This window comes from Acomys russatus, chromosome 3 (genome assembly GCF_903995435.1).
Source record: "Acomys russatus chromosome 3, mAcoRus1.1, whole genome shotgun sequence".
Lineage (NCBI taxonomy): Eukaryota > Metazoa > Chordata > Mammalia > Rodentia > Muridae > Acomys > Acomys russatus.
Genome location: NC_067139.1, coordinates 75,585,831 through 75,831,291, shown reverse-complemented (window position 1 = coordinate 75,831,291; position 245,461 = coordinate 75,585,831). Strand labels below are relative to the sequence as shown.

Here is a 245,461-nt window from a genome sequence, read left to right as displayed (position 1 = left end):
TCTGCTCTGGTACCTCTTCTTGGCTTCCTCCCCTCTGCCCCTCACAACTTGGTAGGCCTATTCCAGAATACAGGCGGCCAGGTGTGGTGGTCACTGTGAGTTCGAGGCCAGCCTGGTCTACAGAGTCCAGGACAGCCACGGCTCCAACAGAGAAACCCTGTCTGGAAATAAATAAATAGAAATAAGATATTTCTGTGTCACTAAAAGTCTTAAACTTGTGCTTAGGCCGCACACGAATCCGTCCCTGTGTCACCACTTGGGCAGAGTGCCCGTGTCCACTGCCCGCTGCTGGTTGTGCAGTGAATCCTGGTGCAGCACGTCCCTCGGTGCTCCCGGTTCTCATGACTGTGACCTATGGAACAAAAGCTCGAGTCCCCAGCAGTCTCTTCCAGGTGCCCCTTCATTCTTACGGAGTCTAGGCAGCCATGGTGTCTAGAGCAGCAGGTCTCAGCCTTCCTAAGGCTGCGTCCCTTCAGTGCGGTCCTGACAGTGCGGCGACCCCTCCAGCTATAACATTGCTTTGCTGCTACTTCACAGCTGATTTTGCTACTGTCCTGAGTCATCGCGTGAATTATGTTTTCCGGTGGTCTTGGGTGACCCCCTGTGAAAGGGTCGTTTGACACATACACAAACCTCCCCGCCCCCCGCTAGAGTCGGGACGCCTGGGTTGATTGCTGTACTATTCCCCAGCCCTGCACCTGGTCTTCGCCTGTCCACGTCTGTGTCTGCCTTTAGAAACTTGAGAGTTTGTAGCTATTTGTCCATAAAGACTTAGCCTCAGAGCCAAGCGTGCTCTTGACATTCTGAGCTGCCCGCTGTATTTAATGGATACCAAGGCAGAGCTAGAATGGGACCCAGGGTCCCATCCCTCTCTCCAGTCAGGTGGAAAGCAAGCCTTCGTGAGCCCCAGAGATGGGTGCAGCAGCCTCTACCAAGAAAGGCACTTGGCTAGGACACTGGCTAGCACACACACACACACACACCCCCGCCTCCCTGAAACCTGCATTTGAGTTTCTGTTCCGTGATTCACAAGGGGATGGGACCAGGATACTAGGCAAACGCCTTCCAAATCTTATTTTTGTTTTGTTTTGAAACAGGGTCTCTCTGTGTAGCCTTTGCTGTCCTGGACTCGCTTTGTAGACCAGGCTGGCCTCGAACTCAAAGCGATCTGCCTGCCTCTGCCTCCCGAGTGCTGGGATTAAAGGTGTGCGCCACCACACCTGGGCCAAATCTTGTTAATTCTCAAACAGGCTAGTGGGCGGTTAGAAGCTCCTGCCGAAACATTGTCAACTCTGCACAGACGTTTTCTTCGCAACCTTGAAAGATGTTTGCCGTTCTTGACTCACCAGTGTCTCACATGCAAAAGGCAAAGGTTTTAAAGTTGGTAGTGATGAGGGAGGTGGCCCAGCCTGGGTTCCTGGCCCTTAGCTAAACGGCACCGCACTAGTTACACTAGCAATGGCGAACCTAACAACAAAACATGCTTTTCAACTTCTTTTGCACTGTGTGTTTCCAAGTCACTTGAAACATGGGACCATCCTTAGCATGAGTGCACTTTCTGTCCCTTCGCTTCACGTCACCGCCTGTCGGGACTGCCTGTCCGGAGTGCATGGCCCTGCACTACCTCCACTTACACAGGCTCAATTTTTTGCCACATCCTGCAGCCACTGTACCAGCGCCTGTCTTTGTTGTCACGTAGCCTCAGCACAGAGACAAGGGTGAGTTGACCTGCTGCGTGGGTGTAGACCTGACAGGCTGGCATGATAGGAACTGGTCCAGTTTCTACCCTGCAGAGCCACCCTCTGTGAGGAAGCCATGCCTTCCCGGGAGCTCTGCAGTCCAGCCAATCAACTGAGGCCTTATCTGAACGGATTTGGTTTGGAAGCTCAAGAATCAGGGGAGATGGAGGAGAAAACTAAACAGGAAATGGGAAATTGGGGTAAGGGCCGTGAGATTCTCAGTACATTGCAGAGCCGCCCAGAACCGGAAACAGCAGCCCGCTTATCTAGTGACCTTATTTCCCAGCGTGCAAATTCCTCTGCTATGTTTAAACAGGATGGTGCTTCCCAGGGGATAAGCGCATCTATGTCACGTGCCCCTTCCTCTCTGGAGCCTTCTGTTGCTTGTGCTTAGGTTACTAAAAACTACAAGCACTTTAAAATAATTTGAGACCATTATTTCGTGAAATCTAATTATAGTCTTCTGTGGCTTCACTGGTCAGACATTGTTCATAATACTTCCCCGGGAGCTAGTCCAAGTTCAATGTTAATTAAGTTTATGATTACAAACAGCACAGTGGAGCCGGGTGTGGTGGCGCACACCTTTAATCCCAGCACTCGGGAGGCAGAGGCAGGCGGATCACTGTGAGTTCAAGGCCAGCCTGGTCTACAAAGTGAGTCCAGGACAGCCAAGGCTACACAGAGAAACCGTTTCTCATAAAACAAAAACAAAAACAAACAAACAAACAAAACCAGCACAGTGAACTAAACAAGTTTAGAGCCAGGATCAATGTGACAAATGCATGATAAGAAAACAATTCCATGAGCGCAGAATTCTGATCTCCTGGTTCCTAACAAGTAAAATGAAGTTAGCACATCAACGCATAGCCTCACACCTCTCTGCTTTTTGCCTAATTACAAACTCAGCGCTCAGGACACTTGGAAGAGCCGAAAATGCTCCTGAGGAGTAACAAGCCGCAGAGGGCACAAGCTTTGCCAACCAGCAAGTAGCAGGAAGCCCACTGAAGGGGGGGTGGGGAGTGGAGTGAAAACAAAGCACAAAATATTAATATGAAATTACAATAAAGACCCCCCCCCACCGGCTTCAACAAGTTATATCCTAACTTTAAAAATTAAAAGTTTAATTTTTTTTTTAATTAATTTTTTCTTGTTACATCTCAACGGTTATCCCATCCCTTGTGTCCTCCCATTCTTCCCTCCCTCCCATTTTCTGGGTATGGTGGTGCGCGTCTTGCACACCTTTGACCATAGCACACAGAGGCCAACCTGATCTACAGGAGTTCCGAGGCTATACAGTGAGACCCCTACTCAAAAAAAACCACAGACAAAGCATGGTGCTGGCAGAGATGATGGAAACACTACCAAGTCAAAAGAGATTGGAGCCGCATCTGTAGGGGCAGCTACTGTTTCTGAGATCATCACAAGACACTTGCCCCCTAAGGTTTGGGCCACAGCCTCCCCCCATCTCTCTGTGCAGCCTCACCTCCTTACGCAGGCATCCAACCCAGTTCCAAGATCAAGGACTGAAGTTCCAGTGGCAAAATGCTCTCATGATCTGAGTTAAAGGATAGCAGTGGGGCTGGAGAGATGGCTCAGAGGTTAAGAGCACTGTCTGCTCTTCCAGAGGTCCTGAGTTCAATTCCCAGCAACCACATGGTGCCTCACAACCACCTATAGTGAGATCTGATGCCCTCTTCTGGTCTGTGGGTGTACATGCAGGCAGAGCACTGTGTACATAATTAATAAATCTTTTTTCTTTTTTAATTTTTTAAAACATAAGCATAAGGTCCTGTCAGACAATACATACCACAAGCTAATGCTCATTACAGTGTGAGCAGCACTATAAAGTATTGAGTAAAGACAAATCAAAATTGGAAGAAGAGATCACTGGAGGGGCAAGAAGGTGATGAGTCTGAGGCCAGCTTGGGCTACATAGCAAAAGCTTGTCTCAAAACAACAAACAGAAAAGAAAATGGAGGCAGGGGAATTTGTAAGAGGGTTGGCTGAAGATGGGTACCCGGACTATAAACAGATAAACACTCGTGTCTGTGCTCACACAGCACAATCCAAAGGAAATGCACAAACCCCGAGGCAGTGATTTCACAGGGAGCCTGGAAGGAAAACAGCCCGCCTTCCCAGTATTCTGGAAAATGGGCACTTTGTGTGAAGTGCTGCGGACTGAACCAACCCAGAGGGCCTTGTCTGTTAGACGCATGCTGCTCTACCACTGAACTACACCCCAGTGACCCCGATTTCATAGTAGTCTCTTGCCTGTCATATCAGGACGGTAGTTAGGATCCGACGGTGTCGAGCATTGCTGAAGTAACAGGACACTTACTGGTGCGAGTATAAACTGTAGTGTCACCAGGAGCATTTGTTGTCGTCTGCCAAGATTACCCGTGCACCTTAGGATCTCTCGAGTCCATTGACTATCTGGGAAAGAAGAAATGCACACTCATGTGCACCAGGAAACACGCTCTAGGACGCGGAGAGCTGTGCGCTGGCTCAGGCTCCAGGACCCGCGGAACGGTGCGCTGGCTCAGGTCTGTGAGCACAATAGGTCAGCAAGTGAGACGAGGGCTGGGAAACCTGTGTGTAAATCGAGTACCGGGGAGGTAGAGACAGCACAGTAAGGAGTTCAAGACCAGCCTGGGCTACCTAGGAGTCTCTCCCACACCCCACCCCACCCCACCCCACCCCACCTATGCAGAGGCCTATATTCAATGTCTAGCATTGAAGAAGAAGAAAAAGCAACACGGAGCTCACTGCATAACACAGCAATGACCTGGAAACAAGCATATGTACCAGGAGACTGAAGAATTGCATGTTCCAGCCTTCGGAAGACATGACACGATTAGCTTTAAGACATGGAGGATTTCAAAACTTGAAACGATGGAAAGTGGCAAATGTTTGCCATCGTAGAGGACGGGCTGTGCTTTTATGTTGTTGTTATTATTATTATTGATGGGGGAGGAGTAAGTACAGGAAGTCGTCCTCTTCCCCTGTTTGGCGGTTCCGGGACCTAAGTCGGAGTGTTAGGCTCACCGGGTCACTGCTTCCCCCTTTGCACCCTCTGGGCAGCTTCCAAACTGTACTGAAACACTGTTTTGGGTTCTGGTGTCCCGTATGAAACAGAGCAGCACTAAGTCACTGAAGGCCAGAGAGAGGGAGTGGCTCTCAGCAGCACCCAGGTGCCTTTTTGCAGTTCCGGTGAATCTGACTGGTGGACTGTGTGGCTGCTGTGGCTTAAGAAGGGAGCGAATGAGCCCAGGATCGGGGTTCACTTCCCCAAGATCCAGTTGACTTTGTTCTGCTTAATACTCACAGGCTGAGACCCCATTGTCACAGACCAACAGGACCAGCGAGCAGCACCGCCAATTCCTTTGGGAGATCCCGCGCCAAGCTCGCCTCTGCACACAAAGAGAGGGCCTCCTTCCTAAGCGATTGGGAAAACCAACACGAACCTGCTGACACCACCTAAGCCACAGCTGAAAAAAAAAAAAATCACTGAAACTGCCCGACACCCCCTCTTACACACACTGGGGGACAGCAGCCACGGCGTGAAGCGCAAATGCCCTCTGCTCAGAGCTAGAAACTGGAACTGAATTCCCGCGCGCCGTGCAGGCTGTGTGGTGGGCAGGGCCCACGCTGGGAGCCTGACCTCTTTCTCACATGGCCCCAAGCTCTCCCCGTGGACATCTTTAAAAGGCAGCTGGACAGATGTCTCCTTTCATGTTCCCTGCTTGAGTGAGGCGGTGGAGCGGAGACCCTCCAAGTGCTTTGTGTTTGGTTTTTGTTTAGGCGAAGGACAACATGGATCCAGCAGCATTTCCTGTAACCCTAAGGATTACTTCAGGTCAAATCATGTCGGTCCCTCAACAAAAATAATTTCTGAGCCTATGAAGTATAGCTAGAAGCCCTGTTCTTTGATATTTTTAGCAACGAGGCTAAGAAGCCCTGTCCCAGCAAAGCATGTCCCAAGCAAAGCGAGTCTGTGGCAGGATGTTAGGCCGCCCTGATTTCTGAATAAGGAGGGACAAAATAATTGTTTGGTACCTAGTGAATTGGGCGCCATCTCTAAGGAAGGTCACTTGAGTTGCTAAAGGAGTTGCCTCATTTTGTTCCCAGAGACCTCAGCTCACTCATTCCCTCTGTATTCAGACCCAATATGTCACAAGCACTGAAGGTGGCCTTTGGGGGGCGGGGGAATAAATCTTTGTGTGCGCTCAGGAGGAAAAAAAAACCATGTGAGCCTGTAGGGCTCATAGAGAGAAAAGTAAGCTCTGTCCTGTCACAGCCATTAATGACTAACTATGGCTATGATGGAAGTGACAAATAAATGCTCACGAGACATAGCCCTGGGAAAACTGCGTGACCAAGGGGACACCGAGGGCCCAAGGGAAGCCAGCAGGGAGGGCGTGGAGACCAGATGGCAGGAAACAAGAAAACCCAAAGCCCATCCCCCCAGGAAAGGGAGAATCTCAAGAAATAGTCATGAAAACCTCAAGGAAGGGGTGAAAAAAGAAAAAGAAAAAATGGGGAGTAATGAAGTATGTCTGAATTATTGATGAGCCTAAATTTAGCTGATTCTGAGGTGCAGGTGGGAAAACCAAAATTACTGGGAGTGGAGCCATTAAAAAAAATCACCCTGGAGAAACAAGGCCAATCAGTCATGCGTCCGTGTGAACACCAACTGAAAGGCCAGTGGTTTTAGAGGCGGTGGAGAACATTGAAGAAAGCAGGCAGGAGGGGTTTTTTTGACTGAGATACAGGAGCCCAGAGCAGAGGCTTCTAGAAGCAGGGACCCCGTGGGAAAGCCAGCTTCTTTTCAGCTATGGTCTCCTTTGAGGTGCCGGGACATGACACCCACAGCGCATCCTCTGGGACGGCAGAGGGGAAGGGATCTCAGTCTGCAGGGAGACCACACAGCGTGGGAATCTCCCAACAGGAGGAAGAGGGTGCCGGGGACCTTAGACCCCGAGCAGATGTGCCTAACTGCTCTTCTAAGGCAAGGCATGTTTCCTCAGGGAAACATCTGAAGTGACCGAGAAGGACCACTGCCATAAGTAAGTCTTCAAAGCCAGCTCTTTCTAGCACATTCCATGTAGAATCTCAAAACAACCGAAACTGGGAAGAGCCGGAAAAGGGGCTCTTATCACCAGACAGGATCTGTGCTCGTGACTTCTTAGGAGACCTTCACCGCCAACCACTACGAAGTGCCCACAAGGCATCACCAGTGGAGTTATATCTCCACCCAGAAAGTAGAACACCGGGCCCACACACGCCCGTGACAGAGCCAGCGGTGCACAGAGGTGACGTGGCACAGATTTCCCGAGTGAAGGAACGACAGGACCCAGATACAAAGAAAAAGCTTAGCTTGAGGAAAGCGTCGTGGTGACTTGCTTGTTAAGGCAGCCGAGCTGGGGTTGCCGCGTGGTGTGTCTGCAGAGCAAAGCCCAGGGTTCAATCCTCAGAATTAGCAGGGGCCGGAGGGCTCAGAGGAACCAGCATTCAGGCCTGAGTCTGAACACAGCTTTGTATTTGTTTTTTTGTTAGCCAACTAGGGATTTTTTTCCCCTCTGTTATTTTTAGATTCAAAAATCTTAGCCTCTTTCTCCCTGCTACTGTTTTGAAACCAGGAAATATTGCCAATTTAAATAATGGCCTGGTCAGAACTCTTTGGAGACAGGTTCTTCCAACAGAAAAAAGAAGTTCAAATTCTAAAACCAAACGAGAAAAAAAAAGAAAACCCAACAAACAAAAAACAAGGATCATCTGGGTTATCCTGTTATGTGGGTTTTTGTTTTTTTGTTGTTGTTTGCTTTTTGAGACAGGGTTTCTCTGTGTAGCCTTGGCTATCCTGGACTCGCTTTGTAGACCAGGCCGGCCTTGAACTCACAACGATCCACCTGCCTGTGCCTCCTGAGTGCTGGGATTAAAGGCGTGCGCCACCATGTCTGGCCCTGTGATGTGTTTTAAGCAAACAGGCATTCTTGATTTGACTCAAGAGGCAGAGACAGGTAGACCTCTGAGTTCAAGGCCAGCCAGGTTTTTAAAGAGGGAGTTCAGAGTGAGTTTCAGAGCAGCCAGGACTACACAGAGAGACCCTGTCCCACAAAACCAGACTAAGCATGATTCCCAGCTGGATGGAGGCATTTGTTATTCCCAGATTAGAGTCCCAAACAGGAGCCCATTACAAACCCTTTTCTAGTTTCCTTCTAGCTAAAGCTCCCACAAGACTGTATCACACTCACCCCCAAGCATCAGAAGGCCACGCCTGAATTAAACAAAAGCATTTCCTGAAGGCACTTAGGAATGTGTGTGTTTGTGAACATACATGTATATACAAATATATATATATACACACATATATACATACGTAAATACACACACACACACACACATATATATATGGAACCAAACTAATGTGTGTGGCTGCATTTTGAGATGAACACAAATCAGCAAGACAGACAGAGCCTGGTTAGAGTCGAGGACAAAACACAAGAGAGCCTGCCGCCTGCCACGAGGCTTCACAGCCGGGGAAGGGGACAGGGCTGGCGGTGGGGAGAGTTCCAGTGTAGTCACTGCCTCTTGAGCGTCTGGAAAGCTGCCCAGTCCTCCTGGGCTGTGCACCTGGGGTTAGAACCGTATTTTTCGGACTATAAGACACACCTGACCATAAGATACACCCAGTTTTTAGAGCAGTAAAACAAAACAACAACAACAACAACAAAAAACAGTAAATACAGCAATCGGGCCAAAAGGTGCACCCTAATCCCCCCCCCCACTTTTGCGGGGGAGGGGAGTGCATGTTATGGTCCAAAAAAATATGGTAACCTGACCTCTGTGCACTGGCCGGGCCTTGGGGCAGATCTCACATCATCTCCCTGGGGAACAAAACCTCCCCAGCAGGGTGATGTAGCCAGAAACCATACTGAGACCTGAGCTATAGTCTGAGCTTTGGCATCTCTGCTGGCCAGAAACTCATGCGTTCTCCCAAGCACCGGATCTCAGTGCCGCTTCCACTGCGCTGGCTTGTGGGACAGCTGCCTTATGAACCCAACTGGCCCAGGAGGAAGACTGAGGCCTAAGGCCTCTACTCACACTTCCTTGTGGGGGACACTGTACTGTGACATGGAGGAAAATGGAAGAGACCCTTTTTGAGAACCAAGAGATCTGGGTACGTGCCCTCTTAGAATCAGGGTGTGGCCAGCTGCCAGGATTGAGAGCAGGTGTCCTTTTGGTCCACATGCATCCACCACAGCCCACACCCTGGTTCTGGCACATATTACTGACAGGAAGCAGAGGAGACACTTCTGTTTGCCTTGAGCAAATCTATGGCTATCATTGACACGCTCAGCTGGAGCGCACAGTAGCAACCTTACCCAGCCTGAAGCCAGCTCCTCCTCACTCCTAGGAAGGCTCACTAGATAACAGATGAGGGAAACCCAAGCCCCAGCCCCGCCCCAGCCATGGGAGCGCCAAAGAGGAGCTGTACCAGGCTTTAGTCCCTGTCCTGATCCTAGGCAGCAGTGAGGGCCACCAGTTCCTGTTGCCACACTGCTGGAGGCATGCTTTTTTTTTTAAATCTATTTTATTATGCCTTTACCTCCCTTCACCCCAATCCCTTTCAACACCTAACACCAGGTAGGAGAGAGAGAAGGTCAGTGGGGGAGGGGAAATAGTTCTCTTTAAACTACTTCCTGCTGGTTAGGGTCATCGTGTTCCGTGGGGCGAGTCCAATCGTCGTAGTCGAGACATCTTCAGCTTCTAACCTGACAGCAACAACAGCAACCAGCAGCAGCACCAGCAGCAGCAGGGAGGAGGAGGAGGGGGAGGAGGAAGAGGAGGAGGAGGAAGAGGAGGAAGAGGAGGAAGAGGAGGAAGAGGAGGAAGAGGAGGAAGAGGAGGAAGAGGAGGAGGAGGAGGAGGAGGAGGAGGAGGAGGAGGAGGAGGAGGAGGAGCAGCAGCAGCAGCAGCAGCAGCAGCAACCGCCTTCTTCCTCAGACTCCGACCACCTCCGTTCTTCTCTGGCCTCTGGTATTTATTCTCTGAGTCCCCAGAATGAAACGATCTGCAGCTGACAAAGATCACAGCCAGCCCCTCTCAGAGCTGGCACGAGGCAAATAGTCTGCTGCTGTGGACCATCTGAACCAGCCCCGTATCCCACACCTGGGATTAAAACAAAAACAATGCTTACGTAGCATAACTGAGTTTTTAAAGAAACCGAAACTCCCACGACAACACTGCCTTTGTGGTCCCCACTTCCCCATCCAGGTACCTCCTCTAACTAAGCACAGCTGTCAGGATGGCATGGGTACCAAGAGGAAGCAACTCCAGCTCCCCGCCCCCACCGCAGCAGCCTTTGGGCCTGCGCTATCAACCCACCAGCAATCAAGTGCTGCTGGCTCCCCATTAGTGCCTGGACTGCATTACCATCAACACCAGAGAACCACGAACAGCACCCAGGACATCGCCATCCCCTCCTGGCCATCTACCTTGTGATGACCCAACCCCTACTCACTGTGGTCTCCACCTCACCTACTTGGGCTGCTAAGGAAGTCCCACTGGCATAACCCACAGGGACAACAGGTCTTTCCAACAACACATCACACCTGTGCTGGGTCCAAAAATCACAAATAACAGCTCCCAAAGCAGTAAGAGCCTACAGTACAAAGCCAACACTGCCTAGTGAGCTGACACTCCAAGACACATCTTCATCAGAATACTTTCTAAGATGGCTTCCCCCTCCACATGGGTAAATATCAAGTACGTCAGAATAGATGAACAAGACACAAAAGGGCACAGAAACAGCTTGGTGGGGTAATGGCAATGTGGGTGTGACTAGGAGACCCGGCAAAGTAGTGGTTTTGAAAAGGAACCAAACAGAAATCACGGAACTGACGCACTCCGTAAGTTAAAGACAGAGTTGACCCAGTCGAGGCAGTGCACACCTTTAATCCCAGCACTTGGGAGGCAGAGGCAGATTTTGAGGCCAGCCTGGTCTACAGATCAAATTACAGGACAGCCAGGGCTACACAGGGAAGCCTAGTCTTGAAAGGCCAACCAAACAACAAGAAAAAAAAAGAAAAAAAAAAATATATATATATACATGTATATATATATTGTTTTTTTGTTTTGTTTTGTTTTTCGAGACAGGGCTTCTTCTACCGAGCATCCCCTCCCTCCAGTCTTTTTTCTTTTTCCAGCATGTTTCTTTTAGATTTACCCGTTACTGCCAAGAGCACCATCATTGTGCGCTGTCCTACCGACAGCCACAGAGGATGCTTCTGTTAGAATTAGTCAGCAGTTTGGGGACAAGCGGTGCTGCTAAGGGGTCACACCACACAACAGACCTACACAGGAGGGTTACTGGGAGAGCAAAAAGCCATCTTGGAGTGTGGACATGAGAGAGAGAGAGAGAAATAGACAGAGAGAACAAATAGAAGAGACGGACAGACAGAAAGCGACAGAGAGAGAGAGAGAGAGTGTGTGTGTGCGTGCGCTGTGATGTCCAGAAGGGCCTTTTTTTTTTTCTTTTTTTTTCTTTTTGGTTTTTCAAGACAGGGTCTCTCTGTGTAGCCTTGGCTGTCCTGGACTCACTTTGTAGACCAGGCTGGCCTCAACAGAAGGGCCTTTTAAAGAGCACGCGAGTTGCATAGAAAACTATGCCACTTGAAGCAACAGTGGAAATGCCCGGCGCCTGGCGGAAGTGGCATTTGATGACACAAGCTGCTGGCACTGAGTCGGTGAAAGGCAGGCTGGCGGAGCACCTGATTTACAACCACGTGCAACCTGGGCGTGCGTAATAGTTTATGAATGAAACCTTTTCTTCATGCTCCTTCCCACTCTCTTGCTTTTCTATCTCTCCCCCCCACCCCTGCCCCGCCCCGTCCCCTCACACACATCCCTGCCCCCCCACCTTTCTCCTCACTTCTTTCCCACTATACGTTCATGTCCATGAGTTGTGTTCCCCCTAGGAATGGCAAACTGTAAGTTGGGAGGAAGATACGTGTCTGATTTTAAGTAAAAGTCCTAAACATTTTTCCAAAGTGGACACGTTACCAGTGTTCTGCCTAGGTAAGCCGGCTGGATTTCTACCCTGCCTTAGTCTTGCATATTATGGAGGGCAAATTGCCTGCGGGACAGAAGTTTCTTTTCAGATAGCCTAGCCAAAGCCAAGTGGATGCAAGATGAGGCCAGAGAGACCGCCATATAACTCCCAACCTCCGTATAATCTAACTTTCGTATTAAGTAACTCTACCTACCAGTTGCCAGGATGCGAGCACCAGACCATCAAGGCACCACTTAAGCAAAGACAGACCTACCCTCCCTCCCCCAGCCCACCCTCCTCAGTTCTTCTACTTTGTATCTATAACGTCCTTTCCTCAGAGCTAGAAAAGGCGCCTTTGGGCCTCACCTACTGTCTCTCCACTCCTGAGCCACCTGAAGAAACTCCTGGGCTGTTGGACTTCATTTTGTCTTCCTGGCTCTGTGACTGGCCAGCACTTGGGGGAGGGGTGCGGGTAACAGAGGCTCTGCCTGTCTCCACAGGCAGTGAGTGTTGGGTTACCAACACAGAAGGTTGTCAGCCCTTTTTATTTTAGCCACTTAATGGGTGTGAAGTGACTCTATTTGCATCTCCCTGACAGGAGCTTGCTGACTGCCTGTGTGTGCCTTTCCTTGTGAAGTGTCCCACAGTTTCTTGTACATTCTTTGTTCTCAAGTGGAAGGAAGGGCTTTAGCCATTCAGGAAACAAACCTCTACTGGGCATGTGTCCTTATCTTCTTCCAGGCTGAGGATTGCTTACTTTTCTGATAACTAGAAATACTTAATTTTGAAAGAACCTGATTTATAGTTTTGTTTTGTTTTTTACTTTTGTGATTCTTATTTTCTGAGACTACCAAAAAAAAAAAAAAAAAAAAAATAGCCGCCTCATGAGAAAGCGCTGTGTGTCCTTCTGCAGCTCCAAGCTTCACAGTCCCACCCAACACATGATGCTGTCTAGGCCTCGGAGGCTGAAGCAGAAGGGTTGTAAGTCTGAGACCAGCCTGGGCTACACAGCAAGACCCTGTCTCAATTTTTAAAAATCGTAGTCTTACTTCTCTCACTTGAGAGTCTAAGACCCACTGTGCGTTCATCTGTGTACACAGTACGAGGAGCTGGTGGTGCGTGCTGCTCTGTTTTGAGGTGGGTTTTGTGGCTGCTGTTGTTACTTTGACGTAAGGGGTCAGCTGTCCAGGCTGGCCTCTACTCTCAAGGTAGCCAAGGAAGAACTGTAGCTTCTAATCCTCCTGCCTCTACCTCCCGAGTTCGGTACACCATTCCGGGATGCACCACCCACCGTACCCGGTGCACTCTGTACTCTGGATGGAACCCACGCTAGGCAGGCACTGTACCAACCGAGTGCTGGTGCGCTGGTTTTGTTTCTTTGTTTTTTTAAATTTGTGGGTATGTAGATATTTGAGAACTATTTGTAGAAAATACTGTTGTTTTCCTATCGACTTACTTTCTCCCTTTAACAAAATTCTGTCATCCCTATTAAAAAGGATCTACTTTGGAAGATTTGAATTTGTTTTGTTTTAGTGCTAAGTGTTGGATTCAGAGCCTACGTTTTCATTTTTATTTTATTTTATTTATTTATTTATGTTTGCCACCAGTTGTTACTTTGTAGCCCTGGGTATCTTAAAACTCAATGTATATACTAGGGTGGTCTCAAACTCACAGAGATCTGTTGGTCTCTGTCTTCCAAGTTCTGGGGTTAAAGGTGAGCGCAGGCGCTATGCCTGACATCTGCCTCGCTTTTTCGAGGTGGAGTCTTACGTATCTGAGGCAGAGATGCTCACCTTCATGTTTGTTTCCTGAGTTTCTGTTTCAATAGCGTGGCTTAAATGGCAAATCACGAGTCATAAAGAAAGGCCTTCCACCACTATTCCATTTGTTTGTTGTGTGTATATGCAGCCATGTGTACACAGGACTGTATGTGGCTGCAAGTGTGTGTGTGTGACACCAAAGGTCAGCTTCAGGTGTGGTGGAGCTATCCTCTGTTTTTGAAGCAGAATCTCTCAGCTAGGCTGGCTTTCCAGTGAGCTCGAGGAAAGACCCCCCCCCACCCCCCCACCCCCCACAGCACTGGGATTATAACTATGTACTGCAGTTTTATGTAGGTTCTGTGGATGAGACTCAGATGTGTGTTTGGCCATGCACTGTACATGTGGAAGCTCAGGGCTGCTACCAGAAATCCTTCCCCCTAAGGCAATGACTCAGAGTCTCTCCACACCCACAGATCACCAGCGTGGCTGACCTTGCCAGCCAGCTTGCTGCTGCATGGACTCCATCCACACTTTCCAGGCCTGGGATGACATGCATGCCTCCATGCCCACACAGCATGTGCATGGATTTCTGGGCACCCAAAATTCCAGCCCTCACATATATGTGGCAAGCAAGTTCTTTAGCTCCCTAGCCCTCTCTCCAGACTAGTATACTTGTCCAGAGGAGGACCACACAGTCTGCAGGGAGGGTTGTTTGAACAAGATTTGACAAAACAAGATTTGGGTTCATAAAGCATTGGACAAACATTTAAAAGAGGGAGGGGTAGAGAGGGTAGAGAGGAGTAGAGAGAGAAGGAGAGAGAGGAGAGGAGCGAGAGAGAGAGCGAGGCCATGGGATAGAGAGAGAGATAGAGAGATAGAGAGAGAGAGAGAGATAGAAAGAGAGAGAGAGAGAGAGAGAGAGAGACGCCAAATGAATGATAATGGAAAAGGGAAACCTCAGATGCCTAGTGATAACGGGGAGGCTTCTCCTGGCTTCTGAAGCAGTCATATGATTTGTTAGAGAGCAAGCACTAGCTAGGGCAGTTTCCGGAACCCTGTACCCATGTCTCAAGACAACCTTGGAAGCAGCGTGGAGGCCAACGAGAGCAGCAGGGCTGGCTGTGTAATATAGAGGGAGTTCCCAGCAGAAATGTAACAAGGGAGCCCTTTTGGCCTCAGTGGTGTGAGACTGGTGTGTATTAATAGCTGAGTCCCTCGTGGCCAAATTCATGATTAATGAGATATTAATGACACACAAATTCTAAATTAACCCAAGTAAAAGGAGCTTCAGAGATTAAAAAAAAAAACCTCTTGGGTTGTGTGCTTGTTTAGTTGGGTTTGTTTCAGGCAGCCTCACGTAGCCAAGGCTGGCCTGGAGCTCTCTAGCTGAGGATGCTCTTGAACTCCCGATCCATCTGTCTCTTTTTCTCAAGGGCTAGGCCTCCTTGTGTGTACCACCAAAATGGGCTCCAAAGCAAATTTTACAACTACTCTTTTTCTTCTGTGTATAAGAGATGCTTCCAAGACAAAATTCCAGCCTCTGGCACTCTAAGGACATCCCACACTTGAGCTCCATAAATGGGCAATTGAAGTATTAGCCCCAATATCAGTAACTCATCTACATTTTCAATATTTGCTATTTAACTGGGCATACTGATGCATGCTTTAAATCCCAGCTCTTAGGAGGCAAAGGCAGGTGGATCTCTGTGAGTTCGAGGCTAGCCTGGTCTACATAGTGAGTTCTAAGATAGCCAGGGCTGTGTGGAGATACCCGGTCTCAAATAAATAAATAAATAAATAAATATTTAAGTGGATAAATAATAAATAAAGAAATATCTGCTATTTACCAGACCCCTGCAGTCACAGAACGTGAGAGGCTTAGGAAGGAAGCTCTGTAAATTGTAAGCCAGCGTGGACAGCAAATATAGCAAAAGCCTATACCAATTCCTCTTTACCTCTTTTTGTTGTTGTTGTTAAGCGCAATTAATTAATTTGATTATAAAATCATGAAAACTCGCCCTTCCATAAAACAGAATGTTCCTGTGCACACATATGTTAGAGACAGATGTGAGGATCACAGGAAGAAAAAAAAAAAAATAGGGGTTTTTAACACTCTCCTTTTTTCATGTTTCCCTCCCCTTAAAAGTCAGACTGGTCAGATGATGTCTACCAACGGTGTCACTCGGCCTGGAGAAGCCGGGACTGCTGCCTGACCAACTTAAAAATAAACACAGAAGGGCGGGTCCCAAGGACATCTCGGACTATTACGCTGCCGCTCACTCCCAGTGCCTCTCCCTGCAGCAGCTGTGTACAATCTATCTTTAGGCTCCCTACTTCCTGTCCTGGGCCGTGGGTCCTCTCTCCTGGGTCTGTCGGAGGTACTTGCTGCCTCGGGATGACCAGAGTGCCACCACACCCTGTCTGCTCTCTGTGGAGTATGAACTTGTCCCTAAAGCAGAATTTCTTCCCTTCCGTTCACTTCTCCCCAGTACTTGAAAAAGATAAAGACAAACGAGGCGAGAGAACGCAGAGGCCAAGGCAGAGAGCTCAGCTGAATTATCCTGGGCTGCACAGCGAGCGCCTTTCTCAAAAACAGAACGAAGGTGAAGATGTGGAGCCGTCAGTCCTGCGTCTTCAGGGATGTGGAGCTGTCAGTCCTGTGTTTTATAATCTGAGCACTTGGGAGGTGGAGGCAGAAGGATCCAGAAGTACAAACCCATTGCTGCCTACATCACAAATTTGAACTCAGCTAGAGAGACATAAGACTGTCTCAAAATAAAAAAAAAAAAAAAAAAAAACAAGGGAGCAGTGAAGGTGAGGGCCAAGTTAAAGGTAAAATTCCCTTAGCAGCTGACTAACTGGAAGGAAAGTAATGTTGCAAATGAACTCACCAGGCAAGTGAGTAACTAATGCTTTTTATTCCTCCGGCTTAAGCTGGCGCTCTGGAGGAATAAGAGACGGAAGCTAAAAAGCCTGGCGGTGGTGGTGCATGCCTTTAATCCCAGCACTCGGGAGGCAGAGGCAGGCGGATGGCTATGAGTTCGAGGCCAGCCTGATCTACAAAGGGAGTCCAGGACAGCCAAGGATACACAGAGAAACCTTGTGTATAGAGAGAGAGAGAGAGAAGCGAGAAGCTACAACTGTCAAATACTAAACCAGTGAGGAGAACGCATGAGCTTTCTACTATTATAACTAAACAGCCGAGGCTGGGTAGATTTATTGAAAAAGAGGTTTATTTACCTCACATTTCCAGAGGTTGAGTCTAACTATGGTGGGGTCCTCCCAGGGTCGTGTCACAGTAGTGGGAGCGCAGGTGAGAGGAGATCACGTGGATGCAGGAGATACCAAAGAGGCCGCCAGCCAGCTGATTCTCTGAAAGCAAGGGTTACACTGACCGCCCCCCACCCCATTCAGGCCCTGAAGACTCCAGAGCCTCCCATCAGGCTCCACCTCTTAACTGTCCTACCACCTTGACACCTCAACACTGAGGACACCCCTCCAGCGCAGGCACATGTAGGGGAGACACACTCAAGTCTGCTAGACCCTCCGCAGGGCCAGCTTGAGTGTGGCAAGCCTGGCTCTGGCAGGCCTGGCCCTTCTCCCCAATTCCCTCTGCCTTGCTAAAAACCATTAGATTACATTCCTAAAGCTGGCCACTTCCTCCTCCTGAGGCTGACTACCACGGTCCAGCTATCAAAGTATTGAAGTCCAACATTCAAAAGCTCCCTTCGGCTCACCTAATTAACACCCCCAATTAAAATTAAACACCTCATCCTAACACAGGGGTTCCCCCTCTCTTCACCTTTATAAACCCCGATTTTCCTATGGACCACATCTGTCCCCTCTCTCTCCAGAGGCAGTCCTTTGTCTCCTGCCTTTGTCACTCATCCCTGCCCTCCTTCCCTTTGGGACAAACACACCTTTGTGCTGAGAACTTGGTTTGAGAACTTGCTCTTGGGTGTCCTGAGCTGATACTTTTCCTTTGTGACAGATAACTCTACTACTCCCGTCGTCCCTTGAGGAAAACAGTGATGGACGCACGGGTTTTAAAGCTCTACCGAGAGGTGAGTAACAATCTAGAAGACAAACTTATCAGTTTCCTTTTCTCGACGTAAAATAAAACAATGATCAGTGAAGATCCAAGAACATTCGACACCAAGAAAGACAATTTTTTCCTCCACAAAATGGTGCTAGGAAACTGGACTCTTACCTCACACCATACATAAAATACCAACTCAAAGAGGATTGAAAACTCTTCGGAAAGAGACACAGGTCCAAAGCTTAGTGATGGCGGTTTGGCCATGCGCATTTGAGGAGCACCGCACATGCGGTCCTGCTACTTATGTGCAAGAGGAAACATATCAGACATACCCATCCCTATCCCCTCCCACCCTCTGCAGGACACTGTGCCTTGGTTTGGGGGACCACAGAGCCGGGTGTACTCTAGACCCGCCCTGAGAAACTGGAGGAGACTGGGGATGTGGTAGATGACACAGGAGCTGGTGCTAGGCAACCCTTTCGTGCTTAAGGGAGGAAACCCCCAGGCAGCTGGAGCACATCTGCATGACTCACCACAGAGGCTGTGCCTTTGGGGAAAAAAAAGTGAGGGACAGTTTCTTTGAATTCCAGGCAAATTAAGGGGAAGGAAAAAGCCAGGACCTTTCCTTGGGCACCCGCCTGCCTTTCTACAGCATCACTCAAAAGGAAACAGTTTGTTCTCTTCAGGCCATGAGAAAGAAGGCGTCCAAGGGAGTGTGAGCGAATGGCTCTCACTAACGGAAGTGAGCTGGTTGCCGTGGGCATCGGCTGACCTCTAGTATGGGATAAGCAAGCAGTCAGCAGACCTCCCTTTGGCTCCAGGCCATGTGGGTTTCCAGAACAAGGAGGTGCTGAGGACTGCAGGGGTGACTCTGCCATTTGTCTTCATAAACTTTATTAGTGACTTCCTGGCTTTGATTAGGACCCATAACTAGTTTGTTTCTAAAGTGAACTTTTTAAAGTAAGCTTTTTAAGAGGTCTTTCCCTCATTTTGTTTGTTTTCTCAGATAGGATCTTATACCCTTAAGGCCTCTACTCCTTATCCTCTGCCTCCTTCCTTACCAAGTGCTGAGCGAGACACACAACACCTGCAGCCTCTAAGAGGCAACTATCTTGTTGTTTTCTAAATAACAACCCCCGCCCCAATACACAAGTCTTTTTTCCACAAAGGGAGTATTGGCTTCTGGAGATTTTTGATTAGTACTCACTAAACATCTGTGTCCTTCCCTATTAGGTTTTAACTAATTCACTCCTTTTCTTTCCTAAAGAACTAAGCTTTTTTTTTTTTCATTATTCTCAAGAAAATACTTTTAGGTAACTGAGGCTGGGGGTGTAGCTCAGCAGGGGAGCACTTAGCTAGCTTCAACAAAGCCCTGCATTGACCCCCGACACACATCCCACACATCAGACACACTCACATACAGACAAACTCTCACACTCAAACACACACACACACTCACAAACACACTACATACACAGTCACACTCACACACACTCACACACACCACATAACCACTCTCACACACTATACACTCACATACTCACATATATCCCACACTCCACACACCACACATATCACACACACACTATATTCACACACACTCACACACACCTTCTCACATACACCACATATGCTCACACACAGTCACACACACAACTATATTCACACACATACTACACACACAAATACACCATACAACATATACTCACACACATACACACTCACACACATACACACTCACACACATACACACTCACACACATACACACACATATACTCACACACATACACACTCACACACACACACACTCACACACATACACACTCACACACATACACACACACACACACTCACACACATACACACTCACACACATACACACTCACACACATACACACTCACACACATACACACACATACACTCACACACATACACACTCACACACACATATACTCACACACATACACACTCACACACATACACACTCACACACACTCACACACACATATACTCACACACATACACACTCACACACACATACTCACACACACACACTCACACACACATACACTCACACACATACACACACACACACACATACTCACACACATACACACTCACACACACCACACACCACACACACACATACTCACACACATACACACTCACACACATACACACTCACACACACATATACTCACACACATACACACTCACACACATACACACACATATACTCACACACATACACACTCACACACATACACACACATATACTCACACACATACACACTCACACACACACACACTCACACACACATATACTCACACACATACACACTCATACACACATATACTCACACACATACACACTCACACACACATATACTCACACACATACACACTCACACACATACACACTCACACACATACACACTCACACACATACACACACATATACTCACACACATGCCACACACACTCACAAATATACCACATACACTCACGTATATTCTCACAGACTCACACACACACTCACAAATACTGACACAACACACACAGATATTCCCTCACATACACTCTCATCCACGCAAAGCTTAGCTCAGAAGTCTCCTCAGTTGTAGTCTTTCTGGAGGACACTTTTCCTCGCTGCGGTGAACCTTCTTCAATCTCATCCACAGGAAACCCATGTGTGTGAGTCAGCCAGAATGACCACGCTACATATACCACTAACCGCATGACTTTTATTTTTGGCCAAAAAACAAAACAAAACAAAAAAACCATCTGACAAATCATTTTAACCAGACTGTCTGACACTCATAATGAAGTATTTCAGAGTGAACACGCCTTCTCCTTGGGTACGTCTGTGACACACGTGAGTCTTTGGTCCCAGTTAACTGCTCAGCAGAGGACCCATCTCTGTATACCCAGGGGACTTCCCTTTCCAATGCTATTATCAGATGGAGAATAATTTGGTCAAATGTTCCCCTTTCTAAAAAAAACAAAAAAAAAAACAAACAAAAGCAAAGCCAAAGCTTAATACGGCTAAATCTACTCTGATTGGATTATTGTTCTTTTTACAAAATAAAGCTTAGGAGAACAAGTTGAAAAGCCTAATAACTTCAGTTACTTCTCATTAGCTATTTGCTAACTCATGCTCCTAGATTTTATGTTATGAATTAATTAGTCAAAAACCGGATCTGGTTCTAATCTCCAAGACCATGGCTAATTCAGAAGAAGCTGTTTCTGACAGGATTTCTGACAGGGAGGCTGAGGTGCCCACGGACTGCGCCCAGGGCAGAGAGACCGCTGAGGTCAGGAGGGCGTGAGAACAAGGTTCACACACAGAGTGCGCCTCACACCAGGGCTGTGAATGGCCCTACAGGGCCTGGTAAGAAAGCTACAGTTTTAGTTGTTTGTCTACAACTCCACCCTCCTGAAAACAAGCTGTGAGCTAAACATCCACATCATGGTGCACATCACACGTCATAAACGACAGCGAAAGGCAGGCAGGGAACTGCAGGGTAGGTATTGTTTTTAAAATTATCTGTATTAACTGTAGACCTGGCTAGCAATCAAGACCCGGACACTTGTTTTATTTTAAAATAGCCTTAGTTAACCTGGGGCAGGCAGATATCAATCCTCTAAACTACTTCCCATAATGGGGCAGGCATGGGATCCCTGCCTCAATCCCACGCCATCTGCTTCCAATAACTTCTATCGAGCTCCCTCCCATCCATAATCCCAAATACTTGCTAATGTTCTTCATCTGGGCCGGATTCTCCATCCACGCCGAGGGCCATGTGCGTCTCCTCCAGCTAACCCATGGCAGCCTTCCTCTCTTCCCTTCAGGTCTCTCTCTTCTCTCCTGGTGGCGGTCTTTCTTCTTCCCAGAGTTCCTCTCTCGATGGCTTTTTATTAAGCAAAAGGTAAGTCACAGAGACAGTAAGCAGTAATTAGCATCAAAATACACCAGACCCCCCCCCCCAACTGTTAGGAAGGCGAGCAACTTAATCCTTTATTAAAGAAAACAGAAATATCACACTGAGACAACCCACTGGACCGTGGATTCTGGGATAGACGTGCTTGGTCAATGTTAAGTTCTGTCTGTGAGCTACGAAATGACCTCCATCCTTGAGAAACACAGACCACAGGGTCTGAAGACAACGTGTGTGTGTGTGTGTGTGTGTGTGTGTGTGTGTGTGTGTGTGTGCTGCAGTGCTGGGGATTAACCCCCAAAGGCTTGTATATAGGGTAGGCCAACACTCTACCATGGAGCTAAGATTCCAACTCCATGGAAAGAGAAACGTGAGGAGTGCATGTCTCCACTGTAGAGCACTTGAGGAGCATTTGCAGAGCTCTGGATTGACCCAAAGCAGGGGGGGGGGGGGGGCACGGGGGGGGGGGGGGGAGGGAGGGAGCAGGAAAGAAAGAAAGAGAATGTGTCGTCTGCAGGGTTTTTTTGTTTTTTAATTGATAGATTGCTGTGCTGCAGTTTCAGGTAGGCTTCCTTCTACCTTGGAGAGCCTCAGTTGTCCAGTTCCGGCTTTCACTGGACGAGGCCCACCTATGATGAAAGCTTTACTCAGTTTCTACTGAATTAAACGCTACATTTGAAAAAGACCTTCAAAGCAGCAGCACGACCAATGACTAGTGTTTAACCAGTCGAATGCCTCAGCAGAGCTGAAAGGACAGGGAAAATTATCTTCTGGCGTCCTGGCAAGGACATTGTGGGAGATGGAGTTAACCTTCCGTTCCGCTTTAGGGAAAAGTGAATTCTGGATCCAGGAACTAACCACAGAAGCCCAGAAAATGCCAGAATAAGAACCTCCTAGCCAGGGCGTAGAGTGGGGCGTGGCAGGTCAGAAGGGTTGGAAAAGACCAGGGCTGGGGCTACGGAGTGGGCGGGGTTTAGGAAAAGGCGGCCCTAAAAAGGAAGGCCGTGGTTTTTCCAGATGAAATCAATTAATTCTACTGCCACTTTAAAAACAAAAACAAAAAAACACCTTTCTGAGAATATTAAAACAAGGGCATAAAGGAATCCCTCAGCAGGCAAAGTTGTCAGTAGGCTTAATTTCCTACGCAAACGAGCATCCTTGGCCAATAAATTCAGTTTACCACAGAAACTTCCTCCTATGAAGGGCCACAGACCTGAAAGCCTGGCCCACAGTTCTCTGTCTTGATTATTTAAACGTGTGACAAACTTTTTGCCTTGAAGCTGATTGCCACGTTAATTCAGTTTTGTTAATTTTTTTTTTCCAGAGTAAAAGTTTTCAGGCCTTTGAAACTTCACTGGTGACCTATTATTTTATGGCTTCGCCGTGGCTTTCTTCATCGACCACCGGAGCATAATTTAAGAAGAGATTCTCGGCCCCCGCGCTAACTAGCAGGAAAGGTGAGTGTGGGCCATCCTACTTAAATATACGTTTTGACAATAATGGCCCCCAGATGGGCAGGAAATAGCCTCTAGAACAGCTGGTGTCGAGAGAAGCCTTTGAAGACGGCTGCCCAAGCCCAGAAGACGGCGATGTGCCTCAGATTGCAATGCTAAACTCAGTCTTAGAATGAGAGTCCTAAGCCCCTGAGCTCTACTTCATCAACACTAACAGCTCTTCCACAGGACAGGCAACTGTTTGTAGCACCATTGAAGACATCGGATTTTTTTTTTTTTTTTTTAAATCTGAGGCAATGAAGTGAGGCAAAGGGACTCATGACTTGTGTATGCAATGCATAACTTAAAAAAAAAAAAAAGCCTCTGCTACCCTGTTAACCTGTTTGAAAGTATTTGCTCATCCAACAATCATTTATTATATGCCTAGTCAATGCTAAACTTTCCGTTTATTGTGTGTATGGGGGAAGGGCTGGTACGTAGTGCAGAGCTTCAGAGGACAAATTTCAAGAGCTGGTTCCCTCCTTGCAACATGTAGGCTCCGGGGATTGAACTCGGATCCTCAGGCTTGCTGCACGTCCCTCCCCGCTGAGCTATATTGCCAGCCAGTTGCTAAAGGTTAAGTGTGTGCTCGGTGTAAAGAGGTCTTTTGAGACTGGACTTTGGTGCTAGCTACCTCAGAGGGCAGCAGGGACGGCTTTCCGCCTCGTGCCTCATAAGAAGCTGAGACCAATTCTTTTTTTTTTTTTTTTTTGGGGGGGGGGTTTCCGAGACAGGGTTTCTCTGTGTAGCCTTGGCCATCTTGGACTCACTTTGTAGGCCAGGCTGGCCTCGAACTCACAGCTATCCGCCTGCCTCTGCCTCCCAAGTGCTGGGATTAAAGGCGTGCGCCACCACACCCAGCTCTGAGACCAATTCTTATGATTCGTCAAGGCCTTCCTTTTAGAGTCGCTTTCCCCTCAGCTCCGCCAGTGCCATTTTACCTTGGCCCTTTTTCCTCTGGCTTCTCTCTGCCCACCACACCTCAAGGTCAGGATTTCTCAGCGCTCCTCTGAGAAACATCCCCATCTCGTCCTAGGAGGAGCGCCAATGGCCTGACATCAGCAGAGAACGGCAGATGCCTTTCCAGTTCCAGCTCAGCTCCACCTCTGCAAGCTGGGGATTCCATGTTTCTGCGATGTCTTGACGGCCTAAAGGCGCCTCAGCTGTACCACCTCAAAGTAGGACTTTTATGACCCCCTCCCCCCCACACACACAATAGTTACAGTTACAATAGATAGATTGGAGGCCTGCCAATGACCTCTCCTTCACTGTCATAGCCAACACTGCAAATGCTTAAGTGGCCACAGAATCCTTTACATGCTCCTTGTAAACATTTCTTGAGCTGTCTAACCCTTTCTATCCTATGCCTTGGTTCAAGGCCTCTCGGTGCCACCTGACACTGCTACACTGTAGCCTCTTCCTGCTGGGCCTTTCCTGAAGTGTAATTGCTTCCACAGGTTCTCAGTCACTATCAGGCTTAAGTTCCAACACGTGCAGAAAAGACGCTACACGTGGGTGTGGGTGGATGCAAATATATGCATAATACATTCTCCATTTCCACGGAGCGAGCAGAGTGTTGTTCCGGGTAAGACTGCCGACACGGAAACTCTGGAGCTTGAGGGCCTGGACTCACAGCTCAGCTTTGTGACTTGCTAAGCTAGGAAGCAGAATTCCGATGAGTAGTTAGCCCAGATGGTCGGCCTCGCCTTGGGCGAACAATTTCAGGAAGGAGAGACTGCAGGAGAGACACGTAGCCTCCTACAGCGGCCACAGCACCGTCTTTTCCAAGCCCCTTACCTGCCCCTATTGAGTGCCAGACCCCTCAGTTTCCGTGGGAGAGAGGCAGCCTGTTACCTTGTGAATTAGTAAACACGGTTCCGTCTGTTGAGATCAGACTCTGGTCTCTTTCTGCCTTCTGTCTCTTTCTGACCTCTCAGAAATCTAATGTGTGAATCCCTGAATCCTTAGAAACACAACTTAATGTGTTAATGCCATGTATTGATTATAATAAATTACCTCAAAACTTGGTAGCCTAAGATAGCCTGCATTTACTGTCTTTGTGGTTTAGTTTGAGTAGGAACCTGAGAGAAGCTTAGCCAGGTAGGTGGCTTAGGGTCCCTCCTGAGGTGAGTGAAGGCTAGAGCTGCTGTCATTTGAAGACAACACTGAGGTTCGGAGTCCTTTTTACAGTGACTCCTCCCCTGGTGGAGCATGGGAGGCCATAGCTCCAAAGGGCTCTTAGCAAAAAGTCACCACCTCTTACAGTGGGAATCACTCCCTGAGGCCACATCAGTGTTCCCAAGTAAGGCCATTAGTTCCCACCAGGGTGGAAAATACACCAGAGGTGCAAGAAGACCCCAATGCCTTTACGTCCCAGTCTTATAAGTCACGATCTGTCACTTCTGTGTAGACGGCACAGGGTACTTGTGTCCACAGAGAATCACCAGGGAAAAACAGAAATGTTAAACATGTGGGGCTGTCTCTTTAAAGGTAGAGACGCACAGCTGCTTCCCCCCCACCCCAGAAGGCTGGCAGTGGGTGGTGTATCCTGCTGCCCTGTGCTGTGTGTAAGGCCACTGCATACCTGTGCTGTGTGTAGGGCCACTCCATTCCTGTGCTGTGTGTAAGGCCACTGCATACCTGTGCTGTGTGTAGGGCCACTGCATACCTGGCTCCCCAGACAACTCTCCATCCTTAGACCTTTACCTTGAGGATTATTTCTCAGTCGTCAGATGTACCTTACGAATGGGGGCAGAGGTGGTTAATAGCCCAGTCTCCTCACCATCTGTGTGGCTGAGCCTCACCTGCCCTCACCCAGATCTCATGTTTACCTCAGTCATCCTTCCTAGACCCTTACTCTGAGCATTGTTTCTCAGTCAATAGAATCCTTTTGTTGTTTGTTTTGTTTTGTTTGAGACAGGGTTTCTCTGTGTGGTCCTGGCTATCCTGGAACATGATCTGTAGATCAGGCTGGTCCCAAACTGATAGAGGTTTACCTACCTCTGCCGCCTGAGTGCTACATGAAAGGTGTGCCCCGCCACCGCCCAGCAATAGAGTCCATCTTTATGGAAGAAGAAGTCACAGGTACTTTAAAGAGTTTCAGTGTCTTAAGCTGCACACATGGGATTGAGTTCCTCGTCACCAGAAAACTTCTTTGCAAATAGTGCTGGGTTTAAATATGCCTAAAATAAACTTCCCAGTGGTTGGCCTTTCTGCTCAGATGGACAGGTGTCCTGGGACACAGGAGCCACACAGCTTGGTGAGGAGGTCTCCTCAGCAGAGGCGTTGCAGCTCCCAGGGGAGGGATCCCCAGCTGAGTTGAGGAGCTCAGGAGCCTCAGCCCTGCTGCACTTCTTCCCTTCTCTTCATTGCTTCTTGGCTTTTTGTTGTTGTTGTTGTTTTGGTTTGGTTTGGTTTTTCGAGACAGGGTCTCTCTGTGTAGCCTTGGCTTCCCTGGATTCGCTTTGTAGACCAGGATGGCCTCGAACTCACAGTGATCCACCTGCCTCTGCCTCCCAAGTGCTGGGATTAAAGGCGTGTGCCACCACTGCCCAGTTGCTTCTTGGCTTCTTCAGAAGAAAGCAGAGGGTCTAAGGAGTGGAGGGGTGAATCCAGGGGCAGCTACCTCTGCTCCCTGGAGAAGACAAGAGGGAACTGAGGAGCACAGCCTTTTTATGGGATTTATTAGTGGGCGGAGCTTTCCAGGGCAGAGATTTCCAGGGTGAGGATTGGTGGGATTTCAAGTCCTGAGCTTGGGGGAGTTTAGGGGTTGGTGGGTTTTCCTGCTCAGGGATTGGTGGCTTTTTGTTCAGACTTTTCACCCCAAATTAGCATAATATGGGAAGGGTCCAATTGAGGGGCTGGAGATGCCATTAAGACAGAGAGGTGTGGGGAAGGGGCTTATGGACTCATGCCTCAAAGGATTTACAGACTTGAACTCTGAACTAAACAAAACAACTTTCCTCAAATAAACTCTGAATGTATACTAAGGGGCCAGATTCCTGGTCCTCATCCTTGGCTGCCAGTGCCAGACCATCTATAAAGCTCCCTGACTCGGAGAATAGCTAGTTTTTACTTTGTTACCACAGAGAGGGCACCTGAGCTCACAGACTAGCTCCGGTTAAACAGGCTCTCCTCCCCTGGAGTTCCCTCTCAGCAGCGGTGGGGACAGCGAGGTGGAGGCAACTGAGGCCTGAGGCGCTGTGGCTTTCCCTGTGATTTTTACCAGCTCAGTTTCTCCTGGCGTCTGTCAGGACTCAAGGCTGTGGAGACTGAGACTCAGCTGCTTTGGAGTCCTGAGATGTCGCTGTCTGGAGGTGTAGAAAAGCCTGAGCAAGCACCCCCTCAGGGAACCAAGGAGCTGAGGAGTTGAAGAGGGAGTGCTGGGTGAAAGATGTAGGGGCAAAACTTGAAGTGGCAGGGCCTGGCTACTGGAGCTCCTCAGGTGGAGGGAGTCCACCTCAGGGAAGAGTCTCCCTGGCCATTGAGTAGGCATGAAAAGCCAATACAGTGTCAGACACCTGGTATTTGAACCAACACTGGCTACTGGGCTGTGACTTCCTTCTAGCCTCGCTCAGATCATCACTCTGCTGGCCACGGTGCTTGCAGAGACCCCACACTTCTGCCATATTTTATTAGATAAAGACTGGTAGGATTGGGGTCCATGTCTTTAAAAGAACCAGAAATGTTGTGGGCAAATTTGAATGGCACCATAGTAGCTTTTTCTGTAGAGTGGAGTTGCCTGAGTGAGCAGTAACTGTTTGCTACGCTGTGGCCAGCTAAGGACTAGCGACTGCAACCATGCACATTTATAGTCCCGTCCCCCCCCCCCCGCACCCCCACAACTCCCCTGACTCATTCCATGGCCCAATCTTTCTGAATTTCTCATCTTCCCTGAGTAAGCAAGGCAAACATCTTTGTGCCTTGCTGTCCTCCGTCTTGTCCTTCCGGAAGACTTTTTAAAAATTGTGTGTGCATGGGTGTACTGTCTGGTTTTGTGTGTCAGCTTGACACACACTAGAATCATCAGAGAGGAAGGAGCCTCAGCTGAGAAAGCATCTCCCTGAGATCCAGCTGAAAGGCATTTTCGCAGTCAGTGATAAGTGGAGGCGGGCCCAGTCCATGGTGGATGGAGCCATCCCTGGGCTGGTGGTCCTGGGTTCTAATGAGAAAGTAGGCTGAGCAAGCCATGGGGAGCAAGCCAGTAAGCAGCACCCTCCATGGCCTCTGCATCAGAGAATGCTTCCAGGTTCCGGGCCTGCTTGAGTTCCTGTCCTGACTTCCTTCAGTGACAAATAGCAATATGGAAGGTTAAGCCATAAACCCTTTTCTCCCCAACTTGGTTTTTTTTTTGTTTTGGTCCTGGTGTTTTACTGCAGCAATAGCAACCCTAATTAAGCTGGGCGGTGGTGGTGCATGCCTTTAATCCCAGCACTTGGGAGGCAGAGGCAGGCAGATCTCTGTGAGTTTGAGGCCAGCCTGGTCTACAGAGTGAGTTCCAGGACAGCCAAGGCTACACAGAGAAACCTTGTCTGGAAAAACCAAAAAAGAAAAGAAAAGAAAAGAAACCCTAAGACAGCGGGTTTTCTTGCCTGCATGTGTGTCTGTGCACCATGTGCGTGCCTGGTGCCCTCAGAGGTCAGAAGAGGTCTTAGATTCCCTGATACTAGAGAGACAGGCAGCTGTGAGCCGTTGTGTGGGTGCTGGGAATTGAACCTTAGCTGCCCCGAGTCATCTCTAGCCCCTCAGAAGACACTCTCACTCTCAAGTTTTTCTGTAACCTCTAGTAGATTTTAATCAGAGCCGTATCTTAGAACAACACAGGCTGGGCCAAGTGCCCTGCGGAGTGTACCGGGGCTCCACCAAGCCAGGCACTCACCACACACGCCTGTCTTTCCTCTCTAGCCCCGGTAACTGGTGTGGCCTCAGGGATTCCTCTACAGAATCGGGAGTTCCTTCCAGTGTGGCCTCTGGGAACTGTGAGCACAGAATGTTGTGATGTTGTAACTGTCTGTCCCCTCTGAGACTTTGTCTTAGTCAAGCGCATGGCTCAAGGGATTTTAGCGAGGAATGCACCCTGGAGCTTCATTTCTAACCGAATAAGAAGAGGCAGTTGCAATGTATGTGCCTGTGAACCCAGCACATGAGAAGCCAAGGCAGAGGAGCCAGGAGTTCAAGACCTGGGCTGCATGGGTCCCTGTTTCAAAAAAAAAAAACAAAACAATATGAAACTAGAGGATGAATCAGAAAAATCAATAAAATGGATAAAATAAGTTAGAACAATGTGTTAGCCAGATCTCAGCCTTGGTTATCAGTAAATAAACTGTGACAATTCCTACACAAGCCCCAGGCAAATAACGTTACGGTGTATACAGTCATTGGTATCTATATAGGATTGGCGTGTTCTCTTTTCTCAGTCTACTCTGTCTCTGTCACTAATTAAAGTAAGCTAAGCTTAATGATAAATTTATATTAAAAGTCCATAACATCACTGTGTTCATAAACATGAGTGACTCTAAGAACAGACAATTTTGTTTGTTGTTTAGAGTTTACAAGGCCAAGGCAAAGAAAATCTCCCACATATGTAAAATAATGCTTTAAAAAGGTGAGTTATCGGGGCTGGAGAGATGGCTCAGCGGTTAAGAACACTGACTGCTCTTCCAGAGGTCCTGAGTTCAATTCCCAGCAACCACATGGTGGCTCACAACCATCTGTGATGTGATCTCATGCATACTGGTGTATTACTGTATACATAATAAATAAATCTTTAAAAAAAAAGTTAAGTTATCAGTCTGGCACAGTGACATATGCCTTTAATCCCAACACTCGGGAGGCAGAGGCAGGCAGATCTCTGTGAGTTCAAGGCCAGCCTGGTCTACAAATGGAGTCCAGGACAGCCAAGGCTACACAGGGAAACCCTGCCTTGAAAAACCAAAAAGAAAAAAAAAAGTTGAGTTATCTCACTATTACTGTCTATAAATGTAGTTACTAAAATTAAGCCCCCGGTGGCCAAAACAAAGAGGAAACCATTTAAAAACAAATACTAAGTCAATGTTGACCACTTGTGGCTGGTTAGTGACTGTGACCTGCCTGCCATTCAAGCGTGCTGCACCGGAAACAGAACACACAGAGAAGTTAAATGTGAATATTTTATTTTAATATGTATGTATATATGTTTAATATATATAGGTATGTATTTGGTTTTTTGAGACAGGGTTTCTCTGTGTAGCCTTGGATGTCCTGGACCCGCTGTGTAGACCAGGCTGGCCTCAAACTCACAAAGATCCACTTGCCTCTGCCTCCTGAGTGCTGGAATTGCAGGTGTGCACCACTGTGCCCGGCATTGCTAATTTTTTTTTTTTTAGTTGAGTTGTTATTGCTGTCTTGTGAGACTGGCTTTTACTATGTAGTCTACACTGGCTGTGAACTTAGTCTTCCTCCCTCTGCCTCTAAAGGCTGGAATTATAGACTTGCACTCCTGCACCCAGCTGGAAATAGTGTAACTATTATTATTATTATTATTTATATATGAGGGGTAGGAATGTTGTCACAGATATGTAGAAGTCAGAGGACAGCTTGCAGGAGTCAGTTCTCTGCTGCTCTGTGGGCTTTAGGGACTGGATTTATCAGGCGTGGCAGCCTTCCTTCACTTGCTGGCCTATCATCTCCCTGGCCCTGGAGATCTTTTCTTTTGTGTCTGATTGTTTTGCCTGGATGTGGTTAGTGCACGGCATATATGTAGTACCTGCAGAGGCCAGAAGAGGGCATCAGAATCCCTGGAACTGGGGTCACCGGCACCTGAGAGCTACCAAGTCCCTTCAAACATATCCTACAAGGGTATTCTGTATACTTCAAGGCAGGACACGGATGTCCACAGCTGTCATGCCAGCACCCGGAACGCTGAAACAGACCGGCCACCATGAACTTGAGACCAGTCTGAACAACAGTGCAAGACCCTCAGTAATGACTGTTCTTAGTTGTCAGCTTGACTACATCTGGAATTAACTAAAACCCAATCATGTACACCTGTGGGGTTTTTTTTTTTTTCCCCACTGAATCATTTCAAGTGGGAAGATGCACTCTAATTCTGATCTTTCCAAGTGGGAAGGAAGATTTCCCTTAGATCTGGGTCACACTTCCTGGTGGCCGCCTGTATAATGGACATTCAAGTGGAAAGCGTCCGCTCTTTGCCCGCGTGTTTGTTCCCTCACTTGTGTTAGAGCCTACTTCTCCAGGATTCTGGTGTAAGCTGAAGACCAGCTGAGACATCCAGCCTTGTGGACTGAGCAGCTGCCAGAATCTCAGACTTTCCATGAGGAGACAGCCATCGCTGGACTAGCTGGACCACAGCCTGCAAGCCACGCTAGTAAGTCCCTTCCTATACACGCATAGTTCTACCTTGTTTCTCTAATACTCCCCCTCTCAAAACAGAACAGGCAAACCCATCAACTGGTAGCTTATAAATAAGAAATAGTTAAATCTCAGAGTTACAGAGTCTGGGAGCCTCCAGACCAAAGTGCTGGCTCTGCTGTAGACCCTGTTTCTCATTCATAGGCAGAGCCTTCTAGCTACACACTCAGATGGTGGAAGGAGGCAGATAAGTTCTCCAGGCCCCATTTGTGAAAGCTTTGATCTCATGTCCTAGACACACACGCGCGTGCGCGCGCGCACACACACACACACACACACACACAAAAGTGCTACTTCTCAACACCCACTGTCTCGCAGAGTAGAGTTTCAGCACAGTTTGGAAGGGACACAAGCATCCAGACTATAGCACTAAAAACATTTTAAGGGCTGGAGAGGGCTCAGAGGTTAAGAGCGCTGGCTGCTGGTCCGAAGGTCCTGAGTTCAATTCCTAGCAACCACATGGTGGCTCACAAACATCTATAATGTGATCTGGTGCCCTCTTCTGGCACATAGGAGTACTTGGAGGCAGAATACTGTATATATAATAAATCTTTTAAAAAAATTTTTTTTTTAATTTAAAAATGGAAGTGAGAGGCTGGAGAGATGGCTTAGTGGTTAGGAGCAGTCACTGCTCTTCCAACAGTCTTGAGTTCAATTCCCAGCCTCTACGTGACAGCGCGCAACTGTCTGATGCCATCTTCTGGTGTGCAGATATACACGCAGACAAAGCAACCCCATACATAAAACACATAAATAAATCTTTAAAAAAGAAAAAAGAAAGAAAATGTAAGTCAACGCTGGCCTCTAAACTACATTTGAGTGGCAGGCCCAGGAAGATCTGCCTGTTGATACTGTTCCAAACGGATCCTGAGTGTCGGTCAGGGCCTCAGAAGAGCTGCGTAACCCAGATGTGTGCATGCGGGTCTCATTTCAACACTCTGCTGCCCGTCAGATCGTGAGTCACAGGCCACCTGGGTGACCAGCTTAATTTTATAGGCAAAGAAATCATTTACCAAACACCACACAAGAACTGTTGCCAGATCAAACGCCATCCTGTTAATTCCCAACTGTCCTCCTGACCGGTTCCTGCAAGGTTGGCAAGGTTCCCCTGCCGTCCAGTCCCAGACTGCTTAGCCCAAACACTGATGTGATTATGAGTCACAACACTAAACAGACAACCTGGATTAAAAAGGGAGTTTCAGCCGGGCGCAGTGCCGCACGCCCTTAATCCCAGCACTCAGGGAGACAGAAGCCGGCGGATCGCTGTGAGTTTGAGGCCAGCCTGGTCTACAAAGTGAGTCCAGGACAGCCAAGGCTACACAGAGAAACCCTGTCTTGAAAAAAACCAAAACCCAAAAAGTCATGTACTTATAGGTGTGTGGACTTATGCCTGGGTCTTCAATTTAATTCCATTTATCAACATGTCTGTTTTCCCTCTAATGTTTGCTTGTTTGTTTGTTTGTTTACTATAGCTGTGTAATACAGTATGAGGTCTGGAATGGTGATACCTCCAACAGTTCTTTTATCACTCAGAAAAGTTTTAGCAATCCGGGGTTTTCTGAGTTTCCACGTGAAGCTGGAAACTGTCCTTTCCAGTTTCTGTGAGGAATTGTGTGGGAATTTTGGTGGGGATTGCGATGACTCTGTAGTTGCTTCTGGCAGGAAGGCCATTTTCATCCCCCTGACCCCAGCATGCGATGTCCTTCCATCTTCAGATAGCTTTAGTTTCTTTCTTCAGTGGCTTAAAGTTCTTATCATACAGGGTCTTTTGCTTGATTAGGTCCCCCCAAGATGTGTTTCTTGAGGCTATTGTAAAAGGCATTGTTTTTCTGATTTCTTTCTCAGTCTGTTTGCCATTCAGACATAGGAAGGCTACAGATTTTTGTGAGTTGATTTTGCATCCTGCTGCTTTGCTGAAAATGTCTGTCAGCAGCAGGAGCTTCCTGGGGGCTTTTTGTTCCTTTTGTATAAAAATCACATCGTCAGCAAATAAAGATACCTTGACTTCTTCCCCTCCTACCTGCTCGCCTTACCCCAGCTACGACTTCAAGTACTTATTAAATACGTGCGGAGAGAGTGGGCAACCTTAATTAGTTCCCGATTTGAGTAGAAATGGTCAGAGCCCTGGCCGGCTGGCCTGGACTCAGTCTGTTGACCAGGCTGGCCTCGAACTCACAGAGATCCACCTGCCTCTGCCTCCTGACTGCTGGGATTAAAGGTGAGGCCACCATGCCTGGCTCCAGAACTTTTATCATGAAAGGATGCTGGGGCTTGTCACACGTCTTTTCTGTATCTAATGAGATTATGTAGTTTTTGTCTTTCAGTCTGCTCATGTGGTAGATTGCTTAACCCTTCTGTATATCTGGGATGACGCCTACTTGATCATGATTGATAATTTTTCTGATGTGTTCTTGGATTTGGATGCAAGTATTTTGTTGACAAATTTTTGCGTTTATGTTCAGAGAGGAAATTGAACTGTAATTTTCTTTTATTGTTTGGGCTTCATGTGCTTAGTTATCAGTGTAATCACGTAACAAAAAGCATTTGGCAATGTTGCTTCTGTTTCTATTTTGCAGAATAATTTGAGGAGTATTGGCATTAATTTCTTTTTTGATGATCTGGTAGACTTCTGTACTGAATTCATATGAAACTGGGCTTAATTTTGTTGGGAGACTTTCAATTACTTTATTGCTAGAGGTTCTAGGTCTATTTAACTTATCTGATCTCAATTTCACTTTGGTAGGTTGTATATATCAAAAAATCTATTCATTTCTTTTAGGCTTTCCAGTTTGGTGGACTATAGGTTTTTAAGGTTTGTCTTTATGATTTTCTGGATTTCCTTGGTGTCTGTTGCGATATCCACACTTTCATCTCTAATTTTGTTAATTTGCATCTTCTTTCTCTGTCCTTTAGTTAATTTAGCTAAAAGTTTATTAATCATATTGACTTTCGTAAAAGTTTAATTCCTTGTATTGTTCTTCCTTTATTTATTTCTATTTTATTTACTTCATCCCCCTAGTTTGACTATGTCTTGTAGTTTACTCCTTGGTTTTTCAAGACAGGGTCTCTCTGTGTAGCCCAGGCTGTCCTGAACCTCGCTCTGTAGACCAGGCTGGCCTCGAACTCAGAAACCTGCCTACTTCTGCTTCCTGAGTTCTGGAATTAAATATGTGCACCATCACCGCCAACTTGGCCTGCATCTTCCAGTGTGTTGTTAAGCTGCTACTGTGAGGTCACTCCTGTTGTTTTTGTGTAGGCGCTTAGTTCTGCCTCTTACAACCACCTTCCTCGTGGCGCCTGAGTTTGGGGATGTTGTGTTTTCGTTTTCATTCAGTTCTAAAAAGTTTTAAACTTCCTTCTTTATTTCATTGAGTTGTGGGTCGTTCAGTCCCCACGCTTTTGTGAGACTCCTGGTCTTCTGTTCTTGTTGCTATCCAGCTTTAACCCACCGGGGTCAGATGGGATACACAGCGTTATTGAAATTTTTGAAATTTATTTTTTTGTATCTTCTGAGACTTGCTTTGTGTCACTTATGTGGTTGATTTTGGAGAAAGTTCCGTGAGGTGCTGAGAAGAAGGTATATTATTTTGTGTTTGGGCAAAATGTTCTGTAAATATCTGTTAGAGCCATCTGATTTATTGCATCAGGCGGATCCAGCATTTCTCTGTTTAGATTTTGTCTGGCTGAGCTGCTTATTGGTGATAGTGGACACTGAAGGCTCCTGCTATCACTGTGTGATGGGCAATATGTGATTTTATTTTAATAATATGTGATTTTAATGTAGTAGTATTCTTACAAATTTGGGTGCCCCTTGTATTTGGTGCATAAATGTTTAGAATTGCAATGTCCTCTTGGTGGATTTTTTTTCCCTTGGTGAGTGTCTTAGTTAGGGTTTCTATTGCTTTGAAGAGACACCATGACCAACAGCAACTCTTTTAAAGAAGAACATGTCACTGGGCTGGCCTACAGTTTCAGAGGTTTAGTTCATTATCATCGTGGTAGGAAAACATGGCAGTGTGCAGGCAGACATGGTGCTGGAGAAGGAGCTGGGAGGTCTGCTGCTGCTGCTGCTGCTGTTGCTGTCGTTGTTGCTGCTGCTGCTGCTGCTGTTACTGTTGCTGTTGCTGTCGTTGTTGCTGCTGCTGCTGTTGCTGTTGCTGTCGTTGCTGCTGCTGCTGCTGCTGCTGCTGTTGCTGTTGCTGTTGCTGCTGCTGCTGTTGCTGTTTCTGTCGTTGTTGCTGCTGCTGCTGCTGCTGTTGCTGTTGCTGTTGCTGTTGCTGCTGCTGCTGTTACTGTAGTTGTTGCTGCTGCTGCTGCTGTTGCTGTTGCTGTTGCTGCTGCTGCTGTTGCTGTTTCTGTCGTTGTTGCTGCTGCTGCTGCTGTTTTGTTGTTACTGTTGCTGTCGTTGTTGCTGCTGCTGCTGCTGCTGTTGTTGTTGCTGTTGCTGTTTTGAGACAGGGTTTCTCTGTGCAGCCTTGCCTATCCTGGACTTGCTTTGTAGACCAGGCTGGCCTCCAATTTATGGAGATCCGCCTGCCTCTCCCTTCCGAGTGCTGGGATTACAGGTGTGTGCCAACATATTCCTTATGTTTTCTTAGGTGTAGCTAAGCTCTTTAGGTTGCTGTTTTCCTTCTAGAACCTTTTGTAGAGCTGAATTTGTAGATAGATACTGCGTAAGTCTTGCTTGTCATGCAATGCCTTTCTTTCTCTGTTTGTTTTGATTGATAGTTTTGCTGAGTTCATTAGTCTGGATTGGCATCTGTCATCTCCTGGGGTTCGTAGAACATCTGTCCGGGCCCTTGTGTCTCTACAGGTCCATTGAGAAGTCAGATGTTATCCTGTAGCTGTGCATTCATTTACATGTTACTCGCTCTTCCCCTGCAGCTTCTGGTATTCTTTCTTTGTTCTGTACGCGTAATGTTTCTATTGCTGTGTATCATGGGGGATGTCTTCTCTCGTCCTGTGTCATGGAGATGTCTTCTCTCCTCCTGTGTCACGGGGATGTGTTCTCTCGTCCTGTATCAAGGGGGATGTCTTCTCTTGTCCTGTATCACGGGGATGTGTTCTCTCGTCCTGTATCATGGGGGATGTGTTCTCTCGTCCTGTATCAAGGGGGATGTGTTCTCTCATCCTGTATCAAGGGGGATGTCTTCTCTCGTCCTGTATCATGGGGATGTCTTCTCTCGTCCTGTATCATGGAGATGTGTTCTCTCGTCCTGTATCCTGGGGGATGTGTTCTCTCGTCCTGTATCCTGGGGGATGTGTTCTCTCGTCCTGAATCATGGGGGATGTGTTCTCTCGTCCTGAATCATGGGGGATGTGTTCTCTCGTCCTGTATCATGGAGATGTCTTCTCTCATCCTGTACCCTGGGGGATGTCTTCTCTCGTCCTGTATCATGGGGGATGTCTTCTCTTGTCCTGTGTCATGGAGATGTCTTCTCTTGTCCTGTATCCTGGGGGATGTGTTCTCTCATCCTGTATCCTGGGGGATGTGTTCTCTCGTCCTGTATCATGGAGATGTCTTCTCTCGTCCTGAATCATGGGGGATGTTTTCTCTCGTCCAGTATCATGGGGGCGTGTTCTCTCGTCCTGTCTATGACTCTTGTTTCTTGATAAGGACCTACTTTTTTAGGTTAGGGAATTCTTCTTCAGTCATTTTTGTTGAAAATATTTTCTGTGCCTTTAACTTGGTTTTCTTCTTTTTATTCTATTCCTATTATTTGTAGATTTGGTCTTTTCATAGTATCCCAGGTTTCCTGGAATTTTTTGCTTGGACTTCTTTTTTTGACCGAGGTATTAATTTCTTCTACTTTGTCTTCAGTGTCTGAGATCTCTCTCTTTCGTGGCTTTACTCTGTCGGTGAGGCTTACCTAAGGTTCTTGTTCGGCTTCCTAATTTTTTTTTTTCGAGACAGGATCTCTCTGTGTAGCCTTGGCTGTCCTGGACTCACTTTGTAGACCAGGCTGGCCTCAAACTCACAGAGATCTACCATCCTCTGCCTCCTGAATGCTGGGATTAAAGGTGTGCACCACCACGCATGGCTTCCTAAATTTTTCATATCTGGTTTTATTTCAGTTTAGGTTTTCTTTAGTAACTTCCTTTCTTTGTTAAAGTCTTTTGTGTCTTGAATTGTTTAATTATCTCATTCCATTGTTTGTGTTCACAGAATTTATGAAGGAATTTATTCCTACCCTGTCTAAGGTCCTTGAACATATCAGAATTGCAGTTTTGAAGAACTTATCCCGTGCTTCGGCTACAGTGCGTTTCCCTGAGCCTCGTATGGTAGGGCTACTAGATTCTGATGTAGGTATGTGGTCCTGGCTGCTACCAATTGTGACTTGGCTCTGGTGTCCAGGCATCTGCGCTTGGGCAATTGTGATTCTGGGGCCTGATGCCTGGTCTTGGGGCAATTGTGATTCTGGGGCCTGATGCCTGGTCTTGGTTTTGATGGGTGAGTCTTCCATTTTGTGGTTATTATTGGCCTCTCTGGATCTTAGGAAAATGTGACAGCTGTGGGTCATCTGGTAGGCGGAGCTTCTGCTGGTTGGTGGCAGAGAAGGAGAGAGGTGGGCTGGGGAAAGGGTGGGGTGGGGCTGTCGAGTAGCATAATTCATGCTGTAACTGCACATAACACTAATCCATTTCCTTACATATGAGTATTGTCCATACTTCTGATCATTTTCTTCAGAGAGGATACTAGAAGTTGAAGTGTTAGGTTAAAGTTTGGACATTTTTTTTGTTTTCTGGAGACAGAGTTTCTCTGTGTAATAGTTTTGGTTGTCCTGGACTGTCTTTGTAGACCAGGCTGGCCTCAAACTCACAGAGATTGCCTGCCTCTGCCTCTCCAGTGCTGGGATTAAAGGCGTGTATCACTAAGTTTGGACATTTTAAGATCTCTCTGTCTCTCTGACTCACTCTTTCTGCGTCTGTCTGTCTATCTGCCTCTCTCTCTTCTCCTCTCCTCTCCTCTCCTCTTTTCTTTTCTCTCTCTCTCTCTCTCTCTCTCTCTCTCTCTCTCTCTCTCTCTCTCTCTCTCTCTCTCTCTCCAAGGTCTTGCTATGTAGTCCAAGCTGTGGAACCACAAGCACACACGCACAAAGTGTGTCTCACTGCTTTGGCCTCTCTGAAGGGGCTGCTTTGCAAGACCTTTTCCTGAAAAAGTGCACCCCTCCCTCCTTTTAGTTTTGATTTGGTTGTTAGTAAGGGTGCATATATTTTCATATAATTATATACATTGCATTTCTCCTTTAGTAAATAATCTTTGTGTTGCTTATTCATTAGGAAATGATGTCCTCAGTCAAAAGAAGCATTTTATTTTAGAATTTTCTAAGGATAACTTTATAAATCAACGAAATAAATTCTTAAGCCTGTCACAATACAGCGACACTGCGTGGGGCTGGGAGGTGGCTCAGTGGTTAGTGCATGAGACGCTTTTCTTTTCCCATAAAGAATGGCTGGAGGGTTGGTGCAGCAGTCAATAGCACTTGTTCTCACAGAGGGCCTTGGTTCAGTTCCCAGCACCCACATGGTGGCGCCCAACCATCCCTGACTCCAGTTTCAGGAGATCCAGTGCCATTAACTGACCTTTGAAGGGTCACATATGCACATGCAGCCAAAATACTATTACAGTGGAAATAAAGCTTTAAAGCTTTTCAAGTATCTTATACACACACACACACACACACACACACACACACACACACACACAAAGCATAGCAGTGTGAATGCCAAAATGCTGAGGTGAAAAAGGAAACATTTCCTACAAACATGTGTCTAATAGATTTTTAGGGAGTAGTCACCTACAGATACAATCTTTCCAAAAGCAAAGGGCCACACTCTAAGTATTGCCTCCTTCCTAAAAAAAAGCTAGTTCAAGGTCCCGTAAACTGGCAAGATAATTACTATGTCAAGAAAGGCATAGACTGGGTGTGGTGGTTCAAGCCTGCAGTCCCAGCACTCGGCAAGCGGAGCCAGGAGGACCTTCGCAAGGCCTGAGACTGGCCATGGAAGACATGAATCCTCGCACTGGGGACTGAGAGAGAACTGACAGATCTGAGCCAGCGGAGGCATGTCCATGTGATGCTCTTCAAGGAAACCTGAGGTCTTCCCAGCACCCACGTCAGGCCGCTCACAGCCACCTGTGACTCCAGCTCCAGGGGGATTTCAACCCTATGAGGCCACCTATGCACACATAATTAAAAATAGTAAAAAATGTTGTTTTTAAATAATTATAGAATGACCAACTTTTGCAATATAACATATTAATACTCTCTAAATTATCTCACAATTTCTCCTTTGCTGGCTTCTTGAGACAGTGTGTAGTCCAGGCTGGCCTCAAACTCTCTATCCTACTGCCTTGGCCTCCTGAGCTCTGATGACAAGTATGTACCGCTGATGACAGGTATGTACCACTATACCCAGCTCCAAACCCAGAGTGTTTACCTTAAACATTTCCAATAGCTTGTTCTTCAGTAGGTGCTTTGTGCTTATTAAAAAAAAAAAAAAAGCAAACAACAACAACAACAAAAAAGAAAACCACATACATAGCGCCATCTAGAGGTATTATATTTTCACTTTTGTTTTTGTTTTTGTTTTAAGAACTAGCAGTTGGTAGCCCAGAATGCATGAAGACCTGGCTTCAATGGCCAGTACCACCTAAACCAAGCATCCTGGCACTTGCCTGTAATCCCAACACCTGTGAGACAGAGGCAGGAGGATCAGAAGTTCAAAATTACTACCAGCCACGTGTATATTGTGAGGATAGCCTGGGATATATGAAACCGTCTGAAATTATTATTAATTAATAATAGCATTTATTTATTAAATTTTATAATTGTATAATTTCATGTTATATGATTATATATGATGCATACTTTAAATATTAGATATAACAATAATCTTTTTAGTGGCTGGAGAGATGGCTTCGGGGTGCTCTTTCAGAGGACCCAAGCCCAGTTCTTGATTTCCACACGAGGTGCCTCAGAATCACTTACAACTCTGACTCTGTCTCTCTGTCTGTCTGTCTCTGTCTCTGTTTCTGTATCTGTATCTCTCTTTCTCTCTGTGTCTCTGTATCTTTGTCTCTGTCTCTCACACACACTACATATTAAAAAAATAATGTTTTTAATATTAAAATCAAATTGTTATGTCAATATATTTTATATTCACAAGAACTTCACGCATAAAAACATCAGAGTTTTAATAGCTCTATCATGTAAGATAAAATTTTTGTGTACATGTGTGTAACTGAGATTGAATTAGGGCTTTCTGCATCTGCATGCCAGGCAAGCACTCCACCACAGGGCTGTATCCCGCCTCATGTAGGCTGGGCCTATTATTTTGTTTTTTAATACAAGGTCTCACTATGTAGCTGTGGCTAGCCTGAAACTCCCTAGGTAGACTAGAGTAGGTTGGAATCTGTGGTGTCTCTTTTCTCAAGTACTGACACTATACACAACACACACACACACATACACACACACACACACAGCCAAGAATAAAGCTTTTGTTTTGTTTTAGTTTTTCTTTTTAAAGACCTTATTATAAGTGGTTGTGAGCCAACATGTGGTTGCTGGGAATTGAACTCATGACCTTTGGAAGAGCAGTCAGTGCTCTTACCCTCTGAGCCATCTCTCCAGCCCCTGTTTTAGTTTTTCAAAACAGGGTTTCTCTGTGTAGTCTTGGCTGTCCTGGATTCACTTTGTAGGCCAGGCTGGCCTCGAACTTATGAGTTAGAAATTGGAGACCATACAAATCTGAGGGATTTTCAAGCTGTGTGTGTGTGTGTGTGTGTGTGTGTGTGTGTATGTGTGTATGTGTTGAAATCACTGCTCAAGGGTAAACACAGATCTGAAGCAACTCTCTCCCGACCTTTGTCATAACAACTACTGAATGCTTCTTTACCCAAACTCCAGCGGACCTTGTGCGTTCAACTTTGCCAGAGACACGAGGTCTTCATCGTCACCAGCAGATCCATCACACGGTCCAGATACTCGCTGATATTATGACACTCTGGGGTCTGTGAGGACAGACCCAAGACACAGTTTCCTTTGAAGAGTTCCCAGTTCAGTTGGAAAGTGAACCAGGATGAAATTAAGAAACACAGAAAAACATAGAAGTATAAAGTAAAGCAGTACAGTTCCAAAAGGGGTCACGGGGAGAAAGTCACCATGGGCGCGTGCGACACAAAGCTGTTCTGATTGTTTTTGTTGTTATGTTGTTTTTGTATTTTGAGACAGGGTTTCCCTGTGTAGCCCTGGCTGTCCTGGAACTCACTCTGTAGACCAGGCTGGCCTCAGACTCAGAGATCCGTCCGCCTCTGCCTCTCTGAGTGCTGGGATTACAGGCATGCACTACCACTGCCCAGATGAAAAGCTGTTTTAACAAGCTGTGTGTCCATAGCAACTAGATGGCCACAGATATCATGTGTCTGTATGGATTACATTTCGGTTTCAAGTCTAAGTAGATTCAGGGCACCACAGTGCAATTTCCTGTTGTGGTTCTCTACTTCTCTGAAGCGCAGCCTGGAAGATCATTAAATATCTCAGCAAGGAGGAGGAGGGGCTGGAGAGATGCTGGGAGGGTAAACAAGCTGCTGCTTTTACAGGGACTCGAGCGTAATTCCCAGCACTGAGTCCGGTTGCTTACAGATGCCCGTGACACCAGCACGAGGGATCCAGTGCCCTCTTCTGTCCTCCATGGGTGCCTGTACACATGTGATGCACACAGTCACACAAGCCAGAGGCTGCAGCTGCATCATGTCTACCCACACACCTCTGGATAAAGGGTAAGTGTGGCGCCTGCGGTATGTTCTGCCTTAGTGGAGTCCCTGGTACTCTCAAAGAAGGCTGAAGGAAATGGCTTCCCCTTGAAAGTATGGGGGGAAAAAAAAGGCCAAGAGTTGCATGGGAGTCGAGAGTTCTTGTCCTATGCCCACTGCTTTGCAAAAACTTTATCCATGGGGTGGCTCTCATCCTTAATCCCAGCTCTCAGGAGGCAGAGGCGGGCGGATCTCTGAGTCTGAGGCCAGCCTGGTCTACAGAGTGAGTTCCAGGACAGCCAGGGCTACACAGGGAAACCCTGTCTCAAAATACAAAAGCAACATAACAACAAAAACAATCAGAACAGCTTTGTGTCGCACGCGCCCATGGTGACTTTCTCCCCGTGACCCCTTTTGGAACTGTACTGCTTTACTTTATACTTCTATGTTTTTCTGTGTTTCTTAATTTCATCCTGGTTCACTTTCCAACTGAACTGGGAACTCTTCAAAGGAAACTGTGTCTTGGGTCTGTCCTCACAGACCCCAGAGTGTCATAATATCAGCGAGTATCTGGACCGTGTGATGGATCTGCTGGTGACGATGAAGACCTCGTGTCTCTGGCAAAGTTGAACGCACAAGGTCCGCTGGAGTTTGGGTAAAGAAGCATTCAGTAGTTGTTATGACAAAGGTCGGGAGAGAGTTGCTTCAGATCTGTGTTTACCCTTGAGCAGTGATTTCAACACACACACACACACACACACACACACACACACACAATCTGCTTGAAAATTCCTCAGATTTGTATGGTCTCCAATTTCTAATTCCTATTTTGGGAAGGGATTCCCTTTGGGAAATTATATAATAACTTGTTTTTGTCGGGGAAGGAAAGACTAATGAAAATATTTCCCGAAGTTTTTATTCAGAAAAATAACTAAACATCCAGGAAAGTTAAAAGGAAGAGAAGAAGCTGGGGTGTGGGCCGAGGCACATGCCTGAAATACTGGATTCAGTCCCAAGGACAGTCAGCCAAATACATTTATCTTCTACTAACCTCTATTACTATTATCCATTATTTCCATACCACAGAAGCCATTACCTACCTGCATTTTACTATTACGATTATAATTCTTTTTTTAAAAAAAAGATTTATTTTATTTATTGCATATGAGTGCTTTGTCTGCAGAAGAGGGCATCAGATCACATTATAGATGGTTGTGAGCCACCATGTGGTTGCTGGGAATTGAACTCAGGACCTCTGGAAGAGCAGGTGGTGCTCTTAACCACTGAGCCATCGCTCCAGCCCCACAATTATAACTCTTCTCATGGCTGTCATTAACGTTGTCATCTGTGTTTTTTGTTTGTTCATTCTTTTGTCACAAGATTGGAGATGGGTTTTGCTGTAATGTAAAATGCTGGCAGAGTGAAGTGTTTATCCCTGAATGCTCTGATGTATTTTAGTGATCTACCATTGCAGTCACTAAGCCTTGACATCATCTGCTTTTCCAAGCCGGGGGAGGGACTGCATGAAAGCCTGATGGGACGTTGCCGGGGTTGTTATGGTAACCTGCCAAGATCGCTTCATGGCCTTCTCCAGACACTTGGGTGGGTAAGTCCGAGAAGTCTAGCATTAGCTTCCTAAAGCCACATGGCACAGGATAACAAACATTTTATGTCTAAAATACACCCATTCACCATATTGTCCGCGTGTGTATGTGAGTGAATGTGTGTGCACATGAGTGTGCAGTGAGCATGCTCCTGACGTCAAGTATGGAGATCATGGGTTGATGTTGGGTCAAATATCTTCCTCTATCACACTCCACCTTGTTTGTTGTTTGTTGGTTTGCTTGCTGACAAGCCCTGGGACCCACCTGTCGGAGCCTCCCCAGGGCTGGGACTGCAGGCTCATCCTACACCGAGGCTTTACGTGGTCTTTACAGATCAGAACTGAGGTCCTCACACTTGTCTATCGAGAACTTTACTGCCTTATTCACCCCTCCTGTCCCAATTTTTGTTTCAACATTTTACAGGGCTCTTAACATCAAGGGGAAAAGAGTTTCTTATCCATCTTGTTTGGGTGTAGGGTGTATTAAATTTGGACACCAAACCAAATTGTCTAGTATCCAGACAATTTCTTTGTCTTTTCTCGGGTCATGTAATTTTAAGAACCCAGAATCACATAAAGATGTAGATAACAGCAATCATATTTGAACTTTACCATCTCTGACTGGGACGTCACAAGTACATATTGTGATAGTGGTAACAGCCACAGTTTCCCCACATTTTGATACACAGTTTGATAAAGTCTCTCCTGTAGGAATGTGATCTTTCATGTCTTTTACTAACCTAAAATGTTTTCTGGTGTTTTTTTGGGGGGGGAGGGGTCAGTTTTCTGTGGATTGTAAGAAACACATTTGCAAGCCGGACACGGGAACACTTGCCTGTAATCCCAGCGCTCAGGAGGCAGAGTCAGGCAGATCTCTGTGAGTTCAAGGCCAGCCTGGTCTACAAAGTGAGTGCAGGACAGCCAGGGCAACATAGGGAAACCCTGCCTCAGACAGACAGACAAACAAACAAAAACAATAAAAGAAACACATTTGCATTTTAGAAGAGACAAAACAATCCAGGAAAATGATTTTTAAATCACAAATATGATTTTCATGATATTTAAGAGTCTCCTTGGGTGACCCTTGAGTTTCCATGCTAAACCTGATTGCAGCAGCGTCGCACAGAGAGAAGCTCACAGGGCTTCCTTGCAACTGTTCACTGAACTGCTTAACTATTCACCCGAGTTTGCAGCCATCCAGCAGTGTCTTAGCTACTTTTCTACTGCCATGACAAAACACCATGAGCAAGGCAACTTATGAAAGAGCATTTAATTTGGGGGCTCCTGGTTTCAGGGAGTGAAACCATGACCATCATGGTTAGAGGCTTGGTGAGGAGGCAGGCAGGCATGGTACTGGATCTGTAGCACAGAGCCAACATGTTGAAATAACAGCTGTGAGGCAGAGAGCCAGAGGGGAGAGGGGAGAGCAGAGAGGGGAGAGGGGAGGGGGGAGAGGGCTGTTTACCAGTGCCATTGATCTCAGGACTGGAGAGGAGGTGGCAAGAAGATCAGGGGTTCAAGGTCATCCTTGGCGATAGCATCAATGAGCTAGCCTGGGCTGCAGAACAGCCCCTGCTCCTCCCCAGCACCCGCAATGAAGAAAAAAAAAAAAAAAAAAAAAAAACAGGGAACTGCCATTCCCAATTGCTCTGCTAGTTGATGTGCTCTCCCTTCCCTCCTACACCAGCTCAGCAGTGCTGCTCAAGCCTGCCCTGGAACACTATCAGCCTTGTGTAGGAATCGATCAGGAAGCAGATTCTTGGATTTCACCCTACTGAATCAGAAACTCTGGATGGAGCCCTGAGGTCTGTGCTGCGCTAAGCCTAAAGGGAATGCTGGCGCCCACTCTGAGATTGAAGATCGACGGAGTCAGAAAGCATTAGTGTGCACTGGCGTGTTTACTAGTAGATACAAGACCAGCCTCTCAGAAACATTTGCAGGAAGACTTAAAATAGAGGAGAAGGAAGAGAAGGAAAATACACTGGGAGAACGGATTAGAGACATGGTTCAGTTTGGTAGGAGAGCACCTGCCTAGCACGGACAAGGCCTTGGATCCAAACCTCAGCATGACATAAAACCAGGCATGGTGACACACACCTGTAATCCTAGCACTCTGGGGATGGAGCAAAAGGTCTAAGGTCACTCTGGCCTAGAAAAATAAAATAAATACATTGGCTGAGGAGGGACTTAAGGATCTTAAGCCTTTCTTCTAGGAGGCATCATGATAAGATGCCTTGGCTTTGGCCAGGTGGTGGAGGCTCACTCACTCCTTTAGTTCCACCACTTGGGAGGCAGGGGCAGGCAGATCTCTTAGTTGGAGGCCAGCCTGGTCCACAGAGTGAGTTTCAGGACAGCCAGAGCTACACAGAGAAACCTTATCTCAGAAAAACCAAAAAAAGAAAAGGAAAAAAAAAAAGAACTTTGTTTTTTGTGTTTTGTTTTTTTTCTCCAGACCTGATTTTGAAACCATATCTGTTATTTCTTCTGTGGTCTTGGCCAAGTTTCTTAAGTTAGGGAGCCTCAGGTCTGGCATTAACACAAGCAATATAACAAAAGCTACTCTGTGTGGGCCAGACACCATCTGAAACTGCCCTGTGCTCCCTAAATGGCAGCTCCCATTCTGTGGACCCCTGTGAGATCTGCTGCCCGTTACTACCAGTTCCAAACTGGCTATCGATGAGAAGAAGCCAGAGTTATGAACCAAGTCTACAAGCGTCTCTCTCGGTCAACAGGTCAAGTAATCCTAGCACCTGTGAGGGAATACTAACCATCTTTAAACATTTCCTAGCAGGGGAGCTTTGATTGTTCAGGTACAAAAGTGCGAGGGTTTCTGTGCAGGACAGTCCTGAGAGACTAAACCACTGCTGACATCAGCTGAATGCAGCCATTTCACTCGGCTTCTCCCATCTTAGGTCTGACTCCCCATTTCTTACCCCTGATTCTTGTGAGAGCTCTCCTGAGTAAAGCACATAAGCCTTTTGCCCCAGGCTGTGCTAAGGAAAAACCTAAGCTAAAACCGGAGCCTACCTAATCTTACTGCAAACAGTCGGCAGCTGATGCCACAGCCCCCTGCACCTGTGCTTTGGGCTTTCCTCCTGTCAGCACAGCTTCTAGCCCTCTGCTGAAGAGCTTTGCCACCCTCAACCACTACGTCCTTCTGTTCTGTGAGGCTTGTTGTCTTTTCGCTCTCTTTTTCCTTTTGTTTAATTTTACACGCACTTAACACACAGAGGTATAGATACTGAGACAAGGCCTCAGGACTCAGCTCTAGAACTCTCTGTGTACGTCAGGCCTCAAATTTGCCGCAATCCTCCATCTGCCTCCCGAGGGCTGAAGGGAGAGATGTGTGTTCCACTATAGGTGCCTTCATTTGTTTGACACAGGGTGTCCTTTAGTCCTGGCTGACCTCAAAGTCACTACTGTAGTCAAGCACAACCTTGAGCGCCTCATCTTCCGTGTTTCAGCTCCTAAGGCTGGGATTACAGGTGTGTGATTTATGTTTTTTTTTTTTTTTTTTAAATTATTTAGTTAGCTAAGTGTTTCTGAGATGGTGTCATACAATGTAGGCCAGGTTTGTCTTGACTTGCAACCTCCTGCCTCTGTGCCTGGAGTGCTGGGATTAGTAAGTGTGTACCCCACACCCAACAGTCTTTTTATTTTCTTGATGGGTGTAGATACCGCCGTGGGTGACACTATAATATCTATCTGTATATTACCTGCATGATGCCTGCAGCCAGTGCCACTTGATTCTGCCCCGGAAGTGAATCAGGCTATCAGCTAGGCCCTGTGAAAGCCAAAGTTACGTTTTAAGTTTCTCTGTGCATAAGAGGCCCATGAAACAAACATGCCTCTAACCTGTAAGCCCCTTGCCCAAGGACAGATACTTCCTGAGAGGCTAAAAGCTATTGTTTACAGGAGATAACAAGCCACAGGTTTTCACTCCCCTAATTATGTTTAGGGGATGTGTTTGATCACAGGTAGGCGGGAGGTACCTGTGTAGGCTTTGAACTTTTCCAAACCTACTTTATTTGGGTTCTTTAATGCTTATGCCTCCCTTCCAACCCACCTACCCTAGATAGGAGAGAAAAGAGGTTCATGGGAACAGGAGAAGTAGACCTTTTTAGATTCAGTTCCTTGGAGCAGGATTCCAGCAGACCAGTTAAATAGCAAACCAACAATTCAGCAAGGGAGACTGCAACTGCAGCTGCCGGAAGCTCCAAGTGTTGGTTGGATGGGTTCTCTCTAGGAATGTCTCAAAGTGAAGCAATGAATAGACAAGACCAAAAAGCAAAAAAAAAAAAAAAAGCCCAGCTTCTTGTGTTGGGCATATATGTCTTCTCAGAGTCTGTACAAAGATGTTTATCAGTTTGCAAAGACCATGCCCCAACCCCACCAACCCCCAAGAGGCAGTTCCTCTTCTTGTGGACAAAACATCACCTATTCTCTTGTTGGACTCTGGAGTCCAATTCAGGAAGGGGGTCACCGTGAAGAGACCACTCAAGTCACACAGGCTGGAGGTATAGGTAAAATTTATTACTGACACATCAGAAGTCCCAATTGTTGATGTGTCAGGGTCCCTCAGCACCCGGGAGGTGAAGGACCCCGAGTAGCTGTTACAGGCTAGTTTTAAAGGCTAAAACCGCAAAGCAGGTGGGGTTGCTTATCAAGTTAGACCATATGGACATTAGGACATCTGGCATTGGGAAGCTCTTTGTGGGGGCTTGGGTGTGGGTCTCCAGAGCGGTTACTGCAAGCCATTGGGGACATCTGATATATGGAAACTTACATGTAACTATTCTGGGAACTAGGGTGGAACTTTTGAAGTTAGCATTAACGAGAACTGGGAGAGGCGAGCAAACTGGACAAGCGAACAAGCATCTTGTATTTTACAATTTTACAGTTTCTCACTCTCACGAGTCTGTTTCCAGCAGAAAAACATCACAAACCCTCACACACCTGTCCCACACTTGGGATCAAAACAAAAACATGTTTACATCAACAACACACCTAAGCAGGAAATGCGATTGCATCTGACTGGGTTGGGGGAGGGGGTGGGAGAGGGTGGGACACAGGCAGGATGTATATGTTCGCCCCTCATTGGACCTGAGAAACATGGTGGCCCAGTGCACTGCGTCGTGGTTGTTCAGATGCTGATTTCTGTACAGGCAGAGATCTGATTACTGGCCACACTTTGGTATTGTCATTTTTGTTGTTTTTGGTTTTTTGTTTGTTTGTTTTGAGACAGGGTTTCTCTGTGTAGTTTTGGCTGTCCTGAACTTGCTTTGTAGACCAGGCTGGCCTCGAACTCACATCAATCCACCTGCCTCTGCTTCCCAAGTGCTGGCATTAAAGGTTTGAGCCACCATGCCCTGCTCAGTGTTGTTATTCTTATTGCTGCATCGTATTTTGTAAACGCTCCCTCCAACACCTTCTGATTGGTTTTATAATGCCCAACGTGGAGCTAGAAATTCAAACTTGAAGCCTGACAAAAGTCCCAGGTGGAAGGGGTGGGAGTGGGGTCGGGGGGATGGGAGGCAGTTTTCCCTAGCAACAACATTACTCTGTGGCTGTGGTGTGCTACGGAGAAGGAGGCTTGGCTTCGTTTAGAAAGAGTGGAGCAGAGCATCAGTGCAAAGCCCCTACAAGTTCTCCCAAGCATAGCATGGGGCATCATCCCATTCCAGGAGCTGTAGTGGGCACACTGCTCTGTGAGGGGAGGTCTAAGGCACACTGCGGCCCAGAGCCGGCACAGGTGGAATGGACTGAGCAGCGCCTGGAGGCTGGCCCAGAGGCCCGTGTGGAGCCTCAGTGCGCAACCGCACAGTTTCTCCCAAGCGCAACATTTGGGCCTCTTCCAGACCAATGCGTGCGCTTGGGGCGTGAGGGTGGTATGTGAGTCGCCGGTGGTGGCACAACTGTAGAGCAGCTGAAGTCAGGCTAGGTCTGGCTAACCGCATGAGCCAGTGGTAACATCAGGCAAAAGGAGCCTGTGAGCACCAGCACAGAGAGCAGGTACTCCACGCATGCAGCGAGCAGAGGTGCGGACCCAGCCTAGCTCGTTGTGGCAGGGCACATGGGGCTGGGTCTACTGGAGGTGCCTACAGCCTCGCAGAGGGATAGAGAGGCTTGGCGTGAGCTGGCCCACAGTGGCTACTGCCAGGGCAGACAAGAAGGCTTGACCCAAGGGGGCAGAGGCCGGGAACAGAGCTGGCCCGAGGGACAACAGGCAACAGAAGCCAGTTGTAACTGGGAAGCTGAAGTTCCAAATCTCTGAACAGGTACAGTATGCTCGAAAATGGGCCCAGTGCTGAAGAAAGAAAAGAAACTAAATATAGAAAGCCATAGGGAAAACTATTATATTTGAATATAAAGCAAAGTATCAAAAGGAAGGGGAGTCTTACAGATTTTAAAGAAAATATTTTTTTATGTTTGAAAAATGGAGACTACCATGACAGAGGGCACTTGAACCCCAAGCAGTTTTGTTTTGATTATCATCATAAAATAATTATAATTGCAATTGTATATATCATCGTTCAGAAAGAACAGAATGAAGCAGGCCAACGTAAGAAAAGGACTAGAGAACCGGTTGCTAAATTGGCGGCAATAGAACAAAGATTGGATGCTTCTTTGAATAGAAATTAAAAATCTCCAAAAAATCCAATCTAGAACGTACAGCAACAGCAGAAAAAAGTACTTCCAGATGAGAAAAAACTACAAGGTTATCAAGGAATTGGGTGGCAGCCCATGGAGGTACTAGACTTAAAGAAAAAAAAAAGTCTCTTGACATGTACTTAATTTATGTAAAACAGATACTTAATAACTGAGCCACATAAAATCATGTAATTCCTAAATATTGGAGAGAATTGATGTCAGCCATATTAAAACCTGGCCCTTGACCACAATGGCTACCATGGTGGACCACTGATACCTATTCAAGATTTCGGTGGGTTTTTACCTTGAGTTCTGAAAAGGCTGATGCTGTAATTACACACTTCTTAGAAATTAATTCTCTATTAGGACTAAATTTACATATTAAAGCTGATGATTGTCTGACACATGTATCAAATAGAGCACAAAAATGTTTTAGACATTTGTGGCACAGATCACGTTACAGACATATCTTATAACCCTGCAGGACAAACAGTTGTGGAGAGAGCTAACAGGACTTTAAAGAAATGCTCATTAAACAGAAGGAGGATATTAAATCTCCTGGAGATAGATTACATAATGCTTTATTACTTTAAGAAATTTTAAATGCTAATGAACAAAAAGCAATAGCTGTTGGGTAACATTGGATTGTGGGACAAACTGCTGAATTAAACCAGTCTATATATTTTAAGGATGTGTTAACTTCAGAAAGGAACGCAGGACATGTGTTACATTGGCGGAGAAGTTATGCCTTTGTTTCCACAGGAAATGAAAAGCTGTGGATTTCTTCAAAATTAATAAAGATTAGAATTGGCCAGAGACGACCTTCTGAAACTCTTGGTGGCAGACATAAGGAAGAAACCAAGAACCACAAAACAAGTGAAGTATATGCCGATTCCTGTACATGGGAATATGTAGTGGATGCAAACAGGTTTTTGTTTTGGGATGCGAAACAGACTTGTGTGAGGGTGTGCGGAGTTTGTCTGCTTGAAACAGACTTATGAGCGAGCTCTCGGTTTGTCCACTAGAAGAGGCACTGCCTCTTGCGAGGGCATGGTCTTTGCCAGCTGATAAACATCCTGGTACGGACTCTGAAGATATATACATGCCCAAAACAAGAGGCTGGGCTCTTTGGTCTTGTCAGTGTTTGGCTGCTCATCACTTGGTTCTGAGACATTCCTAGAGAGAAACACTCCAGAGAAAGCTTTGAGGGTCCGGGTTCTGGCTGCTGCGGTGTGGGTTCCTTTCTCCAGATAACCAACCACACTTGTATAAAATAAAGACAGTCAGGAGTCAAAGAACTAGATTTTTGTTTTGTTTTGTTTTTTTGGTTTTTTTTGACACAGGGTCTCTCTGTGTAGCCTTGGCTGTCCTAGACTCAATTTGTAGACCAGGCTGGCCTCGAACTCACAGCGACCCGCCAGCCTCTGCCTCCTGAGTGCTGGGATTAAAGGCATGTACCACCACGCCTGGCCCAAAGAACTAGATTTTAATTCACTAATATTAATGATAAAAGAAAGACAAAGACAGAGAACTCTGGAGGGAGAAATGGGGAGTGTGTTCCCCAAACCTTCCAAAATCTGGGTTTTTAAACCAAGGGTACCTGGATAGCAGGGGACACTCCCAGGACACTTCCCGGGCTTGTCTCCAGGGCACCTTTGATATGTTTTTCTTCAAAAAGCTAGCTTTTGACCCCTTTTGTGTGGGTTAGAGTCTGTAAGGAACTATCTTTTTTTTTTTTTTTTTTTTTTTTTTTAACACATTTGGGTCTGCTGGGTTGGTATCAGCGGGGGAGTCCGCTCACCTAAGTCCCAGCACTAAGCACTAAGGAGGGAGCAGCTCCCCACCTGCAGACAAGGGCCCATACTGCGGTTGCAGTCACTTTTGCTGAATTGCTGCTTTGGTGTTTCTGCTGGAATCTTGCTGACTACATCAGTGGAATTGCTCCAAGGAAGTGAGTCTAAAAGCTCTACTTCTCCTGCTCCCATTAACCTCTTTTCTCTCCTATCTAGGGTAGGTGGGTTGGAAGGGAGATATAATTATTAAAGAACCCAAATAAAGTAGGTTTGAAAAAGTTCGAAGCCTAGAGAAATAGCTCTGAGACTGGCTGAGACGTGAACAGCTATGCGTAGCCTGTAAAACCTGTCAGCTACAGAATCTTCATGACTTACAATTATATGCCATCCTTTTGTTTTGTTTTCTTTTGTTTTTCGAGACAGAATCTCTCTGTGTAGCCTTGGCTGTCTTATACTCTGCTTTGTAGACCAGGCTGGCCTCGAACTCACAGCGACCCGCCTGCCTCTGCCTTCCGAGTGCTGGGATTAAAGGCGTGGGCCACCGTGCCTGGTTATATGCCATCCTTTTATAGAACATGGATGGAGATTTATATCACAATTTGGGTACACAGGTCAAATGTAAAGTTTGATGACTTGCGCCTGCTCAAAGAGGAGAGACTCATCTTTAGCTGACTTGTGTACACTACATATTTCTTACACGTATTAGTGTTAGAAGTCTGCGTGTTTTCAGAGCCAAAGGACCAGATGCCAGGGAAGACAAGTATCCCAGGTGACCCAGCCTCACAGACTGCCTTAGGTGCTGTTTCCTCAAAAATCTGCATTCAGAACAACTTCAAAACTGCTAGCTAAGATGGCCCAGCCTCTCAGACTTTCCCATCTCACAGAGACTGGACAACAGTGTTAAAGCTGGCTCTTCTAAGTCTTGGCCAATATCTGAATTTTCTTAGGGTCCCCAGAAGCGCTGTCATCCCCAGACAGCAGGAAGCAATTTTAAGAGAACAACGCCCCCGTTCCCAAGAGGTAGGATGGGTGGTTTTTGGTTGTTAGGTTGGTGATGGATGTTTGTTGTCATTTAGGGGGATTAGTCACAAGTTGTTAATAGTCTTTGCCAGGGAGGAACTAAGTAAAGGAGATTGAATTCAGGGATCTTTCTCTCTTTTTCTTTCCTTTAACCTTCTTTCTCTCCTATCTAGTGTTAGTGGAAAGGGAGGGGGGACATGAGAAGAAAAAAGGGAGGGGCTAGGAGTGATAGGATAGGAGGCAGATTATTGAATCTGCTTTTACACTAGAAAGCAACAAGATTCAAACATTTTACATTGATATAGATTTTTGTGTATCAATACAAATTTAAGGTTATATTTTGTTACAGCATACTGTATATATGTTTCAACTCTTGTTTAAAGCATTGGGCCCATGCGACTTATTTACAAATGTAAAGTTCTAGTCCTTGAAAGTTACTTTTGTAAACTGTTTAGGATAATTAAGAAATGCAAGTTAGTAGTCAGACAATCAAACTTGTGGTCATGTTAGGTACTAGATTAGTTAATTACAAATAAGTTTTATTTAGCCTCCTGTAGATGTTTTCAAATTTAATCAGATAGTAAATAGCTAGAAACAAACTGTGTATTTATTTAGATATACTGAAATAGATAGGTGTTCTTCAAACACTTCAGGGGTCTACAGAATATGGCACTTAGAGATGTTTTATTAATAAAAAGGCATATCAGCTCCCAGCAGCTCCCATTCTACTTCCAAGAAGATGACGGGCATAGAAGACCCTCCATATGGTGTTTGCTTGAATGTGGCAAAGCCAGCTCCTGGGAGGAGGGGGACTGCCTCGCCTCAGCTGCTGTCCACGCTGTGCATGAGCAGGAAGTGGAGGAGGTCGACTGCTGAGCTTTGACAAGACAAGGTAGGCCAGACCATCATATTTCCTGCTTCACACAAAGTCTGTCAGATATTCTGGACCTGTAGGCTGAAGACAGGTGCTCCAACACTGCAGAGGAACCTTGGGTGACTGTCCAGGCAGCCAGCAGTCTCTGTCATTTCTATAGTTTTGGAAGCTGCTTGCTCTACACTTCTGTTTACTCAGGTAATGTTTGTCGTTCTCAGGTCTCTGATGGGGCTGAAGACTAGATAGTTATAGTGTCACATATATATGCTTAAGTTGTTTAGGATTTAAGAAAAATAATTTAAGGTCTAAAAGATGTTTTTAGGTTGGTAAGGCAAGTTTTGATATAGAGTGATTTAGGTACAGAATTTTTGACTCACTAAAATAGGGTAGATCGTTGAGTACTTTCTCTGAGGGTGCCAAACACAAATGGACTGGAGATGGCAAATGTAATTCTTACCTGCTAGTTTTCATAATTGTTCTTATTGTATATAGCTTATCACTGTTAGAGAAAGAGCTTTTGCTGGACTAAAGGGCGGCCTGTTGGGATAATCTTTGCGCATTGTGTACAGCTTGTCTTTGCATTATTCAAATGCTGATTTCTGTACCAGCCTGGAGCTGATCACAGGCAGGACTTTGGTATTGTTATTCTTACAGCTGCATCAGATTTTGTACACCTCCCTCCAACACCGTCGGATTGGTTTAGTAAAGAGCCGAACATCCAATAGCTGAGACAGGAGAGGAAGGTGGGACATCAGGGCAGAGAGGAGAACTCTGGGAAAGAATCTCAGGTGGGGGACTCTCCAGCCAGATGCGGAGGGGAAAAACAGGTGCTGAGACTAAGAGACTGAGAAATAACGAGCCACGTGGCAGAACATAGATTAGTATAAACAGATTAATTTATGTTATAAGAACTAGTTGGAGCCGGGTGTGGTGGTGCACACCTGTAATCCCAGCACTCGGGAGGCAGAGGCAGGCGGATCGCTGTGAGTTTGAAGCCAGCCTGGTCTACAAAGCAAGTCCAGGACAGCCAAGGCTACACAGAGAAACCCTGTCTTGAAAAACAAAACAAAACAAAACAAAAAAGATCTTTAGTATGAGGTTGTCTTGGGCTGCACAGGGAATCTGAGACCAACTTGGGCTATGTCATGATAGTGTCTCAAAAAAAAAAAAAAAGTCCTGCCTGACTCCAATACCGTATTTTTCCTGTATGTTTCTGTATATCTGTGTGTATGTATGTATGTGTGTGCATTTGTATATGTATGTGGAGTCTAGGTGTTTAATAATAAGCTTCACAACACAATAACTGAGCAGTTATTAATCTATTCTTAACTCTCTACGCTAATGTTTTCCTCCCAACATACATCTCAGAGATATGTGCACTTTGTAGCTTTCCTGATCCAGCTCCTCCCCTGATCTCACTTGGACCGCTCCCATGGCTCAGTTCCTTACTTCCTCCTCTAGCCCCTCCTTCCCTGGGTGCAGGAAGTCCAGCCCTATTCTTTCCCATGCTCAGTGATTGGCTGTCAGCTGCTTTATTGGCATATCAGGGGACAACTGGGGAACAGTGTTTATACAACATTGAGATAGGAGATTCTCAGAACAAGGACTGCAACCAGATATTGGAGGGTAAAGAAATCAGCATTTGAATTATTCAATAACCTTATGCCTACAGTAACCCCCCCCCCCACATACATACACACATAAACAGACATAAACAGTCACATCAAAGCAAGAAAGCAGAGGTTTCAGTGATTTCCATTAACCTCAGAATAAACACCAACGATCAATTCTATGCAATCTGGATCTGGACCTGCAAGGCAGCCATGTTGCTTTTCCTTTCAGTACTTTAAAATTAATGCAGATTTCCCCCGTTCCCTGTCTAAACTACCCTCTTCTCAGGTCCATAAGGAGCTGTAAGGAATATCCTTAGCAGGCTCATTTTCCTGTTTAGCTCTCTCACTCTTTTGTGACAGGTTTTCACATACCTCTGGTTTTGAACATCTGAGCCTTTGCTTCTACCATCAGAGTACTGGGATTCCAGGCACGTGCCACCTGGCTTCTGACTCTGACATCGCTAAAGCCCGCTGTGGCCCTCCACATTCGGTTTCATGTTGCCTTTTGAAATCTCTCATAGTATCTGGTACTTCTCCACACTTTTTGGTGTTTCCTCTAGTGCTGAGATCAAACCAGGGCCCGATGCATGTTAGCTGCCAAGCCTCTGCCGCTGGCTCATGTTGCAGTGCCTAGTATCTGGTAACTTCTTCATCACCCAGCGCACGTTTCCGGGGCCAGACTGCGCCTGTCTTTACTGCTCTTAGGACGGTTGGCTTCTCGCGCCGGCTTTAGCACCATAGGATGAAAGATGGCTGAAGAGAGACGGTTGCAGGGCGGTGCTAGGAATCTCGTGTAGACAAGGAAGAGAGTTCCCCGTCGGAGGAGCTTCAGAAATTGACCTTTCCACCCAAGAGAACCCATAGGCTTCCTTTATTAGTCTGTGTTTTCTCCTTTGGCTCAAGCTTAGAAAGACTAGATCTGTGTTCTTGTGAATCTGCCGGTAAATACAGAAGAAGATAGACTTTATCTCCATGTTTCAAATGAGGGGGCAAAGTGAGGTTCAGAGGCAGAAACCGCTTTTCTTCTCAAGGGCGTTTGGATGACCTTTGATCACCACGAGGTCATCTGTTTCCTCTGTTTGACATCAAAGTCTGTCCTGCCAATGAAAACCATTCAGTCCTCAACCCTAAAACTGCCCACAGCCAGATGGTGGCTTGGTGCAGTAACTGTTCCTTCCTCATACAAAACAGATTCTAATTAGGGTAAACTGTGTAATGAAAACAGAACAGGATTTTAGTGTTACTGACGTCATGAAGTTCAACCTGTCTGTATACTCTCATATTCTCCACCCCCGTCGTGCTGGGGATGGAGCCAGGCCCTCCTTTTCTTACTAAGCTACATCCACGTGCCTCAACAAGAAGTGTGTTTTGTTGGGTAACTAACAGGTGACATACATGTCTGTGACAAGAGTTCTTCCTCATTAAGTGACCAGCCTGCCACCATTTCCCTTGAGCACTGAGGCATTCTAAAGGACTGGTCTTTCTGTGACATTCCCTGTGCATCTGGGAGCATCTCCACAGGATAGCCCCACGAGAGCTGAGCAAACACTTGGTGCTCTGCCCAGGCTGACCTCATTTTCTCCTTCAATCATCAGCATCTGGCTTTTGAGACTCTTAGTCATTTTAGCCAAAACATGATAGAAGTTACCAAAATGTTTGTGTGATATAGCTGATTTCTATGACAACAGAAATCAAATAATAAAAGAAAGATTTTTAAGTAGAAGAATCATAAATATGTGAATAAGAGAGTTTTCTGTTCAAAGTGTCCAATAACTTGAGAGATCACCTCAAGGAAACAGCTGTTTAAACCCCTTGTGTTTATGTTTTGTTTATTTTGGTTTTGGGGTTTTTTTTTTTTGAGACAGGGTTTCTCTATGTAGCCTTGACTGTCCTGGACTTACTTTGTAGACCAGGCTGGTCTCGAACTCACAGTAATCCACCTGCCTCTGCCTCTTGAGTGTTGGGATTAAAGGCGTGCGCCACCACTGCCCGGCTTGTAACTCACTGCTTATAAATATAAATGTGTATGTATGTATGTATGTATTATACACACACAAACACACACATACACACATGTTTTTCAAGACAGGGTTTCTTTGTGTAGCCCTGGCTGTCCTGGAACACTCTTTGTAGACCTGGCTGGCCTCAAACTCAGAGATCTACCTGCCCCTGCCCCCTAAGTACTGGGATTAAAGGCTTGCAACACCACCACACAGCAAATAAATGTATTCTTTTTTAGGGGGGGCGTTGCGACAGGGTTTCCCTGTGTAGCCTTGGCTGTTCTGGATTTGCTTTGTAGACCAGGCTGGCCTCGAACTCACAGTGATCTGCCTGCCTCTGCCTCCCAAGTGCTGGGGTTAAAGGTGTGCGCCACCACGCCCGGCTGCACAGTAAAGCCTTATGAGACTCAGCAGGAGGACTCCATTAGTACTGTGTGAGCATGAGGACCAAGCGTGGATCACTAGCACCCACTGAAGGAACCATGCGTGGCGATGAGCATCTGGAGTCCAGGGCTGGGAGGCAGAACCAGGTGGGTCCTCAGAGCTCACTGGCCTAGCCGATCACTGAGTTCCAGGTGCAGTGAGACCCTGTCTCAAAAAATAAGGTAGAGGTCATTGAGTAAGACATTTGATGTCAACCCATGCTCTCCATACATACAGACGCCTGTGCATAGTCACATAGAACACACACACACACACACACACACACACACACACACACAGGGAGAGAGAGAGAGAGAGAGAGAGAGTGAGAGAGAGAGAACTCAGCTTGGTATGAGTTTCTGAAATGAAGTCAGGCGTGGCGGCATGTGACTGTGATCCCAGGACCAGTCTGGGCTAAGTAGCAAACTCCAGAGCAGCCAGAGTTATATTATTTATTTATTTATTTATTTATTATTTTTCAGTTTTGGTCTTTCAAGACAGGGTTTCTCTGTGTAGCCCTTGCTGTCTTGGCACTCACTATGTAGACCAGGCTGGCCTCAAACCTGGAGATCTGCCTGTCTCTGCCTCCCAAGTGCTAGGATTAAAAGTGTGCACTACCAACAACCAGCAGCAAGTCCTTACTTAAAAACAAACAGAGTAGAAGCCAAGTGGTAGTGTACACTTTTAATCCCAGCACTTGGGAGGCAGAGGCAGAGGTAGGTGGATCTCTGAGTTTGAGGCCAGCCTCCTCTACCAAGTGAGTTGCAGGACAGCCAGGGCTAAACAGAAAAACGTTGTCTGGAAAAACCAACAAAACAAAATAAACCCAAACAACCAAAATAATTAGAAGACATGAATATTTGCAACAAAGTCATCAAGGGGCTGGAGAGATAGCTCAGCAGCTAGGAGCACTGGCTGTTCTTCCAAAGGACTCAGGTTCAACTCCCAGCATGACATGGCAGCTCACAACCATCTGTAACTCCAGTCCCAGGGGACCCAGGCCCTCCTCTGGCTTCTGTGGGGAGCTTCTGTGGGGACTAGGCATGTCCATGGTACATGGACATACTGGCAGGCAGAACGGTCATACACATAAAATAAAGATAAATATAAGATAAAATAAAGGTAAATAAGTAAAACAATGCAGTTTAACTTCTCTATATTTTTATAGAGAATTTATTATATATTGAATCACTTTATTTTTTATTTTAATTTTTTTAAAGATTTATTAGTGTATGAATGACCTATATGCATGTACACCTGCATGCCAGAAGAGGGCACCCAGATCCTACTACAGATGGTTGTGAGCCACCATGTGGTTGATGGGAATTGAACTCAGGACCTTTGGAAGAACAGACAGTGCTCTTAAACACTGAGCCATCTCTCCAGCGCCATATATTTAACCACTTTAAAGGATATTATAGAAATATACCATTTTTAAAAAGTGGATTAAGAATATAGCAAATAGCTGGGTATGGTGGCGCATACCTGTAAGCCCAGCACTCAGGGACGCAGAGGCAGGCCGATCTTTGTTAGTTCAAGGCCAGCCTGGTCTACAAAGCAAGTCTGGGACAGCCAAGGCTACACAGAGAAACCCTGCCTCAAAACAAAACAAACAAACACACACACACACACACACACACACACACACACACACACACACACATATATATATATATATATATAATATTTAGAAAGCTAATTCCAGCATATATATAGTAAGTATGTTCTGAAAAGCAGCAAGAGTGGTTGCCAGCTAGTAAGAATTAGAGAAACAAACAAAGTATTGTTTTTGGGGAGATCAGCTGATTAAAAAAATCGGGAAGTTTAGCTGGGCTTTAGTCCCAGCATGCATGGGAGACAGAGGCAGGCAGATCTCAGAGTATGAGGCCAGCCTGGTCTACAAAACGAGTTCCAGGACAGCCAGGGATACAAGGGAAATCCTGTCTTGGAAAAACAACAAAAAGATAACATTTTATAGATGTTATTTATTTATTTATTTTGGTTTTTCATGACAGAGTCTCTCTATGTCCATCTGCCTCTGCCTCCTTAGTGCTGGGATTAGAGGTGTGCACTCCTACAACTGGCCTTTTCTTAATATTTTTAAAAACTAAAACATTTATCACCTCCTAATAGAAAATAACTTATAAAGTGATCTGTTTCTGATCTTTTCACAATCTAACAAAGCCTATGAAGAAAAACCTTAGCTAATTTTTTTTTTACATTATCCCAATGACACTTGACGACGGGGAGAGAGCGAGCTCCACAAGTTGCCGCAGGGTAAACGGCTGCATCGGCATGGGGAGATGTCCACGGTGTGCTGCGAGTTTGGAAAAATGAGAAAACTTGGCACACAGTTTACATGTATTGTATCATCCTGAGTAAAAGAGGCAGGGGATTGGTTGTAAAAGACATGGCAAGCTATGCATTTGGCAGCAAGCTAGTAGTTTTAGGCAAGGCTGTAGTTACTAGCTATGGCCAGTCGATTGTGAGGGGAACATTAACCTTGGGTTAAATCAGCAAAAGTCTGCCTGTGGTTTTTCTAGCCTCTTTTCATTAAAGACATCATGTATTTCCAAGTTTTTTTAATGCCTGGGGGGCCTGGGTCCCTGTGGGATTGCGTGGAGAAATTATGCTGCCATTCTGTGAAAGAAGTGCAATCAGTGAAGAAACAAAGTTTTGTTGCACTGGAATTTGGGTAGATGTTTGTTGTTTTACCATACTGTAGTTTATTCTTTGCACACACAAATATATGTACAAAAACTAGCATTTTAAGCACATATTATAGGCCAGGAGATACGTTAAATGTTTCACATGTACTATTTTATTAAGCCCTCAAAGTGTCAGATGAGGCGCCAGATACCCCACCAGATAAGGAAGCTATGCCACTTAAACAAATTTGTTCACAAGCTAAATGGAAACTCAAGCAATCTGAAGAAATATCTACCAAGCTATTAACATAATCTTAAACCTGCAGGTGGAATTATAGGGAGAGATTACTTTTTTTTCTTTTTTTCTTTTTTGGTTTTTCGAGACAGGGTTTCTCTATGTAGCCTTGGCTGTCCTGGACTCACTTTGTAGACCAGGCTGGCCTCGAACTCACAGCGATCCACCTGCCTCTGCCTCCCGAGTGCTGGGATTAAAGATGTGCGCCACCACGCCCGCCGTGAGAGATTACTTTTTATTCTGTATTTCTTTAATGTTTCAAGTTTTAAAATAAGCAATATAATGTGGTGAGCAATTTAAAAATTGTTAAATATCAGAAGGAGTTCAGAGATGGAAATCAAATGGTCTGTTGGTATTTTCAAGACATTTCCTCTCTTTCCTATTGTGTGTGTTTGTAAAACAGGATCGCTCTACATATCCTTGGCTGTCCAGGAACTCATGACATAGGGCAGGCTGGCCTCAAACTCAACAGAGATTCTCAATGCCTCTGCCTCCCTAGTGCTGGATTGAAAGGCGTGCACCCCATGCCAGCTATTTCTTTCTTTTTTTTCCTAAGAGAGGGTGCAGGCTCTGAGAGGCAGAGGCAGAAAGCAGAGGCAGGCGGATCTCTGAGTTTCAGACAGACCAGCCTGGTCTACAAAGTGAGTCTAGGACAGCTAAGGCCACAGAGAAACTCTGCCTCAAAAACAAAACAAAACAAGAAAGGAAGAAAGAAAGAAAGACAGAGGGAAAGCAAGAGAAAGAAGGGAGAACTAAAAGAATAGTTCAGACGGGGGAAGATGAGTGGCTCCAGCTCAGTTTCTTGAAGACAGGAACACAGCCGCGTCTCAGACATTTGGGAGTCAGAAGCCATAATCACCAGTGAGTAATCAAGTCCTGATTAAGGAAGGGGCCTTAGAGCTCCGAGAATCAGAGACCCACCCTGGTCATGGCAATACCCTGCTTATACTCCTACGAATTTATTTTCAGGTAAGGCATGAGAATGGCAGTGGCACATGGGGCCAGCGAGCAAGAGCCACGCCTGGAAGGTAAACTGGTGAAGCAAGCCTTGCCCCTGGTACTTGCCCTGTGTCCTGGAATTACCTAGAGGTTCCAGAAGCCCCGCCCCGCCCCTCCCCACTCCGTTTGCTCCCCGGAGCCCCGCCCCTCCTGAAGCCCCGCCCCTCCGAACTCCGCTTGCTCTCCGGAGCCCCGCCCCTCCTCTCCCTCGGAGCCCCGGGGCGGCGTGCGTGGCTGGGCCCCCGCGTGCGCAGCGGTGCTGGAGGGCGGGGCAGGGCGGAGGCGTTGGTCTGGCCACGTTAGGCCCGGCGGTTCCGGCTGCGGCGCAGGGGGTGCAGGAGGAGGTGGGGCTGGAGCTGCAGCCGGATCCGGATGCGGCGCTGTGACCGGCCGGGAGACTGACGCGCCGGTAGGGGAGCGTGGACTGTGCGGGTGCGGTGGCGCGGTGAGGCGGCCTGGGGTTGGGACGCGAGGCCGGGCGGGCTTGGGACCACCTGGAGGCTGCGGATCGCGGAGGCCCGGACGCCCCTGCCCAGGAGCCGGGCAGCTGAACATGGTGCCCGGTGGTCCGCTCGCCCAGAGCCTTGGAGGGCCTAGGGACCACAGTGTCCGTGGGGTGGGACTTGGGGACGGTCCTCACGCTGTCTGCCGGGGTCTCAGTGAAAGGGCGGGAACCTTGGCTTTCCTTTTACCGGTCCAGCGGTCAGAGCCGCTGAAGGCGCGCTCTGGCTCTAAAGAGCCCCACCTGCGCAGAATGTATAAAATCTGGGGTGAGGGGACCTGGAACTTGAGCCCCTAGAAACGCCGACTGTTCTATCGTATGTTTATGTAAGGCAAACATGAAATGTCGATTGTTGGGATAATCGCCCCGAATTAGTCCAAGAGTGGGTCTCAAGAAATTGTTACATTTTAAAGGCAGGATTCGTACGGTTGAAACGGGTATCATGATGCACATATTGTCATCTGTTGACTTTCTTTTGCCTGTAGAGCTCAGCGGGAAAATGAGAGGCTCCTCATCACAGGGCACTCATTTGATCATGCATTATTACCTTTAGTAGTCTAGCCTTGGGAGCTCCGCGTTCCAACTATCCAACTAGACTGGGGATAGTCAGACGGTGTAGACCGTTACACTTCAAGATGAATCGAGCTACTTACCCACCTAGCTACCTACCTGTCATCCAGCACAGCAATTTTGATTTGGCTGGAGATCATGTGTAGCAAATTTCCCTACTTGTTGCTTCCTTGTTTTTCTAGAAGCAGCTGCATTCCCATGTGTATCCTATCCCATTAAGAGGCTGGAAAACCAAACTTGGTGTATGGCTTATGTGTTCTTCAATGTGATTGCTGGATACCTCATTCATTATTCACTGACTAGAGGTTTCCTGGGCTGGGGCCTGAGCAACACACATGCCTTGTAGGTGGATGCTAATTTAGTAGTTAAACCTACAGGATGGGGAGAGGTGCTTTGAGTTAAACATTTACATTTCACATATTCTAGTCACGGAACTGAACTTTTAGAAAGTTGCTAGTGATGACCTTTAAGTGCTGCAGAAGGAAGAATTGCTTTGATAAGATAGAGCCTGGGTAGCTGGGACTGGCCTTGAACTTGACGCATCCAGTGCGGGGTGGGGGCGTACCTTATTCCCATAATTAGTTTTGTGTGTGTGTGTGTGTGTGTGTGTGTGTGTTTGAGATAGAGGTGACTGACTGGGTAGCCTGCTGGCCTTGTTTGTGCCTTGGCCTGCCTAGCACTGGATCATAGGTTTCTGCCACCTCGCCTAAATTTTTATTAGCTTGTAATGAGGCATGACCTCTGTCAGCACCATAAATCATATCTTTATGACTAGGAAGGTAGGCTTGTTCCCTTTTGGTTTTATATATCTTATTTTAAAAGACTCTTAATTAGATCCTTTGTGTTTAGCCAGACCTATGCCTGTCCTCATCTGTTTAGTAATGAATGCTAGAAACTGATCTAAAGTTGCTTAAGGAGTCCAGTGTGGTAGGTGGGGAGGACACACCTGTACTCAGCATGGGGACAGGGACACAGGAGAATCCAGAGCTGAGGGTAGGCTTGGGAGGTGGTGGTGCAAGGCCGAGGGCAGAACCCATGTGAAGGAGGAGGGTGGCTTGGTGGTCCATCTGTAACCCACCATCAGGAGACAGACAAGTCCTTTGAGTAAACTGGCTGTTCATACAAACCTAAAAAGTGAGCTTTGGGTTTGGGGCGAAACTGCTTTCAGTATACAAAGAGTAGCGTGATCAAGGAAGACACCTGATGTCAACCTGGGGTCTCCACAGCTCTAGGCACACACGTGTACACATACATGCAAACATACCCACATAAATGCACACATACAGCAGAAAAGAGGCCAACCCAAGCCACATAAAACCCTGCTCCTAGAAAGTGATGATCCTTCATTCGTTTAGTTCTTTTTTCCTTCATTATGTATGTGGCTTTCTTGTGAATAATGCACTTCCTCACACACTCACTGGACATGGGTGGCTGACCAGTGGAACGTAGCTAGAAGTGACTGTGGCCTTTTTTCTGCTTGCCCCTTGAGTTCTGACCTTTGCCAGAGGATGGCTTATCTAAAACGGCCTTTTCAGCGTGGGTGGTAGACTAGCTTAGTTAGCAATGGGTAAAGGGGGGCCGTGAGGGAAGGGGCACAGCTCTCTGGCCTTCCCTGGGCAGCCCCCCCCCCTAAGAATCTCCATGTGTACGGTTCCCTGGAGGCCGCAGGTTTTACTTTGTAAAACTGCACACTGAACATCAGCTCTGCAGTTTAGTGAAGGTGCAGCTTCATCTGGGAGCCCTTCAGGGTTCTCTTGTAAACTGATTATTTAGAACCCATGAGTTCTTTAAAAGCCTTTAAGGATTTCGTATCGGTCACATCTTGCTTGCCCTTTCCAAACATCCTAGTTGGGAAAATAGGTGTCACTGTTTGAAGAGTGAGTTCAGGTGAACCCAAATGTAGCTGCCTGTTTTGTAAACAGTTCATTAAAACAACATGATAGTCTTTTCTTGGTACCTGGACATTGGGTTCTTATTTCTACCCAGAATGTTTTTATACATTTTTGATTAGTCTGATATTCTCATTTCCAAAATTGAGATTCCAAGTGGTGTTTTAATTTTTTAACTTTCATACAACAGTCGAGTATAGGGATTCAGCTAAATTAGCTTAGTAGTTAAACAGATGACGTCATTCTGCCTAGCAGAATCAATGATGAACCTGTGGTAACGTGCACAGTGAAAATGCAGTGCTCACTATTAAGAAATTGCTAGAACTTCAGAGTGTTAAGCCACGCTGCCTTGTTATCCTCATTGGCCTGGAGCCTGAGCCAGTTCCTTTGTCTACTTGTCGTCTGTAAGGTAGGGACAAATCACGACACGTCTTTTATTGCTTGTGGAACTAACCAGTAGTCCATATGCTATGATCAGTCACAGAACAGGACCATCTAGTTAAAGAAATGTACAGGAAACTAAAACTACTAGTAATGGGCTAAAATTATTTATGACTTAAAACTTTTTTTTTTTTGAGATAGGGTTTCATATCACATTGATCATATGTGTGTTTTACGACAGTATTCCACAGTGTAACCCAGGCTGGCCTAAAACACTTCTTCATTGGGTGCCTAAAGTTGTGGGATTACCACTGTGTCTGGTGCACAGCATGAAAACAAATCCCACTGGTTATTCTTAAACTGCATAGAAGCAACTAACATGGGTTTTTAGAAAACCTACCATGAAAACCAAACCAGTCTCTCTCGTAGCTAAGATCAAATACCATTGTGAATGCTGAGAATAGTGACGTAATCTGCGGAGCCCAGATGTCTTGTCTGTGGGTCATACAAAGCACGCACGCTCCGCTCACGTGTTCAGGTTCGGTTGAGCCTTCAGTGACGGGGGCACCAAGTCATTCCTGAGCCTGCTACTGAAGTGCACGGCTATAACTGTAACAGGAGCACCCACAGGTGCCAGGGCACAGCACCAGCCCACAAGGACAAGGCCTCTCCATGCCCTGCTAGAGAATGCCACTTAAAAGTTTTATTTTTGTTTAACTTGCTAATTTTACCACTCAACACAATCTCCATCTGATAGGAAAAATGTTCACAGTTAGAGGCTGTACGTAGCTAACGTAAAATAGCTCAAATGTTATAGAATCCATTTATATGATGAAATTAAGTTTCTCATGAAGCACATTTTTCCTTTTATTAATAAGTAAGGCCTCGTAACCTTTAAACTTTTAGGCTTTACTGGGAAAATGAAACCTGATGACACTCCTATGTTTGACCCAAGCCTGCTCAGAGATGTTGACTGGAGCGAAAATACAGTCACGTTTTCTCCGGCCATCTCCCCAACGCATCCTGGAGAAGGCTTGGTTTTGCGGCCTCTTTGTACTGCCGACTTGAATAAAGGTATGAGCCCAACTTTAGTTTGCAAACCCTGGCTAGAATTTGTTGCTTTTGGGCTGGGTGTGGTGGCGCACGCCTTTAATCCCAGCACTCGGGAGGCAGAGGCAGGTGGATCTCTGTGAGTTCGAGGCAAAAAATGTTGCTTTCTTCATAAGCCTGATGCTGACTTACAATAGCACTTGATTTCTGTACTTGGTGACTAAAGCACCAACTGTAACAGGTATGTATCAGGGCTAACCAAATATTACTATGATGCACTTAAACACAACAGTACTCCTTCTAAAAGGATGTCTCTAAAACAAAAATGAAGTTCCAATGTAAACACACAGGAGAGTTTTCTCCAAGAAGTTAGATAGGCAGAAATAACATTCCTTGGAAAAACTGAAGGGATTTTATTTAGTCCAATGTAATTTTTTAATATCCAAAATAATTTTCTGAAACTTTGGTAATAAAATCAACATTTTACCTCACTATATTCTTCTAGGTATTTGAAGAAAATAACTGGTCAGAATTACTGCATGTAGAAAAATTAAGACTCAAAGTTCTAGCCAGGCGTGGTGGCGCATGCCTGTAATCCCAGCACTCGGGAGGCAGGCGGGTCTACAAAGTGAGTCCAGGACAGCCTTGGAGACACAGAGGGACACTGTCTCGAAAAACGAAACAAAAAAACAAAAAGACTCAAAGTTCTAAATGTATGTTAGCAGCTAGTGTGTTTTGAGACAGGATCTTTGTAGCGTTGGCTGTCCTGGAACTCAGAGAGATCCACCTGCCTCTACGTCCTTAGTGCTGGGACTTTTAAAGGTCTGTCATCATGCCGGGCAGCATTAACAGTGGTGAAATTAGAAACTCAAACGGCTGTCTCAACAGTGTTCTATGCATTTGGTGGAGGTGAGACTCTTGCTCCTTAAACGTGTATTAGGAAAATGTGATGCCCTTACATAAACTTAAACAGCACTTAATATACATACTGGTTCTATAATTACTGATATGGGGTCTGCGCTACCTGAAAAGTAGATGCAGGAAATGTTGAAGGCTGTCATTTGCTTTTCTGATTATAAAAAGGAGTAGATTGCAGTTTAAAGATTTAAAATATGGCAGTACTTGTATGAAAAATGTCTTATGTATGCAGGACAATGTACAATGAATGCACACAGCAGAATCTGCTGGGAATTGGCTTGTTTTGTTTAAAGATGATAATGAAACATGATTGTGGAGCTGTGAAAAAGTAATTTCCTTTAACCCACCCAGTGAACATTTTGCTGCTTTCCACATTTTAATCTTTCTTTTTCGTTTCTTCTGACTTGAAATGTTTTAAACTAGGCTTTTTTAAGGTACTGGGTCAGTTGACGGAGACTGGCGTCGTCAGCCCTGAGCAGTTCATGAGTAAGTACCACGGGTACCTGGTCTGGTCACATAGAACTGTTGAGAACTCAAGTAGCTGGAAGTCATGAACTAGCCACCTCACTGCAGAACCCAGATGTCTTACACAGTAACTTAGTGTTTACAGTTGTTTTTCCTTTGTTGTAGTATAACCTGTGTGCTTATGTTGAGCACAGAAACTTCATTACCAAATTAAAGTTTATGTTCCTATTCTGTTTTGGGGTTGTTGTTGTTTTGAGACAGGGTTTCTCTGTGTAGCCCTGGCTGTCCTGGGCTCACCTCCTGCCTCCCGAGTGCTAGGATTACAGGCTAGCGCCGCCAGCCCGGCTCCTACTCTGCTTTTGTTCTTTTTTTTTTTTTTTTCCAAGACAGGGTTTCTCTGTGTAGCCTTGGCTGTCCTGGACTTGCTTTGTACTCAGAGATCCGCCTGCGTCTGCTGGGATTAAAGGCGTGTGCCACCACACACGCCCTCTTTCGTTCTTAATCATTGATTTTCTTTTATGTTGAAATTTGAGGTTATTCTAACAGTCCCCTTCCCCTTCTGAGACACGAGAAAATGGGTTTCCAGAAAGAACCAGTCATATTCCAGATCACGGTTAGTTACCGGCAGGAAAGGATGGAGCGGCCTTAGGTTAGCAGTGTCCTCACAGCCCTCTCATTCCCTGTTAGTTCATTTCCTTCAGCAGGTAACTTCTCCAGCCAGGCTGAGAATGACGAGTAATACTCTGTAGCTCTGTTTATTTTCCTTCATTGGGCTATTTTTTTCCCTACTTCAGATCTATATGGAGTGGGACTTCAGAAGAAACAATGCCCGAGAGTCACAGAACTTGGCTCCTTTTCTTTCTTTGTATGTGTACCAGATTAGATGAAAAAGTGCTGCTTTTCCCAGCTATATAAAGTGCCAAACATTACTGGAGGGAACGTGCTTTGCTTTTGTTGTATGACTCTGGAAAAAGTACTGAAGTGGGGCCTTATCTCTCATCTTTGTCAGGTGCTTTCATAGCAAACAAAGAGCTTATTTCTAAAAGAACAAATATGTAATGATGAAACATTAGAAAAAAAACAAAACTGTTTTGTCAAAATATTTTTAAACTAAGACTATGAATTGTAGATATGCTTATAAAAATATGTAGTTTTTGGCTGGGCGGTGGTGGCCTACGCCTTTAATCTCAGCACTTGGGAGGCAGGGGGATCTCTGATTTGAGGCCAGCCTGGTCTACAAAGTGAGTCCAGGACAGTCAGGGCTACAGAGACCTGTCTTAAAAAACCCAAAACAACCAACACCCTACAGTTGTCTTTTTTTTTTTTAGTACCTAGTGTGTGTTAGTTTTGAATAAATGTAAATTAAGTAGGAAGATACTGACATTTTAATTAGTCACACACATGGCAACATGTCCACTTAATCTGTAATACTGTGTTTATATTTAAAAACGAAACAAAATTCTTGAGTGTTACTTGCTAGCAGACTGTGTGTGCGCACGTTTCTAGGCACCGAAAGCACTCTACCCCTGGGTTATATCCCATACTGTACTAACATGACTTTAAAGGTGTGGACCACTCAATGCTGACTATTGGTATTTCAATTCCTTGATGTTTTAAATAATGTAGTATTTTTAGAACTAGAAACTAGCTGGCTGTAGTGGTGCACATCCTTAATCCCAGAGCTTAGGGGGCAGTGATAGGCAGATCTCTGTGAGTTCAAGACCAGTCTGATCTACAGAGCAACAGAATAGGCTGTTCCAGGACAGCCAGAGCAACATAGTGACGTGGATGGATGGATGGATGGATTATCCTCAATCTACTTCACTGACTAGAAACTAAAACACTGTGGCAAAATAGCTTTACTGTTCAAAGATGAAGTCAGGTAAGCCTGGTGCTTTCTTGAATTCAGTCAGGTACAGTTGCCTACTGTCTAACGCTCTTGGATCTCCACAGAGTCTTTTGAGCATATGAAGAAGTCCGGGGATTACTATGTCACAGTGGTGGAAGATGTGACCCTAGGGCAAATTGTTGCCACAGCGACTCTGATAATAGAACATAAATTTATCCACTCATGTGCTAAGGTATGTGCTCACATTAGTGCCTGTGAGGAAAGTCACAGATACATGTTTTCTAATGAAACCAACTTGGAAGCTTCATTAGCAAAATCAATTTTCCCCCAATTGTTCATTGCTTATTAGGGAGTCTTTAGCAGAGGACACTTTTCTGAGGTCTCTACAAGTTACAATCCAATGACAGTGAGATAGAAGAGCCAGCAGATGGCTCAAGGGGTAAAAAGGTGTTTGCCGCAAGCCCGCCTACCCTGGCCCTGGAACCCACGTGGTAGAGGGAGAGAACTGTCGCAGTGTAGCCTGACCTCCAACACCACCCCGAGCCATTCACACACTCAGACACACACGCTCACTGTCTTTCTGAATATAGGAAAAAGCTCACTGTCTTTCTGAATATAGGAAAAAGGAGCGTTTAGAAATTACTCTGGAACACACACCCTTAATCCCAGCACTCAGGGAGGCAGAGACAGGCAGATTGCTGTGAGTTCGAGGCCAGCCTGGTCTACAACTTTTAAGTCTAGGATAACCAGGGCTATACAGAGAAACCCTGTCTCAAGAGAGCGACGGGGGGACGGAGGGAGGGGGGGACAGAGAACCAAAATTACTCTGTTGGTTACAAGTTTTGGTTTCTGCACTTGAAATTGAGAATGTGCTGGATGTAAATTGCTACTAAGCAACAAGTTGGAGCTACTATGTTTATGACAAGGTGACAAGGATTTGGAGCTCTAAACAGCACAGGGAAAGTTGAGGATGTAGCTAAAAACTATTAAGGCAAGGCTGGTTTTCCCATTTCCTCAACAAAAAAGCAACTAATTACCAAGTGGAAACCAGGCTGAAGGCTCATACTGTTCCACTGTAATTGTTTGCAGAGAGGAAGAGTGGAAGATGTTGTCGTCAGTGACGAGTGCAGAGGGAAGCAGCTTGGCAAACTGTAAGCAAGCCCACACAGCCCTGGAAACTGGGTGGTCTGTCAGTTTGGATTCTTGCCAACATTTTCCTGATTTAAGCTATTTCTAACCTTCATTAATTCTGAACTAATTCTCTGTATCTGAGACTGAATTTAACAAAAAACTGAATACAATATTGTTAGTTTTACCTCAAGAGTTTGAGAATTGAAAATACTTACTGAGAGTAACATGTAATCAAACTGTGTGTGTGTGTGTGTGTGTGTGTGTGTGTGTGTGTGTGTGTGTGTGTCATTGTTGACTCTAATATGCTAAGCAAGTTGTTCTACCACGGGAGTTATGCTGCTAGCATACACACATCTTAAAAAGCAAAGCAAAGGGAATGCTTAATATTTCATAGGTTTATTGCCAATAAGCAGAACTTACACTTCTAAATACAACCTTTGCATTTTAATGAGTGCACTGAGTAGGTCAGCATCAGGCGTGTCTCAGGTCGCACCCTAGGTGTTTGGAACACTTGACTATCTGAACTACAACAGTTTTTACTATTATGCCTAAATTTTTAGAAGGTGCCGGTTTTCTTTTTCATGAATGATAAAGGATTCTTTATTCAAGCATGAAAGCCACATAGCTATAAAATTGGCATACAGGAAGATGAGGTAGGAGAATCAGGTACACCCCCAGTCCTTGGAACAAAGATATTTTGAGGTTTTGTTTTTTGGAGTAAGGTCTCACGTTGCTATAAAGTAAAAGACAACCTTAATTCCACATCTTCCTGCTCTCCTTTCACCTCTTAGGTACTTGTACAGGTCTGTCACCACAGCTAGTCAGACCTTGCATAAAAATAACATGGGCCATGGTTTTCAAATTTGATAGTTTTTAGGGTTTTTTTTTCCCCTTCCCTCTGTTTTGGTTCCACAGCCCCCAGTATTGGGGATTGAACCTAGAGGCTTGGTAAGCACCCCATCACTGCTGTTTTCAGCCCGTGGTATTTTTTTACACTCTCACTCTGAGCCTATGCTTGTCCCGAACATGCTGTGTAGCGAAGTTTCTTGCCTGAACTCGAGGCAGTTCTCTCACTTCCCAAACAATGGGGTCATAACTGTGTGTCACTATATCTAGGCTCATACATGAATTGTTTTTAATTTTAATTTTTAATTTTTCTGGGGGGTTTTTTGAGACAGGGTTTCTCTGTGTAGCCTTGGCTGTCCTGGAACTCGCTTTGTACATCAGGCTGGCCTCAAACTCACAGCTAACTACCTGCCTTTGTCTCCTGAGTGCTGGGATTAAAGGCATGGGCCACTACGCCCAGCTATGAATTCTTCTTAAAGTGTTATTTCACATGTGTGGACATTTTGCATCCATGTTTATCTGTGCACTGCCTGTGTCCTAGTGCCATCAGAAGCCAGTAGTCACCAGGTGCCCCTGGACAGCAGTTATAAATGCTGTGAGCTGACACGTCGGTACTGGAAACCAAACCAGGAGACAAATTCAAGAGCAGCCAGTGTTCTTACTTGCTAAGCCAGCTCTTAGGCCTGCACGTGTGTCTGTGCAGGCCAGGAAGCCAGAACACATCACCTGCAACTGGAGATACAGAGTTAGTAGCCATGTGGGTGCTAGGAATTGAACCCTGGCCTCAAAGCAGCAGTGCTCTTAACTGGAGCCATATTTCCAGCCTCCCAAACAAAGGTTTAGAGGTTGATAAGATGGCTGAGAGGGTGTCTGCACTTACAGTATAAGCCTCAGTTAGACCCCAGAGTCCACGTAAAGGAGAGAATGACCCAACCGCCCTGTCATCTCCACACTTGGGCTCCTCCTCCCATGATAAGGAGATGGTGTAGCCTGGGTTATTTATTAACAGGCTGAAGGCTACTAACATGTTTGAAACAAAATAAAAATGATTCAGCAATTTAAACGCTTATCAATGTAATTATCTGAATATTATTGAAAAGGCCATGATCTAAACTTATACTGGATTAATATTCCGTATCATCAAGACTCATCCACACTTCTCTCTTCAAAATTTCAGGTTATTATCAACTCTTACTTTGCTAAGCAAGAAACTGAACTGTTACAAGATCACACTTGAATGTCTACCACAAAATGTTGATTTCTACAAAAAGTTTGGCTATACAGTATCTGAAGAAAAGTACATGTGTCGGAGACACCTAAACTAAAAACCACCATCAAGAGGTTAATGCTACAAGGCTTTACTGTTCCAGAGTTTATTTTTGTTGCTGCAACCAAGTGAGCTCCGTAACTATTAGACCGAAAAACCGCTGTAGCATGTAAGAGTAGTGACGGGAGAGGACGCCTGTGGCTACTGAACATGCTTGTAGAGTACAAATGATCATACAGAGGGATGATTTTTAACCAAAGGAATATATTTTTGACTTGAATCTTTTCTTGCATTGTATTTTTCTAAAGTTTGTTTTGATTTCTTGGTAGTCAGGAATCTGGGTAGTAAGAGTTAGGTCTGCTCTGTGCTGCTCATTCTTAAATACATGTATATACTGAATAAGGCTGTTTATCACACTAAAATTATTTTTGTCTCATACATCAGAATAGACAAAGTGGACTATTTCTCACAATACAGGGAGTTGGACACTTCTATTATTATAATCAGATACATATTTGCACATTGTTGATCTTAATACTACACACAACGCTGGGCGTGGTGGCGCAGGCCTTTAATCCCAGTGCTCGGGAGGCAGAGGCAGGTGGATCTCTGTGAGTTCCAGGACAGCCTGGTCTACAAAGCAAGTCCAGGACAGCCAAGGCTACACAGAGAAACCGTGTCTCAAAACACACACACACACACACACACACACACACACAAAACCACACACAAAAAAAACCACCCCAAAAACCAAAAAAGACTACACACAACTTGGACAGTCTTCTTAACAAGGTGAAACAGCTTAAGTAACTATTCTACTAAGTGTTTTGTATAGTCCACCTATTTCATCTGTCAAATGATGTTAGAATTACCCAAGGGCAGACACAGAGACCTAGGGTCCTTTCCATCAGTGAGTGAGCAGCTCTAGTGGAACCACGCACACCTGAACCCTCTGCGTCATGCAAGACACGTGGTACTGCCTCTGCTCCGTCTCTAACGTGACGGCAGCTTTTCTAATTGATGGGATTATAACGGCACTATTATTCTCATCACTGTCCTGTTTTATTTATTTTTTAAAAGAAGAATTACTACTAATAATGGTTCTAATCTTTCACATTCCATGGTACATTAAATTTGTTTCTATGAACAATCTCTCGGGTTAGAATCTTGTGTTTTTCTTGTTTGTTCAGGTAGGGAGACTGCAGCCCAGGCCGTAGAAGATAGGCTGTTCACGTCCACGCGTGTCCTGAGAGCTGGTGTGACAGCCTGCACCCCCACGGGCAGCTTCAGTCTGTTAGGTCAAGACCTGGCTCATAACAACCTAGTTTTATGTATTTTTTTTTGGATTTCTTCAATTGGATTTGGGTTTCCCTCTAGTCACTAGTGGACTTGAAACAGCTTTAACTGTGACAGGGCTTCACTAGGTTTTAGCCACGTTAAACAAGCCTCTCCAAAAGTTTAGCACTTTGTTTTACCACAAAGAGTTTAATGGTAAGAAATAGTCTACTATGTGAGTATCTCAGTGAGTCCCAAGGAGTCGGTTAAGGTTTCTCTAACTCCTCTTACAGAAACAGTTGTGTCACTAACTGAAACAGTTCCACTATCAGATGTTGACTCAGCCCCTTCATCCCGGAGTGCAGCTGCATTACGTTTGCCCAGAGGACAAGCAAGTCTTGATGCATAAAGAGCACGCATGAGGTGCATCTGAGGTACAATTGCACAGCAGCTTTAATACAACCACCAGTCTTCACAAAATAATTTTAATACTTTGTGCCCAGGCTAGCAGCATCTTGCAATGTGACATTCCTATACATACATAAGCATTTTATCTGAGTACAAATGTTAAAAGCATAATAACATAAGCAATTGACTATACAGAGGTAAATAGACACTGTTATTTTCTTGAATCATTTTTGCTGCATAGTAAATTGCAATTACATGCCAGTATCATGTTACTGATTGAGAAAACACTTTGAACTGTGAGGTATGGTAGCTCCCTATGAGAGAGCTTAACATGTAAACCTGAATATTTTGAGTAATTTCTTTTTTTAGCTGCCATGAATGGGAAAGACTAAAGAATTACATCCAGCACTCAAAAGACTATAGAAACTTCTTTTCCTAATAAAAAATAAATAAAATCCTTGAGTAAATAAATCTCAGCTGTTTCCTATTATGTCCTCGTTGGAGTGTTATTGGACAACGTAAATACTGAATCGAAGCTTTGCTTTAGGATTATGGATTAAACCAGTTATTAAAAAAGACCCAGGCTGGGCGTGGTGGTGCACGCCCGGCCTGGTCTACAAAATGAGTCCAGGCCAGCCAAGCCTACACAGAGAAACCCTGTCTCAAAAAATCAAAAATAAGAATAAAAGCCCCACAGGTAACTAACTGCTCATTCCCGTTACATCAGGCTGAGATCCTAATATATACACCTCAACTTCATAATCCAAGATTGCACGTAAATACTTCTAGTTACCATAATACGTAAATCAGTAGGAACCTTCTGTTTTCTTACAAAGGACATGCTTAGCGTTTTCGGTTACTTCTAGACTCAGACTAACCACAACTCCACACCCCCGAAAATGAGTATTCTGCTCTACAAGTGGAAGCGAAGCTATCAGACTTGAACATTTCTACCACAGATTCAGTACAACATCTAGTAGATAAGAAATTAACACGAGTCATTTAAACTAGGAGAAGACCCCCTCCCCGACTCCCAAGTTTTCAACATCTGTCTCAAACTTTCAAAATGAGGAGTAATGAAGTTCCCTATGTCTTGATAAAATGTTATAATTTAAAATCTGAGCCCAGACTACATCCTTAATCCTTAATGTTGAAACTGGGTGGACATCCATACGTTGCTCAAGTTCTCTAGAGTAAGTCATGACTGGCTAAGTTTGTCATAGTTGGCTGTCACAACACATTATTGGAAATGGAACCTAAGCAGCTACTTAGGCAATAGACAGGAAGAAAAGAAACTTACAGGCTTATGACAGAACAAACCTCATCTGTCCACATCAACTGTCCCTAGTGTCTGAGACTGTCTCCAGTATACCGTGCTGGATAGGCACTTTATGTGAGAACATAAAAATGACAGTGGTTAGAAAAGTGGAAAATTACCAGCTACAAATGACTATCAATAACCTATACTATTTTGTTTTGTTTTGGCCAGACTCCTAAAGAGAAATATTTACGTTTAAGAACCTTTCTTTTTTTTGGTTTTTTGAGACAGGGTTTCTGTGTAGCCTTCGCTGGCCTCGAACTCACAGTGATCCTGCCTGCCTCCGCCTCCCCAGTGCTGGAATTAAAGGCGTATGCCACCACATCCGGTGAAACTTATTTTAGTAAGTTATTTCAAATGCATCATCTTGAAAAATCACTTTTTAAATGAAGATTGCTTTAAGCACAATGTCTGTTTAATGAGTCATAGAATATGAGTTGACTCCAAGAGATCTTTGTTGACCTGTCCAGTGGTGATGTGTATACAGGAATTTCTCAATACCAATGTAAGCTTGACTCCACTAGACCACCATACCTGTGACACAAGAGAATACTGGATCACAATGCTGTTTTTAGGGTGGAAAGGTAGGAGCCAGGATGGGGAATCAGAAGAGGATAGAGAGAGCTCCAGGTAACAGTAATTCTGGTTTATATTCAGGCCCCCACTGTGTGGGACAAGAGCCTTCTGTACTGTTACGGTCGTAAAGAGAGCAAAGCAAGTGAAGTGTAATACGTTACCTCGCACAGTGCCTCATGGGACCCTGGAAATGTACAGATACCATTCCAACAGTAAAGCACCTCGAAGGAGGACTGAGAAATGTAAGATACAAAGGAGCTGTGCTTGTGCTGCCCTAAAGTCATCACATACAAAACACTAAAAACTCTTCTCTCTTCTGCACATCTTAAAACAGCAAAATGTTTTTTGTAGAACAACTTTTATACATATAGATAAAAACATGGAAAACCAAAGAGCCATAAAGTGACTTTGCTAATGCAAATTATGGGGTAAATTTGAATTAATTTAGCAACAAGTAAAAACAGTAATTTATAATATACCAAAGTCGCCCACAAACTGCTTCCCCGCGTGGATGCATCTTCACAGCAAAGCTGTTGCTGAACCTCACAGAAGCCGACGGTGGGAATGAAGTAAACGTCTCATCCCAAATAATTTACTTTCTTCAAGCATCTCAGATTCAGTTTAATTTATGGTTTAAAAACAAATTACAGGGAAACGTTAATAGCTTTTCACTGTTCTATATACTAATTTAGAGGTCATGAGGATTTAATTGTTGATGCAAGGCACTTTTCTTTTAGGGGTTTCATATTGAAGAAAACAGTGCTACATTGGTTTGGTTTCTTTAGAGTCTACTTTGAACCATTTTGAACAAAAGTTAAAAGGGCTAGGAAACTCTGAAAAGACAAAGTCTAAATCTGGCTTAACAACAGCAAAAAGAAAAAAAACGTGGAAAATTTAACACTATCCTAGAAAGTAAGACCTCTTTCTTCGATCCTTATAACTTCTGTTTAGAATAAGGAAGGCAATTGGAAAGGAAGTACTAATTGGATTTAATTAGTAAAGTAGGGTAGTTGGCTAAAGTCATGATTTAAAGATGTGGGATCAGGAAGTTTTAAAAAATGATAATAAAGTTACTGAATTATACTAAAAAAAAATGTGGAAGAGTTCTACGTTTTGTTAATGTTTCTGTAAGAGGCTCCATCATAAAATTGAACTGTAAAATTACTTTAAATGTAATATATATAACCAAAAAATGAGTTTTTAGGAAACATTAGGAAATTTGTTATAAATTATCCAAAATCTATAAACAAACCCCCCAACTTGCATTTTGTTTAAAGTAATAACTTTATATTCATACAAATAAATTTCAAGTATGAAAAGTGCATTATTGCAATAATACCTCTGTGCAAGTCCAAAATTCTTGGTTTATCATAAACCGCGCGGTGTTTTGTTGTTGTTTAAACAAGCCCATCACCCGCAAAGCCGTCTCCTGCGGAGTCCAGCATCTCAGTGCTGCTCAACAAGCTGCAGAGAAACATGTCTGGAAGCAACGTATAATTGAAAAGAAACTATTTTGTGTTTTTACCATTTTACATTGTTATCACTAGGAGCTTCTCCTTTCCAGATAGACGTTCACGTTTGTGTCAGTGCTCATGGGTCAGCCATTCTGTGCAGTTGCCACTTGCATGTTTCCAAAATCATCCTCCTCTTCGTGTGTTCTCTTCAAACTACCTAAAGGTTATTGAATGAATGTAAAGTGAAAACTCACCTAAGCCACATTAGGATACTATAGGCAGCAAAAGTTTGTCCCTCCCAAATGGTATTATATTAGCATTATGAAAATTTCATGCTTAGATTTACAGCACACTTCAGTAAATTCTTTATGTTGCATCAGGAATATATATGTCTTAGGTATGGAATATAGTAAGTAACTTTTATTTTCATTTTCTTTTTTTTTTTTCTCGAGACAGGGTTTCTCTGTGTAGCTCTGGCTGTCCTAGAACTTGCTCCCAGACCAGGCTGGCCTCAAAAGACCCACCTGCCTCTGCCTCTGTCTCCCGAGTGCTGGGAATGCGTCACCACTGTCCAGCTCAGGTTGCAGGTTCTAAGGAAGTTATTGCTTTATGTAAACATAGTGTCAACAGAGTAACAGTGAAAGGAAACTCCTAGCCTAAGGCCAAACACAGGTGTGTGAGGTCTGTGGTAGTGATGGTGATCAGAGGCACAGTGATGCACTTCTCCAGGAGGGGCTGGAGGAGAGTGCAATCAACCGTTTCATTTGAGATGACAGCTATGTGTAAGAACAGGGTATCATGCACTGTGGCAAGGAAAACACCCAGTTTAGTTTTTTGGAGTGAAAACACAAACTGAAAAGCCAGAAGGGCCTTTACTACATATGGTGAGCTGTGCCCCCTGTGACTCTGCGTAAAAGCATTAGGGGTCTCTCTTCAGCTGGCTTGCTTAGGAACAGTCAACCAAGTCTTTGGCAAAACAAAAATATCATTACAACTAAGACAAGTAAACATGAGCACAATGTATAAAACGCACCAGGGTAATCTGGCTTAGCGGCTCCTGAGGACCTCACTAGTCATTGTTTAAAAGTACTATTCAGAAGGAAGTGTGCTTTCAAGATACTGTTGAACATTATAGTGTTTAAATAATGGTAGAGAGGGGTCAAGGGTAACGGGAAAGCCAAGCCCAAAAGATGAACGAACATCCTGGCTTGAGCATTTTAGGTAGTACAGAACAGTGGTGGTTTCTGGATTTGTGCTTAAATGTCATCTTAACTGGCACATAACCTATTCTAACCTTGTAAGAACTGTTACAAAGCCGGATGTGGTGGCACATGCAGAGTGGACACAGATGCAGAGTTTGAGGCCAGCCTGGTCTACAAAGTGAGTCCAGAACAGCCAAGGCTACAAGAGAAACACTGTCTTGAAAAACCAAAGAAACAAAAAAAACAAAACAAACAACTGTTACAAACAAGAGCTGCAAGCTGCAGGCTTGGGAAAGGAAGATAAGTTGAGAGTTTGCTTAGACTGTTAACTATGAAAATAAATGATTTGAGTGATCCTAAAAATAGAGGAAAGAATAGAACAGCAGTAGCTGGGTGTGCTGGCACACACTTCAATGCCAGCACCTGGGTGGTAGAGGCAGTTCCTAACTTGTGGAGGTCAGTTGTCCTACACCATGTGGGTCCTGGGGAGAGGACAAGTTGTCAGGTCCACTAACAAGCACATTAACCAGGTGAGTTCCAGGCCAGCCTGGTCTACATAGCTAGTTCTGGGCCAACCAGTGCTACTTAGTGAGATCCTGTCTCAAAATAACTGCATAGTTGGAGGGACAGCTCAGCAGTTAAGCAAACTGGCTAGTCTTCCTGAGGGCCTAGATTTGGTTCCTAGGACGATGTGGTGGCTTACAATCATCTGTAAGTCCAGTTCCAGGCGTCTGCTGCACCTAACTCTAGGAATCAGGCACGCACATGGCACACACAATCACACACATGTAGGCACGACACTCCTACACATAAAGCTTAGAAACAACAAAAACTCAAAGTAGTAGTAGCGAGGTCACTCCTATTAGTTACATTGCTGCACTTGAAACATAGTTTTATGTGTTGATCATTTGAGACAAGGTCTTACTATGATTTTTCTGCCTCCATCACACAGTGCTGGAATATATATATGCCACCATACCCAGCAACCACATTTTTAGAGTCAACCAAGTTAGGCTGACGAGTCTTATTTCAATCTTTCCAATAGTTATACAACTTAACATACTTAAAATTAAACCAAGTAGATAGATGATCTTCAGTTGGCTGTTGTAATTGGCTATACACTATACACTTGTGCACATCAGAGGTACATTTACTGCTTATTCATTAGGCAGCTAATCCTTTCGCAATTGTTTAGTTTGTTCGGTTTCTAAACAGACTGCGCAGGAGTATGTGTAATGTGTAAAAGATTCCCCCATTATTACCTTTCTCTTACTTTTTTACAAAAACAAACAAAAAGCCCTTACCTGTGGTACCAGAATGAACAGACAGGGACCTTTCTATCTGGAGTGGGGACATCATCTGTATTGTTAATTTTGCTAAGTAGATGGCTTCATATTCCTAAGAAAAGATTTAAATTAGTTCAGATATACAAGATGAATGTGGACATTTTTTTTTTAGTTTCCAGTTAAAGGGCTGGGCACCATATTCTTGCAAAAGGAATGAAGGTTAAAGGTTGACAATTCCTATCTGGTCCTCTCGGTTACTGATGATTAGAAACCAAATCTGGCAACAGCTCACTGCCAGACCCACTGGCATCAGGTCTATTGGTCTAATGTTGTATGTTACCGTAGCACAAGGGGCACAGAGACCCAACACTTACACCTGCAATCTTATTAAATGGTTCTAAGAATCAATAAAAACAAAATTCTCTAAGTTTTCCCTAAACAAAGTGAAATTATGTGTATCTTCTCCATCCCACAAGGACTCTGTGAACGGTCCAAGGCCCTTTGAAATAGGGAATTATGCCGGATGTTGTGGCACATGTCTTTAGTCCCAGGACCGGGAGGCAGAAGCAGGGGAATTGCTGTGAGTTTTGAGTCCAGGATAGCCAAGACTACACAGAGAAACTCTGTCTCAAAAAAACAAAACAAACAAACAAGAAAGAAATAGGGAATTATTTCTCCTTCCTTTTGCAAAGTTTTCACTTACCATCTCTAAAATTAGACCACCAGGATCTTCTTGCTGTGCCACTAGCCATGTCCTCTGTGAGGCTTACTTCCTCACCTCCTGCACCCCTGAGCACTGGAGTGCTCCGCCTTTGCTTTTTTTTTTTTTTTTTTTTTCTCCTCTTGTTTTAGAGGCACAATCTCAAAGAACCATGGCTGGCTAGTTAGCCAAGGCTGGCTTTGAGTTTCTGACCCTCCTTCCTCCCGGGATTACAGGTGTGTGATAGCATACCTGGCAAATAAAGCCCAAGTACACCAACTACTCCTTTACCCTACTACTGGGAACTGAACCTAAAATGTTAGCAAGCTAGGCAAGAAAGCAGTCTACCACTAGCTATATTCTCCAGGCTTAATTCTTTTTTTTTCCCCCCCCTCTGTGTAGCCCTGGCTGTCCTGGACTCGCTTTGTAGACCAGGCTGGCCTTGAGCTCACAGTGATCCGCCTGCCTCTGCCTCCCGAGTGCTGGGATTAAAGGCGTGCGCCACCATGCCCGGCTTCCCAGGCTTAATTCTTTATCCACACTTATTCCTCTATTGATCTCACTCTCAGGAGCGTTCACTCCTTACATACGGAGTCCATCTCCTGAACACATGCACACAACTATCTATCTCTTCTCCATTCTTTTTAAGCTTAACAGGATCAAATTCTCGGAGGTTAGGATAGGGGCACTTGCCTAGCACATGCAAAGTTATCAGTTTAATGCTGCTTTGAGCCAGAAAACCAAATAAAACAAGTATCTCTTGATGTTACTCTGTAACCTGTCCCTTCCTATGGTCTCCTCTCCATCAGTGGTGACTCGCCTAGTAGTTGTTCAATCAAAAGGCCGCTGCCTCTCTCTCTCTGCCCCTTAGACTCTACATCCATCTAGCGCCAAACCCTGCCAGCCAGCTACACTTTCAAGTAAACCCAGCACCTCATCTCACCTTTTCCTCCGCCACCACTCGTTTAAACCCATCTTTCCATTAATCTTGTTTCTATGTGTGTGCATTTCGGGTACACTTACTGCAGCACACATGTGGAGGATAGAGTAACGATGTATGGAGTTGGTTCTCTTTTACCTTTACAGGGACTCCAGTGGTCAGAATCGTGTCCCTAGGCTTCTACTGTCAGGTGGCAAGTGCCTTTACTCACTCCCATCTCACCAGTTCCCAGGATCCTCTTGACTGGCAACATATCCTTTTAAACTGGTCTACTTGGTCCTGGCAGCCGCCCTTATTTTCTCTCCAGTCCACACTGAAGACAGTAGTCACAGTAACCTCCTAAAAAGCACTCCTTCACTTGAGTGTCAACTATGGCACACCATAACAGCATCACCACAAACCCAAGAGTAACGAGTTGTGGGGGTTGGAGATTTGGCTCAGGGATTAGGAGTACTGCCTGCTCTTTTGGAGGATCCAGGGTTCAGTTCTTAGCATCAATATGGGATAGGCGTGGCTAAGGTTCCCAGGCTTTGGGGGACAGAGAGAATCTTGGGATGAGGGGATGAGATGAGACTAGAGGAAAGGAACAGGAAGAGGAAGGCTGTGCCATGGATTACGTGGAGGAGAGAAACATGGCTGATGTGGATGGAGATTTGGTCCAGATGATGATAGTAAGTAAGAATTTGGGATTATGGATGGGAGGTAGCTTGATAGAAATTATGAGAAGCAGATGGCATGGGACTGGGACATGTATTTCACACCTGCCCCACTATGGGAAGTAGTTTAGGGGATTAATATCTGCCCTGCCCCAGGCTAACTAAGGCTATTTTAAAATATGACAGGTGTATGTGTCTTGATTGATTGCCAGCAGGTTAGAAAATACCATAGTAATAATAATTATAGGCCTGATAATAAACATGATTAGGCCATACTGAGAAATTATCCACAACAGCCATATAGAGAAAACACCCGTATACATACGGAGAAGAGTAACACATTGCATTGAACTGTTACCGTGACTCCAAGGCCATTATGTAATGAGGCTCTTCCAGCTCTACCGAAGTCTTACAGACCAGCAATGCGTGTGGCCCATTATGCACGGAAACACTCTGTGGCCGACGACTGTGTATTACAAAAGTATGTTCAAGATGTGTTCTCTTCTTAAATATATATACCTATTTAAATGTATATATAATTAAAATTTTTATACATTTGTATATTGTATGTTTGTAGGCAGCCTTGGTATTCACCCCTGGGTGGCCTGGGCTTACTATGTAACCAGGCTGACCTTGAGCTTGTACTGATCTTCCCAAATGCGGTCACAGCACATACCACACTCTGTTTCTTCAAGACACACTGTTAGGATTATATATTAAGAGGGTTACTTTGCACACGTGACTCTTACACACTGCTAAAACTTTATTTTATCGTACTATACCCTACTTCTTAAAGAACAAAAATATGCTGTAAAATGAATGTTTGCATACAAGGCAAAAAAGCAAAGAAAGTTATAGTTGTGTACGCTAGGCTCAGCAAGACCTGCAACAAGAAAAACTAAAGCAAACAGAACAAAAGAGCTGATGTGCTTAGAACATAGTGACTGACTATCCCGTCCTTTTGAAGTGGCCTGGACTTTAGAATACCTACTAATCCAAACATAAGCATTCAAAGGTTTTGGTACTGAAACATTTCAAGTCTCACATCAGGGATGCCCAGCCCATTCTTCAACTACACTACGGGTCAGGGGAGAATCATCACATTTTCTAACTTGTGTATAATTTTACTTTCCTTTTTCTTTTTTAAATCGATTGATTGGGGGAAGGAACACATTTGCAGTGTTTGTTGTTGGGGGCTGGTATAGGCTCAATTTTTTAAACAAATATATTTTACTACGAACTTATTAACCGAGTATACGTCACTTATAACCCGACTAACCTAAACAATAGGAATTAGGAGATTAAAGAATACAATAACAAAACCGTAAGGATATCAGTTCCAAGGAACAATTCTCCTGGGGTAGTCAGCAGGATTTCTTCTGTTGGAACCTGGAGCAACCAGAACCCGGAACCTCAGCCGGAGCCGGAGCCCCGAAGCCTTCTTTCCCTCGAGCAGTTCTTTCCAGGAGCGTCTCGAAGCAGAGCAATGAACAGCCAAAACGATCCCAAGCCTCCAAAAGGCCCGCCTCCTGTTTCTGGCTCACTTATGTATCTCCTCCCAGAGTCTGTTCACAGATCTGTTCCGCTGGCAACAATCAAGCTCCCACCTTCTAGTGGATTAACATCACCTGTTCTCTCACAAAACCATTCCCCATCCCACACTTGGGATCATAACAAAAACAGGTTTATCTCTCCTTCAGGCTGGTCTGGTGCTATTCATTCCAATGCTAAATTACTAGCTTCCACGATCTGACTGCAGCCTAGACAAGGTCGCTTTGTAGACCAGGCTGGCCTTGAACTCACAGAGATCCACCTGCCTCTGCCTCCCAAGTGCTGAGATTAAAGGCGTGCACCACCACCACCACAACCGCCGCCACCGCCGAGCACAAGGTAAACACTACACCTAAACTGTACAGACAAACCATTTTAATCATTCTACATACTCTACTTTAAGCAATGTGGACATTGGAGGTCATTACCTGAAGTTGGTGGACAAATCCAGCATTAGGATTGATACAAAATCGCCTTTCTTGGACATAAGCAAATGCATCTCTGAAAACAGAGAAATAAAAATTAACATAAAAACTATTTCATGATATAATCTATTATTTTTCCCATTAAGAATTTATTTGACCCTCTTGATCTTAGACCTAGGGGAGGAGAATAGGGTGAAAGCGGGAAGGAGGGAGGAATGGGAGGATACAAGTGATGGGATAACAATTTAATTATAATCTGAATAAATTAATAAAATTAAAAAAAAAAAAAAAACACAAGAATTTATATGAGGAGCTGGAAAGATGGCTCAGAGGTTAAGAGCCCTGGCTGCTCTTCCAGAGGTCCTGAGTTCAATTCCCAGCAACCACATGGTGGATCATAACCATCTATAATGAGATCTGGTGCCCTCTTCTGGTGTGCATGTAGTCACAACATTGTATACATTGTAAATAAATCTTAAGAAAGAAGGTTAAAAATGTTTTTTTAGCCTGTGCGATGGCATACAGCTGTAATCCCAGGATTTAGGGAGGCAGAGGCAGGCAGATCACTGAGTTCGAGGCCAGCCTGGTCTACAAAGTGAGTCCATGACAATCAAGGCTACAGAGAAACCCTGTCTCCAAAAAAAAAAAAGAAAAAAAAAATTGAAGCGGGGTTGGAGGTAGTAAGCACACGCTTTTAATCCCAGCACTCAGGAGGCAGAGCAGGCTGATCTCTGAGTTCAAGACCAGCCTGGTCTACAGAGTGAATTCCAGACAGCCAGGACTACACAGAGAAACCTTGTCTCGATCCTCCCCTTACTCCTCCCCCCCACCCCCAAAAAGGAATTTTTTTGAAACCTCCCTGTATCAATGGAAAGCCCTGGGTTCAAAGCATGCAACATTAAAAAAAAAAAAAAAAAATCTAAGATGTTTTTGCCAAAATAGGTGGCATGCTGTAGTGGAGAGAAGTTAGGCCAACTCAACTCACAGTTCCTGGGCTCACCACCTATCACAGGGCCTGGGTCAACCCTTTCTCTCTGGTTAAATGGGTATTACAACACTGGATTATGTGTATGAGAGTTTTGCCTGTACCGTGTGTTTGTGTGTTACCTGCAGGAGGCTAGAAAAAGTGTTAACAGTTACAAGCCACCACGCAGAGCTGGGTACTGACGCTGGGTCCCCGGCCATTTCTCCAGCCCCAAGTGGTTAATACTTTGAGCTTTTCTGTTGTAAATGATACAGAACTATCAGTGTGGACAAGACGTCTACTAAGAGAGGTAACGCTGCATCCCAGCTTGACTATCGCTATGAAGGTCCTACCTTTTCATCTATGTACTTAACTGTAAAAGACCACCCCAGCTGTTTCTGCTGAGTCCATTAAGTGAGGGTTAGCTCAACTGTGGCTAGGTCTGAGTGTGCCAGCTCACCTGTCACTGTGGCTAGGTCTGAGGGTGCCGGCTCACCTGTCACTGTGGCTAGGTCTGAGGGTGCCGGCTCACCTGTCACTGTGGCTAGGTCTGAGGGTGCCGGCTCACCTGTCACTGTGGCTAGGTCTGAGGGTGCCGGCTCACCTGTCACTGTGGCTAGGTCTGAGGGTGCCGGCTCACCTGTCACTGTGGCTAGGTCTGAGGGTGCCGGCTCACCTGTCACTGTGGCTAGGTCTGAAGGTGCTGGCTCACCTGTACTTCATCCCGAACGTCTCCATGATGTAGGCAATGACGAAGGCAGCACTGGAGACAGAGAAGCAGTTAGGAAACACAACTCACAACTGAACACACAGACAAAGGCTGTCTATCTTCATACCTTCTAGAGATGCCTGCATTCCCATGGACAAGAACTTTTCCTGAAAAGTTTAAAAAAGAGTTAGTTTTCTGAAAAAAATAAATGTAAAATATACTAAAATCACATATCGGTTACCGTGAGCCTTAAATACTTTATATCATGTACATGCTACTTAGCTATTAATTTTCAAGTCTTTATTTTAGTTATGTAGAGAATACAACAGATTTTAAGAGAAACAAAGTAGTTCAATGGAGAAATTTAAAAAGCATTACATGATGAAATTAAGTAGCTGGGAGAACACAAATTTGAAAATGGTCTACCATAAAAAAATATACTTTCTCTAGTCTACATTTAGAAAAAATATCAACTAAAAGATAACCGTAACAAAATCATCTAGAAATAAAACAAACACTAACGGCTGGAGAGAGGTGGTTCTCAGCACACACATGGCGGCTCACAACCGTCTGTCCTGCAGTCCCAGAGGATCAGCTGACTTCTGGCCTCTGCAGGCACCAGGCACATACATAACACCCATACAGGTAGGCGAAAGACTCATACATATAAAATAAATCTTTAATAACAGAAAAATGATTTACCTCCATTTTGTAAGCTTCCATCAATAAACTCTTTAGTCTGCGGGCAAGAGACAACGTATTCTAGTGAAACACGCAGAGCAAGACAACACGCAACACAGGAGATCTAAAGGAGGCCAGGCTGAAAGCGAGGGTACGGTCAGCCCAAGCTACAGAGCAGCTGCTGTTGTTAAAACACGTCTTAGGCTGGCAGGACGGCTCAGTAGGCAAAGGCACTGACCGACTCCCGCCCTGGAGCTCACAGTGGTGAGAACAGACTCTGCAAAGCTGTCCTCTCATCTTCATACGCACACCTCAGCAGACGCCAGTGTGCGCGCGCACACAAGCCCAAACACAAAAATGTGAAACAAGGGGGCTGCAGAGATGGCTCATAGGTTTAAGAGTACAGCCTGCTCTTCCAGAGGTCCTGAGTTCAATTCCCAGCAACGACATGGTGGCTCACAACCATTTATAATGAGATCTGGTGCCCTCTTCTGACCTGCATTTATACATGTAGGCAGAGCACTATATACATAGTAAATAAATAATTTTTTTTAACTGAAACAAAAACTCAACCCCATCACCCGTCCGGCAGACTAGGGGTGAACACTAGCCATATGTACTATATGGCTCGTAACTATCCATAACTTCAGTGCTAAGGGACCGATACTCCCCTGTCTTTTCTTGCATACATGTGATAAACACACATACATACAGGCACCAAACATACAAAAAACCCTTAGTGACGCAATTTTTTTTGCTTCAATTAAGTAATTTAATCAGATTACATCTCAATTGTTATCCTCTCAGTTGGATCTTCCTGTTCCCCCCTCCCTGCCTCTTTCACCCTATTCCTGTCCCCTAGGTCTGTGACAGAAGGGGACCTCCTCCTCCACCATATGATCACAGCCTATCAGGTCTCTTCCTGGTAGCCTGCTTACCCTTTCTCTGAGTGCCACCAGGCCTCTCCACCAGGGGAGGGGGTCAAATGGGGGCACCAGAGTTCATGTCAGAGTCAGTTTCTGCTCTCCACACAACTGTGGAGAATGCGCTGTCCACTGGCTAGATCAGAGTAGGGGTCTAGGTTTACTGTATGCATTGTCCTTGGTTAGTTACAGTAGTTTGAGCTGACCTGCCTGGGTCCAGATCTGCCAGTCTTAATGGTCTCCTTCTAGGTTTCTAGGACCCTCTGGATCCTTCTATTTCCCCATTCTCCCTTACCTCTCTCGCCTAGAGTCCCAATAGAAGTCCCAGTATCTATCCCAATCTCCTGCTAAGTGAAGACTTTCAGGGGACATCTCGGTTGGGCTAGTGTAGTGATGCAACTTTTTAAAGTTTTTAAGTACTTCACTTTCTTTGTAAAGCATACCTACAAATTTGGGGGGGAGGGAGTCATAATGAAGTAAAAGTAGTTTTAGAATCTAAATTAACAGGTTCAAATCATATTAATATTAAAATACTAATACTTACCATAGGGAAAAAACGTATTATGTTTTCGACTGGATTATCAGCAATATCCAAGACTAAATATCTGAAAACAAAACATTTATGCTAAGTACATTCTCAGGTAAATCTCCACATAAAACTTGTAAGTTTTAAAATCAAAATTAACATCTCATTTCTTAATTACAAAAAAAGATAAACTGTAATCTCAATAATTTTCATTCCATTGATCTTCCATGCATGCAACTCACGTATATGATATCTGTGTATTAATAATTTTACTTTGTTTGTTTGTTTCTTCAAGTCAAGTTTCTCTGTGTAGCCTTGGCTGTCCTGGAACTCACTGTGTAGATCAAGCTGGCCTCAAATTCTAGAGATCCAACTGCCTCTGCCTCACAAGTGCTGGGATTAAAGGTGTGCGCCTCATTGCCTAGAGAGCAATTTTTTTTACTTACCTTTATTCCTTATGTGCACTGGTGTTTTGCCTGCATGTATGTCTATGAGCTTCAGATCTTGGGAGTTACAGGCAGTTGTGAGCTGCCATGTGGGTGCTGGGATTTGAACCTGAGTCCTCTGGAAGAGCACACAGTGCTCTTAACCACTGAGCCATCTCGGCAGCCCCCAACAGTTTGACTTTTTCAGCTATACGTTATTCTGTGAACTCCATTTCCCTTCATGTTTTTGATACGTGAAGATTTGTGTTTATTTTAGTGTAGTATTTTTTAAAAGATTTATTTATTTATTACATATACAGTGTTTTGCCTGCATGTACACCTGCACACCAGAAGAGGCCACCATATCACATTACAGATGGTTGTGAGCCACCATGTGGTTGCTGGGAATTGAGCTCAGGACCTCTGGAAGAGCAGACGGTGCTCTTAACTGCTGAGCCATCTCTCCAGCCCTAATATAATATGCTTATTAGTTATTTGAGAATTAATTTCTTTTTCTTTCTTTCTTTCCTCCTCCTCCTCGTCTTCTTTTCTTCTCCTCATCCTCTTCCTCCTCCTCTTCTTCTTTTTTCCAAGACAGGGTTTCTCTGTATAGCCTTGGCTGTCCTGTACTCACTTTGTACACAATCTGGCCTTGAACTCAGAGAAATCTGCCTGCCTCTGCCTCCTGAGTGCTGGGATTACAGGTGTGTGCCACCACGCCTGGCTGTTATTTGAATGAATATATATTACATTTTAATCCCATTTATTCTTCATTCCTACACCATCCTCCTCCCAAACTTCACACCTTTAAAAAAATGATTTTCCCCTTTCTTTTCTCTTTGGGCATACTGGAACTCTGCCTCCCCAATGCTGGATTAGATGTGTGCTAATGTCTGGTCTGATAATTAATTAAAAAAAAAAAAAAAAAAAGACTTTATTATGGATATGGGTGCTTTGTCTGCACCTATGTGTGTCATCACATGTGCCTGGTACTCGAGGAAGCCAGCGAGGGCACAGGATCCCTTTGAATTGGAGTTACAATGGTTGTTGACTACCATGTGGGTGCTGGGAACCAAACCTAGAACCTCTGCAAGAACAGCCACAAAAAGTGCAAAATAATTTTCAACGTATCATATCTCTAAGGACTAGGCCACAGATTTATGTTGTCTGAGGATATTTAAAGCCTTATGACACAGAATCTGATATTTCAGTATAAAATATGTATCTATTTAAAACAAAAACCATAGCTTCAGAGAGCTATAGAGTGCTTTAGAGTGGACCTAGAAAATTAGTACAAAAGGAACATATGCTTCTCTCTCCTTTTTCCCATATCAACACCCCTATGAGTTGATAGGAAGCCTGGTGTTCCCTGCCTCTGAACCTTCAGAGAATATTTCAAAGGAGGCTTAATGTTTGATTATGGGAGAGGGAGCTAAACAGCAAAATGGTGTGGTGGCTCGGTTCTGTAGTTCCAGTATTTGGGAGGCCAAGGCAGGAACTGAGCTACTAAGATCCCAGCTTCAAAAAACAAACCAAGGGGTAGGGATGCCCTCTTTGACCTCTGCAGGCTCTTACATGGCACACATATATACATGCAGATAAAACACCTATATACATAAAGCACATACATTTTAAATGCTGGGAATACACATCCATGTGTACCCTGTTTTGTTCTTGTCATCACTAAGATCAACAAGGACTCATTCCTGTGTAGTTATATGACACGTGCTCACACATGTGCATGCATTATGTAGATAGGTTATACTCATTTTTACAACCAGTAAAGCAAAGCACTGAGATACACTTAAGAGCTGGGTGTTGTTTCAATTTACAATCCTTCTGCCTCAGCCTCCTGAGTAGTGGGATTATAGGCATGTACCACCAAACTCAGCTTCATTTTTTAAAATGAACCTAAAATTCAACTTAAAAACTATTAATTATTCAACTATACTTACTAGAAGATAAACGAGAAAGCTAAAATTATATGAAAAAGTATTTAACTCTATTAGACTGACTTTTATAACTTTGTCTTGGAGAGGCACTCCGAGAAGAGTCACTCAGACTCGACAGTCAGACGGAGCTGATACACAGCATGCTCTTAGACCCACAGCTTCTTTATGTTTGCCACATCAGTGTATTCACATATGAATCAAATGACACGCACAAGGACAGTCACTGCATGTTATATGAATATAAGAATACAAAAGAAAGCCTGTAAATATTAAGATGTCCAATTAAGACATTTATTAAAGCAGGACATAGGCCAGGTGGTGGCGGCGAATACTTTTAATCCCCAGCACTTGAGAGGAAGAGGCAGGTAGATCTCTGAGTTTGAGGCCAGCCTGGTCTACAAAGTGAGTCCAAGACAGCCAGTGCTACACAGAGAAACCCTGTTTCAAAAAACAACCAACCAACCAAACAGCCCAAGCAGGCCATGTTGTATGTGCACACATGTAATCCCAGTCCTAAGGAAGCCCAAGCAGGATAATCATTCAAGACCAGCTTTGGCTACATAATAAGACCCTGTCTCTTCTCCCCCCCCCAAAAAAGGAAAAATGGAGGGTGTGTGTGTGTTGGAGATAACTCTGGAGGTAGTGCACTAGCCCTGAGTATGAGGACCTGAGTTCAAATCCCCAGAGCCATATAAAGAGCTTGGTGCTGGGGGCTAGAGAACACCTCAGTAGTCAAGTGAACTGGCTGCTCTTCCAGAGGATTGAGGTTTGCTTTCCAGCATCCACAAGGAAGCTCAGAACTTTAATACCAGTTCCAGAGGATTTGATGACTTCTTCAAGCCTCCATGGGCACAAAACACACACCTGGTACACAGACATACATACAGGCAAGACACCTATACACATAAAATAAAAGCTTTTCATTAAAAATTTTCATGTGGGGCTGGAGAGATGGCTCAGAGGTTAAGAGCACTGGCTGCTCTTCCAAAGGTCCTGAGTTCAATTCCCAGCAACCACATGGTGGCTCACAGCCATCTGCAATGTGATCTGATGGCCTCTCTTGAGTGTTGGTTACATGTAGGCAGAGCACTGTGTACATAATAAATAAATCTTTAAAACATTTTTTTCATGCAATAAATTTTGGTTATCTTTTTCCTTCCTGCAACTCTTCCCAGATCCTCGCCACCTCCTTACCCGACTAGTTTCAGATCTTTCTCATTAAACACACACACACACACACACACACACACACACACACACACACACACACACACACAATCAAAACAAGTAAACAAAATCCAACAAGACAGAATACTCCAAAGCAAAACAAAAAACACTGAGTTTATTTTCTGTTGCCGAACTGTTCCTGGGCATGGGACCTACCCTAAAAATAAAGTGGTAGCGCATGGCTTTAATCCCAGCCCTTGGGAGTCAGAGGCAGGCAAATAGCTGTGAGTTTGAGGCCAGCCCGCTCTGTAAAGGAAGTCCGGGACAGTCAAGACTACACAGAGAAACCCTGTCTCAAAAAAAAAAAAAAAAAAAAAAAAAAACCCAAAAAATTCAAAATGTTAAAAATTAAAAATTAAATTAAAAAATTTAAAGCTAGGTATGGCTGGGTATGGTGGCACATTCCTTTAGTCCTAGCACTCGAGAGGCAGAGGCAAGCAGATCTCTGTGAGTTCTAGGACAGCCTAGTCTACAGAGCAAGTTCCAGTACAGCCAGAGCCGTTACACAAAGAAAATCTGTCTCAAAAAACCAAAACCGCATGCACACACGCAGGCACGCAGGCTCGCACACCCCAAACAAGAGCTAGGTGAGGAGGCTAGAGTGATGGTTCAGTAGTTGGAGCACCAACTGCCTTTGAAGAGGATTTCAATTTCAACTTGGTTCCTACATCCATGTCTGGTGGGTAACCATAACCTCTAAGTCCAGTTCCAAGGGCATCTGCGCGCACATGCACATATCTATAGAAAGACACACAAACACATACTAGTACCTTGAAAAGGAAAGCTAGGCGTGGACGCTCACACCTGTAATCCCAGCACTCCTGTGCCAGGACAGGAGGCACAGCCAGGGACTCCCCGGAAGCCTGTGGCCACCTCACCTGGCACATGCTGAGGCAAACAGCAAAAGACCAAGTCTCAACTTAGAGCTGTCTCCTGACCTCCATGCACCAGCAGGAGCGGAGAGTGGGAATGGGGCAGACTCAAAAAGCATACAGCCAAAACAGCCTTATCTACAGGACGACGCTTCTGAACGGACAGACGCACGAAGAGAAGCAACAGGTGCCTCTGAGGAGGGACTGAGTATCTAGGAGGTCAGAGTACAGAAATATACATTCTATACTTTCTTTTAAGCCTCTAAAATTATGAACATGATTTAAATATTTTAAATAAAGTCTATACCATATAGTTGATACTTATGAAACAGGTACACACAGAACAAAGTTACACTGAGTAACACACTTGAAGCCGAGTCATTACAGGGCAGGTAGAACGCTTACCTAGAGTGCTTGAGGCTCTGGGCTCAAACCTAAACACTTTGAAGATCAGTAACAATAATAAAACAACATTACATGTTTGTCCTTAGCATCTTTCTGTAGATTACAGCAATAATTCTTACCTAAATAACTGCTGAAAGTTTGGTTTAATAAAGTTTGCTTCAATATTTTGACGTATGCAAATTATATGCGTTATCCCATGTTTCTGTAATATAGGCAGCTATAAAGAATGGGGAGAAATAATAGTTTAAAACACAAATCATCATACAATAATATGTAAGTCTGAAAACAGACAAGACTCATATCTAATCCTTAATGACAGAAGATTAAAGCTAATTTTTCGGTAATTGACCTGACATGATCCACAAGACAATTCAACAGATTCAAGATTAACATACAAAATGTCCTCTAAAGTTTAACATGGACATTATTTGTTTATTTCTTGAGCTTGATGAGAACTTAGTCTGTCAAGAAACTATTACTATTAACAATTATGGCTAAAACCAGAGAGGTTAGAATCATGGGACCCTAAGCTAGAAATCCCAGCTCTGCCCATGCCCTGAGCTCCATGGTTTAATTACGTGAGAATGGGAAAACATTGCCTTTACCTGAGCAGTTATGATAGTTACATGGACTATAAAGATTGAGCTTCAACAAGGTCATGATATGGAAATCCCGTGTGGGGGCATGACCTTTATACAGCAAAGAACAGAAGCTGCTCCCTCTGTCCCCCATGGGACTGTATATAAAGCGTGTAGATACCATCCAGAGGATAAGGCTGCGCCCCAGGAGCACATTGTGGGGATGCCGACACCCCATCTCAGATGCCCAACGTCCACAATCGTGGGAAGCAAGTCATCCACACCACGTATTTTATCAGGCATCCAAACTGACTAAGACAATATGGTTTTCAAAAGGCTTAAGTGTTAATTTTGACAGCAAATTTTCCTCTCAGGCAAGGCCAGAGTTGTTATTTCTGTTTTTTGTTTTTGTTTTGTTTTAGTATATCCTGGAATAAGCAGGAATGTTTGATAAATTATTTACAAGTGCTTGACAGGACTAATAACGAGCCAATGTTCTATGTCTACATGTTAGCAACCTCCGAAGTCAGTGGCACTCACTCTTTAACTCACGCTTTTACTAATCAAGATGTGGTTTTGCATCTATTTTATTTTACCTATATGAAAAACTACAAGAAAACATAGAAATGTTGTAACTGGGTCTGTGCAGAAGCTTTTATCTCAGTATCTGGAAGGCAGAAGCCGGGGTAGATCTGAGTTTGAGGTCAGCATGGTCTACACCACGTTCCAGACTAGCTAGAGTTACATAGTGACACCCTGTCTCAAACAACAACAGCAAAAAGGAAAACAAAACAAACTCTAAAGCAAGCCTTACCAGAATGAAATTCTAACACATTAACAGAATATTTGTACCTTTCAGTAGATGCATTTATTAAAAAAACAGAAACAAAAACTATGACCTTACCTTCCAAATATAAATAGACAAAAATTACAAAAAAAAAAAAAAAAAAAAAAAAAAATAGATCACTGGTAAACAAGCAACCTGAATGTAAGATATGCCTTGAGTAAATCAATCTTTAAAAAGGCATTTATCCCTCTAGGTTCTTTATCCCCCACTATTCATTCTTACAGCTGGAGGTGGTATGAGAAGAAGCTTGGACTGTATTATGGTAACTCAGGGTGAGAAATATAAACACAAAGAAGACACAAGCTGAGAAAAGCATTAATGGGAGTCAGTGGAGGAGGACAAGAGAGGGTAACAGATATGTGTATGAATATAAAAAATAGTTTATATACACGAGACATAAATGCCATAGTGAAATCCATTATTAGGCATAACTATACATGCTAATAAGGGCACAATTGATTGTGAGGACTAGCAGCTGATCAACGTTACAATACTGGGGCAACAGTTTTGCTGACGCCATCTAGGCAGTCAAAGCTCTGCTTGCTCATTCAGTGCTATACACCTTTTCCATCTGGTTGGTTATCTCAACTGTCAAGAACCTTCAAATTTCAGGACGACTCTAAAAGTGGTATCATGGATCTACTGTACAAAAGTATTCCAGCCTCTGAATCAGCCGGCTCTTGGGGAAGACATTTGCTCTGCAACATTTCTCCCTGTGTGACGCTCACAAAGAACCACCATCACTGAGCTCCTTCCTGGAGCTGAGTCTCCTGGAAGAGGCTGGACCACCGCTGCATGATGAAGCCTGCAACTCCCTCATCCCAACTGAGCAACCCAAGAGTTTACGTCCAATTAAAAGATGACTCACTGTGAGACGTGCACTCTCTTATTTTGATAAAAGTGAATAACTGCTCTGCTTTCTCCTGGTACTTTGCACACGTCTGATACTGCACAGTGCACGTATAGACGTAATATTTTAAGATAGTAAATAAACTACTAAAAATTATAGGGCTGGCATAGCTATCAAACACAAGAATTCATGAGGAAAAAAAAAAAAAAAAACTCACTTGTTATTTGTGGTGAAACACTTCAAAACTATTAATGGTCCAAGTAAGTTTGAAAGCAGGTACAAGCACTATCAACACAGTTGTATATAAATGTTCCCAAGTATAAAACTCTTACTAGTAAAAACTTACCCGATAAAAAGTTGGTTTACTAAAGCCTCTTGGAGAACCTAACCTAAAGTTCATACCTTGCTTTTCATAGCAGAAGAGTATGGGCCTAAGAACAATCCAGGCAAAACTTCCTAGGGGGAAAAATACACACATAAAGTTTAAACCTATAGCAAATTCATACCATCTAAGTGGATCTGCCTGTTGTGTGCCTTTGCAATAAGAATTTCTGGTTAAAACTTTGTTCTGGTAGCATTTCCCAGCCACATTTAGCAAACTGGGGTGAGAAACATAGGTTGAAAGCCACATGCTTGAGATCATACAGCATTTTTTATAAGTAGATTGGATATAATCAAAACATTATATCATTGATGTCCACAGTAATAAAATTTCTCTAACTTCTGTTCTGTGCTAAAAATAAAACAAACAAAAAAAAAATCCTCCCTTTAAGAATCACACTGACACCAACTTTTATTTGGCAGTACAAGGGCCTACACCTACAGTCCCAGCACCAGGAGGTGAGGCAGGGGATCCTGGGTGTGAGCCAGGCTGGGTCACAGTCAGCTCACGACACCAGGAGCTCATCATCAGACCTGTGCTCTTCTCAGAAACAAAGCAGCACAAGGTGAAGCAGAGCGTAACTGTCGCCGCAGTAAACAGAAGCGGACCTAGCTAAGGAGCCACTGTAGGGACACTGTGCCCACTGACTTCTTTTCGCTTCCTTCCAAACTGCATCTTACTAGCACAGCTAAGGCTAGCCCTAAACTCCAGGCAGTTCTCCTGCCTCAGCCTCATGAGCACAGAAATCTTACAAGTATAAATTACATTTTATTTATTTTTGCATTTGTGATAGCATCAAATTAGTTCTTCTACGTACTCACATATAGTTAAACGTTTAAAAAGAAGCTTTCCTCTTTTCTCTCTCTCTCTTTCTGCCTTTTAAAAAATTAATTAATTAATTAATTAATTAATACAGTATTCTGCCCACAAGTGAGCCAGCAAGCCAGAAGAGGGCACTAGATCTCATTATAGGTGGTTGTGAGCTACCATGTGGTTGCTGGGAATTGAACTCAGGACCTTTGGAAGAGCAGCCAGTGCTCTGAACCTCTGAGCCATCTCTCCAGCCCTTCTCTTCTTTAATGAAGCAAAGCTGAGGTTTGATAAAGCATGAGAGTTAAGAGAAAAACACTTAGAAGGAAAGCCAAGACACTTGAGAGGATGGATGTGGGCTACTCAAAGAAGAGATGCCTAAAAAGAGAGTTTTTATTAAGAAAGGCAGGCCAGGTGTGGTGGCGCACACCTGTAATCCCAGCACTTGGGAGACAGAGGCAGGCGGATCTCTGTGAGTTCGAGGCCAGAATGGTCTACAAAGTGAGTTCAGAACAGCCAAAGCTACACAGAGAAACCCTGTCTCAAAAAACAAAAAACGTAGCAGATCTTTGGAAGGTATGGGATTAAGAGGGGCACTGCTCTCTTGATTCAACAAAGTTGACTGTGAATGATTAAAAAAAAAAAAAACCACAAAAGAGGAAATGAATTACTTCCAAATAGTAAGTATTCAACTCACTGAATATTAGATAAATCCATTATGAATGTCAACTGGGAAGTAGACAAAAAAAAAATGAATACAGTCAACTCTCTTGAATTTATCCTAATTAGACAGCAAAGCAAACTGCTTTAAAAAGCATACAAGCATTTCATTTTATAAATAAGGAGAAACAGTGATTCACTAAGTATATACATATATTGCTATGATCCTCAATCTAATCCAAGTGGGATAAAGAATTCATTTCACATATTAAAACTTTTATTGACACAATGGTACATATTTACCGCATAATATTCTAATGCACATATATGGAGCTAGAGAGATGGCTCAGAGGTGAAGAGCACTGGCTGTTTTTTTATCCACATATACATTGCACAATATGACAAACCTACAGGAACCAGTAGGCCTCCTTTGTGAAGTAAGCGTAAGTTATTTAATAATAAAGGCCATCTTGAATAAATTAAAAGTTGCCATACCTGCATTTCCCGTCTCATAGGGTAAGTCCACTCCTTCAAAGGGAAGACAAAAAAATAAAAATAAATAGCATGAAAATATCACGGGCCTGTCAAACGGCTCAAGTTTGACAATATAATTTGATCCTTAGAACCCAGGAGATAGAGACAAGAATCTTCAAAGTGATCCTCTGACCTCCAAACGTGCACCATGGCTCGCATGCCCTGAGCATGAGAGCACACAACTCAACAAACAAGCACGCACAAGAAATGTAAATAATAAAACACTTTACATTAAAAAAAAAAGAAAAATAGCACAAAGATGTGACCAAAAAAAAAAAAATCAGATTCACAGCCAGCAAGATGGCTCAGCCTGTAAAAGGTGCTTGGCACATGCAAGCCTGACCACCCAAAATCCACCCCAGAAGCATGGGCGGGGAATGAGAGAACCCACTCTACAAAGCTGTCATCTGATTTCCTCGGATACGTTTTTTTAAAATACGGATTTTCTGCTTTTTGATACAAAGTTTCTCTGTGTACCCAACTGTCCTGAAAATCACTCTGCAGATCGAAAGGCCTCAAACTTGGATATTCACCTGCTTCTGCCCCGAGTGCTGGGATTAGAGGTGTGTGCCACCAACCGCCTGGCTCTTAATACAGATTTTAAAATATACATTTGTGTGTGTATGTGGTGCTGAGAAAGCAAATCCATGGCCTTGTGCTTGCTTGGCAAGTTTTCTACCACAGAGCTGCGCCTTTTAGAAAATACATTAAACATAAAAGCATTCCATAGCTCTGGGCCTGCAGGGCCTGCTGCTCTGCATGCAAATAAATAAAAGCAGCCTGGCGACACGGTTTACAGTCCTAGAATTTAGATGGTAGGAGCCAAAGGATGGTCAAGCGCTAGGGCAGCCTGAGCTATGCAGTGAATTCCAGGCCAACCAGTACACCACTCTATGCCAACACACACACACACACACACACACATCCTTGGTGACAGAAATCAAATTATAGTTTGTTTGGTGTTATGTTGGTGGATTTTTACTTTCTTTCATTAAATTTAATTTTCTTTTGTTTTAATGTGTCTGGGTGTTTTGCCTACATTGTGCCTGTGTACCACGTGAGTGCCTGGTTCCCTTAGAGGCCAAAAGAGGGTGTTAGATTCTCTAGGACTATTATTACAGATGCTGTGAGCCGCCATGCTGGTGCCCTAGCAGAGCAGCCTCCACTGAACCATCCCTTCAGGCTCACAGAGATGCCCTTGTATCCCGACACAGACATGCTTCAGTTGGATCTTAGTCTGGCATGGCGACACACACTTTTAATCCCAGCACTTAGGAGGCAGAGGAAGGTAGTTCTCTGAGTTCGAGGCCAGCCTGGTCTACACAGTAAGTTCCAGGACAGCAAGAACTACACAGCGAAACCCCGTCTCAAAAACCAACCTACCAACTTAAAAAAAAAAAAAAAAAGGCACTTAACCAAATTGACAAAAAGAATTAAGACTAATATGTGATAGAAAAAAATTCAAAAGTGAAACTGTGTTAGAGTTTTCATTCCAGACAAAAAGCAACCATTTATCTGGTTTACTGTCCACTGAGGGAAGCCAAAGCAGGAGCTCATCCAGACGGGACCAGAAACAGGACGTGACACAGAGGCCATGGAGGAGCGCTGCTTGCTGCTTGTTTTCTCAGATGACTACAGCTTGTGTCAGGCTGACGTACAACCAGCAGCACAGCACCTATCAGTGCTACAACTCAGAAAAACCACTTTTCAAGAACAAGAGTAAATAGAAGGTAATTCTAACAAAAGCATTTCTGGAAAGGTTCCTCTACCATCAGATACCTCACGGCAATGCCATGAAGACCCAGTGTGCATGCCACAGACCAGGCAACCACGACACATGGAACTCCAGCTCTGAGGTAGACAGAGACAGGAGGATTGCTTGGGGTTTCTGGCTTCCAGCTTTGCCAAGAAAACAGGAGCCCAGGCTGAGGCAGATACCCCGCCCTGCTCAGAATAGACAACTGTGAGTGCACATGCACACATCCATTATACACACATATAAGACTTTACAGCCTGTATTCTTCCAAGCTGGGCATGTGGGATTAGACCTTTGTGAGTTCAAGGCCAGATAGGATTGCACAGTGAGACCCTGGTCCTCAATAATGTTTTATAAAAAACAATTTCATTTTTTAAATAAATTTTATTATTTTTTTCGAGACAGGGTTTCCCTGTGTAGCCCTGGCTGTCCTAGAACTTGCTCTGTAGACCAGGCTGCCCTGGAACTCATAGATCCACCTGCCTCTGCCTCTTAAGTGCTGGGTTTAAAGGTGTGAGCCACCACTGCCTGGTTACAAAGACCAATTTTATAAGCAGACTTATATTAAAGAAACCTAAAAATAAAATTCTGTTAAAAAAAGTCACTAACTAACATTGTGTCTATATTTCTATTTTAGACAAAAATCTTATTTTTAGATATTTATTTGTATTATTCTACATGTACTAGTGCTTTGCTTTCGTGTATGTGTGTGCACCATGTATGTGCCTGGTCCCCTTAGACCCACAAGAAGCCATCTATCTCTTGGACCTGGTGTTGGCAGCTCTCAGTCCTGCGTAGGTGGCTCTTGCAAGAGCAGGAAGAGCTCCTAGCTGCTAAAGCTCCCTCTCCAGCCCTGAGAGTTTTACTTTGGAGTCTTATTAACCTGGATTCAGAATTTATTCCCTTAATCAGTACATCTCTATTCTGCCTTTCAATGTGAAAAAGAACCTTATAGAAAACATATCTTTAAAAAGACTGATTGCACAAAGTGACAATTATGATCCATGAGATTAACAGAAGAGAAGAGAATGTGATTTTCAAGTCAGTACAAAGAAATATCAGCCAAACTTCGTGTCCACGTGCTTCAACTTAACAGTAGATACTGGTTATCTTTTTTTTTCTTTTTCTTTTTTGGTTTTTCAAGACAGGGTTTCTCTATGTAGCCCTGGCTGTCCTGAAACTCACTCTGTAGACAATGCTAACCTCAAACTCACAGAGAGATGGTTATCTTTTACATAGAAAAGTTTTAATAATTTAGGTCAAAGACCCCATCCTTTGAGTAATGGTGTCTCCAATACTGAGTGTGGTATGTTAATAAGCCCAGCGCTGCACATTCTGGAGACATCTTGCACTAGGCTGGAGGCATATGGCAATGGCTAGCCTCCTGGCACTAGGCTGTAGGCATGTGGCACTGGCTAGCCTCCTGGCACTAGGCTGTAGGCATGTGGCACTGGCTACCCTCCTGGCACTAGGCTGGAGGCATGTGGCACTGGCTACCCTCCTGGCACTAGGCTGGAGGCATGTGGCACTGGCTACCCTCCTGGCACTAGGCTGGAGGCATGTGGCACTGGCTAGCCTGCTGGGCTGGAACTCAGAGACCCACCCACCTAACTCGGCTCCAGAGTTCTGGGATTAAAGGTGTGTACCAAAGATTTTCAAGTCATCTAATGGCCAAACTCATTTCCTGAAGCAACAAGTTATAATCATAAGAAAAGCAATTAAAGAAATTCATTACTTAAAATGAAAACATTGTATGTGATTAAAGAAACAAAACAGGAGCACATACAGGAACGGTATACAAATCTTCTGAGGGACACCTGTGTGGGAGAGGGAAGACCTCTCTTTCCTCTAGTGCAGTGGGTCTCAACCTTTCTAGTGCTGAGATCCTTTAATACAGCTATTTTTAGGTAAAAAAGCAAAGCAAAACAAACAAAAAACCAAAACCAATAAAAGATAAAATGAAAGTTTACCTCAATTTTTAGGCAAAACCAAGATTCCAAAGTTATTTCAAACTTTGTATAAATGTGTAGACAATAGACCATGAAACACTGTCTCTATATACCAAAAAAAGGTTATTCCAAAGGGTGTGAGGGCACACATTTTTAAATCCCAGAATCAGATCTCTGTGAATTTGAGGCTAGCCTGGTTAACATAGTGAGTTCCATGACAGCCTGGGCTACATAGAGAAAACCTGTTGCTAACAACAACAGTGAAAACAAGTTGTACAGCAGGAAGAGAACAGAAAGCTACTTCCATTTGAGGTCAGATACACACATAGTCTTACTTGGAGATCAAGCCTCACTGGAGTGAGTATGGATCTCTGAAACCTAGAAACGCTCAGCGATGTCTCATTTGGACCTATTCCAGTGGCCACCATCACAGCCGCATCGTCAAGAGCGTCACGTCCTAACCCTGCAGCTTGTTCTGGATATGGTTTGAGTGTGTCTCCCAAAGACCAAGTGCTGAAATGTCTAGTGTGAGGAATTACAAGCTGGAAGCCCGACACACAGGGTGATGGAGGGGCTCTGAGAAGTGACTCGACGACACACAGAGGGTGATGGAGGGGCTCTGAGAAGTGACTCGACACACAGGGTGATGGAGGGGCTCTGAGAAGTGACTTGACACACAGGGTGATGGAGGGGCTCTGAGAAGTGACTCGATGACACACACAGGGTGATGGAGGGGCTCTGAGAAGTGACTCAACGACACACACAGGGTGATGGAGGGGGCTCTGAGAAGTGACTTGACACACAGGGTGATGGAGGGGCTCTGAGAAGTGACTCGACACACAGGGTGATGGAGGGGCTCTGAGAAGTGACTCGATGACACACACAGGGTGATGGAGGGGCTCTGAGAAGTGACTCGACACACAGGGTGATGGAGGGGCTCTGAGAAGTGACTCGACGACACACACAGGGTGATGGAGGGGGCTCTGAGAAGTGACTCGACACACAGGGTGATGGAGGGGGCTCTGAGAAGTGACTCGACGACACACACAGGGTGATGGAGGGGCTCTGAGAAGTGACTCGACACACAGGGTGATGGAGGGGCTCTGAGAAGTGACTCGACACACAGGGTGATGGAGGGGCTCTGAGAAGTGACTCGACACACAGGGTGATGGAGGGGCTCTGAGAAGTGACTCGATGACACACACAGGGTGATGGAGGGGGCTCTGAGAAGTGACTCGACACACAGGGTGATGGAGGGGCTCTGAGAAGTGACTCGATGACACACACAGGGTGATGGAGGGGGCTCTGAGAAGTGACTCGACACACAGGGTGATGGAGGGGCTCTGAGAAGTGACTAGGGCTAAATAATGTTCTTAGCATAAGCTATGGCTATCCCAAAGAAGAGAAAGACCAGATGACTGACAGACAAGGCAGACTGGTGGATGGACAGATGGACAAAGGGATACACACCCACAGACTACTACCAAGAAGGCCATCAGTGCCCTGGCACTGGTGATGCATGCCTTTGATACCATCCAGCCAACAGAGGTCCAAAAGAGCCGGAGCTACACAGAGAAGCCCTGTCTCAACCCCTCCCCCTCAAAAAGCCATTACTGGATGAAGGTCCTTGACCTTGCTGCTTGAAGAGCAGAAGCCCAGACAAGCCTTTAACAAACACACAAACTTAATCTTCTTTAAAAAACTTTTTTTAAAGGTTTTTTAAGATTCTTGTGTAACAACCCTGGCTGTCCTGGGCCTGCTTTGTAGACCAGGCTGGCCTTGAACTCACAGCAATCTGCCTGCCTCTGCCTCCAGAGTGCTGGGACTAAAGGCGTGCACCACCACGCCCAGCTCAAACTTAACCTTCTATCTCCAGCCCATTACTTTTTCTTTCCTCTCCTCACCCCCTCCCCTGGCCCTCTCGGGAGTTGGGGGTATCCTGCATCGTGGCTAAGCTATGCCTGGCACAGGACTTATTAAAGGAGCCCAGACTGGCCTGGCATAGTACTTGTTGGTAATCCTTTTGTCACCCCCCCAAATCCTGGGATTAGAGTTCATTTCTTTTTGGGATGGGGGTTATATGTAGGCAAACACACATTCGCTCACATTTGTGGGCATGCATACATATATGTGTACATATGTATATTTATGTATGTACATGCACACACGTATGTAGAGGCTAGAAGCTGATAACTAGTATCTCCCTCAGTTGCTCTTCATTCTCTAATTATTTACTTTATTTAATCTATTTGGGTTTGTTTTGTTTAGACAGGATCCCATCATGTAGCCCTGGCTAACCGGAAATATCCTATGTAGGCTAGAACTCACAAGAAAAGCCTGCCTCTGCCTCCGGAGCACTAGGATTAAAGGTATGCACCACCACATCTGACTAGTTTGTATTACTTATTAATTAAGGCAGTCTCTTGCTGAACTTGGAACTCCAGGATTCTGGCTCCTCTTGCTAGCAAACCTGCCCCTCCCCAGTGTGCTGAGAGTACAGGGAACAACCAACCACACCTCCCGAGCTTTAGTGAGCTCTGGGGATCTAAGCTCTAGTCCTCAGATAAATACAGCCCCTTACGGAAAGTTCGGCCTATTAAAGAAAAGATGGCCAAAAATTATAACAAATGTTTATGAAGGCAGATATCAAAGAGACATGTGCTATAGTACCTAGGGGAGTAAACTGCTCTGGGTGAAAACAGAAGGGTGGGAGGAGGTGGCAAAAAAGAGAAAAGAAGCCAGGTGTGGTGGCGCACGCCTTTAATCCCAGCACTCAGGAGGCAGAGGCAGGCGGATCGCTGTGAGTTCAAGGCCAGCCTGGTCTACAAAGCGAGTCCAGGATGGCCAAGGCTACACAGAGAAACCCTGTCTCGAAAAACCAAAAAAAAAAAAAAAAAAAGAGAGAGAAAAAAAGTACTGCCTAAGGTGGCGCACGCCTTTAGTCCCAGCACTAGGGAGGCAGAGGCAGGCGGATCTCTGAGTTCAAGGGCAGCCTGGTCTAGAGAGCGAGTCTCAGGACAGTCAGGCCTACCCAGAGAAACTTTTGTCTCAAAAAGCAAAACAAAAAAAGAATCTACTAAAATCATCCCCACCCCCAATTCCTCTGGGAATCCCAGCCTGTCCTTGAATTTACTATGTAGACCAAAGTGTCTCAAACTGGTAGAAATCTGCCTGTCTCCACTTCAGCAGAGAATACTAGGATTAAAAGTGTACACTACAGCCAGCTTTTAATCCCATTACTTGGAAAGCAGAGGCAGGAGGCAGGAGGCAGGAGGATCACTGTTGAGTTTGAGGCCAGCCTGGTCTACAGACTTGAGTCCAGGACAGCCAAGGTTACACAGAAAAACCTGTCTTAAAAAACAAAGTGTACATCAGTCATCCAGAGCCCCTCAAGTCCCCATGCTATACTTCATGGGGTGGAAGACATGCAGAGGCCCACCTTCCCCCCTTTGTGAGGACATGGGGGTGGGGGTGAGGGGTGAGGGAGACGCTCCCGAGGCCAGTCAGCGAGGCCCGCCTTTACAGCGTGCACGTATGTGGTGGGCAGGTGGGAGAAAAAAGAAGAGTTGGTTGTCTTCTTCACTGCGCGCAGAACTGAAATTATTTGAAGACAAAAAGCACCTCCCCCCCAGCCGGGCGTGGTGGCCCACGCCTTTAATCCCAGCACTCGGGAGGCAGAGGCAGGCGGATCGCTATGAGTTCGAGGCCAGCCCGGTCTACAAAGCGACTCCAGGACAGCCAAGGATACACAGAGAAACCCTGTCTCGAAAAACCTAAAAAAAAAAATTAAAAAAGCACCACCCCCAATCATTGCACTGACAAAGTGCAAATTCTAATTTATGATTCAACTTAAAATATATTCAAGTCTCAAGCATCACTACTACAAATAAGGGAATCCTCCAAAAATGCCTGTAATTCCATCACTTGGGAGAACAGAACTGCTACAGAAAATCCCAGGTCAGCTCGGCTACACAAGACTTTGTCTTAAAATCAAAAATCATTTTTAGAAAGTAGCTGGTTTTAGTGGCACATCCTTTTAACATCAGTACTCATGAGACTGAGGCAGGTGCATCTCTTAGGGCTTAAGGCCACTCTGCTCTACACAGAGTTCCAGGCGAGCCAGGGCTACAAAGAAACTCCTTCTCAAAAACACACAACCACAATAAACAAACACGAAAAAGTTGAACATCAAATGAAGACATTCAGTAGACTTGAGTATTTGGTGTTCGAACACTCCCTCTCACGTAACTCAGACTGGGCTCAAATCTGCTATATAATCAAAGCTGCCTTGACTTGAAGTCTTTCTTTCTCTTCCTTTTTCTACTGCCCAAGTAGTGAGAACACAAGGTTGGCAGCCAGGCCCAGCCCCAAATATCTTTAAAACGCCGAGATTAAAAGGTGCACTCCTATATTATCCCAGCACTTGGGATGCAGAGGCAGGCAGGTGGATCTCTCCGAGTTCCAGGACAGCCAGGGCTATTTAGACAGACCTGTCTCAAAACACACAAAACAAAACCCTAGAATCCTTTCTTGATCCTATTAAGCGTCACAGCGAAGAATCCAAGTCTTGTTACTAATTTAGCCTCTAGTTAACTGTAACTTAACAGTGTCTGTTACGATAAAATATTTCCAACAAATGAAAAAAAAAGTTTCTGTAAATGTTAGGTAAAGAAAAATCAAGGTGGAGTGAAAAGAATCCTGAATTAGGAATCGGGAGGAGGTAAAGGAATTTTGCTCTCCGCAGTAACTTTCCTCCAATAGCAAGATTTGTGATTTAAAAATGTCAAATTCAAAGAAGCTAGCTTTGTGGCTGCTGTGGGGTTTTTGTTTGTTTGTTTTCCCCTGTTGGTCATAGTTTCTTTTTGTGGGGTTTTTGTTGCTGGTGGTGGTGGTAGTTGGTTTTGACTTGGGGAACTCTCAGAAGGTGCAAATTCCTGAGTTCACGCCTCCGGTCAGCTCCACACGTGGGGCTAGGTATCCCGCATGTGAACCTAACATCAGGCTCAGATTAAAAACAACTCTACAGGGTGTTGCTTTGGCACTCAGACATGAGTCTGTCTTCAAAAACACATCCTCCCCGCCGTGGCGAGTGGTCAGGGGTTCCTCCGCGGGGGTCCTGGGGGAGAAGGGGGCTCGCCCTCCCCTCCCAGGAGAGAGAAGCTTCTGCGGCGGTTGGGCCAGGGTCGCGGCTCGGCCGGAGTCCCGGGGGCGGCGTGCGGCGGGGCGGGCACTCACCTCGGCGTCGTCTTTGCCCTGCGGGAGCGAGGGGAACTCCAGCTTCACGTCCTCCATGGTCCCAGGGCCCCGGCGGGTGGGCGCGGCGCGCCCCTCCGCGCCCCCGGGCTGGCGGAGGCGGCAAGGAGAGGAGTGCGGGCGGGCGAGCGGACGGCGGGCGGCGGGCTCACAGCGAGCACTGGCGGGCCACGGCGTCGGGGCGGTTGCGACAGGAAGGCGGTGGGTAGGGCGGCGCGCTGCCGGCCGCCATGCTGCGGCCGTCTCCCTCCCGCAGGTCCCCGCGCCCCTCACACGGCCGGGATCCGGCCCAGGCACGAGCCCATAACCGTCTCCTCCCGCCCCACCCCGGCGCCGCAGCCAATCACAGCCCACGCTCGCCGATGGCCCGCCCAGCCGCCAGGTGTCAGCGCGCCTCCGCCCGTCCCGTGCGCGAGCGCGCAGACGCGAGGGGCGGGGCTTCCTGCGGGGCGGAGCCAGGGCCGGAGGGAGGGAGGAGAGGTCCCGGGTGAAAGCAGCCAGCTGTCAGGCTGGCTAGGCCTTCCAGGCTGGGATGTCCCTTCAGAGTGCCCTCCAGAACTGGCACTCACAGGAAGGCTGCCTAATTCGTGATTGGGCGGGGGGGGGGGGGGGGGGGGATTATAACCCAAACCGGAAGACCTCATTTTAAATTCACTTTAGACTGTGCAGAAAACGAGATACCCATCACCTTAAAAACAATTTAAAAGTGGCCTCTTTGGTGTAATAACTCTGTATTATCCAGAAATTTTCCTAAATAAAAAAGTCATTCAGAAATGGGAATGATCGCTTACTTACTAAATTGTACTCAGTATTCTTAAGATTACTCCCTTTGGGTTAAAATTTCAACATAACACATAGTTTTCTGTGTGTGTGATAGTTTTTAAAGGTTAAGAACATACTCCACCACCTGGCAGTGGTGGTGCACACCTTTAATCCCAGCACCTGGGAGGCAGAGGCCAGCCTGGTCTACAGAGTGAGTTCCAGGACAGCCAGGACTACAGAGAATTCCTGACTTGAAAAACCAAATATGTATATATAAACTTTTTTTCTCAAGGTCTCACTATGTAGCTCGTGTTGTCTTCAAACTCACAAGAGATCTTGCCTCCCAAGTTCCGGGATTAAAGGTGTACACCATCAGGCCCAGCTACAATTCCCAACGACCTTCGGTCTCACTGAAGGAACCACTGCTTGACAGCAAGGTATGTGACTAACACTAGCTTTTCACTGTATTTCCTAGAGGCCTCGGGGCTTACTGTTATTAAACACCCATCCTTTATAAAGGTAGAAGGATCACACAGGTATTTAAGATTTTCCTCTCACTCTTTTCATCGTGTCATGTATGCAGCGCATGGTCCGCACTCTCTCTAGGGCTACTTAAACCATCCCGCCTGAGGAAGTAGAAAAGGCACAGAACGCCCTGCTAGGAACTTTTAACTAAAAAATAATCAGATGGCAGCTGGGATGAAAGGTGAGTGGCACCACCTCAGGGAGGCAGGGGCAGGCAGACAGCTGCTGAGCTCGAGGACCTCCTGGTCTGCAAGGCAAGCCCAGCTGGGCGTGGTGGAGCACGCCTTTAATCCCAGCACTTGGGAGGCAGAGGCAGGCGGATCTCTGTGAGTTCGAGGCCAGCCTGCTCTACAAAGTGAGTCCAAGACAGCCAAGGCTACACAGAGAAACCCTGTCTCAAAAAACCAAAAAACAAAAACAAGGCAAGCCCAGAACAACAACGGCTACATACAGAGAAACCCTGTCTCAAAAAATCAAAACTCAAAAAGGAAGAAAGGGAAAAAGGAATCACATAGTTAGCCAGTACATTTATGGTTGGTTCTTTGGTATTTAAAAATCCAAAGTTTGAGGACTTTATTTAAACAATCCTTTAACTAGAATCTCAATCTTTAGGCACTGATGATTTCCTTATATAATTTATGATTGCACATGAACTTAAAAACCTGTGTACAGGTAGCATGTTTTGAACATTTCTGACATTAACAGTCCCTAGAGTAGACACTCTCGGCCTGGTAACCACCCGCAGATATTTAGAGAATCCATTGGTGAGCCTAGGATATAATATATCTCTGGAAATCATGTATAAGCAAAATTATGTGTCTAGGTACAGACTTCTCCTGGATCTAGAAAGTAACCAAATTAACTACAAGCATTATTTCTAGTCATAATATTTTTTTTTTGGTTTTTCGAGACAGGGTTTCTCTGTGTAGCCTTGGCCATCCTGGACTCGCTTTGTAGACCAGGCTGGCCTCGAACTCACAGCGATCCGCCTGCCTCTGCCTCCCGAGTGCTGGGATTAAAGGCGTGCGCCACCACGCCCGGCTCTCTAGTCATAATCTTTAAAGAGTTAAAATTCAGTATCAAATAGCCCAACTCTGGGAAGCCACAAATGCATGTATGTACCCACAACCCACACATCTACAATGTATACAAGAAAATGTTGTGGACTCTTTGAGTAATGTTTTTTAAAAAAATTCAAAGCCATATCTTAATTTTTGTCCAGGCTCTTAAATCATGTACTTCCTGATCCACAAAGACTAGAATGAGTGCCCTATTAGAGAAGATAAGAGTATATACAGGACAACTAAAGCAGATTTTATTCCATTTGTTTTAAGACGAGGAAAACAAAATACAAAGTAAGTCATAAGAAATGCTCTCCTCTACTATGTCAAACCATTTTGAACGTTGTACAAAATGTTCACAAAGCAAGTATGAAATGCTTCGCCATGTCTTTGCAGGTTCTGCTGCATTAAATGCAACATGACAAATACACGCTTTCTTCTGCACCCATTTTAAAGGCATTGCTGAATTACATGCTGTTATGCTGCTCACACATGTTTATTCGCTTTTAATGACATCACCGCCAATACATAATTTCCCTTGACTTTATTTTTACATTAAGCCAATGTCTGTCACGCAGCCACCAGAAGCCTCATAGTAAACTACACAGGTTTGTAGTCCAGTTTAGACTCCAGCTTCTTAGAATCCGCCACTTTTCTGACTGCCTTCATGAAGTCTTCCTGAACTACAAAATCATGATCGGCACGAATTGCAAACATACCTGTGGAAAACAAAACAAAATTTCTGCTTATTGTGTATGAAAAACAGGTCTATAAGAAAACCAAGCTGGGAACAGTGCTACGTGCCTATAATCTCAGCAGTTAGCAGACTGAAACAGGAGGATTGCAAGTTTGAGACCAGCCTGGGCAACATGTCAAAACCTGATCTCAAAAGAAATGGTGAAAGAAAACTAAATACTCTTAACTCTATGGGGTAAGTGTGAAGACATATATATAGATTTACTACTTCTGAGCCAGGAGTGCTAGCTTACTTATTCCCACAGGTAGAGTGAGCATTATTTTTTAAATGAAGTAGATAACACAATTATCTGAATATTTAAATCTGGACTGTGTATCCAGTGTCAGTTTTTAATAAAACTAAAAACACCCAGGGGCTGGAGAGGTGGCTCAGGGGTTAAGAGCACTGGCTGCTCTTCCAGAGGTCCTGAGTTCAGTTCCCAGCAACCGCATGGTGGCTCACAGCCATCTATAGTGAGATCTGATGCCCTCTTCTGGCCTGCTGGCAGAGCACTGTATACATCATAAATAAATATTTAAAAAATAAATAAAATTTAAAATGTATTAAAAAAAAAACCAACACCCCAAACTATCAAGAAGTTTTTTAGTAGCATATGCAATGACTCCCCAGAAGAACTAAACGCCTGGGCTATGGTGGGTGTTGCTTAACATATGCAAAGTCTTGGGTTTGATCTCCAGCAAGCGTAACTGAACATCCAGCTTCCAGTAATGTTGGCAATGGCTACCTGTAACTAAGCAAGGCCTAAGGCTGGAGCTACAGCTGTGGGTGGAGTGCTACCTAGACTACAGCAGCTGCCTCAGTCATCAGCCCGCATGCATCAAGCCCAGCACCTGTCAGGGAGGGAGAGGCGGGACAATCACTATACACTGAATACTTTAAAAAGCTAGAAGAAAGGATCCTATGAAGAAGTGATTACACGTTTGAGGAGATGGGTAAGCTTAATCTGATTTAGGTATCTTACAATATATACAAGTATAAAAATATAGGGTCCCATTAATGTGCAATTTCCATCAATCAGTTAAAAATATTTTTCAGTGTGAGAGAACAAAGTATCTATCAAAATTTGGTAGCATCAGCTTTTAAACTCGCAGTGCTGCTTTTGACTCCAGTTTCACCAAAGCCATCCTTGGTAACAGTGTAGTCTGATACAGATTTTGGAATGAGATAAGTTACCCTAGATACGTCAAGTCATGTGTTAGCTGACTTATTAAATAAAGCTGGAAATAGTTACTACAAAGGCTACTGGAGACATGTCTTGGGTTTAAATATTCTGAATGGAAAATGAAAACTTAATGACTTTAGCTAAGTAGTGTTTCAAAGACACTTGTTACCAAAAATAAAACTAGTATCAAAAAATCCAGAATTGGGCAGAGGCAGACAGATCTCTGTGAGTTCAAGGCCAGCCTGGCCTACAAAGGGAGTCCCGGACAGCCAAGGCTACATACACAGATAAACATCTGGAAAAAAAACAAACAACCAAACAAAATCTAGAGTTGTATTTAAACTTTTGTTGTTGTTGTTGTTTTGAGATAAGGTCTCTCTGTGTAGTCTTGGCCATCCTGTACTCACTTTGTAGACCAGGCTGGCCTTAAACTCACAGAGATCCGCCTGCCTCTGCCTCCCAAGTGCTGGGATTAAAGGCGTGCGCCACCATGCCCGGCTTAAACTTTTCATTTTAAACAAATTCCAGGACTTTTAAATTAAATCTTTCAAAAATTCACAGAACCGGTCCACTTTAGTTCCAGCCAGAGTGTGTCACACAGTCCTGCAAGCAGGTTTCCCACACCATGCTCGTGGGCACCAGGAAGTGCTTAGCAGGTAACGCCCCATGGGCCAGCTCTGTCCACTGCGGGAGAAATGCTGGTAAACAGATGCTCTGGGCGCTCACTGTTAGCCCTCAATTGTCAAAGGTATTCTGCAGGTTTCCCTAGGGGCCCTTATAAGGAATCAAAGTCAACTACCACAGTGGCACTTTCTTCCTTGTGCTGTTTCTACTTCTTGAAATCAACTCTCAAGGACAAAACCAAACACTGAAATCTTGACAAGGTGCAGCTGCGCTTGTAGGCAAACTTAGAACACTGCTATGGATGGTAAAGGCTTTGTACTCTCACCTGCTTCAGTACAAACATTTCTCAGGTCTGCGCCATTGAAACCATCTGAAAGCTTTACAATTGCTTCATAATCTGTATAGAAAAAGCAAGCCAGAAATCAACAATATGATGACGATGACGATGATGACGACGATGATGATGATGACCCAATGATGATCTCTGCCCACACAGAAAACTTAAGTAGACTAGTTCATTTTGAATTTGATCAGCATCACCCTTGCTACTATTATTTTACAATATCAACAACTAAAAACTGCTGCAAAGTAAACTGGAATCAAGGAGATTGATCTTTTAATCTTTAGTAAAAGAAAATGTCATCAAGATTTAAAATTGTCTGCCCCCTGCCCCCTGATTTTTGTTTTTGGGTTTTTTCTCTCTCTCTTTTTCTTTTTCTGGAAATAGTTTATTTCCATTCATTATTTCACTTTAATGAATGTAATTTTTAAAAATAATTTAATTAATTTATTCAGATTACAACTCAATTGTTATCCCATCACTTGTATCCTCCTGTTCCTCCCTCCCTCCCGCTTTCACCCTATTCTCCTCCCCTAGGTCTATGACCAAGGGGGACCTCCTCCCCCACTGTATGGTCATAGGCTATCAAGTCTCATCTTGGTAGCCTGCTTATTCTTTCTTTGAGTGCCACCAGGCCTCCCCACCAAGGGGAGGTGGTCAAATATGGAGCACCAGAGTTCTTGTGACCCCTGGTTTTTCAAGAAGAGTTTCTCTGTGTGGCTGTCCTGAAATTCGCTCTGTAGACCAGGCTAGCCTTGAAATCATGGAATGCCACATTCTCAGACTCCTGAGTCTTGGGATTAAAGGCATGCGCCAGCTAAACTTATATTTTTATTTATCTGGGTGTTTTGCCTGCATCTTTGTATGTACACCATGTGCATGCAGTGCCCTGAGGCCAAAACAGAGTTCGGGATCCCTGCGGACTCAGTCACAGCTGGTCGAGAGTTGCATGTGGCTGCTGGGAAATGAACCTAGGACCTCTCTCTGGAAAAGCAGCCAGGGCTCTTAACTGCTGAGCCACTTCTCCAGACCACAGATGTAACTGTTTTATATTTTTTCCTCTGCCCTCTGATTTGTAACAATACTTACCATCTTCACTCTGAGTTTGCATGTTATTTCTCTGAGAAGATAAAAGCATTCAGAAGACTCCACAGGTTCCCAGCTTATCTGAGCAGCATATTCAACATGCTCTTCCTCGGTGCTCGTCAGTGAAAAGCACACTCACAGTCAACTCCCTCCCAACACACCCTGGCAGCTCCTCTCTCTGGTAGCTCTTTCCCAGCAGCATTTTAGTAAAGGGTGGAAAACCTGCTCATCTTAATGAAAACTCTAGGCTGCAGATGCGGAGGAGGAGGAGTTCTTCCGAGCACACACCAAGCCCCAAATGTGGTCACTAGCACTGCACAAGCCAGTTACGGGGACACCGTGGGAAGTAAAGGCAAGAGGGTCAGGAGCCCTGGTCACCCTCAACTGCACAGCACATTCTCAGCCAAATCAGCTGCACGAAACCCTGTCCTAGGAGAGGAAGGAAGGAGGAGGGGAGGAAACAGAAGCTCTGCCAAACATTCATCTCCAATTCACACTCAGCTAAAGCTCCAGTTATCCTTTCCTTCGCAGAACTCCATTCAAAAAAGAAAAAGAAAAAAGCATCTCACGGCTGGAGACGTGGCTGAGAGCACTGACTGCTCTTGCAGAGGACCTGAGTTCAGTTCCCCAGCACCCATAGGGCAGCTCACAACCCTCTGTTGCTCCAGTTCCTGGAGCTCCGATCCCGTCTTCTGACCTCCAAGAGCACTGGCATGCACGGAGCGTACATAAACAAGGACGGGAGGACACAAACAATAAAACAACTATTAAAGAAGAGGAATCCCCCGAACCCAATGCCTCTCGTAATCACAATGAAAAAGGTTTAGGAAAGCTGACACTGCCAGCAATCCAGAATCACAGGACCTGCACATACTCAGACCTGGAGGCCCACTCTATTTATTGCAAGGACTTCATAAAGAAAAAGAGGTCTTAAATTATCATATAGGACAGCACAGCTGCTGTTTTTTCCCTCTGATATTTTTATTTGCTTATTCACTTGTCATGTGTGTCTGTTAGTGTGAGTGTGCATGCCAAGGATGCATGTGTGTCTGTGAGTGTGCATGCCAAGGATACATGTGGCGGCCACAGAAGAAGCTGCAGCAGCTGCTTCTCTTCCCACCATTCGGGGCTGGGATGAGGCTCAGGTTGCTGGGTCCAGGCAAGCATCTTACCACTGAACCACCCCACTAGCCGCCAAACCTGACTCTCCCGGCACAGCCTGCATCGTGTACACCGTTCTGCCCGGACATCTCACGTTCATACAGCACACGCAGACTCTCAGCACGTGGTTCCCGGATGAAGTAACTGACTGGTGTACGGTCTCATGGAGCCATGGCTGGTCTCGGAAACACTATATAGCTAAGGATGATCTGGAACTTGTAATCCTCCTGTCTCCACTTTCCACGTGTGGGCCTCACAGGCCTGTGCCATCTCGTTTGACTTCCAAGTCTCACTATTTTAAGGGCCTTTAATTAAAGCTTAACAAATCTGGGAGGGCCACCCTTACATCACCACCATCCTTTTTCTGAAATAACCTCCCGGTCAAACCTCTAGTTTCTTTCTTTGTGTCTCTCCATTTGTCCCATCAGCTGCCAAAACAACCCTAAGTGAGGTGAAGTATTCCTAGGTTAAAGTGTATTTGCTTTTTAAACATGGAGCAGGCAGCAGACATTACAGATGAAACAAAACTGGCCAAGAATACTGAAAGCGGAAAACGAAATCCAACTTTCAGATTAACTTAAACATGTACCAGTTGATAACTGCAGAGGTGAGGAAATGAGGGGTCACTTTTAAACACAATACTTTAGCAGCTACACAACCTTTAAAAATAATAAAATAATCCTTGAGGTTAGCATCATTATTAAGTCTAAAAGAAAAACTAAATGTCAAAGCTCCTACCCCACAGCCTCCACAGTATGTCACCACCACTCCTAAGACTTCTGCTACTAAGCACTCAGTCTCCAGAGCCCTGGCCTCTTCTTGCTCCTGGAAGGTGCTAGGCACCGTCTGCTCAGGGCTGTCCCCAGCCCGTGTCTAGTTCTTGCTCCTGGAAGGTGCTAGGCACCGTCTGCTCAGGGCTGTCCCCAGCCCGTGTCTAGTTCTTGCTCCTGGAAGGTGCTAGGCACCGTCTACTCAGGGCTGTCCCCAGGACCCATGGCTAGTTCTCTCATCCATGAAGCAGGGGACTGGAGCGCTGGCGTAACAGCCAAGAGCACACACGGCCCTTGCAGGGGCCGACGTCTCCAACTACCTGTGGCTCCAGCCCCAAGGGACCCAACACCTGACAACCGTGTCTTCTGCAGTCAGGTGTACATGCCCACCCACAGCCACACATGTAAAGTCGTATGTATATACGTAACATACAGAGAGCTTTTTCTATAAAGCCCTCACTGTACTATTCATTTCCCCACTTCAAAATCTATACATTGCTCATGCTGTTCCTGACACTTCCCGTCTCCTGTCTTCTACTTTACTTTTCTGCACACCATTTATAACATTCTGATATGCAATATATGTCACTTACTTCATCTGTTTTTCCTGACAATAATGAAAAATTTCTAATGGCCAGAGACTGTTTCATTCACTGCTCTATCGTCTTTAGGACTTCTACCTCCAAGCACTCACTATATGCTCAGCAAGTATTTACTCAATTAAAACCACCATATTTATTAAATGAAAACCTAGGTTCAGCAAGCCAAGGGTAATGTCCCATAGTGCTATACTTTATTTACCAGGCATATATATAAATAAAACACTCTTTCTTACCTATTTCACCATGCTTTGTAATAGGGCCTGCGTGGATTTTCAATATATCTAATCTTGCTTGTTCATTTGGTAAATCAATATCTGAAAATAACAAAAAATTATTTTGTATTCCAGCTGTCAGTTTAATATGGTGGAAGGAGGTTGGGTAAGAAATAAAAATTAGTACAGAGAAACACAGAGCGGACAAAGAAAGTAACTCACGTATTTTTCTATCTAATCTTCCTGGACGCAGCAAAGCAGGATCCAATGTATCTGGTCTGTTTGTAGCCATGATCATTTTAACTCTATGCAGAGTATCAAATCCATCCATTTGATTTAGTAACTAAATAAAGGATTAGAGACAGATTTACCAAATTTGTGCATGCACGCAAAATGAATCAAATAGTAAAATAAAAGATACCAAGCTAAGAGATGTCTGCTAGTTAATGACATTATCAACTATTCAATTCTATAAATACACTAATCATTGTGCTGCTCCAAAATACCCTAACAGTTTTGTTTTTGTTTTGCGACAGGCTCTCATGTACCCTAAGCCAGCAGCAAATGTACTATGTAGCTAGGGAAAGCTTGAGCCGCTGGTTTCCTGAGACTCTCTGCAGAGTGCTGGGTTACAGCCACAGCCCATCTAAGCTGGCTGATGTAGAGCTGAACCCAGAGCTCCATGCACACCAACCAAGAGCTCTACCAATGGCACTGTAACCCCAGGCACCCAATTTAAAGCTTCTAAGACCTCTGTTTTGTTTCTTTATTTGGTTTGGTTTTTCGAGATAGGGTTTTTCTGTGTAGCCTTGGCTGTCCTGGAACTCACTCTGTAGACCAGGTTGGCCTAGAACTCATAGAGATCCACCTGCCTCTGTCTCCCAAGTGCTGGAGTTAAAGATGTGCGTGTGCTACCACTGCCTGGCTTTGTTTTGTTTTCAAGGTAGGGTTCTTCTGTCCTGAAACTCTTTGTAGACCAGGCTAGCCTAGATTTAAGAGCTCGGCCTACCTCTGCCTCCTGAATGCTGGGATTAAAGACGTGCACCACCACACCCAGCCTTTCTTTTTAATGTTCATTGGTGTTTTGCCTGCATGTGTGTCTTTGCAAGGTTATCACATGCCCTGGAAGGAGTTACAAACAGGTATAAGCTGCAATGTGGGTGCTGGGAATTAAACCCAGGCCCCCCAGAAGAGCAGCCAGTGCTCTTAACTGCTGAGCTATCTCTCCAGCCCCAAGACTTTATATTTTAAGTTTCTAAGCGCATGGTCAGATTGGTCTACATAGAAGCTCCAAGCTACTCAGGGCCACACAGAAGACAGCTATCTAAAGATACAAAACAAAACTGCTCACCTTCTGGGTAGGTGTGTATAATTTGCAAAAAGTGACTTTCAAATACTACAATAAAAATAATTAAAATCAGCTGGATGTAGTGGCACATGCCTTTAATCCCAGCACTAGTGAAGCAGAAACAGGCGGTTCGCTGAGTTCGAGGCCTGCCTGGTCTAGCATACGAAGCAAGTCTAGGATAGCCAAGGCTACACAGTGAAACCTTGTCTTGAAAGACCAGAAAAGAATTAAAATCAATAACCTGTGCTACCTGGTTTCCATTTGCTTTATGTGCCTTCTTCACTTCACTGCCAGGCTACCCCAGCGGGGTCAGACTCCGCCATGAAAGACGGGGCAGGGAGAAGAGTGGGAGACTGGGGCCACACTGCCATGACCTCACAGCAGCTGTGATCACCTGCCCAAGAACAAGTGAGGCAGTAATTCCCACACCAACTGGTGAGCTATGAGGAGTTACTGCGAGATGACTATTTGGAAACTCGAAAACTTTTCTTTTTTAATTTTATGTGCATCAGTATAAGGGCGTCAGATCCTTGGAACTGGAGTTACGGACAGTTGTAAGCTGCCATGTGGGTGCTGGGAATTGAACCTGGGTCCTTCGGAAGAGCAGACAGTGCTCTTAGCCACTGAGCCATCTTTCCAGCCCCAGGAATTTTCCCCAGGAAAGCAAGCCAGGGCAGCTATCCAGAGAAACTCTGCCTTGAAAAACCAAAAAGAAAGAAAAAATAATTTTTTAAAACTCTGTTTAGCTGCCACAGTCTTAGCAATAAAGATCAAAGAATGCTCTCAGAGCAGCCATAAGCATGCAACTCCTTTATTGCTGACAATCTCACTACATCCGTTACGCCTACCTTTCCCAAACTAGCACAGTTATATGCTTAATAAATGATATAATTTGTACATTAAAAAAACTATAGACTAGTACAATTTTAAAAAGTAATTTTTTTTCCAAGACAGGGTTTCTTTGGGCAGCCTTGGCTGTCCTGGACTCGCTTTGTAGACCAGGCTGGACTCGAACTCACATCTATCTGTGTGCCTCTGCCTCCTAAGGGCTGGGATTAAAGGTGTGCGCCACCACTACCCAATGTATAGAACTATTTGTTAGTATCCATTTTCTCTTCATGTCTCCTCTTTATATGCGAACATTTAAACTACACATTGAGATGGTACCATATGTTAATACATGCACACATGCACTACACTTAAATCAGATCAAACATATTTCCTCACTCATCATTTCTTTACGGTGAAAACATTATATTTCCTTGCAATCCTGAAATGTACATTACATGATTTTTATAGAAACACCCCAATACCAAACAGCACAGCTGCTTCTTCCGATCCACTTGGGATGCAGACCAACCTTTCCCTGTTCTTCCCTCTCTGTGTATGTGTGCAGATGTAGTGTGCACGTGTCTCCTGTTCTTCCCTCTCTGTGTATGTGTGCAGATGTAGTGTGCACGTGTCTCCTGTTCTTCCCTCTCTGTGTATGTGTGCAGATGCAGTGTGTATGTGGGGTCCTTTGGAGGCCACATGGAGGACTCTGCTGTGCTGCTCTGCCTCTCTCTCTGCCTCATTCCCTGGAAATGGAGTCTCCCGCTGAACCTGAAGCTGCCCTGGCAGTAAGCACGTCTACGCAGCTCTCCTGTCTCTAGCGCTCTCATCATGCTGGCGTTACAGGTGTACAGCTACCAAGTGAGTGTTTCACATGAGTGCTGGGGGACTTTATCTCAGGCCAGCATACGTGCAAGGCAGTCATTCTTACCCACTGAGCCAGCTTCCCAAACTACACACTAGTAATTTTTCTTACTAGGAACACAGGACGTGTTCATTTCCGGCAACATTTCAAATTTCATGTTGAATTCTTCATCTAAACAGCTATATATACTTTCACATTCAAATATGTTCAGTTTTTCATTAATAAGCATTTCTTTATAAATCCTCTTTACCAAATATTACCTCCATTAAAGTTCTCTGAATCTCTCTGTCAGCTGATGTACCCTCAGAAAACCGACGCCCACCTAAAGTAATAAATTTAGAAATACATACATTATTCTTTTGTTCTGTGCTCATCGTTTAATAAAACAGAATGCAATAGTAGCTGAGGTTTAAAATGCAAAGTAAAAATTAAATAGTAAGAACTACACTAAGTTAGAAATGATTTTGGAGTACTTTTGGTTTTGTTAATGCTCCAGGTCATGCGCTCTAGCCTCTGGAAAGTGCCATCAGGCAGGAGGCCCCCTGAGAGTGCCACTCACTGTGCTACCTACTGTATACAAGTCACACCTGCTGCTCAGGCAGGAGGCTCTCTGAGATGCCACTCACTGTGCTACCTACTGTATACAAGTCACACCTGCTGCTCAGGCAGGAGGCTCTCTGAGATGCCACTCACTGTGCTACCTACTGTATACAAGTCACACCTGCAGCTCAGGCAGGAGGCTCTCTGAGATGCCACTCACTGTGCTACCTACTGTATACAAGTCACACCTGCAGCTCAGGCAGGAGGCTCTCTGAGATGCCACTCACTGTGCTACCTACTGCATACAAGTCACACCTGCTGCTCAGGCAGGAGGGTCTTTCAGTTTCTAAACAACTTCTTCTAACACAGAAAACATTTGAATTAAAATGTAAAAGGTGCCATTCTTACCAATAGCATCTATTTCATCCATGAAAATGATGCACGGCTGGTGGTCCCTGGCATAGTTAAACATTTCTCTAATCAAACGAGCGCTTTCACCAATGTACTTGTCTACAATAGAACTAGATACAACCTGGTTAAAAGAAAAACAGCAATATAAGTTAGCCAATTCAAATAAATGTCATCTAAAGCACCATAAAAGAATTTCTTCGTACCTTCAGGAAGTTGCAGTCCAGCTGGCTGGCAACAGCTCGTGCCAAGAGTGTTTTCCCCGTGCCTAGAGTGTGACACAAGCTGGGTTAAAAGCACAACCTTTTTTTTTTTTGGTTTTTCGAGACAGGGTTTCTCTGTGTAGCCTTGGCCATCCTGGACTCACTTTGTAGACCAGGCTGGCCTCGAACTCACAGCGATCCGCCTGCCTCTGCCTCCCGAGTGCTGGGATTAAAGGCATGCACCACCACGCAACATTTTTAAAAGCCTTCCGACAACAAGACTTGGAGCTGGGGCAACGGCTCAGGGTTAAGAATGCTCGCTGCTCTTCTGGCCTCATGGCCCCACCACATACGGCACTCACACACACAGATACTCACACACACATAAAAGAACAACATAATCCTATTGGTAGTGAATTTTCTAAAGCTGAAGCTAAATTTTAAATAGAATTTCCATTTAAAATTCTAAAGTAATTTACCTGCAATATTAAAACTTTAACTTGGAAACATCCCTTCTGATTTTAACTGATAAGGAGCTGTAAACATGTAGAGTGAGTACAGGAAGCTAATTAACGTATCTATCAACTCACACGTTTATTACTTTGTGGTAAAAACAAAGTCCAGTCTTTTTATAGGTTTGGAATTACCTAATAACAATAGCTTTTTTTTTTTAATTTTCTGTGAATTCCACCCATTCCTCTTCCTTCAACCCCTCTTAAAACAAACCATTCTCTGTAAGTTCAACTTTCAAAACTGCTCCACACTGGTGAGACCGTGTGGTACTTATGTGTCTTTCTGTGCCTGCTCACTTCACTGAGTTTCACTTCAACATTCATCCATGTTGACACAAACTACACAAGACACCTCTTTTTGAAGACTGAACCACACTCTACCATGTACACAGACCGTGTTTTCTTTATCTCTCATGAGCTGATGGATGTTAAGCTTTTCTTGTCTTGGCAACTGTGAACAGCACTACAGTGAACATATGGGGTGCAAGTGTCTCAACGCACTGATTTTAGCTGCCCTGTACTCACTCTCTCTCTCTCTCTCTCTCTCTCGCACGCATGCGCGCACTTGCTAGGGTGCATGGTACTTGTATTTTTAGTTTTTCTGAAGTTCCCCATCCTGTTTTCTAAAATACTACATCAATTTACATTCCCATCGGCAATGCACACTCTCCTTTCGCCATCTTTGCCAACACCTGATGTTAATTCCACTCACTCCTTTCTTGATAACAGCCATTCTGATAGGTGCAAAACAGTATCTCATCTTGTAATTTTAAGCTTAGTGAATACAGAACTTTAGAAATAAGTAAAAGTTATTCTTACAATGAGCAATGCACACTGAATAGATCTTTCTTTTAATTTATTTGTGTATTTTATGTATACAGGTGTTTTGTCTGCAAGCACATCTGCACACCAGAAGAGGGTGCTGGACCCCTGTGCCATAGTTATGCATGGCTGTCAGCCGCCATGTGCATGCTTACACTTGAACTCATGAGCCCTGGAAGAGGAGCTAGTGCTCTTAACTGCTGAGTTCTGTGATTAATGCCAATTCCTCAAATACTGACATTTTCCATTATGTAATGTTCAAAATCATCTACTAATATCGCTATCTCATTAGAAAAATCCTTAAAGTTGTCAAGTTCGCCGTGTCTAGTGGACATGGAGAGACGGCGCAGCCCTTAGACGCCTCATGACCGTCTGTAACTCTACTTTAGGGCATCTTACACACTCTGACAGCCGCTATGGGCACTAGGAAGGCTTGTGCTGCATAAATATACACGTAGGCAAAACACCCACTGGAGTGGCTAGTTTAATGTCAACCTGACACAAGCTAGAATCATTTGAGAACAGGGAGCCTCAACTGAGAAAATGCCCCAGCAGCCCATGGGCAAGCCACACGGTTTCCTAACTAGTGACTGATTGGGGGGGGGGGCGGAATGTCAAGAAAGAAAGCGGGTTAAGTCAGCCATGAGGAGCAGCCAGTAAGCAGCAGCCTCCACAGCCCCTGCATCAGCTGCTGGCTCCAGGTTCCTGCTCTGTCTGAGTTCCTTCCTTGACTTCCCTCGGCAATGGGACCTAAGATAAGCTGAAAGACACCCTTTCTTCTCTGAGTTGTTTATGGTAATGTGTTTTACCACAGCAACAGAAACCGTGACCAAGACACACATCTTCACAAAAATAAACTGTTTTTAAATATTTTAATTTCACCTGGTATCTCCTATCTTACGACTACCAACAATTTGTACCACTTACTTTACTCATTCTAGGGAAAAATGTAGGCTAATCAATTGCTACTCTGAATAACCAACCAGCTCATCACCAGTAACAAGCAGTCAACTGTCCTTTCAAGTAAACTCCATTCCATGTAAAGCCTCTCGCTCCAATTGCACCCTATAACTAAATGAATACTTTTCCTAAATACACTGTATTTGTTAGCATGTAATCCTACAAATGTACTTTATGTATTTTTCCCATTTCATCACACAAAACATCCTTAAGAATGAAATTTTAATAAAATTAGCCCTATTTGCCCTTTCACCAAGTGAAACTGGCATTTTTGCTGACACTGCAAGTGTGTGGTAATCAACAACAGTGACCATTGGCATCGTTGATGCCACCCCACCACTGAGCAACATTACCCACAATGCCTTTGTACCATCGTAGATGTCAACACAAGGAAAGAGCTAAATAATATATTAGTTTGACAACAGTAGTTCTGACCTTGAAGCTCCATCAAAGTATCTTGGACACCCATTTCTATGAACTGCAATTTAAAGAGTACGGCCTACAGACGTACATGGCCTGGAGCAAGGCAGAGGGGCTCCACATGCCACAGGGACCAGCACTTTCAACCCTTACCTCAGTCTTGCTCTCAATAGAGTGGAGACTGGAATTGCCTACACTAAATTCCTATCTTTCTACTTTTTAATTCCTCCATCTACTCCTTTACTAAAGGGATAGAGATAATTTGATACCAACCTGGTGGTCCATACAGCAAACACCCTTTTGGAGGTATTATTCCTACACGCTGGAATAATTCTGGATTTGTAAGAGGTAATTCTATTACCTGGAAGAGAAATTGCATGTTTCTTAAATAGTAAAAATAATGTATATATATATGTATTTAACATATTTATTTCTTTATTATGTATACAACATCCAGTCTGCCCGCCAGAAGAGGGCATCAGATCTAATTACAGATGGCTGTGAGCCACCATGTGGGCGCTGGGAATTGAACTCAGGACGTTTGGAAGAGCAGTCAGTGCTCTTAACCTCTGAGCCATCTCTCCAGCCCCTTAATATATTTTAAAATATTTAAAGCCTAATACCATGTTATGATCTATGAGAAAACTATATTTCCATGCTGCACAAAACAATTTAAATATTATTGGTTTTATTTTAGATGGAGATCTCTTAAATCTAAAAATTAAAAGTTAGTAGTTGTTTTTAGCAAGCTATATATTTGTGCACACACAAACACACACACACACACACACACACACACACACACACACACACACACGACTAAACTTTGTAAAAATGTATTACAGGGGCTGGAGAGATGGCTCAGTGGTTAAGAGCACTGACTGCTCCTCCAGAGGTCCTGAGTTCAATTCTTAGCAACCACATGGTGGCTCACAACCATCTATAATGAGATCTAGTATCTTCTTCTGATGTACAGGTGTATATGGAGGCAGAATACTGTGTATGTAATAAATAAATATTTTTTTAATGTATTACAACCGCATACTTAAAATCTGTGCATTTATCAGGTGTATATTTCACCTCAAAAAAAATTAATAGTCTAGCCAGGCGTGGTGGTGCACGCATTTGATCCCAGGCAGAGGCAGGCAGATCGCTGTGAGTTCCAGCCTGGTCTACAAAGAGCCCAGGACAGCCAGGGCTCTGTTACACAAAGAAACCCCTTCTTGGTGGGGAAAAAGATATAAAATTTCCTCTGTTAGTACTGTGTCATAGCCTTAAACAAAAACTACTTCTTTCTATTTTCTACTCTTTAATTCTGAGAAAGGAAACTAGAAGGGTTAGACACATTCTCAGTGAGTGCTCGCCTACCAGGCTGAGGCCCTGGCTCTATCTCCAGCGCTGCACACGCGTGTAGTAGTGAGCGCCTACAACCTGCAGCACCAGGGAGGTGGCGCAGCAGGATCAGAAGTTCAGATACGCAGTGAACTTAAGGCCTGAGCTATAGGAAGAGAGAAAAGTAGGAGGAATAGGAGGAAGAAGAGGAAGAAGAGGAAGGAGAGGAAGGGGACCTGGCTAGCTAAGTTATTTACAGTACAACTACCTGAGATAGTGTTTACGTGACAGCTATGCCACAAAGCATGATTAGGTCAAGCTCAAGTGGAAGAAAGCAAAAGCCCACCATTCTAAAATATCTGAGGACAAGAAGTGTGTTTGAGTGAACCCTGCTCCTTGGCAGACGGGATGCAGGTCTCATGAAGACATTTCTTTGCCTGCTGTTGCTCTCCCTCACTTGAGCATCAGTGTATGCTTTCATTTCATAACCAGGCCCGGCTTCCTCACATACTGCCCACCCCAATCGCCAAGCCACTCACACACCTGTTTCCTTCACAGGATTTCAATGTGTTATAATTTTGTGCACGAGTGTGTGTCCCTATGTGCTGTGTGCCCCATGCATGCGCAAACGCTCACGCACTTATGTGTGATGGGGGAGGCACACGTTACACAGCACACGTGTGGGTATCAGAAGACAACTTTATGGACTCAGTGGTCCTTTCCTGCTTTAGCCGTGTCCAGGGATCACACTCAGCTTTCCAGGCTTGTGTGGCAAGCACTTTTCCTGGCTAAGCCACCTTATCAGCCTAAGGAGTCTATACTTTAATAACGGCTTCAAAAGGTTTGATGCTGAGATTTAAGAACCGTGAACACTATGCAGTGCTCATCCAAGAACTACTCCCAGCTCTTCCCACTCATTTCTAAATACCTAGGCTTGCCCCAGAAAAACAAGTCAGTAAGATGGCGCAACCTCCTGGGTCAGGAGGCAATCCTAATCTGATTCACCATTTAAAAGCTTAAAACTTTAAGTCACTTCTATAGGCAGTATTTTCCCAAACAGCAACTAGTTTTTAAAAATTGAAAACATTTAAGGACAAGGTAACAACAGTTTCTATTGTTCTGAGATGTTGCCATCACTAGGTTTATAGGAGAACCACACAGCATGTTGCCCAACATGCTCTGACCTAAAGACACTGAAGACAGTTGAGACTGTAAATGGAAGGGCAGTAGACTACATCAATTTTTCCTCGTGTTCCTCAGCCATCTTCTTTTCTGCCACAAAAAAGGGATTTTCCTAACACCAAACATCTACAAAATAACAAGCGCCAGTAATTCCTGTTTCACACATATACCAAGAGCACTTTTAAGCCAAAACAAACAAACAAACAAAACACCCAAAAGCAAGAAACAGAAACAAAACAAAAAACCCTGTAATTTTACACCCTGATTCTCTCTTTACAGCCTAATAGCAATAGTGCAGTAGTCTGAGATCAAAGACATCAGCGCCTACCTCTCTTAACTCCCGAATCTGTTCTGACAGCCCTCCAATCTCAGAGTAAGAAACGTTTCCAGGGTCCTCATGAGACATGTTGTAGACCAATGGGTCCACCTCTCTCGGCAAATACCTAGGATGAAAAGACCAGGTACTTTTCTTGCAAAAGATTTATTTCCTCTCAGCTTGCAGATTATGCAAGCACATATACAAACCTTCTAAAAACAATAAGAAATAAATAAGTGTAAGAAGGAGTAAAATCTTTGATAACTCTACAAATCATGTATTAGAAAACTTTCCCTCTGTGAACATGAAATCTAAGCTAAACAGTAAGAAACCCACCTCATGATGGTTAGTGTGGTCATATCCAAAGCAACTCTGGTTCCTGGCTTCAGCTTACTTTTATCAAGCTGGATTTATAAAGTAAAAGATGTTAACACAAACATTTAAAAAGGAAAATGCTACTTTAACAAGAGCTTAATGTTCAGAATCTAAATACACATTTTTATATATCATAAAAGACATAAATATCACATTGTAAACTCCCTGTCAACAGAAGGGCTAATGTAAACAGTAACCTAAAAGTTATTTCTCTGTGACCCTTAAAGGGTGTCCTTTGTACCACCACACAATGAAGTAAGATAAATAAAGCCTGAGGTAATAATTATCTTTTTAGATTTTTAAGCTTTTTTGCATGCACGCGTGGGTATGCACACAACAGTACAGGTGTGCAGTCAGAGGACAACTTTCTGGAGCTGGTTCTCTCTTACCATTGCCATGTACTCCTGAAATCAAATTCAGAGTTAGGCTTGGTGCCAAACATCTTTATCCATTGAAATGGCCATGATTTTGAAGAAGGGATGGACTTTGAAATTTTATTCCAAAGGCTCATTACTTAATAAAATGTTATTCATTATTCTGACTCAAAATCTATAGTAAAAACTTATTTTTGGAACTAGTGCCAGAACATTTACAGGGGGAAAAATTCCTTAGTGAACACTTCTCACTTCTGTCAAAAGCCAGGCATGGCTACTGGTGCCCGTTAGTCAGCACTGGTAGGTGGGAATAGACAGATCCCAAGATCACTGGCCAGCGAGTCTAGCCAAGACTTCTCCATGAGACCCTGTCTCAAGCAGCAACACATGGAGCGATGTCCTGCTTTGGCCTTCCCATTGGTGCATCACACAGTCACATGCACGTACCACTTTTATAGCGTGCACACGCGCGCACACACACACACACATACAACGCAAAGTGAAAATAGGCAAAACACTAAATTTAATGATTTAAGTATTAAAAAATAACCTTTATAAACAAAGTATTTGAAGAGACAAAGCAATAGGGAGCTATTTCAATACACTATCTTAGGAATGCCAAAACTTGGCACGCACAGGGCCTTGAAAGGGATGCAAAAGCTGACTAGGACCTAACAAAGATACATTTCTATTACTAGAGATTGAACCCAGGCCTCCCACATGCTTGTCATGTCTTCTGCTCCTGAGCTACGTCCCCAACCCTAGGCCTATAATACTTTCTAAATTTTCCTTTATTTTATTTATATGGGTGTTTTGTTTGCATGTATGCTGTGTTCCCATGTACATGCCTAGTGCCTGTAGAGACCAGAAGAAGATACCAGATCCCTTAGGATGGAGTTACAGATGGTTGTGAGCCTCTTTGTGGGTACTAGAAATCAACCCCAGGTTCTTTGGGAAAGCAGTCCGTGCTTTTAACTGCTGAGCCACCTCCCCAGCTCCTAGGCTTGTAATATTTGATTAGAAAAATATAGTTATATGCTCAAATCCTAAGATTAGATTTAGTCTCAATGTTAAACACTATTCTAGACTCATGCTGTATCCATGTTTTAAAGCCTGGACTCGGCACAATGGTGTGTACCTGTTGTGTTGGCACTCGGGAGGCTGAAGCACCAGTGTTGTTAGTTTAAGGCCACTATGAGGTACAAAGCAAGACCCAGTTGCATAAAATAAAACTGACAATGAAAGCTTAAACTCAGTATGATAAGCACTCAGAAATGTCCCTCAGCGAACACTTACGACACTTCCTAAAGCATAGACGGGGCATGTAGATTACAGGCGCTACTTGCTGACATTTTCTACTGTCTGCAAAATGAAATTCAAGGGTACTTCAGTTTGCCCATTCTGGTCTAAATGACTTCCTATAAAATTAGCTACTGTAACATTTTTGAATGTTTAAATGTAAAACGCAGGAAACTGATAGCCTAACACTTTTTCACCCTCTTCAAGAAAGACATCATACTGGGCTGGAGAGACGGCTCAGAGGTTAAGAGCGCTGCCTGCTCTTCCAAAGGTCCTGAGTTCAATTCCCAGAAATCACATGGTGGCTCACAACCATCTACAGAGAAATCTGGTGCCCTCTTCTGGCCAGCATGCCTACAGGCAGGCAGAACACTATATACATAATAAATAAATGTTTGTTTAAAATAAATAAATAAGAAAGAAAGGCATCATACTAAAGTACTTTTTTTTAAAGATCTAAAACGATTTGATTTCTAAAAACAAATACCTGACTAACACAACATGAAAGAGTAGGGAAGAAGAAATTCCAGCAGCTAAGTCTATGACTGGAATCCAGGCTTTGCAAATCATTTGCTGTGTCTGACCAAACTCTTGGGAATTATGGGCACAATGCCTGACCTGCCTGCCTCAAGAATTCAGTAACTTAAGTGCTTTTCTCCATTACAAAAAGCATTACCTGCCGACGACAACCCACGACATATCTTGGTCCATTTGTTGCTTTAACAATGACTAGAAGAATAAAAGAACAAGTTAGAAAAAAAAAATATATCTTTATCTTCGGTGAGCATAATTTTATCTCCGACCTCCAATAATTTAGCTTACGTAAAAATACCAACTCCTCGCACAAGTGTCACCTAATAGGCACTTCAGGGCTATCCCAATAGCTCATCAAATAAAGGCACGTATAACCAAGCCCATCGGCCTAACTAAGGCCAATCGCTGGGCCCTATGCCATGGCGGAAGGAGAAAACCAACCCCCACGAGTTGTCCTTTGATCCCCACATGTGTGGTGTAGAAAATGCCCACGCATGAACACACAAATAAATATAATAACTAAAACAGCCTTCCATCATGGCACACGCCTTAAATCCTGGCGCTGGAAAGCAAAAGCAGGTAGATCTCTCATGAGTGCCAGGCCAGCCTGCTCTACACTCGAGCTGCATCCAGAGCTACATAGTGGTACCTGGTCTCAAAAATCAAAATAAAATAGGCATTTTAAAAGTTGGGAAGGAACTGGGGCTTAATCCACTTACATTTTTCTTCTGTTAACTGTTTAAGCACTTCACCCACAATCTAAGAAAGAAAAAAGTTGTGTTACCTTTTGCCAACAGATTTTAAAAAAGGGGAGGGGGCAAATTACTTTCAAACTTTACCACCTACCTGCCCAACGCTTTGTAGTGCCTTTAGATCATTTTCAGACTTTTCATACTGCTTGGTAAGTTCTTTCAATTGTTCCCTTACTGAAATAAAATTTCAGCATTTTAAATTAAACAGTAACTGGCGTTAAAAGTTTTACTTACGCCTCTTGCATTTTATGTAGGTTGCATGTCCACTGTATCAAACCACAGAAAGGGTCTGTAGTTTGTAATGACTAATAGGAGACATGTTTTAAAAAGAAATGTAACAGAGAAAATAGCACTATTTCCATTTTCTTGGTACGAAATACACACTTGTGCAGGCATTTTTCAAAGTTACATTCTTAACAGACAGCGACACCCCGCCACCCTAAGGATCTGCTACAAAACTAAATGATGATCCGTGACTCGGACCTTTCACAGCTACAGTAGATCGCCCGGCCTGCTCGCTGGTTGCCAACACTAAATAAAGTCAACCAACGCAATTCAGCTAAACTACGCGTCCAGGATGGCCAAGGCTACACAGAGAAACCCTGTCTCAAAAAACCAAAAAAAAAAAAAAAAAACGCAAAGGCTCGGGGCGCCCGAGGGAAAGGCGAGGAAGGTCACTGCAGCCACCAAGGGGCCCCCGTGCCCCGTGCCGCCCGGGTCCCTGCCTCGCTGGCTCTGTGTCCCCAGCCCACCTGTGCGTCACTGCCCTAGCCCTCCCCTCCGGCGCCGCCTCAGACCCGCGGGGGCTCTCTCTGCCGCCGGACGGGGAGCGGGCCCTGTCCGCGGCGGGGCTGCACCCCAGCTCCGGCAGGGATGACAAAGCGCCTCTTCCCCTGCACTCGGGCCTCCCCCGGCCGGGCGCTCCGCCGTCGGGCTCAGGCGAAGCCTCCGCTCTGTCAGGGAGAGCGAGGCAGGTCCAGGCGCGAGAGAGTGCGGAGAGGCTCACTCACGCTCCTTAAGACGGCCGTCAATCTCCTTGTGCTCCAGCAGCTTCTTGCGGTAGTCCTGAAGCGCCTTATCTCTAGGGTCCGCCATGATGAGAAGCCGTCGCTCATAGGGGATGCCGGGAATGGCCATGGCAGCCCGGGCGGGGGAGGGGGCGGGGCGAGGGCGCAGAGGCGGCCTGGGGGCGGGGCCGTGCGTGGTCCCGCCCCTTCCGGTCGGCCCGCCTCGCGCTCCCGGAGCCCGAGTCGGCCTCCTGAGTCACTTAGAGCGGCAGGAAGCCTGGGAGATGCTGAAGGAGGACTCCGGCCACACTGTCCCCTGCAGGCCACAGTGGGCAATGCAGGACGCAGCTATGGACTGGCCTCAATATCAAGTCCCTGCTTTCTTAGACCTGACAAAGGCTCCACAATAAACTCAAAAGGAAGAGGAAATGACAAGATTTTTTTTTTTTTGAGTCCAGGCTGGCTTCCCACTCACCACAACTCCCAACGTACCTGAGCGCTTGATTTTGTTTGTTTGTTTTTTTTGGTTTTTCCAGACAAGGTCTCTCTGTGTTAGCCTTGGCTGTCCTGGACTCACTTTGTAGACCAGGCTGGCCTCGAACTCACAGCGATCCGCCTGCCTCTGCCTCCAGAGTGCTGGGACTAAAGACGTGCGCCACCACGCCCCGCTGAGGGATTGAACTTTGGTTCCCCGGCTTCCCTGCTTCCTAGTGGAATTACAGGCGTGCATCGCACATTCAATATATACCATGTGGAAATCGAATCCAGGGTTCCCTGAATGCTAGGCAAGCGCTCTCCCAACTGAGTTGCATGTCCAGACACAGTCTTTTTCTTTCCAAAGTAATTTATTTTTATTTACGTGCATGCATGTGCGTCTGTGTGAGTGTATGGCACAGGAATGCAAGTGCATGCATGTGCGTCTGTGCGAGTGTATGGCACAGGAATGCAAGTGCATGCATGTGCGTCTGTGCGAGTGTATGGCACAGGAATGCAAGTGCATGCATGTGCGTCTGTGCGAGTGTATGGCACAGGAATGCAAGTGCATGCATGTGCGTCTGTGCGAGTGTATGGCACAGGAATGCAAGTGCCCACAGAGGCCAGTAGAGGGCGTCGGATCTCCTGGCTCTGCAGTTACAAAGGCTGTGATTTTTTTATTGCTATTTGTTGTACAGTATGCATATGAATGTCTTGCCTACATGTATGTATGTGCGCCACGTGTGCGCCTGGTGCCACAGGAGCCCACAAGAAGCCACATAAGGCCCTGAGACTAGAGTTAGAGGTAGTTGTGAACCACTATGTGGGTACTGGAAACGGGACCCAGATCCTCTGCCAAGAGCAACAAGTACAAGGCTTGGGGAGATGGCTCAGAGGTTAAGAGGGTTAAGAGCACTGGCTGCTCCTCCAGAGGTCCTGAGTTCAATTCCCAGCATTCCCAGCAACCACAAGGTGGTTCACAACCATCTATAATGTGATCTGGTGCCCTCTTCTGGCCTGAGTAGAGAATTGTATACATGTTAAGAAATGGGGGAGGAAAAAAAAAGAGCAACAAGTACAATTACCCTCTGAGTTGTCTATCCAGATTCAGTGGCTGTGTTTTCTTAAATTATGACTCATAGACTGGGTGTATAGCATTGGTAAAGTATAGAGAAGGGCTTGAGTTTAACCCCAGCACCCTAAAAATAAATGAATACACACACACACAGTCCTTAGAAAGAGCTGGCAGCTCTCAGCCACTTTCCAGGCCCAAATGCAACCTTTTGATATCAACTGCATGTGCAAGAAGTAGGCAAATTCCTGTTACTCAATAAAGTACTGACCTGTTTATAATCTAATAAGGAGATTAAAAATTATGTGAATAGGGGCCAGAGAGATGGCTCACTGGGCAAAGGTGCTTGTCATGGAAGCCAGGTGGCCAGAACTGGATTCATAGAACCCTCCTAAAGGCGGCATGAGGGCCCACATGCACAGAGGCACAAACAACTGTTGGATGATCATTAATATTCAATATCAAATTATTATTTTAGTGAAATCAGCGGTTACTCCTTAGCCAGCTTTGTACTCAAATAACCACCCAGAGAGACTGGGGCCTATTTCATCAGCCGATAGCACAATGCTGTGCAATAACCACTCCATCCTAAACCTCCATGCAAGTACAGTTCCGCCCATTCAGATTTCCCACATTATACCTGCTTCTAAATCGTCTCCTAGGCCTAGTCCGTTGCTCCTGACGTTTCCCGGTCTCCTCATGGCTCCATCCTGTTCTTCCTTCTCTCTCCTCCCCTCGCTCGGCCAGGATGTCCCACTCTATTCTCTGTCTTGCTCAGCATTGGCTAGTTGGCTTTTATTGGCAACACAGAGAACAAATGGTGACACGTTTACATAAACTCCAGACAGGAGATGCTTAGAAGGAACAGCACAGTGCAATGTGATTGAAACCAGAGAGTGGGGTAAGGGAATCAGCATTTCAATGAGCCAGGGTGAGCTGTGCACAGTCCACAGGAACACTATGCCAACAAACAATAATAAACCACGGAAAAGATTTAAGTGTAACAAATGCTACAATGGAAACAAATACGATATTATGGGATGCAGAGGAGAATGCATTTTGAACACATCTGAGATCAGAAGGTGGCCCACTGTGCAACCAACTGGAGAACCTTCTGGACAGATCAAACAGCAAGTGTGTGATTCTGAGGAGGGGAAGAGCTCGTCTCACTCCAGGACTGGAAGTAGGGTGGACTAGAAAAGTGAAACACAAGGTCAGGTTTCTGCAGTGACAGAGGTAGGAACTTTGAGGTCTCCCAGGACTATCCGACCTCTGAGGTAGAGGGATGGTGATATCTTGGTATCTTTGTGAAATCAGCATAACCATACTTTTTTTTTTTTGAGACAGGGTTTCCCTGTGTAGCCTTTGCTGTCCTGGACCCACTTTGTAGACCAGGCTGGCCTTGAACTCACAGCGATCCTCCTGCCTCTGCCTCCCGAGTCCTGGGATTATAGGCATGTGCCACGACGCCCGGCAACCATACATATTTTAATAGGTTTTCATGAGTATTAAATAGACAACATAACTAACGATGGTAACCCAACATGGGGCACATGATAGCTGTGTTCTTTTAAATTGTGATTCCCATGTTGGGAGTATAATGTTGGTAGAACATTTATCTACCATGCAGCTGGATTTACCCCCTGATACCCTAAATGTATATGAATACACTTTAAAAATACATATAGAGTTATGTGAATTAATGCCTCCAAATTTATTTCAAGAAAATGGTGTGGGTATTATGTAAGTGTTTTGTTATTTTTTTTTTTTTTTCTGAATTTGGGTCTTGAAGTAGATGATAAACAAAGATAACGTAGGCAGGAGTCGTCCTTCCTCACACCCGTCCTTCCTCACACCCGTCCTTCCTCACACCCAGGGGCACCCATCCTTTCTCACACCCAGACGGACCCGTCCTTCCTCACACCCAGGCATACCTATTCCGGTCAGATGAGTAGGCTCAGACCAACAGATGTCAACTCTGACAGCAAGAAGAAGAAAACACATGACAGAGTGCAAGAGGCACTCCAACTTGGTATAGTTCAACAGAAATATGTTCATGCAGGAGCTGGAAAGACAGGTCAGCAGTTCAAAGCACTGGCTACTCTTCCAGAGGACCTGGGTTCACTACCAGCCCCCACATGGTGACTCACAACCATCGCCACAGCCCCAGCACACCCAATGCAGTTCCAGGCATCCAAGTGGTGCAATGATAGATATACACGCAGACAAAACATCCCATAGAGGACAAGTTTATTCTCTGAGGTTAAAAAAATACATAAGCAGGGTTGGAGAGATGGCTCAGTGGTTAAGAGCACTGTCTGCTCTTCTAAAGGACCTGGGTTCAATTCCCAGCACCCACATGGCAGCTCACAATTGTCTGTAAGTCCAAGTCATCTGATCAATTCACATAAAATGAAACTAAATAAAAAGCATAAAAAAATACATAAGCATAGATCGGAATGTAATTTTTAATGTCACTCTCAATCACTCTCATCAAACTTTTCAACTCCTGATTCTTTTTCCCCTTAACCATTTGGCAAAATTCTAACTTCGACTGAACTTTCTAATTTCCTCCTGCCCATAGTAGCCCCATTCCTCTGTGGTGTGTGTGTGTATGAATGAAAGAGTAACTCAGTTTGTAAGTATATATTCATAAATGTGATTAATGTTTAGTGTCTTTTCTCACTCCCTGTAGAAAGTCCAAGAACTGACACAAAGATGGTGGTTTCTTATGGATATAGCGAGGACACTGTCTGAAGATACAAACTATTTATACATATACAAATGAGTTGATGAATACTTATACACACAAATACATAAATGAATATGTCCAGCCCTATGACAGATAAGCAGAGCTATTTAACAAGTGCCTAGGGGCTGCAGAGACGGCTCGACAGTGTGTATTGTACGCTGAACCACAAACACTTCATGTCACAGTTTTTAATGGTTCAGCCACTTAGGAGCAAAGCCAAGTTTGCTTCTCAGTATCCATGTCTTGAGGCTCATAACATCATGCAACTCCAGCGCCAGGGCAACTGGCGTCCTCCTCTGACCTCCACAGGCAACGGCATTCATTCATGTGCACTCATGTGAGTACACACACACACAATCAGAAGTAAAAATAAATCTCATAAAAAGTCCAAGAAGCGTCACCAATCCTCAAAGAAGATAAGCCATGCTATCCAAGCAGAATAGAAGAGAGATGAAAATATAAGTTAGCGTTTGTTTATTTGGGAGTCATTGCAAATAGTGTAACAGAAGACAAAAGAAATGGCCCAGCAGTGGGGAGCACTGGCTGCTCTTGCCGTGGATCAGAGGATCGGGGTTTGAGCCCCAGCGCTCACATGGAAGCTGACAACGTCCGTACTCCAGTCCCGTCGTGCTCTTCTGGCCTCCATGGGTACTGCACACGTGCACATGGTACACATATGTACATGTAGGCAAAACACTCATATAAAACATACTACAAATGCTGGGCGTGGTGGCGCACACCTGTAATCCCAGCACTCGGGAGGCAGAGGCAGGTGGATCGCTGTGAGTTCAAGACCAGCCTGCTCTGCAAAGTGAGTTCAGGACAGCCAAGATAACACAGAGAAAGCCTGTCTCGAAAAACTAAAAATAAAACAAAAATTTAAAACTACATTAAAAATTTATTTATTTATTTAGATTTTTCAAGACAGGGTTTCTCTGTGTAGCCTTGGCTATCCTGGACTCAATTTGTAGACCAGGCTGGCGTCGAACTCACAGAGATCCACCTGCCTCTGCCTCCCAAGTGCTGGGATTAAAGGCATGAGCCACCATGCACAGCAAAAAATTAAATAAAATAAAATAATTTTTAATGAAGTAACAGAATAGATTTAGGACCTCATCAACCACACACAGTCTTCTAACCTACATCCCATAATTTAGTCTTGATGGGTATTTCAAAATGTGTTCACAGCTTTGACACTTAGCACTTTAGAAAATGGAGCCCAATTCCTCTTCCCCAGATTAGTGATTCTCTCCTAACGATTAAACTGGATGTGACAACATACAGCTGCTGAGACTATAAGGAAAAAAAAAAAAACCTGAGGCTGTGTCTTTACTCTCCCTTGGTTCACTCCTTCTGGGGGAAGCCAGCTGCCACACCAGGAGGCTATCAGCCAATCTACAGAAAGCCCCGCGTGGACACAACAATGAACAGGGGACAAGGCTTCCTGCCAACAGTCATGCAAGGGAGCCACGCTGGCCACCGATGGCCCCAGGATGACGCTAGCTGAACGCAGCCTTTGTCTTGATTGCAGCAGCATGAGACTGAGTCATGGAGCTTGGCGCTCTGAGCACCTCCTAAGCTGCTGCCCCAACAGCAACTGTGAGATGAACCGTGTGTGGTTAGTGCTGCTAAACCAGGGAGTGAGTTGTTACACAGTGATGCAGAGAGAGAGAGAGAGAGAGAGAGAGAGAGAGAGAGAATGGCAGATAACACCTGATAGCAAGTAGAAACTGCTTTTGCTCACATATTACTTATGAACCCTCAGACTTTTCTTTTGCTTTCTTCTTTGGCTGTAGCTTTTCTTTCTTTCTTTTCTTTTTCTTTTCTTCTTCTTCTTCTTCTTCTTCTTCTTCTTCTTTTTTTTTTTTTTTTATGTAGCTTTTCTTAGATGCATGTACTCAAATAACCCCTCTCCCCCCAGCTCCAGCCACCTGGGTGATCTGGGAATAGCCAGGCCTGTAGGCACGTGACATCGTGGTGAGTACACTCTCAAGGCTTTACAAGTTTTTCATCCCATGTATGTGTTTCAAAGAGCTACCAAAATGCACTCGGTTGGGTGTGTCTGTAACTGAGCAATAGGTAAGAAAGTTCCTAGGCTTCTGAGAGGTGTCCTTATTTGAATGAGACAAGATGAATCCTATGAAGAGTGAAGGTGTGGTCATACTTCTTACACAGATAATCTTTAAAAATACTATTAAGATTCAAGTGGAGAAGAAGAGTTGGGCATGGTCTTGCTGTATAGTGTAGCCTGGCCTGGAACGTTCTATGATCCTCAAGTGTTAGCCTCCTAAATGATGGGGTTCATGGTGTGCACCGTGCCATCAGGAATGGATTGCAGGTATAGCCAGATGGCCCAAAACTTGGGGTTCTTCTGTCTCGGCTACCCAGAGAAGTACCGATGCATGCCTGTCTACCATGCCTGACCTAAAAATATCTTGCATCTTAAATGTACCTTCAAATATGACAACCAGTCTGCTTTGGTATATAATTTTCTCAAGATTTTGAGGGTCTTGGACTTTTTGTCCTGTGGCTTCCAGAGCGTTCTACTGATTCTCCGTTCTTTGTAAAAGTTTTTGGTATTTCGATCTAAATGAGTGGTTCTCAACCCGTGGGTCACAACCCCCTTGGGGGCTGCATATCAGGTGTCCTACATATTGGATCTTTGATTTACAATTCATGACAGCCTAATAGTTATAGTTATGAATAGCAACGAGGTAATTTTACTGTTGGGGGTCACAATAACATGAGGACTGTACTGAAGGCCCCCAGTGTTAGGAAGGTTGAGAACCATTGCTCTAAAACCTTAGTCTGATAGAGACGTTTCCCACTCCCTACACTGGGTAGCACTCGTCCCCCCCTGCCCCCCCGTGGACCCCGAGTCCAGGCAGTCATCCTTCTAGTTTGGCTCTTCCTGTTAATTTTAAGACCATTTTCTCTGTCTTCATATTTTTCACTTGGTTAGAGCCTATTCTTTAACCCTTTAATCCCAGAGCTGGTGGGAGAACAGAAGGAAAGGGTTAGGTGGGATGGGGTGACTGGGTAAGATTTATTTATTTCATATGTATACAATGTTCTGCCTGTATGTGTACCTGCAGGCCAGAAGAGGGCACCGGATCTCATTATAGGTGGTTCTGAGCCACCGTGTGGCTGCTGGGACTTGAACTCAGAACCTCTGGAAGAGCAGACAGTACTCTTAACCTCTGGGCCATCTCTCCAGCCAGCTTGTGTGTGGATGCTTAAGCTGAGCAGTTTTAACAGTGTCTCCACAAAATCCATTTTTTGCTTGGTTCTGGATCTGTCGTCCTTTTCCTGAGTCATGCTGAGCCAGCAGTCTTTGACTTTGTAGCTGCTCTTGACTGGGCAATCCTGGCTTTGAAATGATCTCTGACCAAACTTGGATAACCCATGCATTGAGTCAACTGGTAGTTGGAGCTCTAGTTTGCCATCATTTTCCACACATCTGTACCTCTTGTAAATATTTCCCTGTCAACTCTAGTTTACTGTGCTCCCACCCTCTCCCACTACTATGACTGTCCTCTAATGGACTGCTATTGGCTGAGTGTCCTGTAAGCTTACAGCATTTGCTCTAATTTGTTTTTTTAGACAGCACATTGTCCTGTGATACCTCGAGCAGTCATTAGTACCCTCCTAGATCTGCTAATTGGTTAATATCCTTGCACACTCATCAATTCACCCAGGAGTCATCTTTTGAAACACACACTTTGTTGAGAAATAAGGGCTGAGGAAGCCAAAAATATCAAGCCAAGGTCTCTACCCTGGGATGAACGCAGACAACCTACACACAAGCACGGATATTTCATTCCAGATGGTAAGTCCAATTATGGAGGCAGAAGATGGGGAAAATGCCGAGTCTGGAAACTCATTTCAAGTGAGCAAAGATGGGAAACCCGAAAACAAGGCATGTTGGGGGGAAACTGCTAACAATCCATCATTTTGAAATGAGAAGTGTTGGAAATAAAGCTGGAGCAGGCAGGGCCAGATCATAGGGAACCTTGGATGTTGTGATGAAAGTATTCAGTTTAACTTTTCAAACAACTGGGAGCCCTGGAAAACTTAAATATATATACATGTGTATGCGTGTGTATGCGTGTGTGTGTGTGTGTGTGTGTGTGTGTGTGTGTGTGTGTTTACCACTGTCAGTTTCTTTTTTACAATTTATTTTTATTTTATGTGCATTGGTGTTTTGCCCGCATGTATGTCTACATGAGGGTGTCGTAGCCCCTGGAACTGGAGCTACAGACAGTTGTGAGCTGTCATGTCGGTGCTGGGAATTGAACCCAGGTCCTCTAGAAGAACAGTCAGTGCTTCCAACCTCTGAGCTCTCTCTCCAACCCTGAAAACTTAAATGTGTAATGTAATCAGTTTTACATATCTGAGGAACTGGTCTTGGGTGGAGGAATTTTCTTTTTCCCTGAGGGATACAAGCCAGCTAGGTGAAAAAGACTAAAGGCCAGAGCTCAGTTCTTCTGAAGACGGAAAAGAAAAAACTGAAGGCGTACGTAGAGAACGGCCTGTCAGGACATGACCCATCAAAAGGCTGTGGGATGTGAAAGAAAAACAGAAAGAAGCTCAGGTGTCTCCTGCTTTCCAGGTGTCTGGCCATAGCTAGTGTGACTAATTGCCTCTCAGAGAACCAGGTGTAGGTGTCCTCACAGTCAAACTGTGGCTCTCAAGGGAGAGATCTGTACTAGAAATATACAGCTGGGAGAGTTTTTGTTTTTGTTTTTTCGAGACAGGGTTTCTCTGTGTAGTCTTGGCTGTCTTGGACTCACTTTGTAGACCAGGCTCATCTCTAACTCACAGTGATCCACCTGCCTCTGCCTCCCTGAGTGCTGGGATTAAAGGTGTGCACCACCACACCTGGCTCTTACTTGGGAGTCTTTAAAATAATAATAATAATGATAATGATAATAATAATAATAATTATTATTATTATTATCATTATTATTATTATTATTATACAATGCTCTGCCTGGGTGTACATCTGCAGGCCAGAAAGGGGCACCAGATCACATTGTATATGGTTGTGAGCCACCATGTGGTTTCTGGGAATTGAACTCAGGACCTCTGGAAGAGCAGCCAGTACCTTAACCTCTGAGCCATCTCTCTAGCCCCTACTTGGGAGTCTTGATCGTAAAGAAGGTCTTTGAAATTCTGGGGCTGAGCCATGTTCTCGAGGTGGACTGTGGGAAAGATGATGCATCGGGGAGGCATCAGGAGGGCAGGGTGTGCTGTCTGCTGCCTATAATCCTAACACTTGGAAGGCTGGAGCAGGAAGGTGGTGAGTTACAGTACAGCCTGAGCGACACAGTCAGACAGACAGACAGACAGACAGGAAGGAGAACCAGAACGGTTTTCTACATAGCAGATTGAGTCTGAAGAGAGAGGGATCGGCATTGTCAAAATGCAGCATGTATTTCCTGGAAAACGGCCGTTGGATTTAGTGATAATGTGTGAGGAAAAGAGGCACAGCACGGCTCTTAATCTGGAACCAGGTAACATGTGGGTGGAGGCAGGAACGGGAAATTAAGAAGTGAAGTCAGTAACGCATAGCTTGCTTTCTCAGGGACTGCACATAAAGACAGCTCAAGTGGCTGTGCCTTCCCACCTCAGACAGGTCTAACCATGTGGCGAGAAAGGTCCGAGAGTATGACATTTGTGCTGTGTGAACAGTAGATAAGTGAGTCTAATCTTGTGGCACCAAGCCTTCGCAGTTTTGCTTAGTCATTCTTCCTTGACTACATTTTCCCCTTTACAGTCTTTCTTCCTTGTGTTTAATGCTGTTTAAGTGCCAAGGTTCCTGTCGATAGATGCCTTCATGTCCCATTTCGAGAAACTGGCTCAAGCCACTTCCTGTTTTGCTCATTAGAAAAATAATAGCTGTTATTTATCCAGCAATCAGGGTTCCGTCAAGTCCCGTGCACTAAGTCTGTCACGGCGTTGCTCTGGTATTAGAATAACAAAGTTGTGGTCTTGTTCATCTCCCAAAAATTTTAACAAAGTTGTAGCAGACAGAGAGGCTGGGCTTTCAGAGCCAAGGGCACTCGGGAAATCATCGTTGAATGACTAGCCAGCCCTCTCATGGGCTCTCACACAGCAGATTGCCCAGGAAGGCATACTGAAGACGTAAACTCATTCAAAAGACTCTTTTAAAGGTCTCTTGGGAAGATCAGTGATTTTCAAAGGCACAAATAGGAGAGTTGACACTTTTGATCTGCCTGCTTCTGCCTTCCTGAGTGCTGGAATTACAGTTGTTTGCCACTGAGTCCAGCTTTAAAAGATCTATTTATTTTTCACATGTGTTGGTGTTTTGTCTGCATATATGTCTGCGAGGGTGCCAGGACCTCTGGGAGACCAGCCAGTGCTCTTAACCACTGAGCCACCTCTCTAGCCCTTAAATAATTATTTTATTTTATTTACATTTGTACGTTGCCTCCATGTACGTCTGTGTGAGGCTGTTGGATTCCCTGGAACTGGAGTTATAGACAGTTGTGAACTGCCATGTGGCTTCTGGGATTTGAACCTGGGTTCTTTGGAAGAGCAACCAGTGTTTTAAACCACTGAGCCCTTTCTCCAGTCCGTAGAAGAATTTTACTATTATTATTATTATTTTTTTTTTTTTAAGCTGACACTTTTAAGTTCACCCACGTTACAGGCTCTTGCATCAGTGTAAAATCTTAAACTGCGCCATGCTTGCTTCTGAAAGCTTGTCTTTATTTAATATTCCTCACTTCTTGCTTTGTCTCTCATTTTTGATGGCTGAATACTTGGTCATAAGAAAGCTATTCATTGCCAAGCAGAAAAGACGCTGGGAGTCTTAGGTACATTTGGGATAGAGGCCATGCTTAAGTGGTTTAAAGAGTGTGTAATTCTGTGGTAGAAATGCAAAGGACAAACTGTTGTCAAAGATTTCATACAGGTGTTGCCTCTGAAGAGAGCCGGGAGCTCTTCAGAGTACAAGCTTCAACTCACTCACAAAAAGTAGGATAGTTACGGAAACAGTCACATTGATTTGTAATTCTGTCAAGCTTCTCGAGGAGTCTCTACTATTTTCCAAGTACAATGTACATAATTCTTTTTCTCAATTCTTTTAAAGAGAAGGTCTTGCTTTGTAGCCCCAACTGGACTCAAAACTCATGATGATCCTCCTGCCTTAGTCTTACTTACTTATTTATAGACAGGGTTCTCACTAATAGATCTGGCTGTCCCGGTACTCACTATTGTAGCTGTAGGCTGTCCCAGAACACACAGAGATCCACTTGCCTCTGCTGAGATTAAAGCAGCTTTATTAGATACTTTTTGTTGTTCGCTTGGTGGTTTTGCTGTTGTTATTATTGTTTTTTAATGTATTTATTTATTATTTATACAGTGCTCTGCCTGCATGTACACCTGCACACCAGAAGAGGGCGCCAGATCTCACTATAGATAGTTGTGAACCACCATGTGGTTGCTGGGAATTGAACTCAGGACCTTTGGAAGAGCAGACAGTGCTCTTAACCTCTGAGCCATCTCTCCAGCCTCTGTTGTTGTTTTGAGACAGGATCTTGCTATGTAGCCCTGAACTCTCAATGTTGACCAGGGCGTCCCTAGGCTTGTGCTGGGACTACACTATGGATCACCAAGCCTGGCCACTCATCTTTTATTTTTATTTATTTATTTATTTATTTGGTTTTTCGAGACAGGGTTTCTCTGTTGTGGTCTTGGCTGTCCTGGACTCACTTTGTAGACCAGGCTGGCCTCGAACTCACAGCGATCCGCCTGCCTCTGCCTCCCGAGTGCTGGGATTAAAGGCGTGCGCCACCACGCCCGGCTGCCACTTATCTTTTTGATAATGCTGCAAGGGGTGTGAGTAGGCACATCATTGTGGCTCAGCATTATACACAGTAGCTAGGATTAGTCTCAGTGTCCATCACTGGCTGACCAAATAATGTAGTGAACATGTGAGTGTGTACACACACACTGTGCAGGGTTCTAAAGAAGGGGACGCTGTGACCTGTAACGCGGCTGTGCCTGGAGAACGGCACGCTAAGTGGACCGAGGCAAGTGCAGAGAGAGGAGTGCTGTGTGATCGCTGACCTCATAGAATCCGTAAGGAAGTGCTAACCGGGGAAGGTTGGAGAAAGGGAAGTCGGTCAAAGGGTACAAAGCTCCAGTTGGACTGGACAAGTACGTTTCACTGACCGCCGGCAGCACACGGAGGCTGCAGTTTATATACCAGGTATTTTCAAGTTACTGACAGCCTTTTTTTTTTTTTCCAAACATTCTCATAAGAAAAAGTTAAGCATGGAGGGATGATAGATACATTAATTGGATTAAGTCTGCCTACAATGTATATATGGATTGAAAACATCACATTGTACACACAATTATTAGTGAATTACAAATAAGATGGACTGGTTGGTCTTGATGGCTCAGGCCTTGATGGTCTCAGCTCTAGGGAGGCAGAGGCAGATTGACCTATGTGTGATCGAGGCCAGCCTGGTTTACATAGTGAGTTCCAAATCAGGAGGGCTACACAGTGAGACCCTTTATCAAAATAAAAACTCCCCACCCCCAAGCAAAACAAAACACCCGTACACACCCTCACACCCACCCACACCCAAACCCACTCACACACGGGCTGGGTCTTATGCATTTGTGTACCCTCAGTGTTATGCTCAGCTTCGTAAAGTGTACTGAATTGAAACTTACTTGGAGTCTGGAACTGTGTGAAAAGGACACCAGGAAAACCACCTTTGATAGGCTGTGGCCTGGCGTGGTGGCTCATGCCTTTAATTTCAGTACTTGGGAAGCAGAGGCAGACGCATCTCTTTGAGTTTGAGGCCAGCCTGGACTACAGAGGGAGTAGCCAGGGCTTCTCTCTCTCTCTCTCTCTCACACACACACACACACCAAAAACCTGAGGGGGGGGGGGCGGCGCGAAGGGAGGGCGGAAACGCAGGTAACCAAGGAGGCCACATTAGTATGTCACAGATACTATATGCTATAGATAAGAGGGTTAGCGCCCAGTAGGGCTTTCTCGCTGCCGGGCATCAGTTCTTGTAAACTCCACCTGTCCCCATTTCCACTTATGAACCCTGCTCTGGCTGTGGAACGTGCTTAGGTCTAATAAAACACAACAAAGCCCACTATTTATGCATAACCCTGACGTTGAGTACACGCTGAGCTAACATCGTCCCTATACTCTTTCATAAAAGCATCTACTAATCATTCACTTAAATATTTATTTACAATAGGGCATAACTCTGTAGCCCAGGCAGGATAGCTGTCTTCGAAATCTGAGCTATCCTCCTGCCGCAGCCTCTCAAGTGCCCAGCCGGTTTGGAAACCAATTTCACCTGTTCCCTTTGCAGTTGGCACGGCCACTAGAACACCGCAAAGCGTGGGCTGCCATGCTCCACCAGATGAGCCCCAATAGCCTTTTGGCTTTCAGGAGCACGGCAGACACGTACGTCACCCAGGCTCCACTTCCTCGTAGGAAGAAGGGGCTGAGCCGGCGTGAGCTTGGGGCGGGGGAGGCGGCAGCAGAGCGCAGGCCCCGGGGAAACACCGCGACCCGGGGAAGGACCGCGTCTGGGCGCCCGCCGGGCTGCAGGCCAGGTGTACCGGAGGCGGGTGAGCGATCCCGGGCGCGCAGCACTGCGGCCGCCCGAGGCCCGCGTGGGGAGAGGCGCGCGCCGCCGCACGTCCGCAGGGGAGGCGGGAGCGCGGCGGGCGGCGGGCGGCGGGCGGCGGGCGGAGCGAGCGCGGGGCGGGGCCGGGCGCGGGCTTCTTCTGCGGGCGCCCGGGAGCCGGGGTGGGGGAGCGGAGGCGCGGGCGGCGGGTGGCGATGGGCTACGGCTGGGGCTTGCTCTTCGGTCTCCTGGGCGCCGCGTGTCTGCTGCTGCTGCTGCCGCGTTCGGGCCACGGAGAGGAGCGGCAGCCGGAGACGGCGGCGCAGCGCTGCTTCTGCCAGGTGGGGCGCGCTCGCGCGGCCGGCGCCCACGGGCTGCGCATCTCCGGGGCGCGGGCCATCCTAGGTGGCGCGGCCCGGTCGCCGCGTACCCGGTCGCCGCGGGCCGGGGAACCCAGCGATGGCGCCGGGCGCTTGGCCAGCTCTTGTCACACTGCGTTCCCGCATCCTGCCACGGTTGTTGCCTGTCGCAGAGTCCGCGTTCACACGGTCGGGGGGTTCTGAGTGGACCGGGCGACTGGGCGCCTCGTGCGCGCTGTGCCCCCGGCGTCCGCAGCTTTCCTGCTCCGGACGGACTCGGGTGGATGGGGGTTCCGGGTGGGTGGGGGTTCCCAGCTGTTCTCTAGGGGTTCCCAGCTGTTCTCTAGGTCTGTGGTTGTCAAGGGGTTGAGTGACCTTGCGTGGCTCTTCGGGTGTCTTTGCTGTTGTGGTTGTCCTGTGACTTGCCGTGCTGTGTCTGGTGCACTTTCTTCCCGAAGCGAGTTTTCGTACCCTGACTCTCCCTTGGCCGTTTGAATCCGTGGCAGGCCCCAGCTCTTCAGTAGTCTGGCTATTTATTTACTTCTGTATGTGATGTGGGTTCTGTGAGAAAAATACTCAAAGAAAACATTTTTATTATAGCATAGTCTTAATTTCGTATGAGGCTATTTAGGTTAGACGCTTTGAAATAACTAAGAATTTCATTTTGCAGTCTCCAGGAAATGCTATCAGGTAGGTTGGAAATATCCAGAAGAATCTGGAATCAGTTTATGTGCCAGTCTTCAAGTTCGTTCTTGGAAAGTCTGGAAGAATTCTTGAGTATTACAACTATTATCAGATCATTCTGTTATTGATATGTAAATTGTATTGCTTTACAGGCCACCCAGTCCGCCTCCTTACTGTCCTGTACAAGCTTTAAAATACCGCTCTACACCGGGCAGGCGGTGGTGGCGCAAGCCTTTAATCCCAGCACTCGGGAGGCAGAGGCAGGTGGATCTCTGTGAGTTCGAGGCCAGCCTGGTCTACAGAGTGAGTCCAGGATGGCCAAGGCTATACAGAGAACCCCCCCCCCAAAACCACAACCTTTTCTGTGTATGTGTATTGTACATGTGAATGTGCGCATTGCAAGGGGTGCTTGGAGCCGACAGCCTGCAGGAATCTTTCTCTCCATTCACCCCATGGGACCCAAGGATCCACCTCGGGTCCTCAGGCTTGTCAGAAAATCACTTCAACTCCCCAACCCATCTCACTGGCTCTTGTCACCTTTTGGTGGACTTCGATCTCTAAAATTACATTTATAAGAGATGGAGGGATAGACGGCCAAGTCATTCATGGGTCTTTATAGTTATGATTAGAAATAACACGTATGCAAAGTGTCACACTTGAGCGGCAGGAGGAAGAGGCATCTCTGTCACTGCTTTAACATTCTGGATTTTACTGTTTTGTTGAGTAATTTGGGAGCAGAGCTCAGTTGTTGGGGAAGTTCAGAAAAAGGGAGGTTTCCGATTATAAACGTCAGGTATACAAAGTTTCAACATCTAAGACAGGAATAAGGAACTTTTAACTCTCGGTGCTGAGAAAAGATACTAGGAGCTACACTTTCAAGTATGGCCTCCATGTTTGGATAATGGTATAAAAATACCATTTGCCTCTTCAACTTTTGTTCCACACCCAACATTTTTAGATATCTCCTTAAAGTTAAGGAACTTTTTAATAATTTTTGGAATCTTTCTTGGTTAGTAATTAAGTTTTTTGTTGTTGTTGCTGTTGTTTTGTTTTCAGAATATCTTCAAATTCATCTATTTACTTATTTTGAACCAGGATCTCTTGACATAGGTCCTGGTTGCTCACTTTGTAGACTAGGCTGTCCTTGAATTTACAGAGATCTGATTGCTGGGATTAAAGGCCAGGGTCACCATGTCCAGCCTCTGTTTTTTGGATTTATTTTTATTTAATGTGCATATGTGTTTGCCTGCTGTCTGCACACCACATTCGTCAAGTTCCTGAGTAGGCTGGAAGAGGGTGTTGGATCCCATGAAAGTAGAGTGTGAGCCACCATGTGAGTGTTGCTGGGAGTAGAAAGCTGCTGTTCCTGTGGAAGAGCTGTACTGTTCTCCACCACCGAGCCATCTCTACAGGCCCCAGCATTCTCCGATTTAAATACTTCCTAATGGGAAAAGAAATCTGTTAAATCCATCTCTTTTCCTCCCTTCTCCTCTCCCTCCCTCTCTTTCTCTTCCCCTTCCTCCCTTCTTTCCCGCTCCCCCCCCCCCTTTGTGCTCTCCTCCCCACCCCCACAAGTATAGTCCTAGCTGTCTTGGAACTCCCTCTGTAGGACCAGGCTGGCCTCAACTTACAGAGATCTGCTTCTGAAGTGTGCTGGGTTTAAACGTGTGTGCCACCATCACCTTAGTAATTTTTTCTTTAAAGGAAGGGTTTTTTGTTTTCTTTTGAGTCAACTTTGAATAATAGTGAACTAGCCTGGGGCAGAAGGGTCAGGAATTTGAGTTCAGCCTGGGCTACAGAGTGAGAGTCTGGTCTCTAAAATATGTCCTAGCTACTGACAGAAGTACTCAAAATAGTCTTAATTTTTTTTTTTTTTTCCTTCCTGCTGCCCAGTGTTTCTTACCACTTCTGCCTTGGGTTACCACACATCACCACCTGTTGTTGCATGGGTATCTGGTTTGTAACTGGGGTTTAGTTCACAAGATTTCTCTTATGAGTCAGAACAGTACATAGCTGTTTGACCTTAGAAAGTCATTGCAGTAAGATGTACAGAGTTCTGCAAGCAATCAGATTAACTTTGATCAGCATCCAACAAGTCCGTAGTGCAGCAACAAATGCTGAGATCAAAACTGTGCTAAAATGCTTCTCAAACCTGGCATTTGATTGGTGCTCAGCAAATGTTAGGGAGGTTTTAGCATAAGATGTAAAAATCCTTTATTTCTGCCAGCTGTTTGCATTGTTTGCTGGGACTGGGCATGTTCATGGGCTGATGGCTCAGATGAGTCTCTGGGCTTGGTCAGTTACTACATAGATCTGTTGGCTTCAAGTTTTTTTAACGCGATTTTCACTGTGTTACAGATTCTTTAATCTTTATTTTATCTTCTGTGTATGAGTGTTTTGCCTGCGTGTAGGTATGGTGTACCGTGTGAGTGCCAGGAGCTAGAAGTCAGCAGGGGAGTAGGGTTAGATAGACAGCTGTGAGCCGCGTGCATGCTGGGAGCTGAACATACGTATCTGCAAGAGCAACCACTGAGGCATTTCCTCAACCCTAACAAACTTTTCATAACAGTGTTTTTTTTTTTAATTTAAAGATTTATTTATTTATTATAATGTATACAGTGCTCTGCCTGCATATACATCTGTAGGCTGGAAGGGGGCATCATATCATATTACAGATGGTTGTGAGCCACCATGTGGTTGCTGGGAATTGAACTCAGAACCTTTGGAAGAGCAGGCGGTGCTCTTAACCACTGAGCCATCTCTCCAGCCCCTTATAACAGTGTTTTATTGTTTGCTGTTCATCACTCAAAATGGTTAATTGTTTGGGACTTGTAAATCTTTTTATATACAACTACTGCTTTTTATTATCCTATTAAAACGTTAATTAGTAATATTAATCTATATGAAAAGTTTGCTTTTACCCCCATTTGAGTAAACAGTCCTGCATACAGGGAGTACCCCTTCTGTGAACCAAAATAGTGCTTGTCACCGTAGATACAGACTCAGAAGAGAGGAAACCTTCCCAGTCTGTTATTTTTGTTTTTTTGACAGTTATGTTGAATTATGCATCATTAGAGAAAAGGAAAGTAGCAAAACCTAAGGCACAATGGAATATATTTTAAAAATCTCAAAAGGAATACCGAAGCCTGTTATGGAGGATGTGAGACTACATTTTGGACTTAAGTAAAAATGACCATCTGCCCCTTTCCATTAAGAGTGCCCTACTGTGTGTAGTAGCAATGCTCAGCTGCCTGAGTATGGCAGGTCTGCCTTGGGGTGCTGCAGTGGGGGCGCACAGCCGCACATGCGGGCTCCGCAAACATGGCTTTTTGTCTGGAGTATGTTGCAGATGTACCCTCTGAACAGGAGCTTCAGTGGATGTAAGCTGCTGACTGTCCTGTTAATCAGTTCTCATCATCGCTTTAATTGTTAGGCGGACTTACTGGACCATGGCAGGGCTGATTTGTGGGGTGGTGGGTGGACGGAAGCCCAGTATTAAATCCTCGTCAGAGGGATCTTTGAAACAGGCTGGAGAGGTAGCCATGGACTCTGGCGTGCTGGCTGCATTTCTGGCCTTTCTGAAGAAAGTGTGTGGAGGGAATATGTGTGTGATGGTTGCTATCCTTTGAGTCTTTCCAAAGGTGATGTGTTTTTCTCTTTCTTCTTGTTAATTATAAAAAGAAAGAAAAGGTTTACTTGTTTTATGTGTGTGAGTGCTTGACCTGCAGCACGTCTGGGAAGCGTACACATGCCTGTGGAGGGCAGCCGAGGATGTCGGGTCCCCTGGAACTGGAGTCACAGTAGTGGCCCCCCCACGTGGACTCTAGGACTTGAACCCTGAAACTCTGTGAGAACAACAAGAGAGCGTCTAACTGCCGAGCCGGCTCTCTAGCCCCGTGGTGTGTACTTTAATAAAACCAGGACTTTCGGCAGAGACAGCCGTCGCCACCCTAACCCTGCTGTCTGCTCTGGATTGTTTTGGTTTGTCGCATTCTCTGATTTACATCGTCCCAGTTCTTTGCTCCCCATCACGGTCCCTCTTGATACACCCCCCCCACGACTCACTTTGTAGACCAGGCTGGCCTCGAACTCACAGCGATCCGCCTGCCTCTGCCTCCCGAGTGCTGGGATTAAAGGCCTGCGCCACCACGCCCGGCCTCACACTGGGAGATTATAATCAAGCGAGTTACCGTACCTATCATCACACAGCTAGCTGCATGTGTGGTAAGGAAACTTAAGATCTCTTAGCATACATATACTTTGTAACTGTGGTCACCATGATGTTCATTCAGCGCCCAGAACTGATTTATCTTGTATTTCCCGGCGTCTCCCACTTCTCCCCTTCCCACCATTGACTTTGACTTACTTAGATCTCACAAGTGAGGGAGGTCAGAAGTAACTTTTATTTCTAGCAGATTTTGCTTAGCATGATGTCTTCCAGATATATCCAGGGTGCCGCAAAGGACAGAAGTGTGGTCCATTGTGTGGTGTGTGTGTCCTGTGATCTACGCTTACCTTGACACATGCTTAGATGCTTTGGTGTCTTGGATACTGTGTGACTCAAGGAGCACAGGCGTGCAAATGTTTCTTTTAGCGGTTGGCTTTCTTTTGGATGTGCACCTAGAAGTGAGATTGCTAGATCCGTGATAGCTCTGTGTTTTGGTTTCTTGAGGAGCACCCACGCTGGCTTCCATCATGCCTGGCGGTTGACATGTCCAGCAGCTGTGTCTGAGCAAGTGTTCCTGTTCCAGTGCTCACCATCGCTTCTTCCACCTTGGTTGCTTGTCTTCCTAACCATTTTATCTGTTGATGCTACTGTAAATGGAATTAATTTCTTGATTTTTTTTCTACTAGTTTTTTGTTTGTTTGTTTGTTTGTTTGTTTTTGGTTTTGGTTTTTTTAAGACAAGGTTTCTCTGTGTAGTCCTTGGCTGTCCTGGACTCGCTTTGTAGACCAGGCTGGCCTCGAATTCATGATTGACATGCCTCTGCCTCCTGAGTGCTGGGATTAAAAGCATGCACCACCATGACTGGCCTGCTAGTTGTTTTTTGTTTTGTTTTTTTTGTTTGTTTATTAGTTCCTACAAACAACTGATTTGATTTTTGTATCATATGACTTTACTTAATAATTCGATGTATTTTTTCCTTTGATAGAGTTCTTAAGTTTTTGCATATATTGCATAAGATCTGAAAATGCTGATAATTTTAGTTTTTCCTTTAAAATTTGAATTTCCTTTTTTCTCTCTGTCTTTCTTTTTCTTAATTGACACTTGGGAAAAAATGCTTTTCATAAAAAAACAAATATGAGCTGGACGCAGTGGCTCACACCTTTAATCCCAGCACTCAGGGAGGCAGAGGCAGATGGATCACAGTGAGTTTGAGGCCAGCCTGGTCTACAAAGCGAGTTCAGGACAGCCAAGGCTACACAGAGAAACCCTGTCTTGAAAAACCATAAACAACAACAACAAAACAAAAATGAGAAATACAGCCTTACAATACTTTGAGAACAAAATGTTGATCTGTGATGGGACTGTACTTTTTTAGTATTGTACGCAGACAACTAGGAGGTTAGTTTTTTTGGGTTGGTTGGTTGGTTTTATCTTTCATTGTGAATTAAAAAAATACCTTTTCCTGCAAAAGTAAGCCCCTTACTGTTGTCCAACACAGAGTGGTCAGCCTGGAAACCGTTGATACAGCACTCACAAAGATGGACTCAGCGGGTCACACATACATACATACATACATACATACATACATACATACATCTGTGATATACATGCATATCTTTTCTTGCCTATTGCATTTGGGTGGAAGAGGTAACGGAGCCTCCCCGCCCCACCCTGTGCTAGTTTCCCACAGTCTGGTCCCTCATCCCAGTGAGGCTACTGGAGTCCAGGGTTAGAAACCATGGCTGCAAACTATCTCTTCTTCCTCACTAAGGAAATTTGGGCTGCTTTGGACAATAGTAGGGCATTTAAGCAGAGCTGGGTTAATAGTAATGTTTAGCATTTTTCAAGCCTTTATTCTCTTTATTATTCTGACACCAGATCTGTGAGATGGTAGCTATTATTTTATGGGAATCACAGTGACAGAGATGGGCCTTAAACCGAGGTGGGCCTGACTGAGGAGCATGGTGCCCTTTGGGAACTTGCAGAAGGCACCTCTGGAGGCTTTGCAGCTCTTACAGGCTAAGTCTTCACATTGGGTGTGGCTGTGGGCTAGGCTAGGTCCTTCTGTCTGCCTGCTGTCCCTCTGTGTGGGCCTTTTCACCTGCAGTTATTAGTTAAGCTGGTTATTAATGTGAAGTCCAGGGTAATGCACCTTAATCACTTTGGGAGGGGAAGAAGGATGCTGCTTCCTCCCCACCCCTCTTCTTCTTCCTCTTCCTCCCTCTCCCCTCCCCCTCCTCCTCTCCCTCCTCCCCCCTCCTCTCCCTCTCCCTCCCCCTCCTCCTCCTCCTCTCCCTCCTCCCCCCCTCCTCTCCCTCCCCCTTCCCCTCCTCCCCCTCCTCCTCTCCCTCCTCCTCCCCCCTCCTCTTCTTCCTCCTCTTCTTCCCCCTCCCCTCCCCCTCCTCCTTCCCCTCCTTTTTTGAGGTTAGAGCCCTGAGACAGGCAGGGTTGTGCTTTGCAGTGGGGGATGGTGCTGTGGGTAACCAAGCAGCGGGCCTGTACTGTGGAGCACAGAGCCAGGCCATGTTTACTTCATCTAGCACCTGTCTGTCGTCCTAGCAGCGCCTTTCTTTTGTTTCTGAGAGTCCCTGCGTTGCTCTGTTAGTGGCGTTTCTGCCATAGCCCTAGCTTGTGACTGTTTTGGTAACACACCTGCTCTCTAGTTTCTAGATCTAGGCTGCCATCACACCTGCTGGGCTTGTTCCAAGGATGGGGCTCTGCCCCACCTCTTGGCTGCCATACCCGAACTGTTGGTTGGCTTGGGTTTCCAGGTGCCTTTCTGCCTGCACTGAGCTCTCTCTTGCGTCTGTTGAAACCCTGTCATTTTTCGTTTGCTTCCTTAGCCATCCTGCTACCTGGGGTTGTAGCAGAGAATGCGGCCTATTCCACATGGAGGGCAGAGGGCAGAAGGTTTAAAGGTCTCCCCTTCTGCCTTCTGCCTCCTGTGTGCTTGCATTAAAGGTGTGCATCTTGCCTGGCTGCTCTTTTAAAAAAAACTACTGAGATCAATTTGTGTTGCTCTGTATGTATTGGTGTGGGGCCACCCACCCGAGCGTGGTCAGCCTACCAGGGACCACATCCGTGCTCTCTGTAGCTAATCAGTGAGAGGCCAGGGCACTTCCTTATTTTCAGTTAGTTTACAATGTAAACACCACACCAGAGCACTATGGGGATCTCCTTTATGCAGTGATATGCATTTTTTGAGTCATTATGTATTTGTTATTTAATGTTACATTGCTTTTATTAGGTGTGTGCTTAGCTCCAAATAAATGCCCAAAACTTTGAGTTTCACAGCCAGTAACATTGTCTGACTATAACTTTTCATTTCATCCTGACGTAGAAAGTCAGTAGTTTGTTCTGGGAGGTAGGGTCAAGATATCCATGCTAAGCATTTGTAGTTGCTGTGACAGGTAAGTTCTGATCACCATTCTAAGGCTAGGAAATTTGCCACGGCACAGGAGTTGGGGTTGCTAGGGTCTTATAATGAGTTACTTTGTTGCTTCCCTTGACACATTCACCAAGCAGTGTCTGACCTACATAGATAGATGATAGATAGATAGATAGATAGATGGATAGATAGATAGATAGATGGATGGATAGATAGATAGATGGATAGATAGATAGATGGATAGATAGGTAGATAGATGGATGGCCTCAGGAGAGGAGAGGGAGACAAAGTGAGTCAGAGGAAAACTCAGAGTCAGAACACAGCCCTGCTCCACATGGCCAGGTGCAAGAGGGAGACGGGCTGTGGATTCTGAAGCACCTGCTTCTGCGTGCGTGCATGCGTGCGTGCATGCCTACGTGTGTGTGTGCACTCTCTGAAGATAAATGTCTGTCTGTCTTTCTTCTCCTTCTTCTCTTCTTCTTCCTCCTTTTTCATTTTTTGAGACAGGGTTTCTCTGTGTAGTCTTTGGCTGTCCCAGACTCACTTTGTAGCCCAGGCTGGCCTCGAACTCACAGCGATCCGCCTGCCTCTGCCTCCCGAGTGCTGGGATTAAAGGCATGCGGCACCACGCCCGGCCACATCTCTCTGTCTTAATCTCAGTGCCAATCTTTGGTCAGGTCTGCCAGGTCCTGGAGGTAGGGTTACAGGGTGGGTGCTAGGGTGCAGTTCTGTGTATGCACGAGCTTAGCTAGCCCTACAGAAGTACCACTGTGCTGTTCTAGACAGGCAAGAGCAACAGTACTGTTGGATAATCGCACTCTCTATTTTAGAGCACCAAGGGGGCATGGGAAGGTTGCTTAGTAGCAGGCTTTTTAATGGTAACTATGTGAGAAAACGTGCCTTTTGGTGTCAGGGACACTTAAATCCAGTATTTCATTTTTCTTTGTAACAGGTTAGTGGCTACCTGGATGACTGCACCTGTGATGTCGAGACCATCGATAAGTTTAATAACTACAGACTTTTCCCAAGGCTACAAAAGCTTCTTGAAACTGACTACTTTAGATATTATAAGGTATTTTCAATTTTTTGTACAAGTATGCTATAATGGATGATTATATTTTCTTAGATGACTAAACTTCAGTACTGCTACTGAAGTTGGTAATTATTTAGATATGTGCAAAGTCTAGTGGAAGAATTTTTTAAAAAGCATGTACATGCAGGTGTGCATGCATAGCGTATCTGTGGAGGTTAAGAGCACAACTTTGCTTCTCACTTTTCACCTTTATGTGGAGTCTGGGGCCCAAGCCCAGGTTGCCTGGCTTATGCAGCACACATCTTCACCTGCTGAGCCACCTCTGACTCTTAAAATGCACACAACGTTTAGTAGGAAAACTTGGTTCCCAAGTGAGCTGTTTGGTTGAGAACTCACCCGTTGGACTTTGTGGATGCATGTATGCACGCGCCTGTGATGAGGAGGCTCAGGGACCACTGTGGGTGTAGTTTCTCAGGCACAGTCCGCTTGTCTTTTCCAGTCTTGGCTTCTTACTGGCCTGAGCTCTGATGAATAGGCTAGACTGGCTGGTTTCTGCAGTCTTGCCTCTGTCTTTCCCAGTGCTGGGACTGCAAGCATGTGCTGCCATGAGCACTTCCTTTTTACATGGCTTCTGGGAAGTAAACTCAAGCCCTGTGCACTCTACCACCTGAACTCTCTCCATAGCCTAATGCTTTTAAATCAGTAATTTCTGGAGGTATATACTAACTGGTTAAATGGAAATTAAAATAGAAGTTGCTATATTGTTCTCAGCCATCAGATGGGCTCCAATTAAGATAAATGATTTTTTTTTTTTTTTTTTGGGTGAGGAGGCATTTCTGGACTTATTAAACAGTATTTGGCCATGAGAACACTATTCAGAGAGCTTCAAAATCTGGGCCACAATTCCTCCCTGTTCTCTGCCTGGCGTCTCTTGCTTACGTAGGAGCTGAGCGGTGCTGATTTGAGGGTCTGTTTAGTGGTAGTCTGTGCCTTGCCAACCAGGCTTTCCAGTTTACACCAGCCGTACATTTATATAGTCCATGAAACGTGAGAGCTGCTGGGAGAAACAGTGTAATCTCGGATAAAAGATAACCGCAGCATGGCTCGTGACTCCAGCAGTCCAAGGTACTCTCAGGGCTTTAATACTTCTATAACTTTCTATTCTTTTATAGGTAAACCTGAAGAAGCCGTGTCCTTTCTGGAATGACATCAACCAGTGTGGAAGAAGAGACTGTGCTGTCAAGCCCTGTCATTCTGTAAGGACTGGCCCAGCTCTTTTCACTCTTCACAAATTTGATCCTGTTTAAATATAGCATTCCATTTACATATCATAAACCTAAACTTATAAATATAAACCTTACCTGTGGGGGGTGTGTGTGTGCGCGCGTGCGCACATCACTGTGCCATGGAGGCTAGAGGCTGACACTTCTTCTGTCACTTTTCAGTTCATGGCTGAGATGGGGTCTCTTTGCTGAGCCCTGCAGTTCACTGATGAGGGATGATGGCCGCCGCCTCTTCAGCACTGGGATGTAGGGGCTGCCTCCAGCCTGGCTCCTTACTTGGATGCTGAGGGTCTGAACTCAGGCTCTCATGTGTGTGGGGGAGGCATTTTACTGACTGAACCAGCTCCCAGCCCCGTACAATCTATTTTAAGTTACACGGTTTTCATAGTAATAGAATCATTGTTGTTGTTATTATTACTGGGACAGGGTCTCTCACTTTGTAGTCCTGGTGGTCTAGAACTCACTATGTAGATCAGGCTGTCCTCAAAACTGGAGAGATCTGCCTGCTTCTGCCTCCTGAGTGCTGGGATGTGTGCTGTCATACCTGATGAGATTTTCTTTTTTTTTTTTTTTTTTTTTTTGGTTTTTCGAGACAGGGTTTCTCTGTGTAGCCTTGGCCATCCTGGACGGCCATCCTGGACTCACTTTGTAGACCAAGCTGCCCTCGAACTCACAGTGATCCGCCTGCCTCTGCCTCCCAAGTGCTGGGATTAAAGGCGTGCGCCACCACGCCCAGCTTGAGATTTTCTTTTTTACACTTCCAGATGATACAGGTTTTCACAGGTATATAGGACCAGGGGTGTAGCTCAGTGGCAGAGTTCTTGCCTAGCATGCACCCCTGTTGCCACATGCCAAGCCACCAAAAATGTCTGTATTTTCATTTCATGTTTTTATTGTGTATGTCCTAAGACTGGTCACTTGACCACTTTAAACTGACGTTCAGTGGCGTAAAGTACATATATACACCACTACTACCCATTTCTAACCCCCTGTCTTCTCCCAAACTGAAACCGTGCTGCTTAAACACTAACCCAGCCACTCTCATCCTCGGACACCACCATCCTATTTTTTTTTCCCCCTCCATCAGTTTGACTGTTTTAGAAACCTGCCGTTAAAAATCTGGTTCCAGTTAGTGTACAGTTAGTATCGTAGAATATAGCAGAACCCTGAGACTGATAAAGGTACCAGTTAGCATGTGACTTGAATAACGAGTGGCCGCAGGTGCCAGGTATGAAAGCATAGCCCTGCCCTTGGGTTTGTGGTTTAGTGGAGAGAAGCACTAGTTGACCCTTCCTGCACACACCGCAGCCCAGCTACAAAGTGCCCGAGCCGTACAGGCTGAGAGCAGAGACACTCCAGTGACATTGGGGGAGTGAAGCACTTCCACTCCCTGCTGACAGGCCTGAGTGTCATACTGCCTAATACTTCCTGCTAGGGTGACCTGTGGGGCGGAAGAGGGACTAAAGAGCGTCACAAGCCACAGCTTACTCAGCCCGTGTACCTGCGTTTGTTACACCAACAAGAGTGCTAGAGTGCTTGAAATCACGGTGAGCAATGTATGGGCCTTGAATTTTATTTATTTATTTATTTAAGAGAAGATCTTATTCGTCCACTCTTGCTGTGTAGGCCAGGCTGGTTTCAAATACAGATAACCTCTCGCCTCTGCTCCTGGACTGCTAGGATTAAGACCGTGTGCTACCTACCATACCTGTTGGATTTTTATTTACTTTAAAGAAGTTATTTAAAAATTTCTAAGCCTTCTCACCTAAAAATAGTCTCCCGTAATTCATGAGTGTTTCTAGTATGTCATAAGAATTTAAAATATTTTTTTCAGAAGATATGAATAGATGTGTTTCTTTTTTTCAGGATGAAGTTCCTGATGGAATTAAGTCTGCGAGCTACAAGGTATGCACATATACTTACTGATGTGCCTGATATCCGTTTCCCTGCCCTCCTCAGTGAGATCCCTTGAGAGTTAATTGATACTCAATAGCTTCCACGCCTTTAAAAAATTACGTAAAACACTTAAGTAAAAGCAGGGGATGGGAGCCTGCTGCCTTGTTATCCGACAATTATTTGCGATGGCCAGCTTCACTTCATCTGAACTTTCCACTCCATCTTCCTAATCATTTTAAGGCCAAGCTCAGATAAATCATTTTGTTGAAGAGTAAAGTAAAATTAGAGCATTTCAGAGTTAAGTTAAATGCCATCCAGTGTCCTGAAAGAATAACTTACGAAACATTTGGGTTAAGATATCACATATATTTACACTGAAGGAATATTTTCTTAGAAAATATCTGCAGAGATGTCAGCTGAAGTTATTGATAATTTCAAATAGATTAATCATAAATGGAATTTTGAAGAAGATTGTGATTGGTTTTATAGAAAAATTGAAATAATAAAATATTGGAAAAAAAATGTTCTTCAGAGACGTCTTCATAACCTAGTAAGGAGATAAATGTAATTAAGAAGCTGATTAAATTACTAAATGGTACTAATAAGGTATTTCAACTTAAAAAAATTGAGATGAAGTTTCAATATTTTTGTTTTAATATTTATAGGTAGGCATACAGTTTTTTTTGATAAATTAAAAATGTGTTAAATTGCTTTGTGTTGCATGTATGTGTGTGGGTGTGTGTGGAGGCAGGGCCTCTCATTTCTGCAAGCTGGCACCATCGTTGAGGCTGGCTGGTTCTGGTCATGTCTGCCTCTGCCTCCATCTCTGTAGGCATGCTGGGATTGCAGATGCTGTTGCAGCTGTCTTGCCTGGGCTCTAGGGATCAAACTCAGGACGTTAAGCTTGCATGACAAGTGTGTCTACCTGTTGGGTCATCTCCAGGGCCCTTTGATATTTATTTTAAAGTTTCTTTTGAAATAATTTTTAGTCTATGGCCGTACCATCCTGAACATGTCAAATCTCATCAGAAATAATTTCTAACTTGCAGGAAGGTTGTAAGATTAACATAAAAGCATTTTACACGCTGGAGTCACTGACTTTCACATGTTTTAGCACACTTGTCATACTTCTTCTGTGTAGATGTTCTGTGCCATTTGATTGCAGGTTATGTTGATTTTATATTTTTGCTCTTTAATATTTAACGTGTATAAAAGAATTTGAGTTTCAAGAAGGTCTTAAAAATTGAACTATCAGCAGGATGTAGTGGCATGTCTCTGTAATCTCAGCACTTGGGGAGGCAGAGGCAGGACCATCTCTGTGAGTTCGAGGCCAGCCTGGTCTACAAAGAAAGTCTAGGACAGCCAAGGCTACACAGAGAAACCCTGTCTTCAAAAACAAAGCAAAACAAAACAAAAGTGTAGTGAATCTGTTTTCTTTCTACCTAGTATTCTGAAGAAGCCAACCTCATTGAAGAATGTGAGCAAGCCGAGCGACTTGGGGCAGTGGATGAGTCTCTGAGGTAGCTGGCTCTCTGTGATCCGTTGTTTCTCAGCATCGTAGTTAACTGAAAAAGAAAATAATGTAATTTTCCTTATTTGAAGTGAGGAAACCCAGAAGGCTGTTCTTCAGTGGACCAAGCATGACGATTCTTCAGACAGCTTCTGTGAAGTTGATGGTATGACGTTTGCTGAAGTGTGCATTACACTTCAGAGGATGCCTTAAAAACCAGCCAACCTATCAACCAACCTACCTTCTTTCCTGCCTGCTTGCCCACCTCTCTCCTCCCCACTCCTCCCTCCCCCCTCCTCCCCCTTCCTCTCCCTTCTCCCTCCCTCCTTTCCTTTCTGTTTTGTACTAAGCATTAAACTCCGGCCTTGGATATGCTAAGCAAGTGCTTTACCACAGAGCTGCTCCAGGTGCCACCCTCAATTCTTTTAAAGTTGGTTTTAAAATCTCAGTCCTAAGAGTGTGACAGTTCCTCTCTGAAAGCTAAACATAGAACCATAGGACTTAGCAATGACATTCCTAGGTATGTAACTCAAAAGAATTGGAGAAAGATGCAGACACAGGTAGACCAGTGTTCATTTATAAGGGGCACAAGGTAAACGGCCTATGTGTCTATTACTAGGTGAAAAAATAATTGAAATGTGTTATGTATGTATCACACAAGTGTACATGAACACTACTGAACAATAGGAAGGAATGAGCCTCTAACAAACGCTACAATGTGGCAGAACCTTGGGAAAGAAGTCAGCATGAAGCAAGTCTTGCGTGAATCCACTGTGAACCGTCTGCAGCATGCAAATCCGTAGCAACAGCGAGGAGATAAGTGCTTCCTAAATGTGCCGGGCGTGGCATATGGAGAGTTAATTGTTAAGTGATCACAGTTTCTGTTTAGGGTGTTGGAAAAGTTTTAGACACAAAGTGGCAATGATTACCCAATACTGTGATTGGAACTGGTTCATTGAATCTGGTGGAAATGGCAATTCCATTATATGTTCCTCTCCCTGTGTGGTCTGTATGGTCTCTGTAAGCTCATCTCAGGATGGTCTTGAACTCAGAGCTCTGCTGCCTCTGCCTCCTAAATGCTGACATTAAAGGTGTGCACAACCAGGCCCAGCCACACTCAGAGGGGGAAAATAAGAATAGTTTCTGTAGGAAAAAAAAAATTACCTCTTATATTTTACAGTTTTATGTATCAAGTAGTTTATAGTTCTTTTTTGCATTTTTTTTCAATAGTAGCTAAAATGTAGCAATAAGGAAAACATCTCCTGTAAATACTGCTGGGTCGCTGACTCTTTCCATGCTGATGGTCTTCAACCAGGATGCTGTGTTTATGGAACCTTAGAATACGTTAGGACTTCGACCAAGATTTGTTATTGTTCTAATTCTTATTCTAGTATCTTCCCCCCACCCCATTTGGATTGTTTGCCTCTGGATTGGCTAAGCAAAATTAAATCAAATTTGAATTTGTTTATTTGATTTTTTTTTTTTTTTTTAATTCTTTTGGAGACAGGGTTTCTCTATATAGCCTTGGTGGCCATGGAACTCACTATGTAGACCAGGCTGGCCTTGAACTTGCAGAGATTCACCTCTCTCCCTAGTGCTGGGATTACAGGTGTGCACCATGCTAAATTTGAAATCTGATATTCTTCTATGGCTCTTTAGTAGTGGACTAGTGAACATTTAAAAAAATATTTATTTATCATTTATACAGTAGTTAGCCTGCATGTGAGCTAGCAGGCCAGAAGAGGGCACCAGATCTCATTATAGATTGTTTTGAGCCACCATGCGGTTGCTGGGAATTGAAATCAGGACCTTTGGAAGAATAACCAATGCTGGACGTGGTGGCGCATGCCTTTACTACCAACCAGAACTTGGGAGGCAGAGGCAGGCAGATCACTGTGAATTTGAGGCCAGCCTGGTCTACAAAGCAACTCCAGGGTAGCCAAGGCTACACAGAGAAACCCTGTCTCGAAAAAACAAACAAAAAAATTAGTGAAAAGTGGGTGGTGGTGCAGGTCTTTAATCCCAGTGCTCAGAGGCAGAGACAGGTGGATCTCTGCGTTCTAGGACAGCTAGGGCTACATAGTGAAACCTTGTCTCAAAAATCCAAAACCAAACCCACCAAACAAAAAGTCTCCTGTAGTAGGACACCTGTCCTGCTTTGATACATGTATCTCTGTTCCCAGGATCTGAAAAGGAACATTTCTCCTTTGAGTTTAGCTCAGGATCATTTTGTGTGAATATCTTTATATTTCACTGGAGAAATACCGGTGTGTCTATATGATCACTAGTGGTGTTTTTTTTTGTTGTTGTTGTTTTGTTTTTTTTCCCTATTGCTAGGGAGCAAACTGAGGCTTTTGCATGTGCAGTTGCTGTCCTAACTAAGCTAGTCAGTGATGGGTTGCCATGCTAGTGTGGACAGAAACATTGTATTTGTTGTTTGAATAATTTGTGAGGATTGACTCAGACCATAAAATTCATATATTTGTTTTGTTTTGTTTTCTGAGATAGGGTTTCTCTGTGTAGTCCTGGCACTATCTCTGTAGACCAGGCTGTCATTGAACTCAGAGATCCTCTTACCTCTGCCTCCTGAGTGCTGGGATTAAAGGTGTGGCCACCGTGCCCAGCTCATATTTTCCTATTTTTACCACTTACAAGACTAGGAATTTTTGGAGCCATGGTGTACAGTTAATGTAGCAGTTTTGTTTCTCCCCATTTTCCTTTCCCCCTAAACGTTGTTCTGAGAAAGGTAAGATTCGGGGAACATTTTGTCTTGCAGACATACAGTCCCCCGACGCCGAGTATGTGGACCTGCTCCTCAACCCTGAGCGCTACACAGGCTACAAGGGGCCGGATGCTTGGAGGATATGGAGCGTCATCTATGAAGAAAACTGCTTTAAGTATGCACTATTTTCCTAGATTGTGCAGATCAGGTTCACGTCCTTAAAAGGTTGAATTTGCACAGGGAAATTTTAATATCCTTAGTCTTCTACCCCTAGGGCACTGGCACAGGTGCAACAGACACTTCTTTAAGGACTTAGATAATGTTAGACCTTTTTAGGGTAGAGACACTGAACAAACATTCCTGAGGGTATTACAGGAGCTCACTATGTAGCGTGAAGTAATTTGGAACCGGGGGCTTTGCTTCATTTACCAAAATCATTGCAGCCAATGGCGTGGGATGAATTAGCACCTACAGTTTAAGATTCCTTATGCTGTTCTTGCTTCTCCTCTCTGTGGCCATGGTTGCTGTATCCTCTTCGAGTTAAATTGATTTCAGAGAACAGCTCTGAGGTGACCTTTTCCTGTGCTCACTGTGTGCTACACATTGTGCTAAGCGTCCACAGACAATTGCTCCTCTAGTTCTTACGGTAACAATGTGTACTGTAGTCATGATTGCGGACACAGGGAGACTCCGACTGGTAACAGTGTGTGTTACAGTCATCATTGCCCACAGAGAGAGATTCTGAAACTTAAGCTGGATGTTTGTCCCATGCTAGGGGAAATGCCGCCTTCGTAGTCCTAACCAGTGCAATGGAAGTTGATCATTGAGTGACTGAGAAATGCTTAAGTTCTTCCGCTGGGAAGCCTGAAAGCTCTAAAGAACGTACCAACTAACTCTGGAGGAAAACCTGAGTGTGTGTTTGTGTGGTGTTGCATGTGTTCAGTTCTCCCAGGGACAGAAGATCTGCACATTAACACATTTCACCCTCCAGATCAGAGGTGCTTGTTGGTAACTCTGGGGTTCACACAGTGCATTTCTTTTGTTTGTAGGCCACAGACAATTCAAAGGCCTTTAAATCCTTTGGCTTCTGGGCAAGGTACGTACGTTATTTGGATATTCTGTTGTTTGTGGGCTGGAGAGCTTGGGTTAGTGTGAGGAAGGCAGGGTTAATGGCTAGGGTGGCTGACGTCATGTAGCCCACTGGCCCTCTCCTAGGGAAGCCGGTGGCTCACCTTTGCAAAGACCCAGCTCGATTGCCTGAGGTTATTCGTGTGGTCAGACCATTACAAAGATGAGGTTACGTATTTGTTACGTGTTTTTGCAACGCAGTAGGTAGTTGTTCACTTCCTCAAGTTTTACTCATTCTTCAGATAAGTGGATGTCTCAAACATTTACTTTTCAAAAAAGTGAAGCTGGAGAGGAGGCTTAAGGCTACAGGCTTGACCTGCATGTCTGAGGCCCTGGGCTTGATTCCCGCCGAACAAGAAACAAAACAAAACAAACCCTCAAGTAAAAGACCTTAAATTCTGTTCACAGTCCGTATAAGGTCTGGTCGCAGATCCACGTGTCTATATCTCACTGACTGTTCTCATTACGCATTAGAAATATGGTCTGAACGCTGCCTTTCCCAAGGCGTTCTCCTGCCCAGCTGGAAGTCATCTCTGGCTCTGTGTGTCGTAGTGCGTGCTGTTCGCTTTTCCATATAGTCTCTTTGTTGGCAGCACCATTCCGGTTACTTATGTGTTCACCTGCCCTAGCGCTTCATGACACGGGCAGCAACCATCTCATCATGGAGCCTGGTGATTAAGGAGTGAGTTGCTGGATACGTGACGACAAAGATCGTTTTCCTCATTGTACAGTCTCTAAAGAACTAGAGAAATTGACACATTTTAAAAAATTTCAATACAAGTTTGATTTTTGGATGCTATTTAGAGCAGTGTTAAAAAAAAATCACTTATTATTGTAAAAACTGGTTATTCACCATTGTGCAAGGCACAGAGTATGTGCAGATTAAAATTGCCCTCTCAGTTAGTGAATTTTTTACAGAATAAATAATTCTGCACATGATTTCTGAGTATTTTTTTTTTTTTTTTTTTTTTAGAAATTACATTTTCTTATTGCTTTAGTTACTTTTATATTGTTGTGAAGAGATACCATGATCAAGGCAACTTATAAAAGAAAACACTTAATTGAGGGCTTATATTTTGAGAGGGTGAGTCCATGACCGTCATGGTAGAGAGCATGGCACTGGAGCAGAAGCTGAGCGTGCACGGGACCCCCAAGCATGAGGCAGAGGGGAGACCTGAGAGAATGACCTGGGCTTTGCAAACCTGAAGCCCAGCTGCAGTGACAAACCTCCTTGAACAAGGCGTACCTCCTAATCCTTCCCAAACAGTTTGGGGTCCAGACATGGAGGCGCAGGAGCTTGTGGGCCATTCTTACTCAGGCCGCCAGCTGTTTCCTCCCAGAATACACTTACTGATAAGGTCTCACACTTTCACCAGATGTGTAAGCTTTGCACCTTCCTAGTTCATCTGAGAAGATGCCCACCGTGTCAGTAAGCGCTGCGGGCAGGCAGGTCTTTCTCAGAAAGAACACTTCAGTTTGTACAGGGTTGTTTGTGGTTGAGTGTTGATCTAGTAGGGTGGTGAAGTGCACATTCGCAGATAAGTGATCCTCACTATGAACTCGTATTCAGTTAATTTATCACGTTCACTCATTTTAGTCAAAATGGAAACTATTTCAGTAATTATCAGAAAAGCAGCTACACAGTATGTGTGCAGAGACTCAATATAATACAGTCCTGACGAACACTGTCATGTGTCTGTGCTCATTTAAATAAAGGATGACCAACAGTCCAGTGGAGGGAAAAAGGTATGTATGAAAACAGTATCTATAGTTTATAGTTTATAGACACAGGAAATACCACAGTTTCCGAGACGTGAGTGGCGTCTGACTTGGGAAGACAAGCTGGGACTGGTCTCGGCTCCTGGGACACACACGGCGGCTTACTACCGTCACAACTCCACCTCCAGGGACCCGATGCCTTCTTCCCATCCGGGAGGGCACCGGGCCTTCATGTGGTGTGCATACATACATGCAGGTGAAACACTGATACATATAAAGTAAATAAATCTGAAAATAGTTTAAAAACACATGAGTAATGAGTGTAACAAACAGTGGTGGTGTTAAAGAGGAACAGACAAAACGCACAGCGACCTTGATGGGGTCTTTTGGAGGCCTTAGGTCCTACAATGCTTTGTTTGGGCATTTCCCCCCTATTTTTTTTTGCCTTATTCATGTTTGTTTTTCATTTGATTGTATTGTTTTGTAAATGCATCTTTGCTTCTAATGTGAGAACAAGGAAGGGTGTGGATTTGGATAGGTGGGGAGTGGGGAGGATCTGGGAGGAGTTGTGGGGAGGGGCACATGTAATCCGAAAATATTGGTACACTGATGGACTGAAATGAGTCATTATTAAAGTATTATTTTGATGAAAGTGTAGCGTCTCAGAAGGGAAAGGTGGAAGTAGTTTGTAATAATATAACAAAAAAATGTTTTGTTTTGTTTTTCAGGAAAAAATAAAGGTATGTATCTTTATTTTATTTTTATTTTTTATTTTTTGTTTTTTTTGAGACAAGGTCTCTCTGTGTAGCCTTGGCTGTCCTAGACTCAATTTGTAGACCAGGCTGGCATCGAACTCACAATGATCTACCAGCCTCTGCCTCCCGAGTGCTGGGATTAAAGGCGTGCGCCACCACGCCCAGCCCAAAGGTATGTATCTTTATTATGCATTATATACATTAGATTTGCTTGTATATTCATTTGTGTGATCTGGCGTTTATTGTGGCAAACTGTATTTTCTTTCCACTTCCTCTGATGCTCAAAAGAATTTTTTTATTTTCTCCTTTTGTTATAGAGCAGTGGCTGTCAACTTGTGGGTTGCTACTCTTCCGGGGTTGAACCCTTTCACAGGGGGTCGCCTAAGGCCATCAGGGAGCGTAGATATTTGTATTATGATTCATTATAGTAGCAAAATTACAGTTATGAAGCATCAGTGAAAATTTTACGGTCGGGGATTGCCACAACATGAACTGTACTAAAGGAGCACACACGGCTTTAGGAAGGCTGAGAACCACTCACTGTTCTAGAGATTTCCATAACCCAGCTTGGCCTGGAACTCACTCTTACATAGCTCAGGGTGTCTTTGAATTCTGGCAGTTTTCTTGTATGTCTCTCGAACCACCACACTAGTGCTTAATTTTTATTTTTATCTCATTTTGTCGAAAGTGCTGGATGGAGGTGAAAGATGAAAGGACTATGTTTATAGTCTCACAGTAGGGACAGCCCACCTCAGGATCTGGCAGTTCAGTTGTGTGGAAGCCGGGCATAGCCAGAGAGTCGGGCATGAGAAATGTCTCTTCCAAACTACCTGAGGTATAGGATATACTTAGGTCCTACCAGGAGAGGGTCTAGACGTTTCTTTTGAATATTGATTGCAGAGCTGTTTTTGTTTGTTTTATTTTTGTTTTTTGTTGCTGTTTTTCGAGACAGGGTTTCTCTGTGTAGCCTTGGCTGTCCTAGACTCGCTTTGTAGACCAGGCTGGACTCGAACTCACAGCGATCTGCCTGCCTCTGCCTCCTGAGTGCTGGGATTAAAGGTGTGCTCCACCATGCCCGGCACTGCAGAGATGTTTTTAAGGCTAGTGCTGACTCTTGGGATTAGTTACTATTGCCAAGTCTACGTTTTAGGAAGGTTAAGTTTTCAAATTATTTCAGGGTAACTGCCTTTTTAAGGGTCTTTTGTTAAGTGCACCCCTAATCCCAGCACTCTGAGAGGCAGAGGCAGGCTAATCTCTGTGAGTTCAAGGCCAACCTGGTCTATAAAGAGAGTTCCAGGACAGCCAGGGCTACACAGAGAAAACCTGTCCCAAAAACCAAACCAACCAAAAGAGTGTGAGAAAAAGAGGGATACAGCTCATTGGAACAGTGAGAAGTCCTAGTTTAAATCTTCAGTACTGACATACACACACACACACACACACACACGCTGTGTGAAGAAACACAGTGCTTGCTTGGCCTTAGTCTGTTTAGATAAAAGTGTTGAACATGAAGAATCTTCTCTCTTCCTCAAAATCTCTTGTTTTCTAAACATAATTTTTATGTTTAATTCTTATTAAATGTATTTATTTAGTGGATGTGTGTGTGCCCACTGCCATGGTATGCATGTGGAGGACAGAAAATAACTTTGGGGGCAGGCGTCGGTTTTTATTTTCACTGTGTGGGTTCCTGGTTGAAGGTGGGTCATCAGGTTTGGATGCTCTTGCTTTTATCTGCTGAGCCACCTGTAGTTTTATAAACTTTTGTGTTGTTTGCTTGTTCTTTTGGTTTTTTGAGACAGGGTCTCTCTGTATAGCCCTAGCTGTCCTGGAACTCACCATGTAGATCATGCTGGCCTTGAACTCACGGAGATCTTCCTGCCTGTGCCTCCCGCCTCCACCCCATGAGTGTTGGGACTAACTAAAAGTGTGCACTCCTGGCCTTTTGGACTCTTTCTTTTGTGGTTATGTTCAGATAATTCTGATAGCATAACTTATTATCTTATTCATTTAGCTGCTGCAGTTACTATAATGTAAAGTGCGATAGAGGGGCTTCTTTGTTTTTCCATTCTATTTGTCTTTTTATGAGAGAAAACATTATTTATTCTTAGAGAACTGAGTCATTCATATAAATTACATTGAATTTGATCACAAGGCAAAAGGCTGTTCCTGACAGCTGCTGTGTCGAGGGGGCTTACAAAAATTTTTAAATTTAAAATTTATTCTTAAGCCGGGCGTGGTGGCGCACGCCTTTAATCCCAGCACTCGGGAGGCAGAGGCAGGCGGATCGCTGTGAGTTCGAGACCAGCCTGGTCTACAAAGTGAGTCCAGGATGGCCAAGGCTACACAGAGAAACCCTGTCTCGAAAAAAAACAAAAAACAAACAAACAAAAAAAAAACAAAAAAAAACCAAAATTTATTCTTAGCTGGGTGGTGGTGGCACAGTCCTTTAATCCCAGCAGAGGCAGGCAGATCTCTGAGTTTGAGGCCAGACTTGTCTACAGAGTAAGTTCCACAACAGCCAAGGCTACACAGAGAAACTCCATCTCAATAAACAAACAAACAAACAAACATAATTTATTCTTCGTATATGAATGTGTACCACATGAATCCTGGAAGTCACAGATGCCTGTGAGCCACCTTGGGGTTGTTGGGAGTTGAACCCAGGTCCTCTGGAAGAGCAACAGTTCACTTGTAACTACAGAACCATCTCTCTACCCCCATAGATCCTAAACTATAGTCCAGAATTGGAGGTGAGGGGGAATTCTTTTTTTTTTTTTTTTTAATATTTTTTTTTTGGTTTTTCGAGACAGGGTCTCTCTGTGTAGCCTTGGCCATCCTGGACTCACTTTGTAGACCAGGCTGGCCTCGAACTCACAGCGATTCGCCTGCCTCTGCCTCCCGAGTGCTGGGATTAAAGGTGTAATATTTTTTATTTAATTTAAATTTATGTGTGTTGGTGTGAGAATGTCAGATCTTGGAGTTATAGACAGGGGTGAGCTGCCATGTGGTTGCTGGGAATTGAACCCGGGTCCTTTGGAAGAGCAGGCAGTGCTCTTAACCGCTGAGCCGTCTCTCCAGCCCGAGGGGGAATTCTTAAGAAACAAACTACTTGTAATACTGTAAGCCCTAGATAATAACGATAACGTGTGTGAGTTTGTTGTAAGCAGTTTAAAAATATTATTTTCTTAATAATCCTCTCAACTATCTTAGGAAGAATAATTTTATTTCCATTTTATAGTTAAGGAAAACAAGTCCCACAGAGGGGTAGGAGTGGCTTGGCTGCTTTGTTAAACCTTTTAGTACATTCATAATGTACACGCACATACAAACAAGAGCATGTTCTTACCTGGTCCTTGTGGCTGCCAGTTACATTCTAGTCTGCTGTGGTAAAAACACCATGACCCAAGGTCAAATGGGGGAGGAGAGGCTTGTAGCTTACAAGTTGTAGCAGTTCCTCATCCAAGGAAGCCAGGGCAGGGGCATGAGGCAGAAACTCAGGGAGGAAGGCTGCTTGCTGGCTTGCTTCCTCTGGGTTGCTCAGCTACCTTCTTCATACACCCCAGGCCCGACTGCGTAGGGATGTTGCTACCCGCAGTGGGCTGAGCCTTCTTTCTCATATCAATCAGTTATGCCCCACGGACATGCCTGCAGCACTTCCTCAACGGAGGCTGCATCTTCCCAAATGGAGCTAACTATGGTAGTACTGTTGTATTTTCACAATAAGGATTTAATTTATTTTTATTTATCTATTTATCATTTATTTATATTTGTTTTTTTGAGACAAGGTCTTTCTGTGTAGTCCTAGCTGTCCTGGAACTCACTCTGTGGAGCAGGCTGGCCTTGAACTCATAGAGATCCTCCTGACTGCCTCCCGAGTGCTGGGATTAAAGGCGTGTGCCACAGCTGGCTGGGTTTATTTTTTATTACAGCTGTGTGTATGTCTCTGTGTGGGGATGTGCATGTGAATGCAGTTGACTGTGGAGGCGAGAAGAGGGTGTCAGACTGTCTGGAGCTGGAGTTACGTGCAGTTGTGAGCTGTCCGGCCTGGGTGCTGGGAAACAAACTCAGGTCGTCTGCAGGCGCAGTGGGAACTACTAAGCACTTAGGTGTCTCCTCAGCCCAGACTTCCATATTTTTCTTTGCTGTTTTGGTAGATAAAAATATTCTTTAATTTTCATCTTTTAGTTACTGGCATGACTGAATAGTTAATATCAGTTATTCTACTTATACATTTCCATTCCCAACTTACCTTTTTAATGGGTATTTTAACACTATTCATGGGATTTTATACATTTATATTTGGGATGTTAGCCCCTTGCCATGCATACAACATATATTTTATCCAGTTTGCTTGCATTTTGTCTGTTTTATTTAGTTTTCTGACAAATTAAGTTTTTATATAGTTGTGTTTATCATTTTTATTTCTTCTATAGATTTCTGCTTGGCTGGTTTATTATCATTTTAAACAACTAGCAAAATAAAAGGATCCCTACATGATCCTGCATGAATGTTGTAATTTTTTACATATTTTATGAAATGTTTATACTTCCTTGTCGGTTTAAAAAGTTGTGTTAATTTTACCATGCTAACGCAGGCATTACCGACCATTTTTATTACTTGAGGCTTTAAAATGAAAATAGTAGCCTTCCTACAAGTTCCTTGTTTTCTTTCTATGTTGTTTATTTAGGCTGTAGTTCTAGAACCAGAATTACTAGGCTTTAGTGGTTTGACAGTGGTATCCTTAGGTCACAGCACATGAGCAGTTGTTTTTAGCACTGCACTGCATTGCTGCTCTTTGGAGGTAGTGAGCTGCTTGGAATTCTGTTATGCCTGCAGTATCGTCTTTCAGTGTTTGTTTCCTCCTAACTTAAAAATATGGAATAAATTCTGAATTTACAAAACATAGAGTGCTGTGAAGATTTATCTAGTTATATAATCTTGCTAGATTTTGTGTGTTTGTGTGTGTGTGTGTGTGTGTGTGTGTACTTGTGGGAGAGCAGTCTTAGGGATTGAACCCAGGAGCCGTCCGTGAACATGGTAGCCAAGTGACACAATGACATGCCCCTCCTGACTCCAAACTCTACAGTTTGATAGCATAGAACATTCCACCCAAGCCAAGCTCGCGCCTGTAGTCCCAGCACTTAGGGAGGCAGAGGCCAGCCTGGTCTACAAAGCAAGTCCAGGACAGCCAAGGACACACAGGGAAACCTTGTCTCAATTCAAACAGACAAACAAAAAATTATCCAAACAGTCAGGAAACTGGGGTGCCGAGTGGTACTTGCTTGAATCCACACCCAAACTTCTCTTCCTTTGAAGAAATTGTAAGATTTGCACCTTTACCTGGAACAGTCCTTAGTACATTTGAAAATTTACATTTTGGTGTTATGGGAAATTATGACTTACTTTTCTTTTAATTTCAGAAAACACATTTTACAGCTGGCTAGAAGGTAATTAGAACGTTTTTAAAAAATTAAATTATTTTCATTTTTAAAGTCATGAAATAAATCTTAAATTCCAAGGATTAACATACAAAATTTAATTTTTAAACCATTGGTTTCTTGTAGGCCTCTGTGTAGAAAAGAGAGCATTCTACAGGCTTATATCTGGCCTACATGCAAGCATTAATGTGCATCTGAGTGCAAGGTATCTCTTACAAGGTATGTGACTTTTAAAATCTCTCATACACTTATTTTTTAGGTATTCTTAGAATTTTCTTGGTGTTTCCCTGGGTGGAAGAAAGAGACTTGTTTGACTGTTGGGCAGTAGAATCCACTTGTAGGTGGTAATTATGAGTAATTAGGATTGTGAAATCTGTGAATATAGTTGAATGGCTCCACGTATTATTAATTCTCTCAAAATTAGAAACATCTCTTTGGAGATTTTCTTTTGTTTTGCTGTGGGAATTGAAATAGCTGCACCAGCGCAGTTAGTTATCGCCTGAGAGCCTCTGTCTGTGTGTCGGCCTTAGCAGGCCAGTTAGTCATTGCCTGAGAGCCTTTGTGTGTGTGTAGGCCTTAGCTGGCCCAGTTAGTTATCGCCTGAGAGCCTTTGTCGGTGTGTGTAGGCCTTAGCGGGTGCAGTTAGTTACCGCCTGAGAGCCTTTGTGTGTGTGTAGGCCTTAGCCGGTCCAGAGTTGTCTGCTGTTCTTCAGGCTTAGGACGCTCGTGGAAAGCCAATCCGTGGTTGGTTTTTTCCTCAGCAACTTATTTCCTCTGGAATTGTAAAGCATTTTACCTTTCAGAAATAAAATGGTAACTCTGATTGGAAATAGTGCTTTAAACCCATTATTAATTTCAGATAGTCATTAAAAAAAAAGATTTGCTTTTATTTTTAATTATGTGTGTATGTGTGTTGGGGTGTGTGCATGTGAACACAGGCGCCTCAGGCCCGAGGTCCACCTGGAGCAGGAGTTACAGAATGGGTTCCAGAAGACAAATTCTTACTATAGAGTTTTTGAACTTTTATTTATTTATTTGTTTGTTTGTTTGTTTTATTTATTTAAAATATTTATTTATCATATATGCAGTGTTTTGCCCACATGTATGCCAGAAGAGGGCACCAGATCTCATAGATGGTTGTGAGCCACCATGTGGTTGCTGGGAATTGAACTCAGAACTGCTGAGCCATTTCTCCAGCCCCTATTTATTTATTTTTGATGCAAGGTCTCACTATGTAACCTTGACTGTCCTGGCATTCTGCATGTAGACCAGACTGGCCTTGAACTCACAGAGACCCACCTGCCTCTACCTTGAGTTAAGGATATGTACTACCATGCTGGGCTTATGACAGAATTTTTTTTTCCTAAAGAAAAAGTTTTATTTTAACATATATTAATTATACAGAACAGAGGATTTCACTATATTTCCACATATTCATAAAATATATTTTGATCTCATTCTCCATCCATTACACTTTCTCTTTTTCCCTTTTTTCTTCATTAATTAATTACTTTATAACCCTCTCCCTCCTCTCCTCCCAGCCCTACTCTCACACCCTGTTCCCCCATGGGTGACAACCCACCCAGGCACATTAAGTTTATGACAAAAATTTTAAGGGCTAAAGTTTATAAAAACAAAGCAAAACAAACCTTTTTGCTTGAAGTACATATTTTAAACTACAAAATGAAATTAATATCCTTAAGTGTAAGTAGCCCCTTATAATTAAAATGAAAATTACTTAACTGGACACTTCAGTCATTTAACACTCTTCTTTCTCTCCAGACACTTGGCTGGAGAAGCAGTGGGGTCACAACGTCACCGAGTTCCAGCAGCGCTTCGACGGCGTTCTGACTGAAGGAGAGGGTCCACGAAGGCTGAAGAACTTGTACTTTCTATACCTAATAGAGCTCAGGGCGCTCTCTAAAGTGCTTCCGTTCTTTGAGCGCCCAGATTTCCAGCTCTTCACCGGAAATAAAGTTCAGGATGCAGAAAACAAATTGTTACTTCTGGAGATTCTTCATGAAGTCAAGTAGGTTTTCTATGTGCTGCTACAACGTATACATTGACATGTGGGGGAGGGGTGGCATCTGAAGCATACGTTGTTTAGTTAAAGAAGGAAATGCTCTTTAAAACAGTGTAACTGTACTTCTGCTTGTTGGCCTGTCAGTGCTTTATTTTCTGGGATGGTCAGTGTCCTGCCTCATCTTCCTGGGTGCTTGAGATGTAGGTGGACATCACCACACCCAGCCTTCTCAGACCGTCTACAATATTTTGGTTTGGCTTTGACCAGCGTATTACACTTTTTTTTTTAAAGTTCTTAATATCAGCATTATTTTTATTCGCACAGCCTAGGTTTGGGGCCAGACTTCTAATACACTTTGCATTTAGATGATCACTGGGTAGTAAAGGACTTTGAGCACTTACCGTGCCTGACCGTGAACCTTCTGTTTAAAATGCAGGTCGTTCCCTTTGCACTTTGATGAGAATTCCTTTTTTGCTGGGGATAAAAATGAAGCACAGAAACTAAAGGTAATTACCCAGCTACAGCCTGGTGAGGATGCAGGCAGCATAGTGTCATTGGAAGTTGAGCAAAATGGTGTTTCCAAGCCTGAGGAGAGAGGGGTTAGGAAGGACGCAGAGCACAGAGTTTCCCTTGGGAGAAGCGTTAATGGCTTTTTGCTCAGGAGGATGACTGATAAATAAGCATGCGTTATATATTTCACAACTGTTAAGAGTAGATTTAAGTAGTTTCACTACAAAAGGGTATGCCAGCTTATGACTTTGTTTCCTTGCATTTACTGTGCCACATGAACTAGAAAATGAAAAAATATCATTGCACCCGTAAACAATCTGATTGTCAATTAAAAAAAAAAAAAAACCTGAAGTATAAATAGGTATTTATACTCCATGCTGAGTCTTGCCTTACGGCTCAGTGAGGTTGACAGGACTTTCCCTGAGTATCTGTAACTCTCCTTCCTGTTTCTCATCACGACGAAAGAAGCTCACTTAACAACGTGCGTGCACAGTCCTGAGATCAGCTGTTAGCCGCCGCCTCTTTCCTCCTGAGTGCTTTCTGGCCACAGAGTTGCACCTCTGTGTGACTCAGTCACCCTCAGCTTCAGGTGAAGGGACCATGCGGCAGGAAGACTTTTCTGTCCCCTTCTCTTTATGCCCCTTGTTTTTACTTCACTTCCTGGCTTGTTGGAGAGGGTTTTGGCATCAGCTCTTTTTAGACTGTACACATTAGGACTATTTCTCAGAGTGTTCTAATTTGATCCAGATTTGAGAACACTCAGCTTTTATGTGCTTTGAAGTTTAATTATAGTTCTTACTGAAAAAAAAATTACAGGAAATTTAAAAAATAATGTTTATAGCAGATTTACTTTTAAATGTTTTCTAGTAAACCTAGATTTGAACGTTATTTATAAATTCATTTTGCTGGGCATATGGCACACTTTAATCCCAGCATTTAGGCAGCAGACACAGGAGGATCTCTGAGTTCAAGGCCAGCCGTGAGTTCTAGGATAGCCAAGCCTACACAGAAATTATATCTCAAAGAAACGAAGCTTTAGTTATGACTCCTTTGTCGTGTCCGTGTACGGATAGAAATAAGTGCTGGAGTTCAGTACAGAGTAGGGTCTGAAGGGTCATGAAACCTTTGAGAATTTTGGCAAGAACCAGACAGTTGAGTTTAGTCGTCCTTCCAAATGGCCAGAATGCATCATGAGGACAGTGGGTGCGGCAGTGGTGCACCCTTAATTCCTGACCGCCTGGGAGGTGAAGGGGGCGACAGTTAGTCAGGGGATCAGTGCCTGAGCAGCAGGATGGCAAGAATCTGTTTTAATAATTTCTGATTATTTTAAGGCTTAAATATTTCTTTAATCTGAGATAACTTTGGTATATATTCAGATTATTAGACATCGTGGGTATTTGTAGAAATTACAAAGACTTTACTCTTAATCCAGTAAATTTCTGGCATCTTAAGTTCACACAGGTAGAAAATATCCACTCTCTTGTCTGTGGTTGGCTTTGGTTTTATAGTGCTCTTTGGCTGTTAGAAGCAACTGTGCATGCTCACTGCACATGTCATCCAAGGCTTTCCTCAGGAAGTGCTCTGGTCAAATTATTTGAAGTTACAGCCGGGAGGTGGTGGTGCACGCCTTTAATCTTAGCACTTGGGAGGCAGAGGCAGGCAGATCGCTGTGAGTTCTAGGCCAACCTGGTCTACAGAGTGAGTTCCATGACAGCCAGGGCTACACAGAGGAACCCTGTCTCCAAACACAAAAAAAAAAAACCAAAAATAAATATTTCAGTTATATAGATTCCAAAACTGGATTTAGACAAAAGCAGGCATAATATTTTAAAACAGAGGTTTATAACTTTGCAAGAATGATGGTCTCTTATAAAATTTTTTTCTTTTTCCTTTTTCTTTTTTCTTTTGAGACAGGGTTTCTCTGTGTAGCCTTGGCTGTCCTGGACTTCTTTGTAGACCAGGCTGGCCTACAGTCCACCTGCCTCTGCCTCCCCAGTGCTGGGATTAAAGGCGTGTACCACCCTCTTTCCCCCTAAAGTAAAAACTTTTAAGCCCTTTCTACATGAGTCTGTTTTTAGTATCTTCTGATTGTGAAAATGTAATTGCCAAAAAACCCACTTTGTATTCAGTGACACTTGTTAAGGAAACGTGTTACTGGCCCATCATGCTTACAACCATTTGGACATTTATGGAGCTTATTCTTCTCTCTAGAGATGACTTGTCTACGTATGGATTCTATAGGCCTCTAGTAACAGCTCCTGTCAGTACTCCCTCAGGGAGGAGATTGGCCTCACAAGTTTCTTGCCCTCTGGTAGTTAAACGCCTGATTTTTTTTTTTTTTAAATTAAAAAAGTCAGAATTAAAATATAATTACATAATTTCTCCCTTTCCCTTTCTTCCTTTTAACCTCTTCCATGGCCTTCTCCCTTTGCTCCCTCTCCAGATCTCACACTCCGCACGCATGCACGCACGCACGCACACACAGGGGTAGAAGGGGTGAATAAAACCTAGGCTTACAAAAGAAGAATTTAAAACTACTGGCAGTTTGGGATTTTACTCTTTATTTTTTAAAAAAGACTTTTTTTTATTTATTTTATGTATATGACTACACCTGCATGCCGGAAGAGGGCTTTAGAGGGTATAGATGGTTATGAGCCACCTTTTGGTTGCTGGGAGTTGAACTCAGAACTTATGGAAGAACAGTCAGTGCTGTTGACTGCTGAGCCATCTCCCCAGCCCCGGGATTTCACTCTTACGGCCAAGACAGAGTCACTTGAAGGATTAGTTACTAATTTTGACTAAGCCAAAGAAGGTGGGCTTGTCTCCCTGTTCTTCATCCCGTGGGAACATACGTGGTTTTACAGGCTGCTCTGTGACAAACACATAATACTCTGTGCTGTATGTATAAAGACACAAATAGAACAATGTCCCAAATTCAGCATAGAGGACAGGAAAAGAAATGTGGGATGATATTTAGGGAGGTTTTTATTTTTTATCTTTTTTTGGTTTTTCGAGACAGGGTTTCTCTGTGTAGCCTTGGCTGTCCTAGACTCGCTTTGTAGACCAGGCTGGCCTCGAACTCACAGCGATCCGTCTGCCTCTGCCTCCCGAGTGCTGGGATTAAAGGCGTGCGCCACCACGCCTGGCTCGATATTTAGGGAGTTTAAATTGTATTTGTAATGCTTTCTTTTAAAAATTTGATGGTGCATACATGGCTATTAATGATATACATTAGTGTATATGTGTATTATAGTAATGTGTAATTATATATTAGTAGTAAATGTGGTATTATTAAATAATATTAAACACGTTACTAATATATTTACTACTAGTATCAGTAATATCAGGAGTAAAGAAGATCTTGAGTGGGTTTTTTCTTACCTCCAGGAGAGGAGAGCTGTAGCCAAGCTGTCCCCGAAGGCCCCGCCCTCCCTCCTAACCCCACCATTCCTGACCTATACAACAAAACCGCTAATGTTTCTTTCTTTTTTTTTTTTTAAAGATTTATTTATTATGTATACAGTGCACATTAGATCACATTATAGATGGTCGTGAGCCACCATGTGGTTGCTGGGAATTGAACTCAGGACCTCTGGAAGAACAGACAGTGCTCTTAACTGCTGAGCCATCTCTCCAGCCCCCCTGCTAATGTTTCTTTTCAGGTAGTTTGGATTTGGAGTTAGGCAGGGCTGGCTTCAAAATGTACAGGCCAGGAGGGGTGTGGATTCTAGCCTGCTGCTTAGCATTTCTGAGCCTCAAGGACATTCACGAGGGGTAATCACATGTAACTTTGGATTTGTGGGGAGGATTACATTAAATGGTATGGACGGGTTCTGATTGGATAGCTGCTGTGTGTGTGTGTGTGTGTGTGTGTGTGTGTGTGTGCGCGCGCGCGCGCGTGCACGCGCTGCTCTTTACCCAAGGTTACACATGTGGGAGTCACTTAGAAAACAACTTACAACACTCTGTTAACTTGTTTTTAGGAGGACTTCCGGCTACATTTTAGAAATATTTCAAGGATCATGGATTGTGTTGGTTGTTTTAAGTGTCGACTGTGGGGAAAGCTTCAGGTAAGTGTTGCTCAGTCTTCTTTGTCACCCTTTAGTTGAGGGGTTTTCTTATTTGTTCCTTTTTCTTCTTTTTGTTTCAGACTCAGGGTTTGGGCACTGCTCTGAAGATCTTGTTTTCCGAAAAACTGATTGCAAATATGCCAGAGAGTGGACCAAGTTACGAATTCCAGCTAACCAGACAAGAAATAGTATCATTGTTTAATGCATTTGGAAGGTTAGTTTTAATGTCCTGAAATTGTTTCTCCTAAGCTATGTAAGTCTGATATAATATGCACATTGTCAGATAAAAATAGGAATGTTCTTTTTTTAGTAAAGTCATCTTGTTACAGAATTATATGATCTGATGAAATGTCTCAAGGATATGCACACATACATTTACTATTTTATTATTCTGGTTCTTTTTTTTTTTTTTTGAGACAGGGTTTCTCTGTGTAGTCTGGACTGTCCTGGACTCACTTTGTAGACCAGGCTGGCCTTGAACTTACAGAGATCTGCCTGCCTTTGCCTCCCAAGTGCTGGGATTAAAGGCGTGCGCCACCACTGCCTGGCCCTATCTGATTTTTTATATTCATGTTTACTGACAGATATGACTGCCATTAAATTTGTGCATTTTCTTGTAATTATTTTGTATTCAGGGTCTTTTGTTTTCCTTTGAGGTGAGATCTCACTGTGTAGCCCTGGCTGGCCTGGACCTTACTATGTTGACCAGGCTGGCCTTGAACACAGAGCTCTGTCGGCCCCTAGCTTCCTAGTAAGACTGAAGACACGAGTCATCAAGCCCAGATTATTGTGATTATCTAGAAGCATTTTATTGGTGGTGTTTTTAGTACATGTGCTGCTAAAACAAGCACTATTGGTGTTATTTTTAAAGGTTACGGAAAGTCACAGATATTTCTATGAATTCAACATTATACAAAATTAAAAATTATTATTTCCTATGAAAATTATTTGAGGACAAGCATAGGATAAAGACACATCAACAGTTTTTTTTGTTATTTTGGTTTTTTGAGACAGGGTTTCTCTGTGTAGCCTTGGCCATCCTGGACTCACTTTGTAGACCAGGCTGGCCTCGAACTCACAGCGATCCGCCTGCCTCTGCCTCCCGAGTACTGGGATTAAAGGCATGCGCCATCACGCCTGGCTAGACACATCAACAGTTTTAAATGTGGGTGGCATTTCCTTGTAGGTCTTTTTCTCTTCCATGCTGAGGATTGACCCCTAGCATGGTGGCAGCACTCTCCTATCCCCAAAGGGACGTACCACCAGGCCAACAAAAGAAGTGTGTCTGGGGTCTGGGCGGCCAGTTCTGGCCCGGACTTCATGCAATTTTTTGGGGAGGGGGTTAGGTGGGGTTGGAGATAGGGTTTCTCTGTGTAGCATTGGCTGTCCTGGACTCACTTTGCAGGCCAGGCTGGCCTTAATCCCTTTAATACCAGCATTCGGGAGGCAGAGGCAGGCGGATTTGTGAGTTTGAGGCCAGCCTCTTCCAGGATAGGCAGAGAAGCCCTGTCTTAAACAACAACCATAACAATCAACCAAATAAAAATATGTGTAATATAGGACAGATTTTACTAGATATAAAAATTGGTGAAACCAGTTGGGTTAGATCTCCTTAAAGATTAATAGCTTTGATCTTTGTACAATTTGTACTGAAGAAAGGTATATTATTTATTGTATTCTTACACTTCTGGGTATTTAAAATACTTATTTCAATATTTCTACACTTTATATTTTGTATGTAATACAGATATGAGTACATGCATACCTAAAGACATCTAAGTGTTTTATACTAAATACTAATGTGCTTTAAATTAATATAGCTCTGGATATTTAAAATACCCACCTATATGCTTCTATATGTATATATTTTAATACTTCAATATTAAAAGTTAGTTTCTCTTTGAACAATGTTGTCTTAGGTTTGCCTTGTCAGATTAAAAACTAAAGGATATAAGTAGAGTTATGTACCTTTCAGTTTGTTGAAATAAACTACTTAAAATTTTTGTATACTCTAAAAATGCAGAATGACTAACAGAAAAATTGTGAAAGACTTTTTAAATGCAGTGTTTCTTGGTTACAGGATTTCTACAAGTGTGAGAGAATTAGAGAACTTCAGACACTTGCTACAGAGTGTTCACTGAGGAGGACAGGGAATGAAATGTGCCTGTTTCTGCGCAGGGGAGGCCTGAAGGCAGGATTCCCCGAGCAGCAAGATTGTCATCACTGTCTTAAGCCAAATGTTTATGTAAAGCTGCTTTTGTAAAAAGAGAAATACATTGTTTTAAGTAAATGACATTTTAAAGAGTTGTGTTCATGTTTAGTATCATTGTGAATAAAAGTAGTATTTTGGTAATGTGCAAATTTTAATACTAAGCAAAAGTAAGATCACCAAATTCCCATATGACAAAGCTAGGTGAATGATGTTCGGAGCCTCTCAAAGTAGAATTGTGTTTAAGAAGATGGAATAGGAGTAAAGCTAAGGTAACTATGGCAAGTGTTTGATAGTAAAATACTAACAGGCTCACCAGTAACTCCGCTTATCAGCCTAGAAACACCAGTGCGTTTTCATTTTCCTCGTTTGCAAAGAAAATACAGACTGCCAGGTTAGATTTGAAGTTTAAATTAGCAACTAGTTTTCTTTTAAATGTAAGTATGTTGAGTACAGTATTAGGGCCGTATTTATATAAAAGTTGTTTGAGGTCCAGGTTTAACTGAGAGGCCTGCGTTTTCCTGGCAACCTTACAGTACACTGGTGTGAGACATTCCTTTCAGGGTTACGTAGCTATTTAGCTGGTGCTGATTTGGTGTAGGAAGCAGGACAACTCAGAGGCATAGGAGATTTCTAAACATTGTAGAAAGATGAGTAGATTATATATTTATTCTCATAATACTTCCTCTAATAGTAAAATTTTGGGGAAATTTTTATTTTTATATAATTTCATATTTACAGAAAAGTTTCAAAAATAGTACCAAAAAAATCTCACTCAATATTCATGGATTGTTGCCCTGTGTTTTAAGCACTTACCCCACCCCAGGTCCCCCGCTACATCCCTGAGCTGTGTCCTCAGGCTTTGCTTTGTCTCCTGTGTAGACATAGATACGCTGTTTTTATTTAAGTCTGAAAACCAGTCATGAGCGTCACGCTTCAACTCGGAACACTTCAGTGTGACGCTCAACAATTTCCAAACAGTTTTTATTCTTGATCTCTTTAGGGAAAAACCAAACCTTACACCTCTGAGCTAAACTAAGCCTTAAAATGAGGTAATGTCTCGTGTTCCAGTCACCTGAAGTTTTTGTTGTTGTTGTTGTTACTGTTGCCTTTCTTGACCTGTGTAATCATAGGGTATACAATTCATGTTTCTTATACACGAAACTCACTTCCTTTGCTTCCACAGAATGGAACAATAACTTGGGTAGGTTTTCATTAGTGGAAGCTCTTCACTGAGAACAATATTCGAAGTGGTTTAAGAATTTATATGACAGGGCAGTTATAAATGCTGTGTACCTCAAAATTATGCCCCCTTTATATCATATATATATATACATATATATGTGTGTGTGTGCATATTATATATAATATCTGAACAGGTTGAGACATCATATAAGAAAGGCAGGATTTATATATTAGGCTAGGAATGTCACTTTACACTGCTGTGTTATTTTCTCTTTCCCTAAGACTTGACCCAGTGCCAAGCATACAGTTGGTGTCTAATATTTGTTGGTAGAATCTCTAAGTATGTATTTAGTATACTTTAAGTGAATGATGATATAATTATGTTTAACAATGTATCCTATTTTTCTTTCCCTCTTTTCTTTTCTTTTGAATAGGGTAGTTAGTGAAAGACATCAACCCAATAATTAGATCAGTGTTCCTGGGGTCTTAAAGTACTGAGTGATCACCACATGCAAGGTTGTTTAGCAGCCAGCCTTTTTGAGAACCTCTCGATGTCACTTGCTGATCCTCACTTGAGTGGCAGTGTCTTCTGTCCCTCCCAAGTGTGGTCTAAAATCTTAATTCTAAGTCTACAGTTCACAAGGCATTCCTTAATTTTAAAGAAATCTTAATATCTAAACTTCTCCTGCCCTTGACACTGTTGACAACCCTGAAGTCCCTGTTCCTCTGTGTCCTGGGTATCTTCTGGTCTCCTCATGCCTCCTCATGCCATGTGTCCTGGGTATCTTCTGGTCTCCTCATGCCTCCTCACGCCATTCCTCATGTTTCCTTTTCGCTCTTAGTCACCAGGCCTCACTCTTGCGTAGCTTCCATTCAGTGATTTCATTTTAGCCTTTCAGTCTGCTCTCTTCCTGTGCTCACTTGGTTACCCCACTGTCATTCCTGTGTCTTCACGGACTTGATCTCCACACACCCACTCTTAGGTTTGTGCTCTTCCTTGGTTAAGTTCAGAACCATTGTACATGTTTATGCCTCTGCCTTCCATCCACTCTTGGTGTATAAGTTCTGCTGATTTTATGCCCACCTTTCTGACACATCATTCTGTTTCAGTCTTTATTCCTGTTCCCCATAGGATACTGAAGTCCGTTTTCCCATCTCTTTGTTGGTGAACATTACAGACTTGGCTCTCTAGAAGCATGCAGCCTAACACCTGCTGGCCACTTGATGAGCCTTCTAGAAAGAGTTCTGCTGATTCCTGAGAGCCTCCTCTTGTCTTTGCCATTCTATTCTGATAAGTCTTCCAAAAGAACAGAGCTGGTCACCCTCCAATCTTTGGTAGACAGACACTGTGTTTGCATCAAGCGCCCTAGGCTTCTTTCCTATGTGGGGAATTCCATTCATTCGTGAAAGTCTATGCCACCAGTCCTGTCACCACTGTAACTGCAACCTACCTCTACTGAGTCACTTATTGTACTGTATGTTTTATTTTTTAAAGTGTCCTTTATTAGAATGTGAGCTCCTTAGGGGCAGGGAGAGAAACTATTCATTGTGGCATCTCTGTAGAATTATGTTTGGCGTATGAACATTTAGTAAACGTTTGTTGAGTAAATTGCTTCACAGCGACAGCTGTACCTCAGTGCAAGTACCGTCACTGCCTTTGCGTCATAGCAAGGATCAGTAGTCTTTTGGGGGGGCAATAAAGAAGGAAATAATTTAAAATTTGGTGTGGTCTTTGGTCAATGATGAATGAGTCTGCTGTGGGAAAACATCTAAGGGAAGAGGAAACACTACAAGAATTCCTTGAAGGGGCAGCTGGGATTGTAGATTAGGCGAACTTCAAGACTCAGGAGGAGGCAGACGTTATAAACCTTTTCATGAGGACTTTTCTTAGTTTAATGTTTGGAAGAATGTCTATCTAATAACACTGCCGTTTAAAAACATGGCACTTTATTTCAAACTGGCTGAAATATGTTTTGTGATCCAGATATAATTCATTATTCACTAAAGACAAATTCATTTGTTAGAGTTTTGAAGGAAACAACAGATTCCATTAAGGGACATAAAGAAAACACACCTCCAAATAAAACCACACTCTTTACACTAGCGTTTTAATTTAGTGAAACAACAAATAAATACATTCATTGGTCACAGCTATACTTTTGCAACCAGTTTGAAACTGACTGTACAGCTGAGAAACACTGTTAAACAATAAAAAGTCAATTATGAGAAAAAGCCACGTTAGCTATAAATTACATTGTCCATAAAACTACAATCGGCTACAATAAGTAGTAGTAAGAGTTTCAAAATGAATAGCAACCTAAATGAAGTAGGCGGTAACAGATATTGCTAACTACTGTAGAACTACACACCTACGCAATGAAACTTGAGTTTCTACTTAATGACTGCTCCAGTGCAGGAGGACGGGGACCGCAGCCCTTTGACTATGGACAGCTTCTTCTGAGACCAAACTTAAAGTGCTGCTAGTGCTTCTGAAATTTTAAGCAAACACAGGCAGATTTCTTTGGTGATGCACTGTGAGATGTATATAAGGGAACATGTTAAGAATTCAGGTACTTCATAGGTCAGGTGTGGTGGTGCAAACCTTTAACACCAGCCCTCGGGAGGCAGAGGCAGGAGAATCTGAGCTCGAGGCCAGCCTGGTCTACAGAGCAAGTTCCAGGACAGCCAGAATGACACAGAGGCATCCTGTTTAACAAAACAAACAAAAACAAACAGAGCAAAGCAAAACCGAAACAACCCCCTCCCCAAACTTAAGCACTTGATTTAGTGATAAATAGAATGAACTAGCAATTCTCAAATTTAGTATGGTCAACTGGTGCAGCTGGAAGAACTCAAATACTTTTATCCGAAAAGCTTAAGTAATCTTGGTTTATTTTGTTGACCAGGAGGGTTTGTGTAGAAAAGCTTAACTAGAAAAAAAGTATCTTGAACCCAGAGATAACAAAGACAATAGGGTTAGATATCTAACATTGTCAAAATAAACAACTGGCATTCTGAAAAATTGGTAACTTAAATCCACAGTTGTAGACTTATGTTGGTAGGTTGTCATCTTAGTATCAAGGCTAACTTCTGTACTATAAAAGTTTAAATGATTTCTTACAGTAAGGACTTATAAATAAATGCTGTGTGTATTAAGTATGCTTCTGATTGAATTTAAAATCAATTCATAAAAAGAAAAGCATTTGGCTTTGTACCATCCTCTCAAAAGATGGGAAAGATTAACAATGTGTTTTTAAAGATTCACATATTATGCTTTTGTGAAGTTGCTGCATTAGTCATTAAAAAGCTGAAAGATTTTTAGGTATGAGTACAAATAAGACAGTTTCTAGTCACAGTAGACAGGAGAGGGCAGCTGTGTTCGTCCCACTTCCAAAGCAATCGGCAGATCCTGTGTGGGGTCATCATTACCTGTGTGACAACCTCCTAGACTCCCTGTCCCCTTGGTATTCAGCATCTGCTTTCCATATCGACACAGGTAGAAAGTGCATTCTTAAGTTCTGTGTTGTCTTGGCCTATTACTGTGTGCGTCCATCCCCTCGTGAACATGAGCGTACATAGGCACACGGCTTATAGTAGCATATTTAAGATAGTTTTAATGAAATCCTAAAATATTCCAATGTTGTTAACCTCTTAATATTTCTCTTGTTTGCTTATTAATCCAATGCTTGAGTTGATTGGAATTAATTTAATTTGGCTTAGGCCAAATTTATACAAGGTATAAAAAATGTGAAAAAAAGATGGGATTATACATCTTATAAAGTATTGCACTTCAGCTCACTGCAAAATGTCTCATGATTTAATTTACCTGAGGACAGTCTTGACTCAGTAGGTAAGATGAGCTCCATATCCTTTCAGATAAATTGAGTGCTTTTTGAAAACATAATGCTTTTAACTTAGCACTTTTTTTTTTTTTTTAGTGAACAATTCTTAATGCATCTGTAAACTTGTTTAGTCCCAAGATGTTCTGCTGAAGCCCCCCCCACGCAAAGGTCACTATTGCTTCTGGAAGGATCATGCTTAAACTGCTGCTTACTGCCGTTGTACAAAACAGCCATTAGATCAGTCCTACTCAAAGCCACACCGTCCCCACTGGCTTACTGTTGCACTTGCAGAGACCCCTCTTGGCTTTCTGAAGAACACTGCCAGCCAGCAGCACCGAGAAGAATTTCTACTATCACTTGTTTAAAATGATGGGGAAATTTTAATTGACATTTTTCAAAGCATGCTTTAAAAAAATGGTCTTCGGTGTTAAGTATTTTTAGGTTTTTAAAAATAACGATAGCCTTAACTCTGTGCACTGATCACACTTTAAAGCTGAAACTGGGTAAGGAGTCTATACAGAGCACACCGTTGAATTTCCAGGTTTTGATATTTGTGTGGAAAACTGCTTTCCAATTTGGTATACGATAATATTCTGGTGTGAATACTCTAGTGTGGCTTCGGGGACTGCAAAGTATTCTTTCTAAACACAGGTAAAAGTGCAAACATGCAAATGTGCATTGGATGTTCCAGAGTTAGGAGGTTCTGAGGTCACCAAGCACCTTAGCGTCGAATACCTCTCCTCCAGACTTCGCATGTCGCTCTGCAGAGGTCACAACAGCTGCTGTGTTTCGTGGCGAACCACGGAACACAGCTGGATTTCCAGATCTCTGTTCATTGCGCTAGACGATGCAGTGTTGATGCAGATGGTTTTAAGGGCGTCCAATACAAACACACATTCATGAGAGGCAGTTCAAGACTCCTGCCGTGGGAAAGCCGTCAGTTTTGTGGAGTTACATATAAGCTGTGGTGATTCCTCATATTTAGATTACTGCACGTGAAGAGCAAAGGAGCAGCATCCGTCACAGGTCCACTCAGTGGTGGGGCGACTGTGCAGGTGCCGCCGCCACACCCAGTCATAGTGCCGTACCAGCCCAAACTCTGCGAGTTTGATAAACTGCAACCACGGGGTGGAGGGTGGGGGGTGGGGAGGAAAAGCAAAGAAGTCAGAGGGCTGGGAGCAGAAGACGTCACACAGGTTTGTTTTTTGGTTTTTCTTTGTTTTTTAACATTTCCAAAGAAATTCACAACACAGAAACATTAAAGTAAATGTGCAAAATAACACTACCTTTCCACAAAATTAATGGCTTCTACCTAGTGTCTCTGATCTGTAACACATCACACACACAGAAAAAGTATGATTCTCACAAGTGGCAGAATGTGCCTGACAGTAATAATATGTTTTGTGTACTGTGCTTGGTTGCAACACATCTGTATGTACACGTGCCATCCTCTAGTCCTCAGCACAAGCCTATTGGACAGGCTGAGTTATAACCACTACTACTCAGATGAGAACCAGGTTAAGTGTCTTGCCCAGGTGAAGCTAGAATGACCGAAAACGAACCAAGCTGAAAGAATCCTGTTGGTGTATAAGGCTCCACAACAGACTTGCAACAGGAGGGGGTGGGAAGGTGTGGTTTTTGATAATGAAATTGCACTGGGAACAGAGAAGGAAACGGACCACGCACGACAATCCTTCCCTGTCCATCAGCGTGCACGGGAGCGCGCGTGCTCTGACTGAAGCAAGAAGGGGCCCTGAGATGGCAGGCACCGCTTTCCTCCCATAGTTCTCAAGAAAGGGCAGCTCGCTGGCTTCAGCCCAGCTGACTGTCCCCTATAAAGCATGCCAGACTACCCAGTTAGGATCTCGTGGACTAAGTACTGTATTTCATAATCATATTTATCGGCATGTACTACCAAGTCACCTGTTCAGAGGTGGGTTCATGCCCAGACCTGCTCGTTCAATCTTTTTCAATACTAACTTGGCGTAAGCAACCAGTTACTGCTTACCTTCCTTCTCGAGAGCTCCCCAGTCTTGGCAAGTCGTCGTCACTGTCATAACGTCTTGGATTGTCGAAAAGGAAAGCTCTGGGACTGTAGCTGTGGCTGCCTATCACGCCAGCAGGTGCCTGTGGACACAGCATCGGAGACTGGGGTGAAGGAAGGAGACTAGACTTTGTGAGTTTTAGCCTCAGACTAAAAACAGTAGCTTGGGATAAGTATCCCATGCTTTTAAAAAAAAAAAAAAAAATTGAGCATCGGGGGATATTATGATATCTTACCAGATTCTGGTTTAATCTCTGTGCCCGGAAAAACAGTACCACTGACCATGCTGGTATATGCTCCCACAGAAAGAGGACCATTCCAAAGACGACGTAGTCTCCTCCACTTCCATCTTCTCCCCGAGCCTGTCCATAGAGCATGGCAGAACAATTTTCACACTGGTTTTATATTTAAGCAATCACCTGCCATCAGTGGGTGAGGCTGGCTGAGTTAACATACATGAAATATAAACACAAAAGCACTGAACATGTCTGCATTTTGTGATTTCTCGTGTAATGGTCTTTTTCTTTTTTCTTCAAGGAACAAAACAATATGTTTAATTTTTACTACAATAAGACAATAACTTTTTTCAATCCATTAGCCTATAATTTAGTCCTTGGATAAATCAGAATGATGCCATTTGAGTCACCGTCGTCTGAAGAGGGCTAGCTATAATGTACTGTCCAGCTGCCTCACTGGCACAGTAGCACCCTAAGTCAGGCCTGTGGAGAAACAAGACACGTTAAGTCAACCAGCAGAGCTGAGTTTTAAATTACTCTTTGGGGGCCACACTAGACACTGGATTTGTTTCTACTCTACCGCATGCTGGGAGAGGGGAAATGGGAAAAGGAGTGAAGAGATTCTGAAAAGTACGTCTCCTTAGTGAGTAAATGAAGTAGTCTTCTAGACTGCCTTGGATTCAGTAACTGTAAAAATGTTCATTAGGAAGGGAGCGCTGAGAATGTAAACATGAACAGCTACAATGCTGCGAGTCACAAAAATACCTGGACAGGCAAGGAGCTATTAATGGTCCTCACTTTGCAAGGCCTATAAAAAGAGACTTTAAAGAAAGTAATTATTTATCTATATAAAACTGAACAAGTATTAAGATTTCATGCACCTCTTTCATCCTCACAGTACATTAGCTATATTCCCTGGCTAATGACAGGCAATTACATAGAGATATTAAAACATCCTTTAAAAAGCTAGTGACTAGGCTTATGACTAACAAGTTTCTAGCACTATTATTATTTACGAAATTATTTCTTTGATAAAACTTTCTGAAGAATTATTTTCAAGGTGTCACATGCAAACTGGAGAATTTTTTTAAACAGGGTTACTGAAAGCAAGGATTGCATAGAAGCATGTCTGAATTAAACACTAAATGTTCTCAGCAAGAATGGCTCAGCTGTCAACTGTGTGAGCTGCAGCCTGGCAACGCGCGGCAGAAGCTTACCTTACGTGAAAGGCTATCCCAGCCGTAGTTAAACGGGCTCTCTAGCGTGTCCTGTGATATGGTGATCACTACCAGGTTGTAACAAGCTCTGGAAGAGCAGAGGAGGGTGACTACAGAGCCGACGACAACAGTCTGGCACAGAGACATACCCTACAGGAACGAAAAGTACAGGCGTGATTTCAGCAGGTTTGCCATATGGGTGAGCTGTCTGCATGTGTGTAGCACAGGGACCTCCAGCAATGTCCCCTTAGAAAGCTGAGTGGACGTCTGCTCCAGTAGACTCTTGATTATCTGCCTGTAACGCCTGTTCCTGGAATGGCGTACTGCCTTTAAAATGTGCTTTGTCCACTTGGCCCAATGGCAGCTGGAGGAAGATTTCGTTTCACCAAAGTCGCCATATTCCTGTAGTGATGCATGAGCAGACAGACTGGCCAAAGATCTGAGTCATAATTGATTCTAATCTGCATAGTCTAATCAAAGTGGGAAGGGGGAAAGGGAAACGCTAGTCTACTCGATACCCCTTTTTGTTCCTGATACGAAGCAAGAACAGAAACTCATTTCCTTGTATATTTACTGCACTTTAGGAGGAAATGAGTGGCAGCCCTTTGAGTGACATTATTCAGCTGACAAAATAATCCAGGTGTTTGATTATGCTTTCAAATGTGTAATAGTCCAAACTGTGGCTTTTACCATTTCCCCAGAGACAGAAGGTCCCATAGCTTCCTGGTTTTCAACTGTATTGAGTACATGGAAGAGGATTATGATATTGTTTGGGAGGACTCTCAATCTGGTGTCTTTTTTATTTTAAAATACAATTGGTTTCCTTTGTAATTCTACATATTTTATCTGTGAGCTAAACACATTATTCTAAGGATGCCATTGTCAAAGAGACTTTAGAGACTGATCCATTTCAAGAGAACACTCAATGTGGTAATTTAAAAGTTCGTGTTCGAAGCCGGGCGTGGTGGCACATGCTCCTTTAACCCCAGCACTCAAGAGGCAGAGGCAGGCGGATCTCTGTGAGTTCGAGGCCAGCCTGGTCTACAAAGTGAGTCCAGGACGGCCAGGGCTACACAGGGAAACCCTGTGTCAAAAAACCAAACCAAACCAAGTTTGTGTTCAATTGTCATCAGCTTAAAGGACAATGACAACTTTTGGCTGCTAAATAACAGGAAGGGGAAAGGGCAGCGCTCCCACGGGAGAACTGTCCTCTGATCTTTATGAGGTTTAGGAAGAAAAGCCAGTTTGTAATTATTTGGCCACAACTAAAGTCCCTTTTATACACAAACATGTCTGGCAGCCAGTTTCACTGTGACCCGAGGCCATGACACCCCGTCCCTGCAGGGAGGGCTCCTTGGGCTCTCATGCAGGTTCAAGGTCATGAATATTAATGAACATTGCCGAGAACAAGGACCTAGGGCAAAGCATGACGCCTGTTCAGTGTTTAAACAACGCCCAGGGCCCTAGTAACAGGGCACCGTTCTGTGGACCAGGAAACGGAACTAACCCGATGTAGGGCTGTTTGTGAGCGGTCAGAACGCTGACTCCATGTCAGAATTGGAAGAATACCCCACAGGGATGAGCTCAATGGAGTCTCTCTCAGCACGGGCTGCTCTGTGAGCAGAGCTGTGCCTGACCTGAGTTCAGTTCATTTCTTTACCCTGTGGCATCAGGACACATTTTCTTACATTAAATAACTAATCTCCTAAGAACCACTGATTTTAAATACTAGAGGTTATATCTCAGTATTATGCTCTATTAAAATAAACTTTAGATTCACCCTTAAAAAAAAAGAAAGAAAGAAAGCAGATGATAAAGACACACTGTTATCTCAAGTGCAGAATTTAGGGAGCCAGCTAAGACGTTAGATGTTAACATTTGTTTCCCTTGTTGAATTAGCATTTGATTTTTCTTCTTTGGACCGTGGTGGAAGAATTGGATGATTAGGACCCTAAGACCACTGACCAGAAGATGACCCCACCTCTTTGAAGTTGGATGAAGACCTATCGATGCTATCTTTTACCTTTTTATCTTCTTAAAGTGAGTTATAAAATGTGAAATATCTAAAAAGAGTTTGTATAATTTAAATACATGCCAAATTTCCCACAGGCACATATAATGTATAAAATCCCTCATATTATAATTAGGGCAATTACATAAAACTTGTGTTTTGGGGGCTGGAGAGATGGCTCAGACGTTAAGAGCCCTGACTGCTCTTCCAGAGGTCCTGAGTTCAATTCCCAGCAACCACATGATGGCTCACAGCCATCTACAACGTGATCTGGATGCTCTCATGTGGCGTACAGGCTAACATGCAGGCAGAGCGCTGTATACATAGTAAGTAAATACATCTTTTTAAAAAACTTGTGTTTTGTTTCTTTTACCAAAATTTTAACAAGAGTTTAAATATTTCCTAGACTCACTGCACTGTCACCAATACTGCTCAACGTATGATACCGATGAATAAAAACCAAGTCAGTGCCTGCAGCTGCGCCACTCGTGACTCTCATGTTTAGAAGCAAACACGCAATGTACCATGTTCCTCAATGTACATACTGACACGATGTGAACCCCCTCACTTTATATTTTAACTATGGTCACTACATTACACTTTATTTGTACTACAGGTTAAAATGCACTGATTTCAAGATAGACGACAATTATTAAAACACTCACGACTAGGACCAGTGAGATGGTGCACCAGATAAACATGCCTGTTACCAATCCTGAAGTCCTAAGTTTGATACCTAGGGCCCCACATGACAGAAGGAAAGAAACGACTCCCCAACTTGCCCTGACCTCCATACATGCCTGTGCATGTGCGCACACACAAAATGGATAAGTGTAAAAACATCGGCTTGCTGTGAGTTCGAGGCCAGCCTGGTCTACAAAGTGAGTCCAGGATGGCCAAGGCTACCCAGAGAAACCCTGTTTCGAAAAAACCAAAAAAAAAAACAACAACAAAAAAACCAAAACCAAAACCAAAACCAAAACCAAAACCAACAAAAAAAACCACCGGCTTGTTCCCAAAAGGGAAGACTGGTTCTGGCAGAGCTGAGAATCAGTGTTGTATTGGACTTCCACATAAGAACAATACATATTGTCCTCATTTCTACCACATACAGAATTATGCCTAAAAAAGGGCAAGCTGGAGCTGCAGAGGTGGCTTAGTGGTTAAGAGCACTGTCTGCTCTTCCAGAGGTCCTGAGTTCAATTCCCATCAACCACATGGTGGCTCACAACCATCTATAATGAGATCTGCTGCCTTCTTCTGGCCTGCAAGTGCACATGGAGATAGAACTTCATATATACGGGCCAGCTTGGACGCAGGTAGAGTCGACGGCCAAACGCTGCCAAGACAGGGTAACCAAGTCCTCAGCAGTTTCTGCCTCACAAATATGTCTGTCAGATATATGGGGCCAGAAGGCTGAAGATGATGCCCCAACAACACAGACAGTTAGCTCAGGTAGCAATCTGTCTCTGTCTTCTCATTTGAGAAGCTACTCACCTGTACTCCTGTATACTCAGGTAATCAGTCTCTGATGGAGTTGAAGACCAGATAGTTTAGTTTTACAATTAAGCTTAGTTGTTTAGGGTTAAGATGTTTTTAGGTCTAGATAGATGTTTGAAGTTGATAACGATGAGATATGATAGATATTGATTTACATTCAGAATTTTAGACTCACCAAGATAGGAAAGATGTTTTCTTCAAGGCTGCCAAATACAAATAGCCAAAAGACTAAGAATGTAACATTTATATAATTCCTGATTGTGTCATGTTCTCCTTTCTATAGGCAGTTTATTGTATATATGTAATGATATAAATGTATATATAAAAAATGAAAAATATTTAATAAAAACATAAAAAGAAAAAAATTAAAAAGAACAACACATATTAGAGGCATCTGAGAAGAACTAAAAATAAGAAAAAAACTTGAAAAGTTGTTGACAGTGGAATTTCTTCTTTAAATTAACCCAGTACAATTGTAGCAAAACATTTGTTTGATAATACATGAAAACATTAAGTTCGGAAAACTTAAAGATTAAAATCATCAGTAATGTGCATTTTAATTTTATGACCCCTCCCAAGTTAATAAAAACACCAACCTATAATCAGTCTAGAGTTTTAAAAAGTATTAAACAAAAGTCTATGTTTTCTGGCTGTCCTTGAATTCTCTGAGCTCTAGTAAATTCCATCTTAGTCTCCTGAGCAGCTGGAACTACTTTGTGACATGCACCCTACTTAGACTAGATTTTTAAAGGAACTATATAATTGAAGAAAAGTATGCTAAAAAGAATAAAATTGAATGCTGTAATAATTACCTAAGTTAGCCACCAAAGTGCAAGGTCACACATGTACACGAGAGAGAGACAGAGAGAGACAGAGAGACAGAGAGAGAGAAAAGAAGAAGAAAGTAATTCATAAAAACAACTTATAGAAAAACTAATTATATAAAACAATGCAAGAAAACTAGTGACTTAGAAAACAAATGAGAGTTATCCTGGAAAGCACAGGATTAAAAAATGAAAAAGGAGCCGGGTGTGGTGGCGCACACTTTTAATCCTAGCACTCAGGAGATAGAGGCAGGTGAATCTCTGTGAGTTTGAGGCCAGCCTGGTCTACAAAATGAGTCCAGGACAACCAAGGCTATACAGAGAGACCCTGTCTTAAAAAAAAAAAAAAAAGGAAGGAAAAAGGTGCAACCGCTTGTAGGCTAAAGCTCTACCAAGACACAGACCATCATCATCAATCCACAGATTTCCCACACAGCCAAATCCTAGATATAAACACTCTCATTTCTGTTTTTTCCAACTTAGTTCTGCCTCTTCTTAAGTGGAATCAAAGAATATGGATTCATTTGTGGGTTTCATTCAATTTACATGTCTCAGTGTCATTGCTGAGGGTGACCAAGTCTCCACGTTTTGCCACACACACAGCGTTTCTTGGTTTAGTACTTGAAAGGCCCACTTTCTTGAAAACTTCAGGCAAACCAATCCCACTGTATAACTACATCAATTTGCTTATATGATAGATTGTTCATGTGCATTTCTGTTAGTGGGGAGTTTCTGTGAGCACTCCTAATTTTTAAATTATTATTTATTTATTTATTTTTTTTGTGGATATATGCCGCCACTTCTTTTGGGCAGATACCCAACGGTGTATAGTAGGCAGAGGTGTGACTGCTTCAGAAACGGCCGTATCCTCTTTCAACATGGACGCAGTTTATACTGCCCAGTCTGAGCTCCAGCGACGTCAGAAACGGCCACATCCTCTTCCAACATGGATGCACAGTTCATACTGCCCACAGTCTGAGCTCCAGCGACGTCAGAAACGGCCACATCCTCTTCCAACATGGATGCACAGTTCATACTGCCCACAGTCTGAGCTCCAGTGAACGTCAAAACGGCCACAATCCTCTTCCAACATGGACGCAGTTCATACTGCCCACAGTCTGAGCTCCAGCGACGTCAGAAACAGCCACATCCTCTTCCAACATGGACGCAGTTCATACTGCCCACAGTCTGAGCTCCAGCGACGTCGGCCACATCCTCTTCCAACATGGATGCAGTTCATACTGCCCACAGTCTGAGCTCCAGCGACGTCAGAAACGGCCACATCCTCTTCCAACATGGATGCACAGTTCATACTGCCCACAGTCTGAGCTCCAGTGACGTCAGAAACGGCCACATCCTCTTCCAACATGGATGCAGTTCATACTGCCCACAGTCTGAGCTCCAGTGACGTCAGAAACGGCCACATCCTCTTCCAACATGGATGCAGTTCATACTGCCCACAGTCTGAGCTCCAGTGACGTCAGAATCGGCCACATCCTCTTCCAACATGGATGCACAGTTCATACTGCCCACAGTCTGAGCTCCAGGGACTTCAGAAATGGCTGCATCCTCTTCCAACATGGGTGCAGTTCATACTGCCCACAGTCTGAGCTCCAGCGACGTCAGAAACGGCCACATCCTCTTCCAACAAGGATGCAGAGTTTACACTGCCCACAGTCTGAGCTCCAGGGACGTCAGAAATGGCTGCATCCTCTTCCAACATGGGTGCAGTTCATACTGCCCACAGTCTGAGCTCCAGCGACGTCAGAAACGGCCACATCCTCTTCCAACAAGGATGCAGAGTTTACAATGCCCACAGTCTGAGCTCCAGGGACGTCAGAAATGGCTGCATCCTCTTCCAACATGGACGCAATTTATACTGCCCACAGTCTGAGCTCCAGCGGCTTCTTGCAGCTGTCCTTTCCCAGATCCTGGCTGGGTTGGCAAACGTTTTTCTCCTAGGTTTCCTGGTGGATGTGTAGCAATGTCTTACTGAATCTGCCTCTCCATGATGACCAATGATGCTGTATTTTGGCCTTTTGTACATTTTTTGAACAATCTATTCAAATCTTTTAACACTTTCCAATTTAGGATGTCTTTTAAAAAAACCTACGTTGTAGAAGGCTTTTATATATGCTGGACACTAGCTCCTTGTTAGATATGTATATTGTAAGTATTTTTTGAAGCCTACAGTTTCTCTTTGTATTTCCTTTTGCCTTTTGATGATGTTTTTAAGTTTAGTTAAGTCTAAGTAATTAACTTGGTTTTTCTTTGTTATTACTTTTTTTTTTTCTTTTTTTCTTTTTTCTTTTGGTTTTTCGAGACAGGGTTTCTCTGTGTAGCCTTGGCCATCCTGGACTCACTTTGTAGACCAGGCTGGCCTCGAACTCACAGCGATCCGCCTGCCTCTGCCTCTCGAGTGCTGGGATTAAAGGCGTGTTATTACTTTCTATGGCCTAAATAATCTTTGCCTGTACTCAACTTGTACAAGTCTTCTTTGTTTTCTTTCAGGAGATTTGGACTTCTTTCCATTTTGAATTTGTATATCTATGCATGTATATATATATATATATATATATATGTATATATATATATATACACATATTTATGTATAAACACACATATATATACAGCCATATGAATGATGGTTCTCCTGTATTGTATATACATATCCAATTGCTCTGTCTCTACTGGTTAAACATAATTCCTTTCCCATTTGGACTGTTTTTAGCATATTTAATAGAAATCATAACACAACATAAATATGAAGTGATAGCTAAGCTCTCATTCTCTTGTACTGACCTGGTTGCCTATTATTACTTAAAACAAATCACTGTACTCTAATAAACCCACAAATAAAACCATCACACATCTAGAGTGAGTAGCCACTCAAATGAACACTTGCGCAGTCGTGAAGGTCACTCATCTCAGCAGATACAGTTAGAACTGCTACTTTGAAGCCCCTCACAGTTGATTCTCACTATGGCTTACATGTTGACAGAGTTGAAAGTAGGAAAAAGACAATTATCTTTTCTCCTCTTTCCCAGCCCATGTGTGCTTCATCTGCATGCTGTCCTTTCTTGTCGTCTACAATACCCTTCCTTGGTCTCTTTTTTAAACGTCGTGCTCTTTGCATATAAAACACACATACATCATAGGCTAGGATCTGCAAATGAAGGAAAACAAGCAGTTTATTTTTGAGTCTGGGTGACCTCACTTACTAATATTATACATTCTAAGTCCATCCACTGTCCTATTAATTTCATTTTTCTTTACAGCCAAAAGATATTTCATTCTGTGTATGAACCACATTTTCAAGATCACATTCCATCTGTTGATGGACATCTAGATTTGTTCTATTTCCTCACTAAAATATATTTATTACAGCAGCAAGAAACATGAGTGTAAAAAGAAATCTCTATGAAAGGACATTAAGTTCTCTGGGTATATGTCCAGGAGTGGAATTAACTGGGTCATGTGGCAATTCTATTTTTAATATTTTAAGGGACCTCCAGACTGACGTCCATAATCACTGTATTATTTTGCACCAGCAGCAGTGAATAAGGTTCCTCTTTCTCCACATCCTTTTCTCCACTTGTTGGCAGACTTCTGATGACAAACATTCTGACTGGGGTGAAGTATTGCATCACAGTAGGTTTAATTTGCATTTTCCTGATGTCTAGTGATGTTTAATAGTTTAAGATAGTTTTGGGGCTTTTCTTTTCTTTCTTCTTCTTCTTCTTCTTTTTTTTTTTTGGTTTTTCGAGACAGGGTTTCTCTGTGTAGCCTTGGCCATCCTGGACTCACTTTGTAGACCAGGCTGGCCTCGAACTCACAGCAATCCACCTGCCTCTGCCTCCCGAGTGCTGGGATTAAAGGCGTGTGCCACCACGCCCGGCTTCTTTCTTTCTTCTTAACTATGTCTCATCAGCCCATTTGTTGTAGTTTATTTTTTGCATTTCTTTATAAATTCTGGACATTAGCACCTATTTGAAATATAGCTGGAAAAAATTTTCATCCATGCAGTGGGTTGCTGTATGCTCTGGTGATAGTTTCCTTTACTGCGCAGAGACTTTTTAGTTGTATTTGTTGGCACTTGTGCTACTGAAGTTCTGTTCAGGAAGTCCTTCTCTAGCCCAGCGTCTTCTGAAAAGCAGCCCGCTTTCTCTGAAGGTTTCAGTATTTCAGATTTTTAATCATGTTCTTTGATCCACTTTGACAAGACTGTATCATTTTTCTGCAGGCAGACATCCAGTTTTGCCAGCACCATTGAGCGGATTATCTTTCCCACTGCACCTTATTGCCTCTTTTGTCAAAAATTAGATGGCCATTGCTTTGTTATTCTATTTCCAGGTCATCAATTCTGTTCTGTTGGTCTACTTATCTGTTTTTAAAAAATATTTTTATTAATTTACTCAGATTAGATCTCAATTGTTATCCCATCACTTGTATCCTCCTGTTCCTCCCTCCCTCCCGCTTTTACCCTATTCCCCTCCCCTAGGTCTATGACTGAGGGGGACCTCCTCCCCCACTGTATGGTCATAGGCTATCAAGTCTCATCTTGGTCACCTGCTTATTCTTTCTCTGAGTGCCACCAGGGCTCCCCATTAAGGGGAGGTGGTCAAATATGGAGCACAAGAGTTCATGTCAGAGTCAGTCCCCACTCTCCATATAACTGTGGAGAATGTCCTGTCCATTGGGGAGATCAGAGTAGGGGTTCTTATCTATTTTTAGACCAGTAGCACAGTCTTAATTACTGTAGCTTCTGACCAAATTTCACAGTCATAAACTGTAAGTCTCTTTCCTTTTCAGTGTTGCTTTCTACACCATTCAATATACTACCCACTAAGTACATATAAGTATTTATGTTTACATGAAATGGTCCTGTCATCACCATTAAGTGCTCAGCAGTCATCTATGGTCATTAACCATAACATTACAGCTATAGAAATCTTTCATTGCCACAGAAAAAAATTGTATAAAAACCCCATTATTTTAAAGTATTTTAGGTTCTCTGCTTTTTCACACAAATCTTGAGACCAATTAGTTAAATAATTATAAGGTACGATTTACATTCAAAATCTGTGTACATTAAAGTAGACTTAATAAGTTAACCAGCTTGTTCGTTTTTAAGTCAGTTTGTGGGGAGCTGGTTTAGACAGTTAACTGCTGCCTGTATAAGCATGAGGACATGAGTTCAGTCCCCAGCACCCCCGAGAAGCTGGGCATAGCTGCAGTGTGCCTGTAATTCTGTGGCTGCAAGCACGGAGGCTGGTTTCCTGGAGCCTGTTGGCCAGTTACGCTTGCCAGATGGGTGAGTTCAAGGTGCAGCAAGAGACCCTGTCTCAAAAACTAAGGTGGAGCCAGGCATGGTAGCACACGCCTTTGATCTCAGCTCTCAGGAGGCAGAGGCAGGTGGATCTTTGTGAGTTCAAGGCCAGCCTGGTCTACAAAGGGAGTCCAGGACAGCCAAGGTTACCCTGTCTTGAAAAAAAACCCAAACAGAAAACGACGACAACAACAACAACAACAAAAAAGGTGGAAATTAACTCAAATCTAAGTAATCATGGTCCATACCATCCTTAATTGTTCATCCTCCAACAGCCATGAAAGTCAAAGCAGCAACTGCTGCTCTTAACTGGTTATTGTGACAATTGCCTCTGGTGATATCAAATGCCTGTGGTCAGTCTATCTCCTACCTTACGGAACAGAGGACACGTGAGGTATCCAGACTCGGCCTGAGGATTTAGCCAAGTGCACATTCAATAATACCATGTGGAAGTTGCACTTGAATGTTGCAAATAGCTCGAAGGAGAGAGTACAGCTCATGAAAGTCAACTGTCATGTCCGGACACCTTCCTGAAGCTCAGTGCAGGTCTCTGCCTGACCTCATCTGGAGAGCGTCTCTAGGCACAGACGCCTCTAACCATATCTGGACACAGTTCCCTCTAAACCTCTCCCCCTGCTGCCTATAGGATAGTTAGGTACTGTGTTCCCATTGATATGATGGGACCGCGTTGTCAAACACAAATAAAGCATTCTTGGTATCTCAAGCCCCAACGAACAGTGTACATGTACCCTGGGAACCTCCCACCCTCTCTACAGGAACTATACAGTCTTTGTGCACATCCCCAAGAGTTGAGCAGTCTCACTGAAGCTGGTCCCAGGAAGCTGTTCTGTCATACTCACGGGGCATCTGAACCTCCCCTCACCCCACTCCTTTGAAGCTTCTGCTCCCTTTGTCCTCAGGGACCAGTGGCCAATGATCTCTGGGGGAGAGGGAACCCCCACAATAAACCAAGCAAATAATACCAGAAGCATAAGTCCCAATGTGAGTAACACAAGAAACACAAAAATCAAGACAATATAACTCCTCCAAAGATTACTTATCCCTATGGCAATGGCATCTAGTTAGAGTGAATTAGGGGAAACCCCAAGGAACTTAAGATAATGACTATAATCATGTCAAAGACAAAAACAAGCTTAACAAGGAAGGGTATGGAGGGAATGAAAGAGCAATTCAGTAAAGTGGCTGAAGAAAATATTGAAAAATAAAAACCCACTGGAAATTTAAAAAAAAAAAAAAAAACAACAAAAACCAGTCAAATAAAAACCCTGTGGAAAGTCTCAGCAATAGATGGATCAAGGAAAAAATAGAATCTGAGTTTGCAGACAGTAGAAACACTGAGACAGTCCAACAAGGACACAGATAAAATAATAATAACAACAATAACAACAACAGCAACAACAACAACAATAATAATAACAACTAATTCTAAAATAGAGGCAACAGAGAGAAGACCAAATTTGTGGGTTATAGAAACCTCCTTCTAATGGCATAGAAACATTTTCAAAAGAATCAGAAGATTTCTCATAGTCAGGAAAAGAGATGTTGACCCACACAGAAGAGGAGTTAAGGATACCAAGCAGACAAAATGTGAAGACCTTTTTCCATATTATAATGAAAACATTAAATATAGAGAAAAAAATATACTGAGAATGGCCTGGGAGGAACAGCAAGTCACATGTAAAGACAGAACCATGAGAACAACATCAGATTATCCAGTGGGGCATCCAGAACGGCTTGCAATGTGTTTCAAGTTCTGAAAGCTAACTGCCAACCCAGAATACTACACCTAGCAAAACTATCTATTCATGACAAAAGCAGACTAAAGGAGTTTGTGATCACTAACCCACCTCCTCCCTTACTTTTTGAGACAGGGTCTCATTATGTAGCCTAGGCTGGTCCTGCACTTTAAATATTCCTACTTCAGCCACCCAAATATTGGGCCTACAGGGTTATGCCCCACACCTGGATACTGCTATGCAATTTCCAATTTTATGTCTTTTGTTTCTTTGTCTTGGTTCACTGAATAGAATTACACCCTCAGAAATGTACCAATATATTTCTTTTATTCCCAGTCTTAGGGACAGGCCATTTAATATTTAAGTTGACTACTGACTATACTATTTAAGTAAGATATTGATTATACTTTTAAAAAACAGATGTCTTCTTAACCAAAAAGAAGCATTTTCCTCTATTCCTTATTAACTGATGGTTTTTTTTAAAACGTCTTTTTAAATCACAATGGGTGCTGAAGTTTGTCAAATAACTGTTCTATGTCTACTGAAATGATGATTATGTGGTTTTTCTCCATTGCGCTCTCCCTCTCTCCCCCATCTTTCGTGTGTGTGCGCGTGTGTGTATAATGCATATGTGCCTTCTTGATGTGTGTAATGTTTATGCTTCCTTGTGTGTGAGCACCACAGTGCAGACTGTGTGGAAGCTGGAGGAAGCCCTGGGTGTTGTGCGCTCTCTCTCTCTCTCTCTCTCTCTCTCTTTCCCTCTCTCTCTCTGTCTCTCTCTCTCTCCCTCTCCCTCCTTGCCTTACTTCTACTTTATCTGACATGAGGTTTCTCTTCTGCTGTTTTTGCCACTGCTTACACCAGGGTAGCTGGCTGTCCAGCTTCCATGTTGCCAGTAAGAAAACTGGGATAACAGCTGCCCTGTCACACCCAGTTTTACAAGGGTTCTGAGGATTTGAGCTCAGGACACCCCCTCCTTGTATGTAAGTGCATGTCAAAGGTGACATGTTTGGGGGTAGAGCTTATATTTGGTTTCTCTTGTCTCTCTTGTTGGTGTTGCTAGAAGGGAACAGTCCTGAAAGTCCTTATGGCCCAAGGTCCAGAAAGATCAGTAGAATTTTCTTTGCTCATTTTTGGGAGATGGCCATTGTTTTCAGTCTGTTAAGTATATTGCAAAGTTTGCCAATGCTAGTTACAAGACAGGCGACGATGCTGTGACCATCTCACAGCTGTACACTTGTGTCATCTAAACATTCTCATGTACTAGAATTAGGGTACAAATATGTGCATTTTCATATGAGTTCATTTTTGTTCTCTGTATTTCTATTGACTTCTTACTAGTTCCCTTCAGTTGTGTCTAACATACCTCCTGAAACCCTTTATCAGTTAATACATTTCATTTTGACATGCTGTATTTTTTTAGCTACATAAACAGCCAATAATATGTGTACCGTATGGTTTTCACCTTACAAAATTAATAATTTTATCCAAAGGTAAAAAATTAATTTGTTACAAAACTAATTTTTGGATTTATTATTTTTGTCTGGTATGATGACACACACCATTAATCCCAGCATTTAAGAGACAGACATAGGCAGATTTTTGTGAGTTTAACATCATCCTGATATACATAGCAAGTTGTGGGACAGCCAGGACTACACAGAGAGAGCCTGTCCCAAACAAAACAAAACTAGTACCTTACTCTTTTAAAAAATGCATGTTTCATACTTAAGAATTTATCATTGGCTTGGGAGCATGGAGCTATGGGCAGAGTTTTGGTGTGTGATTAGAGAAATGTACCTAACGGCAGTGACTATACAGCTAGGAATGGTTAAGATGACACGGTGTGGCCTAAGAAGGCACAGATCATGCACCTGCTGCATGCGCCTGACAATCTGAGTCCAAATGCACAGGACCCACGTAAAGCTGGGCACAGCAGTGAGTGTCCGAGTCCCAGCAGTCCTACACTGAGATGGCAGGCAGGGACTGCGGGATTCTGGAAGCTTCTGCGCCAGCTAGCTGGGTGTCTGCGGAGGTAGACAAGAAGATGCTGTTTGAACCAGACGAAGGTAAGTACTGACACTAAAAGTAACCCTTATGTCTCTACATGTGTGCCACGGGTCACATATGCCTGCACTCATGCACAGGCACACACACACACACACACACACACACACACACCACTTTCAAAGTGTCTCAAAAATGTTTTGTTATTATGTATAGCTCAATTAACAAATGTCTTCTTCAACATACAGCTGCCCCCTCCCCCAAAAGAAGGCTGCTAAGGAAGCTGAAAGGGACATCTGATTCAATGAGGTTCCTTCAGTCTACCTCAAAGGAACTACTCTGTGGGAAGCCAAATTCTGCCATGTCAGAAACCCTGTGCTTAGGCTGTATGCTGTGACCTTTGAGTTGTTAACCTTTACCTCACGAGGTCTTGTGTTCTAGGCTATTCTTGCACTATTTACCTTTGAATGAAGTAGAGAAGTCTCAACTTGGAACCACCCAGAGGATCTAGGAAGTTCTTACAAGGAACTACTCAGAGAACTAGGAAGTTCTACAGGGAGCGATTTAGGCTACTGCATTCTTGCCCAGGGGATAGGGTGAATGAGATTAGAAAAGATCCTATTGACCTTGCCATATCTATGTTCCTGCTAGCTGGCAATAAAGTGAATCTTGATCAGAAATTTCCTGACTTGATTCGTTATTTCTCGCGTCTCTGTATCTCTCTCTCTCTCTCTTTTTTTTTTTTTTTTTTTTGGTTTTTCGAGACAGGGTTTCTCTGTGTAGCCTTGGCCGTCCTGGACTCGTTTTGTAGACCAGGCTGGCCTCGAACTCACAGCGATCTGCCTGCCTCTGCTTCCCGAGTGCTGGGATTAAAGGCGTGCGCCACCACGCCCGGCGCGTCTCTGTATCCTACTTTCAATCCCCATTCCCTCTTTCAGGTGAACCTGATTCAATTTTTCCCCGTGTGCTGGGACCCGACACTACTTGAAACTGTTAGTAAGAAACACAAACAAAAAAATGACAACTATTTTTCAATAGGTTTTATAAAATTAAGGAGTTTACCTTTTATGTCTTCTGCAACAGAACATTTTTTTGACAAGCACTACGGTCCAACTTAAGCTGCAGCATCTTTTTGAGACCAATCATTCCGAGCTTAAAGCAAAAGGAACCGGAAATTTAAATGCAGGTACGATGAATGCTTTAAACAGCAAATAATGGTTTCATAATTTTTCACATTAAAAATGAAGATCCAATAAAATGTTTTTTAAAAAAGCTTTATTTATTATGTATACAGTGTTCTACCTGCATGTGCACCTGCACACCAGAACAGGGCACCAGATCTCATTATAGATCGTTGTGAGCCACCATGTGATTGCTGGGAATTGAACTTAGGACCTTTGGAAGAAGAGATTAGTGCTCTAAACCTCTGAGCCATCTCTCCAGCCACCAACAAAATGTTTTTTTAGGCCACAAATGTATGGTGATTGATTATACACTTCACTACATTTCTGGCTAAAACTGAAAGTTTAAGAATTCTTTATTTGAGGCAGTGTCTCACATAGCCCAATGTCTCACACAACTCAAATGTTCCATGAAGCTGAGTTCTGGCCCAGAACTCCTGATCTTACCTCAGCCTCCCAAGTAGCAAGATTTCAGATAATCTAATAATAATCTTGATGAAACAGTAAAAATATCTATTAAGCTTTGACCCTAGAGTACTTGTCTAATACTCCGTGTAACAGGATGAGCTATGCCCCAAAGCACCTCTTCTTCATAAGGAAACACTGTGGCTGTCCTGGAGAAAACCACTTACATGACCAATTGATTTACAAGTGGAAATAATCATTCTTTCTTTTCTTTTTCTTTCTTTCTTTCGTTTCATAGAACACTACTTTTCACTTGACAGACAACTATGGCAGGCAAATAATGGTTATTCAGACTTGGTTTGGAGTTGTATTTTTTTTTTAATGTAGACAAACTAAGCCTATACATTTACATAAAACAATTGGCAATTAAATGAGATTTGAATTTTCAAGTGAAAATTAGATTTTGGGAAATTACACCCACTTGTGTGTGCATGATTACTTTTTAAAAAAATTTTAACAAACTAGACCTTCCTGATGAGATGGTGAGGGGCTAACACGTAATTTGGGATACATTTTGAAGATCTGTGACAACTCTTTTCCAAATGATCGAAGTATGATCCCACACAATTTTTCCAAGTACAATATAGATTCATATAAAGTCACTCCTTGATTTAAATTCTTCATGGTAACTAAGCTTTTAGAACATTTCTGAGTTTTGGTATAGTGTTATAGAAGATATTCACGATTATCTGGAAAAAATTTAAAGTTCTCCATTTTCTAACTGCATTTATGTGTGAAGTTAGATTTTCTTAACTTATCTCAACCTGAATAACATACTCACACGGTGAATGCAAGTACTGACATGAAAGTCCAGATGTCTTCTACCAAGTCAGACATTAAGGACACTTGAATAATTTTAATAAATCTGATACTTTTTAAGAAGAAAATATGATTACTCATGAGAGTTATGGTTTTTTTTTATTTGTTTTGTTTTTTGTTTTGGTTTTCTGAGACAGGGTTTCTCTGTGTAGCCTTCGCTGTCCTGGACTCACTTTATAGACCAGGCTGGCTTCGAATTCACAGCATCTGCCTGCCTCTGCCTCCCGAGTGCTGGGATTAAAGGTGTGCGCCACCACGCCCAGCTAAGAGTTATGTTTTTAAAAACGATTTATTTATTTATTATATATACAGTGTTCTGCCTGCATGTATGCCTGCATACCAGAAGAGGGCACCAGATCTCATTATAGATGGCTATGAGCCCACCACCATGGGTGCTGGGGAGAATCAAACTTAGGATCTCTTTCCAGAGTGCTCTTAACCTCTGAGCTATCTCTCCAGCCTCCAAGGGTTATGTATTTTACATGTAGTGAGTTTGTTTTTCAATGAATTAACATTGATAATGCTAATATTTTAATTTAATTAAAAGCTTAATATTTTAACTCTTTTGTTTTGTTTTTCAAGACAGGGTTTGTGTAGCCTTGGCTGTCCTGGACTCACTCTGTAGACCAGGCTGGCCTTGAACTCACAGAGATCTGCCTGCCTCTGCCTCCCTGAGTGCTGGGATTACAGGTGTGTGCCAATGTGCCAGGCTTAACTCTTGACGTGTTCTATAGTAATAGGTACACATTATGAAGCTTCTTGAGATCCTTGATAATATTTAGCACTCTAATAGTCTCAAGATCAAAGTTTGAGAGCCGGGCGTGGTGGCGCACGCCTTTAATCCCAGCACTCGGGAGGCAGAGGCAGGCGGATCGCTGTGAGTTCGAGGCCAGCCTGGTCTACAAAGCGAGTCCAGGACAGCCAAGACTACACAGAGAAACCCTGTCTCAAAAAACCAAAAAAAAAAAAAAAAAAAAAAAAAAAAAAAAAGATCAAAGTTTGAGAACCACTGCTCTAAATAGTATAATGTGCACCCTTAATTTTTTATATTCTTTTCCTATCATTCATTATACAGTTGTTAGATACAACATATAGAGAATATTACCTATTATATCTACATATGTAAACCTCACATTCTGGATTTTTAAAGATGAAGAAATTCTGTTAACCCACATATTAACTGTGGTGTTCATTTCTGAAGAGCAGAATTCAAGCCGGGTGTGTTTTTCTATAGAGTGGAGAATGTCCTTAGCATTTCATGTAATCTAGATATGCTTGTTGGTTTTCTTGTATCTGAATATATTTATTCCTTTGCTGTTCTTCTAGACTGTTGCCAGCCTGGTATGGTGGTGCACGCCTTTAAAAATCCCAACACTTGGAAGGCAGAGGCAGGAAGATCTCTGAGTTCAAGGCCATCCTGGTCTACATAACGAGTTCCAGGACAGCTAGGACTACATAGGGAAACCCTGTCTCAAAACAACAACAAAGAGACTATTTACAGTAGCTTCAGATCTCAGTGTTGGCATGTTTCCTCTCAGCATGTGAAGATGCTCCCATGCCGATGGCCTTCATGAGTCATGATGTGTACTGATTCATTTTTCATTAAATGCTTTTAAGCAACATGACTGCCATGCACTTAAGAAATTTTCTTTTCTATTTCAAATACATTAATTTTATACATATGTATAAAACAAGCTACATATAGCAGGAGAACCATGTGACAATCATGAGTTCTATAAATGTTACATTCATAGTGGTTTGGCTATTTGTATTTGTCCAGTTTGAAATAAATGTCTTTCCTGTCTTGTTGGGTCTATATTTCTGGATGAAATTCAATACCTATCCTACCTTGACTCTAATAACTTAACATCTTTATTTTGATTTAAAAATATCTTATCCCCTAACCAACTAAACTTTGATTGTAAAACTATACTATCTGTCCTTCATTGCCCCTCAGAGACTTGAGAAGGAATAAATCTTAAATTCTCAAGAGAACCAGCAGTCCAGAGTAGCAGCTTCCAAAATGTACAAATTGACATAGATGGTTTACTGCCTGAACAGTCACCCAACACTTTCTATAAAGTTGGAGCCTCATCTTCAGCTTTCTGGCCCAATATCTCTTCCAGTTTTATTCACAGGGCCAGAAATATTTTGGACTTGCTTACCCTGTCTTGGCAGAGTGTGGCCATTGACTCTGCCTGCATCTAAGCTGCCCGTTTTTAGGCAGAATTCTGTTTGTGGCAGGAATGAGGACATTTGCCCAGTGGCTGGCTTGCCACATTTGAAGCCATCTCCATAAGGAGGTTCTTTGATGCTCATCATCATCTTTGAGGTCGGCTGGTGTTGTCAGGAGTTAACTTGTCTTGCCAAAGAAATTTGGGATTATAAAAACAACTTTAAATGCCATGCTCTTGTGTCTCTGAGGCTTTTGAAGATTTTATTCAACTATTTTACCTCATGTATTGATAGTCATATCTATCTGTTAGACTTAGGATATGTATTCTTGTGAGGAAATTTTCTTATATCTGCTCTGATTAAATAGAAGTTAATGTGGACTTTCTTGAAGTCATGAATCTGTTTTATAACACAATTGAAAATTTTAAGTCATTTCTCCAAATACTTTTTCTAACTTTATTTTTTCCTCTTTTCCTCTGGTTACTCTAAATATTCAAAAGTAGGTGTGTGGGTTTTATTCATTATATTGATATTTTTCCCTTACCATCCTCTGGTTGAGTAGTTTCCATTGACTTAGTCTTTAAGTACACTGAATCTTCCTCTCTAAGCTGGTGGTAAGCTCAAGTGACTTGTTAAGTTTTAGAATTTGTTTGTTTTCAAAATCTATGTTTCTCTTAAGAATTCCTATTTAAGCCAGGAATGGCGGCACAGGCTGTTAATCCCAGCACTCTGGAGGCAGAGGCAGGTGGATTGCTGTGAGTTTGAGGCCAGCCTGGTCTACAAAGCGAGTCCAGGACAGCCAAGGCTACAGAAAGAATCCCTGTCTCAAACCCCCTCCAAAAAATTCCTATTTAATAAAAAAAATGTTTTTCTTTATACCCTTGGACATTTTGGATATAAATAATTAAATTTTGGATAAATCCAAGATCTCTGTCATCTCATTGGGAGATGTCTTAAGCTCCTTAGTTTGTTTTCTGAGTTTTGTTTTTTTGAGTGTGAGTTACGTCTTCCATTTCTTCATATAGCTTTAGATTGTGAACATTGTGAAAGACATATCTAAAGAGTTGGAATTCTGTTATATTCCTCTAAAAAATGACTGTTTTAGCAATCCAAAAGATGTTTGTTAGACTTGATCTCGAGCTATTTTTCATGCTGTTAAAACACAATAAAATTAAGTCTCTGATCCACATGATCGTGACATTGCAGTATAGATGGCTTTTATTGGGTAGATCTTCTGATCACAGAAAATCAGTTCTGATAATGGGGGTCAGTAGAGTATAAATGTCTAAGGGGAAAAATCCCTTGAGTGTTGAGATCACACTGTACCTTTACCTAAGCTCCTCTACACTGTACAAACCAGCATTTTTCCAGGTAGTGCCTTGCTCTGGGAGACTCCATCTTGCAAACAGTATCTGACTGTATTTTAAACACAGCTGCAGAAGTAGTTTACCTCTACTCTCTGCTATGTACATCAACAATGCCTCCTGTCACAAACCACTCAAGAGGCGCAGACTGAAAAAACAACAACCTTAACAGTAAAAAGGACATCAGCCTGGAAAATTTATCAAGGTAAACTTCATCCACCTGAGTACATGGGCTTATTTAAGTCTTATGAGGAAACCCAGGCTTAAGAATTCATGGCTACAGTAGACCAAGGAAAAATGCAACAAACTTACCTGAACCTCATACAGAAAAGGACACCTAACACTGCAATGGCAGCAGCTCCTACCAGCCTGCCATCTGATGACCCATTGTGTGCACCACAGGACTAGCAGGCAGACTCCAGACCATCACTTGGGCTTTAGCCTGGCTCAGCCTACTACCGAGTGTGATCTGCTCCAACTGCGGACTCCTGTCATCAGTTTGTGTCTATAGAAGTCATAAAAAGGATCAACAGCACTATGTGTGTGGTGCTAGGGATGACAAATACATCTGTGAAGCATTCTCTACTCTTAGATCTTAGAGCAAAGTCACTCCCTACTCTCCTGGGCACCTCCACTCTCCAGAGGGTTAAAGACACAGGCTAAAAAAAAAGAAGGGCGCACGTAAGAAAGCTAACAAGAGGCACCGAGGAAACTGCTGGACACAGTGTAATCTTTCACACCAACTCATGGAAATCAGAGAGGAAGAGCACACAAGAGTAAAATGGCACATACTGTAAAACTAAGCTACTCAAAAGAGAAATCCAGTTCTGTAGGGATTTTTATTTTCCCTTTTAATGGTCATTCTTCCCTTTGAGTGTAAATGAATAGGATCCTTTCCCAGACACATTTTGCCATCATTTTCAGATTAAAAAAAAAATCTTCAAGAGGACGGGAAGACTGCTCCTCAGTTAAGAGGTCCTAGGTTTGATTTCCAGAACCCACATGGCGCATGTAACTCCACTGCTAGGGAAGCCAACTCTCTCTTCTGGATTTAGCGAGGACCATGAACATGGCACACAGTCACACATGCAGGTAAAACATCCATCCACAGAAAACAAAAATAGATAAATCTTCTTCAAGCTAGGCTACCATCTCTTACAAGCACAAAAAGCTAACATTTTAAGTATTTCCTAAGTGCAACACACAGCCTTAGTTATTTATGCGCATTTTCATTGAGTCCTGATAACAAACTTGTGAGGTAGTTACAACTCTCAGCCTCACAGGAACCCAGGAGACAAACACTATCTTATCTCCGTTGCATATATCAGGCTTATTCTTTCTTTAAATTAACTGACAAGTAACAGTTGTCTCTGTATGGGGTTTTCACATGCAACCCTTTCAGCTGGCCCCTCCTCCCTTTCTTCCCCCATCTCTGTACTGCCATCTCCTGCTGTACCCTTTGCCCCTAATCTTCACACTTGCCATTTTTTCTTTTGTCTGCTCCCACTCCTCCTTCAGTGCCTCTTTCTAGTCACACAGACCTCTTTCTAGTTTCCAGGTCTTTATCCACATTTGATCCCATGTGGATTTGTGTATTTAACAGTTAAGGCTAGGAGGCCCATGTGAGAGAGAACATACTGTGTTTTTCTTTCCGAAAATTGGTTACCAGACTTAAACTGTTTTCCAATTCCATCCATCCTATAAATTTCAAATTTCTTCACATTTGTATATATGTATACTTTCATTATTTATTTACCTGTTGATGGGCATCCAGGCTAATCTCATTTCCTTGCTATGGTAAGAAGAGTGCTCTTAAACACAAATGAACAAGCGTCTCTGCAGTGGGACGTGGCATCCTTTGGGTATACACTCAGAAGCGATATCGCTGGGTCACACGGTATATCCATTTTCTTGAGACGCTTCCACACTGATTAGCATAACGAAGCTTCCACTCACATCAGCACTGCATAAGGGCTCCTCTTTCCCTACATCCTCTCTGCATTTGTTGGTCATTTGTTTTCTTGATGTTTACCATACTTATTAAATGAAAGAAGAGATGATATTTCAACACTCAAAAAGAAAAATACTGACCATTGGCAACTTCTTCTTTTGCAAACTATCTATTTGGGTCATTGGCTCTCTTACTGAGCTTCAGTTTTGCTTCTCTGGCACTTAATTTTTGAAATTTTTATATAGTTTAGATATTAAATCCATGTCTTGGGTATAGCTGGCAAAGGTTTTTCTCCCATTCTGTAGGCTGCTTGTTTTTTCTGCTGATAGTTTCCTTTTCTGCACAGATACTTTTTTGTTTGTTTGTTTGTTTTTCAAGACAGGGTTTCTCTGTGTAGTCTTCGCTGTCCTGGAGTTGCTTTGTAGACCAGGCTGGCCTCGAACTCACAGTGATCTGCCTGCCCCTGCCTCTTGAGTACTGGGACTAAATGGCTGCGCCACCATGCCCAGCTTTGTGCAGACTCGCTAATTTCACACAGTCCCATTAGTCAATTCTTTTTGCTATTTCCTGAATGAGTAGGTTCTACTCAGAAATTTGTTGCCTACACCTATGTCCTGAAGTATTTCCCTTATGTTTGCCTACAGCAGTTTCCATGTTTCTAGTTTTAAAATTAAGTTCTTTGATCCAGTTTGAATTGATTTTTGTGCAGGGTAAAAAAGATGGATCTAACTTCACTCTTCTATAGGTGGATTTCCAGTTTTGCCAGGCTGTCTCTTTGTTAGTGCACTTAAGAAATAATTTTGTCAAAAAATTAGATGACTGCAGTCATGCGGGTTTACATTTGGATCTTCTATTGTATCCATTTGCTGGGCTTGTGTTTAGCCCAGCAGCGCCATGTCTAACGCTCTGGCTCTGGAGTACAATTGGGTTAAGAAATGTGACAGCGCTGGTTGTGTTCTTTCTCCTTAGTTTTGTCCGCTTTGTTTTTTGTGTTTCTATATGAACTTTAGGAGAGTTTTCTCTGCTTCTGTGAAGAACGTCATTGGAATTCTGGTGACAATTCCACTGAATCAGTAGACTGTTTTTGGTAGTTCCTGTCGCAATATTCATCCTGCTAATCCAGGAGCACAGCGAGTTTTACTTTTGTTTTGCTTTTTGTCATGAATTGTGTTTAGTTTCTTTTCTCAGCACCTCACAGTTTTTACTGTAGACATCTTTCACTTCCTTCATTATGAGTATCCCAAGATACTTTTTTCTTCAAGGCAATTGTAAAAGGCATGCTTTTGCTGACTTTAGCAAGTCTGTTATTGGCGTGCATAGAAGCTATTGATTCTTGTGTTCTGTGAAGGGATTTATCAGGTAAGACACAGATATTTAAGCTCAGAGATGCTATTAATTGCCCAAGGCCACACTTAGGCAAAAATAGATGAGTGGGATTTACAACCTTCTCTCTCATTTTCAAGTTTTTACCTTCTATTTCCTAAAACACACTATCTTCTAAGGTCTTTCTGTAGTAATTGAAAAAAAATCCAAGGAGTAAATATAACATACCCAAAGGTATATCTAATCTTATTTTAAATTCACATCTCTCCAGTTGTAAATAATCAGAAGCTACAGAAGTGCACACAAGGTTAAAAATACACTAAAAATATGTATATGGATAGAAATGAGAGGAAATAAGAAGGAGGTAGGACCAGAGCAAAAATGGTACCAGAAGGTCTTTTAAAACTGATAGGGGCAAGCTACACATTTGCTTCTGAATGTGTGACATACTAGTTTGAGGAAAAAGTTTAATCCGTGGCATTTTTGATGTTGAAGATAAAAAAAAAAAAAAAAAAAAAAAAACACCTTTCTTAAGGACTCTGTGTGGTTAATGTCATCAACAACACCATACAACGCATATTGAGGATTTTAATGCAAACCTTTCTTTAAAAGTCTCCAAATAAATAGGGGGCCTGAGGGTAGGACTGGGAGGAGAGGAGGAAGGGGCTGGGATCAGACTGCCAATAATTAAATTAGAAAAATCTTCAAATATTTATTTACTTACTAATGATGGTGTATTCTCAAGTACATACCCCCTGGCACATGAGTGGAGGTCAGAGGGCACCTTGCGGCAGTTAGGTCTCTCTTTCCACCACGTGGATGTGGGGACTAAACTCAAGCTTGGCACCATCAAACCCTCAGCCAGAACAAAGCTTCTTTGTTTTTATTTATGTGTCTGTAGGTGTGTGCGCGTAGCTCCCTGCAGAGGCGAGGAAAGGGCACCGGTGTCCTGGAGCGGGTTCTGAAGAGTGACATGGTCCTGAGAATGGGACTCAGGTCCTCAGGGGGAACAGCAAGAACTCTTCACTGCTGAGCTGCCTCTGCAGCCCCTGGAATAAGCCTTTCTTATAAGAAAATCACTGTAAATATCTTCATGTAGGCCAAAGCCTGGTGTCTGTCACAGGCTAGGATCAAAAAGACAACTAACCCAGGGTATTACTCAGGCTTAATTCAAAACTACATGATCTACATCAAGCTGAGCATAAACTATATGCTTAGAAGGTGAAACAGACTGTACAACCTTTAGGTCACGTTCTCACAAACAAGCCTGTGAATCTAAGAGGTGAGAGTTTATTCTGATGAAAACTTAGAACACAGAGCTCCAACTTGGTGGAAAAGTAAGCAGAGGGTAAAACCTCTAACTTCTTGTGGAAGCTCAGGGGGTCTAAAGAGGACATATGTCTGATTTTCAGATTTCTTCTGTGGTAAGCTGACAGGTAATATGCAATCAACATTGATCTGTAAACAAGTATGCAATGCATGAGACATGGCTGAAATTCAAACCTAAGTTTTCTTGATTTAAAATATTTACATTTTAAATTGTGTGTGTGTGTGTGTGTGTGTGTGTGTGTACACATACATGCATGTGTGCATGTGGGTGCAAATGTCTGTGGAGAACAGAGTGGAGCTTGAGTTACAGGCAGTGCTGGGACTAGAACTCTTGTACTCCACATGAGCAGCAGGTCTTTTTAACCACTGTGTCATCTCCCTGGTCCCTCCTTGCTTCTATTAAGCAGAGGGTCTTACTACAGTATTATAAGGTTATAGAAAACTGCCAGAGGAAACATGCTGCTCTACCTGTATTAGTTTATAAAAGAATGAAGGCTTCATAGTTTATATAAGCACACAGCTAGAGAACAAGGTAGTAGCCTTAAATATGGAAGAAAGTAAAAACAACCAACCAAACCAAGGAAAACAATGAAGGCACAGAAATGAGTGATACAAACTGTACTTAACTTTTTTTTTTCTTTTCTTTTTTTAAATAGCGGAGCATAACCCAGGCTGGCTTCAAACTAGCAGATCTGCCTGCACCTGTCTCCAAAGTAATTTCTGGCTCTCAGTATCTACTGTTTTAAAAGCAAGTCTAAGTCCTCTTTGAAAAAGAAAGCAAACAGCAGTACCCGGTATAGCTGCTCACCATAAATTAAGTACTAAAAAAAGAGAACATAAAAGACTCTTAAATGTTCTCTCTGTAAAGGGAGTTGTAGATGCAATTACTAAAACCTTTACTCCAACTTTATGAAGAAAAGTAACAATTTAGAGGTTGATGTTTAAAAAAAAAAATGACTACAAGAGCTATCAGACAAGAGTTAAATTTTGACATATAATAAAATGTTATATAGTAATGCACTTTTTTAATAAAATGAGGAAATTCTTTACTGTTGTACAGTGGAGGAAGGCAGGCATAAAGTTTTATTTACTCCAAGTTCTAAATATGAATATCATGGTAACTTTATAGTTGCTTGGTTGTTGCAGTGCTGGGGATGGACCCAAGGCCTTGTCCACTGAGCCGGCTCCTGGCTGCTAGGCTATCTGCAGCTCACTGCTGCTTCTCTTAACATGGTAAGATTATACCCTTCCATGCTGCCACGTTTTAACAGTCAGGCTGGAGGAAGCTGCTCTGGTGGAAATACAGCTAATGAACAACATAAGGGGAAGCTAAGACAAAACAAGCAAGAATCCAAACAACAACCTTTCCCTAAATGGCTATCTAAAGAATTTGCTCAAATTTTCTAATAAGTCCCCTATAAACCATGCCGAAACATAATGATAAAGATCATAAAAGTTGTTTCTCTTTTCAGTGCCAGATCAGAAGCTGTGATTTCCCACATATTACTGCTTTATCATTATAGCACTGCCGTGGAGAGAGATCCAGAGAGGGTAAATCATGTGTCAGTAAAACCCCGGAGCTCCGGTTGTTCCTGAGTTAACTGCCTCACCCATGTTAACTCACGAGACGAACACCTTTACATTCTAAAACTGTACGAAGACACAAAAGGGAGAGTGGCTTCACTTTGAAGCCCACATCCATGCATATACACTACATGTGCACAAATGGTGAGTCACAGGAAACAAAAACAGCTGCAGAGTAACAGAGGGCGTCAGGACAAGTCAGATAGCCACTCAGCCTTTCTAGATCTGATTGTGGAGGTCTTTAAGGCTGGGGAAGAGGAACAGGCAGAGAGCGAGAGGAAGGGGCGAGGCCACTCTGGAGGGTGTAGTTCAGACAGGAGGCGTACCATGTGCCATTTCAAAATAAGGTCCATATGATGCGGCTGAGAGAATAGTGTCGTAAATATGTAAAGTAGGAAGACTAGAAAGAAGAAGCAGAAGACCCAGTCTGAGCCTTAAGAGAACAACTCTCAAGAGAGCTGGTGTGAAACTGAGGAGGAAGAGCTCACTAAACACTGGCCACTGAGGGGGCCACTGCATATCGTTACAGGAGAGATAAAACCACACGAATGAGCCTAGTGATTTTACAAGGGAAACTAAAAGCAAAATGATGCAGCAGAGGTTTTTCTGGGAAAGTGATTTTAAAGTCACTTTTAAATATTTATAAAGATATAAAGATGTATCTGTCTATCTCTCCCTATATCTCTATATCTGAATGTAGTTGTCAGTCTGAGAATACAAAATTGTCTTAAGTTCTTCAGAATTTATATGCATTTATGAAATATATATATACTCCCCAATATCCACATATCTGCAAACTCACACTCAATGTCACACACAAATTGTGAGAAAACATTCACTATCCAATGACACTGTTAGTTATCATCAACATTAGAAGCTTCCATGGCTCTTCATTAGTGAATTAACATTTACTTATTTTTCAAAAGAAGAAAAAGAAGAAACAAGGCATGGCGGTTTCAAGTACATATGGAAAAGGTGTGAGTGTTTCAAGGACTCTAGTAACACTTCTAAAGCACCACACAAACACGATTTTATCTCCATGGCACAGTACACAGGTAACCCAAGGGCATCACACATTATCTGGGAGTGTATTTAATGGAATACTACTGCTCTTACTGGACAAAAGCTTTAGTTCTTTCTACAGCGTTGTAAGAAAAAAAAGAACAAGCCTTGATTTTTATTATTTATAAAAGTTTTACATTTATTTATTTTCTGGTTGTGTTTGTGCCTTCAGCACTTCCATGGTTTCCTGTTCCTCAGTAAGGAAGCAAGCTTGATCCTGTCTCAGAGAAACAGCACACAGGGAGCCAGCAGATGCACTGCCAAGGTGCTTCTTTGTTTTAGACAATCTCATAAGTACTTTAGGTCTTAACAGTCTGAACCCCTCAAGGTCTGCCTGGGTACATGTCACATGGATTTTGCTGCTTTCTCAACCTCGGTACAAAGATAAACAATCCTATCCAGGGGTTTGAGCCAGCCTGGTTTTGTTAGAGGCTCTATTGTAGGAAAGCCCTGTATGTCAAATGTTGGACCATCCTGAATGCTGCTGAGCACTGTCCCAGGAAGACTGTAAGGTGCTTTTTGACAAGTTCACATTTACTCTGGTTTAATTAATTTGATTAACGTCTAATGAGGAGTCACAGAAAAATACTTAGTTGTTTAATAAGAGCTAAAATTTGAGCTGGAGAGATGGCTTAGCTGTTGAAGGCTAAGGCTCACAACCAAAATTTAAACAATTTTTAATTGCCATGACTACTTTTCATGCTAAAAACGTGACTGCCCTTTCAGCGTACTTTTCAAAAAAGGAACAAAAGTTTCCCATTAAAATATGATCCTTATATTAGGATTTGAAATTAGACTGTCAGGTATATTTAAGAACTATACTTACCTTTGATTCGAGGTAGACATTTGCCGATGACATTTTTGTAATTTTGCATATGTAACTAACTAAGGAGATGGCACAGAGAATAAACAAGCTATCGTTAACTAACGCTCGAACAAACAGAGTCCATTTCAACTGGTTTTCTGGGACGTCCCCGTGGACTAGCATTGCACAGGCCACATCCACTGCTAAGAACAGAAGACTTGCTAGGACAAAGCCCAAGTGCAGCAGAATTCTGAAAGAAAAACATATTTGATGTTTATAAGACTATTGGGAAATTTCAGGTACAAGAATTCTTTCATCTTAAAATGCTTATCATTTCATTAACACAAATTTAGTAATCTCCCAGAGTTACTTGGCCTGTCTGTCATTGTGAACTTAGTATATAGGAACTATTTCAAAATGGCACAGACTCTAAAGCCTTACTTTATAACCTCATGTGTAAAAATAAAAAACACTGAATCACTTTAATATCATTTCAGGGAATCATGAGTGTTCATTTTTATAACTATTGAACACATTTGCACTGACTTTTATGTTATAATAATTATCAGGCTTAAAAAAATTTGTCTAGAAAATTAATATGCTGTGCCTATTTAATTTCATCACAGCATGAATTTTATGAACTATGAGAAATGTGTTTTAAACAATGTTTGGGCTATGACCTGATTATCTACAGCAAACACGTGTTTAAAACTTGATCAAAAAAGAACACAGGAACAGAACATGTAGTTCCCAAGCATAGAGTGCTCATAACAACTCTTTTCAGGTGTGGCCATCTGTACCAAGTGGCAGTTAACAGCTTTCTTGTGACAATAATCCCAAGTCAAATACATTTGTACCTCCAAATTAAGTATGCATGGTCCAGCAATTTACTTTGCATTCTAGCATCTTCCATTTTGGATTGATTTCAACAAAAGATAATAAACCATCTGCCCTAGGAGATAAGTTATAGAGTATAAATAGAAGGTAATCTATAATAGTAATAAGAAAACTTTGAGCATACAAGTGAAGTAAAAATCTTTTTTTAGTTTGAAACATTTTTGAGAGGGTTTTCTATGCAGTCAAAACTATCTTCGTCCTTCAGTCTCTCTAATGTTGGGATTATAGCATGTGCTACCACATTGGTGAAATGCTAAACCAAATAATAAAAACAATAGTTTTAGAGCTTTAAATAAAAAATGACCTTAAAATTATGTTATGTAGTTAATCAGAATGGTTTAGGAAACAGAGCATTAAAAAAAGTTGAGTTATAGAAGAACTGGGTCTGAAACTCATGTCTCTCGACTCATTTACTGTCCACTCTGTTGAGAGTAATCAGTACAGAAACACTGCTTAGCTCAGGAAACTGCTGCACACTAGCTTTTGTATATGTGGACCCAATAGGGTGGCAGGAGGAAGAAAGGAGGAGCCAGGAGGGAAGAGGGAGTAAAAGGGAGAAAGAGGGAGGGGGGAGATGGTGTGAGCACCACGGCCATGACAGCTGAAGGGAGGAAATGAGCTGCTGCACTCAGGCAGCCTCAGCAACTCCTCCTGCCTTTCCCTTTATCAACTGACTGTTAAAAATATTTTCTTAGGGGGCCTGGAGGAGATGGTTGGTTTAACAGCTGAGAGTACTGGCTGCTCTGCCAGAGGACCTGGGTTTGATTTCTAGCACCCACATGACACCTCATAACTGTCTGTAACTCACACACGTGGTACACAGAAATACATGCAGGCAAAACACCAACATAAGAAGGTAAATAAATAAAGTAGAATAATTACTTATATCAGATAGAAAATTTGATACTCATAAAACTTACCTGTGTTTGTCAAGATCAGTGGCACATCTGACTTTACATATAACCTATAAAGAAAGTATAAAGAGTTTTGAGAACACGCACAACAGAATTTCTTCAATTTAACTTTGTGCTTCATATGATACAACTATAAAGTTCAATGCTTTCAAATGAATTACTGTGAAACAAAAATAGGTATCCAAATACTTAAATTTCTGCCTTAAATATCCAACAAAATTATTTAGGTTTAAAAATGCATCGAACTTTTGCTATAAAGCAGACACTGTGCTGGATAGCTTGCCATCTATCCTAAACACTGTTTAAAACACATTAGTTTGATTTTATGTGCATGGGTGTTTTGCCTGCATACATGTCTGTGTGCCATGAGTTTTCCTGGTGACTTTAAAGGCTAGAGGACATCAGATCCATGAGCTGGAGTTACAGATAGTTCTGAGCCAATGGGAGTTGTGGATGCTGGGAATTGAACCCAGGTCTTCTGGAAGATCAGGCAGTGTTCTTAAAGCACTGAGCCATATCTCCAACCCCTACCGTAAACTTTTTATTAGTCATGTTTTGTTCTAAAATAGAGCTTGTTACTTAGCATCAATATGGCTATATTCTTGAAAGATCATTTCCTTACCAATGAGCTTGAGCTACATTCTTTAGATAACGGGAAGGGACATTCCAAATCTGGGGTTTCATCAATGTGGTGCTAACACACAGGTGCGCACAGAGGGAACACAGAACCGAAGTGGGAAGACTAGCTACAAAGTTATTGAAATATGGTATGAACTTTGACAGTTTGGAAGAAAACCAAATACTATGCACAGAAATACTGTTAAGCACTGAGGAGCTTACTGACTCACTCTATTCCATATTTTTTGATATGGTGGCCTATACCTGTAATCCCAGCAAACGGGAAGCAGAGGCAAAGGCAGGATGACACAGGGTTTCAGGCTAGTCTGAGCTACATAGTTAGGCTCTGCCTCAAAACAAAGACAAACGATAACAAAACATCAGGAAAAAACCAGATATCCCATGCTCTGTGTCATGGATTAATAACTATAATTGCTATTTTAAACTCTGAAGAAACCCACTGTATAAAAGCAAAAGATAAACCATCTATTTTGACATATTGTAGTACGAAGGCAATGGAGCTATCATAAAAATTTGAAAGAGAGAGAATGAGTCCAGGGAAGATTAAGAAATAAAGGAGCGAGGCCAGCCTGGTCTACCAAAGACTACACAGAGAAACTCTGTCTCAAAACAAAAACAAGAACAGAAACCCCAAACAAACCCAAAAAAGGAGATTATAGAATGAAGGAGGGCTTCCCACGGGAACCAAGTTATGAAAGGCAAATTGGTGCGAAGCAGATGAATGTTTAGGCCTAGCTTTATCTATTGCATCTGGCTAACATCCCACTGTGTACCAAAAGTTCAGTGTATGGCAAAGTCTAAAATATTATCCCATTAGTTTCTAAATTGTACTCCTCACATCATTCTCAGATTTATTCATTTTCTGTCTTCCTTACAATGGATTATATCAAGAGCTTTTAATTGATTTCTCTAAGTCAACTGTAACTCCATCATAATGTCACCATTTAAATATATCTGCCCCAGTGGCATTAAGTCTACTTACACTGCTATGCAACCATTGCCATCAGCTTCTACAATCTTTCCATTTTTCAAGTCCATTAAAAAAATCCCTACTCTTCCTTCTTCCAATCTCACAGCCATTTTATTTCCAGTATCTACATATTTCACTACCACTTACATAGCTAGACTCATCCAGTAATAATCCTCTGTGACTTATTTATTTACTTTCTCTGTGACTTATTTAATTAGCACAAGTGCTTTTGAGGTTCATCTGTGTCAGAATTTCCTTCCTAAGACTATGCATATATATGTATATATAAACACATTATATATAAGCTTTATTTACACAATCACTCATTATCGTGGCTTCTACAGTTTTTTTTTGTGTGTGTGTGAATAATGTTGCTATGGATATCTATCTTCTATGTACAATTTTAAGATATCTTTTGATAGTGACTTGTATATTTACCCTTAAATACCTCATTGTACGCTTCACTTTAAAAGTAGATTCACATGTATTCACAACACAATTACAAATATCATAAAGATTTGTTTCATGTTTGTCTGCATGTATGTGTGTACAGAAATACATTCTGTAGAGGCCAGAAGAGGGCACACTATACGTTGGACGTAAAGTCACCTATGGTTGTGAGCCACCATGTGCTCCTGGGTCCTCTCTCAGAGTAAGTGCTATTACCTGGGGATCTATCTACCAGCGTCATTAATATAAAATTCAATGTTGAAACAACTATATTTTAAAAGTTATTTTTAGTTGTTACTTTTTTTTTTTTTTTTTTTTTTTGGTTTTTTGAGACAGGGTTTCTCTGTGTAGCCTTGGCCATCCTGGACTCACTTTGTAGACCAGGCTGGCTTTGAACTCACAGCGATCCGCCTGCCTCTGCCTCCTGAGTGCTGGGATTAAAGGCGTGCGCCACCACGCCCGGCTTTAGTTGTTACTTTTTGTATGAGCGTTTGTCTGTATGCATGTCTGCGACTGAGCCATGTGCCTGCAGAGGTCAGGACTGAGCGTTGAAACCCTTGGAATTGAAGTTCTGGATGGTCGTGGTGCTTGGCACGGTCCCCAAGTCATCTACCAGAGTGAAAAGTGCTCTTAACCACCAAGACATCTCTTTGGCCTAGCCTAGTACTTTTTTTCCTAAAGGTAATGTGTTACTATTTATTCCTACTGGCTAGAACTCTCTACATAGACTAGGATGGCCTGAAACTCAAAGAAATCTATCTGCCAATGCCTTCTGAGTGATAGGATCAATAGTAGATATAGCACAATTATGCAATGTTCAGGCCTTATTATTTTTCAGTTCTACCAATAAGGTCTTTATGGTGAAAATCAAGAATTATGCATTAAGTACATATTTTGTGTTTCCTGTTTGAATCTATCTTGTGGATGTTTGGGCATGGGGTTCCACGGTTCCAGAGTCTGGTTTCTCTTCCACCATGTGGGTTCTTAGGATGAACGCACATTTGGCTTGATGTCACGAGTCTTTACCTCCTAGCCATCTGGCTTTGTTTAGTGTCCTTTAATCTACTATACCTTTGCCTTTCATAATTTCACTCAAAATTTTTGTGTTTCCTCTGCGTTACCTCTTCAGCATATCCACTTGCCGAATGGTTCTCCACCATGGGCTATCTGCTATTCACTTATGGCTGGGTTCCTGCTTCTCCACCATGGGCTATCTGCTATTCACTTATGGCTGGGTTCCTGCTTCTCCACCATGGGCTATCTGCTATTCACTTATGGCTGGGTTCCTGCTTCTCCACCATGGGCTATCTGCTATTCACTTATGGCTGGGTTCCTGCTTCTCCACCATGGGCTATCTGCTATTCACTTACGGCTGGGTTCCTGCTTTTCAGCTGGACGGTGAAGTGATGATGAAGTATCCTGTTCATCAGCAACTCATGATGTTTTGTTCAATTCCTGTTGCTAATTCTGATTAGCTGGTTGACTAGAACCCCTAAGGTTTTCCCCACTGTTGTTACCTATTTTCTACATTGTAACTAGTAAGTATTATATGGAGATATTTAAAAAAACAAACTCTGCAACTACCTTATTCTTCAAAAGTGTATTCCCTAGTTTTAGTATCTACAAATGATTCTTGTCTGAATGAATTAAAGTATGGCACTGTCTCTGTAAATCTCATTATATCATCCTCGGAAAAAGTGCACACACTTTAATACATGAAAGTTCTTGTAGCCAACCTTATATGCTTTTGGTTTCCTGTCTTCAATCTTGTGATGCATCATCACTCTGAAATATTTACAACTTCTCAATAAAAGGGTCAAATTTGTGTATCTTCACACTACACATTTGTACTTTATTTGGAGTGTGTGTTCATGATTGTGTAACACATTTCAACTCATTCTCAGGGCCACCAACATGTCACACTTTATACTGTCCGCTTAAGTGGCTCAGGTAAAGATGGCTTCATCATTACTAATCACACTCCATGGAATTCATTTTCATATATACTTGCTTCTTGAGAAAAGCCATGATTTACTTAGATTCGTAGCCTCACTTTCTAGCATAATGCCTGCTTCATAGCAGGCGACCAATGTATTCAGGTCAAAGCAAGTAATTTGGTGTTATGCTGTAATATAAGGAAGTGTGGAAAGATGGAAGAACGGAAGCTGGAAGGGCAAGCTGTCATCACAGAGACCTTATATAAAATGCTAGAGGAGTGTGCTTTAACCAATTACGAACTGTAATAGGACTCTATTTGGGTGATTCTTTCATGATCATAGAAAATGAAGTGAAATGACATAAAATTCTTTCTTTAAATACCATTAATATGACTATTACTTATCTGTGTATATGAGTGTAGGTATGCACATGCCATGACATGTATGGGAAAGTCAGAGGACAACTTGTGGGAGTTGTTTCTCTCCTTCTACCATGAGGATTCTGGGAATTGAACTCATGTGGTCAGGTTTGGTGGCAAGTGCCTTTAGTGGTAAGCCATCATACTTAACTGTTACCTTTTTTTTTTTTTTTTTTTTTTGAGACAGGTTTTTCTATGTACCCCTGGCTGTCCTGGAACTCACTCTTTATATCAGGCTGGGCTTGAACTCACAGAGATCAGCCTGTCTCTGCCTCCCAATTTCTCAGATTAAAGGAATGTACTATCACTGCCTGTCTTTAAAAAAAAAAAAAAAAATATATATATATATATATAAATGCAAGTCTACTGGAAGCAGCTCAGGAGGGGAAGGGAGAACGCTGGGGAGTGGAGGTGGGAGGAAAGAGGTCAGGGAGGTGGGACAAAGGGGCTCACTGCCTGTCTTGTTACTAGGTTTTAAATCTAAAAAACTCTTTGAATGAAGGACCACCTAACAAAAGAAATAAATCCTATCACAAGCTTCACTTTTATTTTTAAAATTTATTACATCTACATAAATATGAAGATGGTGAATTTTAGAATTTGTGAAGGAAAGTACAGACACCTGCAGAGGTGACAGATGTTTGAAGAACAAAGGACGGGAATCTGTTGTATCTTCATAGTCAACAGGAGTTAAAAAGCACAGGAACGATGACCAAGAGAACTGGGCAAGGAAGAGAAGCAGAATTAGAGCAGTGATAGAAAACAGCGTTCAAAGGAAGCTTTGGCACGATTCCATGAAAAGTGAGAAATGATTCAGAAAGTAGCATTTGGTTTGGACACTGGAATGTCACTAGTTCCTTGCAAAGAGGAGTTTTCAGGATATCCAAAGAGCAGTTCAAGTAGTTATGCAAAGTACAACCACAGAGGCAGTGAGTATAGACAAGGCTCCACTGTAGCACACCTTGCTGCATGTGCAGGTAATTCTGGCCCCTTACAGTGTAGCCCTATGGAGTGGAGGCCAGAGACTGGATATAAAGCGTGGGTAGCAGCTTTTAAAAGCCTTGAGTAACAAATGGCCTTTCTCTCACGGACCGTAAGACCCACAAGCGTTATGTTTCTTTTGGCATACAAAACAGTGACAGGTGCTCTGCTACATTTGAAGCAGGGTAAAAAGACCCTTCATGTTTCTAATCTAAAATCTTTTTGGAGAAAGGGTGAGGCAGAAGGAATAGGAGAGAGAGAGAAAGAAGCTGAACCACCTGAGAGGACGGCAGCAGAGCACAGCTGAAGAGAGAAATACATACAGTTTTGACTTAAGAAAAACTTTGGAACATTGAAAATAATTTATAAACAGTCTCTTCATTAAAAATGATCGGGGGCTGGAGAGAGGGCTCTGTGGGGCCTGCACAGTGTAAGGATAGATTCCTGGAGAGAGGGCTCTGTGGGGCCTGCACAGTGTAGGGATAGATTCCTGGAGAGAGGGCTCTGTGGGGCCTGCACAGTGTAAGGATAGATTCCTGCAGCTTGTCCTCTTTCCTCCATATATGTGTTGTGACATGCTGACCATATATATCCACCCACATACGAATAAGCAAATATAATAAAAAACGAAAAATTGACACTACAGATTGAGGTATTTTGATATAAAGTGGAATTAGAAAATTTGGAAAATGGATTCTATTTTATTTTTCTAAAAAAGTCTATGCTTTTCAATATAAAAGTATATTTCTGGGGTAGAATGTTGGGCTTAAGTACCTGGAACATGGAGAACATGAATAGAAGTGTTTCAAAGAATGTATTAATATGCAGAGATGCAGCTGACAGCAGGTATAGCCAGTGAGATTTGCTGATTTTGAAGCTAAAATAATCTAATAAAGAAAAATTATTGTCATTATAGAATGTTCAAGCTTAAGTAGGCTGTGTTTTTTTCATGTATTGATTTAGAGCTGTAAGCAGTGAAAACTACTCTAGAGCCTTTTTTTCTGATGACTGCCTTAGTCTGGCAGAACAAAATGTCCAGAGATGAAGAATAAAATGGAGCAGCAGCAGCAGCAGCAACACCACCACCACCACCACCAACGGGAGTGAAATGACCACAGCGATGAGGGTGGAAAACAGTGAATGAGTTGGAGGAGTCTAGGAGAAAGAGAAAGCCCTGGTCAGAAAGAACAGCTCCTCTTTAAAGAACTGTTTCAAGGTAAGGCTGCTTACAGATAGCTTAAATAGAAATAGAAACATGCTGGGCAACACTGAATTGGAGCTTTTTGTGGGCTAACAATTTGGGCTCTGAAAATGGTCCTCTACCAAAAGAGACACAGCAAGACAAAAGTGCTGACTCACCCACGGTTATTATTACACCTAATGATGACCTAATCAAATGGCAGAGATTTCAGAGACGAGATGACGGCCTAACATCAGTGAAGAGGATTAGGAGACATAAGACAGACTTACTGTCTTCCTTCTACAAAAGCAAGAAGTGCCAGCTGGGAACAGCCACATTTCAGAACAGGCCATTGAGAAGATGTTATCAAGAGGAGAACGGGGACTGGGTTAGAAGGGTGATTCACATCACACATCATGGAATAATGGGTGCTAAAAGGGATCTGAGCTAGATAAAACAGAGTTGAAAGGTCAACTACAACCTGGACTTGCAGAATATATTCCAATGCATTATTTAATCAGGTGAGTAGATGATACTTTTATTATAAGAATATTAAAAATAATATGGTATCAATATCACCAGACTCCAAATATTTTACAACTATATCTAACAAGATCTAATCCAGAGTGAAAAAATATAGCTATTATGAAAAAATAAACATAACAATTATATACCATGTTAAGATAGTTAGGATAACTCATAATAAATAACAACATACTTTATGCAGATTATTTGGGGCTTAGAATGATAATGTCAGTTCAGTTCAATAGAAGGAATGGTGAGAAAGTGGAAGGTAAGCAGGCATGGGGGGGACGCTCAAAGTACATATACCAGTGTGGAAGGTAAGCAGGCATGGGGGGACACTCAAAGTACACCAGTGTGGAAGGTAAGCAGGCATGAGGGGACACTCAAAGTACATACACCAGTGTGGAAGGTAAGCAGGCATGAGGGGACGCTCAAAGTACATACACCAGTGTGGAAGGTAAGCAGGCATGAGGGGACGCTCAAAGTACATACACCAGTGTGGAAGGTAAGCAGGCATGAGGGGACACTCAAAGTACATACACCAGTGTGGAAGGTAAGCAGGCATGGGGGGACACTCAAAGTACATACACCAGTGTGGAAGGTAAGCAGGCATGGGGGGACGCTCAAAGTACATATACCAGTGTGGAAGGTAAGCAGGCATGAGGGGACACTCAAAGTACATATACCAGTGTGGAAGGTAAGCAGGCATGAGGGGACACTCAAAGTACATATACCAGTGTGGAAGGTAAGCAGGCATGGGGGGACGCTCAAAGTACATGTACCAATGGGGACCAGTATGGAAGAGAAAGTGTTGAGGTAGGGCTGGTGATTAATTTAAATAATGTTAGTAGGTGCTTAATCTTATAACATTCCAATCATAAATAAGCAATCTGAAATGTTTTCCATCTTAAAATGTAGATGTATAAACTTTATATTCTCAAAGGGGAGGTAAGTGTAGCAAATATATTTTAAGTGTGAATATTATCCTATATAAGTTTACTATTGTTAAGCACCCAGAATTTGAAGATGGTGTTATAGTCTGAATGTTTACATCTCCCCAAGTTTATGTTTAAAAATACTAATCATCACTGGGTGGTGGCGGCACACGTCTTTAATTCCAGCACTTGGGAGGCAGAGGCAGGCCAATCTGGTCTACAGAATGAGTCCAGGACATCCAGAGCTACACAGAGAAACTTTGTCTCAAAAAACCAAAAACCAAAAGCTACTGCCCCCGCCCTGCAAATCCTAATCCTCAAGTGTGAAGGTATTGGGAGACCATTGGGGCATCACACTGATGGAGTCCTCATAAATGGGGATTTAGTATTCTTATAAAAAGAGACTTCATAGATAGTCCTGTTTTTGATCACACAAGGTTACAGTAGAAAGCTAGTATCTACAAAGTGGGCCTTCACTAAACAGTTCTGCCACAACCATGGCCTTTTCAGCTATGGAATGGTGAGGCAATTTGTTATCCCTAAGCTTGTTTATACTAGTTCATGGGATTGTTTCCTCATACTGAATGGCTTAATGTTTATCCTGGAGGTATATATTGTTCAGATACCTCCATCTCATGTAGGACACGTTAGTTTTAAGATGGCAAGTGCTGAAATGCTTACAGAACAAACACTTTTGTGAAGAATTTTTCTCATTTTTGTTGAAATGAAATAAAGACTTTAGCAGAGAACTTATCTGTGTAAAATTTAGATTCATGCTAAAATGAATCATGATAAATATAATCTCTTCTCCATGGTGAATGGCTAGACATGCACATCTATGTAGATTACTCTCACAGAAGCAGTTATCTACAGTTTCCATCTCAATTGCTCAAATTCCTGTGCAGAATGATGGTGCACTATCCACACTTACCAGTGCTGCTGACTACACGGGGATTATGAGGGTTCAGCTACTTCAGCTATAAGCCGAATACTTCCACCTTCTCAATGTCAATCATATAGATAATTTTTAAAGAACTTCTAGTTATTTTCTTTAAATCCTCATGTTCTATTTTCTAGGATATAATATCTTCTTGTATATTAGGAATATAGAATCTCAATTGTATTATAAAAGTTTCTTTTCTCTATTTTGGTTTTCTTTAAAGTTGCTTAAAATGATTTTATATAATCAAAATGAAGCATTACTACAATAAAATAAGTTTACAGATGAATACTGAATGTTATTTTTACCTGAAAAATAAAACTAAAACAACAAAGGTGCTCTAATGAAAAAGCTTAAACCCATGAGTTTGAGAATATGAAAGGACACAAAAACAAATTGGAGCCTAGAAAGCGCATGTGTGCGTGTGTGTACACTGCTATCCTTAGAAAGCCTGCTGTAAGATAGGCCCATGCTGGCAGCTGTGAACTGGATTTCAGGAGGCTCTCTATAATTTCCTAAAAGATAAGGGTGTTCACTGTCCTTACATTGTACAAACAATATGGTTTCTACTTCATCTTGAACTTTCTCAGAGCCTAGAATTTTATTTATGTGTTAGATAGAAGCAGCCTACATGACAAACCTCTAGTAATATTTAAAACTCTTCTTGGCAGACAGTGCTTCATTTGTGTTGTTGTAACTTGTTGCCAAGTGAGTCAAGCACATCCGTGGAGCTCTACTAGGAGGGAACTGGAGAGCCTAGACTTTATAGCCATGAGGCTTTTCCCTGACTCAACTTACTCTGTATCTTCTCATTGTAATGAATTATAACCAAGAGCAGAACTGTGAGTCTTTCTAACAAAACTCCAAGCCTAATGGTGGTCTTGGAGACTTCATCACAAGGTCTGACTACCTAAGTTGTATTACACCCAAGCCAGGGACAAGGAGGTTGAGAAATATCTGATGAGCATTTCAGACCTGCCAAAGCTACAGGAGCCAGAAGAACCAGGTGACATTCTAGGGCAGGTAAATATTACCTGGTTTGAGAGTTGAATCAGTAACTCTCACCCTCCAGTCCTTGGGAAAACGCCCTTAACTCTGGCAGGCACCTTTTATGAAAAAATCATCAAAACGTCTTAAAAGTGTAACATTAAAATACTAGCACAGTTGACAGTTTGGCGCCGCACTGAATGCTGGGAGAGTGGGGTGTACACCAGGGTTATGTATTCTCGACTCTAGCTTTCTTGCCTCAATCTCTTCTTAAAATGCTGCATAATTATGATATGCTTCCTCTGAGGGATCTGATCAACCCAGGAAGAAAGATCTAAGGGCCCATGCCACTGTTTCAGAACCCGACAACCCAGGTCTCCCTTAACACAGCTCGAGGAATATGCTTCACTCACACACTCAGTCTTCTCTAACTGCCAACAGCGAGCTGCATGTAAGCAGAGAGCCCCAGAGTCTCCAATAAAAGGAGACCAAAACAAATAGGAAAAGTAAAAATCAAGCAAAAAATGATTATACTCAGATAAAGATAATGCATCCATGAAACACAAAATACTTATAAAGAACTCTGGGGGGGGGGGGCGGGGAGAATAAGCTTATGGAAATTAAGTATCCTGGAAGAAATGTCAAAGTCAAGGGAAATGCTGTAAGTGGACAAAAATCTTTCCCAAAACCTATATTTAAAAAAGTCATTTGGGGGCTGGGAAGATGGCTCAGTGGTTAAGAGCACTGTCTGCTCTTCCAGAGGTCATGAGTTCAATCCCCAGCAACCACACGGTGGCTCATAACCATCTATAAGGTGATCTGATGCCCCTTCGTGTACATGCAGCCAGCGTGCTGTATACATAATAATAATAAAAAAATCTTTAAATAAAAAAAAGGTGATCTGTTACCTTTATTTAAAAAAAAAAGTCATTTGGAAAAATAGATAAGGAGAGAGAAAAAAAGCCTCAATATAGGAATATATATATTTATAAAATGTGTGTGTGTGTAGGCCCAAGCAAATAATAGTCAGAAACCTGTTTAATAAACTATTCTGATCTATAAACACTGTTTTGCCCACCCTTTATGCCCTTAAAGAATAACAGCTAAAATTTTCAGAAATAAAGTATGTTTATGAGAAGAAAATTTGTGAGCTTTCGAAGAAAAATCCAAATATAACATGTTAATACAACTATTCATTAATTTACCATGGAAAGTTTGCTGAAGATGTCAACATGTCTTATGTTTAAGGAATATGTGGCACTTCTTTCTGAACTAAGAGTGAAGAATTTATGCTTTTTTGAAAATTTTATTTATTTTTAACTTATTCACTTTACATCCAGACTGTTACCACCCTCCCTCACCAGCTGGATTCTGACAACTTCTAGTTTACAAACCTGAAAAATCTACAACTTTTATTAGAGTTGGTTCCTTAATCCCAACTGTTCCTAGTCTGCTTACTCATCTCAAGAGAAACAGTATGTGTGATGCTCCTAGTAGGTCATCACATGACCTCTCCTGCTTTCCTTCTTGCTGCTACGTCTATGTATATACTCAGACTTAAGTTATTATAGCACCTCTTCTATTAAATGTCCTCTCAGAACAGATTTTTCAAAAGAACCAGTTAGATACTAAGTCTTGAACTTTCTACTCTGTAAAAGGCTTTACAAATGAGAGAGAGAAAATGAGAACACCTGACCAACCAAAGTACTTAATATGAGGCCAAAAGGAGAAAAAGTCATATTCTTTTAAATACATTACATCACCTCAAAGCAGTCCAAATGACTGAATCAGCAATCAGGAAGCCCTACATAGCAGCAGAGAAAATAGCAGAAAATTCAAAGACAGTATTGCTTAAGTAGCTTTACCTCTGAAGGACTGAAGTATGGAAAAAAAAACTGTACAGTGTGATTAATATGCTGATGAAGTAACAGCTATAATTAAATTGAATTGTAAGAAGTAGTAGTTTGCTGGGAATAGTGATACACGCCTTTAATCCCAACACCTAGAAGGCAGAGGTAGGTAGATCTGTGTTGAGTTTGAGGCCATTCTGGTTTATATGAGTTCCCAGAACAGCTAGGGCAACAGAGAGACATCCTGTTTTAAAAACGAAATAAAACAACAAAAGGACATGTAGTTTTAAGTATCCAACATCTTATTCTAGAAAGCAGATAAAGGATGTGAAACATATCCTTTAAATGTAAATTACTGTCTGGCATAGCGTGACCTATGTGTAGTAGAAGGCAGATGTTTATTGTATGTCCTGTGTTCTATGTACTTCCTTTGAAAAGAAATGTGTATTATTTATTTATCATGTGTACAGTATTCTGGCTGCATGTATGCCTGCATGCCAGAAGAGGGCATCACATTACATTATAGATGGTTGTGAGCCACCATGTGGTTGCTGGCAATTGAACTCAGGACCTTTGGATAAGCAGCCAGTGCTCTTAACCTCTGAGCCATCTCTGCAGCCCCTATGGTACTTCCTTTATATCTGGTCAGACTTCATTTGAACTAACAATGATGAGTACTAAGTGTAATTAATGTTATGGTTGGTTTTGTCAACTTGACTCACTCTAGAATCACTTGGGAAGGAGCCTCAATGAATAGCTGCCTGGATTAGGCTGGTCTTTGAGAGATTTTCTAAACTGGGTTGATGGAGATGGGAGACCCACACTGAAGGTACGTGTCTTCCTTTAATACAGCGGTTCTCAACCTGAGTCTCTACTCCTTCAGGGGCGGGGGGAGTGGCATATCGGATTGTCTTGAAAATCAGATTATTTGCGTTACTATTCATAATATTTGCACAATTGCAGTTATGAAGTAGCAATGAAATAATTTTATGGTTGTGGGTCACCCCAACATCAGGAACTATATTAAAGGACTGCAGCATTAGGAAAGCTAAGAGCCATTGCTTTAATTGGTTAGTACTGACTGAAGAGAGCTGAGCAACAGAAGCATTCACACATTCATGACTCTCTGTTCCTGATTTTGGGTATAACCAACTCCCACAAGCTCCCCTTGTTGTGATTTTCCTGTTGTGATGGACTACAGCCTGGAACTAGGAACTAAAATAAACAATTCCTCAACCTAAGTTGCCTTTGTCAAAGTTATTTTTATCACAGCAATAGGAAACAAAACTAACAGAGTTTGTTACATGAAAATTAGAAAGACTTTATTTGTTTTATCACCTTAAGAAAGACAATACAGAAACAGAAGAGGAGTAGAAAGTAAAATCCAGCAGTTACATGTGTTGGGAATGACCACACAAATGATTTGCTTACCCTATCTAGTAGTGACAATATATTTTTTTCAAATAACATTTACAAGATTTCCTATTTATCTGTTTAATTTTGAGACAATGTCATGTATTCTAAGCTTTGCTGGAATTCACAATTAGACTGAGGTTTACCTTGAACTCCTGATCTTTCTGCATCTACTTTCCATGTGCTGGGGTTAGCAGATTTCCTATTTTAAGAAATACACAGCCTGGTGTGGTGGCACACGCCTTTTATCCCAGCACTCGGGAGGCAGAGGCAGGTGGATCACTGTGAGTTCAAGGCCAGTGTGGTCTACAAAGCAAATCCAGGACAACCAAGGCTACACAGAGAAACCCTATCTCAAAAAACAAAACAAACAAAAAAGAAATACACATTTCTGGAATTGGGAAAGATGTTTTTATGACCTGAACTGTACCTCTGGAGCCAACAAGGTGTTAGCAGAGAACGGACACTGAAAGTTGTTCTCTAACCTCCACATGTTCTGCTGCATGCACATGTATTTATTTATACATGCATGCACATACACAATAAATTTCTCCCTTCTCTTGAAAAGTCACATTATTTTCTCATATTGTCTTACCATGGGAACTATTAATGTCGATGTTTTAAACTTAAAGTCTTTCATTCAGTCACCACTTTTCTGTCAGATGAACCAAGACCCTTCCTTGGCGTCAGTTTAGGATCCTTGTTTTAAGCCAAATTCACTAAGTTGGAAGAAGAGGGAGGGGGAAGAGGGCTGAAGTTGCTGTAAAATCACATGGGAGATCTATGTGGACAGTGGATAGAAGCTCAGGCTTCTTTGAAGAAGTGTTGCCCAGGAAATGAGAGGCATAACTAAGAAAAGAACATTCTAGGCATGAAAAACCATGGGAAAGTTCTATTAGAGAAGGAAATTAGCAAGATGAGGACTGAAAGAAAGGTCATGTAGTGTGGCTGGAGTGATGAGAACAAGAATATTCTGGAGATGAAACCCCTTGTAGTATATACAAATTTGTCTTTATCTTAAAGAGTAACTAGAGACAATAAAAGAATCTAGGGGGAGAACTTCTAAAATTAGATTCCTGCTGGAGAAGGATGATAGCAGCAGTGCTGAGACTGAACCTGTATGTGGGCGTGGGTGTGTCAGAGAACACAAAGTAGTTAGTTAGATGGCTAACTACTATGGACTACTCCGAAGGCTGTAGTAGCTTGAACCAGGTATCGTGATGGGGGATGGACTGAAGAGATGTTAGGATTTGGTGATGAAGTAAATGTAAGAAGGTAGTGTCAAGTGCAACTTGTAGTTTCATAAAATAATTGGAGAGTCGTGGAAACCACTGAAATGGGGAATAAAAGTGGAGAAATAGGTTTTGATAGAGATAGGTGTAGGGTGGGGACAAGGAGAAAAGGCATGATGAATCTGGGTGCTTGGAGAATATGTCAAATAGCTGTAAAACCTAGAAAGCCATGGCTCAGAGACGCAGTTTGGATGAATCAGAAATAAGTGTATGTCCTGTTTTGTGTGGGTGACATTATCCCATAGGAAAGAGGGGTGAGAGGCTCAAGTCTTTAGAAATGTCAACCTCTGGTGTTAAAGGAGAAATATGGTCAGAGTCATAGCCTACTAGTTAATGTGAATTAGTATCAAAATATCTAATGAACTTACTGACATTAATGCCATTGTAGGTCACGAGCAGCTGATATTTTGGAGAATTACGGGACAAAAGCAAATTAGTATGGAGAGAGAAAACTGTTTTGCATGGTTATTTCTGAAGACTTCGATTTTGCTCTCTGGGGACTATGTGGAAAGGTCTCGTCTCAGAAACAAAACAACGAAGTGTATATCAAAACAAAATAAAAATACAGAGATGCTTTTTGTACTTGTCAATTCTCTTTAATTTTACTTTTCTATATTCACCTCCTTCTGTTTCCATCCTTTGAACTTATCATGTTCTTTTAAAAATTGGATGTTAAGGCCAGGTAGTAGTGGTGCACACTTTTAATCCCAGCATTTGGCAGGCAGATCTGAGTTTAAGGCCAGCCTGGTCTACAGAGCGAGTTCCAGAACTGCCAGGGGTACATAGAGAAACCCTGTCTTGAAAAACAACAACAAAAGATTAAATTTGCTAAATTTCAGGCTTTTGGGGTCTAATATAAAGATTCAAAACTATTTCTAGATAAACTTTTTTTCCCCCAAGCTGGGCATTGAATCTAGTGCCTCACACACATGCTAAGGTAAACACTGTTCTACAGAGTCACACTCTCAGCCCTTACAAATACTTTTGGGCAAGATTTCTAATATAGGGGCTGGAGAGATGGCTCAGAGGTTGAGAGCACTGTCTGCTCTTCCAGAGGTCCTGAGTTCAGTTCCCAGCAAACACATGGTGGCTCACAGCCATCTATAATGAGATCTCCTCTGATGTGTAGGTGTATATGGGGGTAGAACACTGTATATGTAATAAAATACTAAAAAAAGTACAATTATGTGTGGTGATAGAACATGTATACATATGAAAAAAAGATTTCTAATATAATGCCTTTGGGATGAGAAAGTATAGGCTATAAAATCCCAGTTCTTCAAAAATTAGTAATAGCTAATGATTAATATTATATGTACCAATCTAAACATTCATATTTAATCTAATCCTCATAATAATCCTATAAGCAGGTATTATCATTGCTTTCATTTTTATAAGCAAGGTGGAAGGCAGAGTAATTCAGTAATTTTCCAAACCTAATACTTAAACTATCAGTGCATACATGATACAGTGCATACTTAATACTTAAACTATACAGTGCATACACATACACACTTTAATACATGATTTTTTATTTATGTGCATTTTTATTTTGCCTGCCTGCATGTCTGGGTGAGGGTACTGTGTTGGATGCCCTAGAGCTGGAGTTCATTCAGTTGTGAGCTGCTTCATGAATGGGCATTGAGAATTAAACCTGGGTTCTTCTGAAGAGCAGCCAGTGCTCTCAAGTGCTGAGCCATCTCTCCAGCTTCCATGTATTCTTCTAATGAACTTATATCTTTACCAGTCCATAGTATGGCCAATCTTTCACTTCTAGATTTCCTAATCAATGTTCAGTGGTAGTTAATTATGATTGTAATTTTAATTGTCCTGATAATCATCCTGATCATCTTTTCAAGTGCTTCTTGGTCTTGTACATACCTTTTTGCAAAGTGTCTATTTTTTCTTGGCCTTTCTTAAACAATTTTTAGAGCTTGTTATATATTCTAAATATATATACTTTTGCCAGCTATGTTTTGAAAATATGTTCTCACCATCATTCTGTGTTTCCAAAACCAAAAGGCTTTAATTTTAAACTTTCATTAGTCAGTTTTGGCTCATAATTTTTGTTTTCTAACCACGAAATTTGAGCCTCTTCCAAGAAAATAAAAAAAATTTCTTCTACAAATCTTAGCTTTTACATTTATGTCCACGATTTGTATCAATGAGATTTTAAAGTATAAAGTAATAATCAATGTTAATTTCTTTCTATGTGTATACTTAATTTAAAAACATTCTCTTACTAAATTTTGACATCTTTTAAAAAACATTCTGTTGAATTAAGTGTATATGTCTAATTCAGAACTCTGAATTCTGCTCTACTGCTGTATCTTTTTCTAAAAAAAGATTTATTATTATATATACAGTGTTCTGTCCCCAGGCTAGAAGAGGGTATCAAATTATATTATAGATGGTTGTGAGCCACCAAGTGGGTGCTGGGAACTGAACTCAGGACCTTTGGAAGAGCAGGCAGTGCTCTTAACCACTGAGCCATCTCTCCAGCCCCTCTATTGCTGTATCTTTTCATTAGTATTACATGGTCCTGATGACTGGAGCTTATAAAACACCTTGAAAAATCAGGTAGTATGATTCTCCATCTTTATTATTTTCCAAAACTTTAAGGACTTGGGAGTCCTTTATTTCCCACAAATAAATTAAAAAAAATTTATTACTTCTGCAGATATTTTAATAGGTATTACATTACATGTATAGGTCGAATAGAAGTCACATCTTAAAAACCATGCATCCTGCTGGTTATACCTTTCATATATAGGTTGTTTTCAGTGCTAGGGATTTAACCCAGGGCTTTATGTTAACCAAAGGCTCTATCATTTAACTATATATACTTGTTTTCTTTAATTTCTCTTAATGTTTCATAGTGTTCATTATATAGGTCTTGCATAGCTTGCACTGTATTATATTTGTTCCTATGTACTTTAATTTTTAATACTATTGTTTTGTAAGTAAAGCTGTTTTTCAGTATCAGTTTCCTTTCTTTTTGCAGTATAAAAGTCTTATTTTGTAAGTTTGTTAAATTCACTTATTCTAATAGTTTTTGAAGCTTCTTTAGGATGTTTGACCTCAGCAATTATATCATTTACAAATACAATTTTACTTTTTTCTCTAAATATGACTTATTTAACTTTTTGTTTTATTGTAATTATTGGGACCTTTAGCTGTTTTTAAAAATTATTTATTTAAAAATTATGTACATTGGTGTTCTGCCTCCATGTATGTCTGTGTCAGATCTCCTTGAACTGGAATTACAGATAGTTGTGAAATGCCATATGGGTGCTGGGTCCTTCAGAAGAAGAGTTAGTGCTCTTAATCACTGAGCCATCCCTCCAGCCTCCATAGTTGAACTAAACTATTTCCATTGAATAGTAACTTGTGAGATACTTGTTTTGTAGATCTTTCAGCTACTGTATCTTAAAAGCAACTTTGTTAGTCATGTTTTACCACGAGAAATTAAAGCTTTCTATTCTTAATCCAACATAATCTCTGCATTCATGTATGATCTTTAAGCACAAAATATAAAGACTACCGACAACCTATATATTTACCCTCAAATCTTCATCAAAATAGTAATTTCACCTATTACATATTTTCTAGAATTAAACTTTTATATCATCGATAATACATGCATAGTAGCTGCAGTTGCTGTGAAACAGAAATATGATAAAAATAACTTGTCCTTAGGAGTTTCCATTTTAGGTGGTAAAAATACATTTGTGGGAAACAATAACAAACCAGGATACCTGGACATTGAGTTACACCTCACTTAAAGTGCCAGCAATATTTAGAATAGCACATTCACTTGAAGAAGCAATAGCATTCATGAATGTAAGAGTAAACAATTTTAAATGTAATATTTTGCCCTTATAGCATTAGAATTGCCATTGCATTTTATACTGATTAAGCAAGTAGCATTTATGTTACAAAAACTGGAAGGAAAAAAAAATGTCAATATGGGCCTCAAAGATGAACTCATTCATTTTGGCATGCATCGTAGTGCTCCAAAGATAGTATACTAACTCTTACGCTGTCTTTTTCTATGTCCTAATGAAGGATAGGACCATCACATAATCTATTTAAAGACTTAAATCTTCACTAGGGAAAAGCACAAGAGCACAAAGTTTTATCTGGTAAAGGTCATGCTCTACTGGTCCTGCCAGAAAAAGTTCAATCTCTGTTTTTAGGTTATTGTGGTTTTTTTCCTCTCCCCCAAATCAGAAAGATAAAAAAGTCAGAAAGGAATACTTTTAGCTCAATCCCATTTAGATGTGAGCCAGAAGAGAGAGTGGTTTAAGCAGTTAACTTTTTAAAGCCATGAGTTTTGGAAGACTCCCCATAAAAATATGTTCAGAGTAGCAATGATTATCTTATGTGTTTATAATCACCTATAGTTCTGTTTTTAAATGTATCTGTGAGGAGGAATGTGCATGTGAGTGTCTGAATGCTGGGACCCCTGGAACTGAAGTTACAGTTGTGAGGTAGCACAGGCAGGTGCTGGGAACTGAACGGTCTTCTGTGAGAGCAGCAAGTGCTCTCAACTGATGGGCCGTATCTTCTGGCCTGATCCACGGTTCCTTACAATGAGAAGTTGGAATGTTTTTAATTCATCAGAAATGGACACAACAAATATTTTAATTTAAAATTGAAATAGAATTAGTATTTAACATGATACAATAAAGACAATACTTTGGTACACAAATCAAGTAATAGTTTTGCTTTTGCCAACAAACTTTCCCCACAATTTTGCTGTAGTATGAAAATTAAAAATCTGTGTATGGTGGGACATGCCTATAGTTCCATCGGTTGGGAAACTGAGGGTTTTAAGTTTGATATCATCTTGGGCTACAGAAAAAATTCCAGGCCAGTCTGAGCTAACTAGCAAGCCTATCTGAAAACAACAAAACTGAAACAAAACAACTCTTCACAAAAAACTTCACTAATTTGGAATGAGCAATACTTCTAGTTACTTGAAATTGCTATTTAAAAATTGTAATCCAGATGTGCGCATGGTGGTACACATCTGTGGCTCTCAGCTTTTGGAAGGCTGAAGCAGGAGGATGGAGAGTTCAAGGCCAGCCTGCAGTGCATGGAGAACCTGCCTCATAAAACACAAGAAAAACAAATTCACTCTTTTCTTACTGTTTTGTTTCTTGAGGCAGGGTCCTGCCGCTGCCATGTAGGTGCAAGGGCTACAAATGTGTGCTTACATACTCACCTTTGAAGGACTTTTGCTATATAGGGCACATTATCTTAGAACTGTGTAGTTTAGTCTGGTCTCAAAGTCACGGCAGTCCTCCTGCCTCAGCCTCCCGAGTGCTGGATTACAGGTATACACCACCACACCTAACTTCAAATACTGTTAAGTATAAATACCTACAAATGTTCTTGCTTTTTCTGATAATGAACTGGGAAATAAATTCTGATTCAAATGTCTATTTTAAAGCTTTTCAAAAAACCACGAAATTTATCCAAGTATATTATATTCCTAAAATTGTTTTATTATAAAAGATAGACAAACAACACATACCCCTTCTAGAAGACACGGAGAAACAAACAAGATTTAGTGCAGTATTTTGAAAATTTATTTTCTAGGGTAAGTAGCTTAGTTTGTTTGTTTCTTGTTTTTTCAAAAGTGTACCACACAAATACATGATTCATTTAATAAGACTTTCAGACTTTAATGCTTCCTTACTTAGAATATCAGCAGTAAAATATGTGAAAATTCTACCTAGATACTCTGTATTTCTTTGCTCTAGAAATACTTTTTAGAATTTTGTGTTTAAATATGGTTGCTATTTTTCCTACTATGACAATGTTTTGGCCACTTTATTTACCTTTGAGTGAGAGGTACTGGCTGGTAGAAGATACAAGTGAATCCTCAGGCCATCCAAGATATCTTATGCAGGCGTTTGGTAACATGGATGTTACACACACACACACACACACACACACACACACACGATCTTATCTAGCTCCATGTCTAAGATTGTACACTTTATGGTTTTGTGTTACACCTCAAGTGAAAAGGGTGGTGTTCGAAAGGCCCAGTGAACCACATATATAATTTCTTAAGATATGGAGAGGGAGAGGGGGCTGACGACACACATGGCATCTTATGCTCCTAGCAAATGCACTTTTAATCGTTTTCAGATAGATTAACTGTGTCTGAAGCTAAAGTAAGGTTTCAGCGAGAAATTAATGTTCTATCAGAAGTGTCAAGAAGAACTCTCAATGCCAGTTTACCTATAAATAAGTGTTATGATAGTTTGAGCAAGCGATGAGACTCAAATAAATGACATCATTCTAGCATGTTTATTTGATTCATAACTACATATGCTTTTAACTTTTGCTGCTTAAGGTTTGGGTTCTTGTGGTATTGTGTGACCTTCCTAAGGATAGAAAATAAAAATAAAGTTTGTTTTTGTTACTTAACAATTGTTTTTAGTATGGTAAACAGCTGAAACTATAATTGTGCTTTTAAAATGATGAATTCTATTTTCCTATTTATTAAGGGAAAAAAGAGTTGGCTTCAGCAGGAAATATAAACAATCTGATTCAAAAGTGCCTTTTCATTTTTTAAACTTTTCCTTGGAACTGTATTAATTCTCATCACCTCTTAAAGCCTGTAAGAGGATTGGCTGCATAGACCAATACTGTTCTATATTAGTCAGTATTAAGCATATGATGTCACCTTTTCTCTCCCCTTCTAAGCTTTTTATTTTGAGGGCAAGGAAGACTTTCCGGGGGACAAATAAGAAGATACTAAAGCATAAACACCACTGATATACATGATTGACCACCTTATACCCCAAACCTGTCTGAAATGGGTCAAATACCTAAGCGCTGCAGAACAATGTAATCCAAGCAGCAATTCCCGGTAAAAGAGAAAGGGGGTGTGATTAGGCTCCAGCTATGAAGCAAGTTGTTGAAAAAAACAGTTCCGAGGTTTGTTTCTGCAACAGGCGCGGGCTAAGCTTGTACCTTCTCTCCCAATTAGCTCTCCCCGAAAGGGCTATGCTGCAAGAGACCGCCTTAAACCGCCAAAGCAAGCAGCAACGGGGACAAACATTACGGTCCTTAGGTCCTTACGGGGGAACCTTAGACTGTCCCGCAGCATTGATTATTGATCGTTGGCCCCTGTCAGGGAGCGATCGATCAGAATGTGTATAAGGTGTATCGAGCCACAGTTAGGGAGATGCGGGGCCGGGGGCGGGGAGGTAATACAAGCTTCTAATAAAAGAAACGCAGCAACAATAGCGGAGGAACAGCTCTGCCTGGTGACGTAATGGCTGGCAGCGGTCCAGCTCCAGCTGAGCCGCCTCTACCTCAGCATCCGAACCTCCCTCAGCGGGGTCCGAGCCACGGGAGCTGCTACCTTCTCGCGGTGTCGCTCTGGTGGTCGCCACCAGCGCCTTACCTGGAGGTCTGGGACACTGAACAAAGGGTGTCCCCCACCATCACTGCCTTAAGTTGTCGGGGCTCACACTCCTCCAAAACCCCCTCAGGCACCGAGTCCATCAGCGGCTTAAGTCGAGGGAGAGGGAAAGACCAGAGTGCCTCAGTGTCCCCAGGCTGCTCTCCGGCCACCTCCGGCCCCCCCGCCCCGGCAGGAGTGGATCCCGGCGGCCCCGCTCCCCAGCTCGCCGGCCCTCCCGCCTTACCTCCGCCAGGTAGAGGTTGAGGAGACAGAGCGTGGAGAACTGGAGGCAGGAGGGGAAGCAGTAGAGCAGCCAGTGCGGGAAGAAGTGCAGGCGGGAGGGCGGCCGCAGCAGGGGCAGCGAGCCGCTGAGGGAGAAGGCGGCCGAGAAGAGCGTGGTCCTGAGCGCTGCCCACGCGAGGCACAGGAAGAGGCAGAGGCTCTGGTGGCTGAGCCGCCTCTCGCGGTACAGGAGCAGCCGCCACAGCTGCAGGTAGGCGAAGGCGAAGAGCGCGGCGTAGAGCAGCGCGTGCAGCACGCTCAGCGCCAGCTGCACCGAGCCCGGCACCGCGGCGCCCGAGGCCGCGACGGCTCCCCCGCCGGGCGTCGAGGGTTCGCGGCCGGCCGTGGGGACCGCCGGGCCGGGCCCCGACGCCCTCATGAGGGGACGCGAGCGGCTGCGAGGGAGCGCGGGAAGGGAAGCGGCCCGGGCAGCCCCCTCGCACCTCCCGCCCGCGCCCCCGGGCAGCCCCGCGCGGTGGCCGCGGCTGACCCTCCGGCCCGCCTCCCCCTCCTCCCGGGGGGTGGGGGCAGCTCGTGTCCTGCAGCCGCGGCTCCGCTCCGCAGCGGCGGCGGCGGCGGCGGCGGCGGCAGAAAACAACTCTCGGCTGGAGACAATCAGCTGAGGAACCCGAGCATTTGAGGCGCTCGCTCCGCACCGCGAGCTGCCCGCGATTGGTCCCGGCGGGCACGCCCACCGGGCGCCGCGCTCGGAAGACCACGGGCCTCCGAACCCGTCACTCCGGGATCCCTCGCTCTGATTGGACGCCCGCTTTCCCTCTTTTCCGCCCACCCGCCCCTCCTCCCCGACCCACGCTGCTGATTGGTCGGCAGCTGCAGGACCGGCTCGCGCCGGCGGGAGGACTCCGGAGCCTGTCCCCTGGGGTAGCGCTCGCCCCGCCCCCTCGGCCCTCCATTGGTTGGAGGATCTCTTACGTAAGGAGCACGAGGAGAAGGCGGGGCCTCGGAGTTTTTTTTTTTTTTTGGCTCTGGAGGCTGATCTTGTGGGGCGGGGGCGGCCGCGGGCCGCCAGCTCGCTCAGGTGGCGCTGCCCCGTCCTCTGCCTCCGTGTCCCCTCGCGCGGCGGGAAGTGACGGCCCTGCAGGGTTGCAAGCACGCGTGTCAGCCCCCGGCAGCGTTCCTCTTAGCCGTGCTGCTTGCTGAGCGCTGCCTTCTGATTGAGCACACCTGCTTCTGGAGCGCCCGAAGGACGCTGGTTTCGAGTTCTTAATTATTATTGTTTTTCTTTTTCTGAGTGAGCAGTAAGACACGCGGGGCGAGGGACGTGGATGAAGAGAGGCGTGAGCGGAAACTGTAAGCAAGCGACCCTGCCATCTCTTGGGAGGAGGTCCTGCAGGACGGGTAGTTAGGGGGAGCAGGTGACTGTTAAGGCCTTCTTGTAAGGGGAAGGTGATGCTTCGAAACCTGAAATTCAGAAAGATGTCCAGGGCATAAAAGTTGGAGCGCGGGGGCTGGGGTGGGAACGGCGGGCAAAGCAGTAACCGTTTGGTGATGGTGCAGAAAGGAGGGATTGGTGTGGATATTTCTGCTTGTGTGTTAGCCTGTGTGTATGAGCAGGTGGTGCTAGCCTCGTCTGAGACCAAGAGGTACAAAATAAAAGCTGTATTACTACTTAAAATAACTACTTAAAACAATTGGGAAACGACTGTATTTTGGGCCACTACATGAAACGTGTTACCCTTTTTTTGGTATTTGGTATCAAATCAGAGCAATGCAAGATTAAGAGGGAGTCCTGCGTTCTCAGAGTGAACATCTCACCGCAGATTCTGTGTCCTTGCAGACAGCCTGTTTACTGGGGCATCCGACATCCAGCCTTTCCTAGATACCCCCTTTCCTATGCTCTGCACAGGAAGAGTGCGCTTTCCCCAAGAGGGTCTCTTGGGTACTCCACTTTCTGGGCCAGCCGTTTGTTTACCAGGCCCCAGATAGTGTTGCCACCCACACATACATAACCGTGCATCTACACGTACGATAATGATAACATGTAAAGAGAGCCCGAGCCGGCGTGTTTATTCAGTGGTGCAAGGGTAGGCCCGTCAGGTACGCCTTAATGTGCTCGCCAGCGTTTAGAAGTTGTCTTTATGGTTGGCGGAGGCTGTATACGTTCCAAACATTAAAGGCGGTAAGGCAGATACAAAAGGTGGGTGGTTAGTGGTGACTGCAAGGTCGACAGGTGGGGCGAGCAGAGCTTGGTAGCGTGGGTGAAGCGAGCTGCAGGGCCTTTACACAGATGCGCTTTCTCCAGAAAACTCGAGCACACAGCGCGTAACTCATTACAGGGAAGTAACATGCAGCTCTCGTCCTGCGCGCTCCAGAGCACAGCTGTCCATGGCCTGTGGCTTTGTCCTGTGAGAGGCCCTGCCGGTTTTAGCATTATCTTGGCCACATCTCAAAATGGTTTATTTTATTTTATTTTTTTTTTTTTAGGCTTAGTGGTTTGGTGCGCGTGCTGCTTTGGGCATGGAATATTGTGGGTCTAAGTTATGCTGCGTGTTTGCCTGTCGCTGTTGCTTCCCAGCCTTTTTTTTTTTTTTTTTTTTTTTTCACACATTGTCCCGTACAACCAACAGCAGGTCCTGTTTAGTACGAATCGTCCGTTTACAAACTCTGGTGCTTAAAATTAGCTCATCGGCTGTAAGGCTTTTGCTACGCATCCATTGTAGATTCAGTAGGTGTGTGTCATCTCCAAATTGCTGTAGCAACAGCTTTTACCAACTTGATGTGGCTCGTTTGTTGATCGCCGCTGTCTGGTGAACCTTTCCTTGTGATGCCCAGACCAGTTTTGAGCTCTATTTGACCTCCAAGACAGTGTTTTAGAGTTACTTGTTAAGGCAGCTGCTCCTTTCTAGCTTGTGTACAAGTGGACACGGACTAGTTTATACGTCAGAAGTAGCTCTCCAAATCTTGAATACTTAAACATTTTATAGGATTTCTTCCCTGAGCTCATTACCCACTAGCCAGGGGCTGGAAAGCCTGCCTTCCACGTGCTGGCTGTTGGAGTTGTCGCCTGATGGCTTCCCCACGGCCCCGCCCCCAGCGATGTCCAGAGGCATCGTGAACAGCTTCAGCAGAGGTGGACTGAGGAGGCTCAGCGAAGCCGGCCTTACATCCATGACGAGGACTGCACCAAGGAGCTGCCACACCCAGAGAGCCAGGGCCGGTTCTCCTGTGTTTCTCAGCAATCTGTGTAGGCGTGGAGGTCCTTGACGTAGCGAGCACGGCGTTTTAGTGCCTTTTCTAGCTCCTGGAGGAAGTCACTGTTTTCGGTACCTGTTTTTCACTCTGTGCTTGCTGATAGCCTTTCCCACCCTCACGCTCTGTCCTTGTTGAAAGACCTTGTACAGGGAGGGCAGGCCCCTGAGCAGACGCTTCCTATTTCCCCGCATGGCTTTGTGCATTCTCTTGACACGGATGGGGAGGAGAGGGTAACAGTAGAAGCTATGGGAGATCGAATCGCATGCAAATGAAAAGTGAAAGGTTGTAAGGTCTGAAAAGTAGAGTAAATATAGTAACTTTTAAAATAAAACGAGATGGTTTGTTTAAAGAAGTGATCTCAGCTCATGCCTGTAATCGCAGCTTTCTGGAGGCTGAGGCTAGAGGCTCACCATGAAGCCGAGCTAGACCACAGAGTGAGACCACGTCTCAAAAAAAAAACTAAGGAAAGGAGAAAAGAGGAAGGGTTTTATAGGTTTCAAAAATTGCCTCCGTACTTACCATCGCTGCCTCAGGTGTTTGCTCTCAGTTGGTAGTCATGTGCTTTGGCATCAACTTAACTATTTTCAGTAACTTTGGCTTTTGGTGCTGTGAAATATGTTAAGCCTTCTTTCACCCTTTATGTCTCCTTACTTTGTGCCTCCTTATCCATTCAACTTTGGTTATTACAGTTTTAGTTCTAGCAGATCCACATACTCTGTGATCTTAGTAATTTTAAATAGTCAAGTATTATCAAAGGCGGAATGAGTGAGAGATGACGGTGCATCCTGTCTGCTAACTGGTAACTGCACAGTACTTTCACACATGTGTTCTCACCTGTCCAGCTAAGCAGAAGATACCTGAAGTTTGCTTTCCATGTACAGTCAGACCTTTGGAGCTATAAAAGCACACTACTGGGCGAGGAACAGTGCGCCAACTCTAATGTTCAATTTAGGCTAAAGTGATTGAATTGTAGCCTCAAGACAAGGGAATAATGGATGCTTGGTTTTTCGATTGTGATTTAGCCTAATACTTTGTGGCTTAATTAGGTTACTTTATTTCATGCAGTAATGAGTGCGCTATAGTTGCTCCCTCAGCCACAGAAACAATGCAGTTTCCTCCAGAGTACAAAGAAAAGAGCGAGTGACCTATTTTAAAACATTTCCATTAATATAAAGCAGCCCCGAAATAAGTTGCTTACAATGGTCAGAATGTATAATCAATTTTAATTTCATGGCTACTACTTAATGAAATATCACTAAGACTACATTTTTACATATCCCATACAACTGTCACTTCTTATTTTACTTTGAGATTTTAAACATAACTCAGAATTAAAAACCGAAGGTAAATTTGTTCAGTAGTAGTAACCTGGTCTAATAATTTCAGAAGTATTAAGTGATCTATGAATCATAAGTTTCAGTCGGTTTTTTTTTTTTTTCAAGAATACCTGCTCCCTAGGGAGAAACACCTTGTTGATGGTCTTGGATGAAGGAACATATAGCTAGTTAGTGCTTTATGATTTTTTAAATAAAGTTGTCATCTTACTCTTTGCTGAAAAATTCTGCTCACACTCTTAGGAATATATAGAAATGTTTAGCTTTGTTTTGTTTTGTTTTGTTTTTTGCTATTTTCATTACCTATTTTAAAGTAGTGATCTTGTATTTGAAATATAGAGGTCCTAATGGTTAAAAGATGAAAATTCTCATCTATACCTGTGAATGTACTTTTGCTTTTTATAAATATGTATTTTTGTGTTATCTAGGGGCTGGGAATGTATCTCTGTAGTAAATTGCTTGCCCACGCTACCTTCTTTTAAACTTTGACAGTATAGATCATAAAAAACAAAACAAAACAAAAAAACAAAACAAAACAAAACAAAAAACCCAAACCCCCAAAACCTCTCAGAGTTGTTAAAAAAAAATTGAAAACTGCAAAATAGCAGACAAGACTGGCAGAAGGTCAAGAAGAAAGGTGATAAGTGCAGTAAGGAAGAAGGTGCGGGGTGGGGTGGGGGAAACGTAAGGAAGAGGGTGTGGGTTGGGGGGTAGGGGGCGGGAGTAAGGAAGAGGGTGCGGGCGGGGGGTCGTGGCGGCGGGAGGTGGATGGCTAGACCAAAGTGGGTTCAGAAAGAAAGTAGGACTGGACCAGTCAGTTGAGAAAGACTTCACTGTGTAAGCAGTGTAAATAGTATGTCCTAACCATCGAAGTGGGCTTGTAGTTAGTGTTAAGGGTTAAAGAGCAGCCGCACATTGACCCCTCAAACACCAGACTTAGACTGATGAATGTTTCTTGAACGCTGAACTAAAACTGACCGGTCAGAGCCATAATCTGGGCTCAGGAGCCAGACCACGATGTTGGTTTGTTTTTAAGTCAGGCCTTTTATACAAAAACCCATAACCGGGAACAACCAGGTAACCAGGTGTGGAGAGCAATGCGGGGGGGGGGGTGGGGTGGGGGGGTGCAGCATTACATCATTTTGACCAGCTAAACATAATTGACTGTGCTCCAAGTGTATTGTATCTAGACAGCTAGACAAGGCGTTTTGAGCTGATTGACTAGGATATAGGCTTGGGGACTTTCTAGTTCCCCGTTGTTCCGGAAGAAAGGAACACAGCAGGACGTTGAGGTCTTAATTCTAATAGAACGTACATTTATCTTTAACTCGAGCAGAACATGCATTTATCATCCATTGCTTTATTCTAGGCAGCAGGTATTAACTTTTTAATTGTATCCTGGTCTCAGGCACGTAGGGCCTGAGGATTTGAACTTAGTTTTACCTTATGATCCAAATGGAAACTTAGGAGTAAAATGGCTTCTGATATGCTAAATTCAATAGCAGGTAAGAGGGGAGCTGTAGTTATGCTAAGAGCTAAAGGAAGTCCCAATGGAGGGGCTGTAGCGTGTAAGCAGGTTAAGTAGGTTACAACATTCAAAAGAATGTTATTGAATGCCCCTGTGGGAGATGTGACACCTAGTAGACCTGTGGCAGACTCTGCGTGCACGTCTTGTTCCCAGCCAAATTGTGTTCAGCAGTTGCTGTAGTATTCGTTGTACACAGGCTGTAAATGGGCCAAACAAAATGTCCAACTTAAAAAATGGCTTGAGCTGGGCTTGGTGGCATAGGCTGGTACTTCCATGCATTCAGGAGGCT

At 43.5% G+C, this 245,461-nt stretch overlaps 5 protein-coding genes across 6 annotated transcripts; 2 read left to right on the top strand and 3 right to left on the bottom strand.

The window, feature by feature from the left end:
- Positions 1-62,392: 62,392 nt before the first annotated feature.
- On the top strand, positions 62,393-73,603 carry Gnpnat1 (glucosamine-phosphate N-acetyltransferase 1). 2 transcript variants are annotated; one of them, XM_051142932.1, is made up of 6 exons: positions 62,400-62,557; positions 66,361-66,528; positions 67,846-67,908; positions 69,841-69,968; positions 70,826-70,887; positions 72,891-73,603. In XM_051142932.1, the coding sequence occupies exons 2-6, from the start codon at positions 66,375-66,377 to the stop codon at positions 73,036-73,038; spliced, it is 555 nt and encodes a 184-aa protein (XP_050998889.1). In that variant the 5' UTR covers positions 62,400-62,557; positions 66,361-66,374; the 3' UTR covers positions 73,039-73,603. The 2 variants fall into 2 exon arrangements, with proteins under 2 accessions (XP_050998890.1, XP_050998889.1); XM_051142933.1 differs by lacking the exon at positions 67,846-67,908 and having other exon boundaries at positions 62,393-62,557.
- Positions 73,604-77,976: 4,373 nt separating this feature from the next.
- Positions 77,977-107,388, bottom strand: Styx (serine/threonine/tyrosine interacting protein). Its single transcript, XM_051142931.1, has 11 exons — positions 107,057-107,388; positions 98,078-98,110; positions 96,133-96,186; positions 93,575-93,672; positions 88,593-88,653; positions 87,147-87,183; positions 86,572-86,611; positions 86,448-86,498; positions 84,775-84,847; positions 80,518-80,611; positions 77,977-78,228 (listed from the first exon to the last, which is right to left on the bottom strand). The coding sequence occupies exons 1-11, from the start codon at positions 107,111-107,113 to the stop codon at positions 78,155-78,157; spliced, it is 672 nt and encodes a 223-aa protein (XP_050998888.1). The 5' UTR covers positions 107,114-107,388; the 3' UTR covers positions 77,977-78,154.
- A 2,564-nt stretch (positions 107,389-109,952) lies between these two features.
- Psmc6 (proteasome 26S subunit, ATPase 6) lies at positions 109,953-130,360 on the bottom strand. The gene is made up of 14 exons (XM_051142930.1): positions 130,220-130,360; positions 129,304-129,383; positions 129,177-129,216; positions 128,600-128,652; positions 126,212-126,279; positions 125,888-126,002; positions 123,319-123,406; positions 120,335-120,396; positions 120,129-120,252; positions 119,441-119,502; positions 116,359-116,479; positions 116,158-116,238; positions 112,291-112,362; positions 109,953-110,141 (listed from the first exon to the last, which is right to left on the bottom strand). Exons 1-14 carry the CDS (start codon positions 130,344-130,346, stop codon positions 110,023-110,025), a joined length of 1,212 nt encoding a protein of 403 aa, XP_050998887.1. The 5' UTR covers positions 130,347-130,360; the 3' UTR covers positions 109,953-110,022.
- Positions 130,361-144,326: 13,966 nt separating this feature from the next.
- On the top strand, positions 144,327-180,131 carry Ero1a (endoplasmic reticulum oxidoreductase 1 alpha). The gene is made up of 16 exons (XM_051142928.1): positions 144,327-144,490; positions 153,701-153,820; positions 154,954-155,037; positions 156,931-156,969; positions 158,407-158,480; positions 158,563-158,636; positions 161,247-161,367; positions 162,242-162,288; positions 164,768-164,779; positions 170,215-170,241; positions 170,359-170,451; positions 172,015-172,261; positions 172,692-172,761; positions 176,749-176,835; positions 176,916-177,049; positions 178,916-180,131. Exons 1-16 carry the CDS (start codon positions 144,365-144,367, stop codon positions 178,974-178,976), a joined length of 1,416 nt encoding a protein of 471 aa, XP_050998885.1. The 5' UTR covers positions 144,327-144,364; the 3' UTR covers positions 178,977-180,131.
- A 4,415-nt stretch (positions 180,132-184,546) lies between these two features.
- On the bottom strand, positions 184,547-239,476 carry Gpr137c (G protein-coupled receptor 137C). Its single transcript, XM_051142929.1, has 7 exons — positions 239,060-239,476; positions 216,872-216,915; positions 215,076-215,304; positions 187,569-187,718; positions 186,352-186,477; positions 186,080-186,198; positions 184,547-185,186 (listed from the first exon to the last, which is right to left on the bottom strand). The coding sequence occupies exons 1-7, from the start codon at positions 239,474-239,476 to the stop codon at positions 185,009-185,011; spliced, it is 1,263 nt and encodes a 420-aa protein (XP_050998886.1). The 3' UTR covers positions 184,547-185,008.
- Positions 239,477-245,461: the final 5,985 nt, after the last annotated feature.

Excerpts from the sequence above, each read along its gene's own strand:
- Gpr137c (XM_051142929.1), bottom strand. The coding sequence starts at position 239,476 with ATGAGGGCGTCGGGGCCCGGCCCGGCGGTCCCCACGGCCGGCCGCGAA. Across the intron at positions 186,478-187,568 it reads GGGATAGCCTTTCACGTAAG|GCTCGGGGAGAAGATGGAAG; the intron begins GTAAGCTTCTGC and ends CTCTATGGACAG. Across the intron at positions 185,187-186,079 it reads GGGAGCTCTCGAGAAGGAAG|TTTATCAAACTCGCAGAGTT; the intron begins GTAAGCAGTAAC and ends CCGTGGTTGCAG.
- Styx (XM_051142931.1), bottom strand. The coding sequence starts at position 107,113 with ATGGAGGACGTGAAGCTGGAGTTCCCCTCGCTCCCGCAGGGCAAAGAC. Across the intron at positions 86,612-87,146 it reads TGGAAGCTTACAAAATGGAG|GAAAAGTTCTTGTCCATGGG; the intron begins GTAAATCATTTT and ends TAAACTTTTCAG. Across the intron at positions 86,499-86,571 it reads AATGCAGGCATCTCTAGAAG|TGCTGCCTTCGTCATTGCCT; the intron begins GTATGAAGATAG and ends CTCTGTCTCCAG.
- Ero1a (XM_051142928.1), top strand. The coding sequence starts at position 144,365 with ATGGGCTACGGCTGGGGCTTGCTCTTCGGTCTCCTGGGCGCCGCGTGT. Across the intron at positions 170,452-172,014 it reads TGCAAGGTATCTCTTACAAG|ACACTTGGCTGGAGAAGCAG; the intron begins GTATGTGACTTT and ends CTTTCTCTCCAG. Across the intron at positions 177,050-178,915 it reads TTGTTTAATGCATTTGGAAG|GATTTCTACAAGTGTGAGAG; the intron begins GTTAGTTTTAAT and ends TCTTGGTTACAG.
- Psmc6 (XM_051142930.1), bottom strand. The coding sequence starts at position 130,346 with ATGGCCATTCCCGGCATCCCCTATGAGCGACGGCTTCTCATCATGGCG. Across the intron at positions 116,239-116,358 it reads AAGATTAGATAGAAAAATAC|ATATTGATTTACCAAATGAA; the intron begins GTGAGTTACTTT and ends TGTTATTTTCAG. Across the intron at positions 110,142-112,290 it reads AAATGTTTGTACTGAAGCAG|GTATGTTTGCAATTCGTGCC; the intron begins GTGAGAGTACAA and ends TGTTTTCCACAG.
- Gnpnat1 (XM_051142932.1), top strand. The coding sequence starts at position 66,375 with ATGAAACCTGATGACACTCCTATGTTTGACCCAAGCCTGCTCAGAGAT. Across the intron at positions 66,529-67,845 it reads TACTGCCGACTTGAATAAAG|GCTTTTTTAAGGTACTGGGT; the intron begins GTATGAGCCCAA and ends GTTTTAAACTAG. Across the intron at positions 67,909-69,840 it reads CAGCCCTGAGCAGTTCATGA|AGTCTTTTGAGCATATGAAG; the intron begins GTAAGTACCACG and ends GGATCTCCACAG.